Consider the following 286049-nt stretch of genomic DNA (forward strand, 5'->3'; position numbering starts at 1 on the left):
TCATTTTCCAAGTTTTTTCATTTCCTTCTGTACACTAGAGTACACAAAATTTGGGTTGCAAAGATGCCTGCTCAATTAATTGAATCCTCTTCCTATGATCACCTGACAGATTATTTGTAAAGCCTCCTCATTTCATCCCCTCTGATAGGGACGACTTGCTTCTTAAATTGGGTAAAATACCTAGCTTCATAAAAATAGCACTCATATTGATTGTCTACCTCCCATTCATTTCACATTTTGTTTTCAATTCCCTGATATGGGCATATAATTTTTTTCTTAGCTTACATTAAAAATAATCACGCAGCAGTAAAACGCAACTATGCCATTTTTGCCAGTAGTTACCTCTCTTTTATTTCAATTTCTTCAAACACATACAATGAAACAGATCCTACTACACATCAGCTAGATCCAGTCTCTTCCACCTTTTTTCACATGTTCACAGGCATATAGCTGTTTAGACTTTTTATACTGAGAAAACACACTGTAATCAACACCTGGGGTCAAAATGCAATATTTAGAATTTTAATTAAGATGTGTAACATAGATATTTTTCCCATGACCTCTGGTTTTATCCCTACCTCTTAAAAGTGGTCACTCCAGTCACCTACTCCCAACCCTCATTCAGCCTACAGCATGACAGAATCTTATTCTCAAAAGATCACGACTTCAAGGGAAAAAGACTACTACTGACTATCTCAGTTCTTCCAAACTTGTACTGCCTAAGTGAACTACGAAATTCTGTTTCCCTAGCACAGAAAAGTGTAATTCCAGAAAAGAGCAGAGATCATACAGACAGCAAAAATTAATCACTCTGCAGAGCCTCCCCCCCCCCCCCCCGCCCCGAAGATCCTTTTTGCCTGACAGGAAAGTCTTTGTGTTGGTGGGATACAAAGGACATCTCCAAAATTCAGCTCACTCTAGATATTATACCTGTGGATTTGTGTGACATGAATGCTCCAGCTTCTCTACTCCAGGCCTCTGAGGCATTGATTATAGTAGGGAACACTTAGCTCTAGAGTAAATTCACTGAGATCAATAGACCTATATAAATGTAACATTAAAGTGGTGTGGGGATAAGTTACAAAAGGACCAAATCTCATACTCTTACTAAATCAACTTTTATGTTTATTTTAATCTAGGCATATATAAAATATAGCATATACTGTGTAATTATATATGAGGTTTGATGACAGCTGCCACATTTTTAAGGAAAATGTTTAAATATGATATTAGTGTCAGACGAAGACTATGAAATTTGATGTTCCCATGGTCTTCACCACACTGAACTTCCTTCAGATTACTTCACAGTGATCTTTGAAAGCTCTGCAGTATTCTGAGCAGCAACAGGAGAGAGGAATTCATAATTAGTAAAACCTCCCCCACATCCACACTTCCTCACAATAATCTCCAGAGCAAGGCCCAGAAAAAGCTTTCAAATGCAAATGTTCTCCAACAGGAAGTCCAAATAAGAAAAAAATGAAGCTAGCCAGTGGCAGAACAGACTTTTAAATGACAAGAAAAAGTTAAAAAAGAACAATTAAAAAAAATAAAATGAAGCCTTATAACATTAAAATCTGATGTCTAAATCACCCATCTAAAAACAAAGCAGAAAGGCCTAACATTGTTTTCAGTGGCTGTCATCTGTTTTTCAGATAATAGTCATTAAACGAGACCTTATATTATCAGTAATTTAGGAAGAGGAATTACAGGTCAAATGTATATGTTTGGGAGCAACTAGCTTTCTGTATAAAAGCAGTGGGCAGACACTTTCTTTGGTCATTTGGTAAAACAGGAAAATTAGGTAGTTTCCATTAGGACACATCATAAAAACAGGTTCAGCCGGCATTGATTAGGAGGAAGCCACTGTTGCCATTGAAAGTGTGTATTAACAAAGGTTGTATCCGTTTTGGAAACACTGTACGTCTTCACATAGTCCAAGACTAGACACTGAGAAGACCAGTGGGTAGACTAAGCTTCCGTAACTGTGCCACAAATCCAAGAATGGGCATACGGCAAATTATTCCACTCACCAAAACTCACTTTAAAAAATGAATTCTGAATAATTAGGGTGGAAACAGAAGGTTAAAACTCTCCACACGCTTTCTCTGTGCTTCTCTACCCCTCTGGCTGATAAGCTTAAGAAAGTGTACACTGGAGAGTAAGTATTACCTCAAAGTGAAGCTACTGAATGAAGATTCTGGTGACCATCAGTCACTTCCCAGGTATGCCACAGAACTTTTGTGTGTCCCTAAGTCAGTCACTTCACTTCCATTGACTTCAGGTAAAAGCATTTATCTCATTTTGGCTCATTACTTTATATATAAACTTGAAGTACTCCTGCTTTCATTTCTTTGCTTTTTCTCTGGTCTGCTGTTTCTAGAACCAAAATTACAGATGGTTCCAACATGGTCCTTTAGGATGTTTTCTAGTAATAAAGTATTATGTACAAACACTTACTGGTATCGCTGACCAGTGTTGTCACAGTATAACCCAAGGCCCCAGTTGCCACAAAATCCTGTTATGGTAAGCACTGTACACACTGTAAACGGTGTTTAACACATTGAAAAAGTCAGCAACAAGGCTATAAATAACTCAAAGGATTAACAGAAGTTTCTCATATTAACCACAAATACATTCAAAAAACATTATAGGATGCATGTCTTACATAAGGGGCGACACATACCAGCGACTGCTCATCTTTATGACTTTCAGAGGTATTGTTGATAGACTTGGCACTAGGTCTACTAAAATTTCCTTTGGGAAACTAATTATCCAACTTTGCTGGACACGTTCTAGAAAGTTTCCAAGGCTTTGGTTGTTCTAATCTGGGACTTCACTCCTGTCCATGTTCCACAAGCAGGTTCATCAGCTGGAGACCATACTTGAAACGAGTCATGTTCTTACCATGCCATATCATGATCTTTACACATTTGCATCACATTCATGTTTTTAGCCTTACCCTAACACACTCATTTAAACTCAACTGTAATCTTTTCAAACATGATGTTATTCGTGTGCATAATTATTTAGAGGATTAAGTCCCTGGAGTCCTCAATGTATTTCTCATCAACTTCCACAAGGTTTGGGTTGCTGTTTTGTAAATGATTATATCTTATGTGTACTTAAAGGCATACAGAACATTTTGGAAGAAACCAAACTTTTAAAAATTAATATTCATTACTTTTATACTAAAAAATATCTCTTACCGAAGAAACTCTTGCTTAGCCAAACTCATTGTATGCTAACTTGCTATAAGAAAGTGCTTTGCTTCATTTCCTGTATGTATTTATGTACATATTGATCAGAAAACTCATAAAGAAATGAACAATTATCTATCTACAGGATGAATACTTAACATATAATAAAATTGACTTATTTACTATGAATTACCATAGAAGAAATACGCAAACACATTCAGATGGACTGAAATGTGTAGTGCCATCAAAATGCATAAGTCAATGCTTCAATAATTATTTTAACAATCACACTATAGCATAAGCATGTATTAGAAAAAATTCAACATGTAATTTCATTCTATGAAAGCTTAGTGTAATAGCTACTTAAAGAAGATAAATGGAACGTGACTTAAGGGAAGTCATGTTGGGTCCAAGACCAAATCTTGGACAAAAGTCTTTGCAGAAGTTATTCCCTATGAGAAAATGTGAAGCACTATGAGGTTTCTAGATGTTAAACTCTTCCCGTTTGTGGGAATCGCCAGCGATTTCAAGCTGGCTGAAATGGGATGTTGCACGGGAGGTTTGGTTTGTAACTACCTACTTTACTTTTGCTCCTTATAAATGGTGCACTGCCTGACCATTGATCCCCTGGTCACCTCGAAGCAATCTATTTCTTTTGGTCACTGAAGTTCTAGAAATACTTTTGACATAAATGTTAATGAGACGTAGGGGAAGTATTTTTGAAGTGTAGTGCATTTCAGCAGGCCTCTTTGCAATTTCAAAAGGTGTCTGCACTTAAATAGTTTGCTCTGTTAGGGTCTGTATCAGAAGGACGTATCTAATTAGTGTTGCTTCACAAACATTTCTGTCACAAACCCAGCAGACCAAGTGTTGTCTCCTGTCTATTAATCTACCAGTTACCATAACATTTTTGTGCAATACACTGAGGTAGAATTTATATCTAGAGATGGGTCTAGCTCCCTCATCATTTTAAGATTTAGCTTGTCAGATACCTGTCAGGAGAGTTGTTGCTTAGCCAGTGAAGTACACCCATCCTGAAAAACTATGAAACATATTGCCCAGTGGGGTCTTTGCCAAGAGTTTCATTCTTTTTTCTCTTAATTCAAATAGTTCTTATCACTAGATACGCAGGATGCGCCTAAATGAGTACAAACAGAAGCCAGATATAGAAGATTATTTTCTTGATAAGCCATTGAATGTTTAGTTAGGTCCTTGGTTCTGCCTTACTCTCCTGTGTAACCCTAGATGCAGAGCTTGAGTAACTCGTGTAAAATAGAACAATACGTCCTTGTCTCAGCATGTAGTGTATGCACGTTCACTTCAAAAAAGAACTGTCTTCTGTTCAAAGCCCTCTTCTCCCTGTATTCATACTGAACTAACAGTTTTAAAGAAAGTATGTCAACAACATTCACTAGGCATATTGCATTACACAGCACCAAAGTGAGGTTCAAACCTCAATCGCTAATGCATGTATGGCTTTAATGAGCTTTTCTTCAGTAAGTCAAAATTATTATTCTCATGTCACAGATAGAAAACCAAGATGAGGAAAGGGAATATCATCTCCTTTATAAGGTCACTCAATGGGTCACTGGCAGCCTTGGTTACAAACTCGGGAGTTTTTTGGGTAGCACTCACTACTCTATTGTAGGCAGGACTGATTGTGATCACCTGAAGAATAGCCCTAACCAAAATCACCAAAACCAAGACTCAGTGCTTTTCCAACACAGAATCAGGATAATAGTGACTAATAATGAAAATACTGAAATGACAAAAATAGACTTTGTAGTAGTAAAGAAAGTCAATCTATATTTTAACATTCATGCATTCTACTTGAGACATTTCTAAAAATAATCTTCTTGATGTTGCTATTGCTTTTCTTGACTCATGGGACGCCAAGATGGAAATAAAGATAACTAATGAAGTTTCAGCTGTGATGGTCCTTTAATTATTGACGCATGGTTGTTACTTCTCAAAGCTCACAGCCAAAATTAACCATGACAGGATATAACTTTAACAATAGATAAAGTACAGGAATGGCACTGGCACATTAGGATTGCTTTATATCCAGAAGAGTCAAACTCAAAATGCTTAAAATTAAGGACTTCACAGTCACAATATTTGTTTGTTTCCTGATATTCCTCTTACAAAGATACAAACAGATGAGAACATTCATGATTTCCCAATTCTACCATCAAATGCTTTGCAGAGACCTTTGACTATAAGCTTGCGTGGGAGTAAACTGAAGAGTTACTTAAATAGCAATACCGAACTTAACAGCTCAGCAATGTGTGAACATTCTTTAATCTCGATCCAATAGTCAAATCATGGCCAAGATAATAGCACCATGGGTTTATTTTGTATTCATTTAAGGTTTTACACCAGTACTGGAAGAAAGCCACTTACAGTACTCTACCATAAACACATTCTTTCTCCCCTAATCTCAATGTTCACCTCCCCCAGCTCTCTACATTTCCAGACAAAAAGGCAAAACTTTCATTAGAAGCCAAGGATAAGGCCCCACAAAGCTCAGTCTTGCCCACTGTGAAAGACACAGTGATGCTGTGGTTGTACACAACAATGCTGAAAGAGCTGATCCACAGAAAATAATGTATTGAGAAAGAAAGCAAGGAAAAAAAGAAAAAAAATAAAACGAAAAAAGGAAAGCAAACACCTTGCCTTTACTCAGGATCCTGAGTGACCGCTAGGGTGGTACGCAAACAGTAAAGCCAGCTTTCCTTTGAAATCAAGCCTGCCGCTTCATGGTGGCTGTCTGTGAATTGTCATTTCACAGCAGGATTCCAGGCACATAACCACTAAGCACATGCCATGTGGTAAACTATAAATATATATTTATATGGGGCACAAGTAGGGATTTGGAGCACAGCATCATTAAATGTATTCAGCTGAATGTTGATAGTCTACTTAAGAAAAAAGAAAAAAAAGAAATTTTTACAGAAGTCCTGAGGAAAATATTTGACAAACATCAGCCTTCATGTGAATCAATTATCTTATGACACTAATATGATAGATAACGCAAATTACTTTTCTCATTCTATTACTAATTTGATATATAGTAACAAGTTAATTACATTTCTCATGAGAAAACGGTGAAAACATCAGGCCATAAAAAATTCAGAATTGTGCCGCATTTTTTGCATTCATAACTCAGCACATTTGTGTCCTATTCTATTACGTAACAGTTTCCTTTAATAGTATTGGCGTGTCTAGCCTTATGAAAAAGGAAAAACATTCGTTTATAGCACAATGGAATGCCAATGATTAATTCATACCAAACCCAAAAGACACTCTGTTGGAAAAAAGTATGTGTAATTATTTTTGTATTGTATATACGCAAGATTACAACAGATTAAAAAAAAAGGGGGGGGGAGCTTCATTTGTTGAGAATGTACTACCCTAGTACTACCCTAGCTCTATTTAATGAATTAGTAATTCAAAATTCTTAGCAAAAGTGCAGTGTTATGTTTTACTGTTTCAGACTGGATAATCAATATTTTAGAGTATGCACAAGACACGACGTAATACTACAATACAAACCTCTTGAATATATGTGAATATTAAATAGGAAATACCCATTCATTTTTACATTATTCGCTTCCATTCCCTCACATGTTTTTCTCCACATTATTGGAATAGTATCAGATCTATGTTCAAGTTTTTCTTACACAGAATATATTCATTTATGGGATCACAGTTCTTTCCATGGCAACCAACCTTCATGTGAGAGATTCAGGATGTGTGAGCTTAATGACAGGTGAATAGGCACAGAAAATGTTAGTGGTGTTGAAATGGAGAGGATGCTATAGATCTGTCTAGTCCTTTAACTGAAAATTGCCGTGAAAGTCTAAAATAGCAGCTTTGGTAAACTGAGAAATAAAGATTCTTCTCTCGTGTTCATTGTTCACATAATAATAAGTCAAAGTGTGATACATGAAAACAGAAAACATTGCCCAGTTTATATAAAGAGTATAAAGAAACTTGACATCGCATATACTTTTGTGTGGTGTCATTTTAGTCAGCATTAAAAATCAGGCCCCCTGTAAAACCACTTTACACCGGTGGAAGTCACAGGAGCGTTTCAGGTGAAGCCACCTTCAGCGAGCACAGCAGTCTCCCAGTGCACAGTGCCCTGGCCGGCACATGACACCCACTTGCTTCTCACAGGCCACACCAAAACCAGGGAAAATTGGGGTATTCCAGCTACTTCTGAAACCCACGCTTCTCCTTTGGTCACTTCTATTTATTCGGGGCCTGCCTGGGTGTGTAAAAACTAGAAGCCAAGGGCAAACCCCGGGCAGCGCCGATGACACTTTGGGCGCAAGGGAGCTCTTCTGGAAAGAGCAGTAATGCTACAAACTAAAAGAAACCTGGAAGAAAGCTTCTAAAACAGTACCACCGATGAGACAGATGTATAAAATGTTGACAGTAATAGTCAAGAAATAGAAAGATGGGTGCTAAACTGTTAAATATCTAGAGAAATTCATTTACCCTTAACAGGCCTGTCGTGGTGCACGATTGCTGCTCCACACAGCAATAAGCCTTTCCCAAGGAAAAAAAAAAAAAAGAAAAAATTGTAATAAAATAATTAAAAAGTAGTACCTTGAATTGTTCTGACAATGCTACCACCGAAGTGTTGTAATGGCTCCTCAGGACAAATCCTCCTCAGCGGCAGCCGCTCCTGAACTTCACTGCGTGCAGCCAGTGCCAGGCGGCGAGGCCACACCAAGATGGCGCCCAGCCAGCCACCCCTCAGCACCGGGCCCTGCTCAAGCAACGGGCCCGGCGGCACCAGCACTCCCTGCCGCCCCTCCAGGCGCCGTCCACTGTCTGGCAGCTCCAGGCCGCCCAGTTTTGTTCGGGGCGGCGGGCTGCCTCCTTCCATCCCCCTGCCTGACTGGGCCTGACTCTGGGTCGGGTCTGGAGCCTGGAGGCTGAGGCTGACGCATGGGGCAGTCACTCCCCCTCGCCCGACATCGCCTGCTCTGCGACCGCTGCGTTTGGGACAGAGTACTCCCCAGAATTTCAGAAAACAGGCATAAGGAAGCAAATAAGGCGAAACTAAAACGATTTCAAAAGTTAAACGACCGATTACAACTCCTTTGCCTCGGTTCTAGTGGCAACAGAAATACGGAGAGGGCGAGATCCTGGCTCACACCTGCGGGAGTCGGTGCGTCCCCAGGGCACGCACCCCCGCGAGGAGGGGGACAGCACCTCGGCAAACCAGCCCGTGGGCCAGCACGCGTCACACACGCCAAGAGACTTTCAACGGTCAGTTAACAGCATTTTTTAGGTGGCAATACACGCGCCAAGGACTTCAGAAGGAGGTGGAGGAAGAAAAGGATGCTGTTTAAAAAGAATATATGCATTAAAAAATGAGCAAAATGTTTTCGGGACTTTTTTTTACTTTTGTTATTGGTGAAGAGTGTATTTACCTGTAGGAGCATGTAGCTGCTGAAGAGAAATATTACTTTAACCATTTCTTTTTGTCTTCAGAACCAGAAGCTTGGGGTAAGCACCACAAAACAGGAAACTGTTTCAAGAGCTAAATGTTGAACTGAATTATTATACTTTAGTAATTGCCCTTTTTCTTTGTAATGGACTGAAAACCAAACAAGCCCTGACACAAACAGCCCCAGTCTCAGTTCAGTTGCTAACAGCGCCCTGTTACAAGTCTAGGCCCTATATATTGAACTGACTGACGAGAAGCTGAGAGAAGTTGAGCTTAACTTATAGCACGTTGGTTTAATAAAGATTAAGTTTTCAAAAGCCTGGGTTGACCTAACCCTAGTCTCAAACAGGACAGTATCAACTGTTAGGGAGTGTGAAAGTTGTGCCACAAAGCTGTTGCCAAATATTCATGAAGTTTTCCCAAACATACAAGCACAATTTTCATTCCAGAGGCACAAACCAAAAGCATGCACTTTCCCTAATACATAAAAGGGAAAAAATCCTTATAATCATTCCCTTTAAATAAGCAACTAAACTCCAAAATGAAATCACCGTTTTCCTTCAGCTTCTTCCATCCAGCCACAGGCACAGCTAACAATGCATTTCACTAGACAGAAGGTGAAGAGGATAAAGAGACAGATAAAGTCAAATGAATAGTTTTCAATTTAAAAAAAAAAAACAAACAACTTTGCTTGTCTCATGCCTGTAGAAGGTGAAAATAAAAGATATGTAAAAAGAAAGAAGCTGTTTAGCATCCTCCTCAACAATATGTGGAAATTACATGTTTCTTCTGGAAGAGGTATTTTAGCACAGTAGGATGTTCTCATGTTGTGACAAGATAATGTGTGTGTAAAGCACTCCTATAATTTAGCTGTCACACAGATGCGCCTACTCAAGTGCATGTGTGTCAATGGAGAATTAGCTTTGATCTGTAAAATACAACAGATAGTTTCCATTCCTTACGCTGAATCAACTCAGTTTGATAAGAAATTAATCTGACCATCTTTCTTATAGCCGTTGTCAGAGTGTTTAATCTCTGGAACTGATGCTGTGACTGCATGGAGCTGTTTACAGGGTAAAAAACTAATGTCAACATGGATAAAAATCACATTTTAATGGTTTTTATCTTAGCACTTCCCCTTTAGAGCATCCTAGACATTTAAGGGCCATCAGGGTAACACACTATCCTGCAAATTTTTCTGGGAAGAAAAAAAAAAAAGCAGTATTTAATCCTGAATAGACACTAAACTTTGGAACTGAGAAATACATTTTCTGTAGCTTTTGTAACTTCAGCATTAGAGATTCTATTTTCACAACTATGCCTGCCAACACTATAAAGACTGACTTAAACTTGCAGTAGTTTAAGCTGTTTAAGTTTAATACCATAGCTGGTATTAAGTTTTTTTCACTGTAATAATTCTTCCAAATACAACTTAACTTCAGCCTGGACTCTAAGTTCTTCAACACACGCTTCTTCAGACAAACAAACAGAAAGCAAAAGTGACTCTGATTTCCAGGAATCAGATCACGAGGAAAGTAAAATGATATGTGCACACTGTAAATCTAGGGTGAAAATTTTCATCTATTTTGAGGAGTCAGTATGCTTTGAAGCTGATGCTTGCTTTGAGGGACTGGGATCTGGGAGCTGTCTCCTCCTTTCCTCATTTACCTCCTGCACATGCTCACTTGGAGGCACAAAATATTCCAAGAAATTCCAATGTTCTTTCTACACTGAGCATGCTTCAGTCTCTAAAGTTTAGCTGCTCCTGCAATTCATCTGTAACTTTTCATCTGGCATGTGGGAAAAAAGGCTAAACGTCAGATCAGAAAAAAAAATCAGCTTAAATAAGGCCTTCATCTCAAGTATTCCTCTTTGCCATGTACATCATAGTGCTCCAAAGTCTTACCTCCAGGCACAGACAAGTCCTTAATTAATAATCTAGTGGCAGAGATTGCCTACAGTCATTTAATGTAGAAAAAAAAAAAAAAAGACCCAGCATGACAAATGAAAATCACGCCCATACTTGTTCTTAACTTAAGCACATTACATGTTTGTCTCTTCCCATCTCTGACCATTTTACTCTTTCTAAAGACTACTTTTTTTAGAGTGAAAACATCTATTTTGAGGAATCTAGAAGTCTTTACTGCCAGTAGTCCACTTCTATAAATAAATATGCCTATATGCTATCATAATAGATATGGTAATACTAGTGAAGGAAAATAAACAAAAGAGAATACCTGCACATAGATGGGCTATTTCAGCATCCACTGAAACTCAGGTGATAGGGCAGAGAAAGATGAAGTGGTAGCAGTATTTTTTAAACCTCTCAACTGATGGAGTAGGAGTGTAGGGAAGAATGGGAACTGTGGTGAACAACCACAACCAAGTCATTTGGACAGGAGACGGGGGAAGAGAACAACCGAGTCTCCTCTCCATCTATATGTGGCCTTATATATACGTACGCAGCTATTAGTTGTATTACAGTACTAGTTGTACAACAGTTACATCTCTGAACAATAGTTATGTCTCTGAACATCGAAATAAATCTAATTCCCATATTCACACTACCTTCCAAAAATTATTTATAGATGTGAAGAGGGGACACATCAATTAGTCAGTTACACATGTTAGTTAGTCACGTTTGTAGTTTCAGCCAGACTAGGGAAGGTAAAGCAATATTTCACAATTCAGCCCATAAGATTTTTTGCAAAGCCACAGGAATCAACAGCTTTGTCACCAATCCTTCACTCAGAGAATCAGCTCTCCTCTGGTGTTCCCAAGGCAGCTCACCTCTATTTCCCAGTGATACCAGCTTCTGTTAAATGCTTATCTGCTTTCCCTCAAGCACCCGTGTACTTTCTTCCTCACTTTGCAGTAGGAACACCCTTCCTCCCTGCAGAAAACAAACTACCACCTCCTAGGCCTCTTTCAAGTCCCCCTTCACCACTAAGTCCCACTTTAAAGCCAGTACTGTCAGCTCATGATGATCAGGTGGCAAACTGCAGAGGCTGTTGGTGGTTGATTGACTGTGGTTCTCTCCCTCCCGGGAGGAAATACCTATTTCATTTTTCCTCTCTTCCCTTTGCCTATAATCTCCACCCCCTTGCCCTGCAAATATGAGGGAGGACATAAACCAAACCAGAATAAAAATCCCGACCTACTTTATTGTTCCCCAAGTTCCAGCGAAACTATTCCTCCCTTGCTCAAACGTTTGGATTTTTTTGTGGGTTTGCTGTTGCTTGTTGTTTATTAATTAATATCATTATGCTTCAGTGGTCTATCTTCACTGCCTTCTCAAATGATTCTTATGAGATCTTGAACTTCAGACACATACTGTGATTTTACTATATACTCATTTAAAATACAGTAGATGGGATTTCATCTTGATCTCTATTCTTGGCTGCAATTGTTGGACTGCAAAAGGACTAGTAGTAACAGGTGTGCATAGAACTAAAGCTGAGTAGGATGAGATTTGTTGTGAGAAAGAAAGTACAAAGGTGGAATGCAAACTTGGTAAAGACAGCATTTTTCTGCTTAGCCCTGAACAAAAATAGAGATGGCCAAAAAAGTGCGTATGCACTTTTGGGCCCATTAAAAATGTAGCATTTATATCTGCAAAAGTTTATTATATACAAGCTGTAGGATTGTTTCTGGCTTGAAAAACAGAAATTTGCAAAGCCAGAAACTGAGTAGGCAGAAAAACTTAGTAGATCTGTCCTCAGAATATATTCAGAAATAAACTTGTACACCTTGTCATACAGAGTTTAATGGCTTTCAGATACACAGTGCTGTCCAATAATCAAATAGAATTAAAGTGCAATTAATTACACAGTTTGAAATTAATATGTTAGTTACTTGATGGTACCATTTCTATCCCTAATAGACTTCAAACTGTATAACCAAAATAGAAATTGTAACCACAGTACAACTTGCTATATGCACAAATAGACAGTGGCCATTAACTGCCTTTAATGGTTTGCACATCAAGAATTCACTGAAGAAAGGGCTACAACAAGTATCCAAATAATATACTACAGTGAAGGTGAAAACAGGCATTCCCTACTCCCTGATGGAGAGGTACTTGCAGTAGTTGGAGAAATAATAACTCATAGGGCAAGAAAACCTGGGCTAAGTACTAAAGTATAGAAAACATCAAATAACAAGTGTTTATTTGATGAAGGTTTGAAGTGACCAGCCACAAAAGGAACCAGTCATTATTTTGCTCCAGAATGCAAAGTTTGGTCATTCATTTTTGTTGTTTTAAGTAAAGTAACACACACACACGACTGTTTTAGAGTCAGTAGTGAGTAAAGAATTGTGTTGAAATTTCCAAATGTTTCACAGCACCTGAAGTGCGGGGAAATGATATGGTGTCTCCCTCCAGCTTCCTTAAATTAACACATACAGACTACACAGAAAAGGTCTGCAGGACAAAGGAAAGGAATGAACTTCTGGCCACCATTTAAGAGCCTTTCAGTAGGCTGCCACTTCTGTGCAACTAGGAAGGAACATTCTGTTACTCATCATACGATTTATTTATTACTGTCATAAAATAGGATTTGAAGGGTTTAGGATTTGATGGAGATACATACCACAAATCTTTTACAAGCAGCAATGTGGTCTATAAATTTGCTTTACTTATACAGCTTTTCTAAAAATAACACACAAACACCATTTCAATATAACTTTTTGAGCTTGCCACTTGTCTTTGCCTTTAAAACAAAAGTTTTGCAGGCAGTAAATGCATTAGAAATACTAATTCACTGTTTTAGAAAAAGGGTAGACCTGTATCAAATGAACAAAAATATGAATCAACTATATCAAAGTGTATTCCTATTCCTAAAATTTACATAGACAACAGTATAGATCTCACAATATTGTCATAGTACCACAAATTATATGTAAATGAATGACAACACAACCATCCATTCCCAAAAGCTGATACCTGGAAATGCACAAAAAAACTTCAATAATCTTCTAGGCAAATTATTGAGGAATCAGTTAGGCATTCTTCATTAAGCATAATTAATTGCAAATTCTATGATACTCGTAAGCAACATTAGCTAGTAAAATAAAACTGCTATGAAAGAAACTTCTTTTCAGTGTCTAGTGTTATGCTAGACATACCTGCAGTGCCAGCTACCTTAATAATCATAATCTGACCTTAATTCATCACATCATATAGAATTTTTGCTCTAACATTAAAAGCTAGAGGTTTGCTTCTGAGAATTACCTTAATAAAATTACCTACTTATTTTTTTATCCACTATATATACCATACACATGGCTTGTACTCACGTCTTTATGCCACATCTTTGTGTAAATAAGCTTTACTTACGTCCATTATCACTAGATAAATCAGTTCTTAGACTGAAAAAAAAAATTAAAAAATAAATCAATCAACAATGTCAAGCTGATGGAAACACAAGCTGGAGAACCGGGGACTGCCATTCTTTCCACTAAGCCTCTGCTTGGCAGCAGTGCACACTGTCCTGTGGGAGCTACTGCTTGGTTTTGATTACAAAACCAACAAAAATTGCAACCAGTTTAGAGTTAAGATTTATAGATTTAAGACCCTGGCCCACCTCGGTAAGATCTGCCATTTCTGTGCATGCTTCTGTGCGGCAAATGCAGCTTGCTTGCCTCTCCCCCTCAGCCTGAAAATACAGAATTGACTCATAGCAGTGTTGCTCTCTGAATAAGAGCACTGCTGGTTGCTTCATTACAAAGGGATTTCCTAAATGACCTTTGTGACTACCTTGGTTTGAAGGCTGACCTATGAAAAGTAAAATGTTGTAAAGTGCTTGAAGGCCTTCTGGTAATTCAACACAAAGTACTCTCTATATGGACACAGTGAGCTCTTGATACACAACTTTAGCTCTTCCCTAGCAGCCTTATATAAAATTCAGTCATAAATTAAATACTGTGAGCATTGTTTATGCTTAGATTGTGTATTAGCTATAGAGTTAAAAGCTGAAATAACAAAGCATTTTCCCATTTCACTGGAAAGCAAAAAAAATAATTACAGTGAAATGTATCTGTATGCTCTGTATGTGCATCTAGAGGACCCAGAGCTTTCCAGGGAAAAAGAAAAAAAAAAGAAAACCAAGCCATTTCACCCATAAACCCCCTTCATATTGACAGCATACTTTTCTTATTCTGTGATAATTCATCCAAAAATAGAGGCTTGGCAATCTCCCATTCAGTCCCCGTATGTACAAATGTACTTCTGTCATTAATTTCTCCAAAAAGCCAGAATAATGTACACAGGCAATGCATCTTTGTCACACCAAGATAACATCAAGGCAGTGAGAATGCTCTTAGAAACACCTGGGAAGAAGAAGAGAGGACTGCATTCTTACTCACTGGACCCAGGAGGTGGTCATGGTGGTCTCTAAGAAGACGATGTAGCACAGGATTTCTCCATGTTCCCTTGTGAAGGAGGAAGGATAAACGGAAAGGCAAGTCTCCATTCTCCAAATCTTGCCTTGAACACACTACAAGATTAGAGCAGTACATTCCTACTCATAGCCTTCACTTTCTTTCAGCTAGTGCCATTAATCTTGCACCTTAAGTACTCGAGTTCAGGACACTTCTCAAACTGTAATGCTGGTGTGGTGCTGGGCAGGGGGACATGGCGAGGTTGGAAAGTTGTTATAATTATACATGAAAAAAAATTATTGCTGCTTGTTTTCAGCAAGAATACCAGGAAGTAACAGAAATTTGCATTTTAAATATCTCAGGCTTAACGTCCTGCACAGCCTTTCTTTTCTCCATCTGCAATATCCTAGTTCTATGACCATTGCACCCACCTGCCTATGAAACTGTGTTACTCAGTGCATTGGACAAGTGCACTATTGGATCACACATTTTTGGAGTTAAAACTGTCTGTTTTGCAAGGTTGCTTTTGAACAGGGCTTTTGTCATGAAAAAAGAAGTGCAACTACATCCTTATAGAGGATTATTAAAAGACCCTCTTATATTATACCTTAGAACTAATCTTTGTGTGCCGAATTACATGTTGCTGTAAAGCCCTAGTGAATCAACTGACAAATTAATATAACCACTGTAGTTCCAATAGTTTGAATTTGCTACAATTATTCTAAGTTTTAAAATCAGACTGAAAAAAATTATTCAGCTCAGCCATATGCAAATAGGACAGACCTGAAGTGATAAATACGGATTCCAAAATATCAGTAGAATATTCTTTTAGTAATTTACAGCTGAAGCACTAAGAAGGAATGACTTCTAAGTAAAACAGAGGTACAGTCAGTGACCCCCTTACCATCCTAAGATTCAATGTCTACTGAAGTCAGCAACAACTTGTCCTTGGATTTCAGTTGGCATTGATAGGTTCTTCGCAACTTTGTGGCTTTGTTTCCAGCTGGTGACCGTTAATTTTTAATAAAACAGTAAGATATAACAAAATGAATCACAGTGACAGTGAGACGCAAGAAATAAGTAGCTCCCCAGTTCAAAAGTATGATGAAAGCAATGAAATAGAAATTTACAACAAATTCTATCACCAAACTTTTGTTGTTATGAGCAACAGGCTTTAATAGTTGGAAATATTTCTTTCATTCATTGTCTCATTTTAAATTGTTTTTACCTTCCCTGGAGTACCTGGACTTCAGAAGGTTCATATTTTATCAACATCTTTATTGTGAGTCAGTGAATAGCAGGATTCCCAGCTGGACTCTTGCTTCTGCTCTTGAGCTGGATTTGATCTGACTCTCATGAGCTCAGTCTTGCGTCATTCAGAAAAATTATTCAAATAACTCTAGCCTCAAAGTTGTTCACCGAGAAGTCGTTTTTTTCCCTCTTTACACAGAGAATGAGCTGTGTTCTTATTAGCATAGTGTTCAGCCAGCTTTCCGCCCCCCCTTTTAAATTCAGGGTCAAGGTCATTTTTGCATTATCTTCTACAGACAGATTTTAAACACACTAGCCAGATGTTACTTCCATTTTAAAAACATAGCTATGGAAAGTGTTTTAAGTCATAACAAAAGAAATCTGAGGATTTGGAATAGTTTTAAAGTAACTCAAACTAGGAAGGGAGCCCACATGATGTTGCAAAGAAGCAGTTCACAATATATCACATTGAAAGCACAGAACTCTAGAGAGATCAGCAATCCTGAAAATTCTGTAAAAGCATATTAAAATCATGGGAATAAAAGAAATATGATGACTCATATATTCACATGTTATTAATGCCATTCTAAAACAGCTGTCCAAACAACTTCAGAAGCAGCACCCACTCTTAATTGCAAGAAATATTGTACCACAGATTTGTAGTAAAACCTATCTCAGTACAGTGAAAATCTTCTATTGCTCAACAAGGAGAACTTGATGTTCACTTGGGAGATCACTAATGTACACTATGTATTTACAGCTCACTTGAACTATCCTAGGAGATTCTGGGAAGCTAATCACATACACCATCTCATACTTATTTAACCAACTACTTAAATAAAGAATTGAGTTCACTGTTTAATCTTCTGCCATAGGCAGCCCATGTCAGTGGTACCCTGGTGAAACCATCCACACGTCACGTCTACCGAGTAGGAATGGTTCTTGCTTTCTTGCACCATGCAGACACAACCTCACGTAAATCCTTTCTTAACCTCATATCGTTTGACCTTAAAAAGCCCACCCCTAAAGAATCATCAGGCTGTGGCTGTGATCTGGTTATCCAAATTACAAAGGACCAAAGAATTTTCAGTCCTTTTTCCTCTGCTTTTTTCAGAGGCTCCCAGAATGCTCTAGCTAATGCCACATGTTGAAACCTCAGCATCTTGGAAAGCTTTGTTTTTCTCTCCAAGCTAGGACGGATTTTCTCATTTCTTCCTTCTTATCACTTACCCTGCCTCCCTGTTTGGTACAACTATGTTTCAGTATTTTTATTTTTTTTTAGTTTAATTTTAGCATCTTTTCCATGGTATAGCCAGGAAAACTTTGCAGCTCTGCACTTTGTAAATGGTACCAATTCTAGTGCACTTGCTTTTCCTATTTGACAAAATTGTCCAATCCTAGAAAGTGCTGAGAGCACTTAACTCCACTTAAAAAGGGGACTTATACAAGAGATTTCCATAACTAAACTAAATATTATCAGGGCTTGTTCTCTGTCCCCATGGCCACTGAAAAATTCTTTCTGCTTTTATAAGATTAAATTATCTTCTTCTAAAAAATGGACTGCTTCCAGCTGTCGGTTGGGAGTGATCCCTGGCCCATGCCAGCTATTCAATTCCAAGAAACTATCAGGGAAAACACTGTCTGACCAGGCCAAACAAAAGAGGCAAGGAGTATTCTAACAGGAAACAGCACAGGCAATCAAGTTTCAGTGCTGGGAAATATTCCCTGCTACTGTTGGACAGGATTTACATCTTGGCACTGCCTACGAACCATAAAACCCTTCTTTGTGCAATGCTAGCTATACACTTAATATTTGAGGCCCAGATAAAAGCTCTTGTAAAAAGGCTACATGTAATGCTCTCTCCTTTCATTAACATGGCAGTAAACAAATACGCAGGAAAAATATTACTGCCTTCTTTTAAACTGACTTTTCTCATGAGTCTAGAACTCATGAAAGATCTGAAATAACTTCAGTTGTGCTGTTGGCAGCCTTATATCATTCTCTGAGACGATACAGCAGGGCAGGTTGTTCCAGCTCGTTCTTCAGTTTCAAGTTCTCCAAAAAGACCGACAACATTGGGTTTCACAATGGAGCCTCTGGGGACTGAATGGCAACTCTACCAGATCCTTCAGTATAGTAACAGTGTTAGTTCCTTTCACTAAAGAAATAAAAGTTTTATATATATATAAAAGATATAAAAGATATAAATACATCATGCAAAGCCGTATCTTAGCACCAATGAGATTTTTTAACACATTGAGCAGGCATACACCTGGTTGTGAGGCCCACGTTACACGTTCGACATTTGGGATCTCCATTATTCCAGCATATAGCTTAAGCCACAATTTCATTTATGAAAGCCCTAATAAAAAATCGGGAGGCTGCTCCTCTGAGTCAACTGTTCTACCTTTTACCCTTTCATTTTTCCTTTCACTGTAATCCAAATAAAGAGCCATGATTTCATACATGCCTGCCCCTGGTGGGTTACCACCTGTTTTGCAGCTGGTGGGTCTCTTGCTTTGCATAAAACAGTTCTCAAACCAGACCTTCATTCTGGCACCATGGGGCAAATTTTAGTCCCACTAAAACTTACTGTCCGATTGTCGTCACATAATCATAGCCACAACCCCAAGCACTGCTGTAATGATTCCAAAAAGGCAAAAATCTGTAGCAGTTTGAAAACATGCTTTATTCATCCAAGATTTAATGGTCTGTTTGCTTCTTCCGGAAGACTACATATTGTGACATTTTGCTCGGTCTAACAGATACTACAAACAACTCTTCTTAAAGCTGTGACCCTTATTTTTGTTTTCTCGTTTTGCATAATGTGAAAAGACATATTCACAGTCTCTCCAGTAACAGTGAGAATTACTGCAATGGATTTATTCTTTGCCTAAGTATTTTTTCCACATACATAAATTTCCAATGAATCTCAGCTCTTTTGTAATGAAAACTCAGACTTATGCCCTCATATTGCTCCTGATTTGTGTTTGATTTCACTTTATTTTTATTCCTGTCCTCTAACAGCAAATGTATTTTATTTAAGAACCTGAGAAGGAAGTGAGTGTCTTTTCAGGACAAAAGGATAAGGGCATTTCAGAGATGATTTTTGTGGAGTAGCTGTTGTTACTGTGATTTAACTTTCATTTAACAATTAACTGGTATGTTAGCAGGCCAAGTTGAGATATGATGACATATACTGCAGAGACATTAGATTTCTCTGTATTAAAGGAATGTATGTATGTAATACAGGTTTGCAGGTTTGTTGTCCAGCTAAGTATAGAGGTCATTTATTTATGGTTTTATACATGATTTCTAAAGTTTGCTGTTAAGCTTTTCTTCTCTGAAACAAAACACAATGTTAACACCTTTTGGATTTCCCCACCAAAGACATTTTTGCCTAGGATGGCAAATATTGATCCTTACATGAATACAATATATTATAACATGCGACTTGTACTTGTTAAAAGCGCTTTGTAATGATTGTATGTTCTGCCATGTTCTTCATGCTTCATACTTGTCGCAACTTAAGTACTTTAACAAATGTCTTCAGAGTTTTGTTGCTACGGCACGCTGATAAATGGAGAGAGATGCTCACACAGTCTGTGACTGAATGTAGCTAGTCATCTTCCTCTCCACTGCAATCTGCATGCACCAGGTAGCAATCACACTAGCTGCGTGCATTTTTACGTGACAAGAAACAACACTGGATAGGTGCAACGAAGTGAAAGAAGCGTTCACCCCGCATTGAGAGCAGCACAAACAGCAAAACCCAACACCAGTTCTTTTCCTAAAGATGTGTGTTCTCTCTACAGCTATAAATGTAGCCCTCCCCCTCTTTATCTCTCAGTTTCTTTCTTCTGACACTGCTATTTCTAAAAAGCATTGTTTTGGAGTGCAGTCTGTATGAAAAGTTGCATTGTGCTCAGAGGAATAGATCACTGACCCACAAAAGCTTTTGTATGGTTACCAATCTGCCTTCTGCGCACACTTAGGGATTCTCCAAAGTTATCTAGGCTGAAGAAATCTTATCAAAGTCTTTTGTATTATACCAACTGCAGAAGCTTCAAGGGGAATTTTATGCTAATGATTCTCTTTAATCTCCATATAATTCAGGCCAACTAAAAATAGATCTTTTACAAACAATGAATCATCATGACTTTAAGTGGATGCAGTTCTGCCACAAAAAAGTTGAGATCTCTGTTCCATAGCACCTTTCTTTCCTCTCCTCATGTAACAACCACCCAGCAAACCACTGACAAAAATGAATACAACTGGTTTTTCTTCTCCCCTCTTACTTCAGCTACCAGTATTATGACCAGTCAAATAAAGAAACAATTCCAAGTACCATATTCATTTGAAGGATGATTCCAGAAGAGAAGTAGAATTTACCAATTTTTTTAAATTAAGAAAATTAGACATGAGATTGTCAAATCTCATGACAGTAGCAAAAGCCAAGGTAATTTCTTTTCTGAAAGAAAAAAAAAAAGTACCTAGTCCCAGAGCAGGCTGTAGACCTACTTTTACTGCTGTTCCACCCTCCTGGAATGTGTGAGAAATCAGAGATACATGCAGTGACTGAACTGATTTGTATGATTAATTAGCATCCATGTTACCTTGCAGATCAGATCTGTCTCACAAGATTTCACACAGTGGTATTCTACATGCAAAGATTTCTCCTGGTATGTCACTACCAGGAGACAAATAGCTTTGCAAATGTATCTCTAAGATAAAGCAGGTCTGTGCAGTATAGAGCTAGTTTTGTATCTCTCCTCAGCTCATTTTACTCAAAACTGCCATCACTGAAGGGAAGCAGAAACAGTCAGGTTGAAATCCTAAACAGCAATTCATTTGGCAATTGAAAAACTACTCACTTCTCAGTGACAACTGGTTTCCTAACACAATTCTTGTGGATTCCTTGAATTTTACCAACACCCTTCTGGAATTCCCTTAAGACTAGTACATAAGATAAAGGTTTGTATGCATTCTTCTTAGACAGCAGGTGGAATGAATGAACAAGTAGAGAGCAAAGGCCAACTATTAATATCACAGAGGTTTAGGGCTAAGGGAGATCCAGGTGTTGGCTGATGAAAAGTAACCATAAGACAAGCTGAAAGATTGTTTCCTGGACTTTTAAAAGCCTTCATGCTTGAACTTCTCTGACATTTGCTTTTGGATCTCATTACATTTTATTTTATACTTTTTTCAATGGAAGTTAACAGTATGATCCCAGGATTCAGTTCTGTACCTTACTGACTGTGAGACATATCTCTCAATTTACCCAAATTTTAATCCATGGAAATTCCTCGATCTGATGTGGTAGGGTCCTATAAATGAATGTGGGTGTCAGTATTGGGTAGCATGATGGAAGCAAATCCCCATGAGGAGCAATGCCCCAGCTGCTGTGCAATGCTATGCGACTTCTCTCACCCAGTGCACGATGAGGAATTACAGACAATTTTACTACTCCATTTTTAAAAGTGCTGTTTAAAATTATTGCAATATATACACCAATAAAATCAATGGGTACAGATGCAAAATACCAACCAGGAGACAATGAAGAGCAATCATGGTGCCTGTAAGTAAGCAGACAACCCAGGCAAAGCAGCAGATCCTGCAGGACACCTGGAATAGTGAAGCCCCCAGACACTGGGCTTTGCTGAGCTCTCCGTAATTCTTCCTGGGCAGCAGAAGAGGCTGCTAGTTGAGAATAGCCCATTCTCTAGTCTGCCGTCTCTCCCAGTCCAGAGCACGAAGAAGTTAGTGAGAGTGTCTGAGCTTTGTATCAGGACGATAAGAGTGTGTTTTCAGAGACAGAAGTATTTCTCTAGGACTCTGAATTATACCTGAGCAAAACTTAAATTTTGTATTTTATTATTTACCTCCCAAGTGAACACCTAAATCTCTGTGTCTTGCTGATTTTTTAAAAATATGACTAAGAAAATTGCTTTGTCCTCTAGAAACACAGTTCTCATTTTCCAGGTGCTCTAAATATTTGAGGTGTAAGTTAAATTGTAATTGGGCACTTATTAGGATTCAGATTTTTGTATTTTCTGCAGGAAAGCATTGGAAGCCCTTCCTTCTGGGATAGTAGTAGCAGATCCAGATACACTAAAATCAGTACAGTGCTTTTAGATCTGAAGGAATATTTTCTATAACAGCGTATGTACGGAGATACACATTTCTAGCAGAGAGATATTAAAATATGAATAGTAATACACACTGATACAGTAATTCACTTCTGTGGTCACAGACCACAATGATGAAGGTGGGAGAGAATTCAGCTACAGGGAGACTGTTAAATGCAGTTTCCTACCATCAGTAAAAGGAAAGGAAAGGATAACAAAGAGTTAAGCAAAGTCAGGACCCTGAGAAAGCATTAAATATAAACCAAAATAGTGTTAAGTGGTATTTGACAGACTGTGTTAAAAATAAGATGTTGACAATGAAGCTGAGAGAAAGTATCATCTAAAATTCAAATACAAAAGTCTTCTAAGAGGGAGTAAGAGTACATGAGCAGAAGTATGTAAAGATGTAATACAGACCTAGGGCCATCCTTTTATTTGTTTAGTAGTACGTTACCCCACAAATAAGTGCCTTAAGTTCCAGATTTGTATACTTCATTACAGTCATACCACCATGTCCATTTTGAATACCCATGGAGCATGTTTGTAAAGACTAGGGTTGCAACACTTTAGAATTTTGTATTTACTGATTACTTTCTAGGAAAATGAACACTATCTTCACTATAGCCCTTTAGCAAATGAAGTTCCATGTTTTTTTTCAGTAGCGTACCTACCACTGACAAATACTAGAACACAAGAGCTATTTCTTTCTCTCCTTGCTTCCTATTTTTCTTTCATAGCATTTCTTCTATGCTGTAGAAAATAGGATGTATCTTCCAGATTAAAAACTGTTTTTCAAGTTCTTTCTTCACAGAATGTCCCATTGTGCAATGAGCTACACACGATCTTATTGCTATCCCAGGAGAGAAAGGGGGGTGGGGGGAATCCTACAGTACCTTTGTCTCCTAACTAGATTATTTATAATTGTGAAATCTGTGAAAAAAATCCCTTAGGAAATATTAAAAATTGATCCACTTTGGTAAATTACTATTAATGCTTTCAACTAAATTAAATTAAACAGTCATACTTGTACGTTGCGTGCCTGATGGGCAAGTAATAATAACAACATCCTTACTTTGTTGTCATCTTCATTTTTCAGTTGCTGAAATCTCTCCATTCTAAATAGAAAGACATGCTAAAAAATCAGAAGAAAAAGAATTAGCCTGCCCCATAGTTCTTTGATTCTTCTCTGCTTTGCCTTATTGTTCTTCATCGTTGCATATACTGGATAAACATTCTTAAACTGAAGGAACAGCAGCTTCCTTTCCCTCCCTCTACAGAGGGATAGCACAGTAACTGTGCTGAAGAAGGGACCACCTTATATACTGCAGCATTCTCACACAGGTCGTTTGTAACTTTCTTGGAAGCAGCTGAAGTGCCTGTAGGAGTTTCTTGGCCTTTGTATTTTTAAGCAAAAGGCCCTAGCACTCAGTATTTTGGAAATTATTTATCAAAACATTTCTCGATTTATAAATTTCTTAGGCTAAAAATGTTACCAAAATGAAACCAGATCTCCCCATAGAAATTTTTGCCAGACGTGCTCATCGATCCCATATTTTGTAGAATACCATGTTGCCAAAATAAATCATATCGAATCTGCTATTAAGGCATGTTCAGTGTGAATACTGTGAATCAGTCAGCCCGTGGGCTGTAAAGAATATACTCTTAAGCACAGTTCCTAGGGCTCACCAGAAATGAGGGACGTAATAACCGCGACAATGTAAGTTGTCTCCATCAGCACAATTGCACCAAAACAACAGATGCCTGAAATTTGTGCTTCTCGTGATATCACTGGTGTGCATCTGTTTGTATAGCTGGTATCTATGTGAAGTTATCAAGTTTAGAGTTTCTTACTTTTTCCCTCAAAAGTATATTCCCAATTTTTTGTTACTGAGGAATGACACATTTTTAAACAATCAGACAGCAATATTTAAAACTGTAGGCCTCAGAAATCTGTAGGATAAAACCAACTTACATAACATTAATGAAGTTTTTAAGCACCTGACCAAAATTTAGTAACTTGATTCTCTTTCAGAGGTGTTCTTACTATGTCAACACAGTGCACAAATTAATATCGCCGTTCTGATTAAAAATCAGAAAATTTTTTTTTTTCAGAGCATTCTGATCTTAGCAACGCAGGGTGTCCTGAGCAATATAATCCTTGAGAAGATGGTCAAAAATCCACCTTCTTCCTTCTCTCCCCCACAAAATAGTAAATTCAGCTTGTCCATTATGAGTTTATTTTAGTGATACAGTAACAAGTATATTGGTGTGGGGATCAGAGGCACACCAGTTACCAGTATTATTTCATATCAAGATACTACTGCTGGATGTTTCAGATGGTCCCATTACAAGGCGTTCTATACATCAACGTATCTTTATCTCAGTGGCCTGCTAGAACAATGCTTTTTTTGGAAAAAAAAAGCAATCTATTTTTCAAGTAACAGATGGATAAACAGATGGGTGGAAAAGTCCACTGGATAGTGTGTTGGCTGCCTGTCATTGCCTGTATGAGAGCCAATAAATATCATATGGATTAAACCTGTAAACTAACATGTCCCTATTTAATGAATTCTTTCAGAATAGTACATGTTTGCTTGCCAATACCCATATAAATGAAATGCCACTTTGGATAAGGCAAATTTTTGCAAGGAGACCAAACACCTAAGCACAGCTTGTTCTAAGATTAATAACCAAAAGCAAATAGGGAAGGAAGCCCCATGGTAAAGTGTGTACATTTTTACAGATTGTCGATGAGAAGGTACCTTTTGCACACCTGGAACGAATTCCTGGAAAGAACTTAACCTTCAGTGTGTTTACACTTAGGATAATGTTTTCATACCGCTTACATCTCTTTTTTGTGAGAATTTAATATTTTTGTTTTTCAGGCTTCCATAAAGGAAAAGTGCACCATTCAGTAGCCAGTCAAGAGATACCGACCCACATTAGACCAACAGTAAAATACATATTACATCCTCTTTTAAGAGATTCTCTCAATTTTGGGCGAACATAAAATTAATGAAAAAAATACTGACATGACATGAAATTGTGTATTTACTGGCACTTAGGCCTTTCCGTGTCACATGCATCTTGCATCACAAATGATGACAATTTCCCTGCCTGCCAAAGCCAGCGTGGTTGTGAGGAATGGAAGGCTCCGCTCACTTTAGGGTGTTCATCAGCACAGAGATCATTATGTGTATAAAGGGTAGTTCCTTTACTTTTCTTCCAGCCTACTGTCTAATACTCATGGAGTAATTCCTAGCTCTTCTACTGAGACAGAGTAGATAATATTTTCCTTATTCAACAAACCATTACTGATTTTACAGACAGAGGTAAAACTCTTACAGGCTCGGTTCCATAGGCTGCAAAATGAGATGGAGAGAGATTAAACAATTTCCCCATGCTGCATTGAAAAATCTGCCTTGAAAAGGAGTTCAGTTCTCCAGAGCAATGCTCCAATGCCTTCACCACATGGGAACCTTATTCCTGAATTTTTGAAGAAAATACAAAAGCAAATATTCAGGCTGAATAATGACATGTGAATTTAATTATTAAAATCAGTTTGCTTTTAATAATTTTTCACAGGTAGTAGAAATAGATTTGCTGATTTTCAAAAAAATCCTTAAAAACAGTATTCCTGAAAAGCAAATGCAGCACTTGTTGATGTCATAAATCATAAAATATTTAGTTGTACCAAGATGGAAAATAATAGAAAACAGAAAATAATTTCATTAAAATACCAATAGATGGGGTAAATTTCAGTAAAAGTTTCTGAAAATGTACAGTTACAAAACACTGAGAACAATATTTTGCAACACTATCAGACATACGAATATGGATGTATCCAGCAGAATGGTGTATGACAACATGAAACTGATTATAATTTGAAAAGGAAATTAAAAAATGAGTAGGAAACCCCTGAATCGGTTAGAAAAAAGCTTTGACTTAAGGAAGACACAGTGAAGATTAACTTTGAAATTTTAAAAAAAATTCTGCCATATGAAAGTATTAATATGAAGAGATCTTTGCCTTTACATAACACCTTTTCCCTGAGGAGCTCCAAATCCTGTAAAGAGGTTAACAGCTTCATGACATTAATTAGTTTATTATTATTCCATTTACATGAAAGGCGGCTAATGTGACATAATAGTAAAGAAACACTTTAAGACATTCATTTTAAAAATTAAAAAATAAAAAATGAAAAAAAGAACCTGATCAGTTTGGCCCCCCAAAGCTTCTGAAGAGGAGAACCGCAAAGTGTTCAGAGAAAGATCCAGGCTGCGGTGGTTGTCCTGTACGCGGCGTGGGAGAGCCTGGACGAAGCCAGGCTCTCAGGAGTATAGCAGCAGACTAAAGGTATAAACCGCTCAGAGGACAGCACGTTCCTGTTATCTACAGAACAACATCACGTAAGAAAACACAAAACACTGAAGCGATGCAATAAGAAAACACATGCAAGAGATTTCTGATTAGCAAGGCTCCTACTCTGCTACAGGAGGTGGTCCTGTGCAGAGACAGGGGACAAGATAAAATCGGGCAATCCATTGGTGCGGGATTACACCAACATGTGGTGCTGAGTCCTTAGTGGAATACAGTTAGTTGGTGTCTTCTTTAAAAGCATCACAGAAGCCTGTGAATATCCTTTTTATCTTCAGAGTCTTCCTCACAAGGCTCTAGTACAGCCAGCAAGGCCGTAACGCTGAGCAGCCCCCAATCCATGCTGACGCCGCTCCTAGTCAGTGTACCCAGAAACAGGTAACTTCAGTTTTCTAAAAATCAGCTATCATTTTTTCCAGCCTCTTTGGGCGTATGAGGCATGTGTTTGTGAAGACATTACCTGGATTCAGTCTTGCCTAGGGCTGGAGAGTTCCTGAATGGTTGGTTCAATTTTCTTATGCGCTACAGCAGCCTTTTGAGTGACTCCATACCTTTAGGTCTGACTGAAGGGGTGAATTACAAGTGGAGTATTCTCTTTTAGGGTAATAGTACACGTCTATGCATCTTGCTGTACACTTAGTCATCCCTCCATGTGTGAATAAGCCCTCCTGTGAAAGAGCTGCTCTACTCTGGACATATTACTATGATTGACAGAATCTGTCAGAAAGCATAGTGAGATTTTTGCCCTCTTTTCCTTAACTTACATATAGCAGAGAGTGAAATTTTTGAAGTAGTAGAAAAGTTAATAAAACCACTAGAAAGATAATTGACATAAAGAACCCAGGCATTTTATTTTTACCCCTCAAAACTGGAGAGTTTCAAATTTTGCCAAATGAATTTCTGTCCAACTCTTTTTTTTTTTTTAAACACAGAAGTCTTACATTCCAAAAATAACTAAATAATTCTATAGAAGCTTAGATTAAAATTAAATGAGGCTTAGATATGTAACTGAACTAATTTTTACTCCTTGGCTGGTTAGTCTCAGGAGTATTAGGAATGCCTGTGTCCCAGTTATTTAAGGCAATTCAAAGTCCCCAAAATCTGACAGGATCCAAGATTTCAAAATACCATCACAGAGTACAAATTTACTCTACTGAATATGAGCAACACAAAACAACCAAGCGTTCTCAGCCTTCTGGGTGGGTACATACAGATTTAAAGCTACTGCTGTCTTGACATTTTCGCATCCCAGCAGGGATGGGTTATTCCATGGAACAACAGCCAAAGGAATGCAGGAAGGAATTGTTCACACGAAAGTAAGTGCAAATAGTGCAGATTCTTGCTAGCCTTTTCATACCTTTCTCCTCCTATTCTACTTTTTGCCTGATTCGTTCTCAATATCCATGTCATAATCAGACTTCGTTTTCTCACTACATACTTGACTACTTCAGTCTCGCTTTTTCAACATTCAGTGCACAGTTAGGTGCATGCATTTTCTTCACGTCTTCAGCTTTCAGCCTTATGCACCTGCCTCCATCAGATTAGACTGAGATCCCTAGCAACTCCAGATACATTCCGCTGACAGGTGATACTAGATTATTATACAGGTCGATGCCACCTTCAGTTGAGTTGACCTGTGAAATGATTTAACCAGATTCACAGGGAGTCCCCTGGAAACACAGCCATAGAAGACAGCAAAAACACAATTCCCCTCGATACTGCCAACAGAGGATCATCTCCAGGGGTTCCACGTACATCATTACTCCCCAGGTGGATGCTCTATTTGTATCATTTGTCACCACCAGACTACAGCTGACTAGGTCTGGAAGTAGTCTGGAGGACACCCAGGATGATTTGTGTCTCTGTGGCCACATTGCTCTCATAGACAACTCCAACTTCAAACTGCCTGTAGTGTCTAGGATGGACTCTGGGCCAACTTATCCCTGGAGACAAGTACAGGCAGGTTACAAAGCAGCAGCTAGATGACGTACAGCCTCATCACAGACATACTTTTGCTTCCAAAATATAGTCTGCTCGTATGTTTGACCCTGAAACATCAAAGCTGAGTTGCTACAGAGATGGTCTTGACAGTAGGCCAGGTGGCAAAACCTGGAAACCTGGAAAATATGACTATTAAGGTCTACTTTAAATACAATATAGTGCTAGCTCTGTCAGTTCCTTGCAAAGATGCAAGAGGCTCTTATGATTTGAACGATCATAACAAATTCTTATTACAAGCGTGTGTTGGTGTTTGGAAAAATAATTAAAAAAATACATAGAAGAATGAGGCTGTGTGCACTTTATTACAAAAGTTGCAACATTAATGTTGTTTTTTAGGCCCTGGAGCTTTGAGTCTCCTAACAGCAATAGTCACACTGGATAAAATAAAAAAACCTGACCAGTATCCTTCTTTGTAAACCCCTTTGTTAAAAGCTTCAGCATCTAAAGTGACAGTAAGCCCTAATATTGCTGTTTTTCTTTCCTTTGTCTTTTTTTTTTTTTCTCCTTATGTTAAGCCATTAAAACTATCTTTCTAGGACAAGATGACAAGAACCTGCAGGAAAATAGTTTGCAACATATAAGAAATGTAGGCTGATACAAGTTTCATATCTCTTATTTAAAAGTCTTGGTGATTCACATTAAATTACTTTCTAAATTTATTTGTTGATAGAAGAAAAACAAAAGCTAACAAAACTCCAGAAAAGAGTCTACTATTCAAACAGCTAAAGATGAGGATAAGAGCATGTAGGGATTTTCAGGGTGTTTAATTCCCACTATTTTTTTTTTTAACTTCTGTAAATAAAACCCAAACAACTTCAAAAATCCAGCTCTTCCTTTATTTCACTTCAACTTATTCGTTCTAATTAGAAATGTTAAAAAATCATGAATGTCAGGCTGAATACATAGTATTTCTGGACTCATTCAAATTAACTAACGAGGAAAAGGTCCCATATAATTCTCAAACTTATTTTGGGGTTCCAAGTGGTTCAACAGAAACTTTGAACTGCGGTGTGTTTTCTAAGCTGAATCCCTAAAACTTTCCAGATTAACCTTTTGATGTATTAATAACAAAGCTGTTTAAACAAAATTGAACCTAGTATTGCAAGTACCATGCAATTTGGTCCTGCCAAACATCTCCCTTAATAAATCCCTTCCAAGCCTCCAAGCTGTGATTCAGAAAGAGAAGAATAGTTCAGGGGCAACAGCACGGTGAAGCCTTGAGTCATGCACACTTTGTGGAAAGAGTTGGTGTATCATTAAGTAATACAGGAGGAAAGAATAATTGATACGAGCCTAGTCAGCCAAGGGAGGACAAAGCCTGCATTTGTGATGTGTGACTCAATGCTGCTGTTCAGCAGCAGCGTTACAGACAAACAGCTCTCTGCGGGTCCAAAAGAAGTGGGGTCTTTCGAGAGGAGAACGTGGAACTTTTCTTTGGCAATTTGCTACAGCCCAGAATGTCTCTCTGCAGTACCGCTCACATGTAAATACGAGTTACGCATTATAGGAGAGAACTCAAAAACAACTAGGGCCTCCTTGTTACTTCTGCTATGCTATATATACACTGCAAAAATAGCACCATCTAAACCAAAACACCCTCACAAAGATAAAAGAAACACATTTTAAGCATCACAGATGAAGGAACTGGAGTTCAGTAACGTCATTTGCCGTCTCCATTGTCATTTTAGTCGCAGAAGTCCATCTGTTTCTCTACATTCCTGTTCATACATGGCTCTTTCAAACAACAGCTGCGTCATGCAGCAATAGAAATACTGACATTAACTAATGTTGGTTTTAACTAAACATTAACATAGATGGGAAATACTCCTTGCTTTTCTGGGAAGAAAATGGGTATGGTAGTTATCACCATTGCCAGAAAAAAACCCCCAACAGAACAGAGCAGGGAAAAAGTAGGTGACACTACCAACGTTTTCCATCTCAAACTACTCATATATCAAATGTAAGTACCAGAGCTCAATTAAATAGCACCCACGTAATCTAGTGGCCGAAAATGTGAAATGGACTTCCTTCAGTTCATTCCCCTGCCAGTACAGAATAATTCCTTACATGATAGTTGTCATTTCTTCATCAGGTCTGATTGGCAAAGCCACCTACACATCTTCTTTGGAAAAATCTGTGTGTTAACACGAAGTTTTCCATTAAATTCACCCTTATTTTAAAATTGATGTATTCCATTTTTTTCCCTTCAAACCACCCCAAATTCTCCTCTCTCCTGCTCTTTCCAAGTATTTCTATATTCCGATATCACAATTCTTTGCAATGGTCATTTGTGAGCCAAACACTTATATGTCAGATGTGTACAGATGCAAGATGGTATTGCAATAAATGGATTAGCAAGTGCAGTCCATTATCCTTGTTCACATTTAAGAGTTTACAGTCTGGCATCTGGTGACTGAATCCTACAGAATTGACTCTTACATCAATATAATTCACCTTCGTACTAGCATTTTCAGGTTTGTTTTTTGACCCTCTTTCGGGTTATGTTTTCAACTGAGAATTTTGTATAATTTAGTAGCCTAAGGCAGTAGGACACAAAGATGGGATTTTGGTGAGATACAGAACAAGAAAACCTAATTGGAAAATGTGTGTTAAGTGGTAGGGATTAGGCTGTGTTGTATTTATGCTAGCATCTTGATGACATACGTATAGAAACGTATGATCTGTTCACCAGCTACTGAACTTCCCTACATATGAACTTCCCTTCATTAGCCTGCCTTCTTCCTCTTGAAGTAACAGGCCTTATTTTCTCAATCACCCTAAGGATGGTCATGCTAATGAATGAAGCATGATTTCTTTATGTGTGTATATATATGGATATGTATGTATGCATACCTAGATGTACACCTGTATACATACAATTAATTTGGTTAAAACAGTGCAGCTAGATAAACTTTGTGCTGAGGTAAATGAGTAAGTGCAGAACTCATCCAGAATCCTACAGTGTAAGACCTTTGACGCAAACAAATTCATAGTCTTCAGCAGCCATTTGCCATTGTAGCGCTCTTTATATTGTCATTAATACCTCTGTAAAATGGAAATTTGATCTAAATTCCAGCAGAGCTGCTCCAAATTCTAAAGAAAAATAGAACTGAGATGAAAAAATGGCCAAAACCTCATTCACTTTCTTCTATATCTTCGTTTTGGGGTAAAGAAAGAAAAGTGGAATTTTCTTTGCTTCTACTTAAAATCTGAAAAAAAAAAAACCCGCTTGTTTTCAGATACACAAGCTATTCTATTTCCTTCAGCATTTTGACTGAAAATGCTTTACATTTTCCAACGATCATCATTTGAAGAGGTGTAATATTCTCACTAGGAGTAAGGTAGTTTTCAACAAGCTGCACATTAGTTCAGTACCATGAAGAGAAGAGAGGGATAGGATTTACATAAGGGAAAACAGAATTTGAGAAGAAATACTTTGGCTCTTGGTAAGCAGCAACTGAAAGATACTACCACGTGAAAGCTGATCTGTGTAACATGAGGTGTTTATCCCTTCAGTCTACATCTAAAGACTTCAGCATCAATAAAAACCTTACAGTGGTAATTAGCACCATTTCAAACAAATTACATGAGTTCGCAATTCATTGCTTAGTTGATACTTCACTCAACAGAAGGTATTTAATACTCACATAAACCAGAATTTTATTAGAAACGTGGTGAATGTTTTATTTTATAGGCAAAGTAGCAGGCTAATAAAGACCAAGTTAGAACTAGGATCCCATTTTGAGACTATGCTGGTGCAATGACAATTTTGCAGCAGAAGCTGTATTGTAATTATACTAATAAAAGCTTTGTTGTCAGTCAGTTCTCTATATGCATGCCATTCCGATGATGTTAAGTCTTTACGTATTTATAAATAGCTACACAAATATGTAAATCTATCCATATTCATGATCCAATTTCTTCCTGGTCAGAAATGACTAAAAACTATGACTATCATTTAATTAAGAAGATGAAGTGCAACAGAAGTCTCCTCTCGCCCCTAGCAAACACTGCAAGGCAAGGGAATTTAAAAATACTATATTTGCTACTTCAGATTAGTTGAAGCTTTGGTGGGCAGCATTTCTGCAAAGCCAAGCAACGTAGGAAATACGGATTTAGGCATCTAACTTGTAGCATTCATACAAGAACCTCCCGGTCGAATTGACTTGCGGCTGGCCAGCGAGGAGGCAGGCACCGCGCTGGGAAGAGAACCCAGCGCCCAGCCCGATCGCTGTCCTGCCTTCTGACCGCTGCAGTCTGGTTAGCGCTACGCTTGCTTTCATATTAAATCAATACACAATTTACTAACAATTTCACGATACTCTACAATATTGTATTCCCAATTGAGGTCATCTGTAATGTCAAGTAACCAGTGAACCGGAGAGCACGGCAAATTACATTAACTTCTCTGCTAACTTCAGCTCTATGGAATAAACTGTACCACTTTCAGCAGTGGCTCGCCTTTCTACAGGTTTTTCCTTAAGCTGAGAACTGCACTTCCCTTTTGATAAGAGGAAGAGCCTTATTACAGTGTACTGGAAATATCTACACCAGATGGATTGTTATTAATGGGAGGACAAGGATATGTTTATATAGGCTGGGGAACCACAACTCTGTTTTTAAATACAGACTTAATTACTTTAAATAAGGATACCTGGAACTTTACAGAAAGCAGACTGCTGAAACAGGTGGTAACACTGTTATTTTTAACTCTTGGAGAAGCTTAAATAAAGAAAATAAGATATAATTAATGAAACTCTGCCAAGATTATAAAAGAAAACAATAATATAGTTCTGCGAGAACATATTAAACCTACTCATGAACTAATCTTCAAGGAAAGGAATCTTTCCCAAAACAGCCACTTATGTTAAATAGAAGGAAATTATGAAACTGAATCACAAAGCTGTAGGGCTCATGTTCATATTAAAAAGAAAAATAATAGGAACCAATCACCCACTCTTCGTCTTCTGCGGTTGCTACTGCTGCTTTTTTTATTTTTTTTTTTAAAGAAACTAAGCAGACAAAATTAAACTCTTCCATTAATGAGTATGTGTTGACTCTTGTGAAAAGAATAGTGACGATTTCTCCACAGCTGTTCACCTTAGCTATTTTTAATTTATTGCATAGGCTTAAACATCCTGAATGAGCAACTGAAAGTCCAACGAAAACATTTAATCTGAAAATATTTTAAATAAGTTTAAGCTTTCAAGCATTTTTAATTCTTAGGTGAGTGAAGCCTGCTAAGAAATAAACATTCTTCCCTTTTCTAATTTATTGCTCACAAAGTGCATTTTTTGTGGTTTGCGAGAATCACTGCAGCCAGCTACATACAGACAGCAAAGTTTATTTCATTAAGGCCACCCACAGTGTTGGGCTGTACTTGAATATGAGCACCTACTTATCTACCCCTCGTGCTGTAAACAGCACTGAATATAATAAAAACGCACTTAGAGATATCAGTATTTAACTTCATTTATCAATTTGTGCAGAGAGAGAGAAAAACGAGGACTTTTTCACAAGCCCCCTTCAAAGGCCTACGTTGACTGCGACTAAGTTTTCTATTTGTTTCCCTGCAGATAACTCAAATAAGGAACAACCACGGACAAAATATCCACCGGAGTTTGACTGGCGTTTTGCAAGCAAAACGGCAGAATTAGTTATTTGTAGTAGAACGTTACTTTGTTCTCAAGGAACGCAAAGGCGTGCCTTCACCAAGCGAAGCTCTCCACCTTCTTTTTCAGCCGAGGACGCAGAACGGGGCTGGTGCCCCACGTCGCCTGCTCGCTTGGGCTCGCCTCGCAGAGCCCTCTCCTGCTACGGGCTCTGGAGAGCTGCAAGTGCCCGACGTTTCTGAGCTTAAAGCACGACTTGCCTTCTGCGTTATTCAGTCTCTGACCGCTTACTCTCCCCACGCAGAAGACAATCCACACCAACCTCATGAAAGGAGCACTTAGCACCAATACACCTGTTTGCACAGAAACTTGAACGTTAGCAGAAAGCTCAGAATAGCAGCTCCCCCAACAGTTATGTCAGCGAAGGATGTCGGTGCTGACAACCGAGAAGAACGCGGACGCCTGGGTGAGCAGTGCAGTCACAGGCAGCCTGCAACACAGAAAAGAGAGGTCGTAAAAATAAAACCCTACATGGTAAAATGCATTAAATAATTTATTAAAATATTAAACAACACGCTCATTTCTGCACGCAGACACACACTCATGCTTCATAAACTCCTGGTTGAACATCAGAAAGAATTTCCTATGTGCATTTAATTAGATTCTGAATATTTTTTTCATACGCATCCTGATGATTTGGAACATTTCCAAAATATTAGGATTATGATTAAATACATATATGAAATTTGGGGCATTTTTGTAAATAGGATTTTCATCTTACCTTTTCTGCATAGTGGGCCTTGTCATGGCCTACTGGCCGAAAAACTTCTGGCGGGGAGCCGTACCGTTCATTTATTCTTGCAACTTGTGCAGCTCATTATAACGATAAAAATCATTGAAGCTGAGAGCTTTCATCCATCTGTAACCCTATGTATTTTTTTAAGCCAGTAGCTAAATCTTTTACTGAGATTTTGATAGATCTTAAGGATCTGTACTTTGTCCCTTAGAAACAGCTTTTTAATTAACTTATTTATTTATTGATGAGTGTAGATGATAGGAAAGGAAAGAAGTGAGGGTAATAAGGAAAGCATACGTTCCCAGCCTATTACCCTCTGCTATTCAGTAATGCCCCAAACCCCCTTAACTTTCATTTTTTCTCTCTGTAGATAAGGCAACATGTTTTACATTCAGTACAGAGGAGAAATAAACATCCTTGCCAGCTAATTTCTGTAGAAAATGAGCCCTAGATCAATAGATTTGTGTATTTATGGACATCTGCCACAGATGATCAATCCTCCAGTAGATTAAACTCAGAAAAAGTGACAAATTGTTGTTGGCATGCTGCTGGAGATTGGCTACATTGCCATTTCCCATGAAAGAATACAGGCTTCTAAACAGTCTTTAACCTCATTGGACAAAAAAAAAACCCAACCCCAAAACCCCCCAAACCAAAACACAAACCACTGACACCCCCCCCCCCAAACTATACTATTTGCCAAAACTGTACTTGTCAACTTTTTTCTGAATTAGTTTAATATTGCTTTACTGGTGTGCTCCGCTGCTGCTCATCACATACTACTTTAAATAATTTTAGAAAGAAGGCTAATGAAAAAAAAAATTGCTATAAAAAGATAATGGCAAACATTGCAAAGAAAATAGTTAAAGGTATAACATAAATTGGCATTTAATGACAGTTTAACATGCTTGCAAGTCAGCTGACATGCTATTATGTAGAATATCACTAATAAAACCCCAAGCTGCTATGGACTCAGGTTAGTATGTTCAAGAAAAGGAAAGTGTGATAGACATGGTTGCTCTGTCCCAAATGCAACATAGCCATTTTAACGCACTGTCAAGCTAATAAATTTTGCTCAGCAAGGATTAATAGCTCTGGTTTAACTAAATTGCTTTCATTTCCAGGACTAACACGTTGTCTGCACAGGTTTTACTAAATCAGTTATTAAAACAAATTCATATCAACTAATTACATTTGCATTTAAGCTAATTCTATATTTTAAGTGAAATCACAGCACAGTGACAATTGTCTTTCAATGCAAATCATGTGCTTTTCATGTGGCATTCAGGCACCTAACAACTCTTCATGCCTGCATACACCTTACCTAAGCGTTTTGCTGAAACAAGGAAAATGACATTTTTGTGCCGTTGCCCCTTCTTGCCTGTTAGGGCACGTGCTGCCAAGGCAAGCAGTCAGCTACAACTCCGTTCTCCTTGGATTTTGGAAAGGAAGCAGTGGTTGCGATGAATGCAAATAGAGGTAATAATAATTATTAAAGGCAGCAACTGGGCACTAGTCACGCATTCCAACATTTCTCAAGTTTTCTCACAACGACACTTCAAAGCCGTAGAGCATTTCGAGCTGCTGCGTTTAACATTGGGTCAGACCCCATATAATTGCTTACTGCCCACCAGTGGAGCATAATTTGGGGAGGAAATGGAAGCATAACTCAGGTGATTTGAATTATATCTTGACTTTAATCACTGAAAGTGATATTCCCAAAGAACTATATTTCAAATTAAACACTTCTCCCTATTGCAGAAGAAAATCCCCTCCAATTTAACCTGCCCAAGAAAAGTCATGTGCAGTATTCTTTTTGAGAATGATAAAATGATTCTCATTCTCCAACAATAACCCTCAACCTTTATCATTACCCAAGGCAACTTTAAATTACACAATCACCAATTATACTGTGTACCGCTAGAGGTATTCCTCAGTCTCTTAATATCACTGAACAATTCTTGCAGACTTAGTCAAGAGCCAGACCCAGCCACGTTCAAACATCCTACTGCTTTGTCACACAGGACTGCTTTAGGGAGAGGATGAGGAGCCAGTGCGCTGTAGACCCCAAATCTCCAGCTCCCCGAAGCCTTGGCAGTCTCGTTCCAGCAAGGTGCCTCCCATCGCTCGAGAAGCTCTTCTGGAAATCTGTTGACTCAGGCTAGCAAGACTAAGGAAATTGCTCATTGGGAAAGACTGTGTTTACAAAGCTCTATTTATAAATATTTTCATTCATGAATTTAATTCAACAATCTGTCACCTTACTGGGATATAAAGCATAAGAAATACTTTTAAGGATCCATTTGTAAAGGTTCAAGTTTAAGAGAGGCTTTTATGCTTCAGAGAGCGTAAAAATCTGTGTGTTGAAGATGACCTGATTAGCTGATAAATCACACACAAGCAGGAAGCGGCAACAAGCCTCCTTTTCTTCCACTTCAAACCAGTGCCATCGCACGTTCTAATTGTGTCATGACTGGGATTCGTAGATACTAAAGATATATGCCAATTAATACAAACGATTTGGCTCAGATTTCAGTTTGGAAGACATTTAGGAGAAGCCCTAAATATATTATGCTCTCAAATTCTACACATTAATTTAAAAACAAAGATATCCGATCCCTGTCTATTGTGCTCCTAAGACAGTAACTAGAATTGTAGCTTTTCAGCAGGCAGTGCTCAACAAAAGATAATTGTGTGAATAAATGAAAAACCAAGAGCATCTCAAATGAGGCAGTAATCTACGCAGGGAACACGCATTCGCACAGCAGCGAAGCGTGTAATAGCATACCCAGATGCATTCTATGCATTTACTTCATTACATGGTTCCATAACAATCCCTTGTAAACTGATAATTAACGGCTGCCTACAGTAATGGATATGGTACGTTGGTACCACCAAAGAGCGATAGCATGCGAGCGAGGTGACAGGTACAGAGCCAGTCCTGTAGGATCTGCTACGCACACACCTTCTAGAGTGGCAAACGGGGGCCAGGGGGAGAAGAGAAAGGGCTGAAAATGTTCAAAAATCAGAAATAAGGCTCCAAAAATGACATAGCTATCCTAAAAAGAAAAAAAAAGATTACATTTGGTTATCATACATGCGTGTGGAAGAGATAAGGGGCTTCAATTCGCATGGTTTTCCCTGCAGCCACGAAGGCTGGAAATCAACTTTAATGTTTCAGGAAAGCTGAGACTCTCATGCCCATGCGAAAACTTGGAACATCATTAATTACAAGGTAATGAGTGTTGTCAGCACTGAATCTGACGTGGTGACTCGAACATGGAAACATTTTGTAATTTTTATATGCAAAAATAAGTAAAATTACAAGTGTGGATTTCACTTAGAGAAAACCTAACTTAAGCAAAGTTACTATATAACCTCATTATTAAATTAAGAGGAACAAAAGGTGAATGCATGCTGAGGAATGCCTCTTAATCTGCAGGCTATAGGAAGTGACTGAGAGTAAGGCCAGTTCAGGTGATAACGCTGTGTAAGAGGGAACATAATAGTCAATAGCTCTATTCAGTAGCCAACATTTATTCTCTATCCCTAATACAAGCAATGAATTACTTCAAAGGAGAAATGATGGCAGAAGTAATTAGATCTATATTCCCTCATCAAAGTTAAAAACTAAAAAAAAAACTGAAAAAAAAAGGCACCAAAAAAAAGGCACTGTTTCTTAGCACAAGACTATACTTGAAGAAAGGAATCAATTGCCTTTTCTCAGGAAAACTAAGTACTTTATAACTTTTTTTTTTTTAATACAAAGCCTGCTCAAATGAAACAGAATCATGAAGACTAAGCTATGACTTGGCTAGGCTGAGTAAAATATTTGCTAACTATAACTATGGAAGTGGCTAAAGTGCAAAAGACTATTTTCAATATGCTGCTGAATTACTGAACTATTGGGAAACGTGGTATTTATGGAGGACTGTGCTCCCACTGGGATATAATTGGATCTAATGGTCACTGCAGTTAAATTCATTAATTATTTTTTGTCTCAAAGAAAAACGTTGACTGCTGCTGCTGAGCCCAGGAAAGTTTCACTTAATTTTAAAAGAACAATAGCTAGCTTGCCCCAAGGAAAAAAAAAGTTATCAAGTTCAAGCAGCAACCAGAAAATACCCCCTACGCTCAGCTTGTAATACGTTGTTTTCCAAATAACTAGAGCTCTATTAATAAAGCATTAGCTAGTAAGTCAGTGCTCTAAAAAGGAAGATATTGTAACATTTTAAGGGAGGCTCAGATTTTAATCTAGACGTCAGTCATCACACTATCAGCTACAGCAATGCTCCTGCCCAGGTGTGCAGGGTGCAGCCCAACGCTGCTGTGTTTACTTAAGACATCCACAAGAAAACCTGGCAGGGTCCTGGTGTGAAGGCTAGTGTGACACATCCCTAATCATCCCTTAATTACCTTAGGTTTAGAATACTATTAAGTGCAGTACCACTACATGGTAGGGTATTTGCCAAGCTCATTTAATTAATCTACCATTTTAAAATTTCATATCACCTGCTAGTTTCTAATAGACTGATTAATAGTGATAACTAAGTATGTGTGCAGTTTAGATCTCGAGCCCACGTTTTTTAAACAAATGGAAGCTTTTTATTACCTCTAATAGGGGCAGGAACACTAGAGACTAAACGCCCTTTCCACTCAAATGATTTTTCTGTCACCCTTATGCCCTCCCCAAGAGAGTCAGTAAAGAAATGATATCCAAGCTTCAACTCCAAAGCTTTTTTTTTGTTGTTGTTATTTTCCTAACTTTAGTCTTCTGGAACCCACTGCCACCATTGTTAAGCCATCGTGAAATGCACTGTAATACACACCAGTGGACCTGCCTCCACATCAAGAACTCTGTTAATTCAGCATTATTGTATTTAGTTACTATCGTAGGAGTCCAGGCACTTAGCCTGGACTGCCCCATAGCCAGTGGACCTTGTTTTGCAGAGTTTCAAGTCCCTTCTGCTTCCACAGAGACCCACCTACCAGCCTATGGGACTTACCTCTGCTCTCCCCGTCAGCTCTCGCTGCCTACCGAGATTTCAAGTCCCATTTCTATCACGACTTTGAGAAATGGGACATTTTAGAACTAAAGCATGTGTATAAAAAAACTGTACCCATAAGTAAAGGTTGCAAGATTAGGCTCTCAGATTGTGCATGTATTAACAAGCATGCATGCATCATTACTCTTGAGAATATAAGTTTTGCACTATATTACAAAACAGTTTTTATGGTATCTTCATTTTCAGATACTTATCAGCCAGGACTGTCAATACTTCTTATTTTAGTTGTTTGCAAAGTCTATGAGAGAGATGTTTTTAAGCGTGAAACTACTTCCGATTAAAAAAAATAAATACAATTTACAGCAAAGGTGTGTAGAAATGTGCTTAAAATATAATTTGAATTAAAAAAGAAGCTTTTCTAGCCTGAATTGTTGATGACTAAGTTATTACTAAGCTTCCACACATTTTAGTGTACAAGTTATATCACGATGCTTCAAGATTTTCTTTTATAGTTACTAACTTGTGATATAACCTTGGTAATGTTATGTTGCTATGTTAATGTTATTAGCATAATTACTGCTAATGTAAAATGTTAATAACATCATAAGCCTAGCAGAGACTTATTCTGAGCTCTAGTATACACCCAGTGCAAATATAAACCACAGACAACCTAAAAGCGAAAAGCAGACTACATTTTCTTTGTCAGAATCACGTCCACAGCCTCAAACTAATGTGGCACGTGAACAAACGTCAATGGAGTACACTAAAATCTAAGTTTTTACTCAGGTATTCTAGCATGTGTGAACTCTCAGATGTGATTTATATAGTGTCATTTATTTTCATTCCAGCATCTGTTGTATCCCCTAATGTTTTACTGTTTATGCACATTTTTCCACCAGCGCAGAATTTTTTTTTAATGAATGTCAACAAGAACATGAAGCACATTTGCCACTGTTATACCTGTAAAAACTGTATGGGCACTAAATAATAACTAGTATTTTTAGACATATATATTTTATTCTAATAATAATTTATATGTTTGAGAAACTTACTGTGCAAGTTTGTTTTTCTGCCTTTTGAATTAGGTATCTTGATTGAAGTATTTTCAGATAAGAAAATGACTCACCCTTTGTTCTTTTAAAATTCCAGTTAGCATAATTTAAAACAATACTGACCTGTAAAAGAAGTTATCCACATGTTTTTATCTTGTATCTTCATGTTGACAATAAACATGCTGTTACTATAATCATTTGCAGGTGCACTCCAAAAAGAACAAAGCATAGGTATTCCCAGGACAGATAGAGGGAGCTGTATCTCCAGTTTTACTCTTTAAAGAGACAGCTATAAACAAGGTGTCAAGTTTAAATTTGCAAGCATAAATTTAAAAAACCTCCAGCTTGTTTTTGACTATTACAGCTAATCAAATTAGGCTTTAAAAACATCAGGAAAAATATAATTTGCCTAAAGATCAAGGTACAATGAAAAAGTTTTATTTTTTATAAACGGCTAAGTCAGTATGGTAAGACATTCAGGCAACTGATCACTTGCTCTGTTTTTTTAGCTTAGATTTCCCATGAACAAATATTTGCCCCTTTTCCTGTCTCAGTGATGTAATAGCAATATTGAAAAACATGGCATGTCATCAATAAAATATGTCAAGAAGAAAAATATTAAATAACATTAATTTTAATAAAGTTGGATGGACAGGTATTGCAGTTTTCTGAAAAAGAAAAGCCCTTCCCTCTCATTCACCCTGGGATAAGCTTACAGAGGATTCAGAAAGGTAAACACAATTCTAACTGCAAAGAAGACAGAGGGAAAAATATACAGAGCTGGATTTAGAAGCATATATACCTTCCCACTATTACCTTTGATTATGCGCTAGAAACCATGCTCTGCATCCATGTACAGAGATTGAGCCATCTCTGCTACTGCTTATCCTCAAACAGGTAAAATTAAGCAATGAACGGAAAAAGTAACAGAATACTGCATCTATGAAATGTTGTTAAAATTGGATGTCAACCTCATAAATTACTTTTTTTTTTTTTTAAGGTGTTCAACTTTACTGCTTATTTCTTACTTTTTAATTAAACATATTTTTCTCTTCTATCTTCTACAGGGGCTGGGAGAAGGGGAAGGGAAGTTGTCCTACACTCATTTAAATTATTTGCAAGATTCACTGTAGCACTGCAGTCTTAATTAAGCCACAAAATCCTGCTTTAATTTCAGTATACCTCAGGTGTAAAAAGGCCTCCACATTTGATTATACTTCTGAAAGACTTATAAATATAATTGCATATTATTCTAAGTTACAGATTAGTTTTAAGCAACTGCTGTATGAAAAAGTAAATGTATGAATATAAAGACCAAGTCCCATACTCCACTAAACAGTGTTTGTAACCCTGGTGCAAATGGTCCTAATCCTATTGAAAGGCCCTTCCTGGAGAGATTTTGGGGCACAAGAAAACAGGTCTGAATCCCTTCATTACTCTTGCTAGAGGTAAAGATCTTTAGTAAGATGGGCAGCAACAAATTGGCTTATGAGTTCATTACTTCCGTTTATTCAAATTCGTCTCATTTTTCACCAGTACTTTTGTACAGTGATACTCCAAACAATGAGTCAAGACTGATATCCAAAGTATTTTAAAATTTAAATTAATCAAATAAAATCGCCAACAATCTGCGTCTAAGTCTGTTTATTGCAATCATCCCACCCCTGCACGTCACCTTTCCTCAGGGCACAGTTCCTCATGCTTCCTCCCTCATAGTGCTGTTACACTATTTAGGAGCATAAACTCTCCAATTAATACCGTGTCTTCTCTGATACAAAGACTAATATTAGAGCAATTATATGAATCATTAATAATCATAGAAATGCTACCCTGGAAAGCAGCATGCAAAAAGTCTGATACAATACTTGCTCCTAGAAGAGCCACTTGCTAATCGTGTTTACTGAAGTCAGTATTTTCCCTGTTCGTACTACACTAGGAATCCTCTCCTTCCAACTTCCATCTATCAAATACCTCAATACACCCGTACAAAAGCCGATGTTTCAGACTGGGATTTTTCCAAGTCAAGTGGCAATCTCAGCAGATGCGACTATAAAAGACTACTGAGATATTACTCAACTGTACTAGTTTAAAAAAAAAAAACCAAAACAAAACAACCAAACCTGTAGAAAGAGATATTAATTCCTTATATTACTTGAAAACAGTATGATTAAGCCTTTGCATTCTGAAACAATGAAACTGAATTTTTTTCTTTAGGAAGCAGTAGGGAACTAATAATTGTTCGTAGGCCCTCATGGGCTATAAACGCAGCTAATTGTGGTTATACTTTAAAATTATATTTTTAAAAGTACTATATTTTTACTATAAAAACCTTATTCACAGGATAACTGTGTCTAGTTTTAAAATAGTTATTCTTTGCAAATCTCTTTACCAGGTAGGTACTTTGGACAGCATATCAACGCTGTACATTCACTTGGACTAACTAATTAAATCACATTTTCTAATAATTTCAATAGAAAGTATGTTTACAATGCGTATGAATAGTCTCATAGCTGGTTTTTATCCTTTTTAAAAATTTTCCACACCCTTCTGAAGTACTAACATGAAAAGACATACACTTTAGCGACATGCTCTTCACGCATGTATTGTTTGGCAATACCATTGTCTCTCCACAACTACCACTTGATATTCTCTACAAATATTCCACATATTGGATGTTTCTACTCTTCCCATCATGTACAGTACCATGGGATCGTCATATTCCTTGTAAACATGGTCTACAATCTTTTTCCTTTGTTGACAGATAAGCTTGCATTTGGCTGTATTAAAATGTACGTTGCTCAGGTTGAATGGAAAATTTTTAGAAATTATAAACCACAAGTTTAAAGCTGAAAGTGAGGATGCGCTGAGAGGTGAGAAACAGATCCTCTAAAGAGAAGAGCTCAAGGACTGATGCACTGCTGTGGTTGTGCAACTCCAACCTAAAGGTAAAGAAAAGTCTTAAACTTTCCCTAACTGAGGGAGTGTATTTACAAAAACTGATATACAGTAGTTCAACTACCATAAAAAACTGTGCCTTCGAAATTAGATGTCAGAAGTGTAGATTTTAAACATCGTTTTAAGCATAAGGAATTCTAATGCTTTCACATAATTTCTGGGATACTGATACTTAACTTCTGCTATAGCTGGCTGGTCTTTTCCTGCAACGCACAGCATGGCACTGCAACTCTTCTAAGCCTATGTTGGAGGCACAATTTTTCCAACCTACAACTGGAGTACCTTTCAGTATGGAATCTTAGCTAAAAATAACACTAGCTATTTATATTTAATGTTTGGATGAAAAAATGTTTATTTAAGGTACAGTCTGTTATCTCTAAGATGTCAACAGGAAGTAATATTTGAAGTGGAATGTTTTATTTAATATTTAATAGCATGTATAATGAAACTAGTGGAAAAATATTGAAATTTCAGAAAAATATGAAACGCCCGTCATTATTCGACTCTTATTTCAGATTAGGGATAGATGTTATCATGTGTATACCTAAGAATATATTACGTGACTTAGCTTTACCAAGGAATTCAACAATATCCAGATATTTCAATATATTGTATATTACAGACAGCAAACCTAAATTTCAACTTGTGTCAATATGACCCAAAAAACTCCTGTGAAATAATAATTTACATCAACATAAAGAGGATGCTTGATGAAAATCATGTCCAGAATGATCCAGTCAGTTCTTTTTCAGAAGCTAATGTAGTAATCATTTAGTTCAGAGTCAGAAATTGCATTTTTTATTCCACCAGCCAAGCTTCAGGTTTATCACAAATGAAATCCTGCTACCAATTTGATTATCCAAGTAAGGACTTATTTCCTGAAGAGATGAGTCAGAGGTCAAAGAAGTTGAAAGTTACACTATTTTCTGATCATTTTTAACATACAAAGACAGCAAAACAATGGTCTTTTAAGATAAAATATAAACCCAAAGCTAAATCCAATTCATATTAGCTTACAAAAAAACAAATTACATTACATGTTCTACTACCTAGTATAGCATCCAAATAGGAAACTGGTGTTACAGTGGGCCTTTTATAAAATAATTCAGTATTTACCTATGTAGCACCTCTTAATAAATGATCACCAGCAAAGCAGAGTACTTTTTAAGACCCACAATGCCCTGTTTTTGATGGGTTAATTATAATTCCATCAACACCTAAAAGTTGTACTGGATCTACGCACAGAAGTTAGGGTCACAGGAAGAAATTCAAATGATCAAGTACAAATCTGACTGCTTGCTTGTAGTGTCCAAGTGCAAGCAGTGGTCTTTTAAGTATCTTTTTTCCCCAAGATACATTTATTATTTAGAATCCGTAAACATTAAATAACCAGGTGACCACTCAGAAGTAAATATTTACTTATTTTAAAAAAAGTTAAGAGCCCATTTACAAATTCCTGGATAGAACATTACATACCGCTATCAATTTATTTAAGAACTAGCTCTTGTCCCACAGGCATTGATGCAACAAGTCAATTGAGATACAGAGACTTATATATCATGAATTCTTCGGTTATCTGAAACTTATTCTAGATTAAACCAGCCATCTGACTTAGGTGTGTGAAATCCACCCCCAGAAAAATGTGACTGTCTCAGTCAGCTACTGAATTTAGACTGTTAATGTCAGGGTTTTGAATTTAATCTAAATTCATCACTGTAAATACATCAAACCTGTAATTTTTATAAACTTTGGTTTTGATGCTCTTTTTAAAAAGATGTCTTTTTTGTATAATTTTTGACACCCACTTATCTACATTTATTTTACCTTTTGATGCTCTACACTACGTCCTAATTAAAAAGAAGCACAAAGGTAGGAAAGAAATGTTTTCTAACAGCCTTCATTTTATTTTTTCAGATTGATACTATCTGTCCAGTTAGCCTTCTGGAAAACAAAATTTAAGGAAATTATACAATTATATAATCATATATTTTGTTTTAGAGTTTAATAGCAGCTCTTAGCTTGGCCGACCTTCCTCTTGGGTTTGTTTGAATATCCTTGGCCTGGGGTGTCAGAACTTTTTTCTGTAACAAAATCCACTTTGAGTTCGATTTTCCATGGGGAGATTCTTGTGCATCTTCTTTTCTGGAGCAATTTTTCAGACCCTGTCTTATCTTCTGCCTTGAGCTAAGATTGTACTTTTCTGTCATGTCTATTCCATGAAGAAAACGTTTGATAATACGATCTTCTAGTGAATGAAAGGAGAGGGCTACAAGGCGACCTCCAGGTTTTAGAAACTTCTCAGCTGTCTTCAGCCCTATAAAGAGTTCATGGAGCTCATCGTTTACAAATATTCGCAGTCCTTGAAAAGTTTTGGTTGCAACATGTGTAGGTCTCTGAAGCAAGTCTTTTCGTGCATACAGTGCTGATGCTGGAAAAGCACCTGTCATAAATTTTAAAAAGGAGATGTTAATATCTTATTATTTCTACATTGCTATCCTGACATTAATCCACTCACCCATGATGACTTTAAAGGAAAGCATACTTACAACTGAACCCTGAGTGGTGAGCTTCCTTCTCTATAATATATCTTTATTTTCTGCTTTGAATTCACATTTCTGAAAGTAAACCCTATTAAACTGACTTGGCTTGTGGTTGAGTGCTGTTTTTTTCCCTAGAATCTTTCATACAAATTCCTTCCTCAAACGCTTCACAAAGTTAAAATAAAAAATTATGGGTGAAACTAAGGTAGGGAAAAAATGAAGATGGGCTAGATAAGCCTTTCTTTACAGTTCAGTGTAGTCAATGTCAGTGCAGTGTTTGTGGTCGTTTGTTTTACGCTTTAAAGGCAAAAAAAAAGTTAATATATGATGGACACAATTTTAACTGTTGCCTTCTAGATAATTATGCATTTCTTCACAGGCAGACATAAGACGAAGACAATGTCTACCTGGTGAAAAGTATTCTTCAATGAATTACTCAAAGCTGAAAAGAGGCATCCTTATTTGGGGATAAGAATTGTTGACCACTACACCTCTGTTTCTTCAAATGTTCACAAAAATACCTTGAGAAATTTAGAAAATGCAGATGATACTGTTGCTTTTTCACATGCCTATACGGCAGAACGTGTCAAGATATGAGTTTGTTGGACAAAAAATCACCAGATTAAATAATTTTTACTAGGTGCAGAAAACTCCCTATTCCTTTCTCCAAAATTCTCATGAGCTATACAAGTCTCTGTAGAGACTGAAATTCTGATAGCAACTTTAATATATCATTATTTAATGAAGATTCAAGCCTAAAATACATTATCTGAGTATAAAAGGGCTGAGCAAAAAGCTAGAGAAGCCAGATTTGATGGATCAAAGGGACTAAAGCGCAAGAGTTTTACAAGATCTGTGAAACGTGAGTAAACTTATAATCTATTATGTAAGTGAGCACAGGAGTCTAGTAAAGATAAATTGAATGAATAATGCTAGCACATAAATGGAAAAAATTATTCTTCCAAACAAGAGGGCCCATTAGAGATAAGGCAATACAGCTCGTATGTATGTATTAAAACGCCTTAATTCCATGCCAGTGCTAAACTACAACAAAATAAAGCAATAGGTTTGAAGTAAATGCAGTTCACATTCAAGTAATTGATATTCTATGTAGTGGAGTAAAAGAAGGGAACATGGTACTTCTGAAACAAGTTGACTAAATTCACATGTACACAGCTGATTGAAAAAAAAATTTAATAGAGATATCATAATCCAGTACGCTGGCACAAAGCAATTTATTAGTGGAATTCCTGAGAGTTTTAAAGGTAAGATTTTACTTCTGTCAGACAACGTAAGTGTTTGGCATCACAAACGCACAAGCAATCATCAGTGTTCAGCAAAGGGAGAGGCCAATAACAGGATTTAAAAATCCAATCATTATTAACAGAGTTATTATCATGTATGCAGTGTATCTAAGATGTGTTTCTGCATACCCAAGTTTCCCAACTACATTCCCTACCTCCTCTGACTTTAATGCTAACAGTTCCTGAACTAACTGAAGACACCCATCATAGCTGCGGCTGTTTCCTATTCCTATAGTCTGAATCCTTCGAGACAGAAAATAGCAACAGCATCAGCTTCTCCCAACACACACACTACTGCACAGGAATTTGTGGCTTTAAACTCTGTTTCACAAAACAGTAAATAGATTTAACCTGCGGGAGCTAGGCTCCTCCATCACTTACAAACTCTAGAAAATATTATGGTAGCTAGCTAATATAATTTCTGTCTTTGAGAACACCATGTTCTATACTTTCTATAAATCATAAAAAAGAATATATACCCTCATTGTAGGAATCACAAAGCCTGTTTTGATGAACGAGCTGAACTAAAAGGGGAACTCAAAATTGCAGAAGGCAAGATGTTCCAAGAAACCAACTGACACCAAGCTTGTACTACCTGGCACAGTATCTATTTCCATATTTCTTTACATACCTAAAAAATAAATTCTTTGAAAATGGAATCCTTAAAACAGCCATTGACTGCTATTTGTGTGTGAAGAAAACTGTCTCAATGCGTAACAAAGGAATGCTGTGCTGAGAAAAATAAACAATTTTCTTTAAATGATCGACTATCAGCTACAAACGCTAGCAGTATGCTCAGAACTCTTGAATAGTTATTAAATGAAACAGCAGGGTTTCAAATCAGCATGTAATGTATCCAAAACCACCATAGGACATGCACGTTTCCATGGCATGCACTAAGTGACTACATATACATAACTTATTATTCTCCGTTAGACCTGTCTTAGGTTTCAGTCGTAATAGCATTTTTCTTCAATGGAATTTGAAGTTGAAAGATCAGATACCTGGGTATCTTTGAATTCAATTACAGACGCCATGGTCTCTTGAATAAGAAAATACTGGTTTTTGTAAAAGATCTCACACAACAAATCTATCTCTTTTTCTAAGCCTTCTTTTAAAACCACTGAAAACATACCTCACTCTTCTCCTCCCCCTTTCCAAAACTAAGCCCACTGCTGCCATGTTCACTTTAAGAAAACAGTTGTAACTGGAATGAAAAAGCACTGTTCCCTTACAAAATATTAGCTATTAACAAGCTAGTGGGTTAGAAAACAGGGTGCATTTTTTCGGTTCTACCTGTATTGTTCCTGCCCCTTGCTGAACAATTTACAGCTGTGACTAGAAGAGCATCAGTTTTATACTTTCAATTTTGGGCTGCTACTGCCCAGATCTGCTGTTCACCTCTCAAAGCAGATCCAGAGTTTTTAACTATCATATTTTAGCAGTCTAAGTATTTCTAAAAATACTGCTGGTTTTCCGGGGATGATCCATTTCTGATATTCTAAGAGTATTTCAGCTTCCAAAAGTATCACAGATAAAAATGAAGCCAACCCACAAGAGTACAGCATGTAATTTAGGTACAAAACTGACTGTGCTTCTTGATCGGGACCTAACCATAAAAAAAGAAGCCTAGAATGAGATCCTTTGTTTAAATTTCCACGGCCAATCTCTCTGGAATTTTAGTAAAATATTGGAAGTTTTAACTCCTATGTCAACAAAATATCTTTTACTTATCTGAAAAAACAAGGATGATATAAAGATCTACTTCAAAACTGGTTTTGTAAAAATCTAAATAGACATGACATGCTGATATTTGGCCAGATTTTTAGTAGTCTGATCATGAACACTGCTATTTTGCAATTGCAATACTGAATAGATAAACAAAATAAATGAGATACTCAGGCTACCAGCATGATTGGGACACTAACGGGTCTTTGGAAGGTTCTTCCATTTGTCCTGTCATGGTTGTTGAGTGCAGTGTCTTCCTATAATAATCTTCTATGACAATCAACTGTGACGTTTATTTATTACTGTGAATTAATTTATCACACACTGAAGAAAAATAAATTAAAACCTAGATATATTCTGTAAGTATAATACAACCCTACATGCCTCAGTTGAACATGCACAAACAGCACTGCAGGTCATATATAATGGTACAGAATACCAATATTCAGGAAACTGGTAAAGAAATGCAGCCACTTTGCAGCTTTAGGCAACCAAAACCCCCCAAACTAAAACCAAAATCAAACCATTTCCAAGTTCAAAGACTTATTGGTCTGTCTTCAAAGACTGGGATTAACCAATAAATGTACTCTGTGGTAGTGATTTCTGTCACACTGGCCTTCATCTTTTTAGTACAGACAGTAGATTTTGATCTATGTTCCAGGGGTGAAAAATTTTCCTATCCCACTTTTAGTCCTCTGGTATAGTTAAATAAAAACCTATTTGTGCCTTCTGCTAAGGCACAAAATCTCTCACCCAGCCCCCTCCAATTACCATGACACTAAAAGAAAATCCTTCCTGGTAACAGGCTGTACAACGTACAAAAATATAAAAAAAATCTGTATGGGAAGCTTGTAAAATGAATTTCATTCATAAAAACACCACGCTTCTGGCTAGATGACTGGTTTGAAATCCCAGTGAGAGAAATTATCATTTTTAGTTTTGGGATGCCCTGATGCTACTTACACTTTCAAAAATCTAATAGATTCACATGTTGAAATGTATTGAAATTTTAAAGCTTGTGAATGAAATTAGCAACGTGCTGTGCCTGTCAATATGAACTATTAAAGTCTCCAGAGTGTATGAGAGTGGGAGAGTTTAAAAATTAATTCAGATCGTGCACCTGTTTGCAGGAATCCGTCTGTTGAATTAGCATTGCATTTAATAAGTTTCTGTGACGCAACTAATGTCCTTTTGTCTAGGCTCCCTCAGTACAGTGTTAATTCTCACCCATCTGAAATTCAGGCAATATTACAAATTCCAAACTGATAAGTAAAGTCTATAAATGTGAACCACTCCGAATGAGATTGGCTTTACCCATTAAAGTTCTTTTTAAACTTTTCAAATTTCTTTAGTATCTTATCATCCATCCCTTTCAAGTTAAATCCAAATGATTACATGATCTCAAAATGATCTGTTAATAGATTGCATATCTAAATAACACTAATAAAAATTAAATTTTGAACAAAACCCAATAGATAACACAAGGTATGTTACCCACTGAAAAGAAATAAAAATAGATCACCAGTTCTACGGAAAAGGCGTATTAAAATTACATTCTAAAAATTCCACTATTTTTAACCAGTTTTCCTGCACATCGAGTTAAACCTATTGTTTCCAAACGACTCGGTGAGCTACAGCAAAAGCCATCAGGAAGTGCTTCCTAATCGACTTCCACACATCTATTCACAGACCTTCAGTTGAGAACTACCAATCTGTAGTATTTGGAGTGTTCATAATAGCAGACAGCTGTGTGAAAATTATAAACAGTGAGTAGAGTTTGACTACACTGCAAGAAGAGATGATGTTCACATGACTGAACAGAAAACTCTTCCTTTTTCCCACGTAAACTGCAGACTCCATAGCTCACAGACATCTCCTTATATAAATGGATCAGAAGCCTTTTGGACAACATTTAGGAAAACAAAAAAAAGCCAAACTTTTTTTTTAGGGTTTTTTTATAGGACCTTATTCATTGGCACAGTATGTAGAGAGAAAACTTTCAGGCTCTATGTCAAGAAAGAGAAGGAATTATTTTCTTGAATTGGAACAAAGGAACAAGAAATCACTGGGATACCTGATTTTGCCCCAAGCTGTTGTAGGCAATCTTGACGTACAAATCTATTTGTATTTTTTTTCCAGCTATACCTTAAATTTATAACTCTTGCTAATACAAACTTTAGAAACATCCGATTGTTCTGTACCTGTTGTGGAGCTGTTTTGTTTGTTTGTTTGGGTTTTAGTTACATCCTGCACTCTTATCTCCCAATCAATTAGCAAGAACAATACACATTCTAACCTTTTGGAGGGTGGTAGGAAAGACCAGAAGTCTAGCATTCTATAAATAGAAATGAAATTTTCCAATTTCAGGCTAGTCCAAATCTCGATACACTGGGATTCTGGTTACCAGCTGGACCTTAACACAAAACTTCGGAGTTCTAGAAATTCTGAAGCCATAGTAATCTATAACACATGAAAGAAATATGGACTATATATGAATTCTTAGATACTGACAAAAGCAGAGAAAGAGACATAAACACCCAGCCACATTGGCTAGATTTTTTGCTTGTTTTCTGGCTCCTATAACTAGGCAAAAGAATTGATCCTGTTCTTGAGAGATAATCATGCTTGTATAGAATCTGCAAAATCTAAAATGCAAGATTTTATTATTCTAATTAATATTTTGTTTTTTAAAGGACTTGACATTTAACTGATAGGTCATAGATTTTACTCTGTAAAGTCCTGAATTAGTCGGGGTGGGGGTGGGGTGGGGAGGGGTGCCACCAAGAGGATCCTGTAGCTGTGGTCTCTGGCACTTCAGCTCTGGCTTCCCTCAGTAACTTCACTGATATCATTTTGCATAACAATATATATTGACGATAGATGATAAATTAAACAAAATATATTATAGTTACCAGAAATTTTCTTGAGGTGTAATCAGTCCAAAAACTAATAGGATCCACCGTTGTGCTCCTTTATTGGAGGAGTCAAACTAAAATTGGAAGAAGTTCTACGCAAACAGGGATCAGTGTAAGTCTTAAAATTGTTTTAACTACTTGCATACTTCAAAAAAAAGCACACAAAACATATGTATTTACTGTCTTGGCAGATATGTGCTGGATTCATTGTCTTTGGCATGTATACTGTCTGATGCATACCTGATTCATGTATCAAACTTCTCCTCAAATATAGCAAAGAGTTTAAAGTGAGAACAGAAAAATCCTCATTGTCACAGAAAGTGACCATTAAGTAATGACTCACATGCAACACATTAAACGTGAAGAGATCTTCAATTGCTGTCTTTTATGCACTAGTATTTTTATTTTATTAGTGCAAGCTAGTGCAGAAAATTATTTCAGAAGTTACCCAGTTGCTTGTTTACAGCCTGTAACACATAAACCTTTAGCATAACAATATGGTTGCTTCAATCTCAATAATGGTACAGTTATTTATTTATATATATAAATATATATTTAACAGTTTTTCAAGAAGCATGAGATATATGTGACAAAAACTAAATTTTAGTTCGTGATGTTGATGACTGACTATATTAAAAATGTAACTCTCCAAGTTTTATAAAAGACTCATAATGTTTTATTTCTTTCGTTTTTCAAGATTGTTTGTTCCTCACATTCACTATATTTACAGCAGGGGCTTACAACAGCAAGCAGTGTCTTCAGATCCTTATATCAGGTAAGCCTTGGGCCTTGGTTGACTGGACATTTTGCTCAAGTATCCTGACTGACTTATACAAATCCAAACCTTTTAATTTGTTTGTCCATCATTAAAAGTAAGTCCCTTAAACTTCCAGTTTAAGTAATACAAATTTTTATGAATACAATACATTTTTTAAAAAATCTTCAGGATACTAATACAACTTTTAACACTATTCTTTAGCAAATGTTAAATTTGGATAGCCATTTTAAAGGTCTATATTCAAAGGAGTCAGCAGTTTAGACTTATTTGTGACATGACCCAGTAATTTTCATCGTTAAAAAAAAATATATCCCTACATTACATATTATAATGTTCATTAACAGGATTTGTGTCTTACATTTGTCCTTGAAATTTTTCACTTGAGAACACAAACATGAAGGTTCTTGATGTGAGCACAATTCCTGCCTAACTACATTTTGTTCAAGTTGTTTACAGTGAAGAGCAAGTAAGATGAAGTGTTTCAATAGTCGCTTCAGGCTGATCTAGTTGGCATTCACAAGGTGAAGCAAGCTATGTATTGCTTTACTTTTTGCTTCCTCGTTCTTTAAGCAAACAGAAATGATCTGATTTAATTCATAATTGGAAACTGCCACAGTACTTCCCCTCAAAATATTAAAATGTAGAAATTTATAACTAAGAGAGGTCTATGACGTATCTGATATTTGAAGGCTTATCAATAGCTGGGATAAGTAATTCCCTAGGCTGCTGTCATTCTGCGTTTCAAGTTCGTTGGCAAAATGATAAATCACTTCATGTAAAATCTATTATTAAACTAATTGTCAAACTACAATATTAAAAGTGGGAGCTAAAAAAAAAAATGAAAAAAGAGAGAGATGACATCAGAGCAGAATAGGCAGGATTAGATCCTGCATGATTTCAAGTACAAATAGATCCCTCTGGGACTTTGGGGATTAATATTTTTTCCCCTCAGCCACTGTGAAGAATTAATGAGGGTACCTGCAACAATGCTTGCAAGCTGCTGAGTTCTGGTGATGGGGTATATGCTGCGTGCCTGAACGATGGCTGAAGCGATTTTCTTGGCGTGCCTCTCCTCCCCGTATGTTCTCAGGATGGACGCAAGCGCCTGTTGATCTAAAGCATTCACAACATCAGCAGCAGTGGGCATGTCAGGGTACCTACGCACAAGAAAAGCCAATTAGTTCGCTGACGTCAGTTTTCATTGACAAGAGGTGAAGCTTCGTAGCATTGAGACATAAAGTCAAACACACACACTGCATACAAGTGCCTTTGAGGTTTTCAAATAAGAGACAGCAACCCTATGAAAACAGATATAGCTTGCACCTTTTAAATCCTTTTTCTTGCTACTTTAAACGGAGTTTGTTCCTTAACATCAATTAGAACAGCTGAAACTTCCAAGTATTATCATAAACTATGCTTAATGAGTTGACAAGAATAAATACATTTCAGTATCATGTTAAAATGGAAACGCTGTGTGACTTTTTTATTTAACCAGCTTTAGAATATAAACTTGCCCCTTATGGGTTCATTTTAGTCACCTTGCATTATCTGCTGTTTTCTAGTCAGAACTGATTTCAAGGGTCTTTTCTTTCACATCTCCTGCTATGAATACAATTGCTCATGAAAATAATTTAACTTTACTTTTCACTAAAAGGCATAAGAATTTATATCCAAATACTGTTTTAAGAGAATAGAAATGACCTAATATTACAAATGACAGGAATTATTACAATATAAGCAGTATAAGCTATACATTTTTTTTTTTTAAAGCTCTGTCACTTTGCTATTGAAATAGTTCAAGGTATATTATGAACATAATATATGGGTTTACTAATCGGAGAAAACACACAACCTACTTAATAAATACTCTTCTACAAAGACATGAATGTGCAGAATATTTTTCAGGCATTTATTACTCTCCTGCAGTATCTTACAAAAGATAACAAAACTTAGGAATCAGAGGCAAGTAGTATCATAGCAACAACCGTAGTGTAAGCCTTTTGTTATGCCACAGGTATCCTTTGTTCTTATGCTCCTGTTCCATGTATGTATTCTCATGATGCAAATATAAGCCTGGAGTTCAGATTCTTGAAATCTGAGCGCTGAATCCCAGGGGGAATCACGTGAGCTTTTTACACAAAACTAGAAAAAGCGAATATCATGAAATTTGCTGTGTTAAGACTTAACATTAACGTGTTAAGGTAATTCCTTAGAAACTGAGGCTTCCCATTGGCTCTATGTGAGCAATGAAAGATCAAATGACATTTCTTAAGACTACAGGTTCATCAAAACACAAAGCAAAAATTTTCATTCTCCCAGTAAGCCATTATGCAATTACTGCCATCATCTATACAACAGAGATCTTTGGTGGTTTGTGTAAAAAGCACAATGCTACAGAAATACACTAGGTTGTTTGAAGATGAAAACTGCTACATAGGTAGAAATTATCATTCCACCATTGATTTTCATGCTCTTGAATGTACTAAACACCAATTCTAATAATTTAAATAGATGTGATTTATTTAGTAATTGTTAATTTGACAGTTAAGTAATCCTGATGTGCCTCCCACACAATGTGAAAGGAAGCTTATAATATTGCTAAGGAAAGCTTACAATAAATCTTTGGGCATGGAAGACAACATTATACTAGTGTGTTAAAAGCAATGTTGCTGTCCGATTTCAACTGGAAGATGTCGTGGATGGGATTTTATTTATTTGTTTTATATTATGTTCCTTTTAGAGAGAAGTAACTGGGTCAGATGGCCATTGCAGAAAAGAGGGAGGTTGCTCCGTTCCTGAGGGAGCAACTGAATGTGCTCAAGTGAAGGTTCCACAAATAGTAAGTGTAGCAGAAAAGGAAAGGGACTGCAGTAAGGGTTTGTGAGCCTGCAGATCAAGTACAGTCTGAGAAACTGTGGAAATAACAGGGAGAAGACAGGCCTCTGAAAGTCAGATGCCCCTATGACTGTATACCATACACTCCAAAAACGTAAAATTTTAATGGTATAATTAACAAAAGTGTTATTGGTTTAATTACTCATCACTGGAACTTTCCTCTTATTTCAAAGAAGAAAAAGATGATAACCAGGGTTCTAAGTATTGAGATAGAAAAAAGCTTTGTGGCAAAAGAATGACAGTATAGTCATGCAAAATTAGATGCGGTTTGATGATGAGAATTCTTCAATTTAAGGGGGTTGCTGAGCACAGAGGTTTTGAGTTTCAAGGAGAAATATTTTATTAACAGGTACCTGTCGCTATCCATCCTCATGTCCAAAGGTCCGTCCTTCTGCAGGGAAAAACCTCTTTCGGGTGTATCAAATTGCATGGAAGAACAGCCAGCATCCAAGAGGACTCCATCTAGAGTCCCTGGCTCAACTCCAGAGGAGATTAACAAAGCTTCTGACTGGCTAAATTGTCCTAGAAGAGCTCGAATCTGTTTCCTGTAAGAAAATAACAAATAAATAGCCTCAATTTTAATTATAACAGTGCAGTGTCTTCCCCTTGTATAGCAGGAATTAGATAGTAGCACTCACTTGTCTCAGAAGCAATAGGGCTATTCCCAAAGTAATAGTTTAAGTACTTTTCATATGTCAACATTGAAAACTGGTCCAAACTACCCATCAGCAGCTACTTAAGCTTCTTTAACTCTTTACTCTCTTCCTGCTTGATCTCAAAAAAATGGAAACCTGACTAAAATTTCATTTTTTCAACACGCAGGAATTCAAAGGGACACCTTTCACATTCAGTGGGAATGCCCTGACCACCAAGATACGTGCCATGCTGGTGGCACAGGGCCCTTAGTCAAGTGAGGCCAGAGTGCGGAAAAGAACAAACGGTTCTTGGACCCAGGGGAGAAGCAGACAAGATGGAACACGACTGCACAGCCTCAGGGTTAATACTTACCTGCCAGGAAAAAAATCCTGGGTTCCTGCCATGGGACAAACGCCTTTCTTTTTAGTGGTATTTACTGTTTCAAAAATAATTGGGCAAATGAGGCGCACTGGATCATAAGCAGATAAAATACTTCAGTGTAGTTTCAATTCAGGTACCTTATCACTGGGGACAGTAGAGTTTTACATGCATTTTTGTGCTTAGCATTCTTCTTTCTTAGGTTTAAGGTGGTTCTTGCTTAATATTCCCATACTGGGGAGGGAAAGTGGCACCGCAAGGGAGAAGATGACACAGCTCTGAACTGCCCAATGCTTTCTTGGGTGTCTAAACCTGGACTTTTGATTCTTGCTTATATATAAGGTGACTTACAATTAAATAATTTATTTTATCTCTCTCTCAAAATCTCAATGAATTTCACAGATTTAAAAAGATTAACCAACTGCATTTTTAAGCAGTATCTGCAAAACACAATATATTTCTGCCCTTAACAAGAAGCCACAGCCTCCACATCTGATTTTTGATTACAGTTTGGGGAACTGCTCTCCAGCCCCATTTATTAGCATTCAAATTATTACAAGGTCCACTAGGTTAACTCACATAATTTTGTCTAAGTTACATGGGCAGCAGTGCATGGATGGAGAGAGCGACTCCTTTAACTTTCAGCTACAAAAGGACAGCTGCCTGTATATTTTTTGACACTTCAGCATTATAGTAATTTTGAAAAGAAAACTTTTTCAAAATACCAGCTTAAGTCTAATCCTTCTTTCAGGTCAGTTTAACATCAAGACAACTGGCACTATGACACAACGGAGTCAACTCCAGTGGCTACAGTTTTAAAATACTGTACAAACAAGGAATCAGAACCTTTTTTGCACCCATCCAACTGGAGTGAGAAAATGCTACCAAGATTTTAAAAAAATTTAAAAAAAAAAAAAAGAGAGAAAGAGAAAAAGCTCAGTTAAAGGGAAGAAGTTATGAACGCAACCATATGGAAGAACATTTAGCTACACAATGGTATGCTCATTAGAGCAGAATGAATCAACCTATTTCACATAGTACAAAAACCGGGAAATAACTTGAATGAACAGATTTCATGAGGGATATCATGATCACACATACACATTTTTCAATTGATTAGTGTCCAGCACATAATTAAACGCAACTATTCAGCTTAATAAGAACTGACAGTTTCTGAAAAGCATAACGATATACCTAACTTATTTAAACCAATTTAAGCTATATAGTTACAGCTTTGAGACTGTATTTCCCCTCAATATAATGAGAGGGATTTTCTTGAAAATCTGTGCCACTTTGTCCAACTGGGCAGTGTTTCTAATATTATAGCTTGTGCAGACGAATGAACTTTAAAATTCCGTATGTGGGAGATGAAAATAAATGAGATCTGGAAAAAATTATAAATTGCCATTGTCTAGCTCCCCCAACAGACAGTAATCCACATCAGTGGCTATGAACTAGTGCTGTACTGTGCTACCAACCAATCTGAAAATTATTCTGAACTATATTTATAACTTTCTAGAAATTTGATTATATTTCTTTAAACAAGTCATAAGAGTGCGGATGACTAAGATGTTTGGGACAGTGGCCTTTGATTTGTGGTCTGCCAACCCTTAGTGATCAGGAAAAGGTAATTAAAAAACAAGTATATTTGAAGTAAGTTGAAATTTACTCTTTGATAGAGACATAGTTAAGCTGGAAAATGTTCTGGAGTTTGCAAATAAAAAAGATTGAAAAAGAATTAGATTGACATTTTGATGTCAGCCTTTCAGCTGTGTGAAATTATAGCTTCTGTATATAACCTGTCTGTTACACACTGCATTTTGTGTATCAATAGTGGATATAGGTGTCTTGGTGAATATTAATCTTTACTAAAACCAGATGCTTTTCATGAGATTACAATGACTATGCTAAAATGTTCAGGCCAGTTCTCTGAAATCCTGTTTCTTTGTGGACTAGAAGAAACAATTTTAAGCATCTTGGGTATCTCCTACATTTCAATTAATCAAACCAAGTACACAGCTATGAAAAATTTACTACCTTATGAAAGGAAATACAAATATCAACTTTTTTTCGGTAGGATAGTAACAATGATGATAGTGATGACAAGGACTAATGTATTAGATTATGAGCATGACACATTTATTTAAAGAAAAATATTTCACCAAGCATTCAGAAGCATTTCTTAGAACTTAATAAAACTCTTCCCTTGTCTACTATCCTTTACACCTATGTTCAAATAACATCTGCCTGTTACACATGATTTTCTCTAAAAATGCTTAATTTAGCGTCAATTCCTTCAGCCTTCAGATTTTTGTTTACATCATCTGTAAATCCTGTTTCCAGAATAACCTCAAATAAATAATAAAAAACTGTGTACCCTATGCTAAAAATGTTTATTTCCTACAGTCACATACCTTCTGCTCTCCCCAGGTATGTAGATATTCTTTTCGCTTTCTTTTTCAGTGTTCCAATGTTTTCTTTGGGCATTAGAGGATTTATGTTCCATGACCATACTTACCTAGTGATGGTGTGAAAATCTGTCTATTACCCTTTCTGTCTTAATATATTGCAAAGACAGTGCTCGGGAAAAAGCAGGAAAGGTAAACCAGGGAACATCCCTAAATACCAAACAAAACAGCCAAGCTCATAGTTCAAAAAAGCCTGAGAAGAGAGAGCCTATCAAAACATTACAGACCAAGACTGAATGGAGGTTTTAGGTGGGTCTTGGAGATACCATCAAAAACTGTTAAGACTACAAAGGGTCACATACAGAGCATTTCAAACATTTTAGGTGATCTTTGAAGGTTACAATCTAACTAAATCCGATTGTCTTGCTTAAGAGTGTGATGGTGTGCTCCCCTGCCCCAACCCCAACCTGACCTGTATTTCCCGTAACCCTGCTCAAGCGATAACCACCAGTGGCGGTTGTAATGGGTGCATCTGGTCATGTGGATTTGGGGGAGATAGATAACACCACAATAGCCAAGGGCTAATTTGAGCAATGCGCCCACCTAACCACAGTGCTGGTCAATGTCCAACTCAAGCCAAATTTGGAAGAAACTAACATCTCTAGTGGGTATGTAAATATGACTATAAGTCAATTATCTTACTCCATAAATAGGGGACAGCCCAGGGCCTGTCGAGCTCTCCTGCATGGCAGCGGGCTGCACGCCAGGATCTCCCCTTGAGCAGGGACGCCTCTCAAGGTTACACTTCCGAGGCTGAGAGAATCCTTCTCACGTCAGATACTCGGTAAGTGAATTGGGAGTAAGCACGCTGAAACTTTGAAATCTTAGCTAAGTGATATAAAGGATTGATTGCGCACATATAACCCTTTCGACATAAACCACTGCCCAAGGCTGGGACTAAGTCTGGATCCAGCCGCACCTAAACTCCCCTCTGAGAAGGAGTTTAGAAAGCAAAGGGGTCCTTTCTGAACCTTGTGGCTCAATGGGAGGGTCCCCCAACAGTTTTATCTGACCCTGCCCTCTGTGCAGTAAATACGCAACTGTACCTTGCCATTGAATCTTGTTAAACCACTGTCGCATCTAGTATCAAACTTTGTTAGATTGATGGTTTATATCAATAAACTTATTGCTACTTCCCTCTTACGAGTGAAGTGTATGACTTCATCTGCAACAAATAGAAAATATTTAAGCTTAGTACTTGAACAGCGCTTTACATATTCAGAATATTTTAGAAATGTAAAACAACTGTGAAGAGCTTTTAGCCCCTCTCTTATAAATGGAGAAGTAAGATTTGCAGGGTTTTATACTGAATGACTTGTAGATACCTATGTAGAAAGCTAAGAATTTCAGAGATTATGGTCTGCAGATGTAAAAAAGCAGACGATACCTGTCATATGTTTAGCTCTTATTTGGCTTCTCTGTGTGTGTGCAGTAATAGCATGGAAATTTTTGATAAATTCCCAACTGCTACAGTTAAGCAACCTCTAACTTCTCAAAATATTCAACATGTTCACTCCCTCTTTATTAATTTTGACATTCTCCAGGAAAAAAGTATTCAAGATTTTAAAAGAACACTGGGAACACAGACAATCTAGCCAATTTTAAAAATATTAAAAAGTTATTTCAGCTGCTACATATGTTGTTGGGGCCTTAAAAGATTTTATCCCACAACAACCTCAAGAGGTTGCAGAATTCTTGTATTGTTTGCTACAGCTGGAAAATAACACAGAACCTTGGGTTCAGGACCCTTTGTTCAGGTCATAAACACAGTATTTTATTATATTATACTAAGACACATAGCATAGTAATTCTGATAGACGGCATTGGATCCACACTTCTCAATTATATGAGAGAGCAGAATCAGAAAGAGTTCAAAGTCTCCTCATGTATTTCAGGCTCTTCTGCTTTCAGCTAACCTCTGGTACTCTACAACGTTTTATAAAAATATTTCTTTTTTATTTTACTCAGCTGAGAGGGACGCACAGAGCAAAAAAGTAGAGCATGAATATAGCTTCTATAAAATAAACAGAAAAATCTTTCCCCTTATCTAGTTTCTCTCCGTTGTCACAGAGGTTTCTCTGACATCAATCATTCAAGTAATTTCACTGAAAAGTACGATTATGCTTTCATGGTGCTTCAGCATTTTTTATGTGTATATAACAATATTTGCTCTTGATCTTTCACCATTGCTCCCCTTACAAATTCTATGTTTGAATACATAGAAAGTCAGGAAGTGATGATCCCTTGTCAACAGTGAAAACTACCTTGTACTCAACCACAATAAATGGTTTCTTCGAGAGAAGTGGGGAAAAAAAAAAAAAAAAAGTTCTTCACCTAACTCTTGCCAATTCACATCAAACAAGGAGGGCAATCTGCTGCTTTGTTTGATTCAGTAACTCCACTGAGACTGCCAACAGGGGTGCCAATTAGCACCAGCTGTAATGAGGATATTGGTACAGACATGGTTTGATGTCATTGACTCAGTTCACCTAGGTCACTCAGCAGCTGTCAGATAGCTGCGACTTTCACTCATGGCTGCACTGCGCCACGCACACCTAGAAGCAAACCACAAAGTACTCCAGTCATAAATCCCTGCCATTTTCAGCATCCTAGCTGGAAATTGTTGTGAGCGTTACTCTGCCTCAGTGCAACACCTCTCTCCAAAAACGTATCTGAATATTCTGTAAAAAAAATTTAAATTACCTTTGACAAATGGGAAATTGGCATGGTTTTCATATTTGAAAAAAAAAAAAAACAAAACCACCACATCTATCAACTTATAAGCGAACCTTGTCATTACATTCCTAGCTTTATAAAAAATTAATTACAGCTCTGGAAAAAGCCCATATCTGAGAACTAACAGTTCAGTCTAGGCTGGGTTTTGTGCTGCAAAATTATAACCCCAAATCTCAGGCACTGATTAACAAAGACCTGAAAACAGGAAGAAGCGTGGGTAAAAAGCAGTTTCCATAGAACCAAGTAAGTTCATATTTTCAAATTTGAGGGCTATAATCATAATTTTATTCTGTGTGTTAAGATCACAGAAAAGTCATTTTAAGTATTTAGGCATTGGTAAACCTTTACATACCATGTACTCCCACATAAGAGTAGGGAACACTTAAAAGGTATGCATACATTCTAAAAGTTAAATATTTCTTTCCATATAACTTGAAGACATCACAACAAAAAACAACAACAAAAACCCCTTTTTGTATTAACCTGTAGAACACTGAACATCTTACACTGTCAGAGCTACTATCCCAAAGGTGAAAATGCTTGCCTTTCTCTATCTCCTCTTGTCAATTGCCTGTCTTCTCTTACACAAACCCTTATGAAACTAGTTATTTCTTGCTTTAATTGTTCTCCTGTAGCTTGCAGCAAAACTTCCTCTCCTCCTCACTCTACTACAGGTTCTGTAAAACGATGCTGTCCTTTGCTCCTCGTGTCTAATTGATTCCAAGCACCAAAACCTGTTTCTAACAACCTCTCAAGCATACCTGTAAGAAATCTCAGGATGCCTCAAAACAGATTGCTCATTATTTTAATGTTAATTTTTACTTTTATATAAAGTATGCATTCCACTATTTTGTCCACTAACACAAATGCAATTTCAGTAAAAACTACTGTTCTAAATTAAAGGAACTATAAACACTGTTTCAATTAAAGGAAAAGATAAAATCATTTAATCAAAAGCACAAATATCAAAGATCATTTCCATAGAGTACATCATAGCAGGTATGCTCAATCCCATCAAAAACAAATATGAAATTTTCAGTTCCTAATGAACAACGTTCCTCTCTGGCTAAGTTACAGATTAAGGAGGTAATTTCTTTCTGGGAAAATGGAAGACTAATAGAATAAGACTAGTGATTATTGAGGCAAATTTCAAAATTATATGCCTCACCAAAATTTGAGAAAATGTATTTTTAAGTTTCCTAAGTAACACAAAGTTTTGCTGAGTAATAAGAGGAAATTATATTATTTTATGCAATTTGCAGCTAGCCAGAGTTAAAACCTTTGTTACAAAACACACATTGTTATGCATGGCACCTTTATGACATCATATATGTAAAATATGTAATATGTTGTCATCCTTCAGATGTGCCAAGAAAACCAAGCCATTAGAATGATTTGTTTTTCAATCATGAGATGACACAGCTCAAAGGATAATACACCACCCATCAGAATAACCATAAATATTTCTCTGACTTTCCATTGCCCCATCTGGGGATTTTAATTTGAGGTTTATGTCAGTTTAGCCTCTGTGGCAGTTGGACAGTCTGGTTTTACAAGGTTCAGCGGGCATAATGCAAGAACAGTTACAACCTCCAGGGAACACAGTGCAGCGCAAATAAAGACAACAAAGCACAGAACAGTTTGCTGGGCACACTGGTGAATCAGGTAGCAAACCCACCAGATGCACTTTCAAAAATGCTCATTTTCCGTGGTCATGGAAATCAAAGAGTTTAGAGGAATAATTGGGGGGGTAGTGGGGGGGAAAGGACACGAATCACAGAAGGGTTTATGGTCTCTACTGACACAGCAACGTCCCACTACATCATTTCACAATGGTTTTGGTTTTGCAAGCAGAACCACACATGGTTCTACCTCCATTCAGCCATGAGTGGAAGCAGAGAGGCTACAGTGATAGTTCTGAAGCAAGAAGAGACTTACGCAGTAATTTCCACAGACAATGAAACCACACCGCCCCATCAGATCCAGTATGTGTATATTACGTACACCAATTAATCTGCCTGTTATTTCAGCTCTCCTAATAACTAGTATTTTAACAAGTACTGCAAGACGTTTTGATGGTCTTGTAGCATTTCTGCTGACAGTTTGCATGATCACTTTTTAAGGGTGAATGTTCATGTCATTATGCAAGTTCTATTTCTAAGATTATTTTTCACTATAAGAAAAGGTAGTAAAGCAGCTTTCCTTAGAGCTGATAAATCTTAATGCATATCTCCTTACTCTTTCTATACAAACATCTTAAAAGATATCTTTATAAAAATCTCCTCTCCATTCCCCAACAACCCACATATAAATTCATACTTTCATGAAAGACACAATGGTGCTTCACTGAACTCAAATGAAATGTTGCTACTGCCCTTAGAAGGAAGAAAATTTCTGTTTAATTCAGTTGCCAAAACCCTATAGAATACAGAAAGAAATTCTGGATATACATCAGCAAGTTGAAAAGTACAAATTGACATCAGAAACATAACAGCTGTGTATAAACATTTTTCAGCGCATGAATATGAGAATATTAAAATCTGTAGCAACAATCATTGCAGATACTTTTTTTTTTTTCAACATGCAGGGAATGAGCAGATCACATCATCTTTTTCCCAGTGTTAACACCCAATCTCAAAGGAAACTGAAATTATATTCAGGGTTTCAGACTGGGGATGATGCACACAAACAGATTTATCATTCAATCAGCTTTACTGATCAATTAGCGATCAGTTGTGATCTGCTATGTATAATGACCAAAATACCATATATGAAACACTACAGTTTCAAAAGACAAGAACTTGTCTCTCCTGTGTGTTAAATGAACAAAAAAGTGTACTTTCTCTACTAGCTGCTTTCCCTCCCTGCAACATTTTGGTTTGTGCTGTCTAAATATGTTTCTACCTTAGCTAAATCAGTAATTAACTGTTCTCTGCATAATATGGATGTTAACGAAGGAATTTTTAAACATAATAGAATCTTGGATTAAGTAAATTATTTTTCTGGCAAAGAAAGTTAAATTATTAGTGTCCAGTACTTTCTCGTCTAAACTCATAATTTCAGAAATACATAGTAATCTGTTCATAAACAAAGGATTATGAAGAAAGTGCAAAATAATCTTGTAGTCAGTTTCCAAGATTAGAATACACCCATCCAACTTCCAAGAGTATCCATTCATTAGCTGAATAAAAGGTTTAATTTACTGACATATTTATCTGCATATAAAACATGAACTTGAAGTTAACAGAACATACACTGATGATTTAAAAAGCAACATGCAATGAACTGTTAAAAGGCTACTCCTACCTACAGCCCACATGTTCAATTGTTTTAAAATTACTCCTATTACAATTTGATTTACATTTTGTAAGACTGCTATAAAAACAGACGTACAGCATGTAAAAAGCATCTCTTTTCCTCCCTGCAGAACCAAATAATAAATGAAACTATTGTTAAATTTTCTTTAGCTAACAAAGCAAATTTACACAATACTTTTCCACATCACAAATTCTGGCACTCTAAAGTGCTCTATTCATGGAGAGAGCTTGCTCAAGATTGTGCATAATTGTTGCTTTGACAGACCTGCTGCTACTGATACTTGGAATATATTTGCATAACCTTTACCTTGTTAACAAAATATGAGTCTAGACCTTGGGAGTCAGTGGCAATACTATGACACAACAAATGTAAAAACAATCTGAGCCACAGAAGCTTTTTTTCTTTTCTTAATTATTCAGCAGCTGACAGTATTGGAGTGGCCTGATAAAGCCCTACAGGATTTTTATTTCTTTTGACAAACTATTTCTTTGTTTGACATAGTAGTTAAACCTTAGAACACTGAGGATGAATACACCTGGCATCAAGAATTTATTACAAATGAAACAAGTAACTTTTTCTTCCCTACTGTCATTCTTATCTAAGCTATCTCATATAACAGCAAGTCTACATTCTTAATTGACTCCCACCTTAAGCATTGAACTGCCTGGCCATCACTTGGACAGCATCACACCTCCCAACTATATGCTCCTAATTGTGGGGAGGAGAAATATGAGAAGCAGAACACAAGAGGAATGCAAATAAGGGCAGAAGTGAAGTAGTAGCATCACTCAGCTGGAAGTTAGAGAAGCCACAAAGCTTTGCTCTTCTGTATCTTTGCTTGTACCAGGTCTTACCCCTTTTGAGACAAGGGAACAAGAACCGTGCATAAAATTAGACATACAAACATATCATGGGTTTAAGTGATAGACTAAGATTCACTATTCTGTTCTCTATTCCTTTCCCAGTAGTTTTCAGTGTGCTCTTCTAACCACCAGTGAACACCAAGCATTACATTTTCATAGAACTACATATTATAAGCCCAGTATTTTCATTGCGGACTGGTCAGCTCATAGCTTATCACTACATAAGTAAACCTAATATTTTTTTTGCCACATGTCACTTTATACTTAACTATATGACTTTTCACCTGCCTGCCTTGTAAGGTTTTGCAGTTCTTCAGAATAAGTCTTCATTTTTGCCATATTAGGTAACGTAGCTTAATCAATCATCAGCGATTATGCCACCAACTTACTGTCTTATTTAGCTCATTTATGAATAAATAGGTTGCGTACCTTACCCACATACCCTTGTGGTACTTCACTAGTGAGTTCATTGCTTTGAAATGAGATGAGCAGGACCCTTATAGCTAGGCAGAAAAACCTACACCAGAAGACTTCTTTGCTTCTACTACCCATTCTTTACACAAAATGGTTACCTTACCTTGTTAAATCGTACTTGTTACTTATGAATTTACAAACTCTGATATTTTATTCCAAATTACAAGGCACTTAAAATCAAAATTAAATCTGTGTTTGCTTCTCATAACATTGCAATCCACTCTTCTAAAGAAAATCATGTACTTAATCTTACTAAAGATTGTAAGGTTTATATGCATATTTAAAAGGGAGTATTTTACTAGTTTGTCAAATCAAAACCTTAAGAAAGTCAAGATTTTCAAATAGCGTATCTGAACAGTTCAGTACATCCCCCAAGATAACAGACTTTTAGTTACACCGGTAAGCATTAAATTCTGAAAAACTACTAAAGTTATACAAAAGAATGGAATATTAACAACTGTAAGAATGCTTCTGATTTAAAATGCTGTCTTAAAAGAAGATTTGGCAGCAATTCACTTTCCCAGCAACCTGGACCTTTCTTCCAATTTAAAAATTTCAATTTCAGAATGCAATCATAAAAATAAGACTAGTTTGTTTAGGAAGCATTAACATCTTGCTGCTCTGTAGATGCCACCTGGTTAGCATCCACGCAGAATCTTACAGGCAATTCTATATTAAATTCTAATTCTGTTATCTCATTTATGAAATATCTTGTAATAAGATCTGGCAAATTTAGCTGCATTTCACCAGTGACGATCTTTCCTGACAAGCAGTGTTTTGTGTATTGACTTTTTTACTTCACACAAGTCATGAGATGCTGCATCCAAATGGACTTCCCTCCTACACAATGAACATCCGGAAATTGTGCAAATTATCTTTTAACTAAATATAGGAAATAAGAATAATTTATGGTTTTGGTGAAATACCCTAATTTCAACCACCTATATTTTTTTATGTACAGAGACTACATGCACAGTCTAGTTAGTTACCTCTGCAGATGACAACATAAAGTCTGAAGTTGTAAGTATTTGGAGAAATAAGAAAATATTTAATTGAATAATGTTTGGTCTTGAAAGTACACACACAGTTTTAAATTACTGCTCTGTTTCTCTCTATTGGGAAACTACATCCAATTGAGATTCATTAAAAAAAAAAAAAGCAAGCCCCACTTGTGAAACAAGACAACATCCAGAGGTAAAAACAAAACAGTGAGTCACCTCTACCAAGTGTAAAAGGTAACTTATCAGTTACATAATCAACACGGTGCGATTTTTTCAAGCAGCCAAAATGAACAGCTTAAGTTAAAAAGATACCATACAGAAGAAATAACATGTAAGTACACAAATGTGACTGTCAGGCTATCAGAACAGAAGCTGTTGCATAAGTCCATTTAAACTATCATGAAACATGATCCTTAAAAACCCATAAGCAAAAAAGTATTTGTAGTCAAGTTTCTATTAACCTAGAAGAGGCAATGTCAATCTAGTTGAATTTGTTGCAAGTACCCCAGTAAAGGATGACAAAGTTCATAAAAAAATTACCAAAGAGAAATGTGATGAGTTAAGCAGTATCACATGCGAAATCATGTACTGAAGTGCCAGAAAAAAAATCTTGCATGACCTGGAAGCTCATTATCTGAGCATAACCATGAGGAAAAGGAACGTGAAGTTTTATTTGACCGTAAAATGAACAGTAAACAGTAGCGCGAACACAGCCATAAAAAGGGAAACAAAATCCTAGGATGTGCAAGTCAGAAGTCTTTTCACTAGGAATAAAAAAGTATTAATGGTGAGATTTCATCCAGAGTATTCAATGCCATTACGGGAGCCTTACCCAAAAGAGAGCAACTCAAAGTGGAACTGGCACAGAGAAGCTCTAATAGGATGACTAGAAGAAATGAGAGCTATTATTATGAGATGAAAATATAGAAAAAACCCAGACTTGTTTTGCATACAAAAAAGAAGGTCAAGAATAGATGTTAATATTCTCCACCGAGTATTTTAAATGCCAGGGAGAGAAAAGAGCTAATAGATATTAATCAACTATTAGTTAATTTTATTCAACTAAAATTAAATTAGGTAACTACTTTAACCGGAAATTTAAAGAAAGTTTCATATAATGAAAAATTAGACTCTAGAATAGCTGGAGCACTGCATATAGAACTCCTAATTATTTTTAAGATAGAGCACAGTGAAGGAGATTAAATTATGCAGTGGCTTGTAATACCAGGCAATTGGATTCAATGATCTAGAAGTCTCTTACAGTGTGTTTATATTTGAACAGCTATTGTAATTCTTCATTGTAAAGTTCATCCTGCAAATGTTTACTTAAATTTATCAAGACATATACACATTACACTTTTTACATGTGTATAAACATACTCCAACCTAAGAAGAACACACCCCTTAGGTAAAAATGATTCATTTTATTTTTAGAAAAACCTAAACTGAATACATAAATGAAACGTTGGCACTGAAAAGGCTTCTTTTTCTTAATTTTTCCCAAAGTGATTACCAGGGATTTTTGAACCAAATGTAACACCATTATTGACTAGCAACTGCTATTTTCTATAGCAAACTCAAAAGAGATACTGCTCTCAGATGAAATGGTTTTTAGCATTTTTAAATTCAGAAGAAAAGGCAACTCCCAAACCCTTTTGCTGCTACAAAAGGATGATTAGGACCCCAAGGCCAACAACTTTTGATCATTACTGAAGGAAAAAAATCAGTATCTATTTTTCCATAGAGAACAATAAAATAATCTAAAGGCATTAACTTAATGTGATATAAAAGGAGAGTTCTGCAATACTCTAAAAAACCACCCAAAACCACAACCAACTTACTCCAGTGGTATTTTAACTATATTTCTTTCCAACTAGAATAAAGGAGAACTAGCTTATCTGAAAAGAACATTTTAACATTTTGCTCCGTGGCTTGGGACTTTGTAGGCTGTATTTCTCTACATTTATGAGCAGTTTTCCATCTGTTTCGCATAGCAGCCAATTCCTCAATTAGACTAGTACTTTCTTTTGTATTGCTAGCTTTATTAGAAACTAAGATCTTATAAGTAAAATAATTACAGGTAATTTCTACATGAAGCTGAACGCCCTTTGAGATGCTAGAAAATACACAGTAACATGGTCTTGACGGGCTTTAGAAGACAAGTACAGTCTACTTAGGCATTTATTTAAACTGAAGTTTTCCAAAATTGGAATTATGCAAGACTCCATTTGAACCACAAATGTTTGGACTGTTATGCAAACCTTTTTTCTGAGGTGTCATCTTTTTACCTGAGAATCACAGAATCAGAGAATAATTTGTCAAGAGACCTCTGGAGGTCTTCTAGTCCCACCCCCTGCTCAATGCAGGTCTAATTAGACAGGGTTACTCAAGGCCAGGTCCAGTTGAGCCTTGAACACCTCCAAAGATAGAGATTCCACAAGCTCTCCAGGCAACCTGTTCCAGTACTACCACTCTTATGACAATCTTTTACCCCTAATATCTAATTGGAATTTCCTGCCTTTTAACTTGTGTCCCAGATACTCCAAAGGACTCCAGTTACATTGCAGCCCTTCAGGCAGGTGAAAAGCTTTAGTGCAAATTGTTCATAAAGTTGGTAAAGGGTTTTACATTATTTTAGTCTTCAAGAACACTGTAGATCACTGATACTGTTTGTCCTGGTTTCAACTGGGATAGAGTTAATTTTCTTTCTAGTAGGTGGTATAGTGTTATGTCTGGATTCAGTATGAGAAGAATGTTGATAACACACTCATTTTTTCAGTTGTTGCTAAGTAATGTTTCGACTAAGTCAAGGATTTTTCAGCTTCTCATGCCCAGCCAGCAAGAAGGCTGGAGGGGCACAAGAAGTTGAGAGGGGACACAGCCAGGGCAGCTGACCCAAACTGGCCAAAGGGACATTCCATACCATGTGGCATCATGCCCAGTATATAAACTGTGGGGAGTTGGCCTGAGGGGGATTGCTGCTTGGGAACTAACTGGGCATCAGTTGGCGAGTGGTGAGCAATTCCATTGTCCATCACTTCTTTTGTATATTTCAATCCTTTTATTATTATTGTCATTTTATTATTGTTATTATTACCATTATTAGTGTCTTCCTTTCTGTTCTATTAAACTGTTCTTATCTCAGCCCACGGCGTTTTACCTTTTTCCTTCCGATTCTTTCCCCCATCCCACTGGGTGGGGAGGAGTGAGTGAGCAGCTGCATGGTGCTTAGTTGCTGGCTGGGGTTAAACCACGACACTGTTTTTAAATTTTTTTTCCAGAATTACAAAGATAAACTTGAAATTAAGATAAAGCAACTGTGTATTTAGTCCAATTATAAAACAAGTGTAGTTTGGCACACCTCTGGAACATTAATCCTTGGTTGTATTTTGTCACACAGAAAGCTAAACAATTAGTCCTGAATCATTTACATATTTACTTCAAGCAGGTTCTTTTTCGATATCAGGGTACTAATATAAGACTCAAAGTTTTTGATTTCAGATTCTTGGCAGGATATAAAATAATCACTCATCATTACCTGATGACATGAAAAATTTAAGAATCAAACTGTAAGCACAAGCTGGTTTACAGCTCGGTATTTTTGCACATTCTCAAAATAATTGATTTTTCAGTTATGATATGGTTTCTCTTTGAAAGTGTCAGTAAATGGAGTTCCATTGTTCTCCATTTGCTACCATACTCTTTTAGGAGAAACAATTCATTACTGAGTAGAATAATCCTCACTGGAAGAAAGTTTCATTTTTGTTACTATACAAATATATTTGTGTTCCTGTTCACAAGCTGGCCTACTGACATCAATATAAATACAAATACCACCGCTTCAAGTGAAAAAATTACCCTTTTATTTTGAATAAATTTCTCTTCAGCATGGCAAAAACATGGGTAATCCATTAAATTCTTCAAAAGACACTAGATGGCTCCACTGGTGTTCCTACAACATGCTCTGGTAACAATTCAAATCTCCCATGGGAAATACTAAAGAAATACCTTACTATTTTATTTCAGCAGTATAATCTATCATACAGAGTATACTCCTCCCTAAGGTGAAACACCATAACATTAAGTATAACTCCATTTGAAAAACTTCTATAAAAGAAACTTAAAAGACACAGTATTTCCAATAACAAAATATCAAATAAAATCAAACAGAATTCAATAGAACCATCCAGCAGAACTCGTTAACATTAGGACAAGCATACCTTTGGTTTTACTCTGCAAAACACTGCCATGAACTTGGCACAGCAAATTCCCTCCCCACCACATACCTCCTGCAATACCGATGACTTCTGTGCTATATTCACAGTATGGTTATTAGATTTGTTACAAAGTGTATAGCTCGATTTGATTTATAAAAGTAAGCCAGAAACTATTGCCCAAAGAACTTCCTCTGCGAGTCAGATCGCTCAACATTCACGCACTTGGACTGGCTTCTCCATGTAAAGGAGTTCTGACATGATACTGGTTTTGTCCATAAAACCAGTGAGTTTGGTTTAATGGATTAACAAACAAAACGTTATAGAAGATGCTGTCTGCTGAAAAGATGATCAGAGAGTTCTGATTCTATTAAATAGGGGGATAAAAGACATGTTCATTTCATTCAGTTATTATGCATCATTCTTCTTACAAACAAGGAGCTGAGCAAATCAACTCAGGTGAAGGCTTAAATCATGTCAAAAATATTTTGGGGTCTTGCAAAATATGTTCCTCACAATTTATCTTTATCTGATACCACCTCTTCGTGGATCACTGACAAACACTAAGGTCTTGTCTAAAGTGAAGAAAAGAGTGGAGTGACATTCCACACAATAAGGGTCTGGCATGTCTTCTGTACCTATCTATCTGTATGTATCTTCTTCACACAGTATTAACTGAAGTGAGAAGATTTCTGCTGATGATCCTGAGGACCAGAACCAGATTTCTCTCACAGCTGTGAAGCTGGTACTCCATGACCCCTTGTCAGAAACACATGCATATGGCAGTGATACACCAGCACCTCAGATAGAAGCAAGCCTTCTGATCGCCCTCACTTACTGCACTTTGGTTTGCATCAGAGTGGCTTCAGTGCACATAATCTGAATTCCTGTCCAAGGAATCTAAACACGAAGATGAGTGTTCAATGTGCTCTGAGCGCTAAGGAGCATTCAGTCCTCAGGATAAGAGTATTTAACAGCAAAGATTGCAAAACAAAGTATAGAACTCAGGTCAACAGCACCACCAGTCCTGTTGCATCACACTACATGCTAATGCGGCCATGGCTTATGACTGCGGATCTGGGCATTCAGATGAAGGATTCCATCATCATAAAGGCTCATGTTTCCAGGCAGTATCTGGCTCACTTAAAACACCTTGAAAACAGAAGATTGGAATAATAGAATAGAGTAATTTTCAGTTGGAAGGGACCTATAATGATCACCTAAGTCCAACTGCCCAACTACTTCAGGGCTGACCAAAAGTTAAAGCATGCTATTAAGGGCATTGTCCAAATGCCTCTTAAAACACTGACAGGCTTGGGGCATCAACCACCTCTCTTTTGAGGCTACTGAAGAACCAATATGCAAGGACAAAAAAAAAAACAAAACAAAAAACCACAAAATATCTACTTAGGAATTTTGCAAGAAAGTCACACGAAGCCCATATTTTGGTTAAAAGAAATAATTTCTTCACCCCCAAGAAAAAAAATTGGGGTTGTGGGTAGGAAGTATAGACTTCCTATAGGTCTGTGTATAGACCACAGTTAGTGCTAGATCTTGACTGTTCTACATAACGTTATAGCAAACTACGAAGTTATGGTGGAAATTTCTGTAGTTTAAAAACCATCAAGCCAGTAATTATAAACAGTCAGTAGCCAAACTGGATGGTAACCCAACAGAATTTTTACAGGCACCAGTCCTGGACCTGGTACAAGTCATTCTTTTCTATACTGACAGAACAGTAATACTTCTTCTAAAGTTTGAGACAGCTCTAAGCTGAAAAACCACGGATGGCAAAATGACTATAATTCTGAAAAGAACCCAAGCAAACAAAAAAACCAAACACCAAAACACACCAAAATTGGAGAATTACATCATTCAACAAAACACCCTACATTAGAAGATGATGCTATTAGGAAAAAAGACAAATATTTTCACAGTATAATTAGCAAAAGTCTGATAAACAAAATAAAGACTCAAGTATTCCATGCAACACAGAACTAATCAGGTATCACCTGAAGTACTGGGCCAAGTTTTACAGACAGTGCTTTAAAAAAAATAGTCAACAAACTGAAAGAGATCCAGGGACCAACAAAAAAGGTGACTCATGGAAACACTGAAATCTGTGCTTTGTTTTGTTTTTCTTTCTGGATAAAAGAAGGCTGGAGGGGATCAGGATGCTTATCTCTGTAAGGAGTTGTTATAAAAAGATGTCGGTATTCAGTCATTCTGCATGCCAAGTGAGAGCAAGTCAAGGAATACTTGGCTAAAGTGGCAGCAAAGCAGCTCTGAACTTGACATTAGGAAAAATTCTTTATGTATAAACCACAGAAAATTACCAACACAGATTATTTATGCAATTCCTGTTACTTAAGAAGGTTTCTAAGAACAGGAAAGGAAAACACCATTTTGGAATTCCAGAAGTATATTCGATTTCGGTTTAGATCAAGAAAAATCAACCAGGTAATTTCTTGACATTGTTTAAAACCCATGTTTCTAACATCCATTCTTTGAATTTCTTTTTGGAAATCATTGAGGATTGAAACATTCCAATTTTGATCAGGAAATCTGCAGTTAAATTTAAAGTTGGTAACATCTGATTTTGTGTCTTAGAAAAAGTGATTTATCAAATTTTTGCCTATATCATTCCACTCTCTCTTCTATTTCCTGATACCTCTAAGACTGCATCAGGGGCTTCTTTCTTTTATCACAGATTTATTTCTTTGTGCCAGAAATATAGGCAGAAGAGCCCCTTTGTGCCCTTATCTCCTATCTCTGCAGTCAACAGTCTCCCAAGTATGATTTCTGGAAGGTAGAGATCACAGTCCCTACTCTTTTTTGTCTATTAGTAAGGTGGTATTCTGCATTGATAAACCAGATTTTGGATATACAGAAAATTTTCTGCTTGAGACTGCAAAAGTCATCTTTGACTCTCCTTCCTTCAGTATCATGAATGCTAAAGCATCCTTGCTCCCTCTAATAAACTGCAGTTTATATAAAACATATACAAAAACCTCCTCAGAAAAATTACAAGAAGTACATAGATTACTATTATTTTTCTTTTTTAAAAGAGTATGACACATAGAACCACATTTCTTTTTTTGTGTGTTATACATATTGCAAGACTGCTTCCTGAGAACCAAAAGTCATTATCCACAGAACTTAAATGATCCTTTTTCCTTTCCTGCATGCACAAAAAGTGCATAAGATTTTTTTCAGAAAATCTTGGCTGGCGAAATATGAAAGGAAATGTTACACAAGTTCCTGTAAATTAAAGTAATGGTAAGAAGATCTCTAATGTAGTCAGACATAGGTAACTATTGCCCATTTCAAGTGAGAAATTGAAAAATTCAGCTCAAAGCTGAACACAGATGTTACAAAATAAATAAATAAATAAATAAAAAATAAAGGTGGTTAATTTCCAGGAGGCTCTGGACTGCACAGAAGAGCCGAGTCTGAAGGGACCAGTGTACACTTAGAAGTGTTTTCGCTGATCGATTTCATGCTGAAGTGACAGAGAGGTGTAAAGCTACAGTACTTTCCATGGCAACTGTAAGAGATGGCATATATACCTTTGCTGTAGAGCAAAAAATGAAGCAAGACAGAAATGCACAACCCTGCACAATTTTGGTTGTTTCCCTCTAAACAAAAACCCCAAATCTGTCTTTCACTCCATACTTCCCTCTAAAGCTTCTTCTTGGCTATCCCTGACCTGACTTCCCCACAAATTTTAACTACTGGTGTTGAATGGTCAACCAATATTTAACTTCTGTTCTTTGCCATTTTGCCTGTCACATTCCGCATTTACATCTTTTCCATTCATTTCACCTCTGACTCATATTATTCCTCTTAAAAATGTCCTATCCCCTTCAATCATGAATTATTCAAGTCACTTGGCCTTTTGGTATTTTTCTGGTGCTCCATTTTTCTCAGCAAAACTTGCATATAGTTCTTGTCTTCTAGACTTGCAATCTCAGGATAAAAAGCTATATTTTTTCAATTGTTCTCATGTTCCTGAATTTCCTGCTCTCTTCCGTATTCTTCCTCACTGCTTCTCCACAAAGTATCAATGCAATCCTACAGGTATTCTCGAGACATTATAATTTCCACGCTCTCTGAAAAATGCATGGGTGTTCACCACAGAAAATATCACTTAAAAAGCTTTTCCTATTTTCCAGGGGAAAGAAGTCTTGTCTTTTCTCAGGACACTTATTTCTTGCTATTTTTTCTCATTTACCAATGTATAAGCCAAATAGTTATGAGCCATGCTTCTTTTCCACTACATCAATACAGATAGAAATCAAATTAAATATATATTCATGTTCATTATAAACAAATCCTAAGTGATATGAAATCACTGAAATGTCACAATTCTGCACAAATGAAGATCAACCTCGGAAGCTAATTACACTTACATCACAGTTTTCCCAAACTGCAATTGAAGTCAGAGGGCTGAAACACTGTGCTGTAGATATGACTCAGTTCTTCACAAAAAGCTTTCCATTAAAATACCTCACCAATTGGACTTGAAATAAATAATCACTTGTGCACCTTGCATCTCTAGTTTAATCTAGTTCCCAATGAAACAGTGAATGTTAAGAAAATAAAAACCATCTGAAATTAATTTCTGGACCATCACTATTCTTCTGTCACACACTTTGATCGTTCCTGTGACAATGAGAAGAATATACTGTGTCTGAATTACACATATTCAGTTATAAAGGTTAATGTAGCATATTGAAGATGAATATTCTTGAGTAGATTAATCTAAAAAGCTAGCATTTGTGATAAATGTACCTGATTTTTGGGGGGGAGAGAATGCTGAGACAAAAAGGAATTAAAACTACAGTGAAACTGTGCAGCTATTGCCTGTATTATAACAACATATGAGCAAGGAAGCTACTGGTTTAGGACTTTCACAAATATGTACTCTATTTAAGGGCAGTTCCTGCACTGAAAATGTCTTCATTCAAGAACCTTATCTCACAATTAACAAAAACCTGCATATCAGGGATATCCACATTGCAGATATCTAGATTTTGCAGGTTGTAACAGCCTAAATATGAATTCATTTTGAGCAGTTACTTCAGAACTTTTCAAAATGCTACTCTAATTTCCTTCTTCACAGGAAGTTCTCCAACAGATGATATTTTCCCTGATTCTTGGATGTGCAGTAGCAAGAGAAAGTCTACAATCACTATTCAGATTTCCAAAAATGACTGTTCCAAGTATTGCCTAAATATCTGTAAATGATTAGCACTCAGGAAAGGGCCAGAAAAATACTTTGTTGTAATTTTAAAGCTGGATTACTATTAGGGTGTAATTCTTAAATTTTTTATTTAAAGTAGCTTTCTATCTTTCAAAAGTAGTTAACCTTGCACTCACATTCACGGTTAGGCATCTGTACAGAAACAGCTAGCTAACAAATAGCTTCAAAATGTGCATATTCCAATGAACAGAGGACTTAATGATCTCCCTCATGAAGCACAAAAGCATAAACAAGTGATCTCTCCACTATAAGATTTCTTTAAAAAGAATATTGAAAGGATCATACAGGAAAACAACTGTGGGTTTTGATGTTTCAAACTTCAAAGTGTGGGTTCTCTTATGTCATGGCAGCATGTACACAGTTCAGAGTGAACATTGAAACAGATGCAAACAAAACGTGCACACAGGAGTAATCAACAAGGACACTCACCTTCTGGAAGACTTGACGTCTCCTTCATACAGTTGCTGAGCCAATAAAATCTTTTCTCCCTCTCTAATTGCTTACTCGCCTTTTCCAAAGAAACTGGAAACATCTCATGCAGTTTCCCTTCTCTTCCCAGAATCAAGCGTAGCTTTTCTCCTTTTTGTTTTAATTGTCTCCAAATCCCATCACCTCTTATGCAGTCTTTTGTTCAGTCCCTTGGGCAAACAACCCCCTTTTTGTCAGTCCTCACAACTTCTTTTTTCTACCCCATACATTTCAACAATTTCTCAGTCACTACCGTGGAAGAAGAAAACGTTCGTCTCCATTAACTTAGGAAAGTCACTAAAACAGGTTGGTAAAAGACAGCAGAACCTCTGATGTGCTATGTCTACTTGTCAGATCCAGCAGCACCCAGAACAAACATCCAAATTACAGGAAATAGCAGTGAGGGCTGTCAAAGGCTCCACGCATGGCAAATACAAGAACTAGAAGCAGAATATCCAAAATTCTTCCCCCTCATAGCTGCTCAAGAGATGGTTGTTCACCTGGAATTACCCAAAAACCATATTATAACTATATTACACATAAATGCAGATGATACTGATACTTTAGTATCGAGCAGCTTCCGTTTACTTGGAGAATTAGAACGCGGCTGCCAAAGTTAAGGAACTTCAGTTTGCAACCACGACCATTTATGCAATATATTGAAGTTGGCCTATTATAATAAAGATCAGAGACTTCAAGAGAAGCATTTTTGCACAGAACAACCTATGACAAAAGCTGACAATATTTTCACTACTGATCTAAAAACCACAAGAACATTAATAAAGTACAGGAATGGAAAAATCTTCTTATATAAGAAGAGAGCATTCCCTTCAAAACAAATCTACAGTACACTAGTAAAGCAACACGTACAAACAAGTGTTTTGTAACTTTTGTAGACAGGCAACTCCAACTTCATGCACGAACACACAGTGTGTATTACCAAGCCCCCAGGAGAAGATCACCAAAAATAACACAGAAGGAAAACGTGTCTGTTGTAGGTTCTGTTTGTACACGATGGCATTTCTTATTGCCAGAACACAGACAGCAATCTTAAACCAACAATCAGGAATCAGATCCTACAGCACCCTCTTACGCAGCTGTTCCATCGCATTCTCTATGTAGTGCACGCAACATGCAAACACTCTGAAGTCGAGTGTTGCTGAAGTTTAAATTTTTGGGGAAAAGGCCAGCAACAGAAACCTCTATTGAAATTTCTCTGCAAGACAATTGGTTTTGCCAAGCCCACTGCCTCTGCCCAATTTTCCTCCACTTCCCCTCCATCTCCCCGAGTCTCTCTACCTTAAGTCTTCAGCCCCTTGTACATCCTACTGAAGCTACCAGACTGGCCTGCGAGCATGACTCAGCTGTAATTACATTAAATTCTAATAAAGGCTCATGCATTTGACAAGGCAGCCTAGCTTAACCCCTGCCTCTCAAATACACATGTACAGCAAGCAGTCAATCTGAAGTGTGGCTCAATAGTATGTTTTGTGAACTCTGAGTGCAATAATTCATATTTTTATCCTGTTGGTTTTGGAAAGCTACATTTAGTAAGTTATAAAAAAGATCTCTTCCCTTATTTCTATATTGAGAAAGAATCCTAATTGGCCAGAACCAGTCATAAAAATTTAACCATGTTTCTGAAAACACGAGTGCCAAAGGGTAATGCATTGCTAATGGTTGCCAGTGGAATAAATAGCAGTTCTGACGTCAAAACTTTGTTACACTCCAATAACTGGCTCACTTGGGGTTTCAGGTACAGCAAGTTACATGTCAGTTTTAAATAAAGTTATAAAAATAGAATACACGGTGAACCATATTGTCACTGTGCAACCCAAAACTACATGATTTATGTCTAATAAAATGTTAACAAAGGTGATAGATGGTATAAAAATAGTATTTTCTACCTCATAATATCCTCTTACTTGGATTTGAGAGCGCAAAACAAGGCAGATATTATTTCTCTTTCATTTTTCAAAATGTATGGCTAAAACCAGAGTAACCAATTTTGAGTGAAAGTGACATTTTTTAAACATTTATAGTACCTTTCCCCAAAAGACAGTCTAGTAAAATTCAAGTTGTAAAAATCTGCATTACGACAGATCTTTGATTCCCTCTTTAATAAACACATGAAGTAGCAAGTGGCTTTCCCTTGCCTTTTGCTTCCTTCTATAGAGCAACTATTTAACAAAATACTCTCTTTACATTTAATTTTGTAAAAGATGCAAATCATGGGCCATGCTTGTATAACTAACAGTTTACAGGTTCAGTGAAGCAGCCGCCCAAATAATGGACAAAACTACGGTGCATGGGTGGAGCTTAATACTTGAATCCTCCCAGCTATGCCTATGCACAAATAGAGGTCTAGCTGTGCAAACTACGCTTGCATCCACAGGGAAGGGAATAGACAATGCTCTTAAGGTAACACACAAGGCTGGAGGCAGACTGATATGAGAACAGGTTCCCCAAACTGTCATTAGGCTAGCATTAAGCGTTACTAATCTTTTCCTTTCTAAATCTAAGTCTGATCATACAATCTTGCCGAAATATAACCATAAATGATAACATTTTCCATTTCAGGATAGCTGAAATGCTGAGGGACTTCCACAAAAGAGGTCATATCATGTCCAAAAATGAGGTTAGAAGAAATACGCTGTTTTGCCAAAATTTTATGATCATTTAATTGAGCACATCCAGCAGCTCACAGTTCTAGAGCTGGTACTTGAAGTGTGACAACAGCGTGGGAAGCGGCTATGAGGAGGATTTGGAAGGAGGTAGAAGCTGTCCAGCAATTAAACCCTGTACCCTGTCACTTGGGTACAAAATATACATTATCCTGAATATTGCCAAGGAGGAGACTGCAGGTCCCGGAAGCCTTATCCTGAGGTTTGTCTCTGGAGATGTGCTTTTCAAAGGTTCCTGCATGGGGTCATCCTCCTTTGATCAGGTTATAAACCTCTGAAAACGGCTGTCTCCTAATTGTGTAGATGGTTCAGTTGTGGCTTACAAAGGGCTTAAACTGGGGGAGGGGGCAGGAGGACTGAACCTCACAGAGCACACTCTGAACTAGAAGTGAAAAGGATTTTTCCTGCCATTACTCCTCACAGAGGGGTCAGGGATCCATGATGCCATCCAAGCTGAGCAAGGAGGCTGGTCCTTTTGAGAAGAAATTCCCCTGAGTTGGTGCTCCCCCTCTTCCCTTCAGCAGGCAGCTTGGACAGAGCCTGTCAACTGTTCCTATAGTCACTAATAATCTCTTTCACTTGAATAGCAAGTCTTGTTCATCTCAAATAATTTCTGTCTTGAGCACCTTTTTAAGTATTCCTTGAAGAACAGACATTATTTCCATTACAGAGATCAGAACGTGAGCTAAGTAATTTCAATGTTTGTACCATGCTCTGCATGTCTGCAAATATACACAAAAACTTCTGTTCAAAATTAAAAAGAATGCTCAAGAAGTTGCTCCAGGAAAACATGCAGCCAAAATAAATCCAGTTTGTCTGTAGCCCCTGTAAAGTTTACCAATCTTTTGTTATAAAGTTTAAAAACCTGAGTTTTAGACTCAGCATATGTGATCATTTAAACACTGATACAGATGACACTAAATAATAATTAAAAATTATAACAATGTTAGCATTTAACACCTGGTCCTTTCAAAAAGAAAAAGCATTAGGACAGTTAGCACGAATCTGAAGGGAAAAAAAAGTAACGGGAAAAAACCTGCCAAAAGAAATTCTTACATATTGATTATCCTGAGTACCTAAGGTGTGGCAAAAAATAGCTTACCAGATACACTTCAACGTTTTCATTGCTGAGTTGTCTACTCTATTTTCAGTACTTGATCCTGAGTGGAAGAACAGTACTGGAAGCAAAACATTGTCTGCAAGTACCTTTTAAATAGTAAATTATACCCTATTATATATTGCAAACATGGTTTTTTCAGCTGCAGAACAGCCCTAATTTTCCAGTAGGTTTTTCCCTCCAGTGAGTAGCAGCAAATGCTAAAAAGAAAAGAAGAACAAAAAGCAACAAGCAGCAACTGCCCTGTCAAAGTGCAATTGACTATGAACAGTAAATTTCTTTCATAAAGATAAGACAACTTTTAATCCTCTCAATACAGGTGACTATTTTAGTTGCCATATTCATTTAAATTACAGTGCATATAACTTTATAATGTTTTATTTCTGACACTGCAGAATAACCATTATGTTTTAAACACATCATTGTTCAAAAACACAGACCTAGTTTTGTTTGTTTTGCTTTGGCTTTTTTTTTTTTTTCCCTCTAATATCAGCTGGTGCGCTTGTCTAGGCCGGCAAAAGGAAATTAATCTCAAGAGGGAACAAGTGTTTCAGCCACAGGTTTTTATGAAGAACAAATAGCCGGAGTGGTGACAGGACCATCTAAGACTGAGCTTGCCTGGGGCGATGGTGAAGCAATGCACATTTGCTGCCTTGGCTATGTCTCCATTTTTATCAGCATCTCTAATCTTGTGCTGCATTGAGATTTCTACCTTTTGTCCTCCCACTGGGGAAATACAAGCTTAAACCCTTTCTTATATGACAGAAGCAGCAAAATATCCCGTCACTATGAACAACATTCCAAATTCTTCATTTGTTTAAAAGCCATTAAACAATTACCGTTAGAACGGGCAGAGGAAAGAGCTCTAGAGCAGTACATGGGCAGGAAAGGCAGTGGTTCCTGCAGCTTTGACAGCTTCCCTCCTTGCGAAGGACCGAGCAGCTCTACAGGGTACACCCCCTTCCACTGCCCAATTACTTGCATCCTTCACGCCATCGTGTGATGCCCTCTTGCCATCATCTGATGTAGCCCAGCAAGAAAGCTATAATTTCACTTCTTGCAAACAACACGTGACTCAAGAGTCAGAGTTTGGCAATTTCAATCAGTTCTTTCAACGCTCCTTGAGTACTTTCCAACAAAAGCCAAAGAAAGTGTGTAACAACCTGGGACAATCCTTGATTCGTCAGTGCAAGGCAAACAGACATAATCCAAAAAAATGTATCTTAAAACTCTAGGTGACTCCATAAATCAGACTATAAAACAAAATAAGCAGTAGAGAAGTTGACAGAACACCAACATGCCAAACTAAGAGACGTCGTCTCTCCAAGCTGTTCCCCTTCAGTCCGAGCTCAAGCAAAGACCTTATGCAACTAGTCCATCTTCTGGTCAGAGTCCGTAAACTTCCTCAAAATAAGGCAGGTTTATTTTGAATATATTAAATAAGAAAACCTTCCCAGTAGTGTCTGCAGGAGGTTACAAAATTCTGCGTACAACTTGCAGACTTTTCCAACTTTTCCATGTGATATGTGCTTAGCCTTCTACCACAAATTTAAGAGTTCTTTCACTTAGGATAGTGGGTCGTCCCAGACGTATAACCACTTTTAACTGTAATTAGCAACTATAGTACTGTTTTTATGGATGGGAGGCATTCCTCCTGTCATTTCCTTTCTCTTTAAGGGAACTCAAAATTTAAGTGACCACCACAGGTGCCAAACATATAATTTTCAAAAAGAAACAAAAAGTGCCATCTATCAGTTTGGAGACCTTTACTTTGCTTTCAAAGTTCTCTATTTTTTAGTACTTAGAATACTTAGGAATAATTTTAATTTAATTTTATTTTTTTATTTTAAATCTAAGAAAATTTTCCCTAAATAGGGGGAAAAAAACTATTAATTTTGTTAACAAGGCATCAACATTTCACTGTACTATTTTACCATGTTAGCTTTAAGACAAAAGTCCTTTTATTTTACAAAGTACATCCCACATCAAGAATTCCCCTGGGGTTTCTAATAATTTTTTCAGGTAAAAGAAAATACCCTTTAAAGAAAATATTGACCAAGTTTTCAATATGTCAACACATGCTATCAACGTAGACATTTAATTATAAATGTATTCTAATCTTAAAAGTCAAACAGAATGCAGATGTACAAATCTTTGTATGTAATTTAGAGTCCTGACTTTTAGGATGAAATAGGAAAAAACACTATTGTACGCTCACAAATATCAGTGCTCTAACAATATATAAAGATACAAAGTATAGCCCACATCTCGATTACTTCAGGATAGATGATGACCATCATTAGCCCACAGAAGTTCATATGCTCAATTCCAGCACTTTAGGGTTTTTTTTTCAAGGTCATTTATAAAAAATGTAAAGAATTTTTTGGATTATCAGCTTCTAACGCCATACAAAGAGAGGGAGAAAGATGACTGACCCGATTATAAGTAGGATTAGGATACAGACAAGACAGTACCAAATATAAAGGGTAATTTCACTGATCTCTTGCTTCCTTGGGGTGGGGGGGAACAGATTTAAGGAGACAGAGGGCATAAAAAGATACTATGAAAAGTTTTAAAGGATTGCTTCTAAAATTAACAATAAATTTAAATCCTTGTCTGTCCAGGCAACCTATTCCATGTTTCAATGTTTCAGTTTTTATTTTGGTTGATCTTTATGTGATGCTCTGAGCAAAAATAACATTACAATCTTAATTAAGTGGTTAGCACTGCATCTTCAGAAGACTTGAAAGAGGGAAAAAAAAAAGAAATTAAAGACAGTATCTACAGCATGCAAAGTGTTTTTAAAATCAAGAAACATTAGGAAAAAGAGAAAGTTACTGTTTTCTGCTTTAACACTCTGAATGCCAGTACCCAGACAGAAAGAATAATGAGCAATTTCTTATAATGTAAACAAGAAAGGAGATCAGAACTTGGTGAAGAAATGAAGACTTAGTAGCACCTTCTCTCCTTACACTGTTTTCATGGCTTATACAAAAAGGATAAAAAAACTTGGAACAACAAATTGAAAGATCAAATTTAAAGAAAACTGAGAAAGGTTAATTTCAGATTCAGATGAAGAAATCAAGTGGCCAGATTCAAAATTTGGGTTTTTTGATCATGGGGAGACTTACACAGCACCGGGCTTGCTAGCGACAGATGGTGTCCAGCTGTCTCAAAGGGGTAAGAGAATCCTTGCTCATGAGATGGCAGGGCTCATAGAAAGGGCTTTAAACTAGGTTCGAAGGGGGCAAGGGATAAAACTAGGCGCACCAGAGATGAGCCTGGGGGCAGCGTGCCGATGTTAGGGGTGGATTCGATGACCCAGCTCAAATGCATCTATGCCAATGCACGCAGCATGGGCAATAAACAGGAGGAGCTGGAAGCCATTGTGCAGCAGGATAGATATGACTTAGTCGCCATCACGGAAACATGGTGGGATGACTCCCATGACTGGAGTGCTGCAATGGATGGCTACAAGCTCTTCAGAAGGGACAGGCAAGGTAAAAGAGGTGGTGGGGTGGCTCTTTATGTTAGGGAATGTTTTGACTGTTCAGAGCTACACGATTCTGATGACAAGGTGGAGTGCTTATGGGTGAGGGTGAGAGGGAAAGCCAATAAGACAGATATTGTGCTGGGAGTCTGTTATAGACCGCCTGACCAGGTTGAAGAGACGGATGAATCATTCTACAAGCAGCTGGCAGTAGTCTCAGAATCGTGTGCCCTTGTCCTTGTGGGGGACTTTAACTTTCCAGACATCTGCTGGAAATACAACACAGCAGTGAGTAAACAACCTAGGAGGTTCCTGGAGTGTGTGGAAGATAAATTCTTGACACAGCTGGTGGGTGAGCCAACCAGGGGAGGAGCCTTGCTAGACCTGTTGTTTACGAACAGGGAAGGACTGGTGGGAGGTGTGATGGTTGGAGGCCGTCTTGGGCTTAGTGACCATGAAAAGGTAGAATTTTCAATTCTTGGTGAGGCAAAGAAGGTGGTCAGCAAAACCACCACTATGGACTTCCGGAGGGCTAACTTTGGCCTCTTCAAGGCACTGGTTGAGAGAGTCCCTTGGGAGACTGTCCTGAAGGGCAAAGGGGTCCAGGAGGGATGGACATTCTTTAAAAGGAAATCTTAATGGCTCAGGACCAGGCTATTCCCATGTGCCGCAAGTCAAACCACCGAGGAAAACGACCGGCCTGGCTGAATGGGGAGCTTTTGCTAGGACTTAAGAAAAAAAGGAGAGTTTATAATCTCTGGAGGAAAGGGCGGGCAACTTGGGAGGAGTACAGGGATCTTGTTAGATCATACAGAGAGAAAATTAGAAAGGCGAAAGCTCAGCTAGAACTAAATCTGGCCACTATCATAAGGGACAACAAAAAATGTTTTTACAAATATGTTAACAGTAAAAAGAATCCCAAGGAGAATATCTATCCTTTAATGGATACAGAAGGGAACGTAGCAACCAGTGATGAGGAAAAGGCCAAGGTACTTAATGCCTTCTTTGCCTCAGTCTTTAATAGTGAGTCCAATCATCCTCAGGGTACTCCACCTCATGAGCTGGAAGGTAAGGATGAAGAGCATAACATACCCCCCTTAATCCAGGAGGAATTAGTTAGGGACATGCTACGCCATCTGGACACTCACAAATCTATGGGACCTGATGGGATCCATCCAAGAGTACTGAGGGAACTGGCAGAGGTCCTTGCCAAGCCACTCTCTATCATCTATCAGCGTTCCTCATCAACAGGGGAGGTCCCAGAGGACTGGAGGCTTGCCAATGTGACTCCCTTTTACAAGAAGGGGCGGAGGGAGGATCCAGGGAACTACGGGCCTGTCAGCCTGACCTCGGTACCGGGAAAGATTATGGAACGGTTTGTCTTGAGAGCACTCACACGGCAGCTCCAGGATAAGAGGGGGATCAGGCCCAGTCAGCATGGGTTTACAAAAGGCAGGTCCTGCTTGACCAACCTGATCTCCTTCTATGACCAGGTGACCCGCCTAGTGGATGAGGGAAAGGCTGTCGATGTTATTTTCCTAGACTTCAGCAAGGCCTTTGACACTGTCTCTCATGGCATACTCCTTGAGAAGCTGGCGTCTCGTGGCCTGGATAAGTGCACTATTCACTGGGTGAAAAACTGGCTGGATGGCCAAGCCCAGAGGGTAGTGGTGAATGGGGTGAAATCCAGTTGGCGGCGGGTCACGAGTGGTGTTCCCCAGGGCTCGGTGTTGGGCCCTGTTCTGTTTAATATCTTTATTGATGATTTGGATGAGGGGATTGAGTGCACCCTCAGCAAGTTTGCAGACAACACCAAGTTGGGAGGCAGGGTCAATCTGCTTGAGGGTAGGGAGGCTCTACAAAGAGATCTGGACAGGCTGGATCGATGGGCTGAGGCCAATTGTATGAAGTTTAACACGGCCAAGTGCCGGGTCCTGCACTTCGGTCATGGCAACCCCATGCAGCGCTACAGGCTTGGGGAAGAGTGGCTGGAAAGCTGCCCGGCAGAGAAAGACCTGGGGGTGCTGGTTGACAGCCGGCTGAATATGAGCCAGCAGTGTGCCCAGGTGGCCAAGAAGGCCAATCGCATCCTGGCCTGTATCAGGAACAGTGTGGCCAGCAGGAACAGGGAGGTGGTTGTTCCCCTGTACTCGGCACTGGTGAGGCCGCACCTCGAGTCCTGTGTTCAGTTTTGGGCCCCTCACTACAGGAAAGACATTGAGCTGCTTGAGCGTGTCCAGAGAAGGGCAACCGAGTTGGTGAGGGGCCTGGAGCACAAGTCTTATGAGGAGCGGCTGAGGGATCTGGGGTTGTTCAGTCTAGAAAAGAGGAGGCTGAGGGGAGACCTCTCTACTACCTGAAAGGGGGTTGTAGTGAGGTGGGTGTTGGTCTCTTCTGTCAGGTGTCTGGAGATAGGACAAGAGGAAATGGCCTCAAGCTGAGGCAAGGGAGATTTAGGTTAGATATTAGGAAAATTTTTTTTTTACTGAGAGGGTTGTCAAACATTGGAATGGGCTGCCCAGGGAAGTGGTTGATTCACCATCCCTGGAGGTATTCAAAAAGCGAGTGGACAGGGTACTCCAGGGCATGGTTTAGGGGGCATGGTTAATGGTTGGACTCGATGATCTTGAAGGTCTTTTCCAACCGAAATGATTCTATGATTCTATGATTCTATGAAAAGACAGATTAAATACTCAGGCAATGAAAGAAGATCTTGATTAATAAGTTTAACATAAAATTCAGTTTTCTGCATCCTGCTTTTCTTCCGTAATTGCTTGTGTTGTTGGAAATCTCTATTATATTCTAATTTTCTAAGACATAATTTTCTGAAACAGGTGAAGCAGTCTAGCTGTTCCATTTCTAAGTGGCAACCCTAAGTGTCTTGCAATTATTGTCAAAGCAACACACTCCCCATACAAGTTCAGGCCCTCAAGGTCTGAAAGTCTGATTTGACTCTGCTAATGTGAGCACTGGGTTTCTGGAAATAATGCTTTCTTAGGAAGCAAGAGAAAAATAGGGGAAGATGCTCTTGATTTGTTGAACTTAAAAGACTCGTAAAATGCTTGAACGAAAACTACCATTGACAACAATATTGTTCTTCTGCAAAATAGCCTAAAAAAAGGTATGATTCTGTTTGTGCTGAAGATCAGTGCCTGGTTCTCGTGTAAATTCATCTAGGACCACTGAAATTGCATAAATACACAGTAATAAGCCCATGTTTAATGCTCCTTTCCCAACCTCCAATACACACGAAGTGCAACAGAGTATGGTACACAAGTTTACCTATAAGGGATAAAGACAATGCAATAACGAAAGCTCCTTGAGCAAACTGCTGGAAAGCATTCATTTTATAATTATAAGCCATAGCATAAGCAAAGAACAGAACAAACCTTACGATCAAAGTTCCTGTTGACTTCTCTCAAACAGAAACAGGGTGAGCCAATCTAGCTAAGTGAAACCCCTTTTACTCCTTTACTATATTCAGCATTTTTGCATAACACCAGAAGAACATAGCTTTACTTTGCTACACATTCACTTAATACAAATTATTCAATATACTGAAAATAACTATTTGAAATGCATTTCTACTAGAAAATCACATCACGTATCGTCATGATACATTCAGAAGATGGTATGACATGGTCATATAAACTGCATATCCAAGCTCTTTTAAGTACTAATTGTAGCATACAAACTTCAATAGGTATTTTCAATTTATTTAGTATACTGCACAACACGCATCATGAACAATTTATGTGCCTTCTGTTTGAGCTACAAGAACAATTTTAGAAAAATAATTATTGCAATCAGAGGACATTTAATTGCTATAGTTGCAGTTTCTCTCCTCCTCTTAACAAAAACCCAAACCAAAATACCTACTGGTTTAGCATTTAAATCATACAGCCTTGCAATATCTCTATAGCCTTCAAAGACGTTTAAAATTAACCAGAACTAAAATATATATTGTCAGAAAAAAGTGTGAAGAAATCACATTAACTTCAGGCTAGTTAAGGAACAACTATAGTTGTCATTTTGACCCGTAGGCTGTCCAATGTTTAGTTCAAAAATATTAAGACATTCATACCATTACACGTATCTCCTAAAGCAAAGGAAACTGAAATAGATTGCAGCACTGTGGATCAAAGCTCACATACGAGAAATCCTACCGTTATAAAAGGCTAGTGACAGACTTACAAGTTACCTACACCAAGTCTAAACTTTCAGCAGAAAAGACTTAAGCATTAGAAAAGCCTGCAGAAGCAGGGGAATAACCTCAGCACTAATTGCAAAAATAAGTATTTTTAATCAAATTATGTAAGTACTACTATATGAATTCTGTGAGGAAAATTTTGGAGTGAGAAAGGAAAGTTTGTCAAAGTTCTGCTCGGAAAAATGGGAACTGCCTATGTATAAGTGAATACAATCAAGCACCCTGGAGGGGAGCGTGGTTAAAAAAACATGAAAATAATATATCTCATAATTTCATATTCAACAAAGTTTTGTCTGTTTGGAAGGCACTAGCTATTGTTAGTTAAATGTTTATAAAAGACTTAATCTTATCTGAAAGGATCCTGAGGTCTAAAAGGAACATTAAGAACACCACAAGAAACTATACTCTTTAGACAGAAGCCTTCAACGTGGTCATGGAAATGGCTGGTTTTGTTACTCTTCTGTAATGTTTGAAGATATAATACCTTCCTGCTGTAATGACAACCTCCAAAGTGACTTACGAATAACAGAAAAAGAAAAAAAACTGAAAAAATGATATATTAAGACTGATACCCACATGAGTAAATGTTCTTGAGAGAAAGCCAAACAGCAACATTTGATAAATTGAATAATCACTGCATTAAATACAAAGAGGAAAGTTTAGCTTCTACATAAAATTACAACAGAAAAATCATTATTTGAATTGCTTCTTTGTATTCCTTACAATAAAACAAATTTTTATAGTATCAAGTGCAACCAATAAAATAATACTTATTTTGACTTCTATAATTTACTTTCTTTGCTCATCAGCATCAATTGCACCACAGACTCCTGCTGTTTATTGTCCTGGTCGATTTTAAGCCCTTAAGGTGACTTGTTAGCAAATGATTTGGAAATAAAAAGTGACGCAAAAAGCTGCGTAAATCCTTATTAATCGTTAACTCACTCTACCTCCAAGCCACCTGCAGTACCTCTTAAAGTTGATTATGGGACAGAAAGACGTCAGAAAGCCAAAACACTGAGAACATTCTGGTTCTACTTAAAGGGTGAATATTTTTTCATATAAAGCTCTATTGAAATTGTCATTCAAGCTTAACATATTCAAAGAGTTTGACTAAAGCACTTCAGAGATGTGTTAGACCCATAACAGGTTGTGACTGGATTGAGCATTGCAGCAAGGAAGAACAAACAAAATATCTTATAGAAGATTTTTTTTTTTTTAATCCAAAAATGAAGAAAACCCCACTAGTTTAAGAACTGCCTTCTTCATCCTGAATGTTGTTGACTTAGGGTATGACCTAAACCATGAAAAGTGAAGTCTACTTCACTTTTTTCTTTAAATAATGTAATTCTAAAATAAAGTCAAATGTAAATATCCAGTCCCCTCTTACCTGCACAGAAAACCTTCCAAGATCACATGCTACTTCAGAGAGGGACTTTGCTCCCCAATACAGCAATGCTTACTAAGAAGCACTGAACCTTGAACCACAATTCTTTTCCTCCAAATCTTATCATACATGGTAAAGAAACAAAGTATCAAGCTGTCATTCACTTGCAATTTTACTTTTACACAGGAACCTTAAAAAAATCCCCCCAAAACCTCAAAGAAAAAAACTCTCAGAATTTGCTGTTTGAAAAAATAATTTCACCTTATCATAAAGCTGCTTAATATTTACAGCATAGATTTGGGTTTTCTTTTTTTTTTTTTTTTTTTGAACATGGACATATTCAAAACAGTTTCAAGTCAGTCATAGTGATTTGAGGATTTAACAGGATTTAAGATCACAATACAGCCGATATTTTTAAAAGAAATAGAAGAATTCAGCTGAGTCCAGCTTCGCCTCTAACAAGTATAATGCTCTCTGCTGAGTTTAAGCAAAGTTGTCAATGACACAGTTGACTTAAATTAACCTTAAGAGAATATTTTAGTAATTGATGTGTCCTGGTTTCAGCTGGGATAGAATTAATTTTCTTTCTAGTAACTGGTATAGTGTTATGTTTTGGGTTTAGTATGAGAATAACGTTGATAACATACCGATGTTTTCGGTTGTTGCCAAGTTCTGTTTATACTAAGTGAAGGATTTTTCGGCTTCTCATGCCCAGCCAGCAAGAAGCCTGGAGGAGCACAAGGAGTTGGGAGAGGACACAGCTGGGACAGCTGACCCCAACTGACCCGAGGGACATTCCAGACCATAGGACATCATGCTCAGCACATAAAGCTGGGGGAAGAAGGAGGGAGGGGGGGATGTTCGGAGTGATGGCATTTGTCTTCCCAAGTACCCGTTAGGCGTGATGGAGCCCTGCTGTCCTGGAGATGGCTGGACACCGGCCTGCCCATGGGAAGTGGTGAATGAATTCCTTGTTTTGCTTTGCTTGCACGCGCAGCTTTTACTTTACCTATTAAACTGTCTTTATCTCAACCCACGAGTTCTCTCACTTTTACCCTTCTGATTCTCTCCGCCATCCTACTGCGGGGGGGAGTGAGCAAGTGACTGCGTGGTCCTTAGTTGCCAGCTGGGGTTAAACCATGACAACATGTTACGCAGGTTATAGTGTTTCTCCTCTGCAATAGCTTTTAAAGACAAAAATATAAATTACAAGTCATATTTGTCAAAGGCAATTTAAACTTTTCAGTACTAAGAGTATTAGAGATTACATTAATTTTAGAAATGAAAAATGGAATTAAGCTCTTCATGAAATTTATCAGAAATGGTCTTCCACATATTTATTAACATATGATCTGCATCCTCACATTTAACTGCTTTCTGGGAATCAGTAAATTTTCCCATAAGAAAAAGAAAAAAAGACTACAACAAATGCAGAAGTACATGAGAATTGGACAAAGTCTGTATGTTTATGTAGTAAGAAAGTTCTGGGCCAGTTTTATATAGCGCCAAAGCGAATAGTTGTTGTCAACTATACAATACCCATACTAACAAAAATATGGAATTGGTAAAAACCTTTTGGTATCAGAAGCAAGCATTCCAACAATGTTTGACTTCAGGTGTCTCAGCTCCTGAGACAGCTTCAAACAGATTTTGGAGGAATGACAGTGACTGGTGTGTTAACAGATTCTTCTTCATGGAAGAAATAAAACTGTCTAAAAAATACTTTTTAATATTGACAACCTAGATCCTAGGCTAGAGAGTGCCATTCTGCAGTCCAAGACTTCAGGCAAAATTGCTGATGATCCTGGTGGCAGTGAGGAAGACAGATAGCGGACTAGAAATCCCAGGATTCAGGAAGACCTCAGCCTGTTTAGAGCACGGGTAAGCAGGAGGCCTTGGGAGGTTCTCCTGACACACGAAGGAACTCAGGACAGTGGGTCAATTCCCATGAACAATCTCCACAAAGTGCAAGATAATCTATCTCCAACTTGGGGGGGCAGCAGAGAGGCAGCCACAACAAGAGGCCAGTTTGGCTAAACAGGGAAATCCTGACAATGCCAAAAAAAGGAGGGCCAAGAGAGAGAAGCAGGACAAACTACCAGGGAGTATAAAAGCAGAAATCTTGATTGTTGATTGCACTGGCCTGGAATTAGGAACACCTAAATCTGTCTGAAGCTAAAATGGGGAAGGGATATGTCATGAAGACACAGAAGACTGGAGAATAGCACAGGTGACCTAGTAATTTCACTGAAAAGGCCAAGGCAGTGAAAGCCTTTGCCTAAAGTATTTACTGTCAAAATCTGCTCCAAGTGCCCACTATCAAAGACTAGGAGGGAAATGTGCTAACACCACAGTACAGGACCACCAAGCAAGACAGTCACATACAGCAGCTGGACATGTACATGGCTAAGGGATCAGAGCAGACATCCAAAAGTGTCGAGAGATCTGGCTGATGTTATCATGAAGCCACTCTGTCAGCTTTAAGACATTGTGGTGATCACGTCCCTGATGACTGGAAAAAGGTTAGTGCCATGATAGCTTCAAAAAACCATCAGGAAGGATTGCCCAGAGACCTACAGGCTGGCAGATCTCACCTTCATCACTGTGGAAATTATACAGTAAATCCTCATGGAGACTATTCCCCAGCACATGAAGAGCAAGGTGAAACAGCCAACACAGATTTATTGAAGGCAAAACACTCCTGACCAACCCAATTGCTTTCTAAGACAAAGTAACTGTCTCTGTGGATAACAGGTAAACAGTAGATTGAATTTGATTCTAATACAGCTTTTGATTTTTTCCCTCTATTACCTTGGTAGGCAACAGGAAAGGCAGAAACTGAATGTATGGACAAAAAGCTGGATTCAAAGGCTGTTGGTACAATGGATCGATGTGAGACTTGCACTTGGAAGTCTAACAGGAGGGAAGAGCTTCCTTCCAGAGAGAAAGCCCTGTCAGACCTGCCAGGGGAATGTAATTTTGAACTGAAAACTTAAGTAAGGTTCAGTAATTAAAGTGTGTACACTACATAAGTGGCTGAAGAATTAAGGGATAAACACACTTCTCTGTGTACCGTAATTTTATTACATATTAATCTATTTCTAATAAACTTACAACACCAACTCATTGGAAGCTTCCAGATTGGCACCCAATTATTGACTTTTCTTTCTGTAGTTATGGGTAGAGAGGGGAGAGGACAAGACATTTTTAGTTCTGCACACTTCTATTTCTCAGTATTCAATATCTTATCAACTATGAGAATTAAAAATGGAAACACTTCCCTTTGAAAACAAGAAATTCCCCTGATTATACAATGAGATTCAGTTCTTGTTTCTAGCCTTAGTAAGATAAAGGTCTTCGAGCCATGAAATCATTGCACAGAAAAAGTATAGAATTTTAAAAAGTTTTTAAACCTAGTAGAATTTTGTTTTATTCATATTTCTTGCTGCAATATATCTGAATTTATAATAAACTAGTGTCTCAAGCAAACTACTATGAAAAAGGACATCCAATTAATAACAAAAGCCTACAGCAGCTTCTTTTTCAGTCCATTTGTTATCTGCAAAATATCCAAAGAAACAGAAATCAAGGTTTCCTTCAGACATAGCTTTGATGCCCTGTCCATCAGGTACGAGACTATGCAAAACAAAGGAACAGACGAGACCAACACCACCAGCATCTTCCATACCTGCTCCTTAATCTGCTGAATTGCCCACAAACCTGCAGTATTCCAAATACCAAGGGACAGCAATATGGAAATTCTCTATCACAAGAATGATATGAGAAGTCTCATCTACTTTGTACTATAAAGCAAATATTAAAAACAGGTCAAAGACTGGTCAACAGTTTCATGATTGGTCATATAATTTCTCATTATTACCAGCCATTTTAGTTAATACTATTCTTAATCTATTTGAATGTTGATAAAAAGGTTGTTTTGAAGGCAAAAGAGAAAAATATTTTAATTGTGTTTTATTTGCAGAAATCTAAATTTCTTCCATGGCACAGTGTGCTTTCTAAACATGCAGAAATAAGATAATTCACACTACACAAGTCATAAACCACAATGCAAAAATCCTATCGTAAGCATACTGTAAAAATAATCCTATTTGTGGGATTCCCCTCATTACCATAATAAAGAATACCACACTATCATTAACCTTCATACTCAATCTTTCCTTAACTGCAGGTTTTGACACATATAATAGATTCACCTTCTCTGCATAAGAAGTAAATTTCATATTATGTACACAAGATTTTGTTAGCTTGAACTAAAAAGTTGCCCTTTATACTCTTGGAGCCAGTATCCGTGATGCTGCCTAAATTCCCTCCAAGTGAAATGAGCTTTGCTCCAGCATAAAGTTTCACAAAGTGACAGCACTGATTATTCAAAACGGGCACACATTTTTGGTCCTGCTAGTTGGAAAAGTAACAAACTGCACATTCAATTCTGTTGTGACACAGAATTTTTTTTTTTTTTTTAGAAGATGAAAAGGTACTAGCATAATTTCATATATTATTAGTTCTTGGATTAAGTATTACTAAATGCCAGAAGGCCATATCTTAATATTGGGCTCATTGAGTGCTCACCTTGACAAAGGCAGACTGCGGGAAGGGTTGAATTCAGGTAAGCATGCTCTTCCGCTCCACACTTGGACAGTCACACGTCACTCTACCTTAACCTAGACTGTATTGCAAGGAATCACAACTCATTCTGATGCTCAGTGAACTGAATGAGATTTTTGCCTTGTCTTCTGCAGCAAATCACTCTGTTGATTAGGAGCAGCTAGTAGTCATGAATGAGATGAAGGAGGACGAACTACTACCTTAAACTGATGGAAAATATGATAACATGCAGCAGAGCACATGCCTTCGGAAAGGGTGGGAAGAGACAACGCAGAAGTGGATTAAGCCTTCCTTGGTAACAGAAAAGTTGTTTTTTTAACAGCTGCTCTCCCAGTTTCACAGGAGTTGGCTCCTAGTTTCTTTCGAGGGGCAAAAGTGCAGGTTTTCAGGTCCCCATGTAATCATTGGAATAAAAAAATAAATAAAATGGTGCTTTCCCAGAGATAAAGACACAATGGCTTGGGGTAAGGGAGTGCTTCTTATCCTCTTCTTTCCCTTCCCAGCCTAGCAGCCAGCACAGATCACCTTGAAAATGAATGGCCAATCTGGATATCATTCTCAGGAAGAATTTGGTTCTGTCCTCCTGACTCAGATTTAAAAATATAAGTTTCAGCACCCTCTAACTTCTCATGATCATTTTAAGACTGTATAGTAAACAATACCAATACTACAGATTGTTTCTGCTGTCGAGACATTTGTATTATTTCTTATAAAACTGTGTGTGTCAAAAGTTAAGACCACTTACTAGTCAATATTGGTCTCAAACACTTGCACCATTCACTGCTGATAAGGCCACAGGTAACTTCCATTCCAAGTTGCATGTTTTCTCCACCAAGGTTTTACACAGAAATTCTCTGAAATCTCTCTATCCAAATCTTTGCTGCTTGATCAAGCTAAGTTGCTGTATTTTTCAGGCACCCAAATAAAAAGCCAGCAATTAACTGTCTTGATTTTACTTTCAGTCCTTTGAATATTCTGCACAACACTTGGCACAGCTGAGTCACAAAGGCCAAAATCAAATTAAAATGCAAATGATGTTTATTATTATGATAAGAAAAAAATAGAATTATGTAGTCAAACTCAAAGTAATTCATTTTTATGGTCTATGTCACTTATATGCATAATCCTAATGTATCTAAGATAAGAATAATAGTATTTGAAGTACAATGACTCAATCAGAAAAAAAATCTGAACTCCAAATAACTTCTCTATATGTTTGTGTATTTCATACTTAGTTAAGTGTGAAGCTCAATACTGATAGAAAAATGTGTTGACAAATATTTTCATTTAGTTACCTGTTTTCCTTTTTATCAAATTTGAAGAAATAAAATTATGAATCAGAAGCTATCAGCTTTTTTGTTTGGTTGGTTTAGTTACTTAGTAAACAACATGTTTAGCTTAAATACCAACAAGTCTTGACCTTTTCTTAGTAAGTGACAAGCACCTTTTTGTCCACACATTTATATCATCTCCGCCTTCATATGAAAACACTGGCATCTTCTACTCTCAAAAATTATAATCTATGTACTGATGAAATATACTTTTGCCTTCATCATCTGATACAAGGAGGAGTATTTCAATACAGTTTATGTCCTCATTTTGTGCAGACTGCCTCAATGCCTCCTATTGTAAGTGTGAACAAAAATAAGCTAAATATACAGCTCTTGACAAATAGCAAGCTCAAATACTGTTGCTGAGAAATATGAAGATACCATCTTCTCAGCAGGACAAAAAGATCTGTAGACAACTAGCTACCAGGTCCAAAAAGCTTCAGATTAGAACCTATGTTCTCTTGTCTTCCCTTCCTCCCTTCTCATTGAAAAAAGCAGAGTCTTGAGTTTTGCCGTTATGAAGAAATAAAAAAAAGAAAAAAATATTGAAAGGAGTATTCTATCAGTTTCCTTTATAAAACGCTAATTATTTTTATAAACACCAAAATGGTTTGTTACTGTAATGAAAATATACCCAGAACTCAACTGTTCAGCCACAAAAAAAATGCTTTAAATGTTTATAAAAGATATTTCTAAATATAGTTTGACACATACATTTTAAAATGTTTTTAATTAGAATTTAAGTTCAACAAACAGAAAATGTTTTACATGTATTTTAGTAATGAAATGGTTACAAAAGTAATATAAGAGTAACTAAGTCATCTAAACACCTCTAAGAAACTTTCTCACCAAAACCAAGAAGATGGAAAACTGGTTGAAAGTAAGTGTCAATGTCTCCTCTATGGATCATGTAAGTTCAAAGATTATTTCAGCATCATAATTATTGACTTTAAAAAGACATTTGTTCCTTTTAGAAAAAAACCTACAATCCAAAACAAGATTCACAGAAATGTCCTCAGAAACCCTCTGTGTGTAAGAGCTATAACATTAAACTTTAAAGATGTTCTGAACACTTCTATGCCACGCTGATATAAATGAATTAAAAAAAAAACCCAAACAACAACATACCGGACATGTCTGAAACTACTGCTGGTTAAAGTAACACTTGGCACTGCGTTCCATATGAAGTTGAGCTAGCAGGTATATACAATGTCCTTAAAATAAATTAAGGATCTGGACATTTGTATGAAAAGGAACAAAATCACCCATGTTCAGCTCCACATCCTTAACCAATACCTAGAGGGGTTTTTTTGTTTTAAATTCTTTCAGAAGCTTCTTATCCCTCTTCATCAACTTCAGAAATAAATATCCTCTCATTTTGTAAGAACAGTTAGCATTTTACCGTTTTCCTAGAAACGCTGACAAAAAACTGTGAATGGAAGAAAACCAACATTCAGCAGAACGTTTCTTCATTTCTTGATCACTATCTGTGGTCTAAAAGCTGTAGTTTCTCAGGATGGAAAGTAATTAAGCTTCTTAATTGTAACACTTCCATTGTCTAAAGATGTCTAAGATGATTCAGATACATCATATTGACTGCCCTGACCTAGCAATATCTCGAACAGAGAGTATGAAAAGGAATAAAGGGAAGCAGGAATAACTCACAGAAGCAGAATCACTTCCTGTACACTTTGAATGAGGATCCACTCAACAGAAAGTTTGAAGGACATGACAATATGATGCATCTCTCAATTTTAATTTAAATTTGATAAAGAATATAAACCAATATAAAACACTATCACATGGGATATGACATGTGAACCTGCCTGAAGCACGAAGCTGGACTGGATGACATCGTAAGATCCCTTCCAACAGGAATGATTTTGATATTGTGGGAGAAATTGCCCAAACCAAAACTACCATCCAAATTGATAAGCATCAATTATTCACAAAACTCTAATTTTCGCTTAGTATCGAAATGCAAGATGACTCTATAACGGTAACAGAAAAAACCTGGAAATAACACAGCTCATTGTTTTAAACCTAATGCTTGCAAACCTTCCTTCACGGCTTCAAATTGGCCAACATCTCTAAGATGTTCCTACTAAAATAATACAACAATACAGCTCCCCTCAAAACTACATGGATCAAAATGGCAGCAATTTGTTTTCCAAAACCGGTAACATATAAAAGGGCTGTCCTGACTCACCTGACTGGAAATTACATTAAATCTAGCACTGGCACATGAGATGTTATGTATGAAAACAAAGACAAATCACAACATTGAAAACAATTTTAATAATTAATACAGCTATCAGACAATTTTGCCAAAATAAACGGAATATATGTGGCATTAAAAAGATTAATAGAATCTTGTAAATAGAATGAGTCTTGATAGAATGATTAGTATTTAATAGTTCTCCAAATGTTTCTATTGCTAAATAAAAACTTTAGTGGGAATGTCACCATAACCACATGCCTTGAAACTATAATATAGATATAGCATTGAAACTACAAACATAGAGGCAGTATCTGGGTATAGCTATGTTCTTAAAAGATACTCCTTTAAGATGTAAACAGTGCAAATGAGGACTTCTCTTTTATGTAACCAATATATGAAATCTAAAGTCAGCTACTAATATTGGAAACGGTCTGTAGCCATTCCACCTCAATGCATGAGCTAGACAGATCTCGCAAGTTAATTAAGAGTCAGGTCAGGACAGTATTTGGTTGCAACTGAGGCAGAAAAAATTAGAGCTCTGAAGTGATTTTGATAAATTTATAGTGTTTAAATTCAGCAGATAGAGAGCTTTTCCTTGTCATTCAGTATTAAAATTCTGGTACAATACAGTGCTAAAAGAATTCTGTGATGGAGAGGTATGAGATATTGATACCACATTCATCAATCCTTAACATCCTATACCTTTAGCATAAAAAGCCCTGCTCCAGCCTTCCAAACATACATATTAACCTGCTTCAGTCAATATAAAGTGCAATCTTTCCTGCCCTTACTGACTATAATACAAGTAAGAGCTGTTTTCTGGCTTCCCATGCATACAACAGTTAACAGCTCCCACCACTGGAACTAAATACCAGTTTTAAGACCAACTGCATGGGCAATATTGGCACTGAGAAAAATTCTCAGTTTAGGACGCTGTTCAGCCTTTCCCATATACATGAATGTGGTGGCAACTCACACTTTGACACATGTATGCACTCTGTAAGGTGTGGTGTATGAGCTTTTTTCACATCTACCTCTGAGGAAAAGAACAAACATGCTGGAAGCTGAACCTGACCAAAGAGCCACAGTTAAATACCACTGCATCAAAGGTATGCTTAGTACAGCCTGCTGGACAGCTTGCTTATTCTAGAAACAATTTTCCCTTACTTCAGACAACTCACAGACTTGCTTTCCCCTAGGGTTCCTCCCCTCCCCCTGCCATAAAAAAGTAAAATAGGACTTCTATATCTTAAAGACTGTGAATAAATACACTTTCAACTGAGTAACACACAGACAGTACTGAAATTGCAGGGGGAAGATCTTAAGATATTTAGACAAACTGTTGCATCCAACTCATTCAATGCTCTCAAGCTTCAGGTTGACACCTGAAGACTGGTTGTCTGCTCAACCAGTATACTCAGATTTGTCATCTTTTTATGTTACCATCTTCATGGCTTTCTCCTAGCTACATCTTCCTAAACTTACTTCTAAAGGAGGTACTGTGCCTACATGGTCTTAAATTATGCTACATTTTGAGGATGCTTAGGAGGTGCTCATATATCTATGACTACTTCCACATGAAATGTGCTCTGTTTAAGACAAACAAATGCATTCTGCTTATATGAATAGACATACAGATTGAATAGATATAAGGTATTCTCTAGGTTGTGCCCCGTGTTATTTTCCATGGGTGACAATCTCATTAATACTTCTGTTTTTCAAATATCCTATAAAGAGCAACAAAACACAAAAGAGAAAGATAAGACGACTGACATACTGCACAGAAAATACCACACTGCTCAGCAACTAACTTCAATCTGTACATTAATTTCTTAAGCAAAAACATATTATGCACACTCTCGAGGACAGTAATTTTCCCTGTCCATAGAAAGCATCAAGAACACCTTTGATGCTCACAGGATACTAGGAATTACATAGCACCTTCCTGTTTTAAACCATTACTCATCTCTATGATCAATTGTAAAAATAGCTTACTAATTATAAAAATAAATTTTGTTTCTATCTTAGTTATAGGAGTTCCTCAAATGAACTTTTTTCAGAGCCAGTCAACATGTAAATGGACTACTGTGACTGAGGACTAACCAACCCTGCCTCTTCACTTAGCTGTCCGTGCTGCAGTGTGATAAAAAGTCCGTATATACTCCGCATTGCACTTGCTCTCTACAAAATCACATTTAACAGATTTTTTCAAAGTAAATATATTAAACTATATTTTTATACTATAAAGTATTTGGTTTCTACTATGCATTTTTACACTGCAGTTTGGTTTTCCCATCTTTTTGCTGTTGTCTCCCAATTAAAATACATAAAAAGAGTTGATGGTAACTCTGGGGACGGTGGTGTGGGCATGCAGGCACCTGCAGTTGCTCAGTGTATACGTACATGGATAGAAATTGTTTTTAGTATGCAAATACAGATATAAATTGTTAGAAGTTTTACAAACTATTTATTTTCAGAACAAATAAATTATTTTGCTAAAAGACTAATTAAGAGTATAGTTTTGGTGAAGAGGCATCAGCATTTGTTCCCATTATCTCTTGACTTAGCCAGGAAGTACCCAACAAAATATTAATTAAATGGTCTTAGCATAGCATTGCATGTTAGTCACTCCATTTCAGCTTCCCAGTCTAAAATCCCAAACAAAACCAATAAACTTGTCTTTCACAATTCCTTGGCAGAGATGTATTATTGGTAACTGAGTACGACTGCAGTAACAATTCAGAGTATTACCACAGGAATGTTAAGTAAATTAAGAAAACAATCCAGTAATGTTTAGTTCAGCTAGTTAACACCATTGGTTATACAAGAACTTGCATTGGGTTTGCATGGCAAGGTTTTGGTAGCAGAGGGGCTACAGGGGTGGCTTCTGTGAGAACCTGCTAGAAGTTTCCCCCATGTCTGACAGAGCCAATCCAGCCAGCTCCAAAATGGACCCACCGCTGGCCAAGGCCGAGCCCATCAGTGACGGTGGTAGTGCCTCTGGGAGAACGTATTTAAGAAGGAGAAAAAAAAACCTTCCCAATTGCAGCTGGAGAGGGTAGTGAGAATATGTGAGAGAAAGAACTCTGCAGACCCCCAGGTCAGTGAAGAAGGTGGAAGAGATGCTCAGGCACTTGGCCATGTTGAACCTCACACAGTTGGCCTCAGCCCATCGATCCAGCCTGTCCAGATCCCTCTGTAGAGCCTTCCCACCCTCCAGCAGATCAACCCTCCCGCCCAACTCGGTGTCGTCAGCAAACTTACCGAGGGTGCATTCGATCCCCTCGTCCAGATCATTGATAAAGATATTAAACAGAACCGGCCCCAGTACTGAGCCCTGGGGAACACCACTTGTGACCGGCTGCCAACTGGATTTAACTCCGTTCACCACCACTCTGGGCACAACCATCCAGCCAGTTTTTTACCCAGCCACGAGTACACCTGCCCCGGCCACGAGCAGCCGGTTTCTCCAGGAGAATGCTGTGGGAAACGGTGTCAAAGGCTTTACTAAAGTCCAGGTAAACAACATCCACAGCCTTCCCCTCTGAAGTTGACGAGGTTTTAAGAAAGTGCTAAAGGGCCAAGTTATAAAAGAATGTAAAAAGTAAAAAGGGAAGAAAAACAATCGTTAAGAGTAGACTGTTGCATGTGTTTTGTATGTCAGGGTAACTTTGAATTGGGCCCAAATTTGAACCAGGAACTTGATGTATTGAAGGATCAGACTGCATGTGTGAAAGCAAGCAAAGGTTTCTAGTCATTCTGAAATCTGCACAGCTGGAACATGAGCAACAAGAGAAAGAATTTTTATTCCTTATGTTTTCATATGGAAACGTATTTGGGTTTGTTACCCAAATAAACCTTTTGGGGAACAAAATAAATGACAGAAAAGCACTATTTTAAAATAATGGCATGAAAAGGTCTTTTTACCGTTCTCATTGCATTTTTCCATCCCGTGTTTAAGGCAACTCACTTATCTATATTGCTTGCATTTGAGAGGCAGCCAGATGTTGACGTACATGAAGAATTCTTTAGAAATAACGCTATAGGTAAATAATTAACTTACTTATATATAGTCAAGGCACCATTATAATGAATATGCCTTGATTGCACAGTTAACTGTACCCCTTATGCACTAGTCAAAAGTTAAATAGTAGCCTATATACATAACTTATAGCAACAAAAGCATCAATATGCAATATGCTCAGCTACAATTCTCAATCACTTAAAATAAGCTTATTGCAACTGAAAAAAGAAGTTCTGTTTTCCCTAGAACTGAACAAAAATTCTATTTTCCCCAGAACATACAACACACAGCTGATGGTAAACTTAGCGTTACTCTGAAAGCAAAACTCACAAGCACTATCACACCTCAAAATTACTTTATAACTACAAGAAAATGGTAGTTAAATTGTATGAGGAATTTTATACTATTTATCCTTACTTTGGGGGCAAAATGTCTTATTCTGCTCAGAGAATTACAAAGAACATATTGTCTCCTCTGCGTAGGCTTTGCATAGGTTTCTCATACTCAAAAGCTTGCAATGATATTGGTTAATTGCCAGATTTAAGCCACCTCTCTAACCTCTCCCTTTCAGTGGGTGTGAAAGGGTGTACTTGTAATATATATTGCTACTGACTGAATTTTATCTTGTTCTCCTGGATTCTCAGCAGCAACTCCCAAGTTAGAGGCTTCCCCAGAAAGCACGTCAAAGGATTCCCACCCACACACTGAATATCTAACAGGCCCTGACCCATTTTCTGCTTATTAAAGCAGCACTACATATTTTAAAAAATAAAAATAATAAACAGAGAAGATAAATGAATGCAAGAATTGCAGCTGGAACTCTACCCTCTTCAGATTTTAGTTCTGACAAAATCACTACCAAGAAGTAGAGACACATTTAAAATACAAACATCAAAATGTATTTTTCCACAGTGTTCTCATTCAGCTGTCCTTCAGCTAAGTTCAAGGAGGACTTCATTTATTAGTTCTGAATATAGAAAAATCCCATAATTTAGCCATACCTATTCTCCTCTTCCAACCATATCTTTGGGCATATTTCTGCAGCTTGAGCTTTAATAATCTTGTAACTCAGTGACTTAAGATATAGGATGCTGAAAAAATGAAGCCTCAGTAAGTAACAGTAAGGAACTATATGATTTTACTAAGATTATTAATGTTACCTAACCAGAATAAGCAATAGCAATTAACACTGAATATTTAGCATTGAAGTTTTTTATGGTAGGATGGACTACTGCAAGTACTACTGCAAGACTCAAGATCCATCATGTAGTTGATATGCTGGAATTTTTTAACATCCCCGATCAAACAGGTACAATATTCTGTTTTCAGTAGAAACAAAATGGTAACAGAAAATTCAGTTGATGTATGACTTTCAATTTGCCCATTGCATTCACAATTTCTGACATAGTGGGAATCAGATTTTACTGGTTACAGTTGCATAACAGCCCTTTCCCCCACCTTGTGCCGTCACCTCCAAAGGAAGTGAAGCACTTCAGCAAATCAGATAACCTCTCCAAAACCAGCAAAGTTAAACAGAAGGGATGAAAAAAAGCCCCTAGAACAGAACAACAATGGAGAAGTTTATACTTCTGTGCTGCAGTTCTTCAGTCTGTTACATCTGCGGCTGTGCTTCATAAAAAAGGGACAGCCCTACACTTCTCTCAGCTTGCAATTGCATGCTGCCATTGCCATTTTTAAGACAGCACTACTATTTCTCTGGCTCCCTGGTGAACCAGGGAACTATTTTACCCAAGAGTAGACCTGACCAGATAAAGATGTCAACTGGATGAATTCCCTGAGCTTTTGATGCCAACACAGATTTGAATTAAACTGATAAAATTATGATAAAAGACTTATTTCTAATACAGTGCAGAAAATAGACAATAAACCCCCATAATATTACATCAACTATCTTTTAATGAATACTGAAAGAAAAGTTCCATTTATGAAAGCTCCACATCTCATAAGTAAATCCTTTATACTTAAAACTGATTTGTAAGCAAACCCTAGCTTTACCTGTTATTTATAAATTACATACCTCCTCCTTCCCCTTTTTAATTTAACAACGCTTTATGCAACTGACTTCCCAGGGAAAGATTAATAATGAGCACATATAGCGTATATGAACATTCTTTTACCTTAATTTTCAACATAAACTATTATGAGAAAAGATATATTTACCTTCCGAAAAAGGACCCACCAGATCTTTCCAATAGGAAAGACATGAGATGAGAGAAAACACCAAAACAAATAAGAAAACCACTCTGTATCTTACAATATATATTCAAGTGGTATCTTACAATATATATTCAAGTGGCATGCAGTCATCTTTCAGTGATTAAGACTTTTCACTAACAACTTAACACTATGTTATTTAAGAATCCACTTCACTCTAATGATAACTTGCATCTGTAAAGGTAGACGACACCACGTCTGGAGTCCAAGTAACCAAGTTTATATGATTTTACGAACAAAAATAGGAACTAGGAGATCTTCTGTGTTTATAAAGCCATAGTAAGTTACATTGACTGTAATACTATATTGATTAAAGCTCATCTTTTCACAAACATAAGCAAGGAGAGAATTAAGAATGTCAATCATTGGCAGAACAACACCCAACACTTGTAAAATCTCTTCAGCTATCTGGAAAATAAACTTCTTTCACACCCAGGTTTGCATAGGATACTTTTGGATAAACATATATTGAGTCAGAGGGCTGCTCATTATTGTCTTACGTTGTGTGAATGTTTCTGAAAACTTTTATTAGGTGTAAGATTAGCTTTAATTTGGTCTACATATATATTTTTTTTTCTATGACACAAAACCAGAAGACTACAACTCCCATGACAACTGGTAGAATGCGTTTGCAAGCTTAGTTTCAAAGAAAATGAACTTTCCTTGCCAATATTCTCCACACTATTCTGTCAAAAAGAACATTCTCCGGAGAAATAACAGTTGAGAGGAATTCCACAAATTTTTAATTATACGCTGCATGTCACTTCAGCCCACAAAGAACTGAAAATTTAGAGAAATATATTTAAGTGGTATTACAGAGTAGGATGACTAGGAACTGTCACATGCTTTCTTGTCACATGCTTGCGTTTTTCCCACTGGGCCTCTGACAATGGCGCTTGAATAGAGGAATGCAGAGTTTAGCCTTTTCTTTCAGAAAAGGTGAGGAATACCTTCCGCATTGCTTGAACAGTACTGCCATCTTAGAATTCCTTTTTATGTGGGGAAACATGACTGAACAACCAGGCGTTTATCCACCTCTTCCAGTTTTCTTCTTATTGGAAAGATTTGCTTTTCCTCATGTAAAAGCTCTTTTGAAATAAATACTCTAATGTTTTCAATCCAACAGCAAGCGTCCTCTCCTTCCTACTTTCCCTAAATTTCCTAAGTATTAATTATTTCATATTACTTAATTTTGTGTCTACATATATTTACTTCTTGGTCAAATTTAAACAGTAGCACTTTCTGAAAAGCTCATGTTCAACTCTACATATTGCACACTTGTACTCATGCTCTGACTGGGCTGTTTCTTGTATAAAGGAACAAGAACTTTGTATAACTAAAAAAAAACCCTAAAAATTTGCATTTAGTAATTGTTCATTTAGCAAATTCAGCACTCTATTGAAAAAGAAAATTGGAGCATGAGCTTTACACAGAAACAGTAACTTATTAAATTGTTTAGTAGTTTCTGAAGCCAGTGGCAAAATATTTAGCAAACCGAATACCAAATTACAATTATTTTTTTAAAATTAAAATATTCATAAGCCATATTTAAATTACCTCATTATTTAAAGTGTATTATTCCATCCTTTTTTGTGAAACATTTACCACAATGTGTGTTTTTGTACAACTCTGCCACCAGAATCATCTCAAGGCAAGCAGAGCACATGAATCTTTTTTAAATACAAAATGGGCTACTTGATGCACACTCAAAATTAACAGAGTATAGAATACACGTTTAAGTCAAAAAAACTAAGAACTTGCATGCAAATACTCATAAATTGAATTGGACTGGATCTCCTATTTAACAGGGTACATACAGCATATAATGCTACTCTACAATAAGCCATTAAAGACTATGTATTAAAACTATAAAAATATATTAAATTGTGCATATAATACCACAGTATCAACCTTATCTCGACCATATTTAAGACAGAAGACAACTTACGGGTATGATTCTGAAAGCTGCTGAGCTATTTTATAAGCTGTGGGGTCCCTGTCTAGTGCATATATTGTAACGTCGCTGGCTTTCTCTAGAAGAGCTGTAGTATGACCTCCGGCTCCAAACGTCATATCAAGGAAACGCTGTTGAGTGAAAAAGACAATACCTTTACTTTAGAACAGTGATAAACCGATTGTTGATTTAAAGCTTCCTTTGCTAATGTCTCTCATATGCTGGAGGAAAACATACCATTCGATATAGTCACAATGCCTTTTTGGAAATATTTTCATATTTTGTGCAGAATTGCAATCATGTCAGAGTAATCTTTTCAGGGGTTGTAACCTCCCCCCAGCAATCCTTCCAGAACAAAAGAACAATCATTTGGTACAACCAGCTGCAGCTTCATACTCTTCCCATTTCTTTACATTCTGAGTTTAGAGGATAGCCACTTGTTTGACTGCTTTGTTTGGACTTGCTCAATTTGATGGATACAATGATATATAGGACATGGGACTATAGGAAGTAATCAGCACCATCTGCTTTGTAAGAATGTGTCTAAAAGGCAGGCTGATGTATGGTATATCAATTAAAAAAATGACACTATCATAGTTTTATACCACAGATCAAAGTATGATGGCAGCACAGGCACATATATATCCTGGCTGGGACTAACCTAACTAGCACTGAAAATGTACACAGTACCACTGATTTTGAGTTCACTGTGCAAGGACAAAGCTATCTATTTAGGTTACTAAGATACACTGAAGCCCAATTATCTTGTATCTTTTCGACCATCATTACATGTGTTAATTAGATGCAGAATAACATAGGAATACCCACCTTAACAGCAATCCCACTTCAATTGCTGATGTGACATACTCTATGGGCTTGAGTTACACCTCTTGATAAACAATATATATTTCCTCGCTTCTGAGGAATACTTACTGCCCATGAACATATACCATGTCTGGTTTTTTGGATACACAGACTAAGATTGGACGATTTTTAGTAATACCACGCAGACACAGCCATCCTTCTCCAGTCTTCTGGACTAAAACTGACAACACATTCAAGGAACTTTGAATGCACTCCAACTAAAACATACATAGGTACAGATTCCGCACAAGTCGAGTAAAATTCACCATTTAAATACCTATAGCAGGTCTCAGAACTTGAAGTTCCTGAAAATATTTTGAAATTTCACATTCCTGCCATCAAAAATGTCACAAAAAAACAAAAAAGGCTTTCTATCTCATATCTGAGAAGGGTGATGAGGTCATCAAATTTCACACAGAGAAAAAATGACTTCAAAAGGCTAGTTAACTCCCAGCCACATCACAGAGGAGAACATCTGGAGCAAATGGTTTGCCTGCAAAGAAGGGAGACTGAGCAACTGGGGTGCAGCAGATCCCAACAGGAGAAAGGAAGGCAGTGGCAGAAGGGCAGCTGAGATAAGACCCTGGAAAGGTGAACACTGCTCTCCTGACAGCTCTGCAGTTTCTGTAGGCTCATTCTAGAGAGGTTTCTGTAGTCAGAGTCCATTTGACCAACAGGCTGACCAAGAAACAATGACTTGGGACACAGTCGGCCACCTTGAACCAAGGCAGGTTGGGCTATATGATTCCAGTAATGGGAGGAACACAAGAAAATTAGACAGAACTTAATCCTGATTTAAGTCTTTTTTATCTGTAAAACAGCAGTACTGTTTCTAGAAGCTGCCCCATGTGCCCTCCTCCTTTGGCCTAACACCACTGGTACTTAACTGCTTAAAAGTTAAGAAGTATTTTGTTGACAGAAATAACTGGCTCTTCACTTAGCAATGCAGAGGTTGTATGACTGCAATTCCACTTAGTAATCTAAAAAGGAAATATTTCCTAAGAAAGTATCTATAATTCTATACTCTAGGGAAAACATACTGCAGTTCAGAAAGCGAGAGATTTTTATTGTTTTATGACAGTGTCTTTAAACCAAAGTAGAAATGCGACTGAACAGCATCTTCTCTAGTTTCTGCATCTCTGAATTCCCATAACTCTTTCCTCTCAGTTAATTTAACTGACCTCTGTTGACTGGGGGGAAAATCAGACTCTACGTAAGCTAAACTAGAACAAATTCTCCATATCCTTCAATATGAGTACCTGGTTGGGTTTTTTCTCACTTCTCAAATTTTTTTGTGTGAAACAGTTTTTGAAGACCACTTATCAAGCACAATCACATTAAACAGAAATTAATGTGAACTAAACTTATTTACAAAAATTATACACTCCAAAGCTAAGCACCTTTTCAGGGAAATTTTGTAACTTATCTCTTGAAAGGATTAAGATTCAACCACAAAATCCCTCTGGATAAAAATAGAAATTCAACGGTAACAAAGACAGACCCAAACATTTTTCTAGAAACAGTTTTTAGAAACCATAAAGGCTTTTTAATGGAAATCCCATAATAATAATAAAACTGAATACTTATGAGACTAATAATACAACTCTACTGTGGCTAAAAGTAAGTGAAAATTACGATACTTTAAGATCTTTAGGTTGTCATGATTTAATTTCTTTGCGTTATACCATCATGATTCCTAATCCTATGCTCTAGAAGCAGAACTTTCCTATAATATTTTACAAAGTTCATGGAGGGAAAAAAAACTAATTGGCTCATCATCCAATATTAAATTGCACCATTCATACGAAGAAATAAAGAACTGACAAAGAATTTTTTTTTTTTTTTGTAAGCAGTATGTGTAAGACAAAGTTATGTTACAGAGGATATAACATCCATACTATATAAATGCTCCTACAACCTATTTAAGCATTCTGGTTTATCCTCCGCCATAACAAAACCAAAAGTGTATTTACTGAAACCAATTTATAAGCACAAAACTGGAACAGTCAGAAAAGCGTATTTTTTTAAACACAACTAACTACAAGAACTTAGCTAGGTTTTGAAAATACTTGCATACATTAAAAATTCCAAGCTAGTGAAAACATTTATTTTCTCTATAAGCTCTCACATTATCACTGTTGATCAAATTCAGAGAACGTCTTTTATGACAGAGGGTCCATTCAGTATGGGTTTTTTCTGCACTGTACTGTTACTTGTACTATCCTTGTATAAAACCAGTACTGGCTATTGAGTGGGATATTAAACTAATTAGCAAAATATTTATTATCTCTCAAATAAAAATTATAAATATAAAAGTGGTGGTGTTAACTCTGCATTTAGCTTAGAAAATTGCAAAAATTAAAATGAATTCCAGAAAATATACAAATCCTCTTACTCTTAAAATTTCCAAGAAATATCTGATACTCTTTGATTTCCACTGAAGTTATTTCCATTTAATCCTTACTAGAAGTAACATGCATAAGCAATAAACAGACCTTTTACTTTTATCTTCTATTTATGTAGAAAAATCCCTTTAGAAAAATGTGAAAGACCAACAGAAAATTAAAACCACCTTTTTATTTCTTGCATAGGATTAACCCACTCAGAAGCGCACTCAAAAAACTTGGTCACAACAGTCTCAAGTGTCATTTAGGAGTGCACTTATCCTGCAGCAACACAAAACAATCAAAATCAATCTAAATTACATCATAATTAATCTTGGAAAAAATAGGTTTAATCAAAATGGGTAACATCTTCTGGGTTGGGTTTGGTTGTTTCGTTTTGTTTAAAAAAAGAACAAAGAAATGCTCTTATTTGATATCATAGCTAGAAGTCTAGCACTAAAATTTTTCAAAACCTCAACATTGCCTTTCCTGAAACAGACCTACAAAGCTAGAAGGAAGAGTCATTCAAGAATACTTACATTTGTTACTTTGCTTAAGTCTCACCTTTCCTCACATCTGTCTGCTTTCAGTAATTTTAAATTTTATAAACTTTAAGCTTGATAAAACCCTTACACATGCCGAACATGAATGAACCATACAAAAGTTCTTAAAAATAACCCAAAAATTAATACTAGCAGTGCAAAGGAGAGAAGCAGCAAAAGGATAAGGATCATCGTACCATGACATAGTGACAAGCTCTCAACCTTGTGACAGCATCTAAAAGCTTTAGTTCAGAACTCACGCAAGCATTCACTGTGAATAAACGCATGCTCACCAAATTATATTGCCCTTTCTAAAAGAACCAACACAAACCAACCAAACCTTTAAACAACAGCAGACAACTGTAACATGATCATTGGGAGCACTACATAAAAGAGGATAAAGCTCCGATTCAAGCGTAAGTGACTGCAGGACTAAATACACAGTGCTGGATAAAATACTGCATCACCAGCATTAATGGAATAGGCTAAAGCATTTCTGGCATCCTAGCAAACCTAATTAAGGCTACATTAAGTACATTTTGGTATAACTTTTTAAGGTAAGTAAAGACCTGCCATGGAAAATCTTTGAACGCCACAGATACATGTGCCTAAACTAGCAAGTAGGAACTCATACAGATACCTCATAATCTAGCTGTTCCACTCAAAAGCAACACTGTGCATCTAGAACCTAAAAAACATAATTATCACCTTAGGTTATCAAATAAAATAATTTTATTAACACAACCATTTTGGAGCATTGATCAGATTTGAAATTAATCACTATACTACACTGCTTCATAATATGCTTTTTATGTAGTCCATTCATCTTTCATGCCTGAAATTCAAGAAAGATGCTTCATTTTTTCTTTCTTTTTCTCTCTCGCCTAGTAGTTTTTAATCAAATAAAATTAAATGACATTTTATCCTCCTGGTCCTATAAATACCGGAAAAGATTATTACATGAATTCCTCCTGCAGTGACTCACCGTTCCATTGTTAAGTTATGATAGCCCCATCAGAGCTCCCCTCGGGAATTTTATAATCAGTTTGTGACTGTACGTTTTAAGAACCATTTGCCTCTTTCATGACATACAGATAGTAACAACAAAAAAAACTTTATAGCCTTCATTTTACAACTAGCTTTAAGGTAGTTATAGAGATACAAAGAGTTCAACTTCCTCATTTTTGTACACGAGACTTTTCACTGACAAGCTATCTCCTAATAAATACCTTTTAAGCACTTCATTTTACTATGACTGAAGTCATCTGTAATTCCTCTTATGATTATGTTCCGCATCTAATAAAGTTTACCCCACAATACCTGATAGCCTTTGCAATTATCTTTCCTTTACTGTGTAACAAAATGAGATTGCAGAACTTAGGCAAAATTGACACTCAAACCTGACATACACAAATTGAAACTACACGAGACTTATTTTAAAAACCTGTAAAATACAAGTTTTCTCACTAGTTTCAGTAATTTCTTGTCTCTGCTTGCTTTCTTTGTTAAAGGCGAGAACTTTGCGTGTTCTTAAATTGATCTTTTAGATGTAGGACTTCATTGTCCACTACTAACCTTAATTCTTTCAAGCACTTCATGGCAATCAGCTGATCTTTCACAAGATGTTTTTTTCTTCCTCTTGCAGCCCTGATGTAGTCTCAAAGAGGACTTTGGCAAATTGTACAAAATATCCAAGACATACCGAGCTGGAATATAGTACATGAAGTACTATGCCAAACAGTTTTCTATCCTGGGTATCAGCACTTCATGAGCAGTCTCTCTCTTTTCCATCGTTGACCATATGACAGACTTCCACTGTTTACCTTTTGATCTAGACAACCTGGGTCTCACCTGTTCGCACTTACATTATACCAAAAGATCCTTATTACGCTATAATTAACTAGTACACATAAGGCATTCTCCACAGCTCTTTCCAACAGATAACATGAATTTCTTCTAAAAATGGAGAGCATGTTATTCCCCTCAAAAAGTCCTTGCACTGCATAATTATTTTTTCTTCAACCCCCCGCCCTGTTAATCCACTTTTTTCTATTAAAAAAAAGTCTGTATTGATAATGACCATCCTCTCTGCCTTCAGCAAGTGTTATCACCTGAACCATCTTGACCCCAAATTCACTGAGAAAAATAAATAAATAAATAATCAATCTCAAATCAACCTTCCTGGAAAAATGCAGTTCCTTCCTCCAGCCCTCTGTTTCACACTTCCTCCAAAGACTTAACACGCACTCACAGAAGGGACAGCCATACAATTACTCCCCTCTGATGCTCCTGTATCATATTGTTGGCATTTTTCCCTTCTTGTCTAAAGAAATTTTTTTTTAAGTGGCAGTCATTCAAGTATAGCAGGATAATGTATTGAGCAGAACATTTTGCAGTACCCTTCAGAGTACATTTGTTGGAGTATCCTCCTCACAAATTAGATGCTCGTAAGACCCACTAAACACAGCATGAGTGAATCGCTTAGAAGGTAATGAAGACAGCTATCATGTCAGTCAAACAGAATGGTAGGCCAGTCATAGAAAAACAAACTGATACTACATATATTACAATGTATGACCTCTATACAAGGTAGAAATAACTCAACTTCGCCATTTGCAATGTATGTAACAAAAATGGGTCAGATGTAGTTTTAAGAGGAAAATGTTACTCACTAGTAAGCCAAAAGGGAAAAGAATCCTACTTAATTAGTCACCTCTTTTAGCTAATAGGAAGGACATACTTCCTGATGTGCAAAAAAGCAAGCCAAAAGTAGTGCTGTTTTCAGAATAGAAAACAATATGAAAGCAAAGTTTAAAATATGAGAAGAAAAATTAACTTGGAAAAACTACACACTTCGACAGTACCGTATCGATGTTACATATTAATATATTATTTTAACAGTGATACATGCCTGATGGACTTCCCATCCAAAACTGGGCTTCACAAATGATAAACTAGAAACACAGAACTTTCCTGTGGTAGGTAGAGAAAGGAAGTGTATCCACAATACATGCTGCCACAGCTGAGAAAACACCCCCAGTTGCAACAGTCCCTCACCCTCCATGTCCCATCATCCAGAAGAAAAATCAGGAGTTAGAAAGAATAACAATTACAAAACTTGTATCATTTCAGTGCTTGCATAACATATTTGTTTTGAAAGTAAATGGCACTCTTTCCACTTTTTACAGGCTTGAAACAAGAAATACCAGAATACTGATTTATTTGAAACAAACTTTGCAAAGAAAAAGGGAAGAACAACTATCCAGCATCCAAACTATGCTGCCTAACTTTTCAGCTTATTAGAAGAAAAGAAAATGCCTCATATCTACTGCTTGAAGAAAGAAAAATAAAATGGAGAAAGACTCTTTCATGCAATTGAGACATCAAATGTCAAAATAACAGTAATTTTTCTTGACATATCATTATACTGGATATTCTAACAAAAATAAGTTCTACAATACCAAAGCCACTACCCACCAGTGTATTCCAAGTCAACGATGACTAGGTCACAGCACTTCTCTTTGCTTTCACTGATCTCTCTTAGTGGGATGACAAGCTAACATTTGTCACAATAATACAGTTACCATATTTGAAAGGAGTTCTAATGTTTTCTTGTAAATGCAAAGAAGGTCAAACTACTAGTATGCTTGTATTTTGAACTGAGATGTTTGTTAAGGCTAACAATAAATATTTATTACTACATTGCCAGGCACTGTTGTAGGTATCCAAGTACTTACTCTTATTTTATTTGTATCTATTCCATTGCTTTGTGGAAAAAAAATCCCAGGAACAGAAAAGTAATATCATAAACAAAATAATGAACACATTGCAAGACGTTTTTTGCTTCTTCATTCTCCTGGCGCTTCTATGATGAGTCATGTTCTCTAAACTTGTCTGAATTTCCTTGTTATTCACAACAGCAATTGTTCACTGTCACAACACAAGTTGTTTTCCACTCTGCTTTATTTTTCAAATATCAACTCTAAGTGCATTAAAGTATAAATATATCTGACCTCTTGTTCAAACATCTTGAATTTGCCACAGCTTACCATTTTAATACACTGAACTATTTCATATACACAAAAGGAGAATAACAAACTGAGTTGAAGTGGGGAGCAATGACAAGGAATTCTATGGGAATCTTTTTCTAGCAGTGATTTTTTTTTCAAGGAATAGTTGATCTGCTGTATGCTTTTATTACCACATTTTTCAAAACTAATCACTGCAAAGGTATGAATTAATACAGACATTTTAAAAATAATTATTGGAGTAAATGCTTCTTGAATAAAGCACATAGAGTATTGTTTGGGCACATTTTTTAGGGTCCACAGTGGGAAAAGGCAGAGTCTCTTCTCAGTTCCTTAGTCTTTTCCTTCCCTTCTGCAAAGCTCAAAAGCACCAGCTCAAAATTGAAAATTAATGCTCAGTGCTGGCCTTTGTTACCACCAACCTCACTGAACCTATGCAATAAACACAGAAAATTAATCAGAAGTACAAATCTAAAAAGGGATGCTAAGAAGAAGGAAAAATATACCCAAGCTTCAATATATTTCCTTCCAAACTTCTAAAAGTAGGGATTCTGCTAAACACAACACAAAACCGAACTTACTCATACTACGGAAGAGGACAGTGATCCACCAAAGAGACTTCAAATCATATTCCAGCCAACAGGCTGGACTGAGAATGCCCAAGATCCTAAATGGATTTCTGTTAGGAGATAGTGGCAAACACTGCTTTAAGGTGGCAACCTTCCCAAAACCACAGCTCACTCCACATGCACCCTCTACACAGAATTGTAACAAACGTTAAGATTAGTATGCATAGAGAATGAATGGGAACCTCCGGGTGGCAATGTATCACTTCTGACCCCCACACACCATCAACAGGAATACAGCTAGTGCATGCATAAATACACACACACACACAAATTTCTAATACAGAAAGAACTACCACTTGAAAAAATTAGTGTTTAATGAAACAACTTAAATTTATTAATCTTAGAACTCTTCTGATTTGGAGTCTCCTTCCCAGACAGTAGTAGTAATTAATGAGAAGAAATAAATATGGCTCATCCTATTCCAACTCATTTTACGAATTTCAATAGAAGACCAATTACAACTTCAGTGTATGAGCAAGTATTTTTCATGCCAAAACACACCTGGTCAATATGACAGAAGACAGGAGAAAAGGCTCTGTTGCTTTGAAATCCGTAATACTTACCAAAATTGTTACAAACATTTCATTCAAGCCTTTTTAACAACTATTCTGACATTCTTTGGGATACAGTAAAAAAGGATCAGTGCTTGTATACTGTTGAGATTTTCCTTCAATTCCACTTCTTTCTTTCTTCACCAAAATGCTTTACAATATGAGACTACCATGCAACTCAAACCCAGGAATTGATGGGCATATTAAAGTGCCTTAAAATTAAGATAATTGTCCAAATGGATCAAGAAACAAAATTGTCTTCAGACAATAAAAATAAAATCTATCCTAATGGAAATAAACCTCCCATGTTGCAACATGCTGTAATATACTACATGATAATTTTAGGATAAGAAAAACATTATGATTTTCTTTTTAATGTACAGGAGAGACATCTATAAAGTTCAGAGGGCCTTTACAGATTACCTTTCACATTGGTACATGCATACCAATGAACAGTAAAAAAAGCTGTTCAGTAATTTTATATAATACTTATTAATGATAAAACTAGCTAAGTGAATAAAGAATAATTATAATCCTTTTTGTCCAAATTAATTTACAATCACCTCCAAAAACTGAAGTTAAAACTTTTGTTTCACAAACATTAAACTGTGTACATATATGCATTCTACACTGTACAATGAAAATTAATTCAGGTAGCAGAAGCTGGACAACCATGTACCATGGAGCTCTAAAAGTTAGTCTGCCCCAATACCTTAACATGGGAAGAAGTTCATTCCATATAAATCAGCTAAGCTTTTTCTGGGACGAACGTGACTTAAAGTATTCCCACACTACCAAAACCATTACAGAATGTGATTTTTAATCAACAGAAAAGATAATTATTCTGAGATGACATTACGCTCTAATTCAGATGTTTTCATAAGAAACTGAATGAATGGGAAAAAACTTGTTTGCAGCAGAGTATTTTAGAAGAAAGCAAAAAAGTGTTGGGTTTTTTCTCCATGCCAGTATCTGATCCAAACCTCATTCACTGCTGAAATTCTTCACCAACAGAAGGACGTAAACAGTACATTTCTCCTACCCTCTTTCTCCATGTCACCTCCTAAGCATGCACAGCTCAAGCCTACTAGCAAGATTTCCACAAACTGTTGATTTTGAATCAAATTATGGCAGTACAGATTATCCCATACAGCTCTCAGAAGACAATCATGTTAAAAGTATTGTTTTGATACACTGAATACAGTGATTGAAAAGGCAAGCTAACCATATTTTTGTAATGTTTTTGCATTACAGAAAAAAAAAATTTCTCCTAAACACCTACCACACATTCAACATTCACACTTCTTACAGCACTTGCCTTTAATCCACTAGATAAATTTTGCAAATATTTATTATGTTAAAGCAGACAATCATCATGTCAGCTTCTTTCCCACTTGGACTCAAAGAAATTTTAAGATTAGTTTTTGCAAAGTACAGAGAAACTTCTAACATGAGCCTCAAAGATGTTATTTGAGGTACACACAGAAAATCTTTGTTCTGCAGCTCACAGCATTTGAAGCCATGTCAACATCTGTTGGAGTAATTTTGACAGATCATGTTTATGACCAAATATAACAGAAAAGAAAAATGAAATTTAGGACTGTCTTTTGTTAAAACACGTTCTGAACACAGTCCAAAAAATTATAAGAAGCAGCAGGATGCTAAACATTAATTTTGTAATAATTTAAAAGGCACTATTAAGGTATAACTTTGTCAGAGACAAAAAGGAAGCAATTTCAAATCTCTTTACATAGAGTTTATTTCAGGTATTATTTTGCATTTTAAGTTATTCTTACAATTATTTTGGAACAAATTATGACGGTCATTGCGTGCAGCAAATAAAAGAATATAGTTCAAAAGGAACTTTGAACTATTTCGCTTAGGTCACTGTGAACATATTTATGTAAGAACAAAAATGAAAAGCGTTTCTTTAAAAACTTATTTAAATTAACATTTACAAACAAAAAAACCAAACCTATTAATTGCAGTGCCATTGCAAAGTCACACACGGGTAAAGTCACTTACACCAGCTCAGTTACACAGAACAATCCAAAATGTCGGTGTTGACTTTGGAACACCTTATTATGGTAACAAACAATCTATTTAAAAGAGACTAATGGAAGTAGGATCACTTTTCGTCTGAAAGACATATGGAGTCTTTTTCCTGTCAACTGAAGTTCATGGCTGGACTCAATTTACAACTCTGATCGGACTAACATGCTTAAAAACCTACAGTGTGTAGAAATCTCACAAATGTTCTCCTATCATCAGATAATAATTACATAACTTTGTAAGATTATAAATTATAATTATTGATAACAGTCCTTCTGCTAATTGTACCACTATATGAAAATAACTTAAGGTAGATATATGCTCAATTTGGTTTTGAGCATACCACAGTAATAAATAAATAAAGAAAACCACCAAAAACCCCAACCAAAACAAAACCCATGGCATTCTCCAGAAGAAAAAAACCTCTAAATAGTTTTCCCTTGGTAGTATTATTTCACATAATATTCCCTACTGATTAAGTAATGGATATTTCAAAGAAAGTTACAAGTTTTCAAATATATTATTCTTCTATAAGAGGAAGTCAAAAGGCAGTGATCTGAGAATAATCTCCCATTTGTTTTTAACATTATTCATGGAATAAGTTTATTAACATTTTTTCCAATAACCAACTCAGCAAGTTCTCTCCTTCTGAGCTACTCCTTAATCTCATTCTTTGTAACTCATATCTGAACATATTAAAAATACGTTTCTGAAACTCACCATCCAAAGGTGAAAGTTTTAATTATATATGCAGAAGCCCAAAGCAACACGGCATTTGTGATCTCTTGGAAAAGGTTAACCCCCAAACATAATGAAGCACTATGTTTTCTACAAAGTACATAAACAGAAGTTCCATTTCGTAAGAAAGGTTTAAGAAAAGCAAAACAAAAACCCACCCAACCATAATATTCCATATACTCCCTCCCCAGACAAATCCACACCACTACAGTGTTGGATAAAACTGCAAACACATGATGCACATTTAAACACTCTGAACAATGTTACCATGTGACTGAAGTCTTTGTCGTAGTATGCATTCAGAAAAGACCATGATTTTTGTCTGTCCTGGTTTCAGCTGGGATAGAGTTAACTGTCTTCCTAGTAGCTGGTACAGTGCTATGTTTTGAGTTCAGTATGTGATGAATGTTGATAACACTGATGTTTTCAGTTGTTGCTCAGTAGTGTTTAGACTAATGTCAAGGATTTTTCAGCTTCTCATGCCCAGCCAGCGAGAAAGCTGGAGGGGCACAAGAAGTTGGCACAAAACACAGCCAGGGCACCTGACCCAAACTGGCCAATGGGGTATTCCATACCATGGGACGTCCCATCCAGTATAGGAACGGGGAAGTGGGGGCAGGGATTCGCCGCTCGGGGGACTGGCTGGGTGTCGGTCGGCGGGTGGTGAGCAATTGCACTGCGCATCATTTGTACATTCCAATCCTTTCATTATTGCTGTTGTCATTTTATTAGTGTTATCATTATCATTATTAGTTTCTTCTTTTTCTGTTCTATTAAACCGTTCTTATCTCAACCCACGGGTTTTCCTTCTTTTCCTGATTTTCTCCCCCATCCCACTGGGTGGAGGGGAGTGAGTGAGCGGCTGCGTGGTGTTTAGTTGCTGGTTGGGGTTAAACCACGACATTGTCTTACCACCTTGGTCCTTTCATTTTTCATTTCCAATTATTTCAATTGTGCAAAACTGTAGTGCTTTGGGCTGTTTTTATTTTTTAACACAAACTCGCTCTCCATGGAATTAGGCAGAAGGAAACCAGTATGATTAACAGAATTCTGTTCCTTAGGATACTGAAACTCAGCTGACTTGAAAATCAAACATATCATATACTCTATAGCTATTTCTCTTCACTGTTTTAAAAATAAAAATGTTTGTAAAGCAAAATCAGGCTATTCATATTTCTTACTCGCAGCCTTAATACACAACACTGTCCTCCAGCTCTGCTGTTATCTGTGTTTTGTCTCAAAAACAGCAGTGCTTAAGAACTGTGGGCTTGGGGCATGTTCAGTAAAACATGACATATTACCAGCTTTCCTTTTGGTATTAGTGAACCTAGGCTACTTTACTTTAGCTCCAGGACCAGTATCTCTTTGAAAAGGTGATGCCTGCTGACTATTTGCTTCCTGCTCAGGACATGAACAGTTCAGTACAAGGCTGGTACGGGATGCAGCGCACAGTTGCCAAAGAGAGCCTGTAATTTAGATGCTTTTCTATTTGCAGATGGTTGGGTTGATGAGTAGAATAGATCATTAGAAGGAGAGTTTGAGCAACGGTGCAACAGATTTATACCCTTGTTGTGCCAGTTCATGTTAACCTATCGAGTAGCATTTGCTTCCCTAACACAGACATGTCAAACACCATGCTGATAATGCCTCCTTCAGATACTGCAAGAATGTAGAATAAATGTTATAAGAAGGTGCGTTCTGCTTAGAAGCGCAGACCACTGCAGAGGATGTGCTGTTGAGGAACTGTCTGTAGCGACAAAATATTGTGCTGTAGACTAGCGTACCCTAAGACCCAAATGAATTCTGGTATCTTCAGACCTTGGTTGATGCCCCCTATCTTGCACTGGATGCTAATTATGTCTGCTAATATTGTGACTTATTAAAATATTTGGCATACTATGATATTATGCTATTTCTGCATATGTCATATTTTTATACTGTGTTGATGAACCAGACCTCGTTCCAGTCATTTGAAGATTTACTAGTAACCAAACAAATCACGGAAATGGATATCCGAATAGAAAGCGAAGTTAAAATATCACCAGAAATCATGTTCCAGGATTAGACCATCAGCCTTGTTTACAATGTTTTTTAGAAAGAGGTGCAACTGTGCTGGCTCAAATTCCTACTTTATATCACAACAATATTTGCAGTATGGCAACAACAGTATTAGTAAAGTTTATCCTTACAAATCATGAATGCAGTTATCGCTGAACAGTGGTAAGCTTTTGTACACCTAACTCTTATGACTGACAACTTAAGCCAATAAAAATATTTTCTGCAGATCACTTGGTCCCAACATATTTCAGCATCCTTTCTAAAATTTTTACATTACTCTAAGCAGAAATAACCTCTGCCTGAAGAGCAAAAAGGTCAACTGTTAAGTGGCAAGGGAAGAAGAGACACTGCTACTGAGAATGCAGGTTACATTAGTCATCTTTTCATGAAATTAATACAATATTTTTGGACCGTGATAGAATTTAGCCATGTATTTATGAAATACTACAAAATATTCTCAAATAATTGATAAAATTCTTAATTTTACATTTAAAAAAATCTCAAAATTATTTACAATGGCAGATTTTTTTTTAAAATACCGTTGTAATTTTATAGTATGTCTTACAGCAATTGTTTACCATATTGTCAACAATCCCTATGGAGTTACTTATAAAGTGAGTGATTGTCTTAGTGTAGCTAAACATAGCCACTCTAAAACAAGCAACAAACACATAGTACATTTTTCAGTAATTAGAAATACAGTGCTACTAAACTTCATAGAGCAGAGAAGATTTAATGACCTCCAGTACACCGTAACTGGAGATGCTCATATTCTCATCTAGTATGCAGGTACAATACGCTAATACATAATTAAAGAACAGGCAGTTACTGATTTATATTTATGTGAGATCAGCTTTACAAAAAGGAACATACTTCAGACTCAGGGCAATTAAAACCAGATTAATTTCCTACCACAAATATGAGTTCAAACTCCTAGTGAGAACACTATGACTTATCATTTACTTTAATACTCTTCATTACATTAATACAGCAATCAAAACATAATACAGACCCTGAGAAAAATCCTGTCATTCACCACTTGCAAAAATAATGAGCATTTAAACCTTATAGAACTATACAGTTTTCATATAATTCACTGATTACAGAAGGCACCTGCTCTGCCCTTCAGAGCATATAATTGAACACCAGGAATTTCCAACCTCTTGTGAAAACTCTGCAGCTGGTTCGATAGTAGTATAAGAAACCTTAATCAGCAACATGTAATTATAGTAATAAAACATGTTTAAAGTGTCTGCAGTGTTGACATAAGTCACTGAAAAAAGAACATGTATCCACAATCTGTACTCTGAACAAGTGTCCCTTTACTTCCTTTCTAAGGCAAAAAACATTTTCAATTGTATTACTTGTGTATTTTAATATAGCATGCAGTGCTGGAAATCACAGAATACAATGGCATGACTAAGTTAAGCAAATTTGGCGGGGGGAGCATATTATTTTTAAAAAAAGACATTCAGCTGTTAATTACAAAAAGAATAAAAAAGTGCATAAGAACATAACAAACTATATTTTACATTGAAGTTGTTAAACTAATTGCTTGCATTTCAACATGACAGTACAGATACTATCATAAGCCAAAAACTGGAAAGAGGCAGCATACCAGACTCTTCACTTTCTGACAGCACTTTGTTTATGAAGTAAGTACTACCTGTGGCAGCATGTTACAAAATTAGGAGCTGATTTGGCTCACCTCTGTTAGTTCTTCTTGGCTGAAACAAGCAGCATAGAGCAACTACCTCCAACTCAATTACACAGATTAGATATACACAGTAGTTGAATCAACCAGTTCTAACACACCATTAGTTTAAAACACAACACACAGGAGCAATGCTACTTAACATGCTACTGTTCGTGTACAAAACTGTTTTAAAAATCCCTACAAATACACAGGAAATACGACAGCTTTTATCACGAGAAGAAAGATTCTAAATACAGAAAACTTTCTTGCTCCCCTTTGTCTACTATTTATTGCCTGCAAACAAATTGTTTTACTCACTTTTGCTATAATGATGCTTGTATGTCATGATTATTTATTACAGGGCAAAGGAATTACCCTTAGCAAAACTCATTTGCTTTATGAACTGTACATGTACATGGTGGTGCAGGCCCTGCTGAGCCACACTGCAATGTCAGGACCAGCCAACATTGTGTTCTTGCACAGTGAGTTGGGACAGCCCGGTACTTTCTTATCCTGGCTATGGTACAGTGAGTCAGGACAGAATTATGGCCAGAATGGAATTACACTGACCAAAGTCAATCATCTCATGAACCGATAAACAGCAGTCCCAAGCGAGGCCCTCTGAGCTCTCCTGGACCACAGCGGGCTGCAAACAGCATCTCCCTCCAAGTGGGACACCTCTGGGAGCTCACGAACCCTCCAGTTTGCAAAAATCAAAGAACCGTTGCCAAAAACTGCCAACAGGACCTGGGCTGATACCCTTCACTCCTTGAGGCTCAATCCTTCACCCATTGAGAAATGCCAAGACATTTGACATAAATATTTCACCGAAATCAAGGGGAATTTTTAACAGGTATTCCTCTGGTTTTTTATATACATACATATATATATCTCTCTATATAATGTCTGTGTGCATGCGTGTGTGAATTGACCTGGCTAGCAACTATAGTATAAATATTGCCCTTTCGAATCTATAATGAAGTCACTGTTGTGATTGTAGTAAATTCTACTTAATCACTTTGTAAAATGTTAAATTAAATTAATCAAAGATTAAGTGCTGCTAAATTTTGTGATTCGCTTTAAACTGTGAATGAACCTCAGACTGCCAATACACACATATAATCCCTTTAGACATAAACCATTGCCCAAGTCTGGGACTAGGAGTGGATCCAGCTGCACCTAAGCTCTGTCAGGAGTTTAGAAAGCAAGGGGGTCTTCTCTAAACCTCGTGACTCAACGGGAGAGTCTCCCTTACCCTTTGACATCTCTGATCTTTGTGCAAATCATAAAAGAAATCGATTCTAACTTGATCTTCCTGTGTATGTTTCTCCCTTATTCTTTTGCCTTTTCAGTCTCTGTATACATCATTCTAGTTTGATTCTAACTTGACTTTCCTTTGTATGCTTCATCCATGTATTAAGTAACAGGGTGAACCTTGCCATCAAACTTCGTGCAGTTGCACTTTTATAAACTCCTGTTAAATCACTTTTGCTAATACCTTTGACGGTGATTCTTTAAGCAGTCCAAACCACTCATTCACGACAACACATACAATACAGCTCTTTTCAAACGAACTTATTATCTAACTTAGGACAAGATCAAACAAATGAGGGTGACAGAGTAGGAAAGACCATACAGATAACAGTAACAATTCCATGTAATAACACAGATTAGGAGTCATCTCCCCCAGAGAAAAGCAATTAAACATATGTTTATCTCCAGACATAGTTTCATTTACCTCCAAAAGTTTATTCATTGGTGTCGTGGTTTAACCCCAACCAGCAATTAAGCTCCACACAGCTGCTCACTCATCTCCCTCACAGTGGGATGGGGGAGAGAATGGGAAGAGTAAAAGTGAGAAAACTCGTGGGCTGAGATAAAGACAGTTTAACAGGTAAAGCAAAAGCCACGCACGCAAGCAAAGCAAAACAAGGAATTCATTCACCACTCCCATTGGCAGGCTGGTGTTCAGCCATCTCCAGGAAAGCAGGGCTCCATCACGCCTAATGGGTACTTGGGAAGATAAACGCCATCACTCCGAACGCCCCCCCCCTTTCCTTCCTTCTTCCTCCAGCTTTATATACCTATAGATTCATAAGGCTAAATAAATAAAATTGTCACCAAGTATATGTCACCCCTAAACCAGCTACAAATGTTCAGAGGGAATGGAAGGGTCAAATCCCTCTACTGCTTAGAGAAAACCACAGTAGTAGTCCCATTACTGCATTAGCCCCAATACAGCTAATGTATTATCAGAGAATATTTGTGTACATTTCCCAAAAATCCACCTTAGCAACAATTACACTTATTCCCTCTTTATAGCGCATAGCAAGATGATACCACTCTGGAGAAGCCTAAATAAATACAAGGAGAGCATCCCAAAGGAAGGGTCTCATTCCTTAATAGCAAATGTCCTGCTCAGCCTCACTTATTTGTTCTTTACCCAGAATGGCGCCAAGCTTGTGTACATTCCTGATCTGAACACAACACCCTAGAAAGACGGAGACCATTCCAACACAGGTCGGGACAACGCAGGCAGGACAGGACAGAAGCAGAAACCTCTAGAAATCTTAACTGTTAAGTGAGAGAGGTTTTTCCGACAGCAATCCAACACACAGCTTCACATTCAGGCTGTGAATACGGGAACAACCAGTGAAGATTAACACCATTTACTGAAACAACTGGATAATTTTCATAACTGGTTATTTTCTCCATTGTATATCAACATTCCAATTTGCTTTACATGACACTTGCACCGATTCGCTCAGTGTGGTCTAATCCATGTCAGACATTCAACTGCTCAGACAGAATACAGAAGTAAAAATTTTTTGTCTTACTGGTAGAATACATTTTTCTCCAATTGTTTAATGAAATCTTACATAATTCCTTATGCTACTAAGCTTATTTAAAGCTCAGAGGGTTCTTCTCTTCTGAATATGTGCTATATTTAGCCACACACCATCCTCATCCAGGCTGACGCAGCCAGTTACTCTGCCTATACAAACAAGATACAAATGAGAACACATAAGAGGTGTTTGCTGGCCAATCCAAATTGTCTTCCGTTTTCTTCCAAAGAGTGGAATCATTTAAGAAGAGTAATATCTACTCTAAATACCACAGGTGTGTCATCACCCTAAAAAATCACTATATGGGAGAGTTAAATACCTTATGGCAAACCCTAGCCCCATTATTTCCTTTCTGTCCAAGCCTACGATAAATCATTCACCATCTTGTATGCGTTATTCAGCAGCAAGTAATAAGATGACAATACACCAGAGTTACAGGGGAGGGCAACAGCACAACTTGGAATTACCAACATCTCAGAAATTGTACCAAAATTCATGCAAAAAATGGCAAAGTCAAGTACTATTGGTAAAAGGCAAGGGGCAGGGAGATTACAAAAATCATGTAAATGCAGTTGAACAAGTGGAAAGGCAAATCAGAACTTTAATAAAGATGCATTAACTAAAAAACATCAAACTCCTGGTACCTCAGCTGCGTGAGCTTTTCTAAAAAGCACCGCAAAAGATAAGACGTGTTTGTCACTACAGCACACAGTCATGACTGTCAATTTATACATGAAACTTATTTTTCCTAAAAATAATGTATATGTCCACTTTTCCTAGCAGTATAATATTTTATACACTTTTTTTAGAGTAGTTCATTCAAGGAAGCTGGAAAATAATCCCATTCTGAAACACCGAGGAATGGTATGTCCACAAGAATCTGAAGTATATGCTTCATTGAGTCCATTTTGACAAACTCTTACATTTCTGAAACTTCAGGTGACCCTGTTAATCAGCATTTTCTGTTAGAGGTAAGCATTTGGCAAAAATGACTGTGCAAGATTTTAAAATTCCACTAAAAATAACCTACTTCAAAAAAAGAACATGTTTTTTCTATTCTCCAATCCCATTCTTCTTCCTAAAAAAATCTGAAGTATAAATTTAGCAACATAAAACAGTTTGAAGTTTAATTTTAATATGAAGCTATTGATGTTTTCTCTAGAAAGCATTAAATAACATTTAGTGGCATAAAGACTGGAAGACCTGTTTCCCGTTGCTATGTTAAATGGTCCTCAGGTTTAAAACAAAATGAAATAGAGAATATCAGGTAAGAAAACTGGATCAAGTCTCACTATCATCATTCTTTACAGGACACAACATGAAAAGGAAGTAGCTTGTCAGTATCACACGTATGTCCACACTACAAAGAATTATTACTGGTAAGAAGTCATGTCACACCACCAAAAAATCCATATCCTACGACCTCAAACTCTACAAATTACATTTTACAGCATCAGTGACCGGAAATTTTATTCTTAGGAGTACCTGCACGAAAGCAGCTCCGTGAGAACAGAGAGAAGATTTCGCCCTACTCTATCCAACAGATACTGGACTTTGTTAAAAAAGTAGCATGTCACAATGCAGGATATGAAACTACAAAGATCCTCTAGAAAATTTCAAGCAATTTGATACAGCTTCTGTTGAAGAAACCAGGAAATAGAACTAATTTTGAAATTTATGTAAGAACAAAGACTGCAAATGTCCACACTACAGTAACACAGAAAATGTGCCCTGCTTTGATGAAGAGATAGCACTTAAGAGTCGCTGCAAATTTAAGTATCCTGTGTGGGACAGACCAGTAAAGTCCCTTAACTAACAGGTAAGCACAAATATATTCTCCAAGTGTTCTGGTCAAGACATACAGGCATTTTATATTCTTTAAACTAAGGATATAAGTAGTCAAAAGGGACATCTCTAAACTTAATGTAAGCCTGTTGAACTCCTAAAATATCATTGCATACAGGATCCTTTCACAAAAAGGTTAACACACACAAAATCTCACACACCACACAACTGGTAATTACCACCAAAATAAAATATGAATAAAATTCAGATATTGAAAGCACTGAATGCAATGGGTATTTACACCAAAATTTGTCAACAGAGGAATGTGTTGAACGTCACTAATAAAATTAAGAAACAAAAGACAGCAAAAGACATTTACCAAGTAAATTTGTTTGAAAAGGAACATTATTTGTAGCCTGCCTGCTCTTTCAGCATTAACATTTGCTCTAATTTAACCACAGCCATGAAGCTCTAGTAGGTTTCAGAGCTGAGATTTAATGGTTGCTTCCAAAAGGAATCAAAAAGGTCAACACATTCCATGAATGCCACACAGGCCACCAGTATTACAAAAGAGTCATGGAGACTCTTAAACTTGCAAAATAAAAACCCACTCCATTTTCATGTTCATTGATGTAAATAGAAAAATATGAACCCATGACTGGAGGTGATCATTAATTTCCTACAACACACACAATAAGAATCCAGTTTGCATTAAAAAACAAGGGTTACATTCATCCCCAGCTGTTCCAATCAAAGTAGAGGTAAACTGATGAAAATGTATTTAGGAGGGAAGTCAATGTACAGATGTAATCCAACTTGTCAAATCAATTGAGTGTATTCACTGCTGTTATCTTTCACTCTACAACCTCCTTAATCAGGATATGAATGTATATGCAACCATCTCAAGAAGAAATAATTTCTGAAGCGTGACAGGTACATAAACATTCAGGGATGGCATGTTCTCACAAGTGTCTGCTGACAGGCATGACTGGCCATGATGTTCAAGCCTCAGGTGCTTCACAGAACAGTAGTCATGCAGAATGCCTGACCAAAAAAATTGGCATTACCATAATTTATAATTATTTCCATCCTTTTACTCAAAATGTATTTAATCAAAATTATCATATAAACAGCTTTAAATTTGATGTGTTAAGTGGCAACTGTGAGCTCTATCTCCTAAAATAACAGTATGGATATACATTTCTTGTGATAAGAATCACTGTTTTACACAACTTTTAATACTTGCTTAAAGTAATTGCATGGTTGATTTTGATAACTCATCCCTTGTATTCCACTCTTTTGCTTTTAATATTTATATATTTTAATATACTACTCAAATAGAAAAATCCTAATGCAAGCAGACTGACTTGCTGAGCGAAAATAAAGACATTCCTAAACCACTTAGGAAGATTCTTCACGAAACCATAAAAAACACAGGGCTAAGAGTATGTTTCCAAGTGTACTTATTGGACTGTTTGTTAAATTATTTTAACTATTATAGCCTCTGAAATCGTTCTAAAATTGGTACCTCGTTTCATGACTCAGTAGGTGGTAAAATTTATCTTCTGGATTTTCTAAATGCCAGCTCCATCAGGTTCTGAGCGCTCACTCTCATTACCCACTCAGAGCCAGGTCAACAAGACAGAATTTTTGCATAACATTTGCTGAAATGAAGTCTTAATTCTCTAACTATTCTCTAACTATTCTGGCATCACTTGTCCAAGGAAGAGCCATTAATACTTCACAAAGGAATCACATCACACAACTTTATCACTGAAGATAGTACTACTGCTGTTACTGTACAAACCAGAATATGAGTTCCCAAATTACTGAGTTTAAAATCCAAGCTACAAGTCTCCACCACATAAATTTTTTCCTAAATCTTCTGCATAGAGCAAGAAAAGTTTAGCTGAAATGGAAGATTTCTATCTGATTTTACTCTATCTAAAAAGTGGATACCTCCAAGTAGAGGTTTATTCTCCTCAATGACTATAAGGCAGATGGAAACTTTGCTTTAAATCTTTACTACTTCTTTCAAATTGAAAAAGATGCTTTGAAATATGCTGCATTTTTCTCTTAAAAGAATTTACTGCTAGTTTCTAGGATAAATATTATTTTGATGATCATATTCAAAATATCTAAGCATCTTCACAAACAGATGAAATCAAGAAAACACCTACATGAAAAAGTTACAGCCACAAACCTATTTAAAAATGTAGGGTTTTAAATCACACTATATGCAAAACCAAATGAATAGATACTGTGATGGAGAATAACACTACACTTGGGGAAACAGGAAGAATTTGTAGAAGAGGAGAGGAACTAGATAAAAATCAAGATAAAGACAACAAAGGAAAAATGCACAAAGGAGGAAACCCTATAGAAAGGAAGAAGGCTGAGAATGAACTCCATCAGTAAACCTTCCATTCCCATGAGAAAGTCAATGTGACAGAAATCTACAATCCAGAAAAACAAGAAAATCACATTCAAAGAACAAATTTCAGAGCTAACTGAATGATTGTTTCAGGAGAGAACAGAACACCTTCTGTCACTGCTGTTTGATATGAAACTGGGCTTCGATGAGGACAAGATAGGAAATGTGGAAAAGGAGTCCCTTAGGACTCTCTCTGGTCCAATACAACATCTGAAGGCTCCAGCAATTTTCTGTGGAGGACTATTAACATTGGTTTTATACAGCTGTAGCAGATGGTATGATTCACTTCTCTCAAAATACAAGAGCTCAGGGAACCTGATGGTATTATCAGGCACCAAGTTAGAACAAATAAAAAAAAAGTGCCTTTCATGCAAATATTAAAACTATGGATATCATGTTGCAGGGAGAGGGCTAATATTTAACACTTTTTTTTTAGAGAGATCAATCAAACTTGAAAAAAAGACTATGCCAGTGATATTACACAAATATAACCCTCAACTTTTTTTTTTTTTCCTCCGTCCCCTCCTCACGGATGTCCTTAAACTACTGTCGGAGCATTAAAGGTAATGCAAGGTAGAAAAAAAAGTCATTCTCTACTTCCCCTTCTGTTAGGCTTCCGTTAGCACCTGCTGTTGGGCACTGCCAGAGACTGGACACCTGGTCAGGTGTACTTCTGTGGTGAACCACTACTATATTACTGATGGTCTTGTGATTTCGCAAGATCTTTAGATCTGAAGAGCTTGACAGAGGGAAAACTGTTCAAGAGAAAAAGAATATGTAATCAAAATACCTTCTACCTCCTCAAGTCTCTAGAAAGACATTTCTTTACCATCCCAGCTTCAGTATTTATCACATATGGAAGCAGCATAGAAAATTTCTGAAAGCTCAAAACTTTGTCTCAAAGGTTTTAAAAATAAGAAACTCAGTTGCAAAGATAGCCACCATCCATTCAAGTTTTCACTCCTCAATTCTCAGCTAGAGTAAGGAGTCCTACACAAAGCCAGCAAGATTTAATAATGCAAATGATAAAAAACCAAACCAAAACAAACAAAAAAACCCAACCTTGCTTTTCTCCCAAGACCCTGAAGTTGTTTTTCCCTTAATGAAAGACAGACAGATTCAAGACGTCCTGTTTCCCCCTACCCCCAATATAGCTCTTTGCCTCCTCAAGCTGCATCATGGAAATAAACACACACACACAAAGGAACTGAAGAACAGGAGGGAAAAAGGCTCCAATGATACTGGAAACCACTGCCATCATCTGGGGATGATGGGCAGGCACTGGGACAAAGGAAAGCCATTCATTATTATAAAACAGGGTACAACACAAGATGAACATCAGAAACGAAAACTAGCAAAATTGAAAATGTAATCTGCAAGTCAACACAAAAAATAATTTAATTTTTAAGAAATTTTGCATAATGCTTACAAAAGTTTAGGAAAAGTGAAAAAATATTCATCAGTGCTAATAGGACAGTTCTTAATGAAGACAACTTTAAAAAAAAAATCCTCAAAAGACTCTAAACATCTGTAAATCCACAGGCATGGTAATGAGCGTAATTACCAAATATGTGACCTAACAGGGGGAAAAAAAAAAATTCAGAGTACTATAAAAATCATAAAGAGGATAGTAAAAGATAATGGCAATGGCAGGCCTATTCCACAGAAGCAAGATCTTAAAATACACAGATTTTAACAGCAAAGAACAATTAATGTAAGTTGCTAAAAACAAAATACTTCAGTGGGATGTCAATCAGCAACACAGAGCTGACAACTGTGCTTTAATTAAATTTGAGACTGTTACCAATTAGTTAGTCTAGAGCACTACAGGCTTCATGCTGCCTATGACTCAGTGCACTGACTCATCCAGTAAAACTTTTCTTGCTGAAGAACTATCCAGGCACCCGCAAGGAAGCAAGATCAAAAGGAAAGTAGCTTCACTGACCTTCTTTGCAAAAGTCGTTTTAAATTTAGATGACCAAAAGTATATGCTGACACAACTGCCCAAATAGGTTTATGAAGGAGAGAATTTCAGGAGCATTGTTTTAACTCCATTTCAGATAAACATCTCAAAAAAAAAAAATCGAAATACAAGTAATGCTTTGTACAGTTTGAAGCTGAAGCAGCAGATTTTAAATCTTCTTTTTCATAAGCTGCTCAAGTAGCATTATTTATTATTAATAAAATATCTATCATTTTTCATTGAGAGATCCTGTTTTCTGCCGCTTAAAGTCCTGACTGATTTTAACAATCGGAGGCTGAAATTTTTCTATGTCAGAAGTAAGGTCTTCAGCTGATGGGGGGGATATGGGAATGTGACAAAAAGTCTTCAGCCATTTCCCTGTTCAGAGAAAAAAAACATTTGCTTAGATTTTAAAATTAGAACAATTCTACCATTGCACTAAGCAGTAATGGCATTTTCAAGTTCGAAAATAAAAGTAACAGGACAATCCTGCATGAAAGACTCTTCTATTCTCACGGACCTCCAAAAACTTGTTAGATTTAAAAGCAAGACTTCTTTCCCAGTTGTTCTTTTGTGAATGCTCAGGCTATGATACCTAAGCTGCCAAGCACAGGATCTCAGAAAAGGAAAGCTGTCTCTCTTGCTCTTTCAGATTCTGCTCTGATAGTGCCGATACAGAGGGAGCAAAGAGAAGAGTGGATGAGAGGTGTCCAGACCCAAGACAGGCAGCCTGTTGAGAAGCCCTACAGTACAAACTGCTGTAAACATCTCATTGTTTCTCAAAACAACCAGCTGCTCACTATCATCTTCAGCTCCAGCTGCACACTGGCCCTGTAGTCACAGGTTGGATCAGCTTGTTTATTCACCTGAAAACCAATTGCAAGTAAATTGACAGTTTTGGTGTGAGCTCACTCCAAGGCTGCACAATCAGTGGAGCAAGAGAAGAAGCAAGAATGTATATCCAGATAGCAGCACATGCAATGCAGTTTGACATCTGTTAAGCCATATGATAAGCAGGACCAGACAAACTTGAAAAAGAACTTAAGAGTTGTATTTTAGGCCTGCAGCAAGGGGTGGAACGGGTAAAGCTCCTGAGGGTTAAAACGAGCATGAATGTTAGAATTGAGAGAATCTTTAATTAAAGCACGTTTTCCCCAGAACCTACACTAGGATTTACAAATCTCAGTATTTAACATTAATTTTTACCAACTGAAAAAGCTGTAACTTCACTGGGAACAGGCATACTTCATATCCTTCTCACAGCTAAGTCAGAGAATGACAACCTACCAAAGATCAGTACTAAGGGTATGGTTTCACAAGATGTTAAGTGGGGAGGGGCGGATGGAGGAAAAACAAGGAGCAATTCTGCACTATCTTCTCCTGTGCAAGTCTTCCTTCTTCTAGTTCATTCCTCCCAGCACTGGTGCTTACTAGGTACTTCCATAAGCCAATTTAACTTACCAGCACAGCATAGAAAACTAATACAGAAGAAAAAGCTGTATTGTTTTCTGCCATATTAGTGTGTTTAACTGATTTGCAGAACAGTCAGGAGCATACGGAGATGGAGATGTGTGGGAAGCAGGGAAGCTGGACTTGCCCCCTTCAATGGCAGCAAGACATTTCACTAGCTTACCTGTTCAGCCTGGCTCTTCCAGCAAACCCTGTAGGAATGAATTAGCCACTTCATTTTCTTTTCAAAAGCGAAGCAACATTGGAAGTTGCAGTATCCAACACAGTAATTAAGAAATGCACTCAGCTGACAGATGAACACTGGAACCTCTGCCACGCAGCTCTTGTACGATTCTCAGGAGATCGCTACACCAAGCAGGTAGGTCACATTACTAGTTCTCATTTTTCCAGCTGTAAAACTCAGGAACTCTAGATCTGCTTCCCAGACATGCTGTGACCTCAACAACTGCAAGTGGATGTCACTCCAATGTGTTTCTAAGCTCCAAACCAAATGTTTAACTCAAAATATTAACCTCTTCAAAAAAGCAGGACAAAGGGCATTTCCACTTGGGTACCCAAAGCATAATTTTGGTACTGATGCCTCTAAGTTCTGCAAAGTAGAAGTAATATTACTGTGCTACCTTATAGGACAGCTGTAAAGATAAATTCTGCATAATGAATTTGCATGAATGACTTTATGATGATAATCTGTGAAGAACTCAAATGTTGTAGGGATATAATTCAAGAGACAAAAATCTGAATTCAAAGCAGACTTTGAATAGTGAACAGCATATAAGATGTCTCCATGTACAAGAACAAAAACAACTTAGTCGCCCAGCACTCTCTGGCTATGCCTACCTTAGCAGGCCAGTGCAAAAAGATTCTCAAAAGGGCAGAACAACCATTTTTGTCTGAGACCCTACACACGTGCCCGTGGGATTTAATTCAGACCATTTCTACTTTGGTTCTTCAGGCTGAATATTTATTAACAGTTGGAGCACAAGGTGCACCCTGAGAATCCATCTCCTGGCTCAGTCTGAAGAAATCCAGTTTGTGCACTGCAATGTGAACCATCTGCTTCAGGCAGGGACAATCAATACATTCTCTCAAGAGCAGATTCTTTACTCAAAAACTGAAATGCTAATGCAGCTGAACCTTCATTTTGCTAAAAACAAAGTGGTTGGGTTTTTTTAATGTAATTTTTTAAAATATAATTTTTAAATGTAATTATGTTTTAAACCGTATTTTTAAAAATTTAATCTAAAAGCATTTTCCAAAGGAAGCTCACAAAATACAGAAACCATTAATGCCATCTGGGAAACTTTTAATGCCACAATTTTAAGTGACAATTAAACAATTCAGTTATCCTCTACTGCATTATTAAAACCCTACAAATTGGGAAACAGAGGACATAAATGATACCTGTCATGCCAAGATGCATTTTTCATATATTTCGCTTAGTCTTTTGTAATACTTGTACGATGCTCCAGTCAACTTCCTTTCTCTCAGTAAAGATTGGATATAAAATACAGACCATGTGTAATGCAACTTTTTTATGCCTGTATCTGTACAAACAATACCTGTTCAACCATAAACCAATGGTTAGACCGGTAGTTGTACAAACAGTACAACAGACAACAGTCCTGAGTTCAAAAGTATTTTTTACACATTTGCTGTAAAAAAAGATCATTCTTATTAATGCTTCCAGTATACCAACTACAGAAATCCAAAAATACTGCAGAAAGTCATCTGAACTGCTACTTTTCTTTCTAGGCCAAAAAAGCTGTTAAATATTTTTGCTATAGAAATCTAGTGTACTTAGTGCTTCTTCATGTTATTACACCAGATCAAAACTGTCTGTAGTGAATAACCATTTAACCTATTCTAAGCCATGCTCAAAACATCTGAAGAAATTCATAAACCAAATTATTTACAAAAATTAAGGTAAACTTTTTAATGTCTCACCAAGAAATAATTAAAGAAGTACAGGAGATCTTAAATTACCTGACAGTGTCTGCAAAATTCTTCTAAAAAGGAAATCCAACCAGATCATCTCACCATGATTAAATAATCCAGATGAGTCTGGGAATATTTTATAACTCCTTACAACATTACAATGAATCACATCTTGGACATTATCCCAAATGATCTATGCAATACAAAGGAACCCTATTGATGTTACAAAAATATGTGTATACTAGAAAGCTCTCTAAATAACAGGAAAGTACTATAATATTGAGGAAAAAAAAACCCACACAACTAATTAAGTGCTAGTTGAGGCCAAGTAAGAGTTTACTACTTCAGAAATAAGTGGTTTACATTCTACTAAGGGCTTTTCAATAGGATACCATTTCCCAAGGTCACTTTGTCATTTTTATACCTCCCCTAGATAACTGTTTGCTTATAAATGCAAGGCCAGCAAAGAGGTCCGCATTCAGTCCTGCTGAACAATTACCCAGCTACAAAATTCATTTAAAAAAAAAAAAAAGATAAACCCTCTCTACTCAAACAAAATATACACTATGTACACTCATTTCAGACTTCGCAACAGCAATATCGCTGGTTTTAGAGAATAGCATCTGGCAAAACTTCCAAAGCGTTTAATCAGATCATATTTCTAGAACTATTAGAAATCTAGAACTATTTTTACTAGAGCAAAAATACTGACAAAAAGATTTATCAATTTGACATCTTTTTTTTTCTCCATGATACTAGCAGGTAACAGAATCATCCATGAGAAAACAGAATGTTTCTATGAATCTTTCTCCTCTTCTGCTCTGTTGGGGGTGCACTTACTGCTCTGCTAGAAGTGACATCTGTTGAAAGAACATACCTCATGTAAGCTGAAAGATGTGCAGCTTCTCAAAGCCATTTAACAAGGACTTTGGACTAATCTTGAAAAGCAAGCTTACCTATCTACCCCTGATTAACTCCAAAGCATGTATCTATAAATTTTAATTATTACATTTCTCAGTTTTAAGCACTGCTTCTTCAGTGGACTCAAGATGTGGCTTACCATGGATAAGGCTTCTGCATCCTCCCCATTTATCCCAAATCTGTTCATTGCACCTATCACTATGTCCTATTGTCCCGGTTTTGGCTGGGATAGAGTTAACTGTCTTCCTAGTAGCTGGTACAGTGCTATGTTTTGAGTTCAGTATGTGATGAATGTTGATAACACTGACGTTTTCAGTAGTGTTTAGTCTAAAGTCAAGGATTTTTCAGCTTCTCATGCCCAGCCACCGAGAAAGCTGGAGGGGCACAAGAAGTTGGCACAGGACCCAGCCAGGGCACCTGACCCAAACTGGCCAACGGTGTATTCCATACCATGGGACGTCCCATCCAGTATAGGAACTGGGAAGTGGGGGCTGGGAATCGCGGCTCGGGGGACTGGCTGGGTGTCGGTCGGCGGGTGGTGAGCAATTGCACTGCGCATCATTTGTACATTCCAATCCTTTCATTATTGCTGTTGTCATTTTATTAGTGTTATCATTATCATTATTAGTTTCTTCTTTTCTGTTCTATTAAACTGTTCTTATCTCAACCCACGGGTTTTGCTTCTTTTCCCGATTTTCTCCCCCATGCCACTGGGTGGGGGGGAGTGAGTGAGCGGCTGCGTGGTGTTTAGTTGCTGGCTGGGGTTAAACCACGACACCTATCTAATGCATGCATAGATCAACCATGTAGAGAAAGGATTATCTTTTTATTTTCGCACAACTACCTAAGAACTTGTCTTTGATTCCCGTGAAATATACAAAAAATAAAAAGGCATACTTGTTTCATATGCCTGCCAAAAGGCAGGGCTTTTAAAATTATTTTAAATAAAATGGATGGTTAAAAAATGTTGGCACAGTGAGACATGCTATAAAAGCTGGTTACTCGTGGGATCGCAACAAAGATTTGTTAGTAGAGAAATCTACTTTCAGAGAAATGCTGGAAGGGTTTTAATATTTCTCTAAATAAATTAAGAAACTGTACACAAAGTCACAGCTGAAAAAAATTATTAAAACAAACACTTTGCTGTTATTCACATGCAAATAAGAAAAATTATCCTAGAACTAAGAAAAAAGAAAATGAGAGGTCAAAGATAGTCCAAGATATTCTTGCATTTTTATCAGGATATTTTTATACCATTGCAATTTAGTAAGAAGCATTATTTAGTCTTTAGCATATTAATAACCTTTCCTCCCTCTTATGAGAATTTAAAATATTTTGCAGAGATGTTCAGTTTCATAAGGTAAATCAGACATATCTGTTTTTAAACTAGAGAGTATCTATTTTGGGCTTTAATAATGTTTCAAAACTATTGCCTCACAGAAGGGAAAATATAATTACAAATCCAGAGAACCACATGCTGCACACAGACATATAGATACTCTGAAGTCCCTACCTTCCATTCTGAAAGTTGCAATTTGCATTCTATTACTTCTATAAGGAGCTCTAAAAATAAAAGATGACTTACTATTTATGTTCGAAAGTCATCTCAACTTCAATCAATAACAAAATACTGCCATGTTATAACATAAAATTATTTAACAATGAAAAAGGAATATAAAAGGAACTTATGGAAAACAAAAATATCTGTGGCAAAAAGTGGTCAAGGTTACCCTGTAAAGCAGTCATTCCAAGTTGCCCTGCAGCAAACTTCAAAATGTTGGAAACACATGCAAGGTAAACAAGCTTTCCAAAACTCTGCACCTACCACCAAAAAGGTGATGTTGATGACACTGCTATGAAATGTATAAGCAGCTACAGTGTACAGATTAAGCCACAGATCTATAGAGGCACAATTCCTATCCAAACCTTGTTCAGGTATACAAGAGATGAACTTGTCAATGAAACTATTATACAGGGATTAAAAAAGGTCTTATGCCTTATGACATCACCTGCCAGAAAATAAAGATGACCAAAACAAAAATCTTATAGTTCTATACTTTTGCTAATAGTAATATACTACACCATACAAACCATTTTTTCGGGTATCTAGTAGAGAGAAAAGCAGCAAAGTACACAGCAAAAAAGAATTTTAGTTGCAAGCAAAAAATACCTATCAGTTCTATACAGTACATGTCTTTCACCTATGTAAAAAGTTATCACATGTAATTTTAAAAAATAAGGACTGATAGATAGAACATAACTGGACTGTAATTTTTTTCCAAAAGCACCTTTGAGAGAATACGAAATAATAAAAAAGTTGTTTACACTCCAAGTCTAACAATCTACGTTACAAAAAGAAATCTAAATAAATAGGTGGCATTTTGTAGGAAAACAACCTTCTCGCATAATGTATTAAGTACAACATAAAATGATTTTCCAATACTGGTCTATTCAACAATTCAACATAATGCAACCATTATTACCCATTTTTCACATTCATTTCATCGGTACGCTAACAGAGGATGCTACTAAATTATACTAGTATACAGCTGAACTATCTGAGATCACTGACTAGGTCTGCACATTCAAGCATTTCTGTAACTTGCATTCTCTATCAACCATCTCCACATCATTCCACACAGAAGGGGAAAAAAGGTTGTTATGAATATGTTATGAATATTTTGAAGCACCCATCAATCATAATCATTCAACAGCCTCAAAATTAATTTCAAATGTATTTTCTTCACAAGGGTTCAATTTTCTGATTACAGCTAAATATGAAACAGCAATTTTATAGGCAAGATACTCCCCTCTTTACTTATGAACGTTTTTTGTATTAAAACATAAAAAAAGGCATTTTACCTCTTCTTTGTTATTGCTTTGCCTTCTTCACTTATTTTCTAACACTGCATACCTTAATCTGTGATGTTGATTCTACAGAAAATACTGGAATACTCCACCTGTAAACATCTACAATTTATCTTAAAATACATGAGGGCTCAGTCATCAGTTGTAGGTCCTTCACAGAAACGTGGCAGAAGTCCATTCGCTGGTAAACCACTCTAATCCTCACGCATCCAGAAGCAAAGGGAGCCGCATCCCAGACCCTCTAGTGTGTGCCAAGTGGCATTCCTTGCATAGTGTGAAGCCTGCCAGCCAAACACTGCATTTCATGTAACTGAGTGAAACACCCAGAAAGATTACCAGGAGCAAATTTTTTCAATGCAACAGAACACAGATGAGCCCTTTCCCCCTCCCTCTCAGATCAACAGCAAGAGAAGCAAACAAAAACCACCATCACCTGCCTTTGACACCTGCTTTTAGACAGCTCTGGCAGGCCTCGCTTCCGTATGCGTTATTTACTTTACTCATTTTCCTAAGAGTAATGTTGTCTGGAATTAGATTAAATGACAATATGACTCAAGCATACCATTATGAACATTTCGATAGGAAATTAAAATTTCAGTGTCTGAATGACTTCACTAGACTTAGCAAGACAGAGCTGATTTCCTCAGCTACCTCAGAAGAAACTTCTTTCCTCAATTATAACTGAGGAGATATTTAAGATGCAATGAAAATTTTACAAACACTCAACTGAAAATCTAATCCATTCTTTAATATTTATGGTTAGCCAACCCAAAAAAGACATGTACATGGTTTAGGTAAGTCTTGGCCACCGGGTGCCCACAGCAATCTGACATTAGATAATACAACTTTTTATAAAGAGGGAGCCTGAAACAATATTAGTTGATTTCAGTGTTTAAAACACAATTATTAGAAAAGTATTTTCCCAAGCTGCTGAGCACCACCAAACACCACTGGAATGAAGATGATGTGCTCAGAAACTCTGGGAAGAAAAAATATTTTTAAAAAAATAATCAGACCATACATTTGGATGACTTCAGATACCTGTTAATTTTAAACATCAAATTTGGTAGTTTATAACCTTTTAATTATCTCTTTATGCAGAACAAGCCTGTGCAAAGCTACTCACAACAGGATTATCTTAAACAGAAAGACAAGAAATTAAGAAAAAAAAAAAGAAACCAACCCTGCAGATACTTCCCATAATCCAATTGTGATCTTAAATTCCCAGTAATATTTTGTGTAGTAGAAAAAGTCTGTATTCCTGTTTGCAAACTCAAATTCAAATATTTAATACGAAAGCTTAGCCAAAAGGCTGACTAAAGACACACAGTACTAGATGGGGAGGAAATGAGTAGCTACATATATTAATTATCACCCTTTCTGCAATCACAGGCTCACTCAAGTTAAAATTTAAAGGGCTTAGATTACTTTCTGGCGAATTTTATTAGTTTTCCCCAAGAGGTGCAAAGACTAATGCTGTCACAACAGAAAAGAAGAGCATATACAGCGTCATTACAAGCTGAGTCACCCAAAAGCATTGAATCTTGCTTTATTATAACACAGCATCTTAAATAGTCTCCTGAAGCACTACCATTTGTTATGCGGTAGAGTGATAACAGCGAGCTAACCCAGTATTACAATAAAATGAAATCTGGCGCATCTGCAGAGTTGTTCACAGTAGGCAGACCAAGTTCCCTTGCTGGTCTCTTTGGAGATAGCAGCTGCAGGCTTCCCTTCCTCTACTGCAATAGAGAAAGATGCAGAACAAAGTTGGTGAGAGCTGTCTTGTTGTTGCTGATGATAACATTTAGATATGCCTGCTGAGAGCCATGCTGCAGGTGGGAAGAAGAGGTGGTTGGACAGATGCCCAAGAATTACAGTCAAAAGATTCTTCCCTGTGCAGCTGTAACCATCAACTTATTCTTCCCCCCCAACCAAGTTCTTTAGTAACTTTCTCTCTAAAGAGCAAAATCTTAAAGTATAAAGTACAATCTGAAGGGACTTCTTCACCATGCCTTATTCATACCTTGCCATCATTCAGATCCAATACATGAATATTTTTCATTTCCTGGTACCGTAGTCCAACTACACAGCAGTACCAGCTTCAAAACAGAGAACAGTCATGCAGTGCTCTCAAATCATATGTGTTTTAACTTTTCTGTCATTAGGAAATTTATGATCCCTGTATTTTGGGGGGAGCCACTACAGAAGACAGCAAAGCAAGAAACTTCAGATAACTGAAGAGCATGACTGGACTTTCTCCTCCCCCTCAACTGACAAGCTGTTCATGAACACCATCTCCTGTCTTGTTTTCTTCCCTGTCCCCTTCCTTCCTCTCTCATCTCATGATGGAAGTCACCCAGGTGCAGATACTATAGAACTTGAATGACATTTGCTGCCATCACATTGTTAAATAATACCCCTTCTACCTTGTTACTTTATTTAGACTGCTTGTCACAGCAGAGAGCAATCAGTTATAAGTTAAGGAACTTAAGCATATAGGGCCTGGTTTTCCAAATCCCCATTTAGACACTACCATCATAAAAACAGATAATATTATTTCTTTAAATAATAATATTTGAGAGACTCTCTTGTGCATATCTTAATCAAAACTTTTCTGAAAATATTTTGTAAATGTTTTCCATTTTCATGCACTACCTTCAAGTGCTAACTTCACCCCCAAAAATCCCCTTTAAAGTATGATTTTAGCCAAATATTTTAAACATTGCTCTCTATCTGATGAGATTCCATTTTAAAAGTTTCCTATTACACACTGCAGCAAATGAATACACTTTGCATGCATATGCACTCTACACACATTTTTAGTACACATTTCCCTACACAGCTGTGATGTGAAACCTGGCTAGTCTCTTTCACAAATTCACAACATACACAACCAGGAAATCGGGCAAGACAAGAGTTACTGAAAGGGTACACAGGAACTACATGATCAGCTGAAATAACTCTCAATACCCCCCCAGTAACACTGAAGTATCACAGAAAAAAGTGTGTTCTGTAATTCCCAGAATATTTTCAGAATTTCTTCATATTAATTTATTGCCTCTTGCAAGTTCCAGTATCTTTCTTCCTGTTTTACAACAAAAGCTTATATTTATCAATCACCATATAAATCACTGTGCTGCTGCCACAGAAAAATTAACCATACAATTTGCATATGGAAAGATATTTTCAGCATGCTTTCCACAAAAAAAAAAAACCCACATATAGTTGTCTCTATAGTAAAGAACACTACATAAATCACTTGCTTTATGTAATCTACTTTCATTTTACAAGTCCAGTGGAAAATAGGCTAAAATAATAAAAACAGTTACTATGTCCATGGAGTGTTGTGCTTTTCCAAAACACGTATTTCAGCATTTATCTCATGATGTAATTAGTATTCTGTCCCAAACTTGGTATTTTGGTTGCATCCTACAAAATACCTCATACAACTTGAGAACGCAGAATTCATTCTTCCAGGTCCCTTTTCAATTCCTGTTTATCTTGGACACCCTGCGGAAAATTTCAGTTTTGCGAGCCTTTACTCTAAATGGGTTGTTCCAGTTATAAATTATTTGCAGATGGCTTTGGAAGTACTACAGCAAGTACACCGGTCACCAGCATAGCCACGTAACTATTTATACACCATGATACTTGGAAACCCTTCTCACAAAACAGAAGTCCACTCTGCAGGGGGCTGTACAAAGAAAGGTTGTTTTTGTCCTTAAGAGCTTACGCTCAGTATAAGGCAGAAAAAGAAAAGGAATACTGGCATATGGACAAGGATATAAAGAAACTAAGACAACAGTTTCAGAACAATAGACTCTGCTTCTGCACACCAGCAGTCCACCTCACCTTCAAGCGTCACCTATTACTTAACTAACTAGCTCTGCAGAATAGGAAGGAAACAATGATGCTCCAGATCAACAACACCCAACAGTGGCAACAGAACTTCGGGAGGTGAAAGGCTACTGTCTTCAAACTAATTGCAGAGCTCAAGCAGCACTTCAGTGACAGAAGACCAATGTTTGACTGTCAGCAATGTCTTATGCTTCCTCTTGTTATTTTGGAAGGCCATGCTCATACTCCTTCTCAGCTGAAAAAGAATCATTTGACATTTGGATGCATGAAGATAGTAGCTATCCTGAGAACAATTCAATATATACCTGAAAGACTGAAAGGAAAGCTCATGGCAAAGCTGAATGTTTTTAAGAAGCGCCTCTCTTTCTACGAGCTAGGTATCACACATTATTTCCAAGACAAAGAGGATACTCCCTTCAATGAAAGCTGGGTAGTAAAAATAATCTGAATAATTTTATGAAGAATCAAAGAGGATACCTGCAAGAAATCCCAGCTAACTCAAGATGATGTCAGACAAGATCTGTTTGGGGAAAAATTAACTGCCTTATTTTTTTAAATACAAATTAACATAACGAGATACAAAGATCTGATATTAACTCTGTTTCTGATGAATCACTTAAAAACTGGAGAAAAGGGAATGGTCTCATTCACTCTTTCTCACCTCAAGTTCGACCACCTACCATTTAATTTACAGATATTTAAAAAAGCTTCCAGAACTATCATAAACCAGATAATACTCCTAGTGCTTATTATATCTCCATTTTAGTCTCTTCTAGATCATATTTAACGCAAAACCATAGATGTCATCAGATTACAGGCTTCCCCATAAAATCTGAGTAGGGTATAATATTTCTTTTTGTTCTAGTTGGAGTTTAAATATTATACATAGAAGTGTGCTGTTTGTGCTGGAGCACTATCAAAATAGTTTCCTAGAGCTTTGCAACCTGTAAGAACCTTTGTTATAAGACCCCCATAAGAATAATTAAAATCTCAAAGTTCCATCCTCTGGCATTCATGCTAGAACTTACTGCTAACGAAATTCTTTGTCATATCACTATAGCCATATGATGTGGAAGTGACCCACATGTCTAATTAAAAGGCAAATGACTATTGCAAAGGAAAAAATAGGAAAAAGTAGGGTGAAAATTGGGAAAACATGCTTCCAGATGTCCAAAGACATTCATTCCAAAAATATGACTGGTTCTTCGCTACCTTTAACGTTTACGATAACAGAGAAAACTCAAGCTGCCCAGACAACTCCAGAAACACTGGTCGAGTACATGTAAAGAACACTAGTGGACTGAGAAGACTAAAATGTGGTTTAGTCAATACACTAAACTTAAAGAGGAAATTACTTGTGCGTGGATTTACTGCAACAGACTTTGCAATGAGGAGAAGTGAGGTAGATCAGTAAAAAACAATTTGTACAGTGTGCTTCAAAGACAGGACTACTACAGGGATTTTGTAGAAACAGGCTCTAAGGCAATAAAAGAGGATTCAAAGCTAAGTGGAAATACTATTGCTTAAAGCCCTGACAAACAGATTCCACAAAGGAGACAGTGAACAAGAATATTCAGTAGGAGGGTACTAACATCTTTATCTCAGTTGTGACTCACTCAAGTAACATTTATTTTCTTAGGAACCCATACAAGTAAAATGAAAACCCCATTCACTGACCAAAACCATAGGGAGAATGTTGTCCTTCTAATTGGATTTTCTTTATATTGGCAACTCCTTGTCTTAGAACACAAGAAACAGAGGCCCAAATCAGCTTTTTTATAACAAAGAATGTAACTGTGTTAAAGCAGAGTAAAGGAAATCTTCACGTGCATAGGAAGAAAGCAGAAAAAAAAAAATCCAAGATCAGAATATCACATTCCGTGCCCACAAAATAAAGAAAGTGTTCATCGACTTCCTAGTCATGACTGTAACCTTAAAAACAAATTGATACAACAGTCCCAGTTCTGTATCCAGGTTAACAGTGTACCACCACTCACGTCAGCAAGAAACTGTCTCAATCTTTATTCAAAATTTCACTGATGCTTACTCTAGCAAAACTCAGTTGACACATGCAACCTTTTGCACACTACTTATTTTCAAAACTTCAGGCTTCAGAAAGTGCTGCAAATATATGATTTACTCTGTCTTTAAAAAAAAAAAAATGGAAGTGCTGTTATGCTAAACAGGTTAGCCATATTATAAATACTTCTGTTCAAGGCAACACATTTGTGCTGTCTTAGATCTATCATTAGTGGTTTACCGCTAGCTTAGGAATCTACAAAACCATGTATACACAGACCTGAAAAAATCCCACCCCAATAAGTTATTTCACATTCATAAATATTTAAATTATCAGAAAGCCTTCAGGGACAACAACAGTTACTCTCCACAGTTTATAACCAGGAATAGAGTTTCTTTTGCAAGTTCTGTTGCCAAATAAGTATTTTTATATCAATAAACACAGTTTAATAAAGTCACTTCATCAGCCTCTTCTTAAATAGAAACTTACACAGCTGCAAAAATACTTCACATGCAGTGTCACAATTTATATGTTCATTTAATGTGTGAAAATTTCATCATAGTTCTGACATCTGAATGAAAACTGAACTCGAAGTTCCTTATGTATTTCACTACTTTAGGCATCTTCAACAGATGCAAGAGCAATGTCTATGTTACGATAATTACGCTATTCGGATTCTCTCTGGTTTTCAAAACATTTACAATGATACGTTATCTTCCAAACTAAAGAAGTTCTCATAAGGCAATGCAACAAGATTTGACCGCAATTTTTTGATCCCTGAATCCACCTCAAACTTGCTACATCCCTTTGCCAGTGTTGGACAATGCTGGTTGTGAGTAAAAATAAACAAGCATACACATACACACACTTTGAACTTTCTACTTCTTTATGTATCATTTCAGTCTTTTTAGTAAAACTACACATTGGTAAGCCTAAATTAGTAAGATTCTATGAAGCTAATATAAAAAGCACTAAAATCACAGGTGAAAGCATCTGAAATGTGAAAATCATTTAAACGTTTAAGTTGTATAAGAAATCCTTTCGACTTAATATTGTATTTAAGATCCCTCAGATGAAAACTATTTCACTGCGTTATCATTTTTGTAAAGGAAGTGTGTAACAGTATACTTGCACTGCATACACCAGTACAATGTAGATATATCAACACTGCAGTGTAGAGAGACCTGAGCTAACCCAGATACCAAAAGGAATCTACTCAGAGTACCACACCCAAATAAGACGACCTGTAATACTTCCACATTATGGATACTAAACCATTTCTGGTACCATACGCAGTCATTTTATAACTATAGTACCTCTACAGTGCACCACATCATGCAGTGTAAGAATCTCCTAAGGAAATGTAGTGCCTCAAACCAAGTGAAACCATGGAAATAACTATCTCAGAACAAAGTATGATGAGGATGATGATTTTTTAAAACCTACATACTTACTCCCTCTTATACAAAATGAAGAGAGCTCTTCACAAATTGATGACATAACAATACATACATAAGAACTCCCTGATACTATTAGTAATTAACACAACCCTAGAAAAACACAAGAGCAATCCAGAAAGACAAGCACAAAAGCAAGAGATTCTTCAAACGCTTACTACAGTTTTAACAAATACTGCTTTTGGGGGGGATTCAGGCATGCAGATACCAGATTTTTATTATTTTTAATACAGAGCCTTAGTTTGAATTGCAAAGCAATTTAGAACCTTTAAAAGGTGCAACTGATTCTTAAACAGCATCCTTTTATTCCTCAACAAAAGTTATCCCTACACTGCACAAATTTTTCTGCTGGACTGCTACTGAATCACAAGTGTTAATTAATCATTTAACTCACCTGACCTGGCTGGGGGGATATACAATTAACAACCTCCTCCAGCATCACTGGTATGTGCAATCTTCCAAAATTACTGTTTTCCGTACTTTGAGGCAACTCTTCAGTTTCACATTTCTGGACAGTTTGTTCCTTTAGCTCACAGTCAGAAAGCTTTTTTGTGGAAAAATGGATCCTTCTGGCCAAAGTAGCCGCATTTATGGAATTCAGTTTTAAGTTGCGCAGAAACAAACATTTGTAAACTTCGCACAGACACTGAGATAACATTTTGGAGTTGATCAACCTAGAAAAACAGATGTCAGGAATTACTTCGAAACACATATTTAAAACAGTAGGTTTGTTTGAAAAACAAAGTGGAAATGCCATAAGTGAAGCATTACACAGTCCAAGATGGGCAATTTTATAAATATGTCATGTCAGCAAAAAGTGAGAATCTCTTACTTCAACTTGTTCTCAGAATTTTCAATGTTATCTACCAATCAATCATATTCAAGCAACAATGGTTTTCTTTTCACAAGGAACACCTTTTCCTTTTCATTGCCAGGACTCTAAGAGTGTTACAATGTCCCGAGATGCTAACATTAAATGACTAACCAAATCTGAGCACAATCAGAACAGTGACTTTACTTTCAAATTGTTCCCCACTGTTCTGCCAAACATAATGAGACAACTGCTCTGAATAGTAGCACTCTGGTTGCCAAATTTTCCATATTTCTCGTTAAAACAGGAATAGACAAATCAAATACTGGAACCATATTTAAAACAGTGCAATAATTTAGTGTTACATGTGTAGCAAATATATCGTTTTCATCATGCATTACATCTTGTAATACCAAATATTTTGAGCACAGCCAGCAGTAAGAATGCTCTATAGTATAACTAACTGAAATAACACTTGAAACCATGGAAACATCAGAGTGGTTAGCCACACAGTTTGTCTTTTAACTACATGGAGAACTGATGTTTTTTCCCCTCTGTCCAAAACACTACAGAACTAAGTCAGTAACTTACTAATAGAAGGCTGCATGACTTAAGAAAATTTTTACCTTCCATAAAAAAAAACCTGAAAGTTTAACATTGGTGATAATAACACTTTATTTATATGTGCATTTCTCTATGGAGCCGAGACCTTCTATAATACTGTATTGCGTACTCTCTCCTGCCAGGCAGGAAAGTTGCAAACTTTGATGTAAAACTGTTCAGGAAAGTGCCATCCTACATTTATCCCATTAACAGAAGGGCAACCTTATTTTAACTATCAGATTTTTATTACATGCTTTGCTTGGATTTACCTAACCAGAGGCTTCACGTATTTTCCCTGCAGATAGGAACACGCTGAGTCAGCACCTCTGGAAAATCATTCTCCTGGCAATTTAAGCCCCAGCTGGGCAGTATCTCCCCTTAACTTAAATTTGGAACCATGTATCGCTCTACAACCGTGCACAGACATACCACAGCCCTCAGGTTTTGCAACAAACCACAATGCCTCTACAGAAAACATTCTATGAACAGCATGGACACCAACAACCATCATCCAACTCACACTGCCCTACGATGGCACGACCCCACGTGTTGTTAGCACTAGGGACACGCTTTGCTCACAACCAAGATCATTCAGCACAACTGGGGATTTTTTCCTCAGAAATGAGCAGAAAGCGTACTTTCTTACAACACGCATCTTAAGCGGCGTTCGGGCACAGTCCGAGGCAGCCGCCGGCAGAGCGGGACTTGCACCGAAGCGGACGGTAAAGGCAGCTGGGGAACAAAAACTCGGCTCCGTAACACCTTTTCCCAGAGGCGACCGGAGGAGCGGCGCGCAGCCCGCACCCCAGCCCAAGCCAGGCCCCGCGGCGGTGCGCGGGAGGAGGAGGCCGAGAGCTGTTCCCTGCTCCCCGCTCCGGCCAGGCTGCCGGGACGCGAAAGGCCGCGGGGAGCCCGAGGCCGCTGCCCGCCCCGCCGGGAAGACCCCCCCCACGCCTCACCGTGGGCTCTGCCCCTGCCCCTCAGCCCCCGCTCACCGACAGGATCGCTCCCCCACACACTCCCCTCACCGCGCCTCTCCTCCACCCAGGCCTCCCGCTCTCCCCCCCCTGAGGGGCTCAGAAAGGCGGGAAGCACCGCCGCGCCGCCACCCGGGGGCTCCCCCCCCCCCCATCCCAACCCCAGGTCCCTCCGGCCTCCCCAGGACCGAGCCCCAGGGACGACACCCGCCTGCTGGGCCCCGCAAAGCAGCCGCCCCGGCGGCGGCAGCCAGGCCCCAGCGGAGAACCGAGCCGCGCGGCCGCCCGGCCGTCCTCCCAACACTTACCGTCGGTGCCGTCGCGCTGCGGGCGTCACGGGGGCGGCGGCCAATGAGGAGGCGGGGGGGGCGGGCCGCTTGTGTTTGAATTCGGCGGCCGGAGTTGGCGGCGGTTTGCTCGGTCGTGGCGCTGAGGTGAGCGGCGGGCGGGCGGGCGGGCGACGAGCCCTTCCCCTGTAGTTTCGGCCGTGCTGTGGGGCTGAGCCCGGCGATGGGCCCTGGGGGAGCGGTGTTAGCGGCAGGGTGAGAAGCGAGCTGAGAGGGCCGGGTGGGGCTGGGCCGCGGCCCCCCGCGCTCGCCTGTCTCTGGGTGTTTCTTCCGCGTTACGGCCTTACTCTATGGCCGCGTCGGTCAGGGCAGCGGCCGTGGGGCGGCTCGGCTGAGAGAGGGCAAGCTTGCTCCGAAGCTGAAAAAGGCTGTCGCTGAGAGCCTTTGCCGTGAAGGTCGCTGTCTGCTGTTCGGAGTGCACGACCCTCAGTTATCCGCAAGGATGGCCCGTTAAAAGGAAGTTCTGGTTTGACATCTATGGAGTATGTTTATGTATCCCATGCAAATTATGTTAACGTGACTCCCGCTTTAACTGCCTCTTTAAACCTACGTGCAATGTGACTAAACCCATAACCCAGAAAAAGCAGACAGGGGGCTACTCTGCGTTTTGCTGAAGGACAAGAAAACCACTCCCTTTGGTCTGTGGGATCCTGGTAGTGCATCGGCAAACTCGCCCTGAAATAAAGGAAAGCCAGCAAATGAATTAGTAGTTTAAATTGTTGAAATGAGCTTGTGAATTTCTTAGGGAAATGCTACTTAGTTTTCTTAAAGCTGTGCTGCATTAGGCCACCTTTTCAGGCCAGTTACAGTGCTTTCCAAAGTTGTGCTATTGCTGTAGCAGTCCAGAGGGCTAACAAACAAGGGATGGGCAGACGCAGCACAGGTGCAAGATGTTAGTCCCGATTAAAGGTGTGAACTAGTTGAAAGGTTATATTGGAAACAGAAGGCTTTTAACTCTTTTTTGTCCATTGCAGGAAAGATTCAGCCGCTTGATCTGAAGGAGTCTTGGAAGCGAAGAAGGGGAACGAAAGGGACATTGTTATGTCTACTGCTAAGGAAGAAGATGTCTGTAATCATGTGAAAGTGGTGGTCCGTGTCCGTCCAGAGTCTCAAAAGGAAAAAGATGGCAACTTTAGCAAGGTTGTTCATGTTGTTGACCAGCATATATTGGTCTTTGATCCAAAGGAGGAAGAAGTTAGCTTCTTTCACGGAAAGAGACTGACCCATAGGGATATTAATAAGAGAAAGAAGAAAGATCTTAAATTTGTGTTTGATGCTGTTTTTGCTGAAAGTTCATCCCAGTTGGAAGTTTTTGAGCATACTACCAAAAGTGTAATCGATGGCTTCTTAAATGGGTATAACTGCACAGGTAACTTTGCTATTTCCTCAATTCAAAAACTTTGCTAAAATCCTTGAAGTTTCTATCATTGTATCTGACTGCGGCAGAGACCTTAAAAAAGGCTGAGCTATAAATAAGGCATTTTGTTTTAATTTATAGATATGAGAGGCTGACTTTTTAGCCTATGGAAGTTAGGATAGCTCTACTCTATTTTGAAAATGAGTTCATGTTAGGGTTATAATAGACTCCAGAATTTTATCTGAAATATGCATGCTTATGAGGGGAGTCCTCTAGAAAGAGTTATTCAACCAGAAGTTGTGTCACTGAGTGTGTGGTAGCCTGCTTTACAAACCCTCTTTAGGAGCTTGGGTTTTTAATTGACAAATGGAATGTGGTGAGGAAATGAAATACCTACCTGCAATAAGTTGATGGCTTAGGGTTATGAGAGCAAGCAAATAATAGTTTCATGTAAATTGCCAGTGAATGAATTTTGAACTGAAAATTCAAACACATATAGTTTTCTGATTATAGCTGTGAAAAGTAAACCCTAAGCAAGAAACTTTATCAGTTTATGAAAACAGCTGCGCAGAATGACAGACGTGTGTGAATGTCCATTTGACTTTTGGGTTCCTGGTTAGCTTACTGGTATAAAGTACACCTTTTTGCTTTGTTGGGCTTTTTTGTGAAAATTCAGTGCTTGCGTATGGTGCAACGGGAGCTGGAAAGACTCATACGATGTTAGGTTCCCCTGAAGATCCTGGAGTGATGTATTTAACCATGATGGCACTTTATAATTGCATGGATCAAATAAAAGAAGATAAAACATGTAATATTGCTGTCTCTTATTTAGAGGTAAGTGAGCTCCTGCATTTAGTATATTGCTTTTAACAAGGCATATTTTAATAAATAAAGATAAGCTGGTTTTGCCTTCCCCCAGCCCTTTCTGGGACTTTACAAAAATGTGTCCCTGATAGGAATGGAACTGAACTGTGCTCCATAAATTTGGTGTTATTCATAGGCACCTCTTAGTATTTTACAGAAGGCTGCCCAAAAAGGACAATCTCTTCTAATATATTCACTAAACATTCTAATGATTTCTGTCTTGCTGATAATTTACATCCCTTTGGACATCTGTTGATGTGTACAAGAAAATATTTTTCAGGGTTATATTTCATGACTTCAGAATAAAATTCTCTAAGTACTGTGAAATCACACAACCAAATGATATGTAATCCCTTTTTGATGATGTTTTTTAAAGTTTTCAGTGTATTTTTCTGAGATACAGTACAACTACTTGAATTTGAGCTGCTATGCCAATGGTTAGCCCTTTACAAATGTTCCTTTTATTCTTTGTCATCTTCTCCTCTCTAACTTTTTTGGATCGCAGTTCTGTTTTTACAAGTAGCTGTCTTGGCACTGCTGTCAAGCAGTAGTAGTAAAATTGTTACCTTCTAGTCCTCTCAAAGACTTAATGGAAGAATAGTTTGTATTTAGGGAGTGGGGCGGGGAAGAAGTAGGAGGGAAAAGTTTGCTTTGCCATGTGCTATTTCAAGTGCTTCCACAGACCAAGAAATAAGGTATGTAAGAATTTTAACAGAAGTAACTTTGGATTAAGAAATCTCACTGAAGTATGGATTATGAAGTGTAACAGAGGACAAGAAATGCTTTGGATTCATGCTTGCTGCAAAAGTTTTTTTGTAAAAGAAGTAAACTTTCATTTTTTTGATAAAGAATAAAGATTATTTACTAGGAAGGAGTGACTCCTGCTTCAATGGCCAAAAAAATTCATGCAAATTGATTTAATTGAATATTTGAAGCTCAGTATAGGAAAGCTGTTTGGAAAAAATTCTACAGAATGAATTTGTTACTTTGTCTTGAAGAAGTATTAAAAAAGACTGTCATGATTTCTAGTTAGTTAAGTTTAATCCTGTCAAGTATGGTAGCATAGTTTTATTAAAAGATTTTGCATTCCCTTTTGAAGGTCTACAATGAACAGATCCGTGATCTGCTGGTAAACTCAGGACCTCTGGCTGTTCGCGAAGATACCCAGAAAGGGGTGGTGGTTCAAGGGCTAACATTACATCAGGTATGTAAATAGATATTGAAGTTCAGGAAGCCTCACAATGCGTTTGAGAAAATGGTGAAGTTCCCATTGATCTGTGAAAGCTGTATGCAACTATGTAATTTCCTGGTGGGCTTTTTTTCTGGCCATAATCACCAGTACTTTAGTAACTTGCAAACCTAACTAATTATTCCAAAGCATGTTGTGGAAAAAACTGGTAATATTCTTGAATACAAATGAATAAAAGCATTCAGTCCTTGTTGTCAAAAGGGTACCATTGGTTTGGAAGATTTGTTTTTTGGCTAAAACATGTCAGCATAAAGAAATTTAATGCCTTCCGTGCCATCTTGGAGTGTTCTACACCTCTACAATGTCTCAAGGTTGTTTTTGTTTTTAAAGAACCAAGTTTGAAAAGTTTCATGTTAAATTACTTTTCCAGGCCAGCATAGCAGTTCTTTGGCAAAGTCAGTGACAGAACTTAATTTTCCAATCTGAAAATCAACTCCTGTGGAGCTCTGTTCTTGCAGCCTTTTAGTGTATGTTACATGCTGTCTAGCTTCCAGCTTTTGTGTAGATGGAATAATGATTCAACAGGAAACGGTGTTAATAATTTGGCTCGCTCTGTGAACACCATCCTTCCCAAAGCTTGGATCTTGTGAGGAAAAAAATTAGTATATCATACTAATGCATAAGTACAAGAAAAATTAAGTCAACCATTCTTAAATAAGACTTCTTCTAACTATGGAGAACCTTTGCAGATTTGTTTAAATTCTTTAGTAAAAACCTCTGATTTAAATTTCTGTAGTTAAGTGCTTGCTTTTTGTACCTTACTGATTTTTAACTGAGAACATTTGTTTGAAGTGCCTCAATTCCAAAACAGGAAATTTCTCTTATTTCTAGGTAACAAAAATTTTAAGTTCCTTTATTTTTTTTGGAGGTGAATGTTAATGTATTTTAGAATCAGTATAGAATCTCCTATAGTTGATGAAAAAGAAAAAAAGTGCATTTATCTTGTGCTCTACCCTTAAAGCCTAAATCGGCAGAGGAAATCCTTCAAATGTTGGATTATGGAAATAAAAATAGAACACAGCATCCCACAGATGTAAATGCCTCCTCTTCCCGGTCCCATGCTGTCTTTCAGGTAAGATGATATAGCATACGTACAGTGGTGTTTAAAGTTGAATACAATGGAAGCTTTTTTTTTAACTGTGTTGAACCTTAGTTTGGGTGAGAGGAGTTTAAAGTCTTCCAGTTTACTCTTCTAGTTGACTTCTCATTCCTTGTAAGTATGTAAAGTTTCATAGTGATTATATTTGAAAAAATGAATTCAGTGAAAAGCTCTCTAGTTCCAATGGTTCGAACTAATATTCTTTAGAAGAAATATCTTTTCTGTGAAACGAATTTTGAGCTTTGAATATACTTCCATATTGTAATCTTATAAACTGAAGGTTGTTGGGTTTTTTAATGCTTTCTGGTTTCATTATGTTGCTCAGCATTTTTCTAGGAAAAATATTTTACAGAATGCAGTTATACGTCTGGCTATAAACTGCAAATCTCAAGTAGTACCTTCTCATCCAGCTTATTTTGGTTAATGTTGATTTTAACACTAAAGTGATTTCTTAATATTCTGGTATGTACCAAGTTTTAGAACAATTAAAGCAGTATATATTCTCTGAAAATATCTCCATACATATACTTGCATCATCAAAACAAAATGCTAATTTTTAATTTCCATAGATGAGTTTTGCATGGTGTTGTACGAATCTGCTAGAACTTAAGACTTCTCCAAAGATTATTGCTCTTTGCTAACTACCACCTTGTTCTTCTGATTCCTCTTAAATACAACCTATGATATTTTTAAAAATAATATTTAAAAATTAGACTTGTTAGCTAAAACTTCTTTTCTCTGTTTGCTAGTGCATACTGCAAAGCATATTATCTTAAATTCTTTATATGTTGCCATTCTGGGTTGCAAAATATTGCAATAAATTTGAATTCTGGTCCTTGCATTACAGCTAAACTATTTAACTGTTAGGCAGTTCTCACCTGTATTTGCAGATTAGGCGATGCTTAGTAATTATATATAGCTAAAAGTTTGTATTTTGACATAGACAATGGCAACGCAAGTAGCTGTAAAGTTAGCGCTCCAGAGCTCTACTGTCAATACTAATGAGAAAAGAGGTTAATAACAGACAGTAAATGTGTTAAATACTTCTAAAATATGTAATGGAGCAAAAGTCATTCCCACTCTAAAAGCCTCTATGTTTTCTTGTATTCCCTAGATTTCTGTTTGAAATTGCCCTTTCTGGTTTTAATTTCCCCTGAGGCCTTGCCCATGGTCATACATCTAAGGCAAAAACTTCTTGGGAAGTTGTTCAGTTCGAGAGCTGCATTGTTATGTATGTGTGCTACCTTTAATAAGGCACAAAGTATAGTGCCACAGACTGAGATCAGAGAGCAAACTGCTGATTTCTGTTTCTTTACTTGCTGGGCTTGAGTGTCTTACCTCCCTTACCTTTACTCGGGAAAAAGCTCTGGATTGTATTATCTGGCAGGCTTTGCATTCTTCTCAGTTCATTTCTAAAAGTGGCAAGCAATTAAATAAATTAGGTAGATGTTGCAGACTTGTTTCTTTAAGAAGACAAACAATTCTGTGAACGGGGATGCTGGAGAGTTTGTCTTTTGCAGCCTACGTTCTGCATTTATTTTGGCAAACTGATCTCACTGTAGATAGATTTGTTAGCAAAAGTTGTGCATTCACCAAATAAACTATACTGACAAAATCAGTATACCTATATCTTACCAGAACTTTGTTTGAATGTATGAGGAAAAAAAAATGCGTTGGTATACTTAACCGGACTTACACTTTTTTCTAAACTGATCACTTCAAACTATTTCTAGCTTATAGACAGTAAAAGTGAATGAAATATGACTGCAGGTGAGAGGATTGCTTACTTTCTGGCAATACAAGTAAAACCACAATGAAAACGAAGATCCTCTCATATCTAAATATTGTAGGAACATAAAATGTATCATTTCTGTGCGTGTATATTAAAAATATAGATATTTAGGATGCAGCTTGCTTGCGATGCACTGAACAAAAACTGTCATGCTCAGTGGTTTTGTAAATGCTTTTCAGATTATGTTCTAAAATTAACAAACTTCAGGTTTTATTTTTTGTGTGTGCATTATATACACGCTGTAGACTGGTGTGTTGCTTGAGAAAGTACAAATAACAAATCTTTGAATGTTTACCATATACTGTTCCAGCAAGCATCTGGCCTTAAAAAGCAAAAAATACGTACTTTTGCAGCTCACACATATTAAGCCCTGAATGATTTTTCTCTGAGATCATTATTGTTGATAATAGAATTCTTAAGACTGCTCAAACTAGTGTGACACATTTTTCTCTTTGAGCTTGAGATAACTGACAAAGTGATTTCTGGACTAATCTCTCTGTGTTCTGTCTTTGTTTTCATGTGTCCCCATGGCAGTAATGGCCAGCAAAGTAGCCTTGATTGTTAAAATGCATTGGCTGTCTCTTAGCCAGTCCCCATGTGCAGCTGCAGTCAGTTAAATGGCATGCTTGATTGAACTTGATATTCATGGACAAATGCCTGGGTGTTAGAACTTTTTCATGAAGGAAAAGACCTTTCAATGTAAAGATGAGGCATTGCCAAGTCATGACTCAAAGCATGTTCTATTATGTAGTCAGCATTCAGTCCCAGTGCATGGTTCATTCACAAAAACTGTCAGACTGATTCTGTTCAAGGATACTGTAAGCAAAAACTTTCTCTGGTGTTCTTTGCAATATTCCTAATCAGGTTAACTCTTGTAATGAGATAATCCTGAATGTTTGTTGTGTCTGTCTTTTGAGATGGTCTAGCTGTCAATCAAGATATTTAATTGCTTTTGCTTAAGTGTCATTTTCTGTTAAGTGCACAAATTATTGGTAAAAATCATGATTTGTTTTGTTAGACAATTGTCTTGAATGTGTGATTTACATTAATATCTACTAATATCAAGTGTTCTCAAAGATAAACTAGTGCAGCCTTTGAATAATATCGCATTTAAGAGTGAATGGGTTTTAAGGCTTTTTCACAGAAGTGACTTTATGCTCGAGAGCAGGAGAGGACTACATCATTTATTGAGAAGAATGTGTGTGTAAATAAATGCTTAATAGAAATGCTGCATCTGCATGTAGTACTTTAAAAGAATATTACTGTTGCTAATTAGATTGGTCCAATGAATGCAACTGGAAGTTTAACAGATTTTAATTAGCATATACTGGTTTTAGCTAAGCAAATTCACAACCATACTTCTTTTTTTAAGTGGACTCTTAGATACTCTACCTACCTGACGCACTTATTAGCAGTGTTAGCATCTGTAAGAAATAATTACAAACTAGCCAATTAGTACTACAAGTAATCGCTTATTCAGCTTACTCAGTCTTTCATTTTTTTCCACAGTCTGTGACAGAAGTCTGTGACATTCTGCAAAACATTTCTTACCTGCTTATCCTTTATTGCCTCATTGGTTCCACAGATATAAATTATGAGAAATCCCTATTGCTGTCTTGATTCCTCTTCATTTTTCAGTTTTCTGTTATTTTAAGAGTTGCTCTTCTTTGTAGAGATCAATTATCTTTTATGCTGGCTTTGGGTTTTGTTCTTAACTTTATTGGAGCAGGATGTTTTCTGGAACTGACTCAGAAAGTAGTAAAAGTCTTGGCCCAGGACATTCTGAGCTGATTTTAGAGATGCAAGTTTTGCCTTACTGTACCATCTGTCTTAGTTTTGAAATCTCTATCTAGGTCAGGCAATTACTGCATCTGAAAGTAAAGTCCCAATTGCCACACTGTTCCATTGAAAGTGTTCTGCTGACGGACAAAGAAATAGAAAAGATTCTGCTTTGGGGCATTTCCTGTATCTCTTGAATTTTTATAAAAGCTTGAGTCCTACAACATAGTTTGGCTGTCACTCCACCTTTCCTTACTTCACTAATCATAGTAACTGGGTTCTGGTAGAGTGCTACCAGCCTGAGATAGTTACTTTACCAAAGTAAATACAGGCAAGTGGCTTTTTTCTCTCTCTTTTTTTTTTTTTTTTTTGGTATTTTGTGCTAGAAATAGTACAGCAGAACTTACTTGTATCGTTTGATATAGAAACATGTCTATTTGGTATAGACATACCTTTTGTGGCAAGTCCTAAGCGTTTTATTTCACTCAATACTTGTCAATTTTTTTTATGTTACAAATTGCTGGGAAGACTTTATTTCTTATGCGCAAAGCTTAAAGCTACAGAACTGGTGAGAAATTGTCTTTATTAGTCGATCACCTTAAATGTATGGCATCTCTTTCCCAATTCACTGTCTAGCAGCGCATTCATGAAAGCATCAGTAACCATTAGCCTTACAAATGGCAAGGCACTCAACACAAAAGAAGGGGAAACTTATAGAGAATCCTGAGAAAGTAAAAGCCATTTAAGGATAACTGTAATTCTTATTGACTGTATAATAATGCTCTGCCTACTTCCTCATAAACCTGAGGAAAGAACACCTTCACTAGCAGAAGGAAGCAAAAGTATTTAGTTCCTTGTATATCTCCTATACCATGAAAATTTCAGGAAAGAAGGGATGTGGGGAACAAGTGGCCTCAGAGGTCACAGCTTTCCTAAAGACCCTGGAGTAGTACGTGTTTTCACAGCAGTAAATGAGTGTTGTTCCCCTATTAATGGTAGTTACAATTAAGTCTAAAACACTGAAAGCCTAGCTTTTTTCCTGGTTTACCCCTATATTTATCTTTATGGTGTGCTCTTAAAGGTGCCTTTAAAAAATGAACACCTTCTTCACTTTGAAGCGTAATAGTGGGGTATACATCTTGAGTGCAGAAGAATCAAGAGCTATTTTAGCTATGAAATTCATCTGAAACTCACCAATCTTTGCCACTGCAGTAAGCCCCAGCCCAGTTGCTCACTTAATCCTCTGCAGCAGAATGCGGGAGAGAATCAAAAGAGCAAAAGTAAGAGGGAGGGGGAAATACCTCGTGGTTGGCTTAAGTGAAGGGGGGGGGGAAGCAATCATTTGCCACTGGCAGGGTCATGCCCAGCCAGTCCTCAAGCGATGGCTACTTTGGAGAAACTATCGGTCAGTTGGGGTCAGCTGTCCCCTTGCAACTTCTTGCCTACTGCCTTGACACAGTACAACTACTGTTCAGCAAAAGCTAAAGACTGGTGTGTTATCAGCACTGTTTGGGTCACAAATCTGAAAGCACCATGTGGGCTGCTATGCAGAAAATTAACTCCAACTCAGCCAAACCCAGTGCAACCACACTCTACTTCTTTTTCCCTAGTAATACCTGAAGCAGGTGAGTTTAAGAAGTAAGTGTCAGAAATGGATTCACTATTTTCCATTAGGCCAAACTGCCTGTTGGTGTTAGATATGTACTGAAAGGTTTAACTTGAATTCCGAGAAGGATTCCAATAAGAATTTCTGAAAACAGTTGGTACACTGTAAAATTAACTCACTGCTTAGAGTAACAACAGACTGGTTAGTGGTTACTTTTTAATTATTTTCTTTTTTTTTTTTTTAATTGTAGATTTATCTAAGGCAGCAAGATAAAACAGCTAGTATTAATCAAAATGTTCGCATCGCCAAAATGTCTCTCATTGACCTGGCAGGATCTGAACGTGCCAGCGTGACAAATACCAAGGGGGCTCGTTTCAGAGAAGGAACAAATATTAACCGCTCCCTGCTAGCTCTTGGAAATGTCATTAATGCCTTGGCAGATCCAAAGGTATGTGCTGCTTTCTCATGCGGTCTTCACCTCCTAGTGTTCTGAAAACCTTTTTAAAAATGGAAAGCTCTCATTGAGTAATGGGGATTACCTTATTGATGCTTCTCACATCATCATTTTCCTTTAAGGTTTTCTTATGGGTTTCCACCATCATCTCTCTGATAGCTGAAGGACAGTCCCAGCAGGAGAGAGTTCTCAAAGACAGTGTGCACCTACCTAAGGATAGTGTAAAAGATGGATGTATCTGCTTTTCTTACCTACCTTTTCCAAAATCAAGCATAAGTAGAGAACCTTGCTTGAGTAAATAAATATCTTTAGGAGAAGAAAGATTTTTCTGGAGGTTTATGCCCTTTAGTCTTAGGGGAGGAGGCTTTTATAGGAGAAAACAACACCTATGCAAAGTTGTTCTTTTGTGCTCTTCCATACATCCACACACCCACACAGGCATCCCCCACTGTGTGTCTGTGTATCCCCCAGCTCACAGTAGTGAATTAGTCTCCCGATCTGGCTCACCAGCTCAAAGGAAGGAGTGGGGACAGTTACATGGGAGAAGGACAAAATCTCCTGAACTTTTGGCAAAGTCAAGTCCATTGGCTACATCTACACCCTTTTTGTCTTTCTGGTCAGCTAGCAATTTCCCCCTTCAAATATGCCAGGGGAAAATGATCAGAGCTTTTTATTTCCCTTCCTGGTGCTGCACATTCTCATCACCATCTTCTTGGAGTGGGAGGCAGAATTTAAAATCTGTACCATGGACATAAGTAAGATTCTTCACGTTGTCTTATTTGGTGTGGGATTGGGGTCCTAGTGACCTAACTTTGTACTGTGAGATGAAGATTCTGTAGATGTGATTGGAAAAAAAGCCTCACAGAGACTTTGGGTTCCCTGAAAGGTTGTGGAATCTCCGTTCTTGGAGATACTCAAAACCCAACTGGGCATAGTCCTTAGCAGCTCGCTCTAGCTGACCCTGCTTTGAGCAGAGGGATTGGACTAGATGGATCTTGAGAGGTCCTTCCCAACCTCAATTATTCTGTGAACTGAAGGTAGTTTAATGTAGTCTACCTTTTCTGTTAGTTGCCCACATCACAAAAAGAGTCGTTAGGTATCCGGACATCAGAAAGTAACCTGGTTAATATGTGTGTTATAAACATAACAGTTAAAACTGTTTGAGATGTATATGTAATTTTAAGAAAAATTACTTCGGTCAAAGAAAAGTTCCAAGGCTGCTTGTCATGGTTTGTGGCATTGTTGAAATTCTAAGCAGACTTTTAGGCAGGTGAGTATTTGAAGTAGAGTTGACTAATCCATGAAAATGCATATAACACTCTTTCTAGAGCAAGAAACAGCACGTTCCTTATCGAAACAGCAAGCTTACTCGTTTATTGAAAGATTCTCTTGGAGGAAATTGCCGAACAATAATGATAGCTGCTGTTAGTCCATCTTCTATGTTCTATGATGATACATATAATACTCTTAAGTATGCAAACCGAGCAAAGGATATCAAGTCTTCTGTGAGTATGTTGGTATTTATTGATCTTTTGTCAAGTATAGTAATATAGCACTAAGAGAAGGAGAGTTACTTCTTTTAGAAGATTATAATTTCCTTCACTTTTGTCTCAAAATTTTGTTCAGTTACCTCTTCTTTCTTACAGTCAACACTTCTTCATCTGAGTGATAGATGTAGTAGCTACAGAGCAGATACTAGTTCTGTCCTAAAAGCAACATAGCTTTAGTAGTGGCATTATGCTGCCAGTTTGAAAGAGTTTGTTTTGTGAGCATCAAATTTAGAAATAATCTTCAGCTGATAGAATTCACAGCCAGTTTCAGTATCTTACTGTTACTTTCTCAGAGAACTGTAAAGCATGTTAAAGAAATGTCTGAGCAGTTGTACAAGAGCCAGTCCAGGTTTGTTAAAGGTAGAATTCAGCTGGAGCCAAGAAGGTCAATGGCATTATATTGGTAAATGAAAAGCTACTGGGGTGTCCTGTCCTCTGCTCTCTATTGTTCTGATTTTTTTTTTTACATAATCCTTTGTATTGCAGCTCCTAATTTCTTTTATCTAATATGGGGTTGGCTGTAGTTTCCATTTGTTGCATAAAGATAGTTTTTATAATAAAATCCACAGGATACACATTAAATACTAAAATTAGTCTGAATAAATGTAAAATGTTCTTGCATGTGTAAATGTAAATATTTTTATTGTTCTTTTGAGGGAAATGACATGTCCATGGGTATGCAACAGATGACTGCAAAAGTCACGAGTCATATTTTGGTTGTACAAGTCAGAATTTTACTCGTCCTTTTCCTCATAATATAGTGCAAGTGTAATTATGTAGTACTTATACACAGTGTATTTATTACTCAAAAAAACATGAAAGAGCGTTCTTAAATTCTAACTTGTTTCTTTTCTTTAACAGTTGAAGAGCAATGTTGTTAGTTTGGACAGTCACATAAGCCAGTATGTTAAAATTTGCAATGAACAAAAGAAAGAGGTATGGAAAAAATCCGTTGTTAAAGGTTTGAAAGATTAATTGTTTTAACTTTAAATACAAAAAATCATTTATGGGGTTGAACCTATAAGGCAATATTGTCCTTATTCTCCCATATAGTCTTTTGAAGTAAGAAAGATGTTTTGTTTTCTAAGAGGATTATCACCTACTACCATTTGTAAAGCTTTTCAAGACATAAGCACAGAATGGTAGGTTTAAAAAAAAAAAACCCTATATTCCAACTAAAAGATACCTTTTTTGCCTTAGATCCTAATGTTGAAAGAGAAACTGAGAGAATACGAAGAAAAGCAAGCAAGCATTCCTGAAAATCATAATGCTACAATACTTTCAAACAACCAGCAAGTGGAAATACAAAGGTAAATTAATCACATTACAATCCTGCTTCAGAACTGGAGTTTGCATAACTTGTAAAAGCATTTGTAAAACAAACTTACTGTTTTCAATATTAGTTTCCTCATTTTTAACATTGCTTTACTCAGACTAGGTGTGGCTTTGCATAACTTATCACTTCTTTTCAGAAGTTGTTGATGGTGGATTTAAAATAAAACAAATACCGTGTACTTAAGGAAGTATCCTGATATTAACCTTCTAGGCAATTATTCAGTAAAACACTGCAAGATAACCATGTACTCTGATCCTCAGGAAGCTGACGTAACTCACTCTGACATCACAGTTTAGATCGGTGGTGAAGGTCTTGCATCTATAGTTACTTTCTTGTGAAGGTTTTTAAAATGCTTATGTGCTGGGTTTTTTAAAGATTATCAATAGCTTCATTATTGTAATGAAGATATTTCACGGGAAAGTCGGGTATTTTTGTCTCAAGGCTACCGATGTTATTCTGTATTGACGTGCAGATTAACTTCTGCCATTAGTAGCACAACAGATTTTAGGACAAGTGTTCTCCTAGGAGGCTCCAGAGCTCTGTAGGGCTAAGAAGTTCTTTTCTACTACCAAAAGCTAAATATTTCAGAGAAAAATAACAACCATCTTGAATCTTCGTTGTTTAAAGTACCATATTGTAATGTAGGTTTTCAGAAAAACTAGAATCAAATGTAAATTTTATAAATTTCTTATCCTATTTTGAGCTAATATCTAGCAAAATTGTTATGGATTGATTTTAAGTCACCTTGATTATTCAGATCTGATTTCTATTGTTATTCTTGTGTTATTAGAAGGATCCCCATGTGAAAGCACTATCTTTCAAAAACTGAGTGCACGTGTGTGTATACATGTATATGTATACATACATATGTACACACACATATGCAGTGGCAGATAAAAATGAAACGGTGATTGTGAAAGGCTTGGTAGCAAAACTATTCAGTGAAAATCTGTATTTGTGGGAGGTACAGAGCTGAGGTAGGGTCATTCACTGATTTGTTATCAGGAAGAACACTGAAAAATTGGTGAAAGTCCAGTGATGAAAAATAAGTGTCAGCCAGACAATCAACTAAAATTCATCAAATAAAAATAAAGTAAAAAACAGGCAAACAAACAAAGCAACTGAATAGCCAAACAACTGGTCTGTATGTGGGCTGAACAATATCCTAATGATAGGTGATAAATGTAACAAAATAGGGTAGTGTTATATTTGAGTGTTACGTAATAAAGAAATACATTTAAGAAAGGGGAAAAAAGTTGAACATAATAGCAACAAAAGCTTCCTGATAGATCTGTCTATGCAACAGTCTTACATGGAGGATGATAGAAGTCCACTTCACAGGATTTTTAAAACTAGGCAGAGTCCTTTAACAGAAAAAAATCCTTTTTCTGGTAGGAAGCTTATCTTCATAAATGTGAAATGTCTTACAAGTAAGAGAAAGTTACTATGGTTTTACAGTTATGCTATCAATAAACTGGTCAAGATCTAGACTTCTAAAATGGAGATGATAGGTTTTGGGGAGAGGAACAGTAGAATATTTACAAGGCTCTTTTTTAATAACTCTAGGAATGTGTTACCAAATAGAACTTGACTGCCTCTTGCATTATAGAAAAATTCTAAAACTATTCTCTATGTTCTAATGGTGGTGTTTGTCCTCACAGTCCAGTTTAGTTGTTTTAGTAATCTGGGGGCGAGGTGGGAAATGACACATGTATGCAGCATATGAATGCTAGCTTTCAGCAAAGCTACTTAACAGGTCATTTTTGTGGGTAGACAGAATGTAGTTTGCATAAATGACAGCAGCTGCTGCTACTGCTGGCAGATACTACTTCAGTAGTATCTTTCTGGCAAGTTTTGAGAGAGACAAGAACTTTTAAGTTCTTCTTTCCACAAAGCGTTTAATTTATGTTTGCAGGTTCCTTACTTTCTATTGCTTTTATATTTCTTGGTGTCTCTTTCTTCTTGATGATGTTCCTGTCTATCTTTTCTGATGTGACAGTCTCTTGTGAGAGCACACAAGAAGTAACAAATTAAGACGTGTGACGTATGAATTTGTTGCAGAAGTCAATCTGTTCCATAAGAAGGTTAGGTTTTGGTGTGAAAGTCTTTCTGAATCAGTCTGCATATCTCATCACATATTTCTGAGAACTCTTCACTTAGGTTTATTCAGTTAACTTCTTTATTTTTATTGGCCCTTTGAATGTGGGATTTTTTAACCTGGAAAACCTTCTGAGGTGAAAGTAAAAACCCATTCAAAGCAAAATGCTCTCTAACTGAGCTTCATTTTATTGGCATTCCAGAAGTTTCAATAAACCTCTCAATCAGGTTATTTAATTTTCAGAAGAAGTGTAGGTTTTGAAGTCATGTTCATAGTTCTGACAGTTTTCCTGCATATTTTTGCACTGCAAGTCTTTAAGGTTAATTTAATTTCCTGTGATTTACCCTTTATTTCATTTTGTGTGTGGGAAGAATCAGTCAAGGGCAAGGTCTCTAAAATGTCTTCTCAAAATGCTGGACATATTCTATGCCAAGATTTGTTGGTCAGAGAATATTTGGGGTTTAATGTTCTGGAATATCCATAGAGACACATGTAAGCCTATCCTTTTCCCTCTAGATATCACCAATAAAGTGGACGTTTCATTTTCTTCTTCCTCATGAGGATCCTGTCAGGTTCATCCTACTGATGGTGTGGGTGGTATGTTGATTTCCCCCACGTTCATTTACAGGTTTTGAAGGTATTCTGCCATCTTCTCCTTTCCATTTGGAACAGGGTAGAGAGCCTTATCCACAATCTTGTGTTTCAGTCCAACTACCTATGGCTTTTGCTTCACTATTATCAGGAAGAAACTCCCTGATTACACCATTTGCTTCTTCAAACCCAAAGGTCATTCCTGCTCCCTGTGTTGTCTAAAGCTTGGAGATGTATTGTCTGCCAACCCTTCAAGTCTTGAGCCTGTTGAGGTAGACAGTGGACACTGGCTTTGGAACTACCACCAACAGGTCCATGAGCTCTTTGAGACTAGGTGGTCCAGAGAGTTCATACCCTGGATATGCCTACAGGATCACTTTGTCCTTTTTAAGTAGAGAGGGTAAAGATAACTCCGTAAGAATAGAAGTGTGCTTACTGAAAGAGTGAATCCAAGCTCAAGGCAGCAGCTTTGCAAAGGCTTCTATACTTGATGCTATATTTGGGACAGTGATGATTATAAGTACACAAAGGGTTAATTTACTAGTAATAGTTCCTCACAGTGACTGTACATAGAATCAGAATCTGCAGCCTCTCTTAAATTATGCCCAGGGTTTTACTGTGAGGGAAATTGAGAGAGAGGATTCACCTTCATTTCTTATTGCTTTGTTTCCCAGGCAGCTGGGAGGAGCCATGTTTCTATGGATACTATGGAGGAAAAAATTCTCCAACCAGTTGTGCAATAGTATAGTAGTGCAGATTGTATAGATAGTAACAGTGTAGGGTAAGAACTCTGATACTCTGCAGCTATTTTATTCCTTAAAGAAATATTATTTCTAAATTCTATGTGCATTTTAGTACACATTTTTACCTAGATACGATAGCATTCTCTGTATGCTTTCAGGCAAAACTGTTGAATTTCCAAAACTGTAATGAAGAATTCTTTTGTTAATTCTGTTTGTTTTTAACACGAGAGTAATGCAACACTGGAATAAAAGACTTGGAGTTATTCAGACTTTAGGCTATGAAACTAATTGCTGCTTCTGAAACACACTCTTAAGCATGTCTCTTCAACTTGCTCTCTAGTTGAACCTATGTGTTATTTTATAGTATTATTATGGTATTTAATTTTATAATCTTTTATACTAAACACTGCATAACGACCTCAAATGTTGCATGTATTTAGAACATTTGCATATTAAATTGTGCCTTTATTCTTTATGTAAAGTTCTAACAAGTTAACAGGATGTTGTGAAATGGCTTGTATACAAGGTTGGTCATTATTGAGATATCCAGTATCTTTGGGGCTATTCTGTACTGCATTTTCAGTATTCAGGAGTAAAGTAAAAAAGTTTCACCACTGAAACTTATATTGCAACATAGTAACGCTTCCAGGCTTTCTGCTTATACTTGTTTTTCTGATTTGCACTGCAGACTAAGGATAAACAGATTTTTGAGGCCATTTAAATATTGGTCTCCTTGGAATAACTCTTAAGTACTTTCTATCACTAGTTTGTTTTTTCTCCTGCTAGGCTAGTATGTGTTAAAAAATGATGCGTGTTCTGATTTTTGTCGTCCATTAGTGATTAAAATTGTACAACAGAACTTCAGAGAAAGTGAGTGACTGAAGAATCTTCTGTGGTTTTCCTTTTTTGAGAGATAGCTAGTGGGTTTTTTGAAGGAGACCTTGTGTGTCTATGGCAACAGTTGTCCGATCTGTTTAATAAATTGGTTTAAGTAGAGAACGTAAGTATTTAGTATCTTTTTGAAGGTAGAGGTGAGATTTATGTGAAGAAGTTCCAGATGTCTGTCTCTTGAATCCCAGTGTCAGCTTCACGAATACAAGGTTTATTTTTAGTGACCCCTTCAAAATTTCACATCCCATTTCCAGTTGGAGTATATAAAATCTTTACTGATGTACTGACACTTTATGTAGTGCTCATCTGTAACAGGCTTTACTTTTTTCCTCTTAATTTTTTTATATTTATTTCATTAACTTGCAACTGAAAGTTCACCTTGTAAAGGAGATGGTCGTCAAAAAAATCTTCAGTAAGTAATCTGTTATTTATTCTTATCCTTTGGTTCTAATAGATACAAAGAAATCCTTAAAAATGTGTTTGCAAACCGTGAGGAAATCAGAAAAGAATACCTCAAGCTGGAAATGTGCCTGAAGGAAAACGCACTGAAGACATATTACCAGAAACAATGTCATGAACAAATTCAACTGATATGCTCCGAAGAAAGAGTAGAAAAGGTGAGTTTTCTATAATGTAATACTAGGTATCGTCTCTCTTCGTTTTGTTATACTAATGTATGAATTTTGCTTAAGTAATAATATCATTAGTTAATGTTCAAATATTTAATTAAAATGGGACACACCAATTATCATTCAGATAACATTTTCTGACATTAATAGAAAAAATGTAGTAGGAATGCCAGGTGTGCTATTTTTTCCCACACTGTACAGAAAACTGTTGATGTGCTTATTGTTGCTAACTGTGAAAACTTTTCAACTTGTCCTTATGTAGGCTTGATTGTCATAGTTAAAGACCTGACTAGACTTAGGAGACTCATGGTAATTTGTCCAAAACCAAAGCATGTTAATATATATATGGTACAGCCATTGAAGCTGTTATCAAGCTGAGTAGTCTGTATTTCATAAGGAAAAGCATGGTCCTTGTGCTAAACAAGACTGATTCTTATCATTGGTGTTTTCAGTTGTCACCAGGAAGATGTTTGGAGTTTGGATAGCTGCTTAAGGACAGTCATGTGCTGAAATAATTACATTTAGTTGCCTTGGACTTTAAGAGAAGAATTTGGGGGCTAAGTAGGAACAATTGCTTTTGTGCAGCATTAAGTGCTCACGTCTTTCTAGAAGAATCAAAGTATAAATAAGTAAGCATGGTTAGATAGTATCTTAATTTTTCTGATAAAATTTAGCTTAAAGGAGTATATGTTTTATGTAGATATGAAGTTGAGGGTGGGGCTGATTTTGCTTAGTCACAGAAACAATCTGTATTTGGCCGAAAATGACAGTTTACCATATGACTATTTTTTCCCAGTGATTCACATGAAATTTGGTCCTTAGATAAATGTCAAAGTGAAAATATATCACATACTTTTGCTAGTCATTAGTGAAGATATTTCAAGTGACTAATGTGTTCTAGAATTCTCTTTTATGCCATAGAAACTCCGAAGTAATATTTTCTATCTGTGCCATACTTTTAAATGCTGATTAGAAAGGAGCATAGCTGTATCTCTACTCATAATGAGGAGCTATACCTTCATATACTCTATTTCATACAAATGTTTTTTTATGAGCTGATTTAACTTTTATTTTGAATGTTGGCAGTGCTGTACTCAAATGTTGGTTTTGCCATTAGTTAACTTACAGATGTGATTTACTAAGGGCCAAGAGTCACTGTCCTATAAGTACGATGCCTTATTTATTAACAAAAGTCACTGTAATGGTAAAATTAAATGTCCTTTTGTGATTACTTTGGAACAAATTGGATTTTAATTTGGACTTCATTCATTTGATTACCAAAGTGACTGCTCACATTTCCCTTGTGCACTATAATGCTTCTGTTCTTACTTGTCTTTTTACACATTTGCTATTTTCCTAAATGCCTCTTGGTTTTTTCTCTGTAAAATACACTGTTAGGCCACAGGGGTATTTCTGAAATATTAATTTTTACCAGAAAATTTTTACTTATAAAGTATCTTTTCTTTTTACACTTAATTGTCTGTGCTCAGTAACTATATATAATAATGGTTTTTAGGTAAGTTAACACGAAGCAAATGATATCTTATCTATACTTGAACAAACCCAGTTTGAACACTTTAATTCAAAACAATAATTTCAGAAACAAGGAAAAAAAACTTACGTATGAGTTTAGGTCACTTAATCTCTGTTTGTACAAATGCTTTCTTATTGCAAAAATTTATGTCACAATTTATCTTGTGAAATTCAGTCCATCCTGGACCACTAATAAATAATTTCCATTTTCCACATAACTGCCCCTGTTTCCGGCTTTTCTAGAACTTGGATGCTGCCCAATTAAATGGCCTCATGCCTGTTTCTCTACTTGTTACCTGTATTTCTGCAACTGCGTTGTTTTCCTGTTGTGTGCTAGGTGTCAGCTACAGCAGTGTTAGCCAGAAAACCTTTGTGCCAATAGGATAATACGTATAGAGCATTCCTCTTTGTATGGAAACATAAAAAGTTAGTATGTGCCCCTGTGTTTCAGTTACTTTTAACGATCTTGCTGAGTTTGAAAAAGTCTACTTAGTTTTGACCTATTTTACCTTGAACATTTCTGCATCAGTCATGGAATCTGTTTTACAATTTTTTTTATTTTTAAAGACATGGCAAAAAACTGCTGGTACTTTGATAGGCTTTAGAAAAAGTATATTACATTTAAAATCACTTCTATGTTTCTGGTTGCCTCTTTAACATTATTTTTACTATCTAGAAAAGGATCATATTCCTGGAAAGCAGTCAGTCTATCTTGGTTTCTGTTCTTCTGCTTACTCCAACTTCCCATGCTAGATTCAAAAACGCTTGTTGAATGTATGCCAGTTCTTCAGCCCAGTAGGGATGATTTCTTCTATATCTCTTGTGATTTTTTTTTTTTCTATTACAAAACAGAATAGCAACCAAGTATCTTGTCTAGGACTACATGTGTTCCAGAGGCTGTGTACAGGTAGCATGCATAACCATATTTTTTCTGTTGTAGCACATCGATGTAACATGCCCTTTCTTCCTGGGAACCTACAGGACTGGGTTCATCAAATGGTGGGATATTGTCAATACCACCTTCAATCCTAACACCTCTTCTGCACTGTGTAAAAGCTGATGTACGCAAAACAATGTGTCTGAATTTCTCTGCTTCAGCAGTCTTGAAAGCTCTACCCTAGTCTCACTGGTCAGAGGGAACCAGTGGTCATTGCGAGCATTAGTCTGGCAGTTAACTCTTCCTCAGGGTACTTCCCCTCAGGACCTGGTCCTTTACAAAGTGACTTTTTCTTCTCTGGATCCTCTGTCATCTTAGCAGATAAGACAGTCTAAAGAGAAAGCTAAGTGAAATTCTGGCCAGAATCTAGTCTTTGACCCGATAAGTTGCCTGGATCACACATGTACTTCAGGTGTCTTTACCTTGCTGGTTCTGTGCTCTGCATGCCACGTGTTGAAGTAAGCATTTTTAAAAGTCAGCTTAAGAAATTCAATCTGCATCTCTCCAAGTACTGTTCCAGTTTTCTACAGCATGTTCAGAAGGGCACCAGTTAGAGTAATTTCTGCTTTGTGCAGCGTTAGGGAGGTACGTTCAGAGTTTCTTATGACATTTTATAATAGAACTAATTTGGCCTGCTATTCTAAATATGTAGATTGATTCCAATTGATGAAGTTTTCATTCAGAGTGTTAGTTTTGGAATGTATGGACGTAGAGATTTAGGTTATATAATTTAAAAAAGAACTTGATTCTGTATGTTTTTGTTGAGCGTAGCAATATACTTCAAATGTTTGTGGGTTTTTATTTTGGTTTGGGTTTTTTTAACTAACAAAAGTTTAGGCAAAGCTCATCTTTGTGAACTCTAAAGTTAACGTTCTCTATGACCAGTTGAGTTAATGACCTAATTTTTAAAGTATACAGCAAACTATAGTTGTCCTGAATAGAAAGAGACTCCTTTGCCTTCTTAGGACACTACCTCATTCATATCCAGCTTGCTGTTGCTGGTTTTGTGCCTTTTTTATTATCAGATCTCAAAGAAGCATCAGAAGAATTTTAGATAGAGGGTTTTCCTTTTGCCAAATTCTTTATCCTTTGGTGGTCTTTCTCTAGGACATACTGCATTAGGAAAAAAAAAAAGCAGATAAAATTCCATCTTCATATTCATGCTTGAGTTACTAGAAATTATTGGGTTATGTTGTATCTAGAAGTATGTTTGTATGTGCATGTGTAGTTTTTCCAGTCTTTGCAACTTAAGATAATTATGGACTAGAACAGAAATTTGGCAAATCCAATGTATTATTCTTTAAAGGAATCATCAAATGACTATGATCTGTTATAAGGCCTTCCAGGGAAAAAAAATCTGAAAATGTTTAAATATAATTCACTAATGCCCGTAAGGAGAATGGGGTACTTCACTTTTATCAAACTGATCAAAAATGCAAGATGTTTGTAATGCCTAGTTGAGTATAAAAGCATGGGAAAAAAATCTTTTTTTTATAGAGAGATGTTTGAAAACATAATTTAAAAGTTTTCCCCTTAAATGCTGATTTTTAGGCCACTTGCAAGCGGGATCAAAGGCTTGCAATGCTTAGAACCCACCACATACACATGCAGAAGAAGAAAGAAGAGGAGGTTGAACATTTTGAGGAAAATACAAATTGGCTGCATCGTGTTGAAAATGAAATGCGCCTCCTGGGTCAAGATGGGTGTATTCCAAAGGTAAAGTGCCTTTCACTTCAAGGGCAGATTTCAGGCATTGTAGGCAAGGTCTGACTATAGTTAAGAATAGATTATAATTTTTTTTCCCCTCTTTGTCTCGCTTCTACTCACGTCTTCTGCCATTCTTTCAGGGTGGTTTCAAATTCAAGTGTTAGCTGTTTCTGCTCTTCTGCTCTCAAAGTACTTAATTGTTTGTGCAAGTATTCCTTGTTCATGAAAATACACAATTACATATAAAAATGCATGCTAAAGGGGAGTAAGTATGGTATGGCTGAGCAGTTCAGATGGCTGCCAGAGTGTTGATCCTGCTCCTGGCCATACACTTCTAGTCTTGCCTTTACAGTAGCTCCTGATGCTCGTCAAACCATGTGACAACCTAATTCTTAGCCTGGCCAAAAAAATCTTTTTTGGAGGGTGCTAGGGAAGGAGTGGAAATGGGGAAAGAAGTAGGAAGTCATGTTAAGTTCTCTGCCAAGTTTTAGCAAGTAGTGTCAGCTCAGTGCAGCCTCAGACAAGACCAGAGCTGGCAGAAGGGAAGGGATGGAGGTCTGTGCAGAACAAGGAGAAGAGGAAAAGAGAGGTGGGCGGTGGTTCCTCCCTGCCTTTTAGTTTCAGCCAGCAATTGGAGTGGCTTAAATGATAGTGTAATGAGCGCTTATGTGGCTCATATAGTGGAATGTATTTCAATACCTCTATTTTTATTGGGATGACTAAAATGTGTTGATACCTTAAAAAAAAATTTAAGGTATTTCAAACAGGATACTGGCATCACAGGAAGATGACTGAATACAGTGAAGACTTGTCCCAGACAATGTCACTGAAATTCAGATATGGAGCAAGTACACAGTAAAAGGGGCAAACATATTTTTGGGCATGCATAGGTAAGCATACATGTGTGCCTGTTGGATTCTTAACGCTAATTACAGCACACCCACAAAGATCAAAGGAATCTACAAAGCAATATTTATGCATGTAAATGAAAATCAAACAGTTCATACTTTTCTACCATAAAACATTCTTATAATAATATAGATCCACTCCATCTTTACTTTTCAATATAAGATGAATTAATACTATTTTTAGTTTCACACTATCAGTTTGTTGTGCAGTTGTTTGTGGTTTTTTCTTGCTAATTTCCCAAGGAACTCCGTAAAGATCTGCAGTGTTGCCATTTAAACCTAGAAGTTAAGGACCTGAAAGCGCAGATTGAGCACATGTTATCTCTGGTGTCCCTTCAAGATCAGCACTATAAGCAGACAGAAAAGTAAGTATGGTTTCATAGCAGGTGTGATAAGACTTCTATTCTGACATTTGTAACTTCAGAAGACATACCTATGGAATTTAGTTTTAGCTGAAACAGAAGCAAGATTTTTCTCAAACTTTTTTTTTCTAGGTTAGAATTGTGTTTTCTTAGCAAAAAGATATGTAAAATAATAATCACTACATAAATCTTGGTCTGTATCCACCATTAACAGAAACTGCAGGTATACTCTAGGGCTTCTTATTTCTATTTAATTTTCTTCTTTGCATAGTTTTTACAAATTGTTCAATAGATCAAGGTGTCTCATTTTCTTCCACGTTGAACAGCAGTACTGATTTTTTATAAGTGTTTGTGTTCTCTTTTAATTTCTTGCACTGTAGACATTAATTTACCTGTAACAAAAACTGTTACTATTAAACTCTCATATAGCTAGTCAGACTGAAGAAAGCTGAATTTGCAGGTAAGCATGAGCTCTTTTTCTATTATCAGTCTCTTGAAAATGTTGGAGACTAGCTTTCGGAATGTGACATAAGGAATGGGAAGTAATCTCAAATCTGTTCAGTAAATAAGTATATTAAAGTTATAATTAAATCATTCCAAAATGAAATAACCAGCTTTTCTTTCTCCTTTGGAGAAAAGGCTGTTACCGTAAACCATTACAAAAACTAATACATAAATCTGCAAAAATGAAAGAAAAATTTTTGAAACTACATTGTTAGTAATTACAAAGTTGCATCTTTGGGTTTTTGTATACATATCCCTTTCCCTATTGCTTGAACTTCCTGTTTAGTCTTGCAACTGACTCCACAGTTAATGAATTCCTGTGTTCAGGTAGAATTCCTAAACTTTTGTCACTTTAATTTGATTTGCAGTTGTGTGTGGATCTTAATGTAGTCTATTCTTTAATTAAAGATCCTTGTATCTAAATTTATCTGGACTAGGCTTCTAATAAGGTTCTATGCACATCTAATTAAGATGTGCTTGGTTTAAACCACATTATTTGGTTTATACTCTTCATTTATTGGATAATTAATTTTTGAAAGTCAGAGCTCAATCAAGATACAGTGACTATATTTCTGTGGTGCTTGAGGGACTGAATATCTTGGACACTGAGGGAAAACTATACCTAGTAAATACTTAGAGTGAAATACAAGATTTTGTGAAAGAGAAAAATTACTCTTAGTCATGAATATTTCCTCTCAGTGTCATGGTATTCACCCAAAATAAATTAAAATAAATTACACAGCAGAACTGGGGAGGGGAAGGGGACGGGGGGGAGGCAGGGCAAGGCAAGAAGGACAAAACCCCCTTTGTATTCTTCCTTTGTGTTCTTAATAGTGGCAATGCTAGTAAGGATCAGATCAGTTATGGTTTAGTCATGTTTGTCTTGCCTGTTGTTGTTTTACAGAGTACTAAATACCTTGCTTCCAGTTCTTCGCAAGCAATACCTGACTTTGAAAGAAGCTGGGTTGACAAATAATTTAATTGAGACTGAATTTGGGGAGGTTGAGCAGCTGATTCAAAGACAAAAATCAGTAGTTTGGGCTGACCAGACTGAAGCAAAGGAACAAAATCAAAACAATGAACTAGACTTGTCAGCTATCTTTGCGTTCCCACAACTTGTGAACAGGGCAAACACCCCATGCCGTAAGTATATAATTAATTTGTTGTCTGTTGGAAATACTTTTAAATGTCTCCTGCAAAAGTTATATGTCATCCACAAACACAGTGGATGCACACTTCTGCAAATACTGAAGCCAAATGTAAAACTGAGCCTCAGACCCACTTTCTATAAATTACATAACATTCTTAATTGGATATAGGAAATAAGTTTACTTTTTCAATGGCTAGACACACTCTGCCAACAGATAACTCCCTCCTCCTCGTGTTGTAACATACCCCATATATCAATGTTCCTCGACCCTATGAGTGTTATTAATAATTCCATTTGAATCTTTCACATGACATTGATGGAATCATAGTGTCAATAAGTATTATAATTCTGTTAAAGTGATTTGAAATGTTAAGCAGCTGCTACGGTTTTGCACAGTTTCAAGTAATAGACTTGAGGGGGATGAGATTTCCCATTAATTACAGGTTGGCCTGGAATTAATTTAGTATAATATTTTATAAGTTTATTTCTCCAAGAATCAAAGGATTCACCATTTCTATCATGGAATTGACTGCTTTGCTGTATCCTGACAGCCCCATTTTTCCCCTGTAATTCTATGTAGCTGGCTTTTCTTCTTTAGTTGTAAAGCGAGTTGGCCTAGAGTGTAGCCTGGGTAAAAAGGGATGAAGAATCCTTACAGAAGGTACTGTTCTGAGGGATGACAGGCCAAATCTCAGCCTGACAGTGCAGCTGCTGTGGGCCAGTGCTGTATCTTGTGCTCTGGATAGGCAGCATTAACACACTGGGGCTTTCTGATTACAGCTACTAATCTGTAACATTGAAAGACATCCATAGGTAACAAGGGAAAAGCAGATAAATAATGCTTTAGCTTCTCAAAAGCTGGTAGTCATAGAAGAGCATTGACCCCTGGAACACTGTGAAATTAGTCCACTGCTTCCTTTAGCTTTCTTCCTCTACACAGCTTATTCTGGGGTTAAGAATTATTCTGCCAAAACCATTTATAACCTCTGTTCTCGTTAAGCGTGTATGTGATTTTTAGCATACGCTTGTATTGCTGTTGATCATACCAGGTAGTTGATGCCCAGTATTTCACTGTCTGCAATGTAAAGGTCAGATTGTGTTGAGGGTGGGCTGGGGGTTTTTTGGCGGGGAGAGTGGTGTTGGGTTGGTTTTAGTTCGGGTGTGGTTTTTTTGGTGTGGGTTTGGTTTTGTGTTTTCAGAGAGAAGGAAAAGAAAGTTTGCAGACTTGCATGCTCCTATTTTGCCCATGCTAGTCAGGGATTCAGCAAGGCTGAAAGCAGTTGTTGGCTTGCCCATTTTTCCTTCCCATTTGGAATGAGGGCAGCGGACCTCAGTGGCTTGCAGCAGTCTTCCACTCTGCTCCATTCTCATTTCCCATATCGAAAGAAATTGGATGTGGATTGCTGGCAACCTTTTGGAAAATCATGGCAGTGATAAGTACCTGCATTCTGTGGCATTGTGTTCATTAGGAACCAGAACGCTACTGTCATATCATAATGGAAATATAATCTGCAAAGCTTTATTAAAGGCATTAAAATAAAAGGTAGTGATTTTATTTCTTGTTTTATCTTTATTTTTAAACAAAAAGAAGAATATAGTTTTTAAAACTGGTTTTCTAGTCTGTTTATTCTGTCATGGCAAAGCAGATTAATGAAGGGTTTGGAGGTGGGGTTGTTTCCTGTCATAACTCATCTGAGAATTCAAATACAGTGACATTTTCTTTTCGGTGCTAGAACACTGGAATCTTAAGTGCTAGCAGTTCTGATTACAAAAATCAGCCCATTCTTATTTTGAATCATGTTTTGCGTGTGTGTATATATGTGTATATATGTCTATATTTTCACTTATAATTTAGACTGTGATTATCTGCCTGAAATTTGTAATATTTTATTATATAAAAAAAACCAAAAACACCTAAAAAATGGCATTTATGACATGTTAAGATTGGATTTGTGGAAGTATACATCTGTGACTGAAGAAGGAGAGAAATATAGACTTCTCTAAATCACTTGTAAAATAAGAATTCAAGACTCACATGCAATGGGGTTTTCACTTGGAGATTGGTATTGTATATGTGCAAGACAAACATGAAGCCATGCTCTTAGCTGGTATTTATTTTATATCATAGGCATATTTTTGGTATACTTTTTTTCCTTTTAGAGGGATTTTTTTTTTCTGGCAGAATAGGTAGGGAGATGTACCCAAATGCAGATCCAGTAAACTGTATGATATACTTTAACTAAATATTAATTGTAGAGATTCTGTCTTGTCATATGTGGGTTATCATTGTTGTGAATTTTAATTCGTGACACTAGTAAGCTTTGTTAGAGTTCTTGATTAATCTATTTCTGTTTCACCTTCCTTGAAGTCCTGTGTTGTAAGAGGCCAGATCTGTTCTTACTGAAATTAACACTAAAATAACTATTATTTAGATAGCAAACTTTTAATGCATAAACATTTCACTCCATTAAAATCATTAGACATAATTTGAGGGGTTGTCTTGAAAGTCTGATCTGGAGGTTTGCCAATTATTCTCCTGTTCTAAATGTTGTTGAACTGTATGTTCACCTAAGTAAATGGACACCATATTTTTTTCAGTTAAGATGGACTTTTTTCAGCTGTAAATGGTGTCTTTGCCTGAAGATGTCCATGGAAATCTTTTGTGGTATTTTTATTTTTGTTTATTTGTTGTTCTTTGGAGAAGTAAATAGGAGACATTACTTTCACTCCTTTCCCCCTCTTAGTAGATGCAGGAGAAAATATGGTAGAAACAACTGTCCTCCAAATTTTGTAAGCCTTCCTGTAAAGGTTATGATAACTTCTAACAAGACAATTTCTAATGCCACACTTCTTGGGATTTTTTTTTTTTTTCCTCTTCATCTGATTGTGTGCTCTTTCCATTTGCTTTTGATGAGTTGTATGAATGTGTTGATAATTTTAGTGGATGTTGCCAGGATTTTTTTTCCAAATTACTGAAGATTTTTAATCTTCACAAAGAGTGTACCTCTTTCTCATTGACAGCTTAAGTTGGTGAGCTAACATAAAGTAAGTTTTCTCCAGCAGGGTTTTGTTTTTTTTTCCTCAATACTGCTTGTTAGTATAAGACTTTCTGTTCAGTTAGGTAGCCATTGTTGTACAAAAAATTCTAAATATAAGTCATTGTACAGAATAAGACATATTGCTACTAGGTACTAAAGTGCTGAGAACTTGACATTAGACATTTGAATTTGAAATGGAGTTGGAATTGAATTGAGAATTGGATTTGCTTGCTGGAAGAAGTTAAAATAAAATTCTAAAAATGATTAATTGGACATTCAATTATTTAATTTTAAAACCTTAAGGTAACAAGTAAACATGAACAGTATCAGCTCTGCTTAGAAAAAATAAATCCTTTTCAAACAATGTTTTTACAGTATCATTTTAATCTTACTATGTCCTTATCTAAAATACTACTGGTGTTCACACAATCATTTTCATACATCTTGGGAGGTGGGGTGGAAAAAAGTAATCCACTTTATCAGTGCTTTAAAAATTCTTCTGTTGAGCACAAAAATGCAATGAAATAGCTCCTCTTCAATTATTTGAGTTCACATTTAAAATGTTGAACTATTAGCTGATATTATGTTATGGAAATCCATTTCTCTTGTGCAGAACGTATATAACAAACGATTAAGAAAAAAACCATAAATCAGAAAAAATACATTAGCATGGGAAAACGTGAAGTAGCACAAGGGCAACATCTCAATCGGAAATAGGAAGGATGTAGTAATTTCTCCTTTCCTTTAAAGATTTAATAAATTATTCAAGAATCCAATTCCTTCTCCCTAAAGTCATCTCAGAAGTATGCTTGGCAAGTGTTAGTAAGAGCTGACCTAAGAACTTAATGAACAAATAAAAAGGAAGATTTATACAGATCCCCTCACACCTTTGGTGCATTGATATTTTATTATTTATGATTTGTTCAAGATGTTGGGAAGAAAATAGTGTTTTGCACCAAGATGAAAAAAAAGTTAGCCACGTGCTACACAGTGGTCATTATTCCTTATATAAAAATCCATATTTCACAAATAACATAATTGCATGGACTTCAACTTGTTAGCAGAAAAGAGCCATGCAGTTCATTTCTTGTGATTTGATTCTTATTTTTCACCTTATAAGTTGAGCAGGAATTTTTTAAATCTCCCATTTAATATAAATATGTCACCTTGTGTTAGTATTTCAGAAGTTTCTTTTCTAAATAATCTGGGGGAGAGGGTAGAAAAGTTAATTGGAGGCAATGTAATGTTTCTTCCATAGGAAACATAAGTCTAGAGCATCTTAGAGGAAGAGAGTGTGCTAGGTCTGCTGGTAACAAATATGATGTATTGCTTTTGAAGCTATGTTAACACATACTTGAAAAATTTTTTTTTTTTTTTTAGAAAATCCCTCTGCAAAAGTGAGATGCTACTCATGTAGAAAACAGTAAGATTTATGAGGAAAATATAAATTCTTCAGTGAAAGTTATGAAGTAAATAATTACATATCTTTGTTGAACTGAAAAGTATCTAAGGATGTATGCAGTATCTATGCATTATCCATATTTGGAAATTTCAAATTCATTAACGAACTACAAGTTACTGTTTAGTCACTATGTGTTTAAAATGGTGGTGATGCAGAAAAACACCTGTGCTTAAAGAAACTGCTGAATTCTGCATGTCATAGAATGAGGCACTAATCATTGCAGAAACTTTTTTAATGACACTGTAACCTTTTGCTGGCAGTCCTTTAAGAGAGACCCATGACATTGTTCAAATGCAAATGAATTGTTACTGAGTGTTTTCACATAAAAATTAAAATGCTTTAAGTCACATAAATAACTTTCCTGATTATAAGCACTGTCCCCGAAAGGCTGAAGCAGCTAAATCATTTCTGTAGAATGGGAAAAGCTGTGAAAGCAGGGCCTTAACTTCTCATGGGTTTCTTTGGAATTAACTACATTCCACTAGCTGATCCTGAAGAAGGAAGTCAAACTAGTAATTGGTGTGGAAAAAGAATGTAAAAAGAGTAAAGGGAGGGGATAGCAAAGGTGAAAGGGTAGGGATTTTTATTCCGGGTTTTGTTGAAAGTGTCTTACAAAAAGAAGTTTCAAAAAATATATTTCAAATGTGCTTACTTTATTGTATTACGTGGTTTTGGTATTACCTTGTTACAAGTTCCTTCTTTCTATCGGGAGTTTCAAAATACCGAAGAATTTTAGCTGAATTCCAGTAATGCATAAATCTTTGTTTCTAATGAAGATTTCTTCCTTGTAAACGGTCTCCTATATATTAAATAATATAAAGTCATAGTGGGAGAGAAAAAGATCAAGATACTCTCTGGCCATTCATTCAACATCTGTTTCGATGGTCAAGTTATCAAGATAGTCAATTCTTGTGCTTAAAAGCACTGATTTTGAGAGAAAGCTAATTAAAGCTCATAAGCTTTGCCAGAGCACATGTAGCGCTTCACTACAGGAATAGACCTCTTTCTATCTTGTTTTTCCTTTAACCTTTGAAACCTTTAAACACCTTCTGTAAAATGTCTTGCTCTGAGTGTCAGAGATGTATGTTACTAGCTGACTGTTAATCAGCAACCTTGTCCAACCAAGTAATATAGCTTAGACATCTGTATCTACAGTAGTACTACCATGGGTACCAGAAATAGCTCTCAGAAAATTCACAATTTGTCCTAAGCTAATGTTCCTTGCTCTTCTGGTTTGTTTAAACAGTGCCATATTAACACAGCTCTGCATGACAAGTAATTTGATCTAACAAACGATTGTTTTGCAGTGCATGCTAACACACTCTACATGCAATGATTCAAGGAGTATTTTGCAAAGAACTTAACAGAGTATCTGAATCTTAAATTTCTGCTTGTGCTTATTTGATGTGGTTTTTCTTCTACCACCACTTCAGAATTTTTAAAATAAAATTCATTACCCTCAAATTTAGCCTAAAATGAAACACTTGAATTATCTTTTAATTTCAAGTAAAAATAATTTTAAAATACTTACACAACATTAATTTATCCCACTGAGTGTATTTACATTCTACTTTTAAATATTGTTTTTCCTTGCTAATTTAATTTTTGTTTCTTAAAATATGACTGAAAACACATTTTCAGCACCTCTACTCTTGCTCATTTCCATTATGAAGCCCTAACATGGGGTTTCCATAACATGTCCTAACCGTACTTTCTACTCTATATTAATAGGAAAGATATTTTTTAAACAATTGTTTCATCAACATATACTCCTATTTTTAAGCATCCACCCATACATACTATTTATTCTGGCCTTAATTATAAATCAGAATTGTTGTTTTGTAGAGGAAATACTGGTTTTCCACTATCATTTTTGTTTACAAATATGTTCAAAATTTAGATTAAGCTTCTGTATGCTTCTTGAAACCATAAATGTGCAACCTCATGAACAACTCAACTATCTGTATCAAGGAAAGCACAAGCTATGAAAACAACTAAGTTCATTTAAAAATGTATTTGGGTCCCCATTCTTGGGTGTTGGTTAACAGAGAGCCATACAGTATTCATAGAGTATGGACTGATGGGTGGAGAGCTCTGACTGGTATTTGCAAGTATTTCTGTGAATGGGAAAGTTCTTGGCATTGTTTCAGGCATCCCATTTCCGGAAGCCTTACTGTACATTACCATTGAGAGAATGGAATTGATTTACAGGAAAAAAAAGAAAAGGCGTCCATTACCTCCCCTTGTCACAAACATCCGAAAGTAAAGTCAATTTATTATTTTGCATGGCAGGAAAAATTGGGGTGTAGTTGTGTGTAGTAAAAGACTTGATTAAGAATAGGAGAAGCATGTGACTTGTATATAGGAAAGATTTGTCTTCTATTGAGCAGGTTTTTCACACTGTCTATATGACTAAGTATTTTTCTCATGCTGTGTAAAATAGTACACCTGAGCACTGGGACTCACAAGCATGCAGCCTGGATTTTAGCCTTTTTCAGTTCACAGCTGTTGTTTGCGAAACTGTTGTGAAACTGGCCATCACAGTGATGCCTTTGGGTCACATGAATATTAAATAATTGAAATGCATTCACTAGACCTCATTTGCAATTTGGAATTCCATGAGTCAGTTGTTAAAAGAATGAAAATGTATGATTAGTATTGTAATTGGATCAATCATTGGTAGCCCAGAAATGTTTATTGAAATGAATACATTAATATTTGATTTCACTTTAGCAGAACAACCTGGTAGACTTTAATTTAGCACAGTTTCCAGAAATAATCCCCTTATGCATATATTAACATGAGTTCCAGAAGAAGAGAAGTCTTGGCCATTATTTTGTCCCAAATGTCAATTTAGAACTAACCCGATTCAAAAGAGTATTTGTCATGAACTCTACTCGCTTTTGCTGTGACTCATGTTTCACAAATACTGCGTTCTGCTTTTCCTACTAACTCACAGGGCTGTAAATATCTAATATTGTTATGTTTCTCTACTGATAAATCAGTTCTTCTGAGTAGTCTTTTGGGACAGATCATAGAACAAACTAATGACCAAAACCACCTCATACCATTTGATATGGGGTGGTTGGTGAGTGAAAGATAACTTTTATTTTTAATTTCTGAGTAAATCTCTTAAGAAAAATAATATCTAAAAGAATTCTGACAATTATATTTTATAACCATCAGCCTGAAATTAAGGATCAGCAAATATGTGATCTATTCTCTATTTGGAATAATGCTTATTTTTTCAAGAGAAGTGTTCGTAGCTGAAAGCACTAGCTAAAGAAATACAACTTCAAAATTTTTCTTTTAAGCTACCCCATCAGGTTAACTGCAGATGTTTCTGAAAAGTATATAGTGATTCATTTTTGTTTATGAAACAAAAAGTAAACTTAATATTAGTGAATCATGATGATCATTCTGATGCAAAAGATTGAACTGGCCATAAAATGTGAAGCAAATACAAACCGTAAACATTATAATTCCCCTGCCTTGCTGTGGAACACTTCTGGAGACTTTCTTTAGAGCTGGAACGTGTTTCTTTCTCTTTCAGTAGAAAAGTAATGACAACATTTAATGATTAGCATTAGACATCCATTGAGGAAATATTTAGATTTGTTTGTCAAGAAAATATGAAGAGCCATACTTGGTCCACCACTGTGTCACCTTCAGTACCCTGTATTTAGTAGTTGCCAGTAACACACTCCAAAGACAGACAGCGGTAACAGGACAAATCTGGAGTCAGCTGACTTGCAGTTTTCAGTTCCAATGCAATGGGAAATCCCATTGAACCAATCCCATTGAACCAATCCCATTGAACCAATCCCATTGAACCAATCCCATTGAACCAATCCCATTGAACCAATCCCATTGAACCAATCCCATTGAACCAATCCCATTGAACCAATCCCATTGAACCAATCCCATTGAACCAATCCCATTGAACCAATCCCATTGAACCAATCCCATTGAACCAATCCCATTGAACCAATCCCATTGAACCAATCCCATTGAACCAATCCCATTGGAATAACTGCCAGTAGATATCTTCTAAGTTTGTCAAATCTGTATTTTGTAACCCATTTATACTTATGGGATTTGCCACAGCATACTGCAGTGTGTTCAACAGTATAACTGTTCTGTGGGAGGTAAATAGTGCTCTTAGCGTTAAAATTAGTATGGGATACGAATGGGGTCTCTACTGTTTGCTGCTATAGGAAATAAAATAATGCCTCATTAACATCATCTGTGATATTTTATTAATGTATTATGTATTACCTCAGTTGTTCCTAGCTAGGAATGTACTGTTGTCTCAATTTTATGTGTTTACTCATTGGAATATTTAGGCAATAAAATAAAGCATGTCCTAAAACATGTAAAATATACATGCATCCCACCTACAAGCACTCAACAATATCATGTTAAAATTGAGTATCCTGGGAGAAAGCATTGCCTAAAATTGTCAAACAAATACTTTGCGTTTAGTAGGTGTGACCCGCTATGAAATGAATGTCTCTTCTGTGTTGCTTTAATACTGGAAGTTTGTATTTGCCACTTAAATGTTTTAAGTCCCTTGTTCTGGAGCTTTTTATTTTTCCCTTCTTGAATAGGATTTAGGGGAACTAGTTCTCCCTAGTTTTAGCTGTCCTGTTGCCATAGAAGCTGCGTAGCAACACATGACCACATTTTCTAAAATTGTTTGCTGAAATATTCAGTGCTTTTTTAGACAAAATTATGCTAAAATTGCATGAATTTAGTATTTAGGAAAGAAAAAGTAAGGTGTTTCAGTTTGAGGCGTATTACTTCTGTGTCAGCTTGTGGAACTAAATTTTCTCATTCAATAAGAATTTTTTTACATATATATATATCTTAAAGTATGCCTCTGAATATCGGTGTTTTAAATAATAATATGGAGTAGCCTTTGAAGTATTTGAAAATCAGTTCTTGCAAAAAAACAAAGAAATATGTAGTGGGGGTTTTCTTAAGGAGAAACTTTTGATATCATGACCATTTAAAGTCAGCTGAAATCTATAGGAGTAGTGTTTTTGTAGCAGCTATTGTTGTTGGACCCCATTTTATTTAAACTTCTCAATGGCAGCTATTAAAAGCACCTGCAAAAAATTAGCAGCTGGCTTCAGTATCTTGCTTCCTTATTAAGACAGGAATAAAAATGCTATCATTCCTTTATTTTGTGGCTTTAAATGTTTTTCTTGCTGTATTTATGTTTACTTTAGATCATAACTGGTGCTATATAGTGTGTAACAGCAAGCTAACGTGGAATTGGGGTGTTGGGGTTGGGTTTTTTGTCGCATCATATTTGTCTTATGTTACTTAGTGAAGCCAAATTAAATACGATGTTGCTGGCGATGGTTTTGTTTACTTTCTTGTTTACTGTGTTAGGAGCAACTTAATGCTTTCACAAAAAGCTATGAGAAGGGATGCTTCCTGAATATTTTATATGCTTTCCAATACTTAACTGGCAAGAAAAGCTAGTTTTGTTTTAACTTTGTTTTACAGTGAGTTTCATTCCAGAAATAAATAGGTTTTAAAAATAGGTCTGGGTTTTTACTAACAGCTTATATTTGCCCTATATAGAATTGCTGCAGCTGTCTTTTTAGTAATGTACTTGTATTACAGTATGAAATACTGTTCATTATGATGAAATTCAACAAATTATTAATGTTGGCAATACTTTTGTGTTCTTTACCTATTTAGTTCATGGTTTAAATGCTTGCATTTACAGTTAATTTAAAAATGCTTCCAGTATTTAGTCCTGGAGAAGCTTCTAAAACTTGGCACGCTCACCAAAATGTTTCTCCATCAGACTTCCTTTCTAGTAACTTTAGGACATTAGCAAAACCTCAGTGTCTTACAGTAAGCAAACTTTCTGAAACTGGAAACTTCCTGTCCTAAAGTAACAAAAGACAAATAGAATTCTAGCCATTATTTTCCCCGAAACACACATTCTCAGATGCATGTATGCAGGAGGAAAACCTAACAAATTAGTATTTTTTAAACGTGTCCTGAAATGTTTAATGGATAGTTATTTCAAACACTAGATTGGAATCCCTAGATAAAGCTTATTCTTTTATTTAAGAATATAAGCTGTCAAAAAATCTTTAAAAGAAAGTTTTAGCCTCAATTTTTGGTTGATGACTAGAATTTTTTTTTTTTGAAAGAAAAAAGACATAGAAGAATAATATTGTACTCATGAAACCAAAATTAAAGAGCAAGCACACTAATGAAGCATAGCATTGTTGATAGTGTCATAGAGTACATATTGAAAATGGTTCATAAATAAGTTTCTTGCTTGTTATGAACAAAATCCTACTAAGTCTGGGAGAAAAATGCCTTCATCAAAGTAGGCCTATATTATTTCTGGTGGAGGTGAAAAATTTGGGGGAACACACGGGCCCTGTTTTACTACCCTTTCTCATGGAGAATATTCTGAATTAGCTTAGTGTTTAGATTACAAGCAAGCTACTGTGTCTCAACAACCTGCTGCACTTTACCTGGTGAATGCTGACCATGAATTAGACTAAGATTAGGTATGACAAAATAAGGTATTTTGCATTTTAATTAAAAAAAAAAAAGACCACCACAAAAAGAAACACCAAAAAAAACCCCACCACACAAAAAAACCCAACCACCTTTACATATATATTTATATATATATATATAGTGAAGTGAACTGTACACAGGCACACACACACACAAATTCACAATTCAGTTATTTCACGTCAAGTAGTCCTCTTGGGCCTGAGTTTTCCGTATTTGTATTTCTTCAAAGCTGAAAACAGCATAATAGAATTGTAATTGTTCGTGTAATTGTCCAGGCATGTCTTCCCATAAGCAGTTTAGCTTAAATTAACCTGCTCTTATTGTTTATGCATTGTTGGATAAGATGTTGCATATTTGTTGAACCATAGTAGTTTAAACGTTGTTCTTTCTGAAACTGAGGCCTTGAGTGAGGAATAAATGTTTGCTGTGTTTTTTCAATGGTTTCATTATTGAATTAAGTTCTGGCAACATAGAATAGATTTGTGGCCTATATATTAGCATCTAATTTACTTGCTACTTGTACACGCTTTGATACTACCCATTCCATCCTCCCAGAACAGGTCTAGGTCTCATGGTAACCTGTAAATCCTTTCCCGTCTCCTCACAGCTCTTATTTGTACCTTTTAATTGGGCATCATCTCGTGTAGCTGGGCATGAGGAATCCATCATATGGTATCTCTAGTTCCAAAGTGTGTACAAAAAAACTGGTGCTGAGATCATCCTTTATCCTTTGACGGCTTTCCTTCAATGAGGCTCTTATTTGGGCCTTTTCCCCAAGACATCTGATTTCCGAGCGTACTTGGGGAACTGGCATTCTTAAAGCTTCTTGCCTACGGCAAACTGGGTTGCAACTGAGCAATGAGGTTCAAATTAAAAGGGGGGCTGAGAAGCAGCAAACAGTCAGAGGAAAGACTACAATCATTTAAGCTTTATTTTTTGGTACGAAATCAAACTGGGGAGGGGGAATAATGCAATATGTGTTTTTAATCAATTTTTCTCCACTTCAGAGAATATTTATGGAACAGCTAAAATGCCGTAAATGTTAACACACGAGAGAGAACTAAAGAAGCATTCAGACTGAGGAGTTCAAACTAACTTTCTTACTCTGAGGCAAAAATGGAATGGAATTTTAGAAGAAATAAATATTTATCAACACTCTTATATGAATACCATAGTTAATTCTTGAGTGACATGCAGCAATTTAAAAAGCAGGAGCTCTTTTTACAGTTTAGTTACTCACAGGAGTGGAGTAAGCAATGCAGAAAAGGGAAGTATGATGTTGTGGCTACCAGCTGAAGTGGGGCCAATCCGTAGACATTTTAAGGACAGTAGTCTTTATTTCTTAAATTTGCACTGAAAGTTAAATACAGAAGCACTTGGGGTTTTGACAGCCCTCTCCTACTCTTGATTTGTTAAAAAAAAAAACAAACTTAAGTTTTTGTTATTAACTACTTAAGTCACCACTAGTCTAGCCATTTGAACAGTGGTCTGTGTCTTAAAATGATTCTCCTTTACTGAAAACTTGAATAAAAGAAAGGCCTTTTCTGTCTTACTTTGGAAATTGCCTTTATTACCACCTGCTTGAAAATAAAAATATTATGACACTTCAAGAAAAATAGTATAAATGGGGATGAATGGGAATGGCCAATTACTGCTGCAATGCTTGCTTTGTTATTTTTAAGGGTGGGGGTTTTAGTAAAGAGCTTTTTTCCGGAGTTAATATATTGAGATGACAGGATCCAAGTAACTTCCTTCCCCTTTTCCAAAATACTACCTTCTCATTGGCAATGTCAAAGAATTTTGTCCCTCCAAGTGATTTTATATCCTTCCTTTAACAACAGTCTCTCTCATTCTACTGCATGGTACTTGCTAGGGAAAAAGTTGCCGTGATCAGGAGGCAGCTGTAGATTACTGCGATAGTGCCATCTTAAATTAAATTTAGAGTTGTGTCATGATAATGCGATCATTTTCAATACTCTTACTCTTTCCATTCCCTGTTGTCATGTGTCTTAACTTACTTGTGATTACTTGTAATATCTCTGGGATTAACTATATCAGCCTATGCATATTTATAATACTTCGAGTACCACAGAACAAATGCTACCATCTGGACAATGCTGCAATAGAAATAATTTCAGTTATATGACCAAATTAATATGTAAATTAAATAAGTAGTATTTGTAATAATTTCTGCTAATAAACATATTTCAGCAGGGAAGAGGAGGGAAAAAGCAAGGTTTAAGTAGTAAATACAGGTGAATATGCTAACCATTGTTGTCTGTGTTGCACAGGTACTACTTTTGGTACGCCATCACAAGAAACGAATAAAAATGCACAACAAATAGTAGAACATGCAGTACCACCACAGAAAAGAATTAGGCGGAAGCTAATGGACTCTCCAGTCACAGCTCAAAGTCCTGCTGCATCCAAGCAGTCCAGTCTCCATCATCTGGAGGATTCTCTTACCAAGGAGGTCCACCCCATCGTGTATACACCAGAATTTTGCAGAAAGCCAGTACAAAGCTGCTGTACACAGACCGTGGTAAAGAAAGCTTTACACCTTGCAGGCCTTCAGGAAGTCAATGCATGTAATATAGATATGCCAGTGAAAAAGGCGAGTATTATGGACTCTACATGTGACATAATCCCAGAGTGTGATGAAGCTGACATGGACTCAACAGTAATTCTCTATGAAGGGACAGGTGAAACAACGGAACCATCTACTGACTCATCCATGAAGGAGTCACAGCCATGCAATGGTAGCATTTTTCAAAGGTATTATCTATTTATATGGGTGAGGAATATTACCCAAACAATTTAATCCTGTTTATCTTCACAACTGGGTTTTTACATTTGTATCAATTTTATTTGTAGACCTATCAATTTGAAAATCAAACCCTCAATTTTAATCGGTATCAGATTCAATTCTGCCATTATTTGAAATCAATGGTATGTTAGAGACAACAGATGAAGTTGAAAGCTTACCGTTTTACAAGATATGTACTGAAAAGAAAATAGAGCACTTTTGAAATTGTTTGTGATGCCTCAGGCAAGTTACTTTCTCTAAGCCTTACTTTTCCTGTCTGTAAAATGGATACCTTAACCTCTTTGACATTGAGAGATGCCATTGTTAAAGCTGCCGCATGTGTGTGCAGTCCTGTGAAGCTGCTTCAAGTAATATTATTGAAACAAATTGCTGGTATTGTTTTTCTACTTAACATATACTTGTTTACAGTTAAGAACAATTTCACTTCTACGGAGAATAGATTTTACAAAAATATAATTCTTTTATTTCAGACTTGGTCTCTCTTCCTTAAAAATCAAAAATCCTACTTCAGTACTTGAGAAGCCCTCATATATGGCAATGACTTCTGCTGCTGAGAGAAAAAGAAAGGCATTAAGGTAAGATTCAACTAACTCTTATACAAATGAGTTTGTATTCATTTCTTAGGTTCTCACTTCAGTTTCGGTGTTATGTTTCAAATCTGAAAACCTCTTACACAAGTCATCTGGACCTACATATGAGATGTTCTGTCTCAAATATGTTTGAAAATTTAATCTGTTTTTTTTCTCCTGGCAAGTTGAGTTGAATCTTATTTTACTCTTAGTTTAGGAACTTCTGTTATTTTAACAAGTACAAACTAATATCGTGTCTTCCATATCTGCTATCTATTCAAAATAGAAAGATGACACATAATTCTGAAAAGACAAATTCCATCATCAATTAAAAAATCTAATTTCTTTGAAAATGTTATGCCTTTTCTGGAACACATTAGAAACTACCGAAATGGAAAGTGGAGAAAATGTTTAACAATACTTATATGAACAGTCCCTTTGTTTTTCTGATCATTCATTTCCAGTCTCAGCTATGACTTCATTCTTGTCGTCTGCTCTGGGAAGAACTCCCATTTTGTCACTTCTGTTTTATGACCCTGAAAGAGACTTGTTAGTAGGAGCAGCAGAAAAGCTGAAACTGAATACATACTAAGTGGAATTGTACTTTTTTGTTTCTTTTTGTTAATGTATTTAAGGATTAGCTATCAGGTCAGTACTGATGAAACAGCTTTTTTTTTTCTTTTTCTCCTCAAAAAATTGATAGAACCTTTTTTAAATCATATTATGAGTCACCTGTTGCTAGACAGTGAGTGGAGCTGCCACATCATAGGTCTTCTAAAGAATGTTTCAAGACGGTTGGAACAAGTTCTATAGATAGATCACAGGATGTGAAAGAAACTTAAGCACTTTTTTGGTTTATTAGCATCTTTGAGATAGAAAATCTTCCTAGAAGATCACAGATTTACCTGATTCAATTTCATGTTCCTGTTCTAATTGTTATTAATTATCATTCTACACTGTTTTGCCAGGATTGCTCTAGGATAAGGAATAAACTGTATTGCTTTAAGATGAGAAAAGAGGCACATCTCACGCTTTCAATTTTTCAAATAGTTGATTATGAATTTAGCAAAATAAATCACCTGCTCTCTGAAACTGAGCTGGTTTTCTAGATTCTCTTTAGGGAGAGGTATGGGAACTTTTGAAGCCTGATTTATCTTAAGGTAAATGTTCTAAGACAGACTTTAGGCGTACTTTTTTTGTAATAACTGTGTAATGATTTCTAAACTTACATATGTTTATCTCTTCCCAAAAGACTAGCACTTTCTGCTCTTTTATCTCATTCCTTCTAGGCCTCAAACAGGTATTTCTGAGTTTCCAAGTTAGAATAACACTACAGGAAAATCTCACAACTTTTTTTTTATTCCTTTTTGGGGGGATTATTTCTTCTGCCTCAGACTGTAAACTGTCTGTAAACCAAAATTCTTTATGGCTTTGTCTAGCAGTTGGTGATGAAGAGAAGGAATTAAAGCTTCTTAGTTGTGAAGGAAGAAAAGAATATGCTCTTCCTTTCTCTATTTTTTCTCCCTTTTCTCTTCTATGCTTTCCCTGTGTGAAGTAGTTCACTCCAGTCATTCATCTCCTAGTAACTTTAGAATAAAAATATAAATTTCAGATATATTCTTTACCTTAGAAATATAATTTGAAACAGTCGTATTGCTAGGACACAGGATAAGAGACAAGTCAGTCATAATACAGAGGCTGCTTTTACTAAATAGCTTTATATTCTTATTGGCATAACTTTTCTCCCAAGAAGCATGCATGAATAGATCTTACCACTGGCACAAGGCACGTCTTAGTCTTTACTGCTTGCTATATATTTTCATTTAGGCAGAAAATTATTTTTAAGAAAACTAATGTAAGTTAGGGGACTATAAAGTGGGAATAATACAATATCATTAGAGGAATAGGAACAGCATAGAAGCTTGGGACATAAATAGAATTACCTTGTTTATGAGGTTGTCTTAGAGAGTGGAACCAGGGAAGTTAGCAAGGCAAGTGTAAAAGGGCGAGATCAGATAGGTTCATAATTTTCACTGTAGATCTTAAGTCCATCACATAAAAGGCTATAAAATAGAGGGTTTGTTTTAATGAATTTGAAGCTGTAAGAGCTTTCTTGCAGCTTAGCTGAGAAGTATTGTCTGCTATGAAGCCGCCCCCTCCAACTGTGTTGGAGGTTGTAGAAAAATTATTGTAGCAATAAAAAATGCAATTTGGTCAATAAACACAGCTTGGTCATTTCAAGGATTTCGTACATGCGTTAAGATTGTTTCTTTTGTGTGCAATGACCATCAAACTGGCTTCTGTGGTTTCCAAAAAAACTGTGGCTTATCAGTCTCCATTTTAACATAAGTGGCAACATTGGTTCTTATTTTCACAATTGAAACATTCTTGTAAGTTTTTAAAAAAGAAAAAGGGGAATAATATCCATATATATACATCATAAATAAATTAGTTTATTCTTTGCATTCAGTTACAAACTACCAATACTGGATAATATCGTTTAATGTATTTCTACATTGCAAGGCCTAAACTACTGTAATATAGCTTAATCACTTTACTGAAAACAAACTCTTTTCTGGCTATTTTTCCAGTTCTGCGTCAAACACTGGGTTAGGCCAAGACCCTGTTTCTGCAAAACGCAATCGACGAGAGGTCTTGTTAAGCCATAGAGCTTTGCGAGTACCCAAAATGGCAGGTAAGTGTCAAAACTTGAATGTATGACACTGCATTGGTAACTGTGTTTGTACAGGAGGTCCAAAATTAAGGTTCATACTCGAGGTTTTGTCAATTTAACACATGTATTGGTGTGATCAGTACGCTAAGCCATTGATCTGAATAGTATATCCACTCATTAAAAAAAATTACCTGAATGTCTAACCAGTTATCTAGATGGTATTTAATCAAAACTCAGTATTACTACAAGCTTGTTGGGAAAACCTTTTCCCAAGGGTTAAAGTCTTCCACCAAAAATCATTTGTGTACTTGTTGAGAAATTTGGTGAACTTTATTACCAATTTTATCCTTGCCAAGCATGGTTTATCAAGAAATAAAATCCTCTGATTATTTCCATACCTGTTTTTTAACTGCTTCCTTTGTTTTATAACACCACACTGATTTGTTTTTACAGATGTGGGTTTTTTCAGAGATTTATTAAACTTTGGGGCTATTTTGGACCAAAACAATAGCTGAGAAAAAATTATTTGAAAGCAATATTTAGGAGTTATTTTGCATCTAACAAATTACTGATAATAATACTATCAGGTGGTATTCTGTGAAAGTCTGTTACAATAACATGGCTTCTCTCAGGTATATAACTCTTTACTGTAACAAAATCAGTTACAAACAATTTTTTCAGTAAATGCGCACAAAGGTCTTTTGTTCACAACTTTCCAAAAACCTCTGCCTCTCCTAGTGCGTGGCAGTGAGTTGCTTGGCACCTGCAGTAGCTTTTAATGCACTAAATCCTCACAATTTTCCTTTTATCTCTACCCACTTGTCTCCTTTTCCTCTCTATCTTCAAAAATACACTTAATGATCTTTCTTAGTGCAACTTCTTGAGCAGTTCAGAGGAGATCAAAGATTGCTTAAAGTTTTAGTCTGCTGTTCTTATGAAATAGACTAATCGTGTAGCTTTTCCCAGTGGCATAGGCAATTTGCCAGTTTTACAGCACTTATGTGTTTTTATGTAAGAACTGATGTGAGGGAGCAAGTACATATTACTATGTATTATTTTTCCATTCATGAGAAATGTTGAAGTTTTATCATAATAAACTTTCTGAAAAGTGTAAATCTGAGGCTAAACATTGTCTAACCAATAGTTACTTATTTGGCAAAGTGCATACACAGTTACATTGATATCAATTTCTACTACTAAAGACTGGGTTATGAAGTTACCAAGTCAATTACTACTCTGGTATTATTAAGAAACTATGTAATGAAGCACCACGTTCTGAGATAGAGAATAGACTTTTGATTCTTCAAAGTCTAACTGAATGTAAAATACATTTTATTTTCAAAAGCATGCACTGCAGGAGAAGAATGAAATATGACCAAATCACTAAGAGGAACAGCTGTGTTTGGATTAGATAGACAAATCTTTCTCTAATGACATAGTGGTCATTTTTCAATACTGTTCTATAATAATAAGGATTAATAAAATTTTCATGTATTTCTACATTTTTATATAGACCACTATGCCTTTTTAGTAGCATCTCATGTCAATTGAGGGTCTAATCACTGGACTTTCTAGGCAATTAGCACACTGGATTACTGAGCTGAGAGTAATTAAATTTTTGTATATTAAAATTAGGCTTTCAATAAGGACAAGAAATATGTGTAAAAATTCTTAGGCATGCTCTGAAAAGGAGATCCAGATAGGCCAAATTCTGATCATGTTTATTGAATGAGTGTCTGCTATGTGTAATAACATTTCTTTCTTCACTAGGAATTAAAACGAGGAGCTGGAAGCAAGAACAGGATGTGCCAAGAAACCTAGTTAGAAGCCTTTCTGAAGGAAATGTAGCATTGGGTGTTAAATCAAGGACATCAAAAAATCTTTTACTTCATGTTTGTAAGAAAAAAAACAGGATCTAGTTCTGAGTTCATCCATATTTCAGGGAGGATTGATGGATAGCAGATGAGAACAGGGTGACTTTCGTTTTCCTCTTATGAATTGTTCTGTGTGAAAGATGTCTCAGTAATGATTTTTTGCAGAAAGAACCACTTTTTGGAAACAAGAGGATTTTGTTAAATTCTAAAATAAAATAAGTTCTTTTTTTGTCTCCTGTTAAAGCTTACAAATGTCTCGTATATCAACAAACGAATAAGAAATTTCATTTGGACTTGGGAATGGAGAGGTGCATAGTATACCTTTTGCCATAATCTTTGTGAGCATTTCCCTGTGTTTGACTAACAGATTAACACTTCAGACAGTGCAAGTCTTTAAGGGGATTAGCAGTGCTGTAATTTTTAGATGCTACTTTAAATTGCTTACCTATAGTCAGTCTTAATTTTCTAATGAGAATTTTGTGATACAAAAGTTAGGAAAATTGTTTTGACCTATTAAATTATTTTCACTGAAACTTCCTAATGTTAAAATTGTTTTTCATTTGGAAGCAAGTCAAACAGATGTTAATATTAAAATGGGTTCATGCTTAGCATTAGGATGCCAGTTTATTCTTAGATATGCTATCATGGATAGATACTACCAATGTAGTACCAGGAGACAGAAAAATATTTGCCAAGTGTTTTTAATGAAGTATATCTGAATTCCTTTAGCCTTTCTATTTTTAGTCTGTTACTTGGTTGTAAATGTTCCTGTTTTGTTTTTCAGTTTTTTAATTCAGTTGTAAATAGGATAATGGTGTTAATTACTTTGAATAAATTTTTAGTTTTAATAAGAGCAATATACTATGAATTGAACTTCTAGAAAAAATGTACTTTTTTGCCTCTCCTATTATGAAAAATGTCAATTAATTTTGACAAGTATTGTCATAAGTACACTTAGTGTTGTATCTTCTGATAAATTATTAATATTCAGAGACAAAGTAGTTACATGTAGTTGTATTGTAGCCTTGACAGCCCGTCCACTCTTAGGAACATTGTTCTCATGCGTTTGGTCTGTGCTAATATAAGCATATACGTTAATTTCCCCAAACTAAGGAGAACTAGCGGAAGAAGTCCAGTGCAACCCAATCAGTTAAGCAACACAAAGTATGCTACAGAAGAATGTTCTGGCTTTCAGCAATAGTAATGGACTCAAAAGAACTTCACAGGTTGTTATTATTTTTCTATCACAAGTTTTCCTGTGATAGCAGAGAACTGGACTCCATGATCTAACAGCTTTTATCAAATTTATTCCTGAAATTGTTTCAGTATTCCAAATGTTTATAGTCTTATACATTTAATTTTGTTCTCTGACAACAATATTGTCAATGAGGCTATAGAGACTGAGCCATTTATAATGGACTTACTCCATCTTCATACCGGTTTTGCAAAACACAGTTTTCATGACTAATTCCACACAAGTAGCAAGTATTTCGGTCATTCCTTTTGAGTAACTACAGAGATATTTAGACAAACTAATGTAAACCTTCTTCCCAGTTATATCTCCCTCTAGCTACCGAATGTTGACATGTTTATTCTTGACACATTGGAGGGGCATTTTTCAGAAGGCTTCTGAAGAAGGAAATGGTAACTGCCTCTATAAGCTTTCAGGACCTCTTGTGGGAGGAGCAGTCAACATTGCAGAGGCTGACTTCATCTGGAAAGTTCAAAGAGGAAGGAATGATTCCTTGAAAAATAGGCATTGCTAGTTAAAAATAATGAGTTGAGAAAAGTTGAATCCTCCTATTTGCATTCTGAAAGGGATTATAGGTGATACAGTTGTGGTGAGCATGGGGTCATGCTGACAGCATAAAAAGGACTGAGAAAATATTGGCTGTGGAAAAGGCTTTTATGAACAAAGTTCTAAACATCAGAAAAGCCTAAAAACTAGAATGTGGGACTCGACCACATCTCAGCAAGATGATGTAAGTAATTTCAGTAGAATGAAGGGGGGGAATCATTTTAATATTTCTCTATCATGATGAACAGCAAGACTTTGGAATTAATTTTAACTTAGTATGATTTTGGCACCTGGTACAGCTAAAATTGTAGTGACCAATACATTTTTGGTTTATGGGATTTCTTTCAAATTCTCGATATTTAATACAAAATGTGCACAGGGAGCTGCTTTTGTTCATACTGTTTCACATCTGCAAGAGGCATATTAGGCTTTGCTTATAAATATAGTTGTAATATGCATTGCTCTTGTGGCATGCAAGACTTGCACATAAATGTTCCTAGCAATTTTGAAAGGGTTTTTAGACGAGCTTGTGCATGCAACATTTTGATACTCAGTCAAAACATAGAACTGATGAGATCTCGTCTTTTCTTAATGTGTTTTGCATACCCCTGAGTGGAATTGATTTAATTGACTTGCAACACTTCCAGGGACTTAAAAAAAATAAAAGTATGTTGAGAAAATTAGCACACTGAGATGAGAAGTGACTCCCATTCCTATCTGCTAACCAGATGTTGATTGAGAGTTTGTTAGCTAGGTATCTATTTACCATTTATAATTAGCATAAATGAAATGTTTCCAGAAATTATAACAGATTGAAGCAGGATTTTCATATTTAGGATTGCTGTTGATTAATATTCTGCTCTATTAATTATACATTTTTTTGTTACATACTATGAACACATCTAGACTTCATAAGCAGAAGGTGCTTCAGAGCACATTCCACACACAGTCCTGGTACAGAACTTTTCAGTGCCTAATAAGTTTTTTGTCAGATTGCCAATTTCTTCTTAGGTAGCAAGCAAAGAGTTATTTGGGAAGCAGAGGAGATATAACTCATCTAATTTTCTTGCCAATCTACATTGCCTGTTACCTGTTGGCCCGCCTTTACAAACTAATTTAAGTAATAGCATTTATCTGAAGTATACATTTAATTGATTTCACTCTGTTGTACTGTGCAGTGTTAAATCACACCAGATGGGATGTAACGGAATATTGTACAACATAACATGACTCAGACTGAATCAAGAATTCAAATGATTTGGGTCAATTTAATCTTGTTTAGTGTGAAAAAAAAAAATAGCAGTAGCTTTAAAATAAATTCACTTGAAGAAAATGTTGTGCTCCTTAACTATTCTAGAGTCTGACATCTTGGATACCTAATACTTCATAGGTACCAAGCAAATCATACTTGCTGTGTGAGACACATGACAACTTTTGTATGTTTGGACATATACATGGCAATAGGAGTACTAATCTTGGCTCATCTTGCTTTCTTATTTGATAGAGATACCTAGTTTATTTAAAATAAATATTAGCCTGGGTCAAAAGTTTAGGTCTAATAGTCATGGCTCTGTCTAATTAATAGAACATTCATGAGTTCAGTGCTGCATATCAGCATTGTGGAGAGCAGTCCCTCATACACAAATGTCTTGATGTTTCAGAAAGGTCATATGCTCAGTTATTGGAGTATAATACTCTCAGAAAAATCTGTAGATAGATAAATTGCAATGATGTGGTATGTAGTATATTTTGGAAAAGGGTGAAAAGAAAAATATTTTGTAACATCAATTCTTTGTAAATGTTACTTTCTCTCTAGAATATTTCTGAGTGTATTTTGCAATACAAATCTCAAGCCTCTTTTTTGAAATAAGAGGAGGTATATATGTCATTGCCGTAATACCCTCTCTGTGTGTAATTGTATGTGAATAGCGTTGGCTTTAGTATGGTAGTCTTCGTATTGGTGTTATAAATGCCCTCGCATAGCTCAGAGGGGCCTATAAAATATTCAGTATTGAAATTATCATTGCTCTTTCCATCAAACTAAAGCAGTCATGAAACCCTCAATGCCTAAAAATATTGGTGTACACGCAGAGGTATGTTGTCCAGGCTTTCTTTAGCCAAAAAAGTTTCCTTTTGGAATATGTCATACTCCAATATGTCTTACTTTTTTTTCTGAAAGTGATTGCAATCAACAGGGACCCCTATGTTTTATGTCTATCTGCTGTGTTTATTTGGTTGAACCCCTGTTAGTACAAGCTGGGAGCCCTAGTAACCTCTTCCTGGTCCCCAGCCAGGCTTTCAGGACAGCTTGCTATTATCAGCTTTTCAAAAAAAGCTCATTGCAGACTGTTTTACCAAGAGGTCGACATATCCCATGAGCAAATGGGCAGAGATTTTTCTGAAAAGCAATTTGTTGCAAGTGTGAAAAGGATGTTCAAGATCTTGTCCCACTGGGAAATTCTTAGCAAAACATACAAAGGCTGGGTATAGTTTTGTACTGTGACTCGTTTGCTTGCATGTTGTCATTGCAGGAAAGTGAATTTATAGGAGCTATCTGAAGCATAGGCTTGGGAGCCTATGAATATTTCTTACTGGGGACGGAGTTGGATACAGAAGAAAGAAATATACAGAAGAATGAGAACAATATTGTCAGTGAGGCTATAAAGACTGAGCCATTTATAATGGACTCATTACATCTTCATACCCATTTTGCAAAACACAGTTTTCATAACTAATTCCACACAAGTAGCAAGTATTTCAGTCATTCCTTTTGAGTAACTACCTTTAACCATGCATATGGGCCTGCATGGCTATGCTTCAGCATATTTGTGCCAGGTGCCTAGGCATTTTGAAAGCCAATGATGTCCACTGATTTTTGTAGAATTTTAACAAGCTTTGTTACCCTGATAGCAAACAGAGACTTGTGCAAACTTATATCCAGAGGCACCTGTAGATGTCTACAGGTTATACGAAATACTAAGATTACATGCCCAAAAAGTCATATCTGCTGTCCTGTGAAACTGGCAAAGCAGAAGAACTTGATTGGGTTATTAGAAAAAGTAATTTGTGGTGGCGGGAGAAGTTTCTATAACAGCCTGAAGGTGATGAGGCATCTGTTCATTCGGACAAATATTTTGGGATATCTTCTATTGAGGCAGCTTGAGTCTCTGGCACCTGCAAGTTTCAGTACTTTGGCTGCAGAAGATAGGTACTATCTAGAAGCCTGACAACATAATGCAAAAATAAAGATTTAAATTAGCAAAGCGGTCCACCTTGAAAATCGTTTGGACTCCTCAGTAGTTTTATTTCACTTTGATTGATTGGCTTTTTAAAAATATGTGTCTGTAAATAGGCATGAGGAAATTAGTTTTAACAACTAGAGAAAGTAAATGTTCTTAGCAAATTCATCCACTAGAAGTGTAAAATATGTAGTCTTCCCTGCAGGAAATTCCAAGAGCTGCCTTAATAGAGAGTAGATGTGTAATGGTAAATGGTCCGTTTTATTTCTCTGCTATGTAGTGCTCTTGGGAAAATTATTCCTGATTTCCCTGTTGCTTTAAGTTTAATTGTGCTGTACATATTAGGTCTTAAGGTTTTATGTAGCATGACTATTGTACATCTAAGTTCTACAAGGGAGTGATTGAATCTAACATTTATTAGAAGCTACAGTAGAGTAAATCAAGCTTAAAAAGTGTTTAACTAAAACAATTTTCATTTTGTGGTTTGAATTTTAGCCTACTTCATTGCTGGCATTGTTTTTAACTGAATACCTGTAGTTATATTTCACGAAGTATTACAGTAAGATGATGAAAACACTGTTTTCACAGCTAGCTAGCAAATACACTTAGAGGCTACTGTACTTTGCATTTCATTGAAGCAGTTGGTTCATTTACTTAAAGATGTCTTCAAAAAGAAAAGATATTAAGATAAACTACCTTTGGATATTATAGCGGTTCTGTAGTCTGAAGGAGACTGTAAAACCAGTGAACGAGTTAACCATATGATTAACGTGAAACATATTTGAATTGAAATTCAATAGCCAAATTCCTGTTGTTCATCCCAACTTGCATCAGGACAATGACATCAGGGAAAACAGTCTTTAAAAAGCAGAAAACACCATAGTAATTAGAGACCTAACTCTGTGTAGGTAAAACAGCATCAGGAGGGTCTATGATGCAGATTACACTTCTAGACACCAAAAATAATGCTTGACCTACCTAGGCCTGAGCAGCACATAGGTGGTGCCTCAAAGTTTATACATCGCTCTCTAATATGTTCACATTCAACAGCCTTTGTAAGAGAAGAAGAGCCCGGAATAGTCACTAGAGTATTTAACTGGGAAGGGAAAACTAAAACTGAAGTAAATGTTTAAAAATATACTGGAAGGGGCAGATAAGTGCTGAAGCTGTTCACCTTGACATGTCTATCAAATCAGCCTTTGTGGGGAAGGGGAGTTAAATACCTAAAAAGCCAAATAAAGGAGACCATTAAAATTCAGAATGTGTACCTTTCAATATTGAAAGTAAAAATGTGGAAGGTATGTTTATATGAGGAAAAACAAAGATAATTTTAAATACAATAGTTTTAAAATCATTTGCTAAAAGTCAAAGTTAATAGCGAAATGCTTTTCCACCTGTGTAAGGAGTGGCTCATAGTGATTCAGTAAAAATAGTCAGAGGAAAGGCCATGGTAGAGATCTTAAAGGAGGTAGAAATCTTAAAGGAATTCCTGAGATATGTTAAATGAGACTTGCTTGTCGGAGCTTTTCTTGGCATGAAATAAATAAATTGTCATTTGAGGTTGAAGAGATCAAAACCACCCTTATCAAGTTTGCAGGGACCACCAAGCTGGGGGGGGTGCAGCTGCCACGCTCGAGGGCAGGGCTGCCATTCGGAGCTAAAGAAAATAACCAACAGGAGCCTTTGCAACCAATGTGGTATGGGTTTAGAGTACAAGATAGAGGCCGAGAGAGTAGGGTTTGCTTTTAGCTTGGCAAAGAGAAGGCCTAACAGCAGCCTTGCGTACATCAGGGGAGGTTGAGAAGACGGGGGGCAAGGCTGTCTGCTGAGCTGCGTGGTGGAAGAACAAGAAGCGGTGGTCCTAAATTGAACTGAAGGTGTTTCTAATGGTGAGGAAAACTGAGCGCTGGAACAAGTTGCCAGCGTGGCTGTGGAATCTCTGTCCTTGGGGGTTTCAGGAAAGAACTGGATAAAGCCCTGTGTGACTTGGTGTGAAATCAGTGTTGACCCTGCTTTGAGCAGGAGGCTGGACTAGATGACTTTCCAAGCTCTCTTTCAACCTGAATGATCCTACGATTCAAAGGAATGGGATGGATTGTCTCAAACTGAAAAGCCAATAGAGGTATTTTATAAACTAATATTTAAAGGAGCACTAATAGATATCTCTCACTAGCCAAAAACACTAAAGGTCAAATATAGAACAGCTGAATAACTGTGACATGACATCTATTGCTTCAGTTGTCCTTAGTATCAATGACTTGTAAAGAGGTAAAATTTGTTGATTGTTTTCGTTGGGCTTTTTTTTTTTTTTTTTTTTTAGAAGCTCTAGGGTTTTACACAAAAATTTAAAGAATGTAGTAAGCAATCTGTTAGGAAATACGGTCAAGATGTAGGATAAATAAGCCTATGGACAGATATAATCTTTCTGTAGAGGGAAGTCATGTCTCACAAATCTATTAGATTACAGACTCTGAGCTTATAATTAAGATAGGCTGCTTAGTGTAGTCCACTTAAATTTCCAAAAGGCTGTAGGAAGGTACCTCATGGTACCTATTAAAGAAACAAAGCTGCCTTTGGGTAAAGGGACGGGGGGAAATCTGTGTAAGAGTTAATAAGTGCTTTAAAGGTCAAAAACAAAGAGTGGGAATAAATGGTCAGTTTGCAGAATAGAGGAAAGATACTGGTGCAGTCCAGGTAAGTGTGCTAGATCCATAAGGTTTAATACATTTACAGATTATTTCAAGAAGGGGTTCTAAAGTAAACTGACAAAATTATTGATACTGAATTATTCAGGTAGTTGAAGCAAAAGCTAACTATGAAGAGTTGTAGGAGCATCTCAGCTACTGAGTGACTGGGCAATAAAATAACAGATGAAACTGAATGTCAATGAATGCAAAATAATTCACAAGAAGGAAAACAACCCAAACTGTACATACGTGACGATGGGTTCTCAAATAGATATTATGACTAAGGAAAGAGACCTTGGAGTTATTGTACAAATACCATGAAAACATCAGCTATGTGGTCAAAATAGCAAGAAAATGAATAGAGAACAAATCATTGTGTAAATCCTTGGCATGCCTGCATCTTACAGCGTTGTCCTACACATTTCAAATAAATATAGTAGAGCTACAAAAGGTATAAAGAAGGATGAGAGGAGTGATTAAAGTACTGAACAGCCTGAATACAAGGAATGATTAAATAGGTTGGGACACTTCAGCCTGGAAAGTAGGTGACTGAGGAGTTATGATAAAGGCGTACGAAATAAGGAGTCGTGGAAAAAGGGACTAGGCAACAATTATTCACTGTTACTTACTGTATGAGAACTAAAGGGCAGGTCCAAAACACATGAAAGTTCTTCCCTGCGTAGCATATTTTACAACAGCAAGCTCTGTGATTTAAAATGTGATGGGTGCCAAAAGCTTTGAGTTCAAAAGTGATTAGGCAAACCCGTGGAAGAAATGGTTATGGGGAGCTATTGAACACAGAGACTGGTTCCGCAGGTGTTCAGAGCAATGAGCAGATAGGGAGGCAGGAGGGTAAGTTCAGTGTCATTAGTATGTTTGGTTCTCATAGCTGCTATGGCATGCTGCTAGAAAGAGGAGACTGAGCTCAGGGGGTTTTAACTCTAGTATGGTTATTCCGAGTTTTTCCTTAGTGTCTTAGGTGCTTAATGCTAAGAGGCTAATCTTCCTGACACCCTGTGTAGTCAACAGAGTTAGAGAGATGGTGGAAGAGACTCTCTTCCAGAAAGCAGTTCAGCATGGCAACCTAACTTGAATTCCTTTGGCAATACACTCTCCTGGTAGGTAAGTCTTGTTCCTTGAGGATCTTCAAGTTTGGCGCTCTGGATATCTCCTCCCAAGTGAAGTTTATATTTACTCTGCAGATACTGTGTAAATTTACAAGACTGCACACTAATGAAGAACAGGTTAAAGTTCCTGATCTTTAACCCTAGTTTTTGGCATCTCTCTGAGATTTAAGTCCTAGGTGAGAGTCTACCCTAGTTGAGGTGCAGTGGTCCAGGAACCACAGTGGGCACCAAGTGAGCTAGCTTCTGATCTCAACACTGTAATGACTTCATGTAAATTAGAATTTCCCATTTTGGAGAGAGAGAAGGAAAACAAAAAAACCTCAAAACCCCAAACCCAAAACAAAAACCAGAATCCACAAATATTCCAATATTGCTATAAAACTTGGAAACAGAGATTTTCATATAATCTTATTGCATAGTCTGGCTTTGCTTTTCATCTGGTTCAGAGTTGTTCTTACCTCCCGTTGACCTTTAAATCATGCATTTCTTAGCCTTCCTAACATTCTGTGACACTCTTCTGCTCTTGTTCGCATATTAGAGAAAATGAGAAGTAAATGTGTATGTTGGACATTCTGAAAGATACAGGGAGATTAATTTTGTGATTGCTTTAGGATATTTAATGTGAGACTCATTGAGACATTAAAGATTAAGAAATTAAGAATTGATTATACAGTTAATATTTTTAAGCACTGAAGATTCCACTGGAAAGCTGTTAGAGCTGTATTACCTTCACACAGTTCTTAGATCCATAAATCAGAGGTGCTATGGAAATTCACTGAAATATACACCGAATATGATAAAATATATTGAAAAGATAAAACATTTTCTTAATAAACCAACGGCCACGTGCAGGAAAACTGGCTCATAGGTGGAGAAAGTTTTGTCTTTGAAATTAGTCTGAAATACGTTAAGGAATATTTTATCTGAATAATCTCCCACAACTTCATATGCTTTATACTTTTTTGCCCTTCTCAGAAAGGATCATTTCTACCAGGTCTTATATTTGCCTGCAAATCCATTTAAAGACATTTCAGTCACCTTGGCTCTGTTGAAGTACATGAACTATTATTTTTTTTCTGCTAGTTCTGCCCTTAATTTTTCTTTTGACCCTACCATCCTCCTAATAACAGCCCCACACCACCATGCCTGTTCAATTCTTCATCAGGAATTGCAGAAGCTTGAGAAATCAGCACAGGAAGCACAAGTTTATCATTTCAAATCAATACAGTATTGCTACTAAATTTTACAATGAGCAAAATGCTTTGTCACAATCAATAGCAGTTTGACAAGCTGAGTTTGTCAGAATAACATGTTGTTGTGACTTGTTAAAAGCTTTTTAATGGCCTCCTGCTTCACTGTATGCTGTACATTCATTTAACCTAAAATACACAATAGCCCCATTTTGTTCTTCCAACTTCCCTGTTGTGTGTTAACCTGTCTTGCAACATGTATGTGATACCTTTCCCCTGGGCACGTGCTGACTCCATGATTTCCAGGATTGTTCTGCAGAAGTGGTTAAAAAGGATTTTCTAATTTTTCATATTAAGATAACTTTGAAAAATCAAAAGGTGGTTTTTTTTAAAAAAACAAAGCCATATCTGTATCTTCTAAAAAAGTAGATTAGCATTGTTACTTTGCACTCTGGATATAGTGATCATAGGACTCTATACAAAGCAGAAAATAAACTTTGTTGGGTAGATAAACTGCTGGACAAAAGAAATGGTCATTGTGAAAGATATCCCTCCAAATCTTTGGTTGAACAGCACTGGACCTCAGATTCCCCAGCTGCTCTCTTCTGTTCTGGTGGTAGGAACTGGGCTGGTTTAACATCTGCTTGAATTTGTTTGTAAAGAATTGTGTAAAAATAGAAACCATCCAAGAACTGGAGTATCTAATCTGATTGCTGTTGGCTTACACAGCACAACTCCTCCATGTGTATCATATTAATACTTTGCATGCATGTTGTGTTGCTTAGAGATGGTTCTTATGGGCCCCTTGTGCTCAGTCGTGGTGCACCTATGCAGAACGCAAATCAGCGCTCTGCTTTGCTGTCTAATCAGATTTGCTTTCCTTCCCTCACCAAGTTCAGCTCTTCCCTTTCCCCTTCCCAGTGGTGTAGGCTGGGGGCATGGCTGTCAGCACGACTCCTTTTGATGATGTGGTTCGTTAATGCGATGAAGATACAACTCTGTCATTTTTGCCATATTTAGTTTATTGGAAAACAGACTTTGGGACTGTTTGAGACAACTAATCACGGGCTTGGATTTAATGGGGGTAGTTATAGCTAGAGTACAGAGAGTAACAATTACAAATTTGAACAAAACATACAACTTACACTTTTGATGGTGAAGCAGGGAGAGGCTCTTTGAGCGTGAAGTCTTTCTTCTTGTGTCTAAAAAAAGATCTTTGATAAAGCAAATTGTCCAGTTTCACATTTTGGGGAGTGGGAGGGAAAGAAGGGGAGAAACACAGACCATTTGTCTTAGGTTGAGAAAAGTAAGTGCTCTAACTTTTTGCTGTAGCCCATGAATAAAAAAATGTTATTCCTCTTGAATCCTACATATTTTTAAACTCATATCCTGGACTGATGTAAAACTGTCTATACTTTGGAGAGATTAATAACAGTATCTTTCATTTTACAGACAGGAAAAATCATGTTGAGACAAGTGAGGTAATACGTGCAAAGCAACTCAGTATTTTGGTGACAGGCCAAAGATTAGAACTAAACTCTCTGGGCTTTCCTCTCTGTGTTTTGCCTGCTAGGCATCTCTCAATGGTGTATGTCTGACTTCATGTTTGGAATAGAGAAATCTCCTGTAATGTTTCTTGAGGAATCCAGCTGCTCAGACCAGTGAATCTGATGTTCCATTGTCTTGTATTCAGAGAGAAGTTGTTAGCTCTGTTTTGCTAAGTACTTGCTGTACTGCATTTAAAAAAAAAAAAAAGTTACAGTTACTTCAGTCTGAAAACATATCAGTTCTAGGTTCTTTATATCAAGATTATTAGGCAGATACTTAAAAATATCTAACAGTTTCCCAGCCATAGATCTTTCTCTTGGTACCTTAATCCAGAAGACTCTCTTTGGGCAAAATGTTTATGAGGGAAGGTGTAGTAGCTGAGCAGAGTTGAAAATAGAATTTCAGGGAGAACTTTCAGCAAGGGGAAATTCAGGCAGCTTCCCTTTAGGAAGCTGACAGGGAAAATGAAAGGGAGGTGGGACAGACTGTTTCCATCTTTGCCAGTGGGCAGAAGAGACTTGTGGCACGGAGGACAAGCTGGAAGCTGCTCTGGAAAAGAAAATCAGCAAATGCATGAGCTTCAATGCTGCATGAAATCTGAGGGAATGCAACATCTCAAGCAAATGGATTCCATGCAACTGGTTCCATAAAAAGAAAAGCCAGTGAAGAACAAGGAGTGGAGTGGGGAATAATCTTTAGATCAAGAGCAGGAGATAGTGAAGTAGGATCAGAATTAGTGAATGCCTGTTTGACTAATTAGCTAGCTAGAACCTTGTGCCCAAAGGCTGAGAAGAAATCTGTTGTGCATTTCTTGCAGTAGGAAATAAGAGAATAGAAATGTATGGTCTTAAACCATTTTATCAGACAAGTAGTAAATGTGGAGTTACTAGTATGAGAAAGGAAGATGTGATTAGTAAGGGAGAGATTAACAAGAGGGCTATATGCTACTTCTCTCTAGTAAAAATAGAAGACTTACCCTTGGCGTGGATAAGGCATGTGACTTATTTCTGATAAAATAAAAAACCCACCAGATTTTAAGCTAGTCTGTTACAAGAACTTAAAGTTTTAAAATCTGACCTATCAGCTCTATCCCAAATGGTCATGACAGGAAAGTGATCATGGCATAAGGAATTTTCCAGTAAGGTTCAATTTCTGTCTGTTGTCTGGGGAGAAATACAAATCTTCTGACAAACTTTGTGAAAGCTGTAGAGGCTGGCAAAATGGTAAATTAAGGAGAGGAACTTTGCACTGGTTCAGAACAGAGCTGGACTGCTTCGTAACCTGGACCCACTCACTAAAAATGTAATGAAATTTTACATGTAGAGAGAAGGAAGCAGACCATTCCTACAGTGGAAGATAAGCAACAGCTCTGGAAAAGCTCAGGGACCATGCAATGCTGTTGTTAATAAGTTTATTGCAGCTTTATTGATGAATGCTAGATGAAAAGTAGGAATTTTGCACCTCTTCATGGCCTTGGTGAGCCCAAAACTAGAAAGCTGTGTAGGTTTGTAATACCCGAGAATGTAACTATTAACAAATGGAAATGATATTGAAAGAACAAAAACCCATCATCCTAGGACAGGGGAAGAGCTTTGCAGTAAGAGATATAAAAAGACTTCTCTGCATTAGATAATAAAAAACAAATTCTATGAGGAACTGTTCCTTTCTTGTTGTAGGTACCAACAGGATGGATGTCAAAGAGGTTATTTCAATCTAGAAACCAACCCTTCAGGACACCACCAAAAAAATATTGCACTGGTGTAATCACAGCAGAGTCAGCTTGTTTTTGAACATCATTTCTCTCATTGGTACTGTACATGTAATACTGATTTAAGCTGAAATCTAGGTCCCACTGAAGCCAATGGAAGAACTGTCATTTATTTCTCAGGGACTAAAATTTTTCACTCCCTGCTTTTAGACGACTGTTTTTTCCTTTGACAAGGTCATTTTATTTCCATGACTTAATGAATGTGTCTATTACCTGTTGCTGATTGCTATGACCAGCCATAGGGTGCTATGCCAAAAAGGTATTTTCACTTGTGCCTGGCAGACGTGTTTTGCTCTGTTTGGATGTTGTCAATGCGTGTGGCATGAGCCCCATGAGGGTGGTATCATTTTTTACTTCCTTTTCTCTTCCCTTCTTAACATCGTAGCCTGGTTTCCTCCAGTGAGGTCTCTAAAGGCATTGGTGACAAAACACTGAAATGTTTGTGTACAAGTTAACTAAAAAATTACCTTGTAGAAAGATAAATGAACTTCGCTTTAAATATTTTTAAATACATATTGTTTAGCAACTGATTTGCAAGAGGTTGTCTGAAAATGTAGCCTGATTTTCAGAGGTTCCCCTTAATTCCTTTCCTCTGCATCTGAGGATATATGTGATTTTGTCATATAGTTCTCATACTATATGTAAAAAGACAAACACAAAAATGTCCGTGTTTATTTTAATGCATCTGTGTAGGTGTATTCATGCAGATAACAGCATTTGCATGTCTGAGTGGCCATAGCTCCTTTGTAATATTTCCTGTGCATGAGACCTTGCCAGCAGAGAATGGAACTGCTAAGCTTGAAATTTAGGCATCGGGGAAGCCTTTTGCAGTGGAATAGTTTTCCAAATTTGGTTATAATGAAAGAATTCGGGGATGGGGGTGTGTGGAAATCTGTAACCAGTAAAAAAAAAATCAGTTGTTTTCAATTAAATCTAATTCTGTCTCACAGCATCTCTCTGACACTGACCTGTCTGTATCTTGTCCTCAGTCCCTGGTCTAAGACTTTTAAGTGATGATCAGAACACTCACACGTGATAATTTGTGTCACTGTAACTCTTACCCTTTGCACACAGGCATCTTACATCATCTTCAGTTTAAACAAATGCTATGTATATTTTTTCTTCAATATCTACCCCTTTTGGTGCACAGGCTGGAGTTGTTTAGTCATGGCCCGGAGTCATTCAGTGAAGAGGAGAGAGCTCTACAGGAAATTCATTTCTTTTGTAAGGTGGAAGTGATCTTGAATGACACAAAGGAAAAGAAAGAATACTTTTTTGGTTTTGGGCCCGAGTGAAGTAACTATTAGCCTCAAGGTTCCTTTAAGGCAATGGGCAGGTAATTCAAAACAAACTTTTATACGTCTTTTCATTTTCTGAGTGCTCAGTTTGAGACAACTGAGGCTTGATCTCGAAAAACGGTGAACATGTGCAACATTTTGCATTCACAGCAGCAACTGATGTAATCGGGCTCTTTGCTCTGAACATATAAAAAGGCTTTAAAAAACCTTAGCTTTTGGAAAACTCGGGTCCTTAGACTTTCAAAATCGGCAAACAAAATTAGCTGACACTTCTGAACGTTTTGGCTTTTATCTTAAATTATTGCATTCCCCTTGTGTAAAATAGTGATAAAATATCCTCTTACTTCAAAAGGGTGTTGAGAGGATCAGTTCATTAATGTTTTCAAAGAATTTAGATGCTGTAGTGAAAGCACCATAGAAAATCCCATAAGGAAATTATTAATTCTGTGCTCATTGTAGGCTTTGGGTGATGGTAAGTCAGTAAGACATAAGATTATATACTGCATGAGAAGGGTGTCGAAAGATTTTTCAGTAGTCTTCCTTTCAATGAATGCTGTCCACCCAAGGCACTCAGTGTGCCAGGAGTTGTGCAGAGAATTTTGTCAAAGCTGTGGGGGAAAGGCATCTGCACTATAGGGAATGGGCACTCGGAGCCAAATTCATGTTGCACGGGCAGCCTTAAAAATGGAATTTTAAGTTGACCTTCAAACAATCTCTTAGTATAAAATTTAATTGATGTTGTTAATGCATGTTGTCAAGCAATTGAACTAGACGTGTATCTGTTTAATGACCCACTGAGAGAATCCTGTTGACACGGCCTTAAGAGCAGCCCTATGCTTTTTTGAACCCAACACATTGTATTTCAAGTATCTGGCAGAGAGCTTTACACAATGCACAGCAACTATGAGGAAAAAGGAAGTCAGAAAACAACATGGCAAATGCATTATAATTGCTATCGTGAACCTGAGGATCCTATTAAATCAGCTGATCTGGGCATTTTGTTTTTTCCAAATCACTAACTTCTTTGTTTCATGGACTAAAAAAAAAAAAAAGGCTTCTCAGAATTGCTCAAACTACTCAAAGCTTTAAGAGCTGTAAACGTTTAAGCAGGAACTCCAGTTAACAGCTGTACTGAAATCAGAAAGTTGTTATAATGGAAGATGAAATTAGAAGGCTAATAGAAATCTAGAGGTGAATGAAACAAAGCTACGCAGTTTCTGTAACCTTATTCAACATCTCCTCCAAAGGTGTAAATTTAAGTAGTGAAGAATGGAAGAAGGTATGAAAATGGAAAAATAGTAGTTGTTATTGATCCATGTGGCCAGTACATTACATTCCCTGGTTGAAGGAGCAGAGCTGCAGAAGCTGATGCTGTGGGAGCTCGGTCTGGCACAAAGGGGAGGCAGGACGAGCAAGTGGGTGAACACAACCCTCTAGGAATCACGGCACATTCAAACCTATACTGATAACCGTGCAGCAAGCTGAGTCATTAAGAAAGTATGTTTGCTAGTGGAAAGTCAGATGATGAAATGTATGCCGCAATAACTGGCACTTCAGGGGACCTTCTGGAACATAGACAGGTAAAGACAGAATAAGATGGTACAGGTATTGATAATCAATCTCAAAAAAAGCCAAACAAAACCAAACCAAACAAACAAAACCCCCCAAAACACCAACTCATTTGGCAGTGAAAGGAAGATATCAAAACAGTCATTCATACAGAAATTTTAGGTTAGTTTCTTGAATTATTACATTTAGGTGGTCTAGTCAATTAGATGCTCAAAACTGACTTGAGAATTTAGGAAATATGCACTTACTAGGCACGTTCCGAGATGTTCAAAAGTACTGCTGCGTGTTTGTGAACGCTGGGAGCCATCAGAAGAAAGAAGAGATGATCTCGGGTGGACAGCGCTGTGTTGTGGGCAGAAAAAATGGATTTTTCATCTCTAACGCAGGTGCTAAGGATTGCGAAGAATGATATTTGCTTCTGGCAATTTCCAGCAATAGAGATGTCAAAAAAAAAAAAAAAAAAAAAAAAAAAGGAAGAAAAAGGAGAAACTTGCAAGTTTTTTGTTGTTGTCGTATTTTTTTTTTCATAGATTCAAGTTTTTTCTTGTGAAGACAGAGTATGTGTTCTTTTAAATTCCACACTCAACAAGGATAATAGCTGTATAATGCATCCCTGCCAAAAATCACAAAGTAAAGGGTTGAATGAGTAAAACTGAGAGTCAAAGCGAGTTGTTAATTTAAAAATGTAAGCTCCTAATGAGGAATTTAAGTCAACTTTCATTAAACTATCTTACAAAAAGCCTAACCAAAAAAGCTCTTAACTTTTTTAGTGACTAAGGGGAACCTGGACCATAAAAGGGAACATGATTTCTAGGTGTTGCTCACTTTTACAAAGAGAATTAGGTCATGTAAGACTGTCCGGACAGACTCAAGCACAAGTAGTCTTTTTGCTCTCATCGTTGTTATTTCTAGAAGTGTTTTAGTGTTTGTTTTTTCCATGCTGGACAATTTCTTAGTTAGCCAGAGACTATTTTTAAGATAGCCTTTACTTAACTCATGCAAAGTCACATTAAGTAACAAATAAGCACCAAAATATAACACCCAATAAATTCACTAAAAAAGTTAATGAAATTGGTAGTAAAAGATAACAATCAGAGAATGAAATTGTATTGTTTAAAACTATGTGCAATAAATTAGTGGCTATCCATATCTAGGCACTACCGAAAATGTGTAGGTATAGCTTCAAGAGGAGACTTGGAACAATGACAATCTGCTTCTGAAATTCATAGGGGAAAAAAGTAAATATATCATTACTTGATTCAATTATATCCACAAGGTAATGAAGCAAGAGATTTAAAAAAGACTGCCAGACTATCACTGAAATCTTTTTTTCAACACATAATTTTTAAAAAGCATGGGTGGTAAAACAAAGAAATCACGCAAACAGTTGGATGGGGCTTCTGGGAAGAATGGAGGTGATAAACTGCACAACTGTTCCTACAGCCACAGTGTACGCTGACACTAACAATGTTAGTGCTGTTGACAGATACTACTCTGAGAAGTTGTTAATGCCTTCAGGCATATGCTAAGCTATTAACCCATGCTGCTTCTCTTTTATCGTTTAGAAATTCACAGGAAACTGACATATTATGGCAGCAGAATCTGCTTTCTTCTTTAATTAGACTTTAATTGTTTTTGTTCGAAAACGTACTAATTATTACTGGGAGAAAACATCTTCAATTCCTGTTCCTGCTTAATAAATCAAAGGCATACTGTCAAATCTTCATTTCAGTCTCTATGAGGAAGCTTCTTCATGCAAGCAAATAGGAGTCCTCAGCTGCTCTGCCGCTCGCTTGGTTTTCTCCGTAGACGTGAGCTACCAAAGGTTAGTTAAGGCCACTGTGTGGCTTTTTGCTCGCTGCCGTCGCAGTGTGTGTTGGACCATGAGCAATGCTGTATTCTGATCTCTCTTACGTCTAGACAGATATTCATAATGAAATAGATGTCTGGATAATGAAGTAGACTTTCACAGTCCTAATGGCATTGAAGCCTACAGAGGCTGGAAAAAGAGCAACTTGCACTGCACCCTCCAGGGCTGCTGAATTTCACAGGTAAGATGAGCATGGGCAGTCAGGCTGGGTTTGCCTTATAACCTCACCTTCTCCCCACGCGCTCAGCCCCCCTTGACCCGACTTGTACTCCCAAGACTCAGCTTTGTGGAGGGCTGCCCAAGCATGTTGATGGATACAATTGGGAGAAGATTATCCAATACTTAATCTCGTCCAAAATACAGGGGTTTTTCAGAATCAAATTTCAGTCTTTAAATATTGTGCACAGCCGTGATCTTCTAATGAATGATGGAACATGTTTTTACTTGCATATTTTTATGCTTCTTGGCATGTGGAAATCCTTCCCAACTAAAATAAGAGTAACTGTAGCTCCCAAAGGCAATCCTCTTACGTTTCAAGAATTTCTTGAAATAGTAAATTAGGTTGGAAGATACTCGTGTGAGTGCTAGCAGTGGCAAGCAGCAGGGGGGAGAGCATGGGCATAGGCAATTGCTTTTTGTTCTTAATAAAGTTGGACAGCTAAAGAGAGTACACCGTTAATGTCAGAAACAAGCTACAAGGTGTCAGCCGTCTTTGAGCTTCTCGTAGTCAGACTATGACCAAATTGCTGCAGAACAGAATTGCAGTGAGACAGCTGAAGTCATGGGCTTTCATCCTCACTCTCATTTGTATGTAAAATGGTTATTTTGTTCTTTGTATTCTGAGAAAACCTGAAAGCTTTAGGAGTTGGGAAATTAAAAAAAAAATATGGAAAACTTTGGGCATTTCCCCAGTGGTCTTTAGCATTGGATACCTGGGGTTTATTTTCACTGGGTCTTCTTGAGCAGAGCGCAGACGTGTGCTGTGCCTAACCCTGCCTGTGCTGAATGTGACCTCCAAGTCAACAGACCTCCAAGTAACTCTGCAAAGTTAAATAATGTTCGTAGGTCACTCATGTTCAAAGTTGCACTGCTTGGTGTTGCCCAAGTAGATACTCTGTGTGAGCGTAGAAAACTTGCAAATGTATTCAGCAAGCATACATTATGCATTTTGCCTTGTAACTGATGACCTTTCATAACATACCTGTGTGTTGGGCATTCATCAGTTGTAATGTGATCTATAACTCATGTAAATGTATCTCTACAAAACCCATTAAATAATATATGGACCTATTCAAAAAAGTACAACAAAAGGAGGTGGTACAGATTAATGGCCCCCTTTTCCTTCTTTTTATGAAGGTAAAATTCTACTTTGTCAATATTTCAAATATTCATTTCTAAAATTCTTTTTCAAATGAAAATCATATTTTAAATTTGCCAAAAAGTACATTTTCAGTATGTCAAAGTTTATAAAAATATTTTAAATATTCACAAATACAGGTATAGCTTTTAAAAAAATGTAAAATGAGGGCAACAACAGAATAGAATGCAAAAAATTCAGATGCTTTGAATTTAAATAGTTTTTCAGAAATTACTTTTTGGGTTTTTTGATCAGCACATAATGTACGCATATAAAAGAATATGCATTGCGCATTACCCTCAGCATTTACCATAAGCATGTGCATAAAGACAGGAACCTTTTTGAAATCTTCAGCTTTACTAATAGCACTTCAGTCAATAGAACTGTTTACACTGACTGAAATATTCCTTATGATTAATAGGGCATACAGTGACATGAATTTTCTGATAAGATATATCACTAAAAAACATATGAAATAATATTTACGTTTTGGGCTACCATTAGAGGCAAGAAAACATTTCATCTTGGACAGGTAGGCATGAATAGCATGTATTCAGCTTTAGGAGAGAATGTAGCAGTGAAACTTAAGTATTTGTATTAACAGCGGTTTAATGCTATACTCTGAATTGTCCTGCCCTTTGATATGCACATAGAACGACTGTTATGGGCTTTTATGGTCTCCTTTTTTCTGAAATTGTACACATGTTGTTCCAGTATACTCGTATAATAAACTGAATTATATGTATTTAGGCTTTAGCAATGTGTAATTAGCTTGAAGATATCACACCTGTAAAAATATTTACTAACATTCTTGGCAGAACGTTAATTCGTTAACACTTACTAAAAACAGGAATGCATTTTGTTCATTTTGTGGAGAATAAAGGCATCTCGAAGGAAGTCTGCAAGTTAAAACTTCTGATTCTCTTTGAATTCAGAATCATGCTTTGCGATGCGTAACAGAAGGACAAGGATAAGCGAAGCAGGAGGCATAACCTGTGGAAGAAAACCACACGTGAACTGCTGCAGAGTGGTACAGGTGGAAACCTGAACTGACGTAAGCTCAGCTCTAGCTGGACTGATGCTCCCCGGGGCCATAACGGTGAAAGTGGTTGTGTCTGTGTTAACAATATTTGTACACCTGCAATGGGGCGTGCAGGCTTATCTTCTTGTAAATTAACTGTATTTAATAGCATTAATTTAATTGTGACTCAATGGTTCATCCTATTCCACAGAAACTTCTATGGCCTTATTTGTCTCATTATTTTAACTACAGAAAATAATATCCAGACTCAACTGGCGCAGTTATTTTAGTTGGGTGGAATAGCTGCAGTAAGCAGTGTTAAAGGGAACATGGAAAAACCTTCAGAAGTGCGATATGTGAGTGGTCCCCTCTTGGTTTTGTTTGCCTCCTGGATTTATTTAATTGTGGTGGGTTGACCCTGGCTGGACGCCAGGTGCCCACCAAAGCCGTTCTATCACTCCCCCTCCTCAGCTGGACAGGGGAGAGAAAATATAACAAAGGGCTTGTGGGTCGAGATAAGGACAGGAGAGATCACTCACCAATTACCGTCACAGGCAAAACGGGCTCAAATTGGGGAAAATTAACTCAATTTATTACAAATCAACCAGAGTAGGGTAATGAGAAATAAAACCAAATCTCAGAACACCTTCCCTCCCTTCTTTCCGGGCACAACTTCACTCCCAGATTCTCTACCTACCCCGCCCCCAGCGGCGCAGGGGGATGGGGAATGGGGTTTACGGTCAGTTCACCACACATTATTTCTGCCGCTTCATCCTCCTCAGGGGCAGGACTCATCACACTCTTCCCCTGCTCCAGCGTGGGGTCCCTCCCATGGGAGACAGTCCTCCACGAACTCCTCCAGCGTGGGTCCTTCCCACGGGCTGCAGTTCTTCACGAACTGCTCCAGCGTGGGTCCCTTCCATGGGCTGCAGTCCTTCAGGCACAGCCTGCTCCAGCGTGGGTCCCCTGTGGGGTCACAAGTCCTGCCAGCACACCTGCTCCGTGGGCTCCTCTCTCCACGGGGCTGCAGGTCCTGCCAGGAGCCTGCTCCAGCGCGGGGTTCCCACGGGGTCACAGCCTCCTTTGGGCATCCCCCTGCTCCGGCGTGGGGTCCTCCCTGGGCTGCAGGTGGAGATCTGCTCCACCGTGGACCTCCCTGGGCTGCAGGGGGACAGCCTGCCTCCCCGTGGTCTTCCCCAGGGGCTGCAGGGGAATCTCTGCTCCGGCGCCTGGAGCACCTCCTCCCCCTCTGTCTGCACAGTTCTTTCTCTGACATATTCTCACTCCTCTCTCCGGCTGCAGGTGTGCAGTTGGGGTTTTGTTCTCCCCCTTCTTAAATACGTTCTCCCAGAGGCACTACAACCATCACTGATGGGCTCGGCCTTGGCCAGCGGCGGGTCCGTCTTGGAGCCGGCTGGCATTGGCTCTGTCGGACATGGGGGAAGCTTCCAGCAGCTTCTCACAGAAGCCACCCCTGTAGCCCCCCCTGCTACCAAAACCTTGCCACACAAAGCCAATACATTAATGAAAGTATTTCTCATTGTCATTAAGCAAAGCCATTGTAAAACAGAATAAAAATAGGTATCTCTTTCAAAATCTTCTTCTTAAATATCAAAATCTAATTTTTTCATTAGTACTGCAATCTCTTTATTTGACCATAATGAAAAAAAAAAACCTTAAAAACAGCTAGATTTTTATTCATTTATGGTGAAGTTAAATCTTTTCAATGAGGACTGTTTAGCCTCTGCTTCGGCTTCTTGTCTGGTACTGGGAGATATTTCAGAGGTGCCCCAGTTTTCTAATCTTCAGTCCATATGCAAACACAGTTTATCAGGAATTTTAACATCTTAGTACACTGAATTTTTTGTTTCCTCCTAGGAGAGGAGAAAAGGGTTAACTTTTTGACTTTTTGGCTGCTAGTCTGGGAACCTTGCAGTGCGTTGTTATGCTATAAATGGCTGATATTGTGTAAGCATGCTGCTTCCATCTAGTCTAATAACATTCCTTGCCTACTTTAATCAGAATATTTGATAATCATCAATGAATACTTGATAGTGTGTCAATAAAACTGACACCTTCCTGTACCTGTACCCTAATAAATATTCTTATAGATAAACACTATATTACATAACACGGTGTATTGGGTCAGCCCTAGTTATTTTTAACTTGGAGGGGGATGTAAAGACTCAATTTAAGAATAAAAAGGGATTTTGCAATAGCTGCTCTTTACAGCTGGGAGACAGGCGGTTGATGCAGTTGCATGTAGGATAATACCCTCTCTTCCTGCCTGGGGGATACAGCGCGTGCACTTCTTCCGCAGTAATTTCACTTTGCGGAAATTAGTGTATCACAGGCAGCTATAATGTTGAACTAGAGTGGTCATGCAAATGCCACTCTGATGTTAAAGGATGTTTCTATTTTGCATCTTACTAAGAATCAAGATTTTAAGTTTCAAGCTTTTAAATGATTGAAGGATTCAGTCTCTGGTCAGTGGATGGGGGAGCAGCTGTGAACTCACCTGGTGGGATTTCTCTTTCTGGCTCTTCTATTGGCTGTGTGATTTGGGGACAAATATCATCACCTGGTTTTGCTGTACTTTCCTCGGTGACCCTCTGCCTGTGGGTTGGGGTTTTTTTGGTTGGTTGTTTTTGAAAGGAAAAGGAGAGCAGCATTGTCTGCCTGTTTTTCAGGCTGGTATGTGCTAAGCAAGCCCCAAAGTATATTATGTTCCATAAACTTCTTACTAAAATGAAATAAGAAGAATGGTTTTCCCCCTCATGTGGAGTCCTTACTAAGTAAAATTATGTATACATACACGTTATTTCTGGAGGTGAAACGTGGCCTGGCTAAGCTAATGAAGGTCAATAGAAGACTGGACCTTTAATGTATCAACAATGCATTTTTGTAATTAATTTAGGATTAAAAAAAAGTGAAACTATTCTCTGATGCTTTTATTTATATTTAGAGATCTCTTGCCCATTTGACAGAGGTTGCGTGGCTGCAAGGTGCTGTTTTTCCCTTACTGAAGTTCCCTTGCAGTTGCGTTACAGCCTGTGCAAGACACCAGCACAAATGCCTACCAGACACCTGCGTCCCAGCAGCGGGAAAAGCTCTGTAGGAAGGAGGGGTTTGCAAATGGCCAAACATATGTAGGGTTTTCTAATACCTTTTATAAGGCCAAGGTAAGAATATGGGATACATTAGGGGAAAATGGATAACTTGATAGACAGAAACTGAAAGGTGCGGCAAGGATTCCTGATACTTCAAAAGACGTGATGAATCCCAGTAGGAGGAAAAGGTTTTCTAGACAATGCATTTATTGTGCCTTTTACCACTGTAATCTCTTTATTTGTACTCAACTTTAGGATACGTTCCAGAATAGCAAATGTATAAATTTGGTGGTTTAGACAACCTCTTATCAGTAAATAGGGCCAGCTGTAGCAGACAGATACCTGAACTAGCTTTAAATAAACTGTACTGGCCATCTTTGCAATTTGGTGCTCATCAGAATTCAATTTACTCTGCTTAGTTGTTGCAGGCTTTTTTTTTTTTTTTTTCTTATTTAGGCCAATATTCTACATAAGTATTAATTGTACACATTGCTGTTCACAATAAAGGTAAAAATTAGTGCATCTTTGCAACTAAGTTGACAGGAGACAAAATGAGAAACATCTGAGCTGAGGAAAACTTGCTCTTTTTTCCTTATGATGCTTTTTCTAAGCTGGGAAAAGTGTACTTAGCTTTGGGTTTGGACATGAGATATAAATTCAGTCTTTCTAACCTGTGTAAGACAGGTGAGACAAGCTTGCTTACCCTCAAATTTATCATGCATCTTAGAGATGTGTAAAACCCAAGTCTTTGTCTCAAGCAGTATGTGTAGAAGCCTAATGCAGGCGAACCTTCATTTCCAGTATCCCAATTACTAATTAAATAACTTGCTGAAGTGCTAATCCAGTATATTACATGTTTACTGTTAACTTAGATTCAATAGCCAAATAAAGTCTCATTTTTCACTTGAAGGAAGATGTCTCAGCTCCCTCATATGGAGACTGTTTCCCAAATGCTGGGACATTATTTCGTCTGTTTTCATTAAATGGCCAAAGGAAGGACAGTTGCAGCATTTGAAGTTCTTTGCTTACCAGCAGAATGGCCAACAGAAATTAAAAAAAACTAACTCACATGTGCCAATTGAAACCATGCACAAGTAAGTAACATAGTCTATCAAACAGAGAAAAACAAATGCATAATGATTAGTAAATAAATCCTTTGTAGCTTTCAATTACTGCATACATTCCCACAAAAATTTAATCAATGCAAGCCATCCTAGTTAGCGTTCCTATCGATAAGTGGCATCTTTTGTTAAGCCATTTACTTTCTTGCTTTGTGTAAGATGATATTATTCTGTAATAAACAGCCACTACTGATTATTTATTAACAAGAATAATAATATTAATAATATTAATACTTTGCTGTTGAAATTCTTAGACCGCCCATGTGCTATTGCAGAAATAACTGCTGCTGCTTTTCTGGAATTTGATGTTTCATAAGGCCTGAGGACATGCATTTCTCATTGCTTCAGGAGGGGGGTGCAGGTGGTTATTGCTTCTCTGGGTGATGTCTGACACGTCTTATTATTCCAACTTTGTCAGAAGTTCAGATTTTTAATGTTACAAGAAAAATGTATCAGGTCGCTATTTACACCTGAATATCTGGCCATAATTATTTGAGTAGGCATTAACAGTTTCAGTGGCTTTTCAGTATAATTACAATCTAAGGTAGAAATCCGATGATTCCACAAGCTACTACTTGGTATTGTTAGATGACGTAGTATTATGACTAAATGATGGCAGTGATATGGCATATGCAAAAAGACTTTCTGGTCTTTATCTAACATCCTTCAGTGACTCAGTGGCCACCAGACTTGCCCCTTCCTCCCCTGCCAGGATAGTTATTGCCGACAGATTCTGCTGTTATCCAGAGAAGAAGGAAGAGAGCAAAGAACAACCTTGTGATTGCTGAGTTGGCAGGCATCTGCATAGCTATGAGTCTGAACTTACACCTGAACTAAAACCCACCTGCTTTGTTATGGTGATTGCGAATGAATTTGCTAACACTTCATCTGCGAACAGGAATTCTCACTTGTAGGGCCATTCTTTTCAGAAAGCCATGAATGTGGGAAAGACGCAAATGATTTCCACCAAGGACCTAACAGCTAGGCTTCTGGGGACAGCTTTAGGACACCTGAGATAGAGTAAGATTTGGTGGGTTTCTTCTGCACAGAAAACCTCCCTCTCGCTTTGTTTTTTGGGGGTATTTGGTTTTTCTGAAAGGAAAAAATGTGCCTCTAGTTTCTGAGGTTTTTTCACTTTCATTTGAAAATATTTTTGTGTCTCAGTTTGAACCTGCTTTGGACCTCAAAGCTTTCCCCCCAAAGAATGAGCAAGAACACTCTGTAAGGTAGGGATATATTATTTCTCTTTTAAAGATGGGATAACTGATGCACAGTGAGAAGCTGATGTATCAGGTGCCTTGGCTAAAATCTCAAAGTGGATCTGGCAACATCCAAAATACAACTAAAATATTTCACGCTGAAAACACAAAACCTTGTTTCTAACACTACGTCATCTTTCTCACTCCTTTCTAGTGCTCTGGCACGGATAATGAAAGCATGGTCCTTGAAGATGGGGGCTGTTTGTACAGGCTTGCTGGAACTAATGAAGAGTGTGTATATGTATCTACGGGAGTTTATATCTCCCAGAAATCATCCAAGCTTTTGCCTTACTTTGTATGTATATCTATTTTACAAAACCATTATTCTGAGAGCAATTGTTGATGTCTAGCTGCTGTTCAGACCATTTAAAGTTTGCTTTTTGTTAATTCATATTGAAAAATAATTGATCAGATTCAGGTTAGTGGATTTAGTTTCAGTCTCATCAAATGACAGGTATTGGTTGCTAGTTACAACCCCTTAGCATCTGATACTCTCGAGGTGAGAGGGACTATCTCATTTCTTTTAGGATTATTATTCAACAGCAAATTTACTTTCTATTTTAAAGCAGACAAGGTGAAGGTGTGCTAACTAGCAACGTTTAATAAGATACTAGAGCCAGGATTTAACCTTTAGAAGGTGATGGGAAAAATAATACTTAAATAATGTTAACGTGAAGGTTTTGTGCACTGAATCTCTCAGATAAACGCTAGGTGATTACCCTTCCCCAGTGTAGTCACCCTAGCCTGTGAAGGCCAGTTTTGCAGTGCCGACAGACTGGCTCTGCTGGGGTTGGACTGGTCTCTGATGGCACCTCCTGCATGCGTGGTTGGCCTCAGGAAAATGGTCTTCCTGGTGGCCTAAGGGAATGTCTCTATTGTCTTGTTTTCCTGGTGGCATACCTGACTTTATGGCAAGGATTTTGCTTTCAGCACTGATCCATAATAGCAGAGTGTCACTGCGTAGGAGTCTGATGGTAGAGCAATTCTTTAGGAAAGCAGAGGATAGGAATATTTCTCAACATTAGAATCTTATTTATATGAGCTGTTCGGTTCATGAAATACTTTCAGGTGACCTATAACCTGTCCGTCTGCTTCACACACTGAAAATCCCCTTCCTCCCCACCACCTCCTGTTTCTGAGCTCAGATGTGTCTGTAATCGGAGCCTGGAGTCACCAGGACACAAGTGTTTCCAGGCTGTGTTGACCTTGGCAGTGGGTGGAAGCTGCACGTTTGGTTGTGCGACAGCTTTGCTTACCAGCTTTTGGAATTCACCCTCGTCCGGCATGGGGAAAGTGAGCCAAGATCCCCGTTATTGGGAAGATGCTCTGGTTATCTGTACAATGGCAGGCATGCCTATTGCTTGGTGTACTGTTTCAAAACAGCAAATGCTTTTTTGCTGCTCTCGGGCACGGTGCGGCTTGGTGATAGGAGTGCTCCAAATGCTCCTGTGATCCTTTTTCTTTGCACCATATCCTGAGACAATAAATCTGTCAGGAGGTATGTGTTTATACTGCACCTGCTGCTGTCCTTGCTGAATTGATACTGTGACAGCATACCACTGTATTAACGTAGCTATATGTTACCCCGTCCTGTGCTACCGAGAAAAGTCCTGCCCAGAGCGTAATGGGCTGCAGTTCTGCTGTTGGACCATTTGCTGTGGTTTACTTCATTACAGAACGTCAAAGGAATAATGAAATAGTATCTGTTTTCTGCTAGCATCCCTCTGGCTGTCTCCTAGAGTACTTACTTTGTGGCTGAGTCTGAAGGGACACTAAGATGAAGTGGGCCTCAGGTTAGGTGCTACTAATGTCCTCTTCCAGGTTCAGCCTTGGACTCCTCAAACAGATTTTATGGGGTTTTTTCCCCGTAGGTTGAATCTTTGTAAATAATGAAAGTGAGAGAAACCCAATCTGGTAAACTAATAATTTAATAAGTTGGGTAATATAACATGAAAGAAGCAGTACGTGACAAAAGATTCCTTGTACTGCTCAATTATTAGGTGATAGTCTAGGGCAAATTGAGCATACGCAAATTTGTTTCAAAGTAGGTTTGTGGTGTCGAAAGTGCCATAACAGGCTGTTTGGATGGTCTGGGCCATGATCTGACGTCTGCCCAGTGCCCTGAGGCATTGAATAACTTGTTTGCAAAGTATTTCATCCTCTGATGAATCCCTAAACCCATGCTATGGGAAATGAGGGAATATGACTGCACTAACACTTATTCTAGGAAAGTATGGAGTGTGTCTGCAAATCTTGTCTGTGGAGGAAAAGGTCTCTGTGCAAGCAGAACTAAGGCTATCGGGAGGAAAGAGTATATGACAAAGGAGAAAAGAAACACTTGTGGTTGAATGCCTTCAACAGTGCCAATAAAATCTCTCTGGAAATTGAGATAAAAGACATAGTTTGATTAAAATAGCTTACTCTTGCCATTTAGAGGTGTGATGCTATAGACTAGATGGGAGTGGGAACGTAATTGCATATCGATGTAGGGGCTGAGTATCTGCATATGTGCACATATGTCCGCACATAGGGAAAGAGGAACGTAAATAAAAGACATGAGGAACTAAAACGATTGCTGGTCTTTAAGTAACTTCTCAGAAATGGAAATAATACTGTGTTTTACATAGAGTATTCATTCTAAGAAACACTTCCAGTTAATGACAATTGTAGACACAGGAGCTGTAGATATGCACTGCTATGTGTCTTTTATTCTATGATTTATGAGTTTGATGTTCTCTTAGTGAGAAACGTCTGTAGCTTATTTCCTGGCACGGGATTAATTTTTGTTCCTCAGCTGTAGGGCAGCGTGGCTACATGTTGGCTGCCTTTGTCTGAAACGTGATTGACTCTTGTTTATCAGGAGCTGTGGTCTTACTCTGGCTTTCTGCCTAACACGTGCCTGATGGAGCTTGAAGCTGCTGGTTAGGATTGCACAATAGACAGGCGCTGGCACACTCCAGAACCCGTTTGCAGGGTGTCCCCACTCAGCGCGCTTGTGGTGCCTGCATCTTCTCCATCTGAAGCGGCCAAGATTGCCACAAACCCACGTACTTCAGGTTTCTGCCACCTTGCACAGCAGGTACAGGCTCCAAGTACTCCTATCCTGTATCCGCAAAGAGATTCCCCAAATCTGCTCTGACGCGGGCACTAGTGAGTAGGAGGAAGCGGTTTAATACAGACAAGTACGTGCAGTGACAATTCTGCTCCATGAAATGAGTAAAGGCTATTCTTACCTTACTCCCAACACAGCATGTTGCTTTACCTGAGCGTGTGGAGGATGTGATGGCACATCCACGAAGACCAATCAAAGATTAGTACACACCCGTTTTTAACAGGTGCTTCATTTAGCTGCTCAGCGCCTCGAGCAAATTACTTGGCTCGGCATCCTACAGCTCTCTCCTTTCACGTTTAATTTACCCTAACTGGATTTAAGTAAAGCATCATCTAGATATCATCATCCCTGCATTGCTCGAGTTCCAATTTGGCAAGGCTGAAGAAAGTAGCTCAACAAAAAGTCCCATCCTAGGAGAAATTACACTCTGAGGTAAATGTGTTTCAAAGGGAAATCATTCTCATCCTTAGATCCTGCAGAATCTTAATTCACACTGTAATCAAAGAGTTCAAATATCTCAGAAATACAGTGAATGTTTGAAACCTAAATATAAGCTAAGAAGCTAAGGATGAGCTTGAGTGTTCAGTCTTAAGAACTTTGTAACTTCAGCCTCTGCTTTTTGTAACTTTGTGGTGTGGGGTTTTTTTTCTTTTTTTTTTTTCCAAATGAACACTTGGAGTAATGCATTCAATTTTATAAGCGTCAGAGTATCAAAAAAGGGTAAAGTGTGAAAGCAACATAAGACTTTTTTCATCCCCTAGAAGGATAAGTAAATTTAAGAGCAAAGGATTTTGCTGCAATTAAAACATTTAAAGCTTTGGTGTCTGTTAGTTTTGTTCTAGTCACAAAAACATGCACTTCTCTACCAACGTGGAAGAGGTTTGGTTTTTTCCTAATAATGTTTATGAAAAATCCTGTGAGGAAAAAGTATCAGACAACAGGCATACTTGAGGCATTAGAGGATAAGCACTAAATATGCATTTAGAAAATAATTTAATGTCAAAACCTCATTATGGATTTGCAGGCACCATTATGATTTTTAAAGTACTGTGTTTATTCATTTTGGCAAATTAGAATGCGCTGGACAGAAGCTACAGCTGTGCAGAGTTTGGCCATGTTTCAGGTGCGTGCATTTCTCAGGGAGAAGGCAGCCCAATATATCCTGGTCTGACATTCTGAATGGGTGGGTATTTCTAGACTTAAAACAAAAGGCATAAAACTAATAATTTCCAACTGCTACCTGTTCTTAATAAGCACCAAGCATTTTGTGCTCTTACAGAGCTCTCTACAAGGATTTTAAAAGATTTACAAGCATTACTGCATAAAGCTGCTTATACTTGCTCTGGGTTAGAGTGATGGTATCAGAGTTGCATTCTGCGCTAGTCTCCAGTAAACGATAGAGCATTACCTATTATCACATTACTGCATCAGTTTGTATTCTGGAAGTCTCCAGTTACTTAACAGTAGACTCCCCTAAATAATTTATTGTTATTACATATATTTTCTATGATCGTAGTGCCTAGGAGCTTTAAACATGGAATGGGACCCCAAACCAGTATACATATACAAGGGAGAGAAAGTCCCTGCCCCAAAATGCTTGCAAGGTGACGCAGCATGATACGTGCACCAAGAAACAAGACAGTGCTGGCAAGCGTAGCAGGCAGGGGTTAAGCGCATCGGTAGCCCACCTTCTGTTTTTTGTAGGCATCACGAAAAAGAATATACCTGGTGGTAAATGGCAGCAGATATATCTTCAGTGAATGAAAGCTGATAGGCAAATAGAGGGTCCTTAGAATAGGAAGCGAGTAGGTTAGGTTTGATGCAATGGCTGGAGGTAAGAGGAGTAGCCAGCACAACCAATGCAAAGGTGAAGCAACGTGGACAGACAGGGCGGAAGAATTATCTTGGTAGAGCATTCAGGGTAGAGATCAGTGGGGCAAGGCTGCATTTGTCAGGGTAGGATGTTGCAATATTTAAGATGGTAAGAGTTTGGATAAAAGCTCTGGCTGTGTGAATAAAGCTCCAGTTTCAGGGGTCTTATACAAAAATTAATGAGAGAGATTAGGACATAATCTGGACATCAGAAGTTTGGTTGTTTTTTTTTTTTTTAAGTTCTGGCACTCGGGGTTTCGGTAAGAGTTGAAAAACATTTCTAAAACGTGCAACAAATTAGAAGTGAATTAGGTGGAACTATTTATTACTTGATAAAGCTCTTGTATTTTGAAGTGACTTCTGTCATTTCCTTTGCTGTCTGATCAGAGATTTCTGAATACTTGAGACTAGCATTGTACCACATTGCACTTATTTGTTTATATAGCCCCGTTAGTTGCATTTCTGTTGATAATATACCTTGTTGGGATGCCACACTTTTTAGTTTTACACACCTCAGCATACCAGTACCAGTGCTTTCTAGCCAAGCCTTTCACCATTACTTTATACTACTTGTTGTAGATACAAATTCCCAAAAGAATGTTTGGCATTTTCATGGCTGTGCTAGCTGGCTACAGACAGTAGTAGGAACATCTTCTGTCTCTATACTTACTAAATGCAGGCTGTTTCCCATTAGGTAGCATTTTTTGCTACTTTATGTCAGAAGAAATGGCTTTACTAGAAGTTAGGGCACCTTAATGTCTAATGAAAAATCAAGCTGTAAATGACGTGACGATCTCACACCGAACTGACAACAAAACCGAAAATAAAGCCTGGGTTTTTCCAGAGCTAGCCTTATGCAAAACTCATGTACTTGTGTGGGCACTTGCATCTGGTTAAGAATTTCTGGTTCAATCTCCAGAATTTAAAAATGAGAATGATTACTGCTGATACAGATCCCTGCAGAAGCTACTTCCTTGTCTCCCACGTGGAGCATTGCCTTCGCTTTGAGAAAAGCTGTGGTTATTAACTTCAGGTAGACAATTTACTGACAATGAAGCATGATGTAATTTTTGTGTGATCTACCAGGTCAAGTCAAAACCTCACAGCATAGGAAACTTCACTTTAGCTCACTGATTCACAAAGAAACTATGGACTGCCTCGTCTTTGCCAGGATATTTACTCAACTAACTCCAGTTAAGAGTTCACCGTTGTTGGACAGCATAGACGTGGCTTGAGCTCTGTAAACTAACTTCTTGACCTCTGGAACCTGCTTGTTTCATGCCTTCAGAGGTTACAGGTTTACTTTATTAAATATTAACCACTTTTTATACACTTCACATCTCTTGCTCTAGCCTCCTTCTAAATAAATTTAATACACTTTTAATCCGGTATCACTTCCATCTTCAATACTGTGTCTCCATCTGACTCGGGCTTCAGCATGAGCTCCCTAACCTCTCATGACGCAGGCCCAAATTGCAGCCTATTGGTATCACTTATAAATTGAATTGTTGACCACCACCACTGTTATGCTCATGGTGTTTGACATTCCAGAGTGCCCGTAATCGCACAGGTCCTCCTGCTGCACTGTCTTAACTGTGCTATCTGTCAAAAGCTGTGTGAACGCAACCTTCCACTCTGCAGCAAACCTACCTTTTGCCTTGAGAAAGACCTGTAAAGACCACTTTACTTGGCTTGGTTAGCAAACAAAGGGGTAGCAGAGGTACAGGAATTTTCTCACTTTCCAACAGGACTGAATAGGAACAATGTAGGTTTCCCTCTCTTTTTCATTGGGCTTGCTTCAGCTTTCACCAGCCGTGCTCTTACTTAATTATTTGTGCTCCTATAATTCAAAATCAAAGAAGAAAGTTGACTATGTATAAGCTCAAGCCTATGGAAGAGAGATTGGTTTAGTTGTTCAGACAGTTCTCACGTGTAAACAATTGTGATTTATCTCTTGAACTAATGGAAACTAATTTAGCATTTCACCCTAACACCAACAGAGAATGCCTGTGTGCTGAGCCTCATTCAGCACGTAAGCGATAAAGCTGTTGTGCTTGTCCAGCACTGCTCAGCAGTAGAGATGGCCAAGTTTTACAACCATTAAAATGAGAGGTTAATCAGTTTCTTATTCATAGAGCAGAAATAAACTTGATCCCCTCATCCTGCTTCAGGTGGCTGACAGAGAGCGAGCTACTTTAAGAGGTGTCACATGGGTATGTAATGGGCTAAACTCTGATGCTTGAGGACTAGAAGTAAACTTAGAGTGCCCTACTAACCCTTGGAGTGGGGCATATTCTGCCTGGGCAAGAAATAATATGTCTGTCACCAAGGAGAAGCTGGACCAGTAATTCTCACTACACTTTTTCTGGAAGATGCTTCAGCACAGGTCTTCTGAATGGTCTGACTGGGCTACCAGTGCTTGCCAATAAATGCGAGGCTGGTATTTCTCCATGCTCCCAAGCCACCTATATGGGACTTTGCAAGAGGGTGAAGTCCAGCAATCTGCACTGATGTGTCTGGGGAGGGTTTCTTATGAAGGCTGTTCCTCTGTGTTGGTGCTGGGGGTGAGCGTGTGGGTTTGTAACCCAATTTGTTGGTTAGATCCAGGAGCTCTTATTCAAATACAAGCCTTACTGGGTGCTTACATGAAGGAGCTGGGCTAAGTGTAGATGAGCAAGAGAGGAGGAATTGCAGGAGCAAAACGACCAAACATGGAGCTTGTTCTCCTGTCTTATCCTCATGGGTCAATAACAGTTATACTTTTCTCCACGAGAGAGAGTTTGAGCCTGTTGCCATAAAAGCCTACTGTTTTCTTTTGAGCATGTAGGCAGTAAAAGCAAGCTGTATGCATAGATGTAGGTGTCCGTTTTATCCCTTTGTGCTGAGTGTCACTGAGCAGTAACCTGTTTGGTAAAATGGGGAGAATGGGCTCCCAAGCTGCAGTTGCACTAACAGCTACCAGTAGAAGTTCCTCTTCTATACTGACCCCTGCCTGGGCATTGTCTGGAAGAGTGCCACCTTCTTTTGGGTCAAAACACTGCCAACTGTTATCGTTTGGTAACAATTTGACTATATCAAACCCAGGACTATCCTGTGTTTTCTAGTATATAGTCAAAATAATACTAATATCAATAATGCACGCTTCAAAGTTCATCTGAAGTGACAAGTCCCTTCTCGATTACAGAACGATTAGGTAATTTCTCCTAGTGGTAATGTGTTGCCGTATGTCAATTTTATGCTGAAGTCCGTTACTACTGGATTACTTTTTTTAACAATCCCTCTAGGTAAACCTTTTTCTGGCAAGCCTCTGTCAGTGCAAATGGGGTAACAGGAGCCCTTGATAATATTCCATACCCAGTCAGGGAGGGGAGGCATCTCTTCTGTAAGTGCTACTGCATCCAAAATAATTAATGTGTTAGAAATGGCTAACAGAGATGGAAGAAGCTGAATATATCTTGTATAGTTTCTTCAGGTTCAGAAACCTAATTGTTTATACTGTTGCCCTACCCCATGTAACACACAGCTGTCAGAAAATCTCTGGTGCAGAGTTGTAGAATGTTAGTATGTTATTTGGAAGATGGAGTTACAGATGCAGTTACATTAACCAAATATACTGTGTCTGCAGAAAAATGTTTAACGTTTGGGTTAGTTTTGGAATGTAATCTTCCAATGTAAACATCCGTTCTCTCTTTAACAAGGAAGATCCTGCTATCTATAAAATCAAGAGCTCCTCCTAGGAGGTTTTTAAAAGCTTTTTTGTTATTATGAAAAATTTTAGTCTTGCTCTGTAGTTCAGCCATGCGGTGGGAAGGAGCAAAATGCAAACAACATAGAAAGTGGACACAAGGATCTGAAAGGCGAAGGAGACCAGTTATTTAATATATTATCTTTATGTTTCAAATTGTTGCTTCTGAATTTCCTGAATCTTAATTTAAGGAGTCTCTTCATATTATCTTGGCTGTAAATTATTTATATGTTTCCCCATCTTTCACGGTACTCTGTTTCTGGGCTTCCTGCGAGACCTCATCAGCTTCTAGCAACATGCTGAGGCACTGCTGCAATCCATCAAAAAGGAGGGGAGATGGGGCTAACAAAGTGATGCTCTGGGATTTGTACTAGCATGAATTGTCAAAGATGAATAACTAATGGCGTGTTTTCTCATTTCTGAAAAGCTGTGGAAAATCCCTGGTAATTTTGTTAGAATAATTCATTAACCAGCATTTTTACCCTTCATTGTTAAATCTTCTGTATCTCTCTTGTTTTCATCAATCTTAGTGAAGAACTCTAGCATTTATACATCTTCCTGCTCGAAGAAGGCTATTTCCCAGAGCATCTTTGCTGGTATTTTGTTCCATTCAATTTAAAATATCTCAAGTAAGAGAGATGCTTCTGTATCCTTCAGAGATGAGGATACAGTCCAGGACATCTCACTGTCAGGTATTTTTTCCCTGTGAAATTAGCCAAAATAGCCCTCTCTTCTTTGCATCCTATTACTGCTAGGGCTGTATATATCTTAATACTTCTCCCTGCACTGTATTTCTCCTTTCAGACACTTAGAGACTGTTATTTGGCACCTGTAATTTTGCCAAACTGCGGCCAAGATCAGATTGTGCAGCATTCTCATCAGCGAGCCCAGGCTGAGCAAACCTTCACGGGAATTGTCGTGTGCCCAAATGCTGCGTGGAGCCCATGGTCCCCTGCAGTATGCCTTGGCAGTGGTGAGTACAAGTACGGTTTCTCCATTCCCCTAGCCACTTATTGTCATAAACTCCCATTTCATTAGCTCTCCATGTTTCTCTTAGGTTTGTTTCCGTCTTACTGTTTCCCAGTTTTCCCTCATCACACTAAGAATGTCAGCACTTTACTGTTTTGGACCCATTCATAGTTATAAAATCTACCTAGGTTGTCCTTCAGTTTCTGGAGAAGATTTTCATTTTTAAATTGAGATAACTAAGGTAGAAGAACACTTTGTCTTTTATGACCAACAGGACATAAAACGTCACAGATGGAGCCGGAAAGCCTTTTGCAGTTTTTAGGACAGTTGGGACTTAGTTCCTCCTGTGCAAGACATACATCTAGAGCCACACGGCCACGAGCAACCATATGGAAATGTTTGGGAGTGGCTACCTACTAAATGGAAGTTGTTCTTCTCATGGACTTCTTCAGGCCCACAGGTGCGTTCTTCCCTGCTGTGGGAGATCCCAAGCCGAGTCCCAAATTTTCTGTGGCTGACTTGCGATCAGATTTATCGACTAGGGTAGACTGACTTTCAGAAAGAGTAAAAGGTGAAACAGCAACTGTGGGAATAAAAAGAACATTTTTTTCTTCACTGGCAACTTCCTTGCTCTGACTTTTTGACCTCATCCCAAGGTCAGTTAAATGCCTCAGAGGAACTGGAGTGATTACAAATCAACTTTGTCGTCATCCACTAGGTGGATGGAGAACATTTCATAAAAATGAAAAAAAGGTTTCTAGAGAGACCTTCTCAGTAAGTAAGTGACCTGTCCGTGAATTGAAGATCAGACCTTTTCACGGGGCAATTTACTGGTTTGCTCAAGTGTTCTCACACAGACTTGGTGCCCCCAGATCATCTTCTTCTGGCACAGTGGTGTCAAGTCAACCATCAACACGCTCAGCTGGAGTCCTCCTCCTTCCTTGATTTCCCATCCTCTGGTCCAGTACATTATCTGTTAAGTACCTTGCTCTCTCCAGACTGGAGAGTTAAGTCGTTATCTGGGAATAATACTTTTTGACTGTGGTTGATAGGGAAAGGAAAAAGCCACAAAAAATGAGCACTAAATGAAGATGATCCTGTTGACTGCAAGAACTATCTTTGAAGACTTCTAAACAATCAGAAACTTCAGTTTGTTTTCAGCATATGCTCCCAGGGGAAGGTCATCTGATTCATATCCGTCAAATGTTGAAGGGATGAGTCACAGTCAAACAAATCACACTTTTCTAACTTGTCTTTACACATACGGGAAGGAATAATCTCTCTTCATTTAAAAGGACTTTTTCTTTTTTTTAGTAGACAACACTCAATAACTTAGCCTCATGTTATCTGTTTTCCTTGAATTATGAATATTTATTCCTCTCCATATCCATAAATAATACATAGTCTGCAGTTGCCTCATTTTTCTCTTATGACCTTTATATACATCCCGTACTTTAAATCAAACTCTCTCATAGTTACTAAAAGCTCTAATTTCCAGTTGAAACTTAATTCAACACCCACCAAAAAAAAATCTTGTCTTCAAATAATAGTTAATATCAGATCTTATATTCTTTACTGCCAGTCAGCCAACATTGGACATGAGCAGAAATACACTACTCCAGAAGTCATCAGTTTATGCCACAGCATTTAAGATGTGATAAAATGTGTATGTTCCCGTGCCCTGTGATACTAATCCCATGGCTGCAATATTAGTGTGGAGGTGTGAAAAGTGCCCGCTGCGTGCAGTACTCCCGTACAGCCGACAGGACGCTGGGCAGATGCAGCACCTGCTTTTTTGCTCCAGGAAAATCTCAGAAGGAGTCGCGATTGCCCTTTTGCTCTTCCGTGGGGGCCTTCTCCTTTATGCCACCCGCCCCGGCTGCATAGCCCCCCTGGGTGAGGTTTTACTTTGGCATTTACGTTTGCTTCGCTTTATAAGTTCTAGTGGTTGAATGTGTTTCAAGAATGACATTTGCTATGGCTACACCTTCCGTGGCAGTATTGTTGTATTTCAGCGCACGAAGGTGCTCATTCCTGCTCCGTGCTACCTTGCAAAACGTATTGGCACGAGAGGTGGAACGGCTTCCCGTCGGATCAGGGAGCTGCGTGAAAGGGAACCCAGCAAAATAGCTCTTTTCAGCCAAATCCACTTCTGGCTGGGGTTTAGTTTGCAGCCTCCCCCGTGCTTGCACCCCCCCACGGGGAGGGGGCGGCTCACCCTGGGGTGCGTGTGCGAGGGTGGAGGTCCAGGGGTGGCTGTTAGGCAGCGATGGCTTGAGCCAGAGGAAAAGCTATTAAAGAAAAGCTTTCAGAAAGGTGTGCTCTGAACCGTGACCAGAATGTAAAATAGACGTGTTTGCGAAGAATGTTCAGGAAATTAACTTAACATCTCTGTTTGCAGGGAACTGAAACTCTTTTTTTTTTTTTTTTTCTTTCCCCTCCTAATATATACTAAAATGCCTAAAGAGTAAATCTGAATGAGACAACTATTTTAACAACAATCATCTCACACTATTTCAAGAATGCATTAATTTAGATTTAGCACCGTGCACCCCAAACAGTGCTCAGTGAACGTGAACAGATATTGTCTCAGCTACCACACAGTAAGAATCTGAACTGTTGTCCAAAACCTAAACTCTTCAGAGTTAGGTAAATATTCCCGTTTTAGAGAAAAAGAACCTTGATACACAGAGAACGCATCCAGGACAATTAATCACAGGACATACCTGGGGCTGGAGCCAGATCTTCTGACTCACAGTGCTTCCTTTTCATTGAGAAAAAAACATACTTACTTATCATAATTATGTCATAGAATTAGTGTAAAAAAAAAAGTTTACAAAATTGGTACAAACTTTAAGGTAATCCTGTTTATTAATTCCATTGTGACAAGCATGATTTTTAAAATATTGATTTTAATATCACATATCTGTGTATTAAACAAATGTGTATCTCTAATCTTTTAGTTTGGACATTTATATGAAATATTTCTAAATTATCTTAAAAAGATCTTTGAAACTTATCCTATGGGAAACACTGACATTTCATATTTTATTCTGAATTCTAAACTTTTATATTTATAGAAGAGTGGACCTACCTGTGAAGGGATGCCAATCTCTTTCCAGCTCCTCTGATTTCAAATGGCCATTTGCCAAGACAAAAAGTAGTTGAAAAGAGATCCATTGAACATCAAAATGTAACTCATTGTAAAATAAAATATAAAGGGAAAAAAGGACCCCCCTCAAAGCTGCATTTGACCATGAGGCTAATTTATCAGAGATGCAAAAAGTTTTAGGCCTTTTAATGCAAATAGGCAGGCTGTATCTTTCCAAGGTAATTACAGAGCAGTTTTCCTGACTACTCTCATTTAGATCCTTCGGTCACTTCATATGGAATAAATGATGCCATTTAGACACATAACTGGTTGAAATGTCATTTTTTTCTAGAAAAAAAAAAATTGATCTTTGCATGTCTTAACTCATTCTGTCTTATGTTCCTCCACTCTCCAAACAGCTATAATTTTGTATTTTCTCTGTCATAAAAATCCCTGTGCTTGTAGGTCTCGGACTTCATTTTGTCTCTTGCCTCATTTTTACATCTTCAACCTCAGTCTTGAAATGCGTATTGCCTACTTATAAGTAATTAGCTTAACACAGCTTTATTCAACTCTGCCGTTGCCCCAGCTTTACCTTTTTCACAGTACTTAGGTCAAAAAGTACTCGTTACTGGGCATCATGCTCTAGAGTATTAGGTATCCCAAATATGTACCAAAAACCCAGTACCAAGGGCTAGGATTTTAAAACCTGTCTGAAAAAGGAGGGAGGGTAAAAAAGAAAGAGTAATCTATGCTCCCAAAGGGAGAACTGAGTTATTTTGAGAATTTAATCTCAACTGTAGATGCTGTGCTCTTGACAATGTAACCCTGTTTGTTATATGATATAAAATACCATAGTATCATAAAACCTTATTCTTTGGTTGCGATATACCATGTGAATGTAAATTTCTCTGAAGCAGTTCTATTTACATTTTAGAAAGACTTAAACAAATGGTACTTCACCCAAAAAGGTAATAAAACCCATCCCAGTATCACTGTAAAATGTACCAGTGTAATATGAGAACATGCAGAGAACCTCGGAGATGTAATACCTACAATCCAAATTGCTGGAATGGTGTCTGTTCACAGAGAAGGATCTTGTCCCAAGTTTTCTATCTGACTGCATAAGTGATCTTGATGCAGTGAATCAGTATCTCATTACATGGGAAAGGTCTCCAAGGTAAATTCTGAAGCACAGAGAAATTAGTGGTAAAAATAACATTTCTTCCTTTTTCTTTTTTAAGTTTCATTTAGAGTTATATGTTGAAACAACACAAGGTGATGTAATAAGCAGACCGAATAGGATGTCGCATTGTTTTAAAGCAATGGATGACTTGCCTCAATGTCTTAATGCTGCTGTATCTGTAACGAACGCTTCTGGAGCCCCACTTGAGAGCTGCTTTAATATCAAGTTAATTCATGTTGATGGCAACTGCCTATTAGTCACCACTTCCAAAAGGAATGACAGCGACTGGATACTTGAAAAAAAATACTGTGGTTGACGATTTGCATTATGAAAAATGCCATCAGATCTATTTTGGTGTCCTTGAGAATCTGACCTTTGAGAAAATGACGTGTAGAGTTCAGCAGTGTGGGTGTATGCCCGGGCCCAGGGGGCCCAGGGAGCCCAGGCTCTACTTGAGGGTCCCAGCAGCCCTCCTCTGTTTCATAGTAGGCAACCCTTGACTGACAAAAGCCACGGTTGGAAAGCAAGCCATGACCTCCTCCCTCTGACGTGGCTGGAGCTATGACACCACGTGGGTTTTTGCCCCATGCTGTTCCTGCACCCCTCATTTCCCAGGTTATCTTCATTATTTAAGAGAAAGCTTCAGTGAAAGGGCTGCAGGGTGGATGCCTCTTTCAGGAGGAGGCTGTAGACCAATGCGTGGCACCTGGAGGGTGGAATTCGGAGGCTGAAATCTCCTACACACATCCCACCCCATCCAACGATTGCTCTGGGCGTCGGGGTTTGTAGGAAAGGGTGGCAGGTCCCCCACTCACCTCCGCCTCAGCTGGTGCTGCTCAGCTCCAGACCCAAGAGGGTCCGGGGAAAGGCAGAAGCGGAGCTGTGGCTCACAAATGAGTTGAAAGGACGAAAGCTTAATGGGCAAGGACTGCCAGGATAAAATGAGACTTTTGAGAATTGTCATCTTAGGTTTAGCAACTGCAACAATGCTTAAGTAGGACTAAGATGTCCAAGTCAAGATCTTTTTTAATTATCACCCCTTGGCATTATTACTGAACTTATTCTTTGTGTATGGCTTACGCATAGGGTAATGAATTGTCCTACGCAACTGTTTTCCTTGGGTACCAAAGCTTACTAAAAAGTGTAGGTTACCAGTTCTTCTAATGTATATACATATGTAAAAGATTTCAAAGTAGCAAATATCTAGCAATGTCTTATTATTAATGTTAAAATATTAATTTCTTTCATCCTCTGGTCTCCAGATAAGGTTTCTGCTTGAATTTATTGAAACCTTTTCATATGGCTTATTAGAAGCAGGGTATTGAATTAACCTGTTTAAGAATTCTTATATAGTGGTTGAATAAATTTTGTAGTGGAATGAGGTGTGAAGATGATTTACTGCCCATGCATGTGAGTGCCATTTGATTAGGAGGTGACAATTCACCAGAGAAATTGAATGGAGAGATATCAAGCAATAGATAGGGGTTAATTTAGGAAGGTCCCCTGGAACTGGATGGAAAAAAAGTTTTAGGTATAGAGTTTAAGTAGCTAAAAATTTAGAACACTGTCTTTGTAGACTCAACAGGCTGCTAAATTTAAAATAGAGTTTAAACACATATTCATGCTATGATTCCACTAAAACCTGAGAAGATCAATAAGGGAGGAAAATATCTCTCAGGAGATCAGTGCTCTTTCATGGAATTTTGGACATTAAAAGGTTCTGTAGGTTTCAAAGATAACCCTTAAAATATGTTACAGAAGGAAATGAGTCATCCTCCTGTCTCATGGGAACAGTTGCTTAGACTGATAACATGGGAGGGTTAAGCAAAGGAATAAGGTTTGCAGAGGAAGAAGTTGGTAATAACCCTGGAAAATAGTAAACAAAAATTGATCCTTCTTCCCCGTCATCCTTTCCTCCTTCTCTCTCACCCATTCCCTCTTAGCACACGTGACAGCTGTAGAAATGTGACTTCAATATGCAGAATTAATTTTGATTACACAAATGAAATTGTTTTAGAACCTGATTTGGGTATTAGTGCTTAGATATGCAAAGAGCATCACGGTACTTTAAGTATGGCACTTTCAGGTAAATAACTTGAGCCGATCTTGCAAGATGCTGGGTGCTGCTGAGGAGGTCCTGAGCAAACTCTCTTCCTCCTTTCCTTCCCGCAGCCACGCAAAATGTTGTGTCTGTACAGTGCCACGCACGTTGTAGATGTGCATTGCTAAGGGAGTCTATAAGCCACTGTAACATAAACAACAATGAAAGCAGACTCTAATTAATTTTCTTCTGGCTTTCACACTGATAATGAGATGTAGTTACTTCTTTGTCACTATTGTACTTCTTGTAACACTTTCTTAGAGATCTCCCTTAGAGAATTTCCCCAGGAAAAAAAACATAGTGTTTTGCTTCTGCCCTCTGTGCATCAGTTGTCAAATTCAAGGATGCCTGCCAACGCAGCTCAGCCTTTTGTAGTCAGAAATTCATTTTCAGACAATGCTTTCCAATTCCTAGCTAATCTGTTGCATGTTATTCAAACCTCCAACGTATGTAATTTCGCAAGGATCGACGTAGCCAAGTACACAGAAGCCTTGAGCTGGCATGTCAAACAAAATGTTCTCGGTTGGAAGTGAACATGATTTCATAGTGATTGAATAATTAGTGTTTTGAGTGTTTGCATCTGAGGTTTTGCAGTGTATTCTGAAGCCTAATTTTACAAACGCCTCCTAACACTTCCTGATTATGACTATAGAACAGCTGTTTTGTGTAAATTAACAGCAAGTGTAAAAGCCTAGCCCCGGTTTAGGTCAGCTGCATTAAATCTCTTGAGTTTCTTTGTTTTGGGAATTTCTCGCCTCTCCTTCAGGGTACAGCATGACTTTCATTCCCATCTATTGCAATAACAAATGGGGTTTAAAACTTGCAGTGAGGTCAGTGGCTATGCAGGGCCTCTTGACATTTTCTCCTTTGCTAAACCTGGGCCGAGGTCACACAGACGTTACGTGGCCTGCCAATCGCTTGTAACATCAGTGAAAGCCAGCAGTCTTTCAAGAAAAATCTAAAAAAAAAGCCTGCGACAGAGTTGGCTGGGGAGCTGGTAGCCTTTCTCTTTTACTGGTGAGTCAAAACAAGATGAGAGAAGTTATAGCATTATTCATTACCTGGTCTTGGAGCTTAAATTCACAATTGCATACTTGTCACCCAGACGTTTTGTTTCAGGAGGCTTAGCTGCTCTGGGTACAAGGCTAACACGACTAAACCCCTTATGTGCTAGTCAGCCAAAAGTCTCACAATCAAAGAAATTGTAAAACTGAGTAAGAGCAGGCTGTTGTCCCAGACTCTGCTCCCTTTGCTCTGTAAAGTATTATTATGCTATAAGACCCATTTTCTATGCAAATCTTTCTCAGGCTGGCCAGCTACCCAACCCTCCCCTTCGCAAAAGAGCAAACGGAGGCTACGTCTCTCTCTTTCTGTCTTGGGGACGGGCAGGCATGAGGGAAGCAGAGAGGGACAGGGCTCCTTTAATGAGCTTTAATATCAGTATTTTATCCTCTCTGCATTTCAGCCACTAACCTGCAAAAGCGTCATTCCATCATCAAGCTAAGCTGGCATGTGTAGTGCCTAAGTTTGTCTCGCTTCAGACAGTGGGGCTTCTCAGAGGATGCAGGGAAGCAGGACTTGGCATTGAATTTATGATCATTATAAATGGATTATGCACCTTGGGCTAGTCTGATGAAAATTCATTAAAAGGATTTAGAAGCTCCTATTATATACCAAGCACTTCTTTTCCTTTACCTCTTTAAAGAAATGTTAATACATATACTGATAAATGGGACAGTGTCAAAAGTAAGGTTTTCTCCATCAGTAATAAGACAAATTTCTAGGGAAATGAGTGAAATGGCTTGTGCAGTGAAAAAGCTGGTCCTAGACCACCTGAAAGGAACTTTCCAGCCCTTTCTTCAGCTGTATGACATTAACAACTACTTGTTAAATACTACAATTCATGCAGTCAAATTTCAAGGCTTTGAAACTCGTGCAATACATTGAAGTTGATAATGTCGGGCACTTCATTTCATCGGGAGCAAAACCTGTGCATCCAACTCAGTAGGTCTTACATCCCAGCACAGACCTTCCTTGCCGGAGCGCACCGAGGTTTGGTCCCCGGTGCTCCGCGCTGCTGCTGCAATCGCCCGCCCTTGCCGCCATCGGGGCAGCGCGAAGCCCGGGCTGTGCCCAGACGCGTCCCTCGGAGGGCTGCTGCGAGACCTGGGTCCCTGCTTCTCTCCAGATGCATCCTCGGAGTGATAGCACATGGGGCATAACTCAATTTCTCTTGCTGTTACGACAGCACTCTCCTTCGATTCTTTGTGTTGCAGTAGCACCTAGAGGAATCGGGCGTAGAGGGGCCCCATTAGCCAACCTTGCGCTTCCTATGGCTGAGCTGTAATGCAACGCAATCTCTTGGGCATGAGAACCATTTTTTAATTAAGCAGTTAGAATACTGCATTATTCGAGGATCATTCAGCTTCTTCTAATCCTTATTTGATTTAGCTTTATTTCGCTAATGTACGTTTCGCTGCTTGTTGTTATCTTTCTCTTTGAATCTGCTTAGAAATCCATTTAGTCTGGGTAATTGCTCCTTCACAAGGCACTTCTCAGTAATGTTCAGCACAATGATCTCATGTCAAAAGATGATGTTAAAATAAAGCAACTGTCACGATAAAGTCTTTGGGGGGGGGGGAAAAAATCTACTATTTGTTCCTGTTTCTGATTATTCTCCATTACAGGTAATGAAATAATGTGAATAAAAGTTATAAGTATCATGCTAAAGAGAACCCAGACACTCATCAATAATATCAGAAATGACACACATAATCTTATTTAGTTGCACATATTGCTGCAATCGGAACTCAGTTGTCTGATTACAAGAAAGAAGAGGAAGCATCAGTATTGCTACTGAAGTCTGAAAGTCATTTTATTCCCAAATTAACAACGTTGCTGAAGTATCTGCATATATTGAGTGTACGCTTCCTTTATCAAAATAATTCCTCTGCAGCGAAGAGAAGGAATTTGAAGGTACTGCCTCAGACTTTTTGTATCTGAATGCCTTTTCTATTGTTAAAAAAATAAAATTTTTTTTTTAAATAATATATTTTTATTAGACTGATGGTTTCAGCAGTTCTCATTTGGCTCCAGAAAATGGAGCCTTGCTTTGCTTTGCAGACTTCCATGCCAATGGCCAGTAAAAGCAGTGGCATGTACTGCAGGATGATTTCCACTCACGGTAAGTGAATGGGCAGCTCCTGACTCAGCTGAACTCTCACATTCAGGCTTGATAATACCAGCCTGCATTATGTTTTTGTCAGCACGTTAACCTCTAATCTTAGACCTAATCTTAGAACAAAGGTGTGTGGAAAAGGGGACACAATCTGGTTTATATTGTTTGTTTTGACTGGCATTCATTTCATCTTGTGTTTCTGCAGAGATATGTAGAAGTTTATGTTGGGAAAAAAAAATGTAAAGCCATTAATGACATGGTTTGCTTTGCAAGATTTTGTTAACTAGTAACTTAGACAAACTGCATTTTAACAAAACATCTTAGTCCTGATTTACAAAATAATGATTTCTTCAAGCTCGTCCACAGATCCGGGTTTCTGTGATTGAGATAGGAAGGTCTTACTCTGAACTAAGGTATTATTTTAAAGGAATCTGGGTAGATTGAGACTAGCAAACTAGTTTATTATGTCATTTGCTGAGTGTCCCTAGTTTGAAGAAGTTTGTGATTTCCTTACAGTAAACGTGACGATGCAGTGTGTCATAGGAAATCTCCAGGAGTGACAGCAAGGATGAATAATAGAGATGGGTGCCTGTTATCGAAGGTGGCAGCTCGCTGAGTTCAACTTCTATCAGTTACGTCTGCGATGCCGTATGTATTTGTTGCTTTTCAAACCCTGTTAGCTGCCACTGTGGGTCAATAAAGATTCACAGTATTTCAGGTTGGCCACAAAGACCTGACAGGCTGACTCTATAGGCAGAGCTCAGGAGGGGAATAACGGCACATCCCACAACCGACTGCCTGGAAAACTCCCTTTCTTGTTGCTGCACTCAAGATGTCAATCTGCCTCTGCTATGGTACACAAAGGGTAAATAAAACCAACATTAATGGTCCCCCAAAATTTCATATTAAACAGTACAGGCACAAACTTTTGGCCTATGCTTGTAACAACATAACATCGAGTGGGGAGGATTGTTTTTTCTCCGTTTGCCCTTTTTTGTTTGTTTTTGCTTGTTTGTTTTTTGCTACGGTATTGCTCGTGCCTCATTCGGGGAGGAGAAGCAGCCAACTACCCTTAAATAAGAGAGATTTGTTAATATAGCCATCATCTGAAGCTAACAAACCTGACAGGAACCTGTTTTTTGTAAGTGTTCCTAGCTAGGAAAAATGACGGGGCGAAGCTGTCGTGATTCAGACCTGGGCTGAATATTAGGTCATTGTCAGCTTAGTTTCAGGACATTTTACAATACAGAGCAAGGTAGATATTAATGCCTGTGGTCAATGATCTGCTTGTAATAGACAAAGTGCTACATGATAGTTTCATGGGAAGATTGATGCCGCCGTCTCTGAGATGTTGCTGACTCATCCATGGCATCTAATGGATGCACTTCCCTGAATTAATTCCTGCTTCCAGTTCCATAAATATGGCTAAACTAAAAGATACCTCTTAGGAAAGGAAACATCCTGTCTTCATCTTAATGTCACTTACTCCAATGGTTAATTACTCTTACTGCTAAACATTTGCATCTTATTTCCAGCTGAAAAGTGTCTAGCATCAGATTCCAGTTATAGCTTATTATCTTTGTGTTGTTTTTTCAAAAAAGCTGTTTTTACTTTAGAGGGTTTGAAATTAAACAGGCTTTTATTTTTTTCAGTAAGGTTTTCATGATAATGTCACCAATCTTTTCATCAGAACAATTTTTTTCCCATTCAGCCTGTTTCTTTTTACAGTAAGGAAGCATTTTGGATTTGTTAAAGCACTTTTAAATTATTGTATTTTTTTAAATAATGGTAATGCTTTAGCTTTGATATTCTAAAGGTATAAGGGAGACAAAGTTTGCAGGGTACGGTCATACGTTTTATTAGACCAACTGATACAGATGGGGGGGGGCATTAAAAATTGGATATATAAGCATTCTCTGAGATGCCGAGAGGTTTTTGTGACCAGCAACATACCTGTTATCAGTCAGTTTAATAAGAGATATTACTACTTCTTACAAGTTTTCCTTTTTTGCAGTATTTCACAAAACAAGGACAGAAAATGTTATATAAAGAAAATCTAAGTATTTTCTAGAAAAAAGAAAGTTTTTTGAGAAAAATAATCTGCACAGAAGTTATGAGCAGGGTTGTTCAGCTTAAAAATAAGTAAATCAAAAAGGTGATATATTTTCTGTCAGGCTAAAAGTGTTGAGCTGGAGAAACTTCTTTTATAGTTGTCTCTCTTGTCTTTCATCACCTCGGGGTTTATTAAAGGAAATAAATACCACTAAATGTATTCAGCAATAAAGTATTATATAAAGGCACATAAAAATTCAATGACAGGGAAACAAAATTAGTAGCCAATCATTACAGTGTTCTCTAACCATTTTGAAACGTACTTTGGCCCCCTCCCCTGTCGCCACCTCTGTCAATGTTGGAGGAGGCAGGAAATTGCACTGGGTGATCAAATAACATAATTACTCTAAACAAAATACTAACTGTTTTTGTTTAAAATAAGGCAAAGAGGTGTTGATTCTTTCTCATTCACAACATTTACTACATATTTGACATTTGAGCTGCTATAACTGGGAAGAGATGACTCCATCCTGAGGGTAAGGATGTTATTTCTACAGCTAATTGGTTGGCTGATACCTTAATTCATAAATCTGTGCGCCTGTTCTCATTTGCCATGGCTAAAGATCCCAGCCATTTAGAGCCGGCAGTGAGGACAAGAATACTTATTTTTCCTGCTTTCTTTGAAGTCCATTCTTAAAAATCACTGAGATGTAAAATTCCTTTTCAATAGATTTTTTTTTTAAAACACAAGCACCATTAAAAATATATATCATATCAAACCTTCCCTAAGAAATTTGTCACGCAGCGACTGAGAACAACTTCAATTAAATCTTCTTATTAAGTGAAGAAGTAATTTACACTCAGATTTCACCAGATGAGGTTAATGTAATTATACTAGGGATGTTCCAACAATTGACAGCTCCCCGTAGCCTTATAATCACCTGCAAATTAGAAGAGGAAGAGCTCTGAGTTCCCATTTCTCCCATGCATGATGCATACAGAAAGCTAAATAGGGATGTTTCCAGAGCAGGTCACACCTTTCTGGATGTTTCTTTCCCTGAAATTTCTTTCATGGTAATAGCTGTCTTCATTTTTATTTTTTCAAAGGCACCTTATCTGCTCAGTTTGACCTTATTGATTGTTAATGTTTAATGTTAAGACTTAAAAAGGAATTTAAATTTAAAAAATTTAAATTAAAAAAAAAAATCCGAGTGGCGGGCACTGAAATATAAATTACAAAACAATGGATGATTACATATTAAGATTTATCTTAAAGCGCATATTTCTTCTAGATAAAAGATCCTTTACTTTCTTTTAATTAGAAGATCCTTTCAGGATTGTGCCCTCCACATCCGATACAGTAAATTTGGTTCAAACTTATACAAAGATTTTCTGAGATCTACATATAAGAAGCCAAATGAAACTTCAAAAAATTATTGGCTTATGATTATTGAAAAAGCCTCTTTCTAGTGGAAAAGAAGTTTGATATGAACAATTCACGGTTTAGATATCTAAAATGAGCAAATTGTTGTACCCTTTAGTGGTTAGAGCAAATCTACTGTATCCAAGACTGTCTCAAAGAGTACACTACTTGGAAAATTTAAGTCTGGTCCATTCAAGAAATTCCCTTTAAAATTCTGCATACTGCACTGTGTAAAATTTTCTGGGACATATATGCACTAATAATGCTCATACAGAGCAGATAATTGTGTGTTAAAATAGGCAGGCAAGTGTACAACTGGCCAAATATTCTCTTCAGTCAATCTGCTGGCAATGGTGCATGAACATTTTTAATATTACATATTGCATTCGTGAAAGTGGAAGAGAGAAAGAAAATGTAAGAAGGTGTTTTGAAGTCCTCAGGTATGAATCTTGGGATAACTAAATATTATTTTTATAATTACATTTTATACTAAAAGTAATTTGCTTCTAATCCACGGATTACTGGATATATATTTGCTGCATAAGGAAAAATCTAGGCTGAAAGAGAGGTCTTTGAGGTACTGATTTTCTCCTTGATTTCCCTGATGCACCACAGCAGGAATTTTTGTAGTGATATTTTATTCATTTTTCTCCTTCTAATTATCTTTGATTTTTCTTTTCCCGTCCTTCCTTCCATGCTATACCACAGAAAGTGCCTTTGTGGTGAGCAGAGGGGAATTCCTTCAACATATTTCAGGGAGCATGAAATTCAGCCTGGGATTTTGCTGCAAAGGCTAGAGATGAAAAGTGCTAACTAACAAAATCTGCTCGAGGGGAAAGCTTTTTCTCACTTTCTTAATGAAATATTCATAGCGTAACACTTTTTCCCCTTATGACAATCACAGGTGAATCCCAGACTGAACTTTTGTGATCTTTAGAAATGGGACCTTGGCAACATCCCTTCTGTCAGGCTTATTCATCTCAGCGCCGGATGCAAAACGTACCCAACCAGCTGCGTGGCTACGAACTCCTACGTGTACGCTTTCTGTATTTCGTGACTTGGAGCGACATGCCACAGGCCTAATTGTCTAGGAACATCCCCTGGAAGAGATCCGAACCTCAGCTTTTTAGCCCGTGCGTGCCTTTGTACCGCTGAGAACACGGGCTGAGCTTCTCTGAGCATCACTGAGCGGTGCGGAGAGCTGCGTGCTGAGCACTGCTCTTGCTGTATTTTTACGGTCACCCAGCGAGGCCTAGTTTAAAAGACAATCTCCTTGCAAAGGTCTAAGTGGCTTTCTGTTTACTTTTCATTTGTTTGTTTCGGCTTTGCTTTGTAAAGACAACTGGGGGAGAAAACCAACTTTCCTTTTGAACCGATGCCAGCACAAACCAAAACAATCAAAAATGGATCTCACCTTTTCATACCATTATGCCACAACTAAAAGCTTAAAGAACATTTTCAGTTACGGTTTGGGGTTTTTTTTGTAAAGCCTGTATTTTTGTCACGTGCATTAATCATTCTATTAGCTTCATATAATCAATTTGTGGAGTCACACACAGCATGTCTTCTAGGTGCTGCAGCCCAGCAGAGCAGAAGGTAAGCCTACAATGCTTTAAGACCTGCCTTAATCTAATTTTCTCCAATTGAGAGATACTGAAAAAAAGCTACAGGGCTGGAAAACAGACACGTTAGCAAAAAGAGACAAATGATATTCTGAATGTTAAAAAATTATTTATTACTCTCATGTAGTATTAGACTATGTGGTTTATTGGACTGCTATGCAGTGTATAATGTGTGACACACTTATATTTCATGCAATTAACAAATGGTTGGAATTTCAAAGCTATCCCAAAGGGGCAACATGAATATATTCATTAGCAACCATCAAATACATAATAAATATATTCATCATCAAAAATGATTTGTTCCATTTATAAACTACATTTTGTATATATTTGTATATACTTGTGGAATAAAGGTGAACGCACAAAATGTTTTTGATTTCCTAGGTGATATAAGACAGCCCTGTATTTCTGAATGGAAAGTTATCCTACATGGATAATCTCAGGCTTTGAACAAGAAATGGAAATATATAAAACTAAATGCTTAGTCTGATCCATGGTTCATTGAATTCCACTTAAGCAATGAAAATTAAATGCTCCACACTGCACTTTGAAAGACTCTTCCTATCTGACCTCAAGGAAACAAGTCAACTAATTTTTTGTGGCTTAATTTATGTGAGTGAGATTCCACCTCTATTGAAATCAATGACAGAGCCCCTGTGCTTTCAGCGGGGCTGTAATTCCCCATCCATGTGTACACTGTGACTGATGGTCTCTGCCACATGTAGCTCCAGGAAATGTCATTTATATATATTTGTGCAGTGCCCTACACAGTAAAGGTTGGGCTTGGTTGAAGTGAGCCAATGAGCTGGTAACATACTTAATAAATGATACCTGCTAAACAACTTTGTATAGGGGCTTGCGATTGTGTGGAAATGAGATTTATACAGTATGAAAAAATATTGTTTAATGACTTTCCTGTTCGTTTTTTTTAGCCTGCTTGCAGATTAAATTGACAGCTCAACTTACAACATGACTAATTTTCTTGATTGCTCAAGGAACTTACAAGAGCTAAGCATAAATGCTTTTGGTTTGGATGTTATAAATTTAACTGATCAAAAAAAAAAATGGACTTAAACATTCCAAATTGTTTTTTTCCTGAAAATGCTGCTATGGTCTTGGTTTGGGTTTGCTTCTTGCTCCTGTAGGTGTGTTGCTATTCATCTTTCCTAGAAGTGGCAGGTAAAATAAACCATCTTTAGAAAACATAATGACCTGGCCAAAGGCGGGGGTGAAATGTTTTAGTCTTATCTCCCAACGTTCTGACCTGTCAATGGAAAAGAAACCCAAACACAGTTGGTGTGTGATCGCCAAAGGAAACAGTCAAATACCCTGGAAGTATTTAAAAGACATGTAGATGTGGCACTTTGGGACATGGTTTAGTGGTGGACTTGGTAGCGTTAGGTTCACAGTTGGACTTGATGATCTTAAAGGTCTTTTCCAAGCAATTCTATGATTCTATGATTCTTTGAGTGACTATCATACCAGCACAGCCCAGCAAGGAAGAGCTCCCCCTCCTCAGCTTTGCTCTTTGAATCAAACTGCCAAACTTGAAACCAAATTGTAGAAATAAGAAAAAACAACGTGTGAGTATAAAAAACAAGATCCAATCAAAGGAACAAACCAAACCAAAAAACCTGTAGCGATTTCTTTGTCCAATCCAGACAGGCTATATTCAAGGGCGAAAGTCCAGTGTGTTCAATTCTAGATCATTTCACATTTTTTTCCCCCCTAAGATTTAAATACTTAGATGTGAGTCAGATGGAAATGGATGATAGGAAAAGAGCCCCACATTGCAACATAGTAAAATCATCATTTGGAATTTGAGTAGCCAAAATGGAAGGAGGCATTGCAGAGAGCATCCTCTTGTTGGTCAGTTCTAAGGTGAGACAACATTTGGGTATAATTTGTCTACAAACCAAAGTAAGTAATTTACCTGTGGAAATTTATCCCTAAAATGTTTATTATCTAGCTGGGACACTGTTGTGTAAGCTTGCAGAAATAGATACAGAGGCTGACTCTGAGAGCTCCCTGTGCCTTGTAAAGAAATAAAATGCTTGTTACTGTTCATTGCTGTTGACTAATACAGGGAAAAGTATTCTCTGAGCAGACTTGGATGCTTGATGTTGTGATTAGATAGAGAGGAAGATACACATTGTTGTTGCTTTTCTGCAGGAACTAGCTACGTGCCACGAGAGTCTTATCCTACGTAGCAGCTACATGTGAGATAGACAGAAACTTCTCTTGGCACAGTAATTTCAGTTAGGGGATAAGAATCTTGGAACCTTTTTGTACAGACGAGAGGCTGCATATGCCAAACCCATGTAATAATGGTGTTTGTAATGAATACGACAAAAAAATCCTGTTTTGAGAGCTCTTGCCTTCATACCTCGTTTTGCCTTGGGATTTGTATAAACTACTGAGAAAATGCAAAACCTCTCTTTGGTACTATAAGCTGCATGTATGCTTGGATATTTGGTGCTATGGGTCCCATCAATTAATAATGTTTTCTACAATAGGTAAAGTCCATACTTCAATGGTACCACCCAAATGCATTGCATTACCTTCAAATTCCCAAGTAGAAATAGGAAACTATATGTGTGTAGGTAAAAGAAGTTCCAGTGCCTTTCTCCTCTGCAGACAGAAGATCTAACACTGGCATTTGCAAAAGGATGTTAAGGCCTCAGGAGCATGAGTTGGAGATTAGATGAGAACATCAGGAGCTGGGGGGAGAACTTTAGACACTTGAAAAAAAAGTTACTAGCAGTATATTAATGTCCTTCCTCAAGGTATGCTGCTGTTTTATCAAGCACACCTATTAGCTGTTTCCAGCCTCTCATTATCACCTGTGGCAGCTTTAACCTTATTCTCTAAAATGATAATGCACTAAAATCAAACTGCCTATTAATGCGGCTAAAAACCTACGCTGCATTGTTTCTATCCAATTTAGTTATGTTTAAAGATTTGTCAGTTAAAACAACATCTCAAAAACATAGTATTTGGTTCTTGAAATTTAATATTGTAAGCATGTGGAGAGCCATTAGTGGCTGACTTGTGGCACCTTTCATCTCTCATTCCTGTCAGAATTGTGTTTTCCATCTGCACTTTCCCTCGGTGTCTGCCTGGGAATATTACTATTACTAGAGCAGCAGATTGCAGCTGCTGTTTCCCCCAGTTGAGAGCATCCTCCAGACTGCTCTAACCAGACAATAATGAAGAATAAATGCCTAATGCCCCAATTTGGTAAATTAGATTAAACAATTGAGCATATCGGAAGAAATTAAATGTAGGCCAATAACTCTGAATGGCTTGGAAAACTGTAGAGGGAGGAAAACTATAGGTCCCAGGGTAAAATTTTGATATATTCATTCAGAAAGGAGTACAGCCTTAACCTGCTGACCGTAAGAGAAATTTTAAGAAATAAGGATGTCAGAATCTGACTAAGAGAGCATCATCTACCCCTGCATTTTAGTGAGCGTTGCCTGTGTTGACGTCAGGATGTCGGTCACCTCCAACTGTTCCCAAGATGTTTATCCCCACCCCTCGCTGTTTGTAAAAGCTTGCTTGGTGTTCATAGCAAAACCAGCTCAGAGGAAAAAAAAGGACCGGGGTACAGGGCACCGACAGAGAGTCACCACCAGTTTCTGGCTCAGCTTTGTACTCGAGCCTCATAAATATAAGTCTGAGCCCCACCAAGCTGCCGTGGGCTCAGGTCACCCCTGTGCTATCCCACGCCTTTGTTGGGAAAGGGAAGGAGAAGGGGGGGCACTGGCTGGGTGTACGTGCATGCGTGTTGGGTTGGGGGTGACTATGTTCTGCTTCAAAATCACTAAGTCTCTCCATGCTCGGGCTTACAAGAAGTTATTTGGAGCTGAAAAGGGCTGTCCTTCTTAACTTCCCTCTTTCCATGCTTACTGGAGGCTTTTGGATGGTGTTTGCATATCTTTCATCCCCTGTGCTCCTAAGGGGTTATTTAGTCCTAACTGCTTGACATTTACTTGGCTTTGGGTCTTTGAATGAACATGAAGCCAGGCAGGGAAAAATCTTCTGGCATGATTTCATCATAGACGTGGTGATGTTATAGATTATCCTATTTATTTTCTTTTTCATGTGAGTAATAGAGCAGCAAGAGTTTAGAAAAACAGTCCTGGCAAGAAAACTCTCTTTACGTTAAATAATTTTAAAATTAAAAAACCCAAACCAAACCAAAACAAAAACCAAGCACAGGTCATCCCCATACCCCCCCCCCCCCCAAAAAAAAACCCCAACAAAACAAAACCAAACCAAACCAAAAAACACCACCAAAGAACCCTGACAACTTTAGGAGCTGGGTTGTAAATGTTGTTCATTTACCAGTTGTCATGTCTCTTAGGTCAGCTGCTAAGCAATTAGGTAGGAAGTAGAAATAGCCCCTCCTCAGGAATGGAAGCAGCTAGCAAAACTACAAGGGTCTTCTACCATCTTGAGAATGAAAAGAAATACTATTTGGCCTTCTGTAACATTACCATTTTTCTTTTACTTCCTCTCAGCCGGCTGGGTGCATCACATTTTTCCATTTGCAGCTAATCCATAAGGTTTATAAGAATTTCCAATGATGCAACATAAAGCTATTCCTTGACCTGTTATGTTAGAGGGGGCATGTAATGAAGACAGTGGGGTTTGAGCTGTTTCAATTGTAAGTTTTCCATGGACATAACTGGATATGCACATTACAAATGCCTGAAATACTTGAGTCTGGGCTCTCCTGGGGAACATCTATTTGGCCCAGAACGGCTTAGTGTAGAAGTTCCCCAAATTAGCTCCAAGTGCATATAAAGTCTCGTTCATATCCTGGACACTAAGTGCATAGGGTATTAAGTACTTTGTCCAGACCAATTCTCATTCCAGTGTTAGTTTATGGATCTGTACTCTGGTTTCCGTTGGCTGATGCAGATACATAGTCGATTTCTGCCCAGAAATAGAAGGTACTGGAAATTTCAGAACAGTCTTGTTTTCTTTGGAAAAAAAAAACAAACAAACAATGTAGCCTACATTTGTGGGTGTAAATATTTTCATTTACTTTTCTAGCTGATGCTAATCTCACTGAAGATTTGAATGTTAAACCCTATTAGCCCAATCTCTTTGGTTTTAAAAGTTTGTCCATTTGACTGTGATAGGAACAGATAGGAGATGGGCAAAGACCTTTTATAAATGCATTTTACTGCTAAAAATGTTGCATTAGCAATTTTACCTGGAACCAGATATCCCAGACGTATCTCACCAGCACATCTGGCTCTGTTTCTTTTGAGCAAATGTAATAGCTACATATGAGCTTCAACAGTTTTCTTTGACGTACTGCTAATGAAATGAGGAATATGGTGATTGTAATTACTCTTTTTGAAACAAATAAATCATAAATACTGATGGATCTAAGTTTGATTAACTACAGATTCTTTCTTCTTTAAAAATTTTCTTGATCTCTTGGTTGACCTAAGAAAGTAGAAATCTGTAGAGGCACTGTACTGATATGCTGTCTAAAACGGGTATCCCCTGGTAAGGTGTACTAATTGATGGTATAATCAACATAGCAGGCTACCGTGACTGAAACTTCTTTATTTTGTCAGTGCTTCCAATGAATTGTTTTAGGTATGAAGCTAAAAGCTTGCTAATTTTAAAATTCTGTAAGTTTTCTTTCTTCAGAAACATTAGGAATCTATTTCTTTGAGAACTCAGCTGGTCATCTGATCACCCTGTTTTGGAGTAATTCTCTTTAGTTAACAGGTCACACTTTACAGATTTTGTTCACCTCTGGAAATATGAAAGGGTGTTTTTTGGGACCACGTGGCAGAAGAACAAGGTCCTCAGAGCCTGGAGTGAGCTAAATCCTCCAATAGGTCAGAGGCATTTATGGCTTATTATATAAACAGTGACAAGGATCAAATAATTTGCACTGTGGACTTTCACACGCTCTAGGGAAATTGCTGAAATTATTAAAAAGTATGGGAAATCCTAGCAAGTAATCCATCACCTTCACAAATATTTTTCTCTTTGCATCTAATTCCATGCAGATGTGGGAGAGACGTGGCAAAGATGCTTACATTTGAATCTCTGCTAAAAGGTGAGTTCAATTTTTTTTTATTATTTTTTAATATTCTGCCACCTATTGGTAGCTGTAGGTGCTTTAGGTGTTGTACACGGCACAGTGATATACACAACAGCCAACGTAATTCATGTCCCTGTCTCTCTCAATTAACACAATCATTTACTCTTCTTCCCATGTTCCCATGCAATTTACTCTGCGAAAGTTCCTATGGATCACATTATGTCAGGGGAAACCACCAAAGCATTAAAATGATTCCACTCGTTTTTGGTTGGCCTGATGACAAAACAAACTTTCAGATTTTGGACTGTCTTCCACCCTAGTAATACATCTTAAATTCTGGGGCCTCTCTTACTGGGTCTGATATGAACACTTTCTATAAATCCTGTGTGGTAAAAACATTTAGGAAACCAATGGTATTTCTGTCTATATGTAACTCGAGACATTAATTTCTTTTGTTTATGATGTACCTTGAATAGAATTGGATATCCATTATGCCCAGAACTTATTTTGAGAACTCCCTAATTCTTTGGAAATCATATCAATCTTGACTAGCTCTTTATGTTCAGAAGCAGATAAAGTTTTACTTCATCTTGAGGGAACCCTGGATGAGCTCAGGATTTGCTTGTGTGTTTTGAAGATGAATGGGAAAACCTCAGTGATTTTGATTTTTGTATAATATGTACATGTATGTATACCCCATATGTCTACTCTTTGTTCAGAAATCCACTCAACCAAGCCATACACAACATTATCTCATTTTTAACTCATAATGTGTAAGATTAGCATCACTTTAAAGATTTCATTACTCCGGAGGGGAGCAGGGTCAGTCATGACTGGGACTGGCCAGTTCCTCAGAGTTTGTTATTTGGGGTTAATCTCCCATTAAAGATTTTTATCTGTGGGCGTGAAACTTGAATCTCTAAGACAGCAGATGTGGAAGGGTTTGAACGATCTGGTATATGTTGGATGTTGAGTATCTTTGGAAAACAAGAAGGGAAGAATCAGTGTGAAAAGGAAGAGTATTGGGGCAGGCAAAACCAGGTCAAATTTTCTGGGTTTGGGTGCGAACCAGGAATTCCAGTCTAGGAAGAAGTTGCAGAAGTCAGAAATAGAGTCACAAAGAATGGGAAAGATGAAAAATCATCAGAAAAGGTGGGAGAGTAAAGCAGAGTGGCCAACACAAAGGTTTACCCACTAATCGATCCTCAAATGTATTTGGGCACATAAAAAAGAAAGGAAAAAAAGCTTCCTGGTGGTTAAATCACAAAGGAACTTCAGCCAGACTGTGGAGCCAAAAAAAAAAAAAGAGTCCAAACTCTAATAAGGGCAAATGTGGAAAGTAAGAGGCCAAAGTGTGAAAACAAACAAGAAACTCTTTAAACATCTTGGAGGAGAAAAATAAAGATTATAGTGTGACAAGTGGGTTACCAGAAAATAAAGGCAAAAGGTAATTAAAGAATACTGCTGAGGAGCTCACAGATGTACTTCTGTCATTCTTCTCTGGGGAGGCTGCTGGGAGGAACCAACTTTCCTCGGCCAGCAAAGGTGACACAGTCTGAGACTAAGGTGCTGCTTTAATACATTTTGCAAGAAATAGATCAGTTGAGGGATAACAGGACACCAAAGCTAGATGACAAAATAGCTGAGGGCTTGGGTTTTGACTCCAGAGGAACTTAGGTATAAAGCTTTTAAAACATTCCCGTGTAAGTAGCCAATATGTAGTAGGTACAGTGCCTATAGTAGATACATTCATAATGGAAATTAAAGTGGTGATTTTCAGTATCCTCTAAAAGGAATGATGACCCCAATGAAGTACAAGTTAGTGTTCATTACGTCTAGGAAAACCTGTAAAAACAATCATTATAAGTGGATGTTCAAAACACTTGGCAGTGGACATGAACTGAAAGAGAAAAACCAGCCTCTCTGAAGGAAAGATGTACCTCTTTAATCTCTTGATTTTTTGTATTCACAAATGACTGTTAAGGAAATAGAGAAAGCATGAAATGAGAGGTAAAGTGCTATTCCGTTAAAAGAGGTTAGCGGCCAGAAAATAGAAGCTGCTCTGAATCTAAACCTGGCAAGGTGTCAGCAGTGGAATGACCCTTGAAGTGATTGACGGGGAGATTTGGGGGGCTCCTGGCAGTGTCCAGCCTTTCTGAGCAAGCCAGTGAGCCAGCACAGGCACAGCTTCCCTGGGAGGGCAAGCTCCATGGTGTCTTCAACTCCCGGACTACATTCCCCATTAAACCTTCCAGCTGGCTACACCTACAAGGAGGACTTTATTTCCATGGAAAGTCTTTATTTCCATATCACGCAGGGGACTGTGGCTCATGTGACCAAGCCAGACTTAGCACAGAAACAGCACATTCCAGTGTAAATGCCCAATAAGCTTCGGTTTCTGGTGTTAGCAATACTCCTAAACCTCCTCTTTTGCTCAGTTGCAATCAAATTTACTGCACTGATCTCCCACCCAGGCCTGTAGTTGCCAGGAGTTGGTGTTTGGTGCTTAAGTTTCCTCTGTGTTAACTCAGGTGCCCTTTCCCAGGTGGCCGCCATCACCTTGTTCTTCATGGAGTATTTCCTTATAGGTTTCTGGAAAAACAGAGGTAAACAGCTTGCTCTTAAGGATCTATAGGAACTCTGCGTTCCTGTCTGACCCACGGCTCCCTAGCAGGCTAGAGAAGGTGGAGCAGAAGCGCAGGACCTCCGCAAGACAAAAGAATGGGTAGAAAACAGCATCAGGAAGGTGTTGGTAAATGCACGTCGCTGTGCACAGGAGGTGGCTTCTTAATTAATGAGTCGCCACTATTCCAAAGGAAGACTCGTGTATCAGGGTAGTATCAATTCACATATCAATGTAGTCTCAGTTCAGTGAAATTCTGTTCGGTATTGAATAGCAACCAAAAGGGATGAAAAAACAGCGGATATAAATCGTGTGGGGGAAAAGTATAAATATATGATTCTATTTCAGAAATTAGTCATTCCCTTTTTTTGAAAGTGCCATTTTTATTCCTTGTCACCAAACGTGAAAGGAGACAGCCGAGGTAGAAGTGATTTAGGGATGGAGGAGGAAAATTATGGACTTTCACACAGAAACAAATTCATCTGTAACTGACATAGCAACAGCTTTGGGTACTTTATAATGCTTTTAGAAAGGCAATTGGTGCAGCTCTGGGCTGTCTTGGTGGTATGCAATTCTTAAGCTGGAAGAGAAGACGAGGTAGCTAACAAAAAAAAGGTGTAACAAAATTCTTACCAACTTTCGTGAGTTAGAAACTGAAAAACTAGAGGAAAAAGTGAAGTGAGGGAAATGTGCCCTTCCAGAGCATACATGTTGGCAGATAAATGGAGCACAGACAAACAAAATAGGCTCCATCTGCACTATGTGTGAAAAAGTGGTGTATGCATTTTTAGATTTTAATCCTAGTCAGCCCATCCGGGTTTATATATTTGTAATAAAGTGGAGAACGATGTCATCAGCTGGCACTTTTCGATCAGCTGCCATTGTGCTCTTTGGTCGCTTTGTTACATCCTTTAAGTAGCTACTAGACAAATTCCAGTTAAACACACCATCCTTTGAGCAAGCTATCTGTGATACTTTCAAAATCACTAAAGACCTGGTCTTGGCTCTGTACGTGGATGAGACTTGCGGGATCTACGAAACTCTCAGTCTACTGGCTATTGGCAACATAGAACCGTAGTTATGGCTTTGACACTGGTATTCAGTCTGCTGTGACAGAAATTTACTTACTGCTGCTAGTTTTTTGTACTGTAAGCACACTAGTTTGTGAATACACTTAAAAACGTCAATTCATATGCAGTAAATGTAAACTCATGCCCCGTTCTATGCAGAACATCCACGGCAGAAAGTGCCTCTGCTGACCCATCTGCTGAACAGACCACACAGCAATTCATTTATTTTGCTAGGGAGGGAATGAGAGAGATCATGGAAACTAAAGACTGCAGCACATGTTTTCCTTCTCTCTGCATTTCTTTTATCCATTTTCTCCTGTAATTCAAAAGAGTTTGTCGTGGGAGTAATTGATAAAGCCTCTGACACAAATTAACAAGGCCAGTACAGCTTTCATTCATTGATGGTGGAGGGGCTGATGCTAAGCTCATGTATTACCGTTTTGGTGGAGAGGCTGCAAGTAACTGCAAAAAAACTATTTTCCTTATAGAAAAAGTTTCATGGGAATTGATGTATTTAATGGGGAGTGAGGTTCTTGGGGTGGACCCTTGATGGGCAGTGCAGCAGGGCCAGGCTGCAGCTACAACTCACCAGCCAAGAGCTGCTCGGGGAGGAGCTGCCAAAAATTCCAGGCTGACTGCTGCACCAGTCACTCCTAGCCACGGGGTATAGGTGGAGAGCTGGGAGAATAAAGGCGTGTGTGGGAGCAAACACCCTCAGGGACGGTGCTCAGCAGATATAAAGCAGACTCCAAACATCTCTGATTGCAGGAGGGGCCAAGGAAGCTGAGGAAAACGATTGGGTAAATCTCTCTTCACAGACCTTCTAATCCTCCCGTGAAAGGAGGCAAAAAGAAAGAAGAAAATCAAATAGTCACGCTATTGAATTTCAAAGCCAGCCTATGCAATTGGGTTGCACAGAGAGTGACTAATGGCGTGCTCCTGAGTGCAACAGATGCACTTGTGAAAGCCTGTGGCTGAGTCCCTCTCCACATCAGCTGGTTCTCCTGCATGCTGCGCTACACGCAGCCTTCTGCAGGTCATCGTGGGCTGTAGGCCACTGCTACGCCAGCAAACCAGACGGAGATGGGCACAGGGATGAGCTCTAGCACTCGAAAACCCACCTTCTAGCATCCCTTCTGGTGCCCTCCCCAGATGTGCCAGGGCATGGCTGGAAGGACAGCACGAGCCAGAGACCACCTCTGACTGGCACGATGGTCAGGCCCTCTCTTCTGGGGTACGAGTTAGCGCCATAGTCTACGGGTGCAAATTACACCCTGCCATTTTCTCTTAGCATCCCCCAAAAGCCTCTTTTACCGCTGAACGTAGGTGCCGCTGTGGTGACCGAGCAGGAATCGCATCGCTACTGGCTTCAAGAGTGAGCATGCGATGAGGGCAAACCTCTTCTCGCGTTCTGTCCGCGCAGCTGCAGGAAAGATGTGCCTGTGTGGTTCAGCTGCAGGAAAATGTCACATAGTTGGGTTTTTCGGTGCAATTTGGTTTTACGAGCAAGTTCCTTGCCATTGTGCTTTGCTGTGGTGTGGGTACTGATGCTGAATCTGTCATCAAAGCCCATAGGTTTCTGCTGCTCCTGAACAAAGCATTCACAGCACATGGAATGGACTTCTGAAACGATATTTTTCTTATGTAATAACCCGCCAGACCTTAACTTTGTGACTGTCTTTGTACAAATTAGCTGAAATTACTGTGTACGGCACTTCAACGTATTTTGGTTAGCTACATAAACAGTTTGTCTATGAAGCAGTCACCTATTTTCGGTTTGTTGAGGTGGGCAGCACAGGCATGGTAGCCGCTTACAAATACCTGTATTACAAAAGACTCTGAGAGTGACGCTTTAAACTGTGTTCATTCCAGAGAAGTTAACTCATAAGAAGAAGCATATGTGGATTAAAAAAAAAAACCCGAAAGGTATGATTATACTTAACATCATTCACCCCACGCCTTACTTTTCAGAGCCAAAGCTCTTTGCAATCCTTTCTTGTTCAAATCTCACCTCCAGACTTGTCTCAGATACATTTCTCCTGCTAGTTGTCTCTCTCACACTGTTTAAACGTACAAATATTTTTGGCTCAGCTTGGAGCACCACCATGAAAGCTGCCTGGCATGGCCCAGTAAAGACCATCTTTATCTGGTTTTTAACATTGGCAGAGTTTCGCTACTGGGAATGACATTTTCCCCGCTGAAGACTGCGTTAAGCTGATTTGTGTGTGCGTGTGTGAGAAACACAGGGTAACCTGTGGAGTAAAGCTAGCTGGAAATAGATTATTTTAGTACTTTATTTTTGTTCTAGGAAAACTTGTTTCATTTATACTGTCTTCACGCTTGAGAACAGGAACTCAAAAATTGGCTAAGCGTTATTTGGGTGAAGCAAGCAGGTCTGTCAGCCTGATGTTGGCGATGTGCTTTTAGCCATCCTCATGAAAATCTGCTGAAACTTGGCCAACTTGTAAATCCCAGGGGAAAAAAAAAAAAAAAAAAATCTGTTCGCTTGCGCTCAGCAGCGTGTGTGAGCAGTGGCGAAGTTCTCCGCAGTGCCTGTCAGCACCGGGCGGGAGGGGTTGGGGTGGGCTCTGCTCCAGTTGTCCCTTCTGGCTGCTGGGCAGCACAGCCCTGCCAAGTTCTGCTCCTGGTGCTTCTCCCGTTGTAGGTTCAGAATGAGAGAGCTGTGGGCACCTTTTATGCTTCCTGTACTGCACTTCCCACAGCGGTGTCTGAACCTGATGAAAGGTTGTGGGTTGCTATGCAATAAATAATAATAATAATAATAATAATAATAATAATAATAATAATAATAATAATAATACTTTTGAGCTAGGCTTTGACGGTATGGCAGTTAAAATATGGTCTGGAGACCATAATGCTATAGTAAGCTGGTGGCGAATGCGTGGTACAAATCCTTGCCTGAGCCAGTTTGACTTGCTACAGGTAGAATGAGATGAGTTGGGGATTTTGAGCTCTCATCCTCTAATTGTCTGTAAGAAAATATCCTAAATTTTTGTTTCTTCCTGGCTGCTTGCTATGCAGGTGATTTTTGTAAGGTAGTTGAATGCGCCAATGGATGCTTTTCACAGAGAAGAGCAATTTAACATTTACTACCTTTATTATAATTTTTGACTGGGATTAATTCCTTTAATAGACCTGAGGAATTAGTCAAAAGTCATCACCAATAACTAAATATTGCACTAATATCTTATTTATATTAACTGCCAACGTGAAAAGTCAACGCTGCAATCAGTTCAAGTGCGTAAGAGGTCACACTCACTATAAAAAAGTCTGAAAATCACTGAACAGAAGAGATCATCTTCTTTTGTTTTCCATCACTAACAGCTAGTGCGATTTGCAGGAGTTGGCAGTTATGGGAGTTTACCAGTTACTTGCAGGCGTGTGCAGTTTGCAAGACAGCCAAATATTACAGGGCTTCTAATTGATTTGAAAAGTGTCACCACAAATGTTCTCTGCTCTATATTTTATGTATGAACAGTGTAGATCAGCGCACCACTTCAGGAGAGGAAAATTTGAAAGTGAGTACCAGAAACAGACTGGAATAATAGCACTCGTTCTGTAATACGATGCAATAATCCACAGAGTATTTGATATAAATATAATCATATATAAAATATAAATAAAGTCTGGCTAGTTTTTTTGCCTGCATAGTAAGAGATGGAGAGCCAAGACCAAGCTTGGGACCTTAGATCCAGCCTCCCAAGTAAGCCTGAGCTGAAGCACAGACATCCCAGTTACCAGTAAATAGTGCTTCTCTTTTGGGGACACACAAAACACACTGAAGAGGCTCGGGGAGTGTAATCGTGAGTTAAACCCGGGCGGTTGTTTTTTGAGGGAGAGCCATTGATTTTTACAGTTCTAGCTATGATGCCACTTAGACACAGAAGTGACAGTTCCAGCTTTCTGTCATGTCCCTTGCACCAGTATTTCCACCGGTACCAACGGCGACTGGTGCTCGGTTGGGTGTAATCTCCCCACGCTGCAATTATCCCTTGTACAATAGGGATGAGAACAATCCTTGCCTGCTGTCACCTCCGTGTCTCTATCTGTACCGGCCCGCGCTGTAGGATCCCAAGCCTGGCTGAGCTTCTAAGCAATGTGGTAACACAAATAAACATAGATGCAGCCGTTATTTACTAAAGACGACAGGGGCACAGCCACCTCGCAGACATTTTAAATCCTCTTAATATTTGCATTTATTTGTTTTTAATCCTCAGTGCCATAGAGTTCATGAAATGGATGTGGAACATAAAAGACAGGGAGTTTTGGTCCTTTCAACTGGACGGGAGAAATCCAGAAAACCAGGTTTACTGCTCAGATTCCTGAGCGCTTCCCTACTGCTGTACAATTTCAAAGCACATACGTTCTCTCTTAAATCAAGGCTACTGTTTGCTTGCCGAGCAGTGTCCAATAACACATCAATATGGAGAAATCTAGGGTGGTCTTCTGCTGCTTATATATCTTCTTGCCATCCTTTGAATTTGAGAAATGGCAGAAAGGGAGCTGATGGTTGAGTCAGTGGGAAAAAACCAGAGTTTTGCAGTCTGGTCCTTTCCTTGTCAAGTGGCCATTGCTGTCAGCATTGGGAGTTTTCTATTCGTTTCAGCTGATCCTTGAAGCTTTGGGGTCCTTTCCGAGTGATTTACTTTCACGCATCTCTGCTGAAAAGCAACAGTTCCTTTTTGGTTTTAGCTTCTCAATTCATTACGGAGAGTCCTGTCACAAGGAGGTATTACCTTTTTTTGATGTAAAATACAGAATATGAAACAAAACTGACCTGGTATCTTGAATGAATGGATAACTGCGCAGGACCTGAAAGTGTGAAGATTCCCAAGCCCCAAGGAATTATTGCTGTTTTGCTATTTCTTATATAGGCCTACATCCTGCCTTCCTCATTAATTGAACACAACTGCTAAAACATCCTTTACAATAAGCACTTCTTCATACCAGACATATTTCCTGGATCTATAAAACAGCTTTTAGAAAGGGAGAACTGTATTTAAGGAAGACATTAATATAGTTCCACAAAATGATGCTTGCTGACATATGGAGCACTTTTTGAATAATTCACTTTGAAATTAACACTATAATACCATTTACCTTTTAAGTCCTATTTACTGGAGCTGCAAAGAATTGTTCTCTGGAGATGAGGATAACAGCAAACACCAGACTTTCAGACCTCCTTTGGTTTCATAAAAACAGTCAGATGATTTCATGCAAAGAAAACCAGTAAGCAGTGAAAAAGGTAAAAATTAGAGGGGACGAATGCCAGCCTCTCGTCCGCCACCAGGCCACGCGTGTCCAGGTTGCCGGTTTCGGCAGCAGAGGAGGCTTGCGGAGGTCCTGCCCTCGGACACGCGCTCCCGTGCCAGAGTTTGCTCCCCCCTCGGCTGCGGTGACACGACCGTGCGGGGCACTGAGCCGTAAACCGGCTCACTGGAGTGATCTGGGTTAAGTTTAATCCTTAGGAAAACAGGGATTATTTCAAATGCAGATGAGTTGCACGCTGTGATTTGCAGGGCCACCCCGCAGCTCGGAGGTGGCCACCGGGCATCCCGGACCTGGTGTGGCTCAGCAGGCGACCGCCGCTCCTGCCACGAATACTGCGGCGAGGAGCATCCCGGAACCTCCTCCATCGAGTCCGAGCAAAAGTACTGGGTTTAAAAGTTTGGGTTTATCTTTCTTTTTCCTCTTTGCCTTCCACCTTTCTGCCGCGGCTGGAGTTGGTGACGTGGTTTAGGTAGAAGGAAAGAAGGGGCTGCTGGAACTTCTGCCCATTAAAATCGGTTGCAAATTTCTCAGTCGAACATTGGCAGCAATGAGTGCTCATAACATTGTAGCTGCAATGTGATTTTCATGCGGTTCGTTAATTACTTAGTCAATTTTAGGTGTAAATAATGAGGAAAAATTGGGATCTTGGTGAAGTGCTTTTCTAGTGATTTCAAAATGACCTTTAATATGAGTTTCTCTGATTGACAACAATTACTATGGATGTTGACTTTTGGAGGTGGAGTGCTAAATTTTTTATTCATTCCACACCTGTTTAGCACTACTAGTAAAAATGTTTTCAGTACGGTCATTTGATGTTGTTCTTTGACTGAAATGACTCTGTCAATGAGGATAGCCCAAGCTGCAGCTGATTTTTTTGCTGCGATAACAGTACAGAGCAGCAATGTATACCCATTTCCCATTACGGTTCATGCTGACATTTTTTTTATTTCCCATTTTGGTTAGCTTCAATATTGTCAAACTCAAACATTCAAAAAATGGTGAGTCAGCGTATAAAAATATTGAGATTGGTTTCACTTTATGAACCTGTGGGGTTTATTTTCTTTAGTAAACCCTAAGATATAAAAGCATAAGATGAAAAAGTTATTTAGAAGCGTGTAGGCTGAGCTATTTGCCTAGTCCGAAGACTGCGGGAACTGGGACCTTACCACTCCCTGCCACTGTCATCCAACGCTGCTGATAATCTGGGAAAACTGGCACTGCTGCCATGCTCAGCCCGGGATAACCTGTACAGAGTGTCTTATATTTTCATTTAGCTGAAACGTAAACCCACTTATCTGCGCTCCCTTTCAGGTATACCAGTCACAGCATACCTTGGCAAGAGTAAGAAATTGTCTGGTTCAGACCACTAATGGGGTTTTTTTTAGAAACTCTGTCTTCAGTGGGAATCACAAATTCTGCATCCCTGTATGACTGGAGAAATGGATAATAACATCTAGATTTGTCTGAATTCTATATAACCCAGAGGGATCAAGTTTGATTCCCTCTCTTATTTACAATGATACAAGGAAAGCATTTCAATTCTCCAAATGCTCCCTCATGTGGCTTCTTAGTACTAATACTGAAACATTTATGTGTTCTCGGAGATTACGACTCTATGCCAGGAAATAGGCTGAGACAACGTAAGAGGTATTTCATGTGACCTTTGACATTAGAAAATTATGGTTCCGGATCCTACATGTAAAATGTTTCACTTTTATGTTGCTAAATTAGCTGGAACGCAGTTATATGTGCTTGTACCCCCGTGTTGGGGGAAGACAGAAACCTGTGCTTTGATCAGGTTTGCCCACTAGATTATCTCATCAGATGTCATGGCAATAGGTGAGGGATAAAAATCTGAAAACAGTGGAACTACTTCAGTGTAAAATCTGAAGAAGTGGAAGTCCAGTGTACACAGCATCCAAGAAGAAGTGTATTTGCTTAATGCACAACCTCATTTCCACAACATTTGCAAGGAAAAAAATACAGAAGGTGAAGAGAGAAAAGGAGGTGGAGGGAGGCAAATGTGCTGTTGCTTTGAAACTGCAGCAGAGAGGAGGATGTCTTTCTCCTTCACCACGGTTTGGGAGATGCTCCTTTGAGCTCTGACACTTCCCATCTGGTTACAACGTGGGAAGCCACTACTAAACCTTGGTGAGCAAGTGGCGAAGCAATTTGTGTAAGAACTACTCTTATTTCCATTCATCTTAATGGCCTAGTCATCTAATGACCTGGGACAGCGTGGCTTCTTTTCTTTTCTTTAATGATAGCTCTATGTAATGACAGCTATTCCTGGCTCTGCCTTTTCAGGTGCTAGTGCTGGCGTTGCGTGATGAGCAGGGACTCCACCTGCGGGCAGCTTAACCTTGGGCGGTGGGGACGGACGGCACGCGGGCTGAGGGCTTCTCCCCTGCGCTGTTGTTCCCATGCTGGACTGTAACATTAACGAGCAAGGAGTGACTAAGGCCTGACAGTCTTCTGTTATATGAAAATCTCCGGAATAAGAAGCTAATTTCTCCCCTGATACTTGAACATCGGAGGGACATGACAATGTATCTCATGAATTTAAGCGGAGAATAGATTGCCCAAGAGGACTCCAGATTCAGCAAGCACCTCTCAGCAGTCATTTACGCTGAATACAGGCAAGGGAGCAGAAAGGTACGGGTGAGGCAGAAAGCCCAACTGTACCAAAGAGAAGACGCGTTTAGGGAAAACATTTTGGTGTCCATCTTCAGAGCCCTCACCTGACCCCAAAGCATTTGCGTGGTATGCAAAGGCACATATGCAGGTGTTTTGGTGTGTATTTTTGCCTGAGGTAAAGAAAAATAGTATTGCTTTTAGGTCACTTAGACAATCTGGGAACACTTGCTTTACATCTTCTCTGTCTCAAGTGTCCTTTTGGAAAAGACAGGTTTTACCTTGAGGAGGTTGATTCTGGAGTTGCTGGCTCCCTAAAAAAAAAAAAAAAAAAAACAAAAACCATGGATTAAAAATCAAAGGACTGCAAAGTTAATGTGTTTCACATTGGACAAAATATTTCTCTCAACCAGAAACTTTTCAATTTGTTTTTGAGCTTTTAAAGCCTCTACAAATAAAATTCTCTGACCCTGGAATGGTTTCTTTTGAACTTGGATGAAAATCTGGCAAAAGTAAGAGTCATCTGTGAGCATTTTGGGAACACAGCTCTGCAGTTTTCACTGATAGAAGTTTTAACCAGAAATGTCACCCAGCCTTTCTCAGGAGGGTGTGGTAGGTGGCCATGCAGTCCGTATCCAGATGCTGTCGTTGAAAATGTTGCAGAAACATACAGTGTTGAAACCTCCCCAGCAAAACTCTTTGCAAGATGATGCTGTGCCTGTAGGCACCCGGAAAAATGTGTTCAACATGCACTCACGCTGTTTGGTATCACTTCTAGCTCTTTGGGAAAGTAAGCCAATGCCAAAAGAAATGCAACTGTTCAGGGGGAGAAAAAAGTTTTGCATGTTGGGGGAAAAAAACCCAGTTACTAACTAAAATCTCCATGCTATTTAAAATACCTTTCATCAAAATACTTTGGGTTTGATCAAAACAATACCACAGGATCTTTTCTTCAGGAAATCTCGACGTCTTTGTTTTCATCTGGTTTTCTGACCTGTTCTGCAGGTAACTGAAGTTTTGTACTCATTGTTGAGGCAGATATCCAGCATATTTTGGGGAATCTATAAACCAGGGAAGACTCTCTTCTTTCACAGGAATCTGTCAGACGTCAGGAGTTATTGCTGAACATAGAAAATGGGGCCTTTCTGAAAGAACAAAGCATGAAGTTGTTACATCTTTGTTTGCAGATATGTCCTACTCATTGTGACAAAATGTCTATAATATGTTGAAGCTGAGAAAAAGTGTTGAGCTTGCCCCATCTTATGGGAAATTGCAGATGAAGACCTAGCAGAGCATCTGCTCCTAAAACCACAAGGCAAAAGGTTTCAGGCCCCACCTCACCTCACGTGACACTTCTCAGTTTTGGACAGTAAAATATAAACAGGTCAATAATTAATAACTGGGACTGACCTTTTCCAGAGGTAGTGCCGGGTTGATTTATTATGGCAACTACTGGTCTTTTTTTGGTGAAAACACAGTAACGTATGAGGGGTCCAGGGCAAAAGACAGAAGTTAGTTTGATAGACCTTTCAGACACCTGCCAAGCAAAATGTGAGGGGAATGGCAGTTAAACTCTAAAAATCAGTAAAACTCTTCCACTTGTGCTAATTAACGATGATATCTAATTTGGACACACTGTTAAGTATAGCTGGATGTGTAATAGCAGTATATACAAAGGTTTTGTTCCTCCTTCTTTCTTGCTTGTTCAAATATCCTACTTTCGGTAACATTATGAGGTTTTGTTGTTATGGCGGTTTGAAATCTGGCAATTATATTAAATATAGCATCCAGTGTAGTTACCGCCAAGCCACGAGCATCAGGGCTCTTACCTAGGGCATCATTCGGTCACAGGAGAATTAGGAGCAAATCCGCACCGCAGCCTTGCTCTCGGATTGCATGGACAGTCTGGTGCATAGACAGTTTAGCAAGGTAAGAGGGTGTAAGAGCCATACACCAAATACGCTGGTATTTACATTATTCACCTCTTCAATTAGTCATTTCACTTATGACTTTATCCAGCTTTCAGCGGTTGCGATAGTCGCTGCTTGCAGGTGCTGCTTTGCAGCGGAGCAGGTGACAGGGTCAGCCCGTTGCCATCTCTTCGGCAATACTGAATTTTGCCCTTTTTAAACGAATGGCCTCTTCCTTCTGCTTGTCACAGCAGCAGCAATATGGCAGTGCTAAAATGCAAATGGGAGGGACTAGCTCGTGAGAACACGCGTCTGACTGAAACTTGCTGGGAGCTCCTGGTAAACAAAATGCAAATGAAATATTCAAAGTTTTTTTGCAAAACAGCTAGAGCAATCTACTTTACTTCTGTGTTTAATTGGTCTTACCAGCCAGTATAGCATCCTCATAAATTCACTGCGCTCCATGACCTGAATTCCTACTACTTGCGTGTGAAGTATCCAGAAATTATATGATTCACTGTTTTGTGTTTATTTGGGTGTTATTCACACGAGGTCCTTAAAGCGATGTGAAAAATGTATTTACATCGCAAGAATATTAAAAATAGGCAACAGGGATTCTAACACTGGGAATTAAGAGGGCTCGGGGACTCCTAATAAAGACACCAAATACAATAGAAATTTTAATTACTAAAAAGGCATATGTAATTCTCCGTTTCTGTAATCTCACGTCCAGTGATGCCAGCATGTGTATATGTGATTTAGACTACTTAGGCACCAATCCAAAGAAGCAAATACCACCAAATCTACCATTATTCACTGACCTACTCATGTTTTGCATGCCACTTACACAGAGAAGAAAACAATGTGATTTAAAAAAAAAAACAAACAACAAACCCCAAACAAAACTACTTTTAAATGGTATCTATTGTCAAAAACCACAAAGACCGTGCCTTTTGGAAAGCTTTCACCTGAATGTTTATTCACAGTAAACCTCATTTCACCTCTTTTGCAAAGTAAAGGGGCTTTACAATAGCCATAATTTCTATGTAGAGCTACCTGAAGACCTCTGGCTATGGCTGGGGCTGTGTAAAAGGCTGTTAGTTTAAATGACAACTAAGACCCAAAGGGCTGTTACTGATAAGCAGGGATGACTTAATCTGTGATGAATAGTGATTTCTCAGGCAGAAGTCCATGCTGTCCTTCTTCCCACCCGTGCTAGGGTGGCCTCTCATCTCTCCATGTGGCAGCTACTCAGTCTGGAGTTTACGTTGAGGTAAACCTGTACCAAGTGTTGGTTTCTTTCGTACACTGGATTGCAAACTGGCGACTCAGCAGCTATGTTGTGAATAGCTGAGGCATCTCTGCAGACAGATGCTTGAAGGACAACTGGAGGCAGCAGCCACAAAAAGCATCACGAGTTAAATCATTCCCTCTTGTCATTCAGACCCCTAAGCATATTTTAGGGAATATTCGTTGCGTGGACAAACAGGGCCACAAATACACTACAGTGCTTTAAGTACTAGCCCAAACATGTGAAAAGGGTTTTTGTTACGTAAGGCCATTAAAATGGGTAGAAGTTATGTGGCTGAAATCCTGGGTATAGAAAAACTTTAAAAAGCAGCAACCGCAGCCTGTTACCTTCTGATTTTTCTTTCTTTTTTTTTTTACCGGCCTGCTGGATGGTCATCACCAAAAAGCCAGTGCAATGCTGCACGATTTACTCTAATATCATCAGAGCACAGCAAACATACTTCAAATAAAATGTCTATGAAAAAAAGCCAGATTAATGAAATTATAGAGCATTCAAATATTATAATGGCTGTTGGGACTGATCTGAAGCCATCACAAGTCAGGTAAAGAGCATTTATTTGAATTCCAGCTTTTGTAAAGTGTTGGGAGTGTGAAGCTAGTAGCGGTAAAACAGTCCATGTTTCAATTCAATTCAGTTCATTATTAACAGTTAGTTTTGAGTACCTGTGTAGAAGTCTCCCTCAAAGGAATTCTGTCCCCATGCTCGAGCTCCATGATAAAAGGAAGCTCCCTGCAGGATGTCGCATCCAGTTCTCCATCCTGACAAACATCGCAGGCGTGAGCTAGAAACACAGGCTGGCCCCTCTCACCCACAGACGTTTGTGGTCTCGTTCCCCCAGGAGAGTGCCCAGCTGGTAGTTTTGCTCAAACCAGCAAGTTTAAGCTAAGAAGCACAAACAGAGATTCTTTTTACTAAGAGAGTGAGTAAAACAGGGCTTGTGAAACAGCAGTGGAGCCTTGGCCAGAGTGCTAGCTGGTGTAAATCACACCACGCTCCGGGAGTTGGTGGAGTGCCCTGCCAGCAAGGTCTCCAAACTTTTGGGTTTCTTTTTTTCTTTTTTTTGGGGGGGAGGAATTTCAAACAGAGCCAGGACCATAACCTAGGTATCTCAGCTCCTTGTTCCTTGCTGTAAACATTAGACAAGTTCTTCTAAAGATGAAGTACTGTGGTAGGATGAGTCCTGTACATGGTATACATGTAGACCGATGAAGAAGTATTTGATCTGAGGTGGATCAAGCTGAGTATTTTCTGCTCTGTTGGGTTTAATTTCAAAACAAACAAAAAAACGGGGATGTGTTTTGAGTTCCCTCTGGTGCGTGATGCTCTGTGACTCCTGAGCCCCTGGCCGGGCTGCAGTGCCGTCAGAGGGTCCTGCCTCTCGCTTGGCCGCTGATCTCCTGCAAAAATGGAACAATCGGAAACTGCTGGGTCTAAAGCTGCTGCAGTTCAGCTCACTTCTATGTTAGCCGTGGCCCTTATTTTCTCCTTATGTGCATTTTATGGGTCTGTGGAAGAAAAAGCTAACTCTGAGGTTAGAGGCCATTGTGTAAATCAGAGACATGTGGTTCTTATTGGGGACACTATAGTACATTCAAATAATAATAAAATCAGTGGCACAGACGTTGCTCTGGGGCTTTGAGTTCAGATTTTTCTCTATTACTGTGATGTAAATCTGGAATAATTGGGAGATACTTGGTACCTTTGAATATTTGATCTTATGCTTAACTCCAGGACAGAAGAACATTAAACATAAGAGAAATTGAATCCCCAGAACAGGCAAAGTAAAAAGGTGCTGAAGTAGTAGTTTAAAGGTAAAACTTAAAAATGGGAATAGAAAACCTGTATTTTTTATCTAACTTGGATAGAAATGCTGAGTGACTTTGAAAAAAACTGCTTATCTTTAATACTGGACTTACTCTGCTGATTGGATAGAGGGGAGGAAGGGGTGGAGAATGGATAAGAGGAGAGAAAGAGAGAAAGAGGTATTTTTTAAGGTAAATTGAGTTGGGCTCGTCAAAAGGAACACGCAATGGGAGACAAAAAGTGCTGCTGTGTGGATGATGCAGAGAGAAAAGATGCTGCAATCCCACCATTGGCTATGAAAACAGAGGGTGGGTGACTCAGGTCAGTTTAAGAGAGGATTTGAATCAAGCAGGAAACTAATATGCTCTTCAGGAAAAAAAAAAAAGCGGTGGAAGAATGGAAGAAAGTGGCGTGTTTGTTAAGAACATCTCCTTTTGGCAAGAGTGAACTGTACTGCAAAAATCGGTCCTGAGCATGGATCCTAAAGAAAGTGATGCTGACTGAAGTTCACTGAAAGCTTCTGATTATTGCTACCTGGAACTGCAGCTGAAAGGGTAACATGGAGATGAAAGAGTGTGTATTTTATGGCCAGTCTTCTGAACTGCCTGCAATATGTATTTGTAGGAGTTAATTGAAAAATAGCCAATCTGGAAGAGATTTTTTTTCTTTCAGGCTCCTCTGAAGTTCATTCCTGAAACCCGTTAGTCACCAAGAGAGAAAGAAAGCGGGAGGGAGAGAGTGGTTAAGACAAGTCTGAGGAAGGAGAAATTATGACTAAGAAGAAAAAAAGGAGGACAATATTTTCAAGATGGAAAAGTTAACAGCTTTCAGTAAGACCTTTTTTTCTTTTAAAAGATTCTATTTGATTTCCAATTACAAAAAAAAAAAAAAAGTTAGGATAAGTCAGTGTGTTCATATGTGGGTGTGTATAGTGATGATAACAACATGTTCTTAAAAATTCTGAATTATTTGTGCCTTCCACTTGCTCCAGCCAAGGATCTGGATCCCTACAGGTCCTGGCCCCTGTCTTTAATCAGTGACTCACTTTCCAAACAGAAGAGAGACATGTATAATTTCACAAGATTTGTAGTATATGCATTTCCTATTAACTTAATAGGCAGGCGTGGTTTGCTTGGTTTTGCCTTTTAAGTGCCATACCTAACACAGCTTGTAAGCATATCGGCAACCAGCTTCCACCAAGCTCAACTATCGATTGTTCCCAATACCAGCTACGGAGATTAATATTATTTTTCATCATCCTTCTCTTATAAAGTAATTTATAAGGAATGTTCTCATATACAGCAGTATTTTGGAAAGCAACTTTCCAAGGCTTCCCACAACGTGAGTTAAGCATGCTCCAGTTTATACCACACTTCATATATCTGCACTGATTGGGGAAGGAGATTAAAGTGGTCTTTCATGTACCCGTCAGTCTCTTCTGTCTGGAGATGTTTGTTTTTAAGCAGGATAAATAGAAACACATTAAAACTTGAGCATGGGTCTGTATATGAATGGCTAGATGGTTCATTGGGAAACTTTACCTGCAAAAATTCCCGATGAGAAAATTGCTGATGTTTGTTACAGAACATAATATGGAATAATAACATATAAATATATGAATACGTAAATATGTATGTAAATAAATCTGTCCCATTACGCAAAATACAAGCCACACAAGATAACTAGGAAAAAAGTATTATCAAAATACAAGAAGGGTTTTTTTTCTGGTTTTTAATACACTGTAGTAACGTACTTTATCTTTTCCATAATGACACAAGGTTATAGCGACAAACAAGCTAGTAGCCCAAACATGAAAACAAATATATAATTACTGCATCTGGAAGTATATGCTTTTTTTGTTTGTTTTTTAGAATCTGTGGGTTTATTTCTTTTCTTCCCATTCTAGACCAATATAGAGCAGCCACTACATTTTGTATCAAAGAAAGTGTGTCAGGGCCAAATTCTGAGATGTACACAGGTGATTTAAGGTACAATAAACTCTGTTACACTCTCTGTTAGATCATCAAAAGCCTAGAGTAATTCACCAGTACAGTGATTTTAGTTCAAACCCTTTCATATATAGAGGTAACATCCACTTTTTCAATTATGCTTAAAATTCCATTAGATATTATCCTTTAAAAATATGATAATTGTTTCAATATGACAAGCTTATTTATTTTGCTAAATGGGTTATAAATTATAGCTAGCTAGTACGTTGGCTCGTTTGACAGCATCCAGATTCACTCTACATGTATTGCAGAGTTCAAGCCCAGACATGTGAAGGATACAGCATTGATTCATTTTTCTATTCTAGCAACAGTAAACGATAAAGTAATTTGATTAGTGGCTTTTAATTTGAAAAACTATTTTATTTTCTTCATATCATGTTTTATAGGTATCTTGTTTGATATACATGTTCGGCATCTCTTAAACAGAGTTTCATCAACTTTTATTTAAAAAGAAGTTGAATCTAAGTGATTCTTTCCATCAAAGTTAGTAGACCTTTGCTGTGTATTTTACTATAACGCAGCAAAATCTTTACACTCTACCTTCACAGAAACAAAGCTTCTAATCAAGATTAGGATTTTGCTTTTTTTAGTACAGTTCATGATATTTAATTTCTCCAGCAGCAATTTTCCATAAGCGTTGTCATCGGAAGGTTCAGTCTCTCTCCTATACATACTAAACCTGCCAGGCAGAGGGATGCGTCGCTCCTCAAACATTGGCAGTGGCTGGATAACCAGAAAAGCAGCAAACCAAAGATCTGCCCCTTTTTCGTCTTATAAAATCAGATATGGATCCTGAAGACTGACGGGACTGGGAATGCTGCTTGACCACAAGTGCCAGATCAGGCCATAAAAATATTACTGAGCAAAAGTTTTTAAATAAAAGCAAATTACACCTACTTTACCTCTGGTGAGACTTGGGTGTGTTAGTAGCAGCCATAGCATGGCTGTTATCATCCATCAGCACTATGATTAATTAGAAAATCCTTGGAAAAAACATCAGACGAGGAGCAAAAATACTGTACCAAGAATGTTTCCCTAGCAAAGAAATGTGCTGCTGAACACCACAATCTGTTTCAGTTTTGACAGAAAGATGTTTCTTGAGAGTTTGCATCTGTAGAATGAAATAAAGTGTTTTACAGCTATTTTTATAACAGTCTTTTTTATGCATTTCCTTTGCAGTTTAATAATATATTTGTAGGTCTCCATATATTTCAACTGCTGTGCAAAGATTTCCGGTGATATGGAGGGTGGGGGTGTGTAGGAGGGGGAAATTCCTGGTTTGATTTTTGGTTTCCCTTGATTCTTAAAAGAGAAGGGAGGCCTGAAAACTTTTCAGAAAGGATATTTTTAAGGGTGTATTCAACACTTGGCATTCAGGTTGTCTAGCCTTTTTTTTTCCTGGAAGACGCTATGGATCACTGGAGAGCTATTAAGCTTATGACATCAAAGGTGCCATGGAAACAAAACCTGATTAAGAGTGATTTTGGTTAGTCTGTTTTAAGCTTTTTTTTTTTTAATGCTAACTCAAATATTTGAATGAACATCTGGAAGAAAAAAATCCAGCAAGGGTTTCCTCCTCTTGTTATAGATTCAGTCCTATTTGTCTTCTTCATCAAAGGCTGCAAGGTCCATCCCTCTATGTCTTATGAGGAATGCTTCCAGAAACCAGATGACATCAAACTTCCCCAGTATTTCTCAAATAAGGGAGAACAAGCACAGAAAACAGCACCATTGCTGTGGCCCAAAACTGGCACTTTTTTTTCCTGATTTGACTGGGAGGCAAGCCAGTTTAGTTCTCTCTGACTCCCTAGAAGGGACGGGCTAAATCAGCTTTAGCAGGAGATTCCTTCATCACCCCTTCACACCCCTTCATCGCTCCCTGACACGAAACCAAAGTCCTCTTCCTTACGTGGAGTTTCAGGCCAAGACAAATAGCCTGAATGCCCACTCCACTGAAACCAGTGGGCGCTCTGCAAGTACCTTCAGAGACATATAGATTTAACTTGTAATGAAGTCTTCTTTGGCCTTCATTTACCTTTTAATTTCCTGAATATTTTTTCTAATATTTTTATGGTTCGTGCATACTCCATTGGAAGATTTGTTATTCTTTTTGGTCTGAAAACTAGCCTCATGCTTAAATGATATCTGATTGTGGCTGGGTATCTAACAGCCATTCTTCCTTCCTCATGCCTTAGTTTCAGTCATTCTCTGGCTTTGCGCAAACCTTTCTTACAGAGTCATTACAGCCGCATTTCTTCTCAAGCCAGAGATCTGTTTCCCACATACCTGAAACTGATTTTTCTCTTAGCTTCAGGTGGTTCATAGCCCCCTCTTTCCATTGTGAATATCCTTGTTTGTTCATTTTCTCTCCTTTCCTTTGGAATTTTCTGTATTACCCTGATGCCAGCTTCAGCTATCCCTCATGTCCTTCCTTTTGAATAAAATGCTGAGTTGGCTGAATTCCAGTTTGTTGTTCAAATATTTACTCTAACCTTACACTCACCAAATAAACTGCCCTCACCCTTGTGCTCTGCTAGTGTTCTCTAGCCTCTCAGTAACGCTCCTCCAGGTTGTTTAAACGGGTGGTTGAGTATTTGCTCTTTTGCATGCATTTCTGAATTGCATGACGTGAGACACACACATTGAAAGGACTCTGTTGCATGTTCCTGTTCTGTTAGAAAGAGACAATGCTGTTCAGAGCATTGCCCGAAGCACTGACCAAAGCCAGAAAACAGTAATGAAGATCTAGTCCCAGTTCAGGCTTCACCATCACTAAGGGTATAAGTCAGGAGTGGTCATGCTGATGTGAGAAGAGTTATACCCGTACAAATTCTGTATTTGCCACTATTCCACTCTGTTTTCCTGCTGCAGACAGAAGGACTCACTCCATAGGCCAAGAGCAGCTCTGGAAACGCTCCATCCAAGAAAGAGCCACCAAAAATCTGGCCTGAGAAACATGTGCAATGTGAAGATGGAAAATTTGGACACGTTTGTTCTCTTGTGAAAGTACCTTAAAGTGTTGTCCCATCCTACCGTTACAGTAGCTATATTTTAGCAACTTTGCTCTCAAATGTGTGAGAAAAGTTTTCTTCATTAGTTTTGTCAACTTGTCCATGCTCATCCCAGAGCTTCGCGCTCATCGACCACTGCATCTCCTGTAGTATCTAACAAAGAGCAGACAGGTTTCTTTGGACTCATAGTCACAATCAATTTTCTTCTCTCCCCTCTCAGCCAAAAACATTGTATTGCTTTATTTTTTTTTTTAACAATGAACAGAAGGGGTTGTGTGACTTCAACCTTGTTAGCAACATGGGGCTGTAGCCTGGAGCAGACAGCTGACCCTGAAGAGGTGGAAACAGGAGTGAGGTGATGGTGTTAACATGCTACTCGTTTCCTTCCCACACTGTTAGAAAGGCCCTGGCTAGTCGGAGTGACATCTGAAGCATAACAGGTGAGGTGCTGATGACACAAGGACTATTCCCAGGTATGGCTCATATAGGGCCAGCTGATCCCCAACCTACTAGACAATAGGAGAAGCGTGTGAGCACAGCCACCAGCTTTACAGGAAACAGGTGTAAGTGCTTATGGGGAAAAGGCTCAAGTGTGTGCTGTTGACAAGGGTAAATGAGTGCTGGTGGTGGGAGCATTCGTGGGTATAAGCAGATGGAGCAATAGTCTACTAGGAATGCTTTTTTCTGCAGGAGAGGAACCTTCAGGCTTTTAGCATAACCACCAGCAGGTATGTTGAGCATTTCCCTACTTCCTCATCTTTGTCAGCACTGGACTTTCTTTCTTAAGCATTGGTTTAAACAATGAGCCAAAACTGCAACTTTTCTTTCACTGCTGGAGCCTTTTGCCTCGTCTCCGCTCTATTTTACCAACTCTACTTTATATCCTTGGGGTTATTTTTTTTTTCTTCTAAAAACACTTTAGTTTCCTCTGCATTTTTGTGTTCAGCTGTTGCTTGCGTGTGCTTCCCTCAGCTTAGCATTGCAAACCAGTCCTGGCTCTTTTGAAAGCTGTCACTTCTGAAATGGCAGCAGCAGCAGCGTGAGCTGAGTGGTTGGACTAGCCTATATGGAGGAAGGATGAGAGGATATTTTTCTCTCTAAATTTCATTCAAGCTAATTTTTCTTCTATCCATATTGATTATTCTAATGAAGTCTGACTGTCCTATCATTTTTACTGCTTTGTTTTTTGAGGTCTTAGCTGTTAAGTAGTGCCTTGACTGAAAGAGAACAAATAACTCCACCTTTTTCTGTGTCTAGTGCCTTTTCACTGAACACAAGGAGAAATTAAGGTGTTACCTGTCTTCCACATTCTGCTCCATTCACAGGTCTAAAGTACATATTGGTTATGACCCTACTCCGCGGTACAGGATTGCAAAAGAAAGGAGGCAGAAAAAGGAAATCTCTGAAGCCTATTGCTTAGCTCTCATTGCTTTGGTCCCTGAAGAAAGTTAATGTAGGGAAAGGTGCAAACTGGCTGAGGCAGTACGTGTTAAATTGGTGGCTCAACTCTGAAGAATTTAGAGACATGATGTCTATAGTGACAACTTCTGCTTGTGTGATTGGTTTTGTCAAATCTCTTCACCTTTGTGAATATGTGCTTTTGTGACCGTCTTTACGATTCACGAGAAACAATGAAGCCATGCTGTTATAAGTTCCTAAAAAATGTCTCCCTGAGACCAGGCTATCAAAGGACGTGAGCAGAAAAGGGAAGGAGAAGCAGCAGTTACAGAACTAAGCTCAGCTCCCAACCACGGGTAGTTTAAGTCAATAGCACTGCTTGAGGTTCAAGGGCATAGGGGCTGTTTTTCTTGACTCCTCTGGTTCAGCTTTGATTAAGAAGGCTTCCTGTGATGTTAGAGATGTGTGGCCAGACTCTTTCTTGTATAAACTGCTTGCGTAATCCACACGCAAAGCTTGTGTGAGGCTTTCTTGGGTAAAGCAGGAGTTGCTTTAAATGGCACTTAAACCCATCTGTTTCACTGGAAGGGCCTTTCCTTTATAGGGTACAAGATACATAAGTACATCTGTTTCCACTACCTTTAGCTAATTTGTTTCCCTCCCTTCGCTAAGAAGCAGCAGAGAAGACCTCTGCTCTCTGGTACCCTTATGCCCACGTCGTCCTCCCTCCTCCTCCCCGCACAGGGCTACCTGAGTGCCAAAAACCCGGGAGGGTTTGGCCGGTCGCGCGTAGTCCCGATGCTTGGTGTGCTCCGGGTTGCTCTTGTGAAGCCAGGCAGGTTATAAGTGGCAGGAGGGCTCTGCGCTCGTGTGCGTCTCAAACACACGCGCTGGGGCTCGCCTTAATTTTGACCACATGCACGCAAGCGCTCGGGTGAGCTGCATGCCAGCAGAGCCCTTCCCACACTAGCCAGCACCGGAGGAGGAGCTCCTGCAGACATGCAGTGCAGCTGAGATATTTGGCTTCGTGATTTGTGGTGGGAGAAAGAGCCTCAGCACAGTCGCCTACTCATTCGGAGGCTCTAAAAACTGCCAGTTCTGATGCCCAAAAAGCATCTGCCCCCACACCCTCTGCTGCTGGTGTGACTCTTTATTTTCTGCTGGGGGGACAAACAGCCCACTCCAGGGAGTCGCATATCAAAGCGGGGGGAGAAAGCCGCCAGTGACCATAAAACGCAACAGTAATACAGCAAAAAATGGGGGGACTGGGTGGCTGGTCTGTCCAGGTCTTGGTCTGGGTTTCCAGGGATGCAGGCACAACTCCTCTTCCAGCCGCAGGCTTTCAGCTTGAACCCAAGCCTGGATGCGGTTCTGAGCCAGTAACTCGAGCCTGGATTAACCCCGCTTAACCAACACATTTAAACCAGGGGGGCCATTGCTGTAAATTCCCTGTACCGTCTAAGGAGTTATATAGGCTCATCTCCAGGGCATTTAGTCCATCTTGGTTTGGATCACCCCTGGGTGTCTGTCTTTCCCTATTGACCAAAGGGAGCTGGAGGCAATTTAATAAAATTAACCAGGATCCTAATTTCCCTACGCGATAAGGACACTAGTATTTTCTTTGCCTGGCTTGTCTCCCCAGGCTATGAGCTCTTTGGGCTGTTGTGGTCCCTCACTGTGTGCTTGTGGGGGTCTAACACGACGCAGCCCCCAGCAAACCAGAGTGTCTCAATGCTGTGGCAGCATAACTACAGCCACTTACCCCGAACCTCCAGGGAAACTCCTCTAGGATCAACATTAATAAGCATAGCAGAGTTTTTGGCTTAAGGAACTGTAAAACAAACAAAGTAAATAGGAAAAAGGACTAAGAAAAACAGGTTAGTTTTCCTAGATATGGGGAAGGGGACGTGAGGAGACGCAGCCTGGTCCCAGCCTGAGCTCGATGTTATGGGAGCAGAGATGCTGCTGACCACGTGGGCTCAGGGCTTGCTGCCATCCATGCATACCTATTCATTTGGGTTCATCTGACCACGGTCTTGTAAGGTGCCTCTGGCTCCATCTGCTCCTCATTGTGTGTATGCCCCAAACAGGATAGGAAAAAATACTTTACTTTTTTTTTTTTTTTTTTCATTGGGGTACAATAGTTTTGCAGGAAGCGAGCAACTCTTCTACTGGCGCTGATGGCTTTTTTTTCTACCAGGCTTCTGGCCTGAAATCCTTGCTAGCAAAAAATGTCTCGTAGGACCCTGGGACCCGCCAGCCACTCAGCCCCGAGGGTGGGCCGTGCTGGCAGCACCATGGGGTGCGGTGGGCTGGGGACCCAGGCTGTAAAAGCACCAGAGCTGTGCCCCTTTCTCAACCTCCCAAAAGATGTGGCAATTTTTTAGCTTTTTCCCACCCTCTGAAAGCTGGAGGTGATTGATTTTTTTGCATGACCGTTCAAAGCTTCTCCTGAAGCCTGTTTCCCAAAGCCCCAGAGAAAGGGGCAGGGGTAAGAGGAATTAAAAGGGATATATATTTCTTTGGGTTTTCTTGACATAAATCATATTTTCTGAATGAAAACTGCTGTACGGTGACATTTATGGCATCGGCATTATGTGTCTGACATCCTACAGAGTAGCAATTCCCTTAGAAAAGGCTGGTGTGTCTGGAAAGCATTTCCTCCCCTTAAACTCTTTAATAGGCAGTGTTTGTTCAACACTTGGGCACACACATTGAATCCTTTACGTTGTCATTCACCGGGGAGCTCTCGGAGGCACCAAATAACTTTGAGCGGTGCCTCCTAAGCTCCTGGCACAACAAGTCTCATGTGCCTTCCCACTAAACGGAGAGATTAGCAAAGCCCAAGCTGGGCTGGCTCTTACTCGCCGAAAGAAGGGTGTTTTGTACTGGGGAAATCAAATCTTCCTGAATCCGTGAGTTTCAGAGGCTTGAAGAGGAAGCTGTGACTCTGAGCTGTCTCTCTCTTCCCAGCAGAAACTCCTTCTTGAACAGCACACCTCCTTTCATTGCATAATGCTGGTAGACTAGTCTAGATGTGACTCCTCTCTGGCAGAACTCGTCTTAGCTCCTGGTATATGGGGTGAAGGGATAACTGGAGACTCAGCTCTAATTAGAGAAGCCTTAGCTTCACTCCCTCTAAATAGACTTCAGGAGGAATCTGGCATTTTCAGGGCGGGGGAAAAAGAAATCTGAATTTCTAGAGGGCTGTCAAGCATAATTAGAACTTGGCATATATTTGCAGGCGTCAAGTGGATGTGGAGACAGCTTGTGAGCGGTGTCCTGGGCCTGGCTGCTGTGAGGGCGAGGGCTGGGAGGAGCAGAGCAGCAGAAAGTTGCTCAACAGAAGTCTGTGTTTGCCAGCTCTTGGGCATCCTGGTCGTGTTTAAACGGGATATACAAGCAGGGAAAATTTTAATGATACAGGTTTCTTAGTGAAAATTGCTACTCTAGCAAAAATCAAAATACCTGATTTTGCTGGTTTTGACTGGGATAGAGTTAATCTTTTTCCATAGTAGCTAGTGTGGGGCTATGTTTTGGATTTGTGCTGAAAACAGTGTTGGTAATTCAGGGATGTTCTCGTTACTGTTGAGCAGTGCTTGCACAGGGTCGAGGCCTTTTCTGCCTCTCACCCCACCCCACCAGCGAGGAGGCTGGGGGGGCACAAGAAGCTGGGAGGGGACACAGCCGGGACAGCTGACCCCGACTGACCCAAGGGATATTCCAGACCATAGGGCGTCATGCTCAGCGTATAGAGCTGGGGGAAGAAGAAGGAAGGGAGGGGACATTCGGAGTGATGGCGTTTGTCTTCCCAAGTCACCGTTAGGCGTGATGGAGCTCTGCCGTCCTGGAGATGGCTGAACACCGGCCTGCCATGGGAAGTGGTGAATGAATTCCTTGGTTTGCTTTGCTTGCACGTGCGGCTTTTGCTTTACCTATTAAACTGTCTTTATCTCAGCCCACGAGTTTTCTCACTTTTACTCTTCCCATTCTCTCCCCCATCCCATCAGGGGGGAGTGAGCGAGCAGCTGTGTGGGACTTAGTTGCCAGCTGGGGTTAAACCGTGATACTGAGAAATTCATAGGGATTTTGCTGCCTGGGTCAGTTATGGGGTTGTGAACTACAGAAAGAAAAAATCTCTAAATGTTTCATTCTGACAATTCAAATAAATGTGTCAGGTTTATTTTAAAATAAATGTATCATTGTTCTTTTATACTTTTTTAAATACAGTCACATCTTAGCCAGCTGAAGTTTTTATTATTGAGCTGAAATATGTACTGCAGGTCCATTTGAAACTGATTATGTGGGGTTAACCTGATCTGCAACCCGTATCTTGGGTTACTCCTTGATAAAGAATTTGAGTCTCATGCACCACTTCAGCTGGTTGTGTATTTCTGTTGGTTTCTGATTAAGCAAATGTGTGAAATTCAAAACAGGACTGCTGACAGCTATTGTACTGATTGGGGAATAGTGAAACACACGGGCTCTGAAAATAACAATATAACGTCTTTCTGCGCTTGTTTAGGTGGAGGCTGCCAATTGACAGCCTGTGGCCCAGACGCAGCCTGTTCCTGAATGCTTTTCTGCTATTATATCGTAGTATAAGGTTTTGTTGGGGTTTTTTTTGTTTGTTTTGTCCATTAAAGTAGGCAATAAGTTGGGCATCCTGGCTTGCTTGGTTAGAAGTAAATCCAAACTTCTATATGCTGTTTGGTATGTAACGTGGCTTCTGCAAGTACTGGAGTATGTCAATGTTTTCTGGCAAATGGTGTTTTCAGATGGAAGTTATTTTTGCAGTTGCAGTAGAAAAAACTCCTAACACAGAAGAAAAATATAGAACAATAAAAGATTAAAAAATACTGTGTATTAAGGGTTTTTTAAAAAGGAAAACCCAAGCAACTTTGAAAAAACAGGAATATAAAGGATTTAAAGGAGAATAAAGACGAGGTCTGCCACACCTCTGGTTCTGGATGGTAAGACCTTGCTTCAGCCAGGAAGGCTGGTCACCGCATCTCCAGGAGCAGTGGTCCCCATCATGGGCAATTTAGTTGTCTGCCCCCACAAACATGGCATCTGTCCCACTCTTATGCTGCTTCCCACCTGCCAGTATTTCTGACCCTTTCTTAATTCTTTAAGAAAGATGCAACAAATCTAAAGGGCTAACACGTACAATCTGCCACTGCGTCATCTCCTCTCCCTGGGAGAGCGTGGTCTCTCCCTGGCTTTGCCCTGACATACCTGGGCAGCAGGAGGGGTGGTAGCGGTTGCCTTTTTGTTGGTTGATGTCTTTCCTGGATGCTGATAGTTCCCTGAAGTCCCAGAACAGATACGGTCCAGAGTTTTGCACAGGGTAAAAGCCCAAGAAGGCAACTGTATTTACTCACTGGTTATCCCTGATATGATGCATCTGGAGCTGTAAAGTGACTTCTTGATCCTGGCCTCTCTGAATGCTATTTTGGAAAAGATCCCTGAATTTTAGAGGTGCCCCAGCCTGAGAGCCCTGCTGGGTGGCTCCCTTGCCCTTTGCAGCTGGCTGTGCGTGTCACACAGCATGCTGCTAACCACGAGCATGCCAGTAAGAGTCAATAAACTAAATAAATCCCTGTTGGGGTGAGTTTGCAGCACCATAGGTCTCAGGACACAGCCTGCCCCATTGGGGTCTGGGTCCTGGGCAGGTTGTGCCAGGACTTCGAAGGGTGTTTGCAGCACCCGGCCCCTGCAAGGTGTTTTAGGGAGCGGCATGGCCAGGCAGGCATTCCCTCGTCCCCTTGGATGGGTGCAACCTGCTGCCACTGCCCAGGATCCCTCTCCTCCCCCTGGTTTAGGGACACCCCTCCCGATGTACCCACTGAGCCTCGGAAGAACCTCCAGCCCACCGTGCTCGGGGGAGCTGAGCTGCCCCCGTGAGAGGAGTAAAAGCCTTAAACATGGGACTTTCCAACCTTCAATCTGCCTTAGGTACTGGGAAGATGATCAAACAAGGAATTGGGTTTTTTGTTTGGTGGGGGTTTTTTTAGTATAAAATATGCCTATGTCTAGAATTAATTTTTAAGACATTAAAAAGCGATGCCGTCAAATCCTATAATTTGCCTTTGTTGAGACAAACAGTGCACCTTCCCATCTTAGAGTTGCTACTTTTTGCTTTTACTACTGATGCTTAAGCCTCCTTGTTTGTAAATCGTTCCCCTTTATTTTCTGGCATACCGTTTCCCTTCCCCGCTAGCCAGCTACCCCCTCTCCCCTTGCCTGCGTTTCAGCCGTGTTGCGTGCTCTCGCGCAGGGCACCCGTGCCCAGCTCCTGCTCCTCCAGTCTTCTGTCCTGCTCAAGGAGGTCACGGTTTCAGGACCCTGCTGTACTCCGGAGAGAGGAACCTTTGGGAAATCTGGTTTCACTGAATTAAAACACTGTGTGAGCAAAACATCCTTTAGCAAGGAGGACGCTCTGAAAATCTAAGTTTTTTCTGATAAGTAAAAACCCTTTTAAGGTGTCTTCGGTATTAAAACTTGTATGGAACTTGAAGGCACTGAGTGTATTAGCTTCTTGGCTGGTGCTAGATGGCTGAGCTGCACTGACATGGCTGAAGCTAAACCGATTTCCACCAGCTGAAGGTCTGGGCCGTTTCTGTGCAGAAGTGTAACGGCCTCACCTAGAGCCCCATGCAGAAAGGCATCGCTCTCCAGCAGAAGCGGGAAGGGGAGCCCGACCAACGTAGCCGCAGCAACAAGCAGCTCTTCTCTCCCGAAAGGCTGCCTCGTACCCTTAATTACAAGCAATTGGAGCTCATACTACAAAGTTGTTAGAAGCAAACTTTGTAAATGTGCATTGTCATGGAGACAGGATAGATCAGCTGAAGGAGCATATGGTTCTTTACTCCTTCGAGCTATCACTGGAAGGAGTAGACTGAGAAATATATTTAGTGTTTTCTTTTCAACAGATGACTAAAGATAAGGAAATAAAATTAGTTTGAGAAAATCCTCCTCCTTTTCTATGGGAAGTTGGCTGCTCTTCACTCTGCATTAGAAAAGTATTACTGAGATCTCTTGTTTTATAGCTGATCATTGACAGACATTTTGGAAAGGTCGTATCTGAGAGACACTCTCCACAAGCGTGCAAAGAAAAACACGAGGCGTTTTGGGGGTTTTGTTTCTGGTTTTTTTAAATTATATGAATTTGCTGCTCTTAAAAGCAGGGTCTGTGTGTGATTTTCACAGATAGAAGACAATTCTTTCTTAAAAGAAGACTCTTTTGATCGTAGCTACATGCTCACATCCACTTTAAGACCACTTCATTACCTCAGGGCTAATGACAGCCTTGCTCAAAAGTCCTTCAACAACCACAGACGAGCTAACGCTGGCATTGGTGGAACATGTAGTTCCCTGCAGCCCTGTGGACTTGCCTCTTCACTGGCCTGGAAAAGCCCTTGGCTGCCCCTGTTGAGAATACCAGTTGCTTTAATAGTGGGGTTTGTAATGTGATGTATTAGAGCCGTGGTGGAAATAAGGAAGCCCTTTGTCTCACAGGGTTGGAGAGGGAGGCACTCAGCTAAAAAAAGACAGTGAAATTGTTGATGATATCACCATTTCTCAAGAAAAGCTTTGTTTTAGGGGAAAAAAGACACTTTTGTTCAAGAAACAAACAAAAGCATCATGCAAAAATATTTGACCAGCTTTATGGACCCCATTCACTAGCAACTGGACCACTGTAGTTCATATGAGTTGGACCACGGATGTGAATAACTAATTATACTTCTTTAGCAGCCAGTCTTTAGACAAGAACAGCATTAGTATAATTCCTCAATTAACGGTTCACGCAAACAGTGGATTGTTCTATGCTTTTATGATACTTGTGCTCAGAAAGGGTGGCCTGACTGCAGTGTCCCAGCTGGAATTACTTGAGGGGAAAATGTTCCCCTTGCCAGGCTGAACCTCATGTCTCCTCCCAGAGTGCAGGTGGAAGAGGAAGATAGGAAATTCTTTCCACCTGGTTGTGGTCTGCTCGGGAATAGTTATAATCTTCCCCATAATGTATTAGTTAGCATGGTATCTTAGGAATTTTGGGGTTGATGCTATTGGGTGTCTCTGGAGGCAGGAGCACAGGCAAAGATGAAAGGGGCATCAGCTGGGCGAGCAGCCTGGTGGGAACGTGGGAGGTATCATGTTGCTTGGGCCCCCTGAACCCCTGCCGTCATGGTCAAGGATGGGCTGGCTGAAAAGGCTTCAACACTCGGTTCTTGGGTGACAAAATTGCCTTTTAACTTTTTCCATATTATTTACGTTCAGCAAGACAGCCAGTTGTCTCCTAAAGGGAGCAGTGTCGGTAAGAGATTGGGTGAATATTTGAGAATTGAATCGGCAGCCGTGCCAGGCAGTGTAAACAGAAAGGGGACTGTGCGAATAGGAAAGGGGTTCGGCTGCAGCTTTTCAGCCATTGGGAGGATTTGTTTCTTGATGTTTCTGCTATTTCACTGGCAGTTATGTGACCTGGGGTCCCAGGGAAAGGGACCAGGACAAGGTTGCTCAGACCCGCTTTCTGCTTCCTTCCTCTGGGTCCAGGATCCCGAGTGAGCTACTTCTCAGGGCAAGATCTTGTTTCCCTGTCTGAGCATGGGTCGGTCAGGCTGGAGGGGTGGGGTGGGGTGAGGTAGGACACCCCCCCCCCCCCCCCAAAAAAAAAAAATTGGCCATGATTGAGCACGTGCAAATTTAACTTCACCGGTACTAAATGTTTGGGTGAATTGTGACCTTCTTCTACCTTCTGCCTCAAAACTGTACACGTTTTGCACTTGGAAGGGTTTTTTTTAACACAAAACTATCTATTTTGGTTTAAATTGTGCTAAACCAGAATGCTAAATATGACATTCATAAGCCTGCAAAGTTGAGCAACCAAAAGAGGGGAGATGCTTGAATTAACACGGCCAAACAGTTTGGCAAAATTTCCAGCATCTGAAAACCAGTGTTTTTAATGGAACGTACTGAACTGCTTCATAACTGGGGGGATGCTATACTCCAAACAAAATGCACATACTACGCGATATATAATGTAACTTGACAGTTTTAACCATGTGTATAATTAGTGATATTGACTCGGTAACACCGAGAACGACTTTTTGCTGGCGCTTCATCCCATTAAATTGAATCTTTCCTAAGGAGGAAAATCTAGGAGGCACTAGTCAGTCACTGACTCACTATCAGCTGCCTCCTTGCTAAAGCCTGAATGTATTCCATAGTAAGTTATTTGTCACAGTGACTCAGCATTGTAGGCTCCTTTTTAATTTCTCTCTCTCACCACAGAGCCAAGAAAATCTCCCACCTCCCCATGCCGTATGCTACTGAGATGGCAGTTTGTATCATCGGCCAAAGGATAACACATTTAAATGTGTGCGAGGAGCCTTATAAGGGCATTAACACTTGCCTCCAGGTTGGACGTCACGACGGCAAGCCAAGGAGAGACGCCAATAATAGATTCCTTGTGTTTGTACATGCCGCGGTGACTATTTGTGCCGTTCGTGGGAAACGGAGTGATATGCCAGACGGCAAAGTGTTTCATTTATCCAGAGTCACGGGGGTTGATCCTGAGTGAGTCTTCGCTCAGACATGCAGCCCCGTTCCTGGAAAGGTCAGCGAGCAGATCCTGCCAGCCCGGGGGCCGGCTGCGGGAGGGGAACTGGGGATCAACCCCATACCCTCTCCCTTCACCAGGTAGCTCCCTTTCAGCCCAGAAAAATCAAGGTTAAATGCTAGTCACTCTGAGCTGCGGCAATACGTGTGCCTTGACTTGCACATGTATACCTTGATTTCCCCTGTGTAAACCGGGGATGATGAAATGTACTGTCCTCTGCCGACTGTCCTGTGTTCTCTGTATCAAAATGCTGGTGCCATTAATTGCAGGTGTTCCCCACCCGGTGCCACAAACTGGTGGGGAAAAAGCTGTCGAGCCCAAATTCCTGCTCTGATTACATCATTCCCTAAAACACCATTTCACCCAGAGGGGATGGGGGAGGACAGCTGCGTGATGTGAAAAATGGCCAGTGGTGCCCACCTTGGTGAAGAAACAGAGAAAAGTGGAATAACGCTGCTCTGTCTCTCTGCCACCTGGTGAGCCAAATACTTCCTCATGGCATCATCTCATGTTTACTCAAATAATGACCTGCTTTTGTATTGCTTTCTCCCTCAGGCCCTATTGGCCACAGGTGTAACCTGTGGAGAGTTTATAATTCAGGCAAAGCAGCCACGCGCTTTTGTACTGACTAAAAAATGCTATTTGTTTTGCTAGGAATTGGTCTGTGTTTAGCCAGTGCAAGCAGTATGGGAACCAGCCCAAGTAGCCAAGAGCTGCAGGGGGAAAAGGTAGGTCATATCTGCAAAGTTCCCCAAACATTCTGAATGGGGAGTGCATTGCATAGATCACTTTTTAATTTTACTCTAAACTAATAAAAAGCACTCACAGCTCAGTCAAAGGATGCTTGAGTGAAGTTTGAATCAAATCCATCTGGCTTCTTGGTGTAAGAGCGTGGCTTTCAATTAAAAATTAACGCTGCTGAGATCCAAACAAAGGCAGACAAAAACCATTTCCGCTTTGCGCCCGATGTGATGGGTGACAGTGAAAAGGAGAAAAAGATGAATTGGGTTACAATAGTATTTGAATGCCTACAAATGGAAGCCTAAACAACACTGACCTCATTTCCAAGCTGTTTTATGAAATCAATCATTCTCGCAGGTAGGAATCCACTGTACTCCTGTGACTGAGTAATCCCACCATAAGCAGCAGCATCTCCCCCTCTGACCAGTTTGCTGCCAGGTAGGAAAAGCCCTGCACGGCGGGAGTTTGGGAGCCCCTGTATACAGATGTACCTGTCAGTACAAATAGGAGTGCCGCACGCAGTAAGCCAGGCACCGGCTGCTACTTCATGGCCAAGAGTTTTGCACAAACAAAATGATTGTGACTTATGCTCATCGTTTGGGCTCCCGCGCCGGCCAAGCGGGTGGGCGGATGGCTGTGTTCCTCTCCCTGACGGATGGCAGGGCTTCAGCTGCTGGAATTTTAAGGACCTCTTTCTGTGCTGGCAACTACAGACGGAGCTCTTGCGAATGACATGTCATCCATCACGAAACCTCCTCAATCACCTTTATATCAGGATGTAGTGACCAGACAGCTCAATCAAGTTTTGCATATGCTATTTTTCCCCTGAACCCTTCCGTCCCCTCCTTCCTCTTTACTTGAGCATTTATTTATGAGGATATTTGAAGTGGGTGCGAAGGTCAAGTGTAATACCCTAGGGGTTAAAAGCAGATGTTTACTTACCGTCAGCTGGGAAGGGAGGTGAGCTGGAGGCTGTCGGAAGAGACGCAATGGTGGGTCCGTTCCCCAGCCTGAGCCCTGTCAGAGGGGGGCAGGTTGCGAGCTCCAGGAAAGATCTTCTGAAGCTGGGAGAAAAGTAAATAACATGTCAGCCTGGAAAACCCAGGCTGCCTGCACTCACCTGAATGGCAGTATGTGTGCGTATACATAGCTATAGGTGCGACGTGTCACTACTGCATCTTTTCCATCGTGTATAGAGCACTCTTTTGGTGCCTGTCCATGATGCTGCATATTGTAAGCGCCTGGCTATGCTGTACTGCATTTGAGGTTAAGAAGTGAAACAAAACATCTGAGGCCTGTTACTGAAATACTAACCAACCCCCCAAAAATGTCTGGTTTCCAGGTCATTAAAATGTTAGAAATATTCTTATGGCAGATCTCGGAACCTGTTGTTTTCCAAAGCCGCTTATTTGTCCCTTTCTGGAGAGTGGGAAAACAGGCGAAATTCTGTTTCTCCAGAACAGAAGTGCAACGCTGATAAATGGTTTGGAGCATCACAGCCCACAGCACCTTCAGCTTCATTGTATCTTTGCAAAACTCTCCTCAAGCCACCAAGTCACCAGGCAATACCTTGACAATATTATCTTTTTTTCCCTCTTTCAAACACTCCATCATCTTATCCCGGGAACCATTGTCATTACTAAGAGGCTTCTGTGATCAAATATCCCAGCTGAGGTGACGTTTTCTATCTTGTCCATTTTTTTCTGACCTTTCAGCTGGAAATGTATAGAGCTTAGGAACTAGTTGCGTAAACAGTCATCTTGCACATATAGAGGCAACGCTGCAGGAAATCCTTTTCCAAAGAAAACAACAGAATAATGTTTCATGTTACTGTAGGAACTTCAAAGATACTGTTGGCTTGTTATTTTTACTTTCTCCTAATTTCTAAGCATTTGCGTGATACTGTTCTATTTTATAAAAGTGCCAAAGTATTTTTAATGTTTTTCTCTGAGAACTGACTATAGCCACAGCAATGACTTGGAAGATAGTTCTTGTCTCTCCCATCAATGACAGAAAAAAAATCATACCCTGGGGTAACATCCTCAGAAGTAACACTGGGTCTTGCTTACGTGGTGGGTAGAAGTGACTCATTGCAGAAGTGAGAGTAGAAGTAGGAAAATGTTGTGCCAACACCTTAAGTTTCAGGTGAGGATTCTTCCACACGGAAACTTCAGTGGTGGTTCTGGCTACTGATGCTGCCTTTCCAAAAGAGTAGAGCTCAAGAAAAAATAATAGTATTTCCTAATAAAATGGTAAAAGTATTCCATGAGGATGCAACAAAATCTTGAGTGGTTGACCTCAGAAGTCTCCCCTCCTCCCCCCAAATGATACGTTTCTGATCACCCTTGAAAGCCAATGGAGACTAATAGGAGAGTGTTATTACAAACGACCCTAACGCTCTGAACAGGTTGCCCTTTCTCAGAAGGAGGGAGACTTGTTGCTTGATCTCCCACCAATTAACGATAGCCCTGTCAATTATCGCCGAGTGAGAAGTGGCAGCCTCCAGCAGCTCTGGGAGCAGTGACCCTCCTTTTCCCAAGAATTCCTCAGAGACACAGGCACTGCGGTAGCGTAACAGGTTTTGCGTAGGATTTCACATCCTCTCTGCAGAAAAACATTTTGGTGTTACCTTTGCAGCACTACATGACCGTTATCCTGTATCGGCACTCAGCTCTACAGATAATATCTCTAAATTAAACGTGTCTGTATGGTTTGCGATGACAAAATGGGCATCAGCTTGTGAACGCAGCCTTGCTTTTGACG

At 38.1% G+C, this 286049-nt stretch overlaps 2 protein-coding genes and 3 long non-coding RNA genes across 6 annotated transcripts; 3 read left to right on the forward strand and 2 right to left on the reverse strand.

Annotated features, from left to right (window-relative positions):
• Positions 1-45625: 45625 nt before the first annotated feature.
• METTL15 (methyltransferase like 15) lies at positions 45626-149244 on the reverse strand. Of its 2 annotated transcripts, none has more exons than XM_052810908.1 (6): positions 149140-149244; positions 146982-147261; positions 107480-107616; positions 56734-56929; positions 54468-54642; positions 45626-46664 (listed from the first exon to the last, which is right to left on the reverse strand). In XM_052810908.1, exons 2-6 carry the CDS (start codon positions 147243-147245, stop codon positions 46219-46221), a joined length of 1218 nt encoding a protein of 405 aa, XP_052666868.1. In that variant the 5' UTR covers positions 147246-147261; positions 149140-149244; the 3' UTR covers positions 45626-46218. The 2 variants fall into 2 exon arrangements, with proteins under 2 accessions (XP_052666868.1, XP_052666867.1); XM_052810907.1 differs by lacking the exon at positions 149140-149244 and adding an exon at positions 148271-148887.
• Positions 135444-137772, reverse strand: LOC128152550 (uncharacterized). Its single transcript, XR_008238691.1, has 2 exons — positions 137160-137772; positions 135444-136586 (listed from the first exon to the last, which is right to left on the reverse strand). It is a non-coding gene; the product is annotated as an uncharacterized LOC128152550 (long non-coding RNA).
• Positions 149245-149338: 94 nt separating the features above from the next.
• On the forward strand, positions 149339-193712 carry KIF18A (kinesin family member 18A). Its single transcript, XM_052810906.1, has 17 exons — positions 149339-149412; positions 150300-150694; positions 151359-151516; positions 152646-152750; positions 153757-153867; positions 159322-159519; positions 160854-161030; positions 161937-162011; positions 162276-162385; positions 167189-167351; positions 171385-171549; positions 172692-172813; positions 174219-174457; positions 187817-188300; positions 188823-188927; positions 191513-191616; positions 193366-193712. Exons 2-17 carry the CDS (start codon positions 150367-150369, stop codon positions 193512-193514), a joined length of 2793 nt encoding a protein of 930 aa, XP_052666866.1. The 5' UTR covers positions 149339-149412; positions 150300-150366; the 3' UTR covers positions 193515-193712.
• An 8489-nt stretch (positions 193713-202201) lies between these two features.
• On the forward strand, positions 202202-211738 carry LOC128152704 (uncharacterized). The gene is made up of 3 exons (XR_008238732.1): positions 202202-202315; positions 211426-211518; positions 211614-211738. It is a non-coding gene; the product is annotated as an uncharacterized LOC128152704 (long non-coding RNA).
• A 2145-nt stretch (positions 211739-213883) lies between these two features.
• LOC128152851 (uncharacterized) lies at positions 213884-237180 on the forward strand. The gene is made up of 3 exons (XR_008238774.1): positions 213884-214019; positions 228965-229133; positions 236973-237180. It is a non-coding gene; the product is annotated as an uncharacterized LOC128152851 (long non-coding RNA).
• The last annotated feature ends 48869 nt before the right edge of the window (positions 237181-286049 follow it).

The sequence above is a fragment of the Harpia harpyja genome, chromosome 16 (genome assembly GCF_026419915.1).
Source record: "Harpia harpyja isolate bHarHar1 chromosome 16, bHarHar1 primary haplotype, whole genome shotgun sequence".
In the NCBI taxonomy this organism is placed as follows: Eukaryota; Metazoa; Chordata; class Aves; order Accipitriformes; family Accipitridae; genus Harpia; species Harpia harpyja.

Coding starts and splice junctions, on each gene's coding strand:
- METTL15 (XM_052810908.1), bottom strand. CDS start 147,245: ATGTTATCTCAGTGTCTGTGCGAAGTTTACAAATGTTTGTTTCTGCGC. Junction 107,617..146,981: donor TATCCCCCCAGCCAGGTCAG/GTGAGTTAAATG, acceptor TTCACTCAACAG/CGTTTCCTTGATATGACGTT. Junction 56,930..107,479: donor CAGCTTTCAGAATCATACCC/GTAAGTTGTCTT, acceptor ATTTTCTTACAG/GAAACAGATTCGAGCTCTTC.
- KIF18A (XM_052810906.1), top strand. CDS start 150,367: ATGTCTACTGCTAAGGAAGAAGATGTCTGTAATCATGTGAAAGTGGTG. Junction 150,695..151,358: donor AAATGGGTATAACTGCACAG/GTAACTTTGCTA, acceptor GTGAAAATTCAG/TGCTTGCGTATGGTGCAACG. Junction 159,520..160,853: donor ATGCCTTGGCAGATCCAAAG/GTATGTGCTGCT, acceptor CACTCTTTCTAG/AGCAAGAAACAGCACGTTCC.